The sequence below is a fragment of the Zootoca vivipara genome, chromosome 6, assembly GCF_965207765.1.
Source record: "Zootoca vivipara chromosome 6, rZooViv2.hap1.1, whole genome shotgun sequence".
NCBI lineage: Eukaryota > Metazoa > Chordata > Lepidosauria > Squamata > Lacertidae > Zootoca > Zootoca vivipara.
In genome coordinates, this window is record NC_142589.1 from 20,243,257 (window position 1) to 20,478,097 (window position 234,841).

General features: G+C 45.5%; 6 protein-coding genes across 25 annotated transcripts; 5 read left to right on the forward strand and 1 right to left on the reverse strand.

Annotated features, from left to right (window-relative positions):
• The first annotated feature begins 276 nt into the window (after nt 1-276).
• LOC148685268 (uncharacterized) lies at nt 277-30,919 on the forward strand. 6 transcript variants are annotated; one of them, XM_088671700.1, is made up of 32 exons: nt 277-308; nt 638-671; nt 2,341-2,373; nt 3,872-4,043; nt 4,170-4,279; nt 6,390-6,491; nt 6,793-6,897; nt 7,220-7,315; nt 8,144-8,239; nt 9,906-10,001; nt 10,094-10,189; nt 10,282-10,377; nt 11,048-11,152; nt 11,774-11,878; nt 15,336-15,507; nt 16,157-16,263; nt 17,338-17,436; nt 17,944-18,045; nt 19,062-19,163; nt 19,837-20,020; nt 20,371-20,477; nt 20,970-21,068; nt 21,572-21,670; nt 22,175-22,276; nt 23,858-23,929; nt 24,360-24,534; nt 25,693-25,796; nt 26,461-26,553; nt 27,271-27,399; nt 27,772-27,943; nt 29,475-29,581; nt 30,766-30,919. In XM_088671700.1, the coding sequence occupies exons 1-32, from the start codon at nt 288-290 to the stop codon at nt 30,801-30,803; spliced, it is 3,330 nt and encodes a 1,109-aa protein (XP_088527826.1). In that variant the 5' UTR covers nt 277-287; the 3' UTR covers nt 30,804-30,919. The 6 variants fall into 6 exon arrangements, with proteins under 6 accessions (XP_088527826.1, XP_088527827.1, XP_088527828.1 ...); XM_088671701.1 differs by having other exon boundaries at nt 26,464-26,553; XM_088671702.1 differs by lacking the exon at nt 10,282-10,377.
• A 3,367-nt stretch (nt 30,920-34,286) lies between these two features.
• On the forward strand, nt 34,287-38,609 carry LOC148685269 (kelch-like protein 6). The gene is made up of 4 exons (XM_088671706.1): nt 34,287-34,353; nt 34,455-34,533; nt 35,603-35,830; nt 37,166-38,609. The coding sequence occupies exons 1-4, from the start codon at nt 34,287-34,289 to the stop codon at nt 38,607-38,609; spliced, it is 1,818 nt and encodes a 605-aa protein (XP_088527832.1).
• A 3,281-nt stretch (nt 38,610-41,890) lies between these two features.
• Nucleotides 41,891-49,767, reverse strand: LOC118086818 (kelch-like protein 12). The gene is made up of 4 exons (XM_035118811.3): nt 49,689-49,767; nt 48,234-48,312; nt 46,397-46,624; nt 41,891-43,376 (listed from the first exon to the last, which is right to left on the reverse strand). The coding sequence occupies exons 1-4, from the start codon at nt 49,765-49,767 to the stop codon at nt 41,891-41,893; spliced, it is 1,872 nt and encodes a 623-aa protein (XP_034974702.2).
• A 6,025-nt stretch (nt 49,768-55,792) lies between these two features.
• LOC118087701 (uncharacterized) lies at nt 55,793-63,279 on the forward strand. The gene is made up of 7 exons (XM_088671707.1): nt 55,793-55,913; nt 56,711-56,744; nt 59,112-59,289; nt 59,551-59,654; nt 60,341-60,512; nt 62,030-62,136; nt 63,173-63,279. Exons 1-7 carry the CDS (start codon nt 55,893-55,895, stop codon nt 63,175-63,177), a joined length of 621 nt encoding a protein of 206 aa, XP_088527833.1. The 5' UTR covers nt 55,793-55,892; the 3' UTR covers nt 63,178-63,279.
• An 8,136-nt stretch (nt 63,280-71,415) lies between these two features.
• Nucleotides 71,416-108,418, forward strand: LOC118087121 (tumor necrosis factor receptor superfamily member 1B). Of its 2 annotated transcripts, none has more exons than XM_035119473.3 (10): nt 71,416-71,569; nt 88,080-88,185; nt 92,048-92,176; nt 92,876-93,025; nt 98,139-98,232; nt 99,603-99,796; nt 102,261-102,338; nt 104,143-104,180; nt 105,593-105,830; nt 106,631-108,418. In XM_035119473.3, exons 1-10 carry the CDS (start codon nt 71,501-71,503, stop codon nt 106,672-106,674), a joined length of 1,140 nt encoding a protein of 379 aa, XP_034975364.3. In that variant the 5' UTR covers nt 71,416-71,500; the 3' UTR covers nt 106,675-108,418. The 2 variants fall into 2 exon arrangements, with proteins under 2 accessions (XP_034975364.3, XP_034975363.3); XM_035119472.3 differs by having other exon boundaries at nt 106,876-108,418.
• Nucleotides 108,419-110,450: 2,032 nt separating this feature from the next.
• Nucleotides 110,451-227,055, forward strand: VPS13D (vacuolar protein sorting 13 homolog D). 14 transcript variants are annotated; one of them, XM_088671708.1, is made up of 72 exons: nt 110,699-110,971; nt 111,622-111,723; nt 115,927-116,097; nt 117,543-117,617; nt 117,971-118,161; nt 119,094-119,174; nt 120,666-120,782; nt 122,010-122,114; nt 122,202-122,372; nt 123,689-123,789; nt 124,906-125,074; nt 125,901-125,993; nt 126,611-126,803; nt 127,990-128,169; nt 128,669-128,799; nt 129,704-129,776; nt 129,891-130,061; nt 130,955-131,085; nt 132,410-132,542; nt 133,121-135,352; nt 137,293-137,441; nt 138,443-139,486; nt 141,529-141,619; nt 142,513-142,639; nt 144,845-145,025; nt 145,966-146,148; nt 146,262-146,309; nt 147,467-147,689; nt 148,059-148,269; nt 148,498-148,669; nt 149,318-149,424; nt 150,281-150,490; nt 151,095-151,360; nt 152,445-152,578; nt 153,168-153,323; nt 154,528-154,762; nt 155,934-156,008; nt 156,781-156,987; nt 158,207-158,296; nt 158,983-159,123; nt 159,391-159,513; nt 160,655-160,729; nt 162,517-162,622; nt 162,878-163,030; nt 163,609-163,744; nt 165,531-165,578; nt 166,309-166,459; nt 167,504-167,714; nt 168,288-168,535; nt 168,902-169,093; nt 170,539-170,665; nt 170,868-171,010; nt 172,237-172,367; nt 174,463-174,638; nt 175,372-175,495; nt 175,593-175,828; nt 177,748-177,856; nt 177,967-178,130; nt 178,944-179,052; nt 183,071-183,250; nt 185,452-185,559; nt 186,539-186,688; nt 187,288-187,437; nt 188,758-188,854; nt 189,553-189,701; nt 193,065-193,199; nt 194,101-194,268; nt 204,925-205,057; nt 205,524-205,719; nt 221,763-221,894; nt 225,588-225,828; nt 226,550-227,055. In XM_088671708.1, the coding sequence occupies exons 3-72, from the start codon at nt 116,001-116,003 to the stop codon at nt 226,679-226,681; spliced, it is 13,227 nt and encodes a 4,408-aa protein (XP_088527834.1). In that variant the 5' UTR covers nt 110,699-110,971; nt 111,622-111,723; nt 115,927-116,000; the 3' UTR covers nt 226,682-227,055. The 14 variants fall into 14 exon arrangements, 13 of the variants coding, with proteins under 13 accessions (XP_088527835.1, XP_088527837.1, XP_060132135.2 ...); XM_088671709.1 differs by lacking the exons at nt 110,699-110,971; nt 111,622-111,723 and adding an exon at nt 110,451-110,657; XM_088671711.1 differs by lacking the exons at nt 110,699-110,971; nt 111,622-111,723 and adding an exon at nt 110,451-110,657 and having other exon boundaries at nt 126,614-126,803.
• The last annotated feature ends 7,786 nt before the right edge of the window (nt 227,056-234,841 follow it).

Below are 234,841 nucleotides of genomic sequence, written 5' to 3' on the forward strand. Positions count from 1 at the left end.
CAGCTTTGCATGGACGCCATCCCACCTTCCGTTGACATTTGACCTTGTGGGTGGAGCATGGGGAGCCGTCTGAATACAGAAGCTCTTCTCTGCACCTCTGGAAGTTATTATGAAGAAATACAAGATGGATGGTGTCAACAGGATAAGGCTTCCTTGTCACCAAATGTCAACAGGGCAACAATGCAGCCGAACAGGAAATGCAAAAGGTCAGGTTACGCATGGCAGTGGGTTCCAGGCGCTCATAAAACCATCGTTCCCCAGGAGTGAACACACACTGTCTCCACAAGATGAAGGTCTTCCAGAGCATGGTAAGAATTTCCCCCTCATTTCCTTAACCCAAAGCAGCATGTTTCCTTTCCACTTTTAAGCATTAGTATTGTGTTGAGATGGACAATTATGTACAACATTAACCATCCATAGTAAGAGGAGTGAAAGAGAAGGCAAGCAAAATATGAAAGATAAAGCTGGCTTTTTTGGGTGGGGAGCAGGGAATTGTCCCTTTCCCCCCTTCTGTCGTGATACTATAACTCAACATCCATTGGTCAGAATGAGAGGTCCACTTCCTGGAAAATTCAGCAGATCTCTCCTTCCATCTACGCTTTGTTAATTCTTCTTCTTATCTGTTGTCTCCCTTCAGCTCCTTGGGGTGCTCTTGGCTCTGTCCCTCACAGGTAAGTGCCCACAGACCCCTTGTGAGGTTTTGATCCAGCAATTGGGGAGGGAGCAGGTGTGCCTAGAGACACAGGAAGCTCCCTTATATGTTGTCTACACTAACTGTCTGCTAATCTCCAGGGTTTGAGACTGAAGTCTCTCCCAGCCCTACCTGCAGATGCTGAGGATTGAATATAGGAACACCTGTAGGCAAATAAGATGCTCTGCCACTGACCTGCAGCCCTTGATCTAAAGCATAGCAAGGCTAGACCACAAAAATATTAGGCTAGGCCAAAAATATGCCTCAGCCTGCATGTCGAAAGGGGACTCTTATCACTCAGTCTTCATAACAGTGGAAGACCATCCCTTTATTAATACAGAAACTTCAGGGGAAATGTAAAAGGTAAGGTAAAGGTAAAGGACCCCTGGAGGGTTAAGTCCAGTCACAGCCGGCTATGGGGTTGCGGCACTCATCTTGCTTTCAGGCCAAGGGAGTCGGTGTTTGTCCACAGAGAGCTTTCCGGGTCATGTGGCCAGCATGACTAAACCGCTTCTGGCGCAATGGAACATTGTGATGGAAACCAGAGCCCACGGAAACACCATTTACTTTCCCGTCGCAGCGATACCTACTTATCTACTTGCACTGGCATGCTTTCAAACTGCTAGGTTGGCAGGAACTTGGACAGAGCAAAGGTAGCTCACCCTGGCCTGGGGATTCGAACCACCGACCTTCTGATCAGCAAGCCCAAGAAGCTCAGTGGTTTACACCCGCATCCCTCTTGGAAATATACCTCTGGTTCGACTTTAAGCTAAATGTTCAAGTTCTGGAAGAAACTATTTGTTGTCTGATTTTTTTTTATTGCAAATTTATTAAGGAACGTGTGAAGTGGGGAGGAAGGGGGGCAGAATAAAAACAAAATGGTCAGCTCACATCACACACACACCCAGGGAGCCAATTTCTGAGCCCAGATGTGTGCCTGGGACAATCCACCAGAAATGTTTTGGTGGGGAAGACAATGAGGTGCAGTGGTGGTGGGCTGAAGCCAGGGAGACCCCACCTCAAATCTCGATTGAGCCATTCATAGTCCTCACTGAGAGACCCTGGGCCAATCAACAGCTCTCTGTCAATGAGTGCTGCCCCTTAGGCAATACCGGGTGAGACAGACCATCTTGGTATTAAAAAGAGAAGGAGGAGAAGAAGGAAAGGGAAAGTCTTTCCTTCCACTGCAAATATATTATTATTATTATTATTATTATTATTATTATTATTATTATTACATCCCATCTTTCCTCCTAGGAGCTCAAAGTGGCATCCATGGCCCTCCCTCCCACCCAATTTTACCTTCATGCCAACCCGGTGAGATAGGTTAGGCTGAGAGGCTGTGACTGACCTAAGGTCACCTTGTGAGCTTCATGGCCAGGTGGCAATTTGAACCCTGGCCTCCTGGGTCCTAGTGTTTTCCTTCGTCTATCGAGGGGGTAAAGGGTTAAATACCAGCCTTTCAATTCCACCTCCGATGTCAGAGTCTGTCTCAACAGTCCCATCTCCCCACCTGCAATTTACTTCAGAAAAGCCCTCGCTGCAATGTCTAGTTGCGCACATGTCTAGTTGTCTCACCTAGTTAAGCCCCAGGTTTCTGCGTCACTTCTAGTCTAAACCGGTGGTGACCTGCTGGTTCTTTTCTTTAGGTGCTCAGGAGGTTAAACAGCCCCCTGCAAAAGGTCAGTAATTTTCCTTTTCTCTTTCTGTTCCTCGGCTACAGACACAGACACACAAACCGGATAGTTCAAGCTCCTCTTGTATTGGGGAATTGGAGCTTGAGACATCCGGGGTATGTGTGGACGTGATCCCCTCTGGCCTGTGGTTTTCCAGAGGCGCCTCTGGCTGGTGGGCTGGTTTATTTATTTATTTGATATTTTATTTTCAATATTTATGAATAACTCCCAAAAACCTTTCTTGTCTATGGTTTAAAAAAATAATTATTCTTACTTTAAATGATAATTCTAATTTGTAAATTTAAAAAATATGTATTATTACTTATATTAACAGGATAGTGGTATTTTATTGGTAAGGTGCATTTTATATTTTATGTAATCTGCTCAGAGGTTTTGATAATTAAGCCTGTATATATAAAATATATCCACGCTACCAATAAAATCACACACATACAAGTTAGCTTAAAACTTTTCAAAATAAAATATGCTGGTTAAAAATATTCTTATTTTGAAAATTATGCAGGTTTAAAAATTATGCGTTATAAATTACATATTGAAACTCATGTCTGGGTAGACTTTAATTAAATATGTGTCCAGTGGGAGGAAAGGGGAAAGAAGGGCAGATGAAAGCCTCTGCCTGGAATTCTGTGCCCCCTAACCTGCCACCAACTCCATGTTTAATTAGGGTTTCAATCTCTGATTAAACATGCAGTTCCCCGACCATCCCTCCTTTGGACAGTCCTGGATCATGCCTGGTGGACTCAACCCACTGTGCTGCAATCTGCCTCAACCCACTCTGAGGAAATTCCAAATGATTTGGGATCTGGGGTTTGTTGCGAGCCAAGTGCCGGGTGCTAATAGGAAGAGAGCCCTGCTGGGTCCCATCTAAGTCCAGCATCCTGTTCTCACAGTGGCCAAACGGATGCCTATGGGAAGCCCACAAGCAGGACCAGAGTGAGGCAGTAGCTCTCCCCGCTTGTGATTCCAGGCAGCTGATATTCCAATGCATATACAGTATCCAACAGTAGAGGGAGAAACCTCCTCATCATGTGGGAATGAGAGAAAGCACGGGCGATTTAATTTGAGAGCTGCCCAAGCCATTAAGTGATTTACAATCGATAACATGCCGCTGCAATTTTGTGAGCTCTCTGGCAAAAAACAGATGAGTATATAGCTCTGATGCAGGAGGTTGGGCGAGGTGACCCTTGGGGACCCTTTCTATGGGCATAGCCAAGGGGGGCAGGGGGGCAGCTGCCCCCCATCAATACAAATCTGCCCCTCAACAAAAGCCTACCCCCATAACAAAAACCTAACCCCCCCAAACAAAAATCCTGGCTATGCCCATGGCCCCTTCCAACTCTACAATTCTATGATTCTATATTGCAGCATTAAAAAAAAGTTGTGACTTTCCAGCATTTCTATTTCTTTGGATAGAAGACTAAAGGCACCTGCTTCCTTTGAAAGTCGGTTTTTCTTTTCTCCCCCACCCCCACTTCTTTTGCAGAATGCAAGACCCGTTGGTTTGACCGCGACAATCCTTCCGGGACTGGGGACTATGAGCTCCTTTCCCAGTTCTGGGATGAAAATCCCGATATCATCTGCCCCGAGCCGCTTGGAATTGAGGTCCAGACAGTGAATGGGATTCCGGCATCTGAGACTGGGCAGAAGTTTTCTGTGTGAGATTCCATGCCCCCTATTCTACGGGTTCCTTAGACGGGTTTTTATCTTTGAATTTCTGCCTCTTGCAGCTGCCTTTCCTTGGCCCATCCCTGACACCCTGTTCTTCCCTGTGTTCCCAACAGGAATGATGCCGCCAGTGGCTTTGCTTGTCTCAATGCCCAACAAGGAAAGGGCAAGTCATGCCATGACTATAAAGTGCGTTTCATTTGCCCCGATGCCTACTGTCCTACTGGTGAGCATTTCCACAGTTCTGTTACCAATACCATAATTACTGGAAAGGACTGCCGTGTATTTGTTCAAGAATCTGATTCAGGGTGAATATTGGGGGCCTGTGCACACACATAATAGATTGTTATGAGTCTTTTGGGGAGAGTCAGTCTGGATGGTGCCCTAAGTCTCTTCCAATTATTGGGATCCTGCACCTGTGGGAACAGAATGTATACTGGCAAGTTTGCCAAACTGGTTCCTATCTCAAGGTAATGGCTTTGGCTGACTAGTTATGTATCATGATTTAGCATATCCGAAGAAGTTGCTCTGTGCCATGGAACAAATGGGGGGGGCCTTTTCCCCCACCTCCTGACCTGGCTGGTACTTAGGAGAACAAAAGCCAGAGTTGTTGTGTGAGAAAGTGACAAACCTGAGCCCTGGATGCTGGAAGCTGGAGGACACAGAGATATGACTTGCTCAGTGCTGGGTTTTGGGGCGCCCTTGGAAATCTAATAGGAACTCAAGATCTGATGGGTTGTTGGTGCTATGAGCCCATCCATCCAATGCTCAGGGTGTATATCCTAGAGACACCCCAGTCTCCACTGACCTTTGTTCAAGGAGACCAAACCCCGGGTAAGCACTGGAACCCACTTGGAGATTTGGGTAGCATGCCCGGACACTGAGGTCCAGCTCCGAGGGCCTTCTGGTGGTTCCCTCATTGTTGCAGGGAACCAGGCAGAGGGCCTTCTTGGTGGTGGCGCCTGCCCTGTGGAACGCCCTCCCATCAGATGTCAAAAAGGAAAACAGCTACCAGATTTTTAGAAGACATCTGAAGGCAGCCCTGTTTAGGGAGGCTTTTAATGTTTAACAAATTAGTGTATTTTAATGTTTCTGTTGGAAGCCGCCCAGAGTGGCTGGGGAAACCCGGCCAGATGGGCGGGGTATAAATTATTATTATTATTATTATTATTATTATTATTATTATTATTATTAACAATATATATTGGTCCAGGGTGGGGAGGAGGCTAGAGTTCCATCAGATCCTTCTCTTTCTGTCTTGACTACAAACGGGAGTCCAAAAGATAAGACAGGTGCCTGAGCAGGGTTTTGTCAGAAGAGTAATTTGCTTGGGCGTTGCTGTGTTATGTTCCCAAGCATTTTGCAAATGCTTGCTTGCTTGCTTGCTTGCTTGGGCACATAGCACATCTCTTCCTGAAGGCCAAGACAGAATCACATGAAAACCAAAGCCAGTCACCCAAACAAATGACCTAGAAGAAATGCCAGAAAAAAATATTACAAAATTGCATCATATTCAAGTATCCCTGAAATCTCCCTATGGTTGCAGGCTTAGTCCAGAACACAAATGTTTCAAGGTTGAGGACAGACAAAAGAGAGAGGAAATCTTCTCATGCTGCATAGTTCAACTGTGCTCCCACAAGATGTAGTGATGGCCACCAACTTGGAAGGCTTTAAAACAGACAGATTCATGGAGGAACAGACTATCAATGGCTACTAGCCACAAAAAATGCCTCTGAAGACCAGTTGTTGGACATCACAAGTGGGGAGAGTGACTGCTGTACTCTGGTCCTGATTCCAGGTTTCCCATAGGCATCTGTTTGGCCAATGTGAGAACAGGATACTGGACTAGATTGGCTAATGACCTGTTCAAGCAGATTCTTCTGATGTTCTTAAAGCCACTCCAAGCAGGTGGTTCTCAGAAGGCCTTTGAAAGGTTCTCCATATTAGCATGCCTTTTTAGTGTCACACTGTCACAGCTTATTATAGAAACTTCCCTCACATCAATCAGATTAGCTCCAGGCATGAGATTGTGCAGCATGGCCACCACCACTCATTTTACGTTGGCACATGATGCACAAACAAAGTTAACAGCACTCCCTCAAGCCAGATTTACCAATAATGTGCAGCAACCTACAGTACAGATTTCAATACCTATCATTACCAATTCAAACTCTTTAAGAGGGGGTGCTTATGAAATAAGTATAAAGAACTAGTTGGGATTGGGAGATAATGTATAGGTTGAAATGTGCCACAGGTTAAAAAAAAAAAAGAGGAATAGACAAAGTGCTTTAGTAAATGGAATGCAAGCAAGCAAGCTGTGTTCTTTCTCCTTATAGCCTCCAGCTCTCCAGCAACATTGACACCAAAGACTTTACCTCCTGCTCAGACCTTTCACCCCGAACCAGAGACAACCCCCAGTGCTGAGGGTCAGAAGGGAGGTAATAATGGAAACAGGGACGTCAAATCACCTGGTTGGGATCTGTTGCCATTTTAGTCATCCAGCATATGACTTCCGGGAGGTGGCAAGAACTTCTGGGTGGAGATATCACCCAACTGCATCTTCTTTGGATGGTGGACTGCACTGGACACTCACAATATCATTTCTGATATTTGCTTAATTTACAAATATAAAACCTGGAGTAGATTGAAGCAAGTGGGCTTTCCTTCATTTAGGCACAGAGACTTCAGCTGCCACTCCCATGTCTGCACCCAAATTTCATTTCTGAATTCTCTCTTCAGTCCCCAGCCCCCAGGCTCCACTGGGACCAGAGACGACTTTATCTCCAGTCCAGACACCTCAGCCTGGACCAGAACAAACCACCAGTGCCGAGAGTCAGAAAGGAGGTAAGAACAGGAAAAAGATATGGCAAGGCACAGACTCATTTGGGCTTGGCTGCTCTTGTGTCATGTAGAATATAGCACAGTCCTCACTTTTGAGTTGAGATAGGAATTTCTGCATAGAAGCACCACCTGGTTCCATTTGCTTTGGATGACAGAGCTGACTGGGCACTTAATATCCTTGCTGATATAGGCTTGTTGCAAATATAGATACCTAGCAGGAGAGGAGGAAAACCATCAATGGGTCAAAAAGCGCCATGGAGAAATGTATGCATCTGGGTACGACTGTGGTTGCACCACAAGTTTCACTTCTGACATTTCTTATCAGCCCCCAGCCCCCAGACTCCATTGAGACCAGAGACGACTTTACCTCCAGCCCAGACACCTCACCCTGGACCAGAAGAAACCACCATTCTGAAGGGAGGTAGGAATAGAAATGGAGATGTCTAATCAACTGGTTGGGATCTGTTTCCATTTGAGTCATCTAGATCAATAATCTCTTAACACTTTCTTCAGCCCCCACTCCACAGGTTCCATTAAGACCAGAGACAACTTTACCTCCAGGCCAGACACTTCACCCTGGACCAGAAGAAACCACAATTCTGAAGGGAGGTAGGAATAGAAACAGAGATCTCTAATCAACTGGTCGGGATCAATTGCCATTTGAGTCATCAGAACAGCTATTCCTAATTAGCTAAGCACTGCAGGCCCCCAGTTTTTGAAAAGCCAAGCCATGCACCCCATGCTATTGAGAAATTTGATATCTCTATAGTAGCTTTTGTTATGTGAATGGTGCCACGGACCGCCTGGGTGGGTTATGCAGACCCCCTGGGGTCCGCAGATCACCAATTGAGAACCACTGATCTAGAATATTGTGTGTTCCCCACGTCTAAGAGGTGATTAGAATTTCTGGGAAGAGATGCCACCCAACTGCATTTTCTTTGGGTGGTCGACTGCACTGAACACCCACAATGTCCTTGCTGATATTTGCTTAATTTACAAATATAAGTGTCAAGAATGAATTGAAGCAAGTGGGCATTCCTTCAAGGAGGTACAGAACCCCACAGAGAAATGTCTTCAGCTGCCACTCTCAAGTCTGCACCCCACGTTTAATATCTGAACTCTTTCTTCAGAGCCCACTCCCCAGGTTCTGAAGGGAGGTAGGAATAGAAACAGAGATGTCTAATCCACTGGTTGGGATCTGTTGCCATTTAAGTCTTCTGGAACAATAATTTCTGAACTTTTTCTTCAGCCCCTACTCCACAGGTTCCATTGAGACCAGAGACGACTTTACCTCCAGCCCAGACACCTCACGCTGGACCAGAAGAAACCACAATTCTGAAGGGAGGTATGTATGATGGGAAAGTTTGTTTTTCTGGGCAGGTTGGGTTACCAAGTATTTTCTTTTTCTTTTTCCCTGCCCGCAAACAGTTATGAACAGCAGCTTCGGAATGGCTGGGGTTCCAGGAGTGGAAGTTGAAAAGGAAAGGATTTGGAGAGGCAGGTTTTAGGTTGGGAGATAGGGAGTGCGAAGAGAAAGAGTTGGGTCTAGGTAGAAACATCCACTCTCAGGAATATATCAAAAGCTTCAGAAAGGAGTCTCTGAGCTTAGTGTGAAGGACAATGTATGGCAGGCATCCCCAAACTTTGGCCCTCCAGATGTTTTGGACTACAATTCCCATCATCCCTGACCACTGTTCCTGTTAGCTAGGGATCATGAGAGTTGTAGGCCAAAACATCTGGAGGGCCACAGTTTGGGGATACCTGGTGTATGGTGTCCTGTTAGAGTAATAGGCCAGGAATTAACTGGGAGGCTGAGGCTGAGCCAGGAGAAGTAGAAGGTGGAAAGATACAGTCTACTTACCGTAAGTCTCATTCCAGTCAGGAGGGGAGAGATTCTGCTACAAAGAGGGAATACTCCCAAACCAGTTAAGAGAGGTGTGGTGATCCCTTGGGTCTGTTACTTGGAGTACCTCAGCAGTAGGGTTGTCAAAGGGGTGTGTAACTGACAAGAAGTACCACCTGGTTTAAGAACCAAGGTATTAAGGGGCAACAGCTGTGAAACTGAGAAAGAACTGAAGTGAAATAACTGGAATTAAGCTGAACATTTACCCTTTAGTCTACAAACCTGTAACATCTACCTGAAGCGAAGTAACTGAACATAAGCAACTGGAGTTTAAAAGAATCTGTGCTTGATCAGAAGTTCATAACAACACTTAGGTTTAGTATAATTATTATTAGGTGAACGGTTACCTGAAATAACATTATAACCAGAAGTGTCCTTTGTTTAATAAAATCTTTCTTGTTTATTTGATCAAATCCTGCCTGAGACTCCAAATCATAAAGTTTACCCTCACACAAGTCCACCACTAGATAATATGGGGTAATTTCTAGAAATTCATGTAATTGGTGTAGTGTGAGGTGGTTCCATTATATTTATGTGAGGGCTGGCCTAATGGCGCCAAGGGGCGAAAGTGTCATTGCGCCGTCACAGTAGAAATAGAAACAGAGATGTCTAATCAACTGGATGGGATCAGTTGCCATTTGAGTCATCTAGAACAGCTATTCCTAATTAGCTAAGTACTGCCGACCCTCTGTTTTTCAAAAGTCAAGCCATGCACCCCGTGCTTTTGAAAATTAGATATCCTTATAGTAGTTTTTCTTTTGTGAATTGTGCCACAGACCCCCTGGGTGGGTTATGCAGACCCCCTGGGGTTTGCAGCTCACCAATTGGGAACCACTGATCTAGAATATTCTGTGTTCCCCACATCTAAGGGGTGACTAGAATTTCTGGGAAGAGATGCCACCCAACTGCATTTTCTTTGGGTGGTAGACTGCACTGAACACCCACAATGTCCTTGCTGATATTTCCTTGATTTACAAATATAAATGTCAAGAATGAATTGAAACAAGTGGGCATTCTTTCAAGGAGGCACAGAACCCCACAGAGAAATGTCTTCAGCTTCTACTCCCAAGTCTGCACCCCAAGTTTAATTTCTGAACTTTTTCTTCAGAGCCCACTCCCCAGGTTCCATTAAGACCAGAAACGACGTTCCCTCCAGCCCAGACACCTCACCTTGGACCAGAAGAAACCACCATTCTGAAGGGAGGTAGGAATGGAAACAGAGGTGTCTAATCCACTGGTTGGGATCTGTTGCCATTTGAGTAATCTAGAACAATGACCTCTGAACTCTTTCTTCAGCCCCCACTCCACAGGTTCCATTGAGACCAGAGACGACTTTACCTCCAGCCCAGACACCTCACCCTGGACCAGAAGAAACCACCATTCTGAAGGGAGGTAGGAATAGAAATGGAGATGTCTAATCAACTGGTTGGGATCTGTTTCCATTTGAGTCATCTAGATCAATAATCTCTGAACTCTTTCTTCAGCCCCCACTCCACAGGTTCCATTGAGACCAGAGACAACTTTACCTCCAGTCCAGACACCTCACCCTGGACCAGAAGAAACCACCATTCTGAAGGAAGGTAGGAATAGAAACAGAGATGTCTAATCAACTGGTTGGGATTGATTGCCATTTGAGTCATCTAGAACAGTAGTTTGTAATTAGCTAAGTACTGCTGGTCCTCTGTTTTTCAAAAGCCAAGCCATGCACCCCATGCTTTTGAAAATTTGACATACCTATAGTAGTTTTTGTTATGTCAATAATAATAATAATAATAATTTATTATTTATACCCCGCCCATCTGGCCGGGTTCCCCCAGCCACTCTGGGCGGCTTCCAACAAAACAGAAATTCTAAAATACAGAAATCCATCAAACATTAAAATACAGAGATCCATCAAACATTAAAAGCTTCCCTAAACAGGGCTGCCTTGAGATGTCAATGGTGCCACACACACCCCATGGTTCTCAGATGACCAATTGGGAACCACTGATCTAGAATATTGTGGGTTCCCCATGTCTAAGAGGTGACTAGAATTTATGGGAAGAGATATCACCCAACTGCATTTTCTTTGGGTGGTAGACTGCACTGAGCACCCACAATGTCCTTTATGATATTTGCTTAATTTACAAATATAAATGTCAAAAATGAATTGAAGCAATTGGGCATTCCTTCAAGGAGGCACAGAACCCCACAGTTCAGCTGCCACCCCAAGTCTGCACCCCAAGTTTCATCTCTGAACTCTTTCTTCAGAGCCCACTCCCCAGGTTCCATTAAGACCAGAAACGACGTTCCCTCCAGCCAAGACACCACACCTTGGACAAGAACAAACCACCAGTGCCGAAGGTCACAAAGGAGGTAAGAAAAAGCGAAAGAGATGGCAAGGCACAGACTTAATTTACCTCTGTGGTGTGTCATGTAGAATATTGAGCAGTCCTCACTTTTGAGTTGAGATAGGAATTTCTGCACAGTGGTTCCATTTCCTTTGGATGACAGAGCTTACAGGACACTCAACATCCTTTCTGATATTTGTGTGATGTGCAACTGTAGACGCCTGTCACGAGGCTGGCCTTTCATGGGTCAAAAATCTCCATGGAGAAATTTATGCATCTGATACTACTAAGGCTGAACCACAAGTTTCACCAATGGCATTTTTCTTCAGCCCCCACTTCCCATGTTCCATTAAGACCAGAGACTACTTTACCTCCAGCCCAGACGCCTTACCCTGGACCAGAACAAATCGTCAGTGCAGAGGGTCAGAAGGGGGGTAAGAAGAGGAGAGAGGTGGCTAATCAGACCCAGTTGGGCTCTGCTGATGTTTGCATGATCTGGATTGAATCTAGATTCAGACCTCACCATCTAGTCCAGCTTTCTGTTTTCCACCCTGGCCAACCATATACCCCTGGGGACCCACATTCCTCCCTCCCCCCAAAAAAGATACAACAAAAGTTTCACCTCTACTGTAATCTTCTTCTTCAGCTCCCACCGCCCAAGCTCAATTGGGACCAGAGACAACTTTTCCTCCAGCTCAGACACCTCAACCTGGACCAGAGCAAACCACCAGTGCTGAGAGTCAAAAGGGAGGTAAGAAAGGATTTAACCAGGGTCCTTCTGCATGCAAAGCAGATGATCTACTACTGAGCTACAGCACTTCCTCAACCTTTGAAAGACTGGTGAACTAGGAGAGGGGACTAGATCAATGTTTGTGAGGGGCAGTTTCTCAAAAATCTTTTGGCCCAGCTCCAAGTTTCAAAATAGACACACTTAAATGGTTCAGAATCAGGTCCTTGACCACCAGTTGGACCCAAATGGCATGTTCAAGGGCATCCTAGGTTGCTACGGTATGGGCGGAAATCATTATCTACTTTGTATCTATCTCAGTAGAAAATGATGATCATTTCAATTATGATGATGATGATGAGTCGGAGTGTGGAGAGGAAGATTTTGCATCTCTAGCACCAACCCCTGACCCAGAGCAGATTCTTACCCAAAGTTACCCAAAGATTGCCAGGCACTGAACCTGGAACCTTCTGCAAAGTTATAACCCTTCCTCATAAAGACGTCCACAGAGTTGTATGCAGCATTAATCCTACCCAGAGTAGACTCTTTGAAATCAATGAGCATGGCGGGCTTAGATCCATTAATTTTAATAGGTCTACTTTGAGCAGGACTTAGTTGGGTGCAACCCTTAGATATAGATTTCCTGTAGGTGTAAAAGACTAGTCTACACCAGAATCTCAGCCTCCTGCACCAACATTTCTCTGTGAACTGCAAGGCACATCTGCAATCCCATCACAATGTGTGCATGAAAACGTGCTGTGGTTTCCAAGATAATGAGGGGAGAGTGTAGGAGTCAAAATTAATTTGAGTGTTGGGGAAGAAATTGTGATTAATGTATACGCTCCAAATGATTGTAAAGTAGAATTCTTTTTAAAAAAATAGAGAAATTGATAGGGGAAAATGTAAAAGATGAAGAAATTATTTTGGCAGGGGATATGAATGGAGTACTTAAACCGGAATTAGATAGAACAAATACAGGAAGGAAAAGAGGTGGGAAATTACCTGGGAATTTTCTACAGTTAACGACAAATTTTGAATTGAAAGATATATGGAGGGAATGGAACCCGGCCAGGAAAAGGTTCACTCATTATTTGGATGCCAAACAATCAGCAGCCAGATTAGATGCCATATGGGTAACTAAAAATTTATTCCCAAAAATATTTAAGTGTGAAATTTTGGCTAAACTTATATCGGACCATAATCCAGTGATGATAGGAATTAATGACCAGACAGAGCACCCCAAGAGGTCGAGGCTGGATGAAAATATCTTATGGGATGAAGTTTTTGTAGAAAAAATGAAAGCATCGCTTAGGGAATTTTTAGAAATTAATGTCAGGGAGGAGACGAAATTGACAACAGTGTGGGATGCCAGTAAAGCATATGCAAAGGGACTTTATTTACAATAAAAAGGGGGGAAAGAGAAGGAAAAGAAAGAAAGGATAGAAGAAATCAAAAAGAAAATAGAGGAGAAAGAAAAAGAGTTAGGAAGAAATCCTAGAAATAAAAATTTGGTGAATCAAATAAAATTTTTGCAAAAAGAATTAGAAAGTGTAGTGGATCAAGAATTGGAAAAGAAAATTAGCTGGAGTAAACAAAGAAATGTTGAATTTGGAAATAGATCGAGGAAATTATTATCCTGGCAATTAAGAAAAAGACAAAATGAAAAAATTATAACAAGCATCAGAGAAGGAAGTAGGTGCTGGACAAAAATGGAAGATATAAAAAGATGCCTAGTTAATTATTATAGAAATCTATATGAGGGGAAGATAGGAAAGGAGACAGAAATCAAGAGATACCTAGAGAAGTATAAGGGGAAATTAATAAATGAAGAGGAAAGGGAATTATTAAATCAAACAATATCTAAACAAGAAATTAATTCAGCAATAAAGAAATTGAAGCTGGGGAAATCAATTCAGTATAAAATCATATGAGGAGATCAAAACACACTGTTCAAGCTGGTTACATTACGGGCAGATTCAAAGTATCTTTAAGGTTCATAAAGAAGCGGGCTTCCCTCTGAAGGAATCCAAATTACAAGAAATTATAATAGATAATAATAAAAAGCCATTGGGGAAAATGTATAGATTTCTTTTGGATTGGGAACTCACCAAAATGTGATGATAAAATGGGCTGCAGATATTGGAAAACTGATTACAGTAAATCAATGGGAAAAATAATGGAAATCAGATATAAAATTTACGGCTTGTATAACAATTAGAAAAAATATTTTGAAAATGTTCCATAGATGGTATGTAACTCCGGAAAGAATTGCTAAAATCTACAAAACAGGAGAGGGAAGGTGTTGAAAGTGCCAAAAGAAAATAGGAAGCTTTTATCACTGTTGGTGGACATGCCTGAAGGTTGCCGAATTATGATAATCTGAAAAGGATGTTGAAATTTACATTTGAAAAGAGCCCTGAAATTTTTCTGTTAAGTATGAGCCCGAGTAAAATACCAAAGGATAGAATGCATGCGCAGCAGCCAGGACACTAATTGCAACAAAATGGAAAGGAGAAAACTTACCTACGGTTCAGGAGTGGGAGGGAAAAATGATAGAATATTTGAGGATGGTGAAAATGACTGCAATAATTAGGAATGTACCAAGACAGAAAATAATGGGGGAATGGAAATATGTTCAAGATTACTTGGAAAAAGAAATTATAGAGAATAAAATAGTGATGTGCTTAGATTGACAGCATAAGAGGAGAGGGTTAATTGACAAATATGGAAAGTGAATATAGGCTGAAAAAGTAAGCGGTATAGCAAGGGAAAGTGAATATATAGAGGGAAACGTGTGGTAAATAGTTGGAAGTGATTTTTTGTATTTTCCCCCCTTTTTTTTCCTTTCTTCTTTTTTCCTTTCTTCTTTTTTCTTTTCTTCTGAGTAGGAAGTTTCGTTTGTAAGAAGAGAACAAATGCATTTTGTATTGTCTTTTAACTTCTGTATGTTTTTCATTATGATTTGAGAGTGATTGATATTTGTCTTTTGTTTTTAAAGAATTCTAAATAAAGGTTTTTTAAAATTTAAAAAGAAAAAGAAAAAAACGTGCTGTAGTTTTAGTTACTCAGGGATGATGCTTCTGCAGCCTCATTCAAATCTCTCCCTGGATTTTTGGAGTTTTGGATTATGTGGCCTTGTTCCCCAATGGAACCTTTGCACAAGGAATTCTCCATCTTTTCCTCATTTTCCAAATGTTGAATGGAACCACACTATGTGCACACCTTTTGCATCAGTTTTCAATCCCTTTTAGTTCAAATGTGGGGAACCTTTGACCCATCAGCCCCAGCAAGCATGACCAATGGCCAGGGATCATGGGAGTTGTAGTTCAGGAGCATCTAGAGGGTCAAAGGTTCCCCACTTTCTGTGTCCCTTTTCTGCCTCCCCTTCTATATGTGCACCAACAGAGCAGATGTATCTGTACTTTGTGTTTTGGTTTTCAAGATTTTTCACTTTGTATTTTTGTTGTTGTTAATCCCCCAGTTTGCAATACACGCTGGTTTGACGAAGATGATGCTTCTGGAACTGGGGACTACGAATTTGTCTTTGACATTGCGGACAAGCATCCCGGTGACATTTGCTCTGAACCAACAGCTATAGAGGTCCAGACACTGGATGGGACCCCAGCTTCTGAGACTGGGCAGATATTTACTACGTGAGAATTCTTTGTGAAATGGGTCTTGGAAATTGGTGGGGGATTTTAAAAAAAAATTACTGTGTCTTGAGCTTTCATTTTGTGTCCAAACTAGGGATAGGAAAGAATAATAGAATTGTAGAGTTGGTTGTTGTTTAGTCGTGTTCGACTCTTCATGACCCCATGGACCAGAGCACATCAGGTACTCCTGTCTTCCACTGCCTTCCACTGGTCAGACTCATGTTGGTAGCTTCAAGAACACCATCCAACCATCTCGTCCTCTGTTGTCCCCTTCTCCTTGTGCTCTCAATCTTTCCCAACATCAGGGTCTTTGGAAGGGACCCCAAATGTCACCTAGTCAAGGAATCACAGCTAAAGAATCCCCGAGAGATGGCCATCTAACCTCTGTTTTAAAACTTCCAATGAATGAGAGTCCACCAACTCTGAGTAAGCATGCACAGTGTTGCACTGGCAATGTGGTTTAATTCTCATCGTAAAAGAAATGCAAAGCTCGACCTGAACTTTTACTTTTATTGGAATACCTGCAAATACTTTATGGCACGACTATGCAGTCCCCTTTCATTATTGCCGTTTAAGGCACTGGAAATGCATTGAAAACCCTATGTGATAGCATGAGACAAGTCTATTGAGACTCATTTTCTCTGAACAGCAATGATGCCCGCACTGGCTTTTCCTGCATCCATGCCTTCCAGGGAAAAGGCAAGCGCTGTCATGACTACCAGGTGCGATTTCGCTGCCCACTGTCTTTCTGCTCTGGTAAGTTTTTAACCACTTTGTTCTTTGAATCCTGTTGACTCAACTCTTCCTGGTTCAGTACAGTCATACCTCGGGTTACGCTTCAGGTTGGGTACTTTCAGGTTAAGTACTCCGCGGACCTGGAAGTGTTTATTTCCGGGTTCCGCTGTGCGCGCATGCACAGAAGTAATCTATCGGCGCTTCGCGCACACGCGCTTTCGCTCGGGTTAAGTGCTTTTTGGGGTGCGAATGGGACCCCAGAACCAATTAAGTACTTAACCCAAGGTACAACTGTAAATGTTAATTTTTTTTCATCTACAATACTGTCTTATTTATTTCATAGTACAGTACATTGATTATTGCCCTCATTTTATGGATCAATGGTCTTGTTAGACAGTAAAATTTGTGTTAAATTGCTGTTTTAGGGGGTGTTTTTCATCGTCTGGAATGGATTAATCCACTTTCCATTACTTTCAATGGGAAAGTTCGCTTCAGGTTTACACTTAAGGTTAAGTACAGACTTCCGGAACCAATTAAGTACTTAACCTGAGGTACCACTATATGTAGAACAGATAATAGATCACAGTCAAACTACAGATTGCAGGGAAAGTAACACATGGATCATAGAGTTTGCAAGTGTCATCTTGCAAGTGTCATCTAGTCATCTTGCAAGTGTCATCTAGTCCAGCCTCTGCAATGCAGGAATCTTTTTGCCCAACATGAAGGAAAGAGGAATGAGAGGGGTAAAGACCAAAGAATATTTGACTAATACACAAAAAATGTAGCTCCTTCTTTGGAAAGTCTGCTCCATCAAAGCAGCCTGAAAGTCAGCATCTTTTCCCATAGGTGGTGAGATCCCACCTACCCCAGGACCAAGCACACCACATTCTGAAAGCAGGTGGCTCAAACAGGTGAACTAAGACACAGATTACATACACGTTGTGCAGTATACAGTCCTAAGGTAGCATCTAGAGGTGGAAAAACAAAGAACAATTGCCTAAGGAAGAAGCAGAGGACCATAGCATTTCCTGGGATGGATGACTCCATCGCATTAGTCCTCATCCTTTAGCCTCAAATTGCAATCTTCCTCCATAGGTGAGATCCTAACCACCCCGGGACCAGAGCCTGTTACACCTCCTGCCCCAACGCCCACCTTGAAACAAGTTGAAAGCAGTCCAGAAATCCCAGTGAAAGGTACGTATGCCACCCTATAGCTACCGGTATTCCAAGAGATACTTGGCTATATTACCAAAGTGTCAAAGATCCTATCTATGTGCTGGAGAAAAAGCCCTTCTCTGGATGCCATTCTTGGGAGAAGAACCAAAAGGTGAAAAATTCCATACACTTTGGTAACATGAAGTGGAACTACAGGAACTGAAAGCTACACAAACTTGCTCAAATACCGGAATTAATTTTAGAAATCCTTCTACATCATTTGTCTGGAATCCCGGGGGAATGGAAAGCAGGACAAAGTTAGCTAAAGAGCCAATAAAGAAATAGTAGAAATAATCCCATCTCCTAGTAGTGGCCGATTACATACACGTTATACAGTATACAGTCCTAAGGAAGGTAGCATCTGGAGGTGAAGCTCAAAGAACTTAGCCTAAGGAATAAGCAGAGGGTGATAGCATTTCCTGGGAATGGTGACTCCATCGCAGTGGTCCTCGTCCTTTAGCCTCAAATTGGAATCTTCCTCCATAGGTGGTGAAATCCCATCCACACCAGGTCCAGAGCCAGTAACATCACCTGCCCCAACTCCAACCTTGGAAGAAATTAAAGGCAGTCCGAAAATCCCAGTAAAAGGTAGGCATGCAACACTACAGCTATCTTGAGAGATACTGCAGATTCATACAGAAGTGTCAAAGGTCCTATCCGTGTGCTGGAGAGAAAAGTGGTCTCTGGGTGCCATTCTTGGGAGAAGACCTAGAAGGTTCAAAATTTCATGCACCTCGGTAACATGAAGTGGAAAGCAAATGTAAAGGGACCGTAAACTAAAGTGAACTGAACATGCCCCCATCTCCTAGCAGTGATGGACTTTGGGCTTTTATATTTCAGCAGCCTCCTGTGCAACATCCCAAAACATTTGGGGGGGGGGGCTCACCTCTCTCCTTCTGTTCTAAGTCATTGTTGTGGGCCTCCCTGTGGCACCTTCTTGGCTCAGTGCTGGCGAACCAGTTGTTCTCCCCTAAATCTGCCTTTGCTCCTAGATCTATTCCAAATAAATAAATACATACTCATCCATGTTGGTCCCAGACAATTATTCAACTGACCGGTCACAACCATGCCTTCCTCCACATTCTGCCTTCTAGTAGACTTCTCCTTGCTCTGAATAAGAGTGCTCAGCAGTGCTCACCTGACCTCTCATCACTGGTGTTGCTGCAGCTTACTAGGAGTGACTGGCGGCAGAGAGGTTGGCATGGTGCAAATGCACCGGCGGGAACATTGGATTGGTTCCAGCAGTGCAGTATTCTACCACAACGGTCACGCTTCTGCCTTGCCACTGCTCAGAAGTCAAAGCACTGCAGCCCCACCAAGTGCTACTGGCCCTTACCTTAACATGTCAGCCTCCAAGTAAGTACCCTCTCCCACCTATCCACACAGCACAACGCAGCTCACTGCAGCAGGAAAAAAAAGACAGCTTAAGAAACTGAGCCAAGCCACAGAGTACAGGCCAAGTCCCACATTCTATGAATTGTTCATATGTAGCCTTTGGGAAACATGGGTGGAAAGGAGGAATAAGTAGCACAAAGTGGCGACTTGGTTCTCCTTGGAATTCAGAGCTCATCCTTTAGTATCGAATTCATGATCTTTTTCCGCAGGGGGCAAAGACCAGACTACAGCAGGGTCAGAGCTATCCACACCTCCTGCTCCAACTCCCACCTTGGAACAAGTCCAAACAACTCCAAAAACTCCAGGTCAAGGTATGTGGTCAACACAGAGCTTGTTTCAAGAAATGCTCCATTTGGCACATGTGCAAGAGTCAAAAGTGGTGTCCACAGGCTGGAGAGCAAGTTGTTCTCTGTGTGCAGTCTTTGGAGAAAAACCTAGAATTGGGCCGGGAAACTTGTGGGCCTTCCAGATGTTGAGGGACTCCCAGCATCCCAGATAGTTGAACATGCTGGCTGCAGAGTATAGGAACTGGAGTCCAAGAACATATAGGGGTCATAAAGTCCCACAGCCTGACCTAGAAGATAGAAAAAAGCAGAAATTATAGATGTGTGTATAGATGTAAGAGTAAGAGCTGTTCGACAGTGGAATTTGCCGCCAAGGAGTGTGGGTGGAGTCTCCTTCTCTGGAGGTCTTTAAGCGGAGGCTTGACAGCCATCTGTCAGGAATGCTTTGATGATGTTTCCTGCTTGGCAGGGGGTTGGACTGGATAGCCCTTGTGGTCTCTTCCAACTCTATGATTCTATGTAGATATCATGCCCTATACAAGAGATTCCAATTAATTTGAAAAATAACCATAGCACTGAATTCCTGATTCAGAGGCCTTTGATTTGACTATCCTTGGACGCTGGCAAGGCATCAAGGCTTCTCCTCTTCAGATGCTTCATAAGCATTCTAAGAAACCTCCTATCGCTTCTCTTTTGGTAGAGTCTCCTTCCACTTGCAAGACCCGCTGGTTTAACGAAGACAATCCTTCAGGTGATGGGGACCAGGAACTCCTTTTTAACCTCATTCAGAAGCACCTTCAGGAGATATGCACTAAGCCACTCGAGATCGAGGTCCAGACTCTGGATGGGATCCCAGCTTCAATGACTGGGCAACAGTTTGCTGTGTGAGATGCTAAACCTTTCTTGGATGCAATGCAATTTTTAATTGCCTAGCTGCAAAGCTGCAGAAACGTAGGAAGCTTCCTTACCCTGAGTCAAACCAATTGCCCATCTTGCTCAGCATTGTAAAAACTGACTGGCAGCAGCTCTCTAGGATTGCTGGCAGGGGTCTCTTCAAGCTCTCCCTGTAGATGCTGGTGACTGAGCCTGGTACCTTCAGCTTGCAAGGCAGATGCACTACCACTGAGTTACAGCCCTGCCCCTATTTCTATGGTTACAGACTTTGCTCTGTCTCAATACCTCCTAACATTCTGTGCACTGCAGCTGCAACCTGTCTGCTTCTTTCTCTGAGCAGGCATGATGTCATCACCGGGTTTTCCTGCATCAATGCTGAACAAGAGAAAGGGCAACTCTGCTACGACTACCGGGTGCGGTTCACCTGTTCAGCACCCTTTTGCTCCAGTAAGTTTCTAAGCGTGCTCTTCTAATAATTATGGAGTGATAATTTGCTTTAGTTTGCAGGAATGAACGGACTCGCCTTTAGCTTATAGTGTTCCCCATACAGGTAAAGAGAAGAGAAAAATAATGCAGCCACCTTCTTCTGTCAGTCTGGTGCAGCTTGGGGTGGTGTTATAACCCAACATTTCACTTAAAGAGCCACATTTCAAATTAGAAAATGCAAATATCCCCACCACCAAGCAATGGCACACATGAGCAGCATTCTCTAGACAAGCACACCACATTCTGAAAGCAGGTAGCTCAGACAGGTGAACTAAGACACAGATTACATACATGTTGTGCAGTATACAGTCCTAAGGAAGGTAGCATCTGGAGGTGGAGAGCAAAGAACAATTGCCTAAGGAAGAAGCAGAGGGCCATAGCATTTCCTAGGACGGATGACTCCATCGCATTGGTCCTCATCCTTTAGCCTCAAATTGCAATCTTCCTCCATAGGTGAGATCCCACCCACCCTGGGACCAGAGCCTGTTACACCTCCTGCCCCAACACCCACCTTGAAACAAGTTGAAAGCAGTCCAGAAATCCCAGTGAAAGGTACGTATGCCACCCTATAGCTATTCCAAGAGATACTTGAGCTATATTACCAAAGTGTCAAAGATCCTATCCATCTGCTGGAGAAAAAGCCCTTCTCTGGATGCCATTCTTGGGAGAAGAACAAAAATGTGAAAAATTCCATACACTTTGGTAACATGAAGTGGAACTACAGGAACTGAAAGCTACACAAACTTGCTCAAATTCTGGAATTAATTTTAGAAATCCTTCTGCATCATTTGTCTGGAATCCCGGGGGAATGGAAAGCAGGACAAAGTTAGCTGAAGAGCCAATAAAGAAATAGTAGAAATAATCCCATCTCCTAGTAGTGGCAGATGACATACACGTTATACAGTATACAGTCCTAAGGAAGGTAGCATCTGGAGGTGGAGCTCAAAGAACAATTGCCTAAGGAATAAGCAGAGGGCCATATCATTTCCTGGGAGGGGTGACTCCATCGCAGTGGTCCTCATCCTTTACCCTCAAATTGCAATCTTCCTCCATAGGTGAGATCCTAACCACCCCGGGACTAGAGCCTGTTACACCTCCTGCCCCAACTCCTACCTTGAAACAAGTTGAAAGCAGTCCAGAAATCCCAGTGAAAGGTACGTATGCCACCCTATAGCTATTCCAAGAGATACTTGTGCTATATAAACAAAGTGTCAGAAATGCTATCCACGTGCTGGAGAAAAAGCCCTTCTCTGGATGCCATTCTTAGGAGAAGAACCAAAATGTGAAAAAATTTCATACATATTGGTAACATGAAGTGGAACTACAGGAACTGAAAGCTACACAAACTTGCTCAAATTCCGGAATTAATTTTAGGAATCCTTCTACATCATTTGTCTGGAATCCCGGGGGAATGGAAAGCAGGACAAAGTTAGCTAAAGAGCCAATAAAGAAATAGTAGAAATAATCCCATCTCCTAGTAGTGGCAGATTACATACATGTTATACAGTATACAGTCCTAAGGAAGGTAGCATCTGGAGGTGGAGCTCAAAGAACAATTGCCTAAGGAATAAGCAGAGGGCCATAGCATTTCCTGGGAGGGGTGACTCCATCGCAGTGGTCCTCATCCTTTAGCCTCAAATTGGAATCTTCCTCCATAGGTGGTGAAATCCCATCCACACCAGGTCCAGAGCCAGTAACATCACCTGCCCCAACTCCAACCTTGGAAGAAATTAAAGGCAGTCCAAAAATTCCAGTAAAAGGTAGGCATGAAACACTACAGCTATCTTGAGAGATACTGTGGATTCATACAGAAGTGTCAAAGGCCCTATCCGTGTGCTAGAGAGAAAAGTGGTCTCTGGGTGTCTTGGGAGAAGACTTAGACGGTTCAAAATTTCATGCACTTTGGTAACATGAAGTGGAAAGCAAATGTAAAGGGACTGTAAACTAAAGCGAACTGAACATGCCCCCAGGACTAATCTTAGAAATTTTCCTTGTTAATCCCACCAGAATACAAGGGTAATGGCAGGCAGGGCATAGTTAACAAACGATACAATAAAGGGGTGATAGAAATTATCTCATTCCCCAACATCGAGCCCTGTAGCCCAATAGTCTCCAGTCTACAACTGAATCACAGTCAGAAAGCCAGAACACAGGGAGTCGAAAAACCAATTGCTGGTTAAATCCCACATTCTATGCACTATATGTTTGGGTTGTATACTGGATTCGTCCAAATCCCAAACTGAATCAGGTCAATTCTGGGGGTCTGGGGTTGGGTTCAACCAAGTCAAGTCATGACAGTACTGGATAGCCCTATAGTATTCCCCTGGTAGAGCACAGATTGCTCTTAGGATATTCTATACAGTGGTACCTCGAGTTACAAACACTTCAGGTTACGAACTCCGCTAACCTGGAAGAGTTACCTCCAGTTGAGAACTTTGCCCCAGGATGAGAACGGAAATTGTGTGCCGGCGGTGCAGCAGCAGCAGCAAGAGGCCCCATTAGTGAAAGCACGCCTCTAGTTAAGAACAGTTTCAGGTTAAGAACAGACCTCTGGAACAAATTAAGTTCGTAACTAGAGGTACCACTGTATAGAAAACTTACCAGGAGAGAGGAAATTAAGTAGGAAACTTATCGGAGGTGATTTTATTTATTCTAAGTAGGAAAAATCACAGAAGCGTTTTATATTTTTTTAATAACTTGCCCTCAAAGAAATACTGGTCCATTTATCTAAATAAGTGTGGGATTGAACCTTTAACAAAGAGACCTTTTCATTTGGACTTCCTTGAGCACAGTTGGTCAAAGCACACCATAACTGCTTCTGTATAAAACAAAGCCCTCTGCTCCCCACATTCACAATAATAGGTAACCAAAGTGGATAAAATTTGCAAACACAGGAGCCCCTCCAGAGGAGATTAAGCCTGCCAAACTGCAGGTGTATAGGTTTAGTTGCTTTATGTGGGGGAAAGTAAAAGGCATTATTCCCCCCCCCAATAATTTCTTGGGGAAGGGATTCGTCTCTTGCTCTTTTTTACCTCAAAATAATTAAGAGCTGGCTAATCGGCATGTATTCCTGCATATATTTATATATTGCGGCCTCACACCAACCTTTCCATTTGGTGGCTCAGTTCAAACCCCACTCAGACCAGGGTTTAAATTCCTACTTAGCCATGAAGGTTTATCCTACCTCAGAGGGTTGTTGTGTGGATTTTAAAATTTGAGTGAGGGCCATGTGACATGCCACCTTGTGCTCCTTGGGGGATAGGTATGATATAAATGAAATAATGAAATAAATAGCATTCATGCAAGAACATTTTCACTCCAGCTATCAACCTCTCTTCTAGAGCCTGTTACCCTTCTAGCCCCAACTGCTGTCTCTCCAGAAGTGAAAACTGGATCCCAAGTTCAAGAGCAAGGTGTGTGTGTGTGTGTGTGTGTGTGTGTGTGTGTGTGTGTAATATGCCTTCAGTTGTGTTACCTGCTCCAAGTCGGCAGAAGCATGGTTGCTTAAAATCGACTTAATTAAAACGTGTGTGGTTATTCTTTTTATATGATTGTCTCCAAAGTTAGTTCTGCTCAGAGGAGATCTATTGAAAATAATGAACATGACTAAGTTAGGGCCATTAATTCAATAGGTCTACTCTGAGTAAAACTCAGTTGACTACCACGCCAGTATCTTGAAGGGCAGGCATGGGCTGGTTGGCTGAAACACTGGGCGGGAGCAATCCACACTGCGGCATGTTGTTGTAGCTCTGGCTTGTTTCCACTTGAGGGCAAACAGAGAACGCCTTCCCATTGTTATAACTGTTTAATCAGTTACAATTCATATTTCTTTTTCTTCTTCAGCTTGCAAGACCAATTGGTTTGACCGGGATAATCCTTCCGGGACTGGGGACTACGAACTCCTCTCTGATATCATGGATGAAAAGGAAATTGACGCAATCTGTCTTGATCCAATTGCAATTGAGGTCCAGACAGTGGATGGGATCCCAGCTTCCAAGACTGGGCAACAGTTTGCTGTGTAAGATTCCATGGGATGAGTTTGGAGATGATTGGCAGAAGTTGTCTGAGCTGGCTCTTAAGTGAACCTAGTTGGCTGTCCATAAACAATTTTCTTCGGCAGCCAAGACTGCTCCACGGTGTATCTGGCAGATGTTGTGTGCACTGCTTCTTTGTCAGAGAGCTGTGAAGGTCTCCCCAGATATCTCATAAACACAGATTTACCATCTCCAGAGAGAATGTGGCCTTGAATGGGAATGATAAGGGTGTTTGCCTTTATGAGAACTTTGGCAATCTGTGAGTGGGTTGAGTGAAATCATAGAATTGTAGGATTGGAAGTAGCCTCCAACTACCAGTAGTTCAACTCTCTGCAATGTAGGAACCATAGATAAATAATTCCTGGCAAAGGGCCACCCATCCTCCAATGAAGTAGAGTCCACCCCACCCCATTCCAAGAGTCAAGCAGCTCATACCAAATGAAAATTCTTCCTGATCTCTACTCAGAATCTCCTTTCTTGTAAATTGAATCCATTGATTTGGGTCTTACCTTGTTCTCAGACAAAGCTACAATTCCCAGGAACCTTTAGGAAGAAATGATATGGTCATGCTATAACTCTCCAATGAAAATTCAGACACTTCCCCCCCCCCAACTTTACCACTATATTGGAGCTGGCTGGCTGGCTGGCTGGCTGTTAACCTAAGCATTGTGGACCTAATTCTAAGATTTGTTCTGTCCTCTCTGGAATAGGCACATGGGGTGTTTGCAGCTGAGGCTGTCATGGAACTGAAGCTATCATCCCATGTTGGAAGCATCATTCTTGGCCTTCCAGATGTTTTGGGACTACAACTCCCATCATCCCTAGCTAACAGGACCAGTGGTCAGGAATGGTGGGAGTTGTAGTCCCCAAACATCGGGAGGGCCGAGTTTGCCTATGCCTGTTCTACAGGGATGGTATAGCTGGTCAGTTTGGTACCTGCAGCCCTGGAAGGATAGCTTCAGTTGCACGACAGCTTCAGGGTTGGACTTCCCCATTAGCCAAGACAGCTTCCTTCACTCCTGTTTGTGGGGTTGGCTTTCCCTGCCTCCCTGGCCATGTTGGGATGTCAACTCAAGTGATTGTCAGAGCTATATCTCCTTCAGCTGTTCCATGTCTGCTTTGCCTCCTGTGATTCCCAACAGGAATGATGCTGCCCGCGGATTTGCCTGTGTCAACGCCCACCAGGGAAAAGGAGTCATGTGCCTTGATTATCAGGTGCGGTTCACCTGTCCTGATTCCTTCTGTGGTGAGTAACAAAGACCCCGCCTAGTTCAATCATGCAAGAAAGCAGAGCTGATTGAAAAGGCTTTGCATTAGGGATAAGGTGGCAGGGTGTCTTGCTTTGCAGGGAGCAGTCCTCTATTTGAAAAAAAAATTCTAGGTTGGATCAAGACACACCAAAGAAGCAATCCAATTAAATGCGTTGTAAACTTCATACTGGGACACAGCTGACGCTGTGGGTTAAACCACAGAGCCTAGGGCTTGCCGATCAGAAGGTCGGTGGTTCGAATCCCTGTGACGGGGTGAGCTCCCGTTGGTGGGTCCCAGCTCCTGCCAACCTAGCAGTTCGAAAGCACGTCAAAGTGCAAGTAGATAAATAGGTACCGCTACAGTGGGAAGGTAAACGGTGTTTCCGTGTGTTGCTCTGGTTCGCCAGAAGCGGCTTTGTTATGTTGGCCACATGACCTGGAAGCTGTACGCTGGCTCCCTCGGCCAATAATAGTCTAACCCCCTAACAATGCAGAAATCACAACTAAAGACTCTCCGACAGGTGGCCATCCAATTTCGCTTTAAGAACTTTCAATGAAGCAGAGTCCTCCACCTTCCAAGGTGGTCCCTTCCACTGCTGAACAGCTATTACCGTCAGAAAGTTCTTCCTAATGTCACCTAAATTATATAAATGTTTCCAGCAGGAAAAGGCCAGCCTGGGGTGGAATCCACATCTGCTGCAACTGCTGCACCTGTTCCAGCAACACAGGAGACGAACCAGTTCTCCACTCAAGGTAAGGAATGCAGGTGTGCGCACAGGGCCGTCTCAAGCAGGTCGGGTGCCATGGCACAGAGATTCCTCTGGCGCCCCCGCCCTGGTGGGTGGGCGCAGCGCACAGCACGGCTTCCACGCGGCTTCGCACCCCACACCACCGAGACTACCCCTAGAGCTGGGCCTGTGTGCGCAGCTGAAGAACTAGAAAACATGGAAACATTAAGCCATACAGCTCCTCATATACACAAATATTATTACATTATCACACACACACACACATTTATATTCCACGGAGCTGTGGCCTTCATTGGAGGAGGAAATTTTCAGGCAAGGAAATGCTTTGCCTGCACTTCCTGCCCTGCAGAGTTGAGGAAAGGCACATGTGAAACATAGAATCATAGAACTGCAGAGTGGGAAGATACCCAGTGGTCATCTAGTCCAACCCCCCCTGCAATGCAGGAATATTCCAGCTTCAATCCCACCTTTTCTACGGATTGTTCCAATTCAGCAGTAATCGGTGGGTTTCCCCAGGGAAAGCCTCTCGGACCCTGTGCATTGAAATTTAAGAACGGAAAGAAGACATTATGGGACAAAGGGAAGTGCAGATGAGCCCTGAGTGTGGGGGTGTTACTGAAGGGAAAGGCTTCAGCATCAGGGAGGCATCTCTCCTGATCTTCCCGTTTCTTTCCAAGATCTCCCTTCTCAGAAGTAATGGTGCCAATCACTTTCCCAACAGGGCAGGATCAGTCCGGGCTGACGCCTGCAGCTAGCACACCTGTTGACGCTTTGCCTGTGCAGACGACAACAGCTAATACCCCCATCGACACTGTGCCAGTCCAAACGACTCACCTAAGCCCTGCGCCAGGTAAAGAGCAAAATCCAAGTGAAAAGTCTAGCCATGATTCTTACATGTCATCATCATTATTGTTAACTGGACGCAAAGCTATCGTGTCTGGATCCCAGGGGACTGCGACGCTCTTCATGTTGCAACTCTTTAATTTTGCGTGAATTAGGCTGTTTTCTGTTCATTTGCCCACCATGCCGATTTGCAACTATGCTGACATGGTTAGGCCTGTGTTTCTGAGAAGTTCAGTTCATTTGGACCTCTGTACATGCTCTGAAAACATAAATGCCCATGGGTTTACTTTTATTGCAGCCATAAGCAGAGAGGAATATGGGGCTGGAAGGTTTGCAACCATTTCTAATACTCTGCTCTCTTGGGTTTCCTCACCCTTAGTTTGCAAGACAAAATGGTTAAACCGAGACAATCCCAGTGCAACTGGGGACTATGAGCTGATATACTACCTCAAAAAGGACTATCCCAAAGCCATTTGCAAAAAGCCAATTGCTATCGAGGTCCAAACTGTGGATGGAATCCCAGCTTCTGAGACAGGACAGACATTTTCCAGGTGAGAATTCCGCTCTGGCTTGGGTTGGGAAGACGGAGGTGATGGGTATAGGCCACATCCAGTGTTAATTCCAATCTGCTGAATTAATGAGCATGACTAGCATAGGTCCATTAATTTCATCAGCTCCTCTCTAAGTAGAGCTTAGTTGGATAGAACTGTATAATTTTGTTTTATTTTGCATTTAAGACCAGGGTGGAATCTACACACATTTTAAAAATGCTATGAAAATTCTTTTTAAAAAATAATAATAGTCCAGTGTCACATTTGTATATTGCACTTTAAAGGTAAAGGGGCCCCTGACCATTAGGTCAAGTCGTGGACGACTCTGGGGTTGCAGCGGGTATAAATATTATATTATTATTATTATTATTATTATTATTATTATCTCGCTTTATTGGGCGAGGGAGCCAGTGTACAGCTTCCGGGTCATGTGGCCAACATGACTAAGCCACTTCTGGCGAACCAGAGCAGCGCACGGAAACGCTGTTTACCTTCCCACCGGAGTGGTACCTATTTATCTACTTGCACTTTGACGTGCTTTCGAACTGCTAGGTTGGCAGGAGCTGGGACTGAGCAATGGGAGCTCACCCTGTTGTGGGGATTCGAACCGCCGCCCTTCTGATTGGCAAGCCCTAGGCTCTGTGTAACCCACAGCACCACCCGCGTCCCATATGCTGCACTTTACAACACATTTAAAACGTTTTATTTGCAGCTGCACAGCTGAGTCCCAGAAGTGGGATGATGAACCGGATGGCTTAACTCTGAGAGGCACAATGCTCTTTCAGAGTTAGAGAATGGTTGTCCCTCAAATCACCCTCACAGGAATTTGAACAGTGTACACATGCCATCAGTTTCAATGTATGGCTATTTTGGCAATCTACCTTATTTCACCTACAAATGATTTAATAATAATAATAATAATAATAATAATAATAATAATGGAAGGAAATTTGAGAAAGTCACCCTAAACAATTAGGGCAGCAGCAATTAGAAAAAAACAGAATCACAGAATTGTGGAGTTGAAAGGGACAATACAGGAATTGCAACTAAAAAATCACTGACAGATGGCCGTCCAACCTCTGTTTAAAAACTTCCAAGGAGAGTCCACTACCTCCCAAGGGAATCCATTCCACTGTTAAACAGCTCTTACTGTCGGAAAGTTCCTCAGCCCTTGCAAAGGCACAGTAAGTTGACAGGCAGTTCCTGCAACCCCCACTTTGCCATGACTTTTCCTGCCCTGCACCTGCTATCATCATTCTATGGCATCAATTGTGAGACAGGTGGCTATAGCTTATCAAAAACAGTCTTGTGGGCCAAACAGGGAGGGTGGCCAGGTCTAGTTGGGCCTGTTGGCTGAAGGTTCCCAACTTCTGATGTAAGCAGGAAAACAATCTGTGCACAATACAACCCACTGGAGTTCAGCCAGCTTTTGCCACCTATACTGGAAATCAGGAACTGGCCACTCTCTCAAATTTGGCTACTATTTCCCCCTGTACCTGTCCCCCATACTCTGTCTTGTGTCGTTGAGCAGGAATGATGCAGTCAATGGGTTCGCTTGCATCAATGCCCAGCAAGGAAAAAGGGGTGTCTGCCACGACTATAAGGTCCGGTTCATCTGCCCGGACTCTTTCTGTTCAGGTGAGTGTCCATATCATATCCAGTTCTTATATGGAGCGGCCAGTAGAAATGGGTCGAGCAAAGCCTTCCCCACTTCCAAGCTAGCAGTGAACTACCCAATATCACATGACATGTGCCCAGTATTTGCCATGCCAACTCTCTTTCCTGTGACTTGGCTAGATGTTTCTGAAATTCTTGTCATCTGAATTTCTCCCCAGATTTGGGAGTTTTTGAATTCTTAGTCTTATTTCTGCAGGGGGAGCCAATGTATTGAGAATCCACCATTGTTCTGTTTAGTTTTTTATTTCCAAATTGCACGTACACACCGTTTGCTGCTGGAGAAGGGGGGGGCAATGTGATTCAGTTTGCATTTAAAGGCTAATCCACACTTTCTGAAGCAATACGCGAACTGAAACACAGCCATCCTTTGACATTTGCACTTCTCTGAATTGTGCTTTTCGGTTCTCCAGCCGAGTAATGTGTGCAAAAATCCACCCCCAAAGGTAAAATGTGCATAAAAATGGATATGTTGGCAAAAATTATATACAAAAAAATGTATGGGGGGAGTGCTTTGCAAAAACGAGTGAGGAAAAAGTTGGTGTTGGTGAATTTTCATGAGGATTTTTTATGATTATTGCTATCTGATGCTGAAATGGAGAGATCTGAATTTAAGGCTGGGAAAATGAGGAAATGAGAGAAACTGAAATTGGCAGATTCATCTATCTCTGTTTGCTGCATCTTCCCATTCTTTCAGGTTTCTCTTCCAACTAACACTACAGACATACATGGATTAAACATTGCAAAAAAAAAAGGAGTGCAATTGTATGTATGATTGCAAAAGGATTCATATGTGGTGTTTTACCAATGCTTTGTGCCTGTGTGTATGCTGAGAAAAATGGCAAAAAAGCAAAGTTGATCTAATTGTGCATACAGTTGGTGTCATCATCATACTTTGCTTTATCAAGGTGCTAATAAAACACTGCACAAAATTAACCCTGAAGCAATTGTACATACAACCACAGCAGAGTTCCTTTGTTTCAGTGTTTTATCTATGCAAATATGTCAATAAATGACAAGATTCTCTGACCATTATGCTTGTTTAATGAATGACCAATACACGGGGAAGTTGGGCTTTAGAGATATGGGGAGGGAGGAACTGAATCATTCCAGATTTTCATGCTGGATTTCTGTTTCCTCTCCTTAAGGAAATGGCCAAAAAGGTGTGAAGAAGGAATCCCCATGAGCAGTCAGCTGCAGTCTTCAGCTTCCACCCATCTCTGGAAGAGGGTGGTGTCTTCTCATTCATCCTTGCTGCCAGCCTATGGCTTGATACTTAATGCAATAAAGTCTCAAACGCAAACCCCAACCTTGATGGTGGTGTCTAATTCTCTTCACAATTACTGTGCAACTGCTCAAAAGGCATTGAATTCAACAGTTTACAGAAACAACGGTGATGGAAACAATGGAAAGGGTCACAGTTCAATGTCAGAGCATCTGTTCTACATGCAGAACGTCTCAGGTTCAATCAATCCCCGGCATCTCCAGGTAGGGCTGGTAAAGATTCCTACCTGAAGCCTATGAGAACTGCTGCCAGTCTAAGCTAAATGGGCACATGACCTGGCTTGGTACAAGGCAGCTTCCTATTTAAACCAGCCCTTTATTTAGAACCATTAGGTCTAGCATCTTACTTCATATTTGGAAGACGGACCAGAACTCATTGGTAGAAGACATGTTTTGCATGCAGAAGGTCCCAGGGACACCAGAGAGGACCTGTAGCCCAAACCTTATTTGGAGTTGTTAGCAAATATTTTTGAAACAAATGAATATAGCTTGTTAAAAATAAGAAGAATTAATGAAGTATCTGTACTAGTAATTTGCTTTTTTCTGGTGGTAGGCAACACACTTGATGCATTCAGCTTAAAGAAGATTGTGGACTAATACAAGCTTCCCTAACCGAGATCTCTCTGGGTGTTCGCAGACTCTCTAACTCTCATTATCCCTGACCATTGGCCATGCTGGCTGTGGTTGATAGAAGTCCAATGATATTTGGAGCGCTGCAAGCTCCCCATCCCTGATTTAACAGGATCAGGTTGGGGAAGGTTGGACTGACATCAGTTTCACGTGGTACATGACCACGCTTAACATGCCCAGCAATATATGGGAGGTTGAAGGTTCCCCACCCATTCTGCAATGGGACAGAGGTTTTTTGGTGGTTCGGAACACAATGAACACACAAATGGGGTGTAACTAAAGATGCTTTTGCTCAGCCCCAAGAAAACTACAAAGCGCTGCAATTAGTTTACATCCCTCCGATTGCTGTGAATTCTATCAGAAATGGTCATGAGTCCTGAAGGTGGAGCTTGGCTGGTACACAGCACTCTCAGTAGATCGCCTTTAATAGACATTCCACCAGAAGAGGTGTTCTCGGGGCTTCTACACTGTTGTGTATAATGTAGTTTCTGGGAGAACACACCTGTGACCCACCAACCTGAAAGACACCTTGGCAGGCAGCCAAAACAGTCAACTTCAAAGTGTGGGATCATCAGAAGCCTATCTTAGATATTAAGATTCCCACATGGTGACATAAAATCTGTTTTATTTTATGGAAGAACAGGATTAGGAACAGAAGTAACCATTCAAAGCCTTTCTAGTCACGAAAGGAACATTGCTGCGCACCTCAAAACAGCAATGATTTCCTGCAATATCCCAATAGACTGACTTAATGGATCGAGTTGGGAAAGGCTGAACTAATACCGGTATCATTCTCATGTGGGAAATGGTGAACCTCCTGCAATCACTCTGGCTCTGGGTGAAAACAGTCTCTATGGGCCGAGGGAGGAAAGCATTTAGGGTAACAGTAGGAGGTACCTCAGAGCCAGATGGACGGACTGAGAAGGTGGAGGCCGCTAGGCTGGGCTATCAGGAAACTAGTGGTCTGGAAATGCAACAACCAGCTGCTCAGATCGAGAGAAGGCAGAAGCTTTTTCCCCATCAGGGTGTTCGCTCAATGTTTGTGGACTCCCATGCCCAACAAGCCTCCCTTCCAGAATTCCTCTTCCCCAGTTTGCCCACCTTTCACTTACCTGCATGCCCTTTTACTTAAAACCAGAGGTGACCCTTGGCTCTTGCCTTCCTCCTCTTCCTCGGTCTAACATTTGCCTTTGTAGAACTTGGCAGGGAAGAGGCTGGAGAAAAATCTAGAATTGGTTGCCTCTGTCTATCATCGGCTCTGGCGCCACCTGCTGTTGCCTTCCACCCTAGGGGTTCCAATGGGGCACAAACCACCATGGCCCTAGACCCAGTGTCTACTTGGAGCCTGGATTGCCCAACAGCCAATAGGACATACACGCTATCTCTCCCTCTCTGCACCCAATGGACAACATGCACAGTTGATGTCACAATAGCTGCACTTCAGAGAGCCCCTGGCAGGCCTTCATCAACAACAGGCACTCACCCTGAGCAAGAGGCCCCAGAGATAGCATGGGGCCGCAACAGTGACTTGAAGAGCAGGCCCTCTTGAGGAGGTGAGGTGAGAGGGGCATATGCAGGTGGGCAACATCTTCTGCCATTGATGGCGCTGGCCTTTGGGTGAAAACTTCACAAGTTCCTTAACACTGTGGTCACTCTTTCCTGGGGTGGTAAGTGGATGATTATGGTGACACAGCCTTTAGTTCAGAATCAATTATTCAGAGGTTCACACACACTCCTCCCTTCATGCAAGCCATTCATGTTACCACAACTAAATGAAATGTTCCGGCCAAGCAAATAAACTCAAGGAGAGGGGCCAGAGGAATCACAGGAAGCTTTGGCTGGAATCCAGATTGAGAATGAATCCAGAAATCAGTTTCAGTCAATAGTGCCTGCTTGAGTCTAGCACCATGTGCAGCAAGTCTCATTTTTGCTCAACAATCTTGGGGAAATGTTCCCCATATTATAAGCTAATTTCACCCTGAACTCTCTTTAATGCTGGCCATCAAGGATAGAGGAAATTCTTGTTCTGTACACATTTTAGGCAAACTGGCTGAATTTGTCATTCTGAGGCAAGTACATGAGACTAAACACAGCTGTCATTCAAACTGTGCACTTCTCTGACTTGTGATGCAGTTCGGTTAAAAAGAAAATCCACCAAAACCTGTATTTTTTATAAGGAGATGTGTACGGTACCCTCCCCCTTGCGCCAATCCCATATTTTTAGGGGTATTGCATAGGAAAATATATATTCTAGTGGGAAAACATAAACAGCTGTGCATTTTAGGGAGGAAATATGTATTAAAAATTGCAATATATAGAATTTAAACATTATTTTGAAAGATAGATAGACAGACAGATAGATATATTTATATATATATACATATTTTTAAGAAGATCTTCACAGAATGAGATTAAGTGCATTTATTTTTGAAATCATGCAGAAATGCCATGGAATGGAAAGGGACTAATCTATCCATCCCTATTTGTCACTATAGAACAGACTATCTGGGAAGGTGGCAGACTCCCCTTCACTGGAGGTTTTCAAGCAGAGGTTGAATGGCCATCTGTCAGGAATTCTTCCGTTGAGATTCCTGCATTGCAGGAAGTTGGAGTCGATGACCTTGTGGGTCCCTTACAACTCTGCAATTCTAAGATTCTATACAACTGTATAATTCCTTTCTCTCTGTCTCCCTCTCTCTCACGACAGCTTTCCCATCCCCTTCTTCTGTCATCTACTTCCTTGATCCTGCTCATCATGAGTTCCAGTGATAAAAAGGGGCAGCCAGAAAACTTCAAACCAAGACCTCTTGGCTTAAGACAAGGTAACCTCCCCCCCAAGACCTCTTATTCCAAAGAACTGGGGCCATCTTAGCAAATGACCAGCTTCTGTCTCCCTGACCTCCTCCCCTCTCCCTGACTCCAGGTCTAGCAGAGATGTATGAGGAAGAACTGCTCTATGATGCCACCCTCATAGCTGAAGGACAAAGATTTCCTTGCCACAGGTAGGCCTTGATTTTTCTGAGCATCATGAAGGCTGCCAAGTACTCATTGTTTCAATGTGAAGGTTGCACAAAGAGAATCTCAGGTTCATCTGCCTTTAAAAAGAAAAATCAAGTAGGTGAGGTTAGGGGACATTTTTTCAACCTTAAGGTCATACAGTGGTACCTCTACTTACGAATTTAATGCGTTCCGAACGCACATTCGTAAGTCGAAAAAAATTGTAAGTCGAATCCCATAGGAATGCATTGTGAGAAAAAATTCGTAAGTCAAAGCAGCCCTATCTAAAAATTCGTAAGTAGAAAAAATCCTATCTAAACCACATCCAAGATGGCAGACAGAGCTCTGTTCATAAGTAGAAACATTCGTAAGTAGAGTTATGAATAAGTAGAGGTACCACTGTATTCCATTCTCGGCAATGTCAAGGGGTGGGAGTCAGGAGCAGGTCAGGAATAAGTCACACGGTGTCAGGAAGTTAATTCTTCATTCAGAGAAACCAAACAGCTCAAGCCTAGTGAACACAACTCTTCCCAGTAGCTATTGGCTCAAGGACTCAAGTCACTTGCCAGGACTGAAGGTCCCCACTGTCCCACAGCTCTCTAAGTCTCGTCCTCCATTGGTTCCTTCTCAAGCAATCTGAGGTCTTGCATGTCTTTGCTCCACCCTCTTCATACCTCTTCTGGTTCTGGGAGACTAGGGGGAAGAGGGAGAGAGAGCCTGGCTTCATCCCCAGCCTGACTCATCTCTGCCTCTTGGCCCCTTCTCCTCTCCAGCCTCCAATTCTGCCTCTGCTTCTGGACTGCTGTCTTCCACAGTCTTCTCCCGCTCACTTAACCGTTCCCTGTTCATCTCCCAAGACCTCCTCCTCCCAGTCTGCTCCCTCTTCTCCCTCTGACCACCCATCATCATTCCACCACCACTCCCCAGGCTCTGAGCCTTCTTCCCTTGAGGTTCCCCAGTTGCTGCCTCCTACCAGTCCTCTGCATCCAGCCAGTCCATGGCAGGCAACCTTCCAAGGGTTTGAACTTGACCTCCAGCAACTTCTCCAGCAGTTCTCTCTTTCCTTCTCTGCAGAGTGCTGCTAGCAGCTATTAGCCCCTACTTCCGGGACATTTTCATCAATACCTGGAAAGAATCTGGTGGGAAAGAAGTTCTGCTTCAGGAGGTGGCTCCATTCATCATCGAAAACATTCTGAAATATATCTACACAGAGGACATAACACTCACCCCAGAGCTGGCGCCGCACCTCTTTGCTGGAGCCTGCCACTTACAGATCATACCGCTGCAGAACCTCTGCTGTAGGTAAGTCATTGCATCTTTCTTCTCTACTCACACCATGACAGTGCCTGCAGTTCCACAATTTGACAGGTGCAATGTACATCACACCATGAGCATGCAAAGTCCAACTTGGATGGCTTTAAAAGAGATAAATTTGTGGAGGATAAGACTATCCACTAATCCTGGTGGTTATGTTCTACTTCCACTATTAGAAGCAGCATACTTCTGCAGGCCAGCTGCTGGAAACCACAAGAGGCGAAGGGCTCTTCCCCTCAGGCCCTGCTACCTGGTTGCCCACTGTGAAAACAGGATGGTGGCCTAGAGGGACCATTGGTCTGATCCAGCAGGACTCTTCTTATGTTTATAGTGCATAACATCTTATCAGGATTCTTTTAACCCAGGAATGGAGAACCTGTAGTGCTACTGGACCACCAGATCCCATCATTCCCAACAATGGTCAAGGATGATGGGAACTGGAGTCCAACGTCATTTGAAGCAAGGTCCTTCAACCTTGGAGCTTCAGGTGCTGCTGAACTACAACTCCCAACATCCCTGACCATTGACTATGCTGGCTGGGGATGGTGGAAGTTGTAGTTCAAAAAACATTTAGGGACTCGAGGCTGAAGAACAAAGTAAGGTCACAAGTTAGTCACACCTACTTTAGCTAAATTTGGAGTGAGGGATAATGAAGAACTGCTGCAAAGAGACAGCTTCGAAATCTGTTATTGCTGTCTCATGGAATGTTGAATATGGACACAAATGGAGAATCTACAAAATTCTGGTTTTTTAATGGGTATAAGAGTTCTATCCATAGAGAAATCCAAAGGAGTGTCCAACCAGTTTTTGCTGCAATTTAGAGAGTCTTTGTCAAGGCCCTTGGACTACGGATCCAACTGTGGGATTGCTTCATCCGACACAGCTTCCCAATCCTTGTTACATGGCCAAAGGATCTTCAGGACTAATTTAAAATCATGAGACAGTGGGTTGCCATATTAGCATGCATTTTCCCATAAGCAAATTCCTGCTGGATCATTCAGTCCACCCTGTTCTAAGAGTGGCCACCCACATGTCTGCATAGGAAACACACAAGCAAGACGTGAGTTCAAGAGCATTCTTCCCAGTTGTGATTCCCAGCAGCTGGCATTCAGAGGCACATTGGCTCCAACAGGGGAGGTAGAACAACAGAACCATAATGGAGGGTAGCCATTGGTAGCCTTATGAATTTGTCTAATCCTCTTCCAAAGCCTTCCAATTGGGTGGCCATTTGGTGGTCCTGAGGCTAACTACCAGGTTTCACGGTGAGAGCCATGCAGATTCCTCTGCTCCACAGGCCTTCCTATTCCTTCTTCCCCCTTCCAGGTTCCTCATGACAAATCTCTCTGTGCAGAACTGCTTTGAGGTGTATTCTTTGGCAAGGACGCATAAGAGTCCTGCCCTCCTCCAGGCGGTCATACACTTCCTCACCAGAAATTTCAGCCAGATCTACGAGCATGAGAGTTTCCGCCAGCTGGACCTCAGCACGCTCATCACCCTGATATCCTCCAGCAACCTCGAAGTGGCTTCAGAGATCAAGGTCTATCGGGCAGTGCGACTCTGGGTGCAAGGGCAATCCAGCAAGCCTGGCCCTCTCCTAGGAGACCTGATGCGCCATGTCCGCCTCCCGCTCTTTGGTCCGGAGGAACAAGACGAAATACAGAGGGATTTGGAGAAGTGGAAGGACCTCAGGCTCGAGTGGAAGGTGCTGGATGGCGAAGAGAGGTTTCGTCGCATCAAGGGCCTCCGGCAGGGCATGTACAAGCCTCACATCCTGTGCATTGACACCCAGATGTGCGAGTACGAGGAGCTGGAGAGTGAAGAGGCCCACATGAGCTGCTATGACCCGCAGGCTGAGCTGTGGGAGAAGCTTCCCGGCCTGCAGTCCTTGACGCATGCGTGTTGCGCCACAGCTGGTGAGAAGATCTATGTCTCTGGAGGTGTCTGTAAGAACAATTACTCCACCGCTGTGTATGAGTTCAACTCTTTCAGAAGCCAGTGGCTGCAGCTCCCACCCATGACTGTGCCCAGGGCTGCACATGGCTTCCTGTTCCACAACCAGAAGCTCTACGCCATGGGGGGATGGTGTCAGTTCCAAAGCTTCCTCAACTTGGCTGAGGCTTTTGATCTCGTGACAGGGACATGGGATGCGATTGCAAAGCTTCCGTTTGCCCTGAGCCACCCAGCCTCGAGCGTCTTCCAGAACAAGTTATACCTCCTTGGCGGTGCGACGGGCATTTCTGGCCAGTGGCTGTTCCACAAGGGCTTCCTGATCTATGAGACCAGCTCCAACACATGGACTCAGGTGCCTCTGTCCACGGGTTTCTTTGCTGCAGGAGCTGTGGCCGGGGACAGGGGGATCTATGTGATCGGGGGTTTCACTGAGAAGAAAATGCGGGACTGGGTTGAAGGGCTTCTCGTCCCTGAGAACCGCCACAGCTCTCGCAAGTGCTTCTTGGTCAACGAGACTGGCAAAGTGAGTGGCTGCATGGGCATCCCCAAACTGCCGCGTGGGGTTGCCAACGCAGGGGTAGTCTCCTGCGGGAAGCGGATCTACGTGTTGGGTGGGGAAGACTTAAGCCAGCGCTACAAGATGATTTACCACTGGGAGCCTGGAGAACCCCGCTGGCACCGGTGCACAACAGAGATCCCTATCACCCGCGAGGGCATCAGCAGGTTTGGGTGTGTGACCGTTATGAGGCCCAGCCTACATATCCGCCAGCTTTTCCAGGCCACCGCCCTTGTCATCGTGTCTGCAGCCAGCAAATAGCCATCCCCCTGGTGGTCCTGAATGAACTTCCAAGTAAGCAGAAACCGGGCAGACACATGCAAATAAATTATAGCAAAATTATGGATAGTCACCTACTGACTTGCTGCGAGACTTGATCTGCAATGTTGTGAACAGCAGAACTCTTCTTGTTGTTATCAATATAATCAATATTATTTTCTATTAGTCATGTCCATTGCTTTCAGAGTAAGACTTAGCTTTGTTTGTCCTTTTCTGAATTTTCCCCCCAGCTCTCCAATATTCTTTTTGAGGTGAGGTGATCAGAACTGTGCACCATATTCCTATGTGGTTACACCATAGATTCGTGTAGCACTGTTATGACATTGACAGCTGTTAGGATGCTGTCAGTGGCTGGTTGCCCAGGAAAGCATAAAGACAAGGAAACATTTCTTACCATCCTTTTTTATTTCACTATTACAGAGAGAGGCTATAGAATGCAGCCTCTTCAATAATGATGTCCCAAATGAATCTTCAGCCCCTATCTCTCCCAGTTCCTCCTCCTCCTCCTCCTCCTCATCGTCATCACCTCCTCTCCGGTTGCTGCTATGTGCCCTCTGTCTTTGAGCTCTTTGCTCCCCTACTTTTAAGGCTTGCCAGGTTCTGGGAGATGTAAAACAACATCAAACCTGGAGTTACATGAAATACATTCAACAAACACACAAGATGTAACCGTTGGCTGTGCATTCACATGAATAATGCTCTTCTATATTTTTCCATATCAAATATTTCTCTCATTCATAATCAACACATAAAGTTGATGTATTCTGTGACGTCTTTTTTTAAAAAAATTGAAAAATCAGTAACTTGACAGGTGACTTGCATTAGAAGGCAGGTCACAGCTTACCGGTACATACTTTGAAACCACAGGTTGGTACAAAAATGTACATAGGATGAAGGCTCTCCCCCCCCCCCCTGATTTTGAAAGACCACACAATTTTATCCCTTGTTCATATTGTATAGCTTTATTTGCATTGTCAAAGTGATACTTGAAGAAACGCTTAATAATAATAATAATAAACCGAAGTAAACAGAAGTCCCAATAGATCAGTTCATTCATGAAGTCCAAATATTTTGCTAGTTTCTATTCCACGTATGTAGATATGGGAGCTTGCTACAGTTCCACTGATCTACTGGGACTTCTGTTTACTTTGCTGAACTTTATGTGTTGAGAGAAATATTTGATATGGAAAATATAGAAGAGCATTATTCATGCAAATGCACAGCCGGTGGCGTCTTGTAGGTTCTGGAAGATGGCAGGTGCAGAATACTTTCTAATGACAGTGCGTCAGCTGGGTATTGCTCTGGCTCTCTCATTATTTCCCAACTTTCCCCCTCATCTGCCTCTGGGCTGTTATTTACCACAAACCCCTGTTGTAAGTCTATACTGTCTTCCTCTTCCTCTTCCCAGGAAGGGTCAGGATAGGGAGGCAGCCTCCACCATTCCTCCTCCTCCTCTGCCCAGTCCCTGACAAGAGTTTTATTTCCAGTCTTTGTCCTTGTGATCCCTTGCGTAAAATTTACCCCTTTTCCCCCCACAGCTGCTGCAGTTGATATCTGTGTTGACCTATCTGTTACAATCTTGTTCCTGGTTAGTCAGCTCCAATTCAGACCCCCATGAGGGTGTGAGATCAGAACACCCACACATCTCCATCACTTTACACCTGCTTCTTTGAATCACATCTGCCATTTTGCTTGCCCATTCACCCAAACATGGCTACTTCGCTGCTCACCCGAATCCTAGGACATTTAAAAAGCTTGCCTCTTTGTTGTGACTGGAACAAACACATGCACTCAGTCTAAGTGAGGGTAATTAAAATCAACTATTACTACAGTATAAATCCTCTTTTAGATGTTCCCTTGATCTCGTTCTGCAGCTCAAGATCACCTGGGCATTTGGGTCAGGAGAGTGGATCATACAACCTCAGTACTGAATTGTCATTCACAACAATTATGTGAAGGAGTCTACCTTTTGGGGGGATCGCAAGCACTAGAAATGCCCTATTTGATGTAAAGAGAGCCCCCCATTTTCAGTATGCCATCCTTCCCAGAGAGAACCATGTCGTTTCCCTTCCGCCAGGTTTCTGTTATGTCCAGACCAAGCGCTCCTGCTCATCTCTCCTGGAACCCTACCTGATAGCTAGGGTGGGGGTCATTTTTTCAGCCTGAGGGACCCATTCACTTTCAGGCCACGTTCTGGGGGCCACATGCCAGAAGTGGGCAGGGCCACAGGTAAAAGTGGGGTGGAGCAATGGCAGTGAATTATACCTTTGCACAGTAGGCTGGCTTCTATATACACACTCACACAGCCCCCACTATCCTGATAATGAGAACAGCATCACCACGAGTTCTAAGACACATTCCAACTAGGAGAAACATTCAAGGAGGGTATGACGCAGGAATGGTGAGGGCAGTGGCCTGGGAAAAGCTTGTGTGGCTGGAGAGGGGTTGTGGTCTGGAGAGAGTCACAAGCACCAGGCTTAGAGGCCTAGAGGGGTACACTTGGCCCCTTGGTAGGGTTGCCACCCATCCTGTATAATACCAGATATTGTCCCTTACAGTCATACCTCGGTTTAAGTACGCTTCGGTTTGAGTACTTTCAGTTTAAGTACTCTGCGGACCTGGAAGTGTCTACTTCTGGGTTCTGCAGCGCGCGCATGCAAAAAAGCGATCTGCACACTTCGGCATGCGCAGAAGTGCTCTATCGGTGCTTGGCGTGCCACTCGGATTAAGTACTTTTCAGGGTGCAAATGGCACCCCGGAACCAATTAAGTACTTAACCCGAGGTACCACTGTAATAATTTTTTTATCATCTACAATACTGTCTTATTTATTTTATAGTACAGTACATAAATGAATTATTGCATTCATTTTATGGATCAAATCATTGAGCATGCGTGTCTGCATGTGACAAATTCCAGAGTGGCATCCGGGTAGGCTGCAATAGAGTGCAACAGATTGCTTTGAAGCCATTTCAGCGCTGGGGGTCAGGGGCAATTGCCACCCCACCCAGCCCGCCATCCTGTCCTGTATTTTGCCCAAACAAAGGTGGCAACCCTACCTCTGGGTCTGAGATTCCCCGACCCTCTCTTACACCACTAAGATGGAAAATCATACAAATTACAAATAAAAAACTGGACACAAGTGGGTAGGTAATGACTAGTTCTTCTCTTCTATACCTCTCGAGAGTTAAGTGCCTTCAGGTTTCCCAGGCAGATCATTGCTGTAGAAACCACTTTGCAAGCTGTCTGTGAGCCTCGCATCCACTAAGGGTTCACCACCTCTATGGCTGTCAGTGCAACCGACGTCTTCCGGAAAAGCTCTAGGATGGGCTTTTTGGGGACCTTCATGGTGGTGCAGCCAAAGCCGCTGAGTCCCCAGCTGGTGAATGGCAGCCTCTCCTGGCACTGGACCCACTTCGTGGCCCCGAGTTCCCAGTAGTAAACAGTGTTATAATATTCCTCTTCATTCTCTCCCTCCAGGTTGTTATACATGTAGGTGTTCTCCCCACCCAGCACGTAAATGCGGTGCTTCCAGCGTACCACACCGGCCCCCGCCAATTCTATGGGCAGCCTGGGGATAGTGACTCTCCTGTCCAAGTGGCCGTCTTCCCCCAGAAAGAAGCACTTCCGGGTGCAGCGCAGGTTCCCTGTGTCTGACCAGCGCTCGTTGTGCCTCGTCCGGCTCCGGAAGTAGCCCCCGATCACATAGATCCCATTGTTCATGGCCACGGCGCCAGACCAGTAGCACTCTTTGTCCAAGTACACTTGATTCCATGTGTCCAAGGCCACTTCGTAGATCAGGACCTTCCGGGAAGCGTACCATGAGCCGACGGTGTCTGTGACGCCGCCGACCAGGTAGAGCTTGTTCTTGAACGCCGCCGAGGCAAAGTGGCTGAGCGCAAAGGGCATCCTGGTAATCGGAAACCAGTACTTTCTCGCCAAGTCAAAGCACTCGGCTGTGTCGAGGTAGTCCTCGTACTTGCACCAGCCACCCATAGCGAACAGCTGCTGGTTGCAGGCGAGGAAGCCATGGGAGGCCCTGGCCACGGACATGGAAGGGAGCTGAGTCCAGTGACCCCTCAACGGGCTGTACTCGTGCATCGTGTCTGAATAAGAGTCATCCGTGTGGACCCCTCCAGTGACGTACAGTTTATCCCCGACGGCCACACAGCGGGCGCAATACAGGCATTTCAACAGGGGCATCTTTTCCCATGTTCCAGCCTGGGGGTCGTAGCAGCCGACCTGGAAGTCCTTGGTCTTCAGTTCTGGGCCTTCCATGTTGAAGAGGTCCACGCAGATGATGCAGGTGGAGTACATCCCTCTTCGCAGGCCTCCGCTGTGCTGCAGCCTCTCCTGGCGGTTGAAGCGCTTCCACCGCAGGCGGAGGTCCCTGTAGCGCATCAGCTCAGACTGGACCTCCCTCAGCTCCTCCTGGGTCAAGAGCGGGAGGCGAACGTACGTCAGGAGCTGCCCCAGGAATGACAGGCGGCTGGCGCTCTGGGCCATCACCCAGCGCCACACGGCCCGGTAGACGGTGAGTTCGGAAGAGACTACCAGACTGTCCATGGAGATGATGCTAATGAGGGTGCTGGGGTTCAAGTTGAGGAAGGTCTTGTCCTCAATGGAGAGGCGCTTGAAGTGCAGGCTGACCAGGATCTTGGCTTCTTGGAAGAGATCAGGGTCGCTGTGCGCGTAGCCCAATTGGTAGAGTGAAAGGCAGTTCTCTGGGGAGATGTGTTCCAAGAGGTATCTGGGGTGGACAGATGGGAAGGTAAAAAGGTAAAGGTAAAGGATCCCTGGACGGTTAAGTCCAGCCAAAGGCGACTATGGGGTTCATCTCCCTTTCAGGCTTTCAGAGGGAGCCAGCGTTTGTCCACAGACAGCCTTCTGGGTCATGTGGCCAGCATGACTAAACCGCTTCTGGCACAATGGGATACCAAGACGGAAACCAGAGAACACGGAAATGCCATTTACCTTCCCGCCACAGTGGTACCAATTTATCTACTTGCACTGGTATGCTTTCGAACTGCTAGGTTGGCAGGAGCTGGGACAGAGCAATGAGAGCTCACCCCGTCGCGGGGATTCGAACCACCAACCTTCTAATTGGCAAGCCCTAGGCTCTGTGGTTAGACTACAGCTAACAGGACACACCGCTGCAGGAGATGCATAATATTATTTAAAGCAGCATCAGGACAATTTAAACAGTTTCTCCAAAAAGAACCCAGGAAGTGCAGTTTGTTAAGGGTGCTGAGAGTTGTTAGGAGACCCAACAGATGGAATATGCTGAATTAGCAAGTCTAACTAGTAAAATTAGAGATCAAGATGAGACTGTTTCTCAGCAGGATTGGAAAATGTTTGTAGGTTACAAAATCATTGTAAACATGTTGAAACACAAGCAGGTTTAGAGTAAGAACAGCAGTAAAATACATATCTGAGAATACTGTGGAGGAGGTAATGTATAGAATAATTATAATATACAGCAACATTAGAAAATTTGGGGAAACCATGGAGGGCTGGAGGGGAATTTGAATATTAATTGAATGTTAATTTGAAAAAGTTGCACAAATTATTTATCTATTTATTTATTTTTGAAAAGCTATAAATAAAATTTATTTAAAAATGGAGAGAGTTGTTAAAAGAGCATTATTCCCCTCCCAGAGCAATACTTCCTAGAGTTTCCTGGGAAGATGAGTTGACTTTTAAACCACCCTGTGCCTGTAATCAGAATATAATTGCAAAATCTGAGCGTGCAGGCTGAATAATATGAATGCAACTCTTTGGCACACTACATCTTATCTGGAATTATGCATGAGCCCTGAAGATGGCGCTCCTGACTCATGGGGGAGAAATTAGTTTGGTTCACGCTTTGAAGTCAATCTACCTAATCTACACTTCTTGAATCTAAAGGCAAAGTGAAAACATAGCCATTGTTCAACAATTGTGTGAGGCAGTTCTCTAGTCAAAAAGGGGGCACCTATGTTATTGCTTGCAAAGCAAAAGGGGGGAAATGCATACAGAATTGTGTACCAAAATGCATATACTTAGAAAAAGGCACTTGAAAAGGTATGCCGATTTCCCCGCAAGCTTATAAAAAGAAATTTTGATACGGAAATGGGGCAAACTGACGGTTGGAAAAATGAGAGACTGAGAAAAATGGACATATTTATCCATCCCTATTGCTTCAGCATGTGGTGGAAATGCACTATATTGGAGAAGGGAATGTCTTTGCACCCCAATATTCCACTTCCCCAGAATCTGAATTAGCTTGAGCATAAAGGCAACAACCAATTTATGTGAGTCCAGTTGACGCACGACCGTGCATCACTGCAATCCGGAAGCAGCCAGAAAAGAGTGCGGAACAGGAGGCAGAAGGGGGTGGGGCAGGGGCATAACAGGGAGGAGTGGGCTTATGCATGCCCCACCATCGCAGGCAATGACCTGGAATGCAACTCCCATGCAAATCAGGGGTTGCAGAAGAGGCAGAAAGCCCTTATTTCAAAGGGGAACTCCTTTCACACCAATTAGAGGCAGAGATATGGAGATACACTTTCCATGCAATATGCTCCTGTTTGCTGTTCTGATCGACTTGTACTACTGACCAACCCATGCCGTTAACTTGGCTGGTTCATTAAGATGTCATGTCACTGGCTTAGGTAAAGGTAAAGGGGACCCCTGACTGTTAGGTCCAGTCGCGGATGACTCTGGGGTTGCGGCGCTCATCTCGCTTTACTGGCCTAGGGAGCCGATGTACAGCTTCCGGGTCATGTGGCCAGCATGACTAAGCCGCTTCTGGCGAACCAGAGCAGCACATGGAAACTCCGTTTACCTTCCCACCGGAGCGGTACCTATTTATCTACTTGCACTTTGACGTGCTTTCGAACTGCTAGGTTGGCAGGACCAGGGACCGAGCAACGGGAGCTCACCCCGTTGCGGGGATTCGAACTGCCAACTTTCTGATTGGCAAGCCCTAGGCTCTGTGGTTTAACCCACAGCGCCACCCCCGTCTCGCCACCTGCCATCCGCCACTGGCCTAGGTGACATGTAATGGACAACATGGCAATAATTGTCCGATAAATGTGATGTGCCTTGTCTGATTGGGTGATTGTGAGGTGGCATAAAAGCTGAAAAGACCCTGTGTTCATTACAGTTCCCATCCCTTTATGGGACCATCCTTTACTGCAGTACAGTCAATGAAGATGGGTATCATATTGCTTGAACGTGGGTTGCATTTTTACTTAATAAATTCCCTGCCTGAGAACAAACTGAGAGAGTTGCATAGGTCACTCCCTGGACAAGCGATGCAAAACAAGATGGACATTTCCCACCAAGGGGCCATAGCTCAGTGGTGGAGCATCTGCTTTGCATGCAGAAGGTCCCAGGTTCAATCCCCAGCATATTCAGGTAAGGCAGGGAGAGACTTCTGCCTGAAACCCAGGAGAGCAGTCACTGCCACTCACTGTTCACAGTACAAAGCTAGACGGCCACTGATTTGACTCACTGCAAATCAGCTTCCTGATTAAGCCAGCCCTTTATTGACAAATGGGAGGACTAGAACCTTGCTTCATATTTAGGGACAGACCATAGCTCAGAGCATCAAGTCCAAGGTTTGATCCCAACATCTCCAGATTAGGTCAGAAGAAACCTCACTGTGAATACGCTCGAGAGCTGTTGCCAGCCAGTGGAGACAATACTGAGATAGACGGAACAATAGTCTAATTTGCTATAAAGAGGATTTCAATGTTCCAAGACGTGGCATTATTTAGGGATTACCTGGAGCAACTCTCGAGCAGTGGAAGGATTTGAAGCCTGCTGGCTGCTACAAACAGGTCTTGGGCCATCTCCGGCACGAGCTCAATCTCCTCCGTGTAGTAATAGTTCACCACAGCTTGGACAATGGCGGGCTCCATGTCTTGCAGCAGAACCTCTCCATCCTTTGACTCCCGGAAGGAGCTGGAGAACATGGCTCGGAAGTAGGGGTTGATGGCAGCAAGGAGCATCCTAAACAAAAGGGAGGGAGGGATGCGTCGACATTAGGCGGTCAGGATATCAATCTCTAATTCAGCATTCCTTAGCTACCTTGAACCATGTGGAATCTCTGTCAGCAAACTTGGGCTACCTCACTGCTTAACCCTAACTCTAAACCATTTATGAGAGAGTTTAAAAGCATCGACTCGCAGTGTAGACAACCCTGAGCTGGATAGGCCAAAGGTCTGACTTAGTATACGGCAGTTTCTAATGTTCCTCTGTCTACCAGCTCCCATATTTGGTTTCTAATTATTGCAGCCTCTTGCAGCCTGAAAAAAAAATATGAATGGTGGCCCCACTTGTGACCATTGTTTGATTTTATAGGAGTTACCCTAAGCTATGAGTGGGTGGGCCTAAAAACCATTCAGATATTGGTGGACTGCAGCTCTCATAATTTACTTTGTTTCATTATTTCATAAAATGTATACACCCACTTGGTTGTAGGAAAAAACTCATAGTGATTATGACTCATGGGAACTGGAGTCCAGCACCCTAGCCACCCCCATACCTCATGAGTACACGGATGCTGTTTCAACCATGGTAGAGAATGACCCAATGTGGGTAGATCTAAGAAACTTAGTGCCTTGGCACAGGAATTTCCAGGATTATACTGAGAAGAGTTATATAGCAAAGAATGTCAACAAGGCATTCCGTGTGAGTTGCCCTAAACCAAAGATGTCAAGTCCCAAGGACCTTCTGATGTTGCTACATCTACAACTCCCATCATGCCTGACCACGAGCCATGCTGGCTAGATTTATTTGGAGTCCAGCAAGATCTGGAGGGCACCAGATTGGGGAAAGCTTCGAATCCAGAGATGGTGAACCAGTGGACCTCCAGATCTCATTGGACTGCAAGTTCCATTCTTTTATTTCTTACCCACTGCCTTCCACCACAAGGTCCCTGGGCAGGTTACTACAATAATGCTATCAGTAGCAACTAACCCCGATGGATATAGTCTTTCTCCACTGTCATATGCCTTTAAATGCCATCACAAGTGGGGAGAATACTCTTGCATTCACGTTGTGTTGTGCCTGCAGGCTTCTCATTGGGACATCTGGCTGGTCACTGTGAGAACAAGACGCTAGATGAGATGCGCCAGTACATTCTTCTTATCTTCTTATGCAAACAGTGTTGGTGGGGAGGAGGAGATCCCACCACCTGTTTGTTCATTGACCTAGCAAGCATGCGTGTGGGGGTACAGTGGTACCTCGGTTTACGGACTTAATCTGTTCCTGAAGTCCGTTCTTAAACCAAATCCGTTCTTAAACAGAGGCACGCTTTCCCTAACGAGGCCTCCCACTGCCAGTACCCTTCCACCGTTCGGCTTCCATTCGTAGACCGAGGTAAAGTTTGCAAACCCGGACACCACTTCCGGTTTTGTGGAGTTCGTAAACCAAATAGTTCGTAAACAGGGCTGTTTGCAAACCAAGGTATCACTGTAATTATAAGGTAGAGGAGCAAGTATTGATGAGATCAAGTCACTAGCAGAAGGAACCACATGGAGAGTGTCTTGCCCAGGGGCCCTTCTAAACCCCTTTGCCTGCATAACAAATAGTAACCCCAAAATGTATAAATAAATACCTGTGACAGGGGAACCGTTCGCCTTTGGCCACAATGGTTGTGTCGCAGAGGAGCTGTTCTTGGAGAAGATTATTCAGCCCTATAGGAAGAGGGGGGATGTGTGTGATGAGACAGAGCAGACAGCCATCAGAAGCGAAGCCTTATTAGTGGTGCCACCAGTGGGGGCTGCCCAATTGGCCTTGACCTGTGACAGGGCCTTTTTAGTGGCAGCTCCCCATTTGTGGAATGTCATCCTCAATGAAGTGCATCTCTCTCCTTCATTATTGACTCTCAGCAGGAAATTGAAAGGATTTTTTTACACCCGCTTAACTGATGGCTGAAATATACCATTCCTGGCAACCCTGAAAACACTGGTGGAGCGATATGATTTTAACTGTTTTTAAAATAATAATAATTGATTTTTTAAAAAATATGTTAGTGTTATTACTATTATTTATTTTTTATTATTAACCAATTTCACTTCCACTGGGAAACCATTTCTGGTTTGTTGGCATGTCAGGGAACCAGGGCAGCCTATGCAACTTTCCGATCCTTCAGATCTGAGATGTTTCTTGGTCCTTCCAGGCATACACAACATTGTAGCTTCAATATCATATGGATCAGGGAAGTTTTTGTAGAGGCAGAGAGGAGGCGGGTTTCATCAGGGAGCAGCAGTGGGTCTGAAGCAGCCAGGGGGGAGAGGAAAGACTCGGAGGGAGAGAAGCTCAGGGGCGGAGAGGTGCAGGCCAGGGCTCAGGGATGCTGAAGAGCCTTGCCACCACCCTCTCAGGGAGGAGACTGAGAGCGCATCGCTCCTTCTGGCGCAAGAGTTAAGGAGAGCACCGCGACGTAGGTCAAGGGGGAGGCGTTTTGGGGTGCCGCGACTATTTTGCTGGCGTAGGAACAGATTACGCCATTGCCAGATTCTGATTCGGAATGAGAGGTCATGTTTTAAGCTGTCTCTGCACTGTAAATATCTTGCACAATAAAAGTCTATAGAGACAAACTGGACTCAAGCAGAGTAGAATCATAGAATCATAGAATCATAGAGTAGGAAGAGACCACAAGGGCCATCCAGTCCAACCCCCTGCCAAGCAGGAAACACCATCAGAGCATTCTTGACATATGGCTGTCAAGCCTCTGCTTAAAGACCTCCAAAGAAGGAGACTCCACCACACTCCTTGGTAGCAAATCCCACTGCCGAACAGCTCTTACTGTCAGGAAGTTCTTCCTAACGTTTAGGTGGAATCTTCTTTCTTGAAGTTTGTAGCCACGATGACCCTCTGACAAGTATAAATAAACATATTTCGAGAAAAGAAAACAAAGAAAAATAAAAGTACCCACTGCTATGGGCTGCATTCCTTAAAACACAACTACTAGGAAATAAGCCCCACTGAACACAACAAGGCTTGCTTGAAATAGATGGTAAAAAGAATCTTGCCCAGTCATGGTGGGCTCAGATATCAGGGGACCTACCCTCTCGTATGTACTGATTCAAAGACTTGGGTTCCTCTCCAACGATATCATCGTCTCTATCCCAAGGTGAATCCATCATTGCACTCCAACTTGCTCCCAGATAGCGAAGCTGTATTGCAAGTCATTCCTGGTGGGGGAGGGGGCAGAATAAAGATGAGAAGAGGTCATTGGCAAGAAATCTGAATCGGAGACTCCCAGTCAAGTGTGAGATGTAGGCAAAGGCACAAGTTGATCAGAAGAAGGCCATTGATGACTACTGGACATGGTGACGTACTCTCTGCTTCCATGGTTGAATGCAGTAATGCTTCTGAATGGCAGTTACTGGAAACGATAGGAACATGGAGCGCTGTTTCCGAGCACAATTCAAAGTATTGGTGCTGACCTTTAAAGCCCTAAATGGCCTCGGTCCTGTATACCTGAAGGAGCATCTCCACCCCCATCATTCAGCCCGGAAACTGAGATCCAGCGCCGAGGGCCTTCTGGCGGTTCCCTCACTGTGAGAAGCCAAGCTACAGGGAACCAGGCGGAGGGCCTTCTCGGTAGTGGCACCCGCCCTGTGGAACACCCTCCCATCAGAGGTCAGAGAGATAAACAATTACCTGACATTTAGAAAATACCTAAAGGCAGCCCTGTTTAGGGAAGTTTTTAAATCTGTGATATTTTAATGTGTTTTGGTATTTGTTGGAAGCCGCCCAGAGTGGCGGGGGGGACCTGGCCAGATGGGCGGGGTATAAATATTATTATTATTATTATTATTATTATTATTATTATTATTATTTTGCTCAGGTCCTGCTAGCAGGTTTCCCATGGGGATTTGGCCCACCTCGGTTAAGAACAGGATGTCATTGGCCTGATCCAACGAGCTCTTCTAAAGTTCTTCAGAATATTAGGCGATCCCTGCATCTAGCATTTTGCTTCACGCATTGATCGGCCCCAATCTGTTGACATGAGTCCCCTGTTTTAATTAGTATGTGTTGTGTTAGTTTCATTACATATTTTAGTTATGGGTGTTTATATTGTTACGTGCACCCCAGTCTCCAAGGAGCAAGAGGCTCCAGGGGTGCCGGAGGTTTGTTTTCAGGTTTTGGTTTCCTTGGAATGAAAGTCCATGAAGACTGAGGAGTCTTTAGGGCATGGGTAGGCAAACTAAGGCCTGGGGGCCATATCCGGCCCAATCACCTTCTAAATCTGGTCCTCGGACTGTCCGGGAATCAGCGTGTTTTTACATGAGTAGAATGTGTCCTTTTATTTAAAATGCATCTCTGGGTTATTTGTGGGGCATAGGAATTCGTTCATTTCCCCCCCAAAAAATATAGTCCGGCCCCCTACAAGGTCTGAGGGACAGTGGACCAGCTCCCTGCTGAAAAAGTTTGCTGACCCCTGCTTTAGAGCATGAATGGTTTTATTTACACAGATATACAGCCTGAGCTTACAATGGAGGGACTCACATCATTAACACTTCAACAGATCTTGGGCTCCCCATTAAGTTTCTAGAGAGGGTCTCAAAGGCCATGGATTCGGATTCAGCACACACAGCAAGTGAAGCCTTTGAGTCTTTCCAGACTGAGACACAACTACTAGCTCCATGGCCCTCCCCACAGGGCCTGCAATGTGTCTCCCATCCCAGTTATTCCTATCAATCCACATTTCTATCAATCCACATTTCCATAACCCCACCTCTGTCCGGAAGTCTGGTGTGCAACCTGATCTTCCTTCCCCTAAGTTTTGCCCCTCCCAGCCTGAACATCACCCAGCCTCCAATTGGTCCAGCTGGCAGAGGTGTCATAGTCTGTTTTGCTTATTGTGCTCTGATTTGTTATTCTCCAATTGTGTGCCTTGCATGGATGGGGAGGAGGGGGCACAGCTGGAGCCTCATTAAAGATTGGGAGAGAGGAGGTGTGGCTTCAGGAAAGGAGGGGTGGGGCTTAAATGGACCATAGAACAAGAACAAACAGCTTCAGAATGAATTATTTCAGCATCATTGCAGACCCTCCAAGTGTCCCTATTTTCCAGGGACAGACCCGGATTCACAGAAGCCGTCCCAGTTTCTGATTTGATCCCAGGATGTCCTGCTTTTCCTTAGTATGTCCCTATTTTCATCAGAGAAATGTTGGCGGGTATAGTAGGACATCCCTATTTTCATCAGAAGTTATAGAGTTATGTGACACCCCCCCCCTTCCGAGCCATGGAGATAAGTAACCTTTGGAAGACATCAGAAGGCAGCCCTGTAAGTTTTTAAACGTTTGATATTTTCTTATGTTTTTATGTATGTTGGAAGCTGCCTAGAGTGGCTGGGATATAAAGAAGACAACAGCAGCAGCAGCAGCAGCAACATATTAAGGAGTAAGGTAAAGGTAAAGGGACCCCTGACCATTAGGTCCAGTCGTGACCGACTCTGGGGTTGCGCGCTCATCTCGCATTATTGGCCGAGGGAGCCGGCGTATAGCTTCCAGGTCATGTGGCCAGCATGACAAAGCCGCTTCTGGCAAACCAGAGCAGCACATGGAAACGCCGTTTACCTTCCCGCTATAGCGGTTAATATTTATCTACTTGCATTTTGATGTGCTTTCGAACTGCTAGGTTGGCAGGAGCTGGGACTGAGCAACGGGAGCTCACCCCGTCACAGGGATTCGAACCGCCAACCTTCTGATCAGCAAGCCCTAGGCTCAGTGGTTTAGCCCACAGCACCACCTGGGTCCCATATTAAGGAGCAGGACCTCCCTATTTTCACTGAAGGAATGTTGGGTGGTATGTCATTGGTTGGGCCCTGCCTCATGATCTGTTACATTTTCATTGAGAAATGTTTGTCTCCAGTACTCATCAGCCCCACTACGACCGGTGGTGAGGGATCATGCAAGCTGTGGTCTAGCAACATCCAAAGGGTCTCACGTACCATATGGCTACGTCTCCATTCTGGCTTCATTGTCTGAAAAACAGTTGCTAGGAATCACAAGTGATGGGAGTTTCTGTTGTGCCCAGGTCCTATTGGGGGGCGCTTCTTGAAACAGACATCTGATTGGCCACTGTGAGAACAGGATGCTGGACCAGTTGAACCACTGGTTCAGGATGGCTCTCCTTAGGTTCTCGTGGTTCATGGTGCTGTTTTGATGCTATTTAGTGCTTAGGTTCATCCCTACTGTAGTGTCAAGGTTACGCAGGAGGATTTCACAACAACATAGAGTGTTAAAGGGATATCTTCTTTCACTGCTTCCAATCCATTTCCTCATTCTCAGGCTCAAAATAGAAACAGGGGTTTCTATGAGAAACTAAGGGAAGCAGAGGGAAACCGAGGGAGACATCCTTGTAGAGAAAAGATGATTCAGATCTGTAAGGGGAGGCAAAGGGGGAATCCAGCCTTGGACAACCAAGAAAACAAACAGTCCAGCAGTCAAATCCTGCTGGGGTCAGATGACAACGTGCCAGAATGAAATAGGATTGTCAGCAGAGCAGCAAAATAAACAAGCACCCTGGCCTGCCAAGACTTATGGCCCTGGGTGCAAATATACAATCACAAAAGGGCTTGATGCTCAATAGATGATTATTCTTTGGGATGATCACATACAGTGGAGGCTGCTCCTTAAGGGCAAATGGGGCTGTGCCCCACCAACCTCAGTCTGCCCTCAGTCTGCCCTCTTGCTTATAATAAAAAATAGAAACCTACATGCTCTGGATAAAACACAGCCTTGGAACCCTTGCCCTGTATCTTTGCTTTTGAAAATGTTTTGTGGGTCGTTGGACTGAAATAAAGCATGTTGCTGTTGCATATTCAGTCCGGAGAGTTACCATAGCTGTCAGTGCCTCCTTGGGAGCTGTTGCTCCTTGTAGAACACAACAGGTAGGAGGAGGAGGAGGACAAAATTAGAATTCGTAGATTGTTGGAGGTTTTTAAGCAGAAGTTGGGTGGCCATCTGTCTTGGAAGCTTCAGCTGAGATTGCACAGGATTGGAATAGATAACCTTGGGATTCCTTCCAACTCTACGATTCTGTCTTTCTGCCTGTCATCGGCTCTGGCCATTGATGGTATAGTATAAATAATAGGTGGAGGGGGGATAATCCTGTGACAAGGAATTTAAGGTGCTGTGGATCTCCGCTGGTGCTTAGCCCCCCCCCCAACCCTGGCTCAGCTAACAATATGCTGATGTAACTTGCTCAGCTGGCTAAGCCAAAGCCAGTGTAAATTTCCAAAAATAAATTTACAGAGGTGGGGGATTGGGGTTTGATCTTAAGCCCATTCAGCTCAGTCATGCGACCTGGCAACATGGTGTAGAGCTGAATGACAGTGGAATGGACTCCCTTAAAAGGTGATGGATTCTCCTTCATTGGAAGTTTCTATACAGAGGTTAGATGGCCATCTGCCAGGGATTTGTTTAGCTGTGACTCCTGCAATGCAGGGGGTTGGACCAGATGAGCCTTGAAGTCCCTTCCAACTCCACAATCCTATGATTCTATGGAAGTGTCTGGAAATGTCAGTAGTATGAGGATTCACAAAGAAGGGTTGGTTCCTCAGGCTCCTTGCTAAATGGCTGTACACACCCACCTTGCTCTCCAGATCGGGAAAAACAAAACAGTCCTTTTTTTAAAAAAATACATTTTATTCCAATTTTCCAAATTCAACAAATTAACAAAACCAATCTTTTATACAAAATCTTATATTCACATCTTTTACCTTGCTCCGCCGAGCTATGACTTCCCCCCCTCCCTTCATGCGGGTTTCTTGTTAATTCCCTTTTTTGCAGTTCCTTTTTTGACATATTGGTCAATTCGTAAGGTTTATTTTAATCCTGCGACAATCTACAGTTTTTCTCCATATAGTCCACATATTTACTCCAGTCCTTTTGAAACCTTGTCTCCCCCTGGTCACGAATCTTGCATGTCAATCTAGCAAGTTCAGCATAGTCCATCATTTTTGTCTGCCACTCCACAATTGTAGGTAATTCCTGTAATTTCCATTTTTGGGCTAACAAAGTCCTAGCCACGGTTGTAGCATACATAAACAATGTTTGATCTTCTTTTCTCATCTCTCCTCCCATTATTCCTAACAAAAATGCTTCTGGTTTTTTTGGAAAAGTATATCTAAACATCTTTTTCAATTCGTTATATAAACTTTCCCAAAATCTTTTAACTTTTTCGCATGTCCACCACATATGATAAAATTCACCATCTTTCTCTTTACATTTCCAGCAACTTTTGTCACTCATTCTATACATTTTAGCTAATTTAACTGGAGTTAAATACCATCTGTACATCATCTTATATACATTTTCTTTCAAGGCAGTACATGCTGTAAATCTTAAAGTTTGATTCCATAATTTCAACCACGCATCATATTCAATATTATGCCCCAAATCTTTTGCCCATTTAATCATCACTTCTTTTGTCAACTCATCTTTTGTATACCACTCCAACAACAAATCATACATCTTTGCCAAAAGCTTTGTTTTGCCTTCTAGCACTTCTATTTGAAATTTGGATCTTTTATCCTCAAAACCTATTTTTCTATCTTCTTTAAGCACATCATTTATTTGATGGTATTCTATCCATCCTGTTAACACTCCTTTAATGTCATCAAAAGGTTTTAAACTCCATCCTTTTTCAGTTTTCGTCAAGATTTCCTCATACGTGGCCCGCCTCTTCTCCATATTTACTTTCTTAACTGTTAATACCTCTGCTGGTGAGACCCACCAGAAAACAAAACAGTCCTAATGGGAGAGATGGAAAGCAGGGGCCCATTCCATCAGCACTGCTGAAAGAACAGCTCCGTTGAGCTCCCCCTGAAATATTTCCATAGCAGCAAGTCGTTATAAGAACTAATGTGCCTGGATAGATTTTCCTGTTTCTTTCTCCACATCCGTTCTTCGTTTTTGCTGCATCTTTTAGAACATAAGCCTGCAGATCAGGCTGTCTCATAGGAGCCAACTTCTAGGGGCTATGAGGGCTGAGCCCCTGCAAAGTTGATGGGTATTCCCATTCAAATGGTGCGTGTGAACTGCATCATGTGAGCGATTATGCAAGGCAGGGATCACCTGGCATTGGGAGTCAGCTCTGTAACTGACAGCAGTATTGGTTACCCAACTCGAAGGAAGGAATCCTAGCAATGCAGTTAGAGGTGTGGTCCCAAGGTCTATAAAAGCTTGTTGTGCATTTCTAGCTGAAGCACCAAAAGCTTTGGCGGTCGACAGATAGGGACGTTGCCAGCCAAGAAGTATGGGGAAGTTTCCGAGACTGGTGAGCATTGCTTGCTTGGTAATAGGGAGTAAAACAATCCTCTCCATCTGGTGCTTTAACACAAAATCCAGAGTCTGTACCCTTTCCAACTGGTATGGCTGGGGAGGTGTAATCAAAGACTCATTACCATTTCTGCAACAGGGTCCCTCCAAGTCTCTCTCTCCAGCCACCCAATCAACATGAAAAGGAGACTTTTTAGCCACTGAAGTCTTCTCGTACTTGGTGCTGATTGGAGCCAAGTATGAGTGAAAAGAGGTGAGGATTGGCTCCTCGGGTCACTCTGGAAAAGGTGCACAGGAGGAACACCAAGGAGGAATTATTTTGCATGCTCCCATACTGGGCATTTAGAAACACTGGAAACACAATTTTCACAGGAAAGGTGGGCAAGCTATGTTACATACAACAGACTTTAAGGAAAACATGATTTAAGTCTCTTTGAAAGAAGATCTCAGAGCGTCCCAAATCATGTGTGTGCACAGAAGATCTAGCTTAAAGGCAACACATGGAGGGCCACACTGTTCTTTGTAATGCATCTCTATTATTATTATTATTATTATTATTATTATTATTATTATTATTAATACCCCACCCATCTGGCTGGGTTCCCCCCCATATTACTGTATGATTGAAAGATTATTGTATAATCTTAGGAGGAGACATGGCTTTGACTATAATGAAGGGACCCTGCGCTTCTGAATTTGCTGCCACCCTACTGTGTGGGTATGCCAGAATGGTGGCTGGTTGATTCTACCCCTCTTCTTCATTAAATGCATCCTCTCTCTCTCTCATCCCCTCAGCTTCTGCTGACTGTCCTGATTCTCCCAGCATGTGGTAAGTGAGTGAATGTTTCTGTCTTAGAACTTCTCCTGGCAACCAGCTTCTGGAGCACTCATCCGTATTTTCTTCAACAAAGCTTATGATTTAGGACAGGCATAGGCAACCTTGGCTCTCCAGATGTTTTGGAACTACAACTCCCATGATCCCTAGCTAACAGGGCCAGTGGGAGTTGTAGTTCCAAAACATCTGGAGAGCCAAGGTTGCCTATGCCTGATTTAGGAGAAACTGGGACCTCTTGGAATGTTGATGCTCTAAACCCTTCCATGTAGGCTTGAGCTATATATGTGTGTATAAATAAGCCATATATCATAAATACACCATTGTCTCCACTTTGCCTCATTTCCAAAGGGAAACACAGACCCTGCGCAAGCGCACCTGCAACCCCTAGAAACTCACACTGCTGTCGAGATTGGTGTGGTGTGTAACAGCATTCTGGCAACAGCAATATACAATATAATTGTCATTGTTATAACTGCAGTAAAGTAAAATGGGAAAGTTTAACTGTTATATGCCACCCCAGTCTCTGAATGTTGGTGTCAGGCATCAGGGAATCCAATCCCCCCACAGTAGGCTGCCAGGAATAGACAGACAAGGAAAGTTCTTACCAATGTCTTATTCAATATTTGCAGACAGAGGCTTGGAAATGCAGCCTCTTGGAGTAATGGTGTTGCTCCAAGTAATCTCCAACCCCCCCCCCTTCTCTCCTCAATCATCAACAGCACCACCCACCTTATGGTTGCCACTTAGGGCCATCTGCCTCCGAGCCCTTTGCTCTCCTACTTTCAGTGCTTGCCGGGTTCTGGGAAAGGCAGGGTCTGAAATGCTTTCTAGTGATAACGTGCCAGCCAGCTGCTCCGGCTCTGCCTCCCCCTCCTCTTCTCCCATTATTTCTCAACTTTGCCCCTCATCTACCTCTGAGCTGTGACCTCCCGAAAGCCACTGTTGTCAATCTATAATGTTTTCTTCTTCTCTGGAAGGTTCAGGCTGGGGAGGTGGTCTCCACCATTCCTCCTCTGTCCAGTCCCTGACAGGTGAGAGACTCCAGGGGTTCGTTCATTTACCCAGTGTTTTGTTTCCTTGGAATGAAGGTCAGCAGAGTCTGTGGTGTCTTGGGGATATATGGTTTTATTTAAGCATATATAGCAACCTGAGCATAGGGTGGAAGGGCTCACAGCATTAACATCCCAAGGGATCTCGCTTCTCCATTAGGTTTCCTGGGGAGCCTCAGGTCCAGCTTAGGTTCAACACATTTCTCTGTGCCTACTGCTTCCAGCATCTCTTCTTTAGCTCTCACATGCCACGGCTCACAAAACCAGCCTTGCTTAGGCGTATTGTTCTTCACATGGGAAGAGGGCCACCCATTTCCCTCAACAGAGCAACTTCTTTGGATATGCTGAAACGCAGCACTTAACTAGCCAGACCAGAGCCATTATTTGGAGAAAGAAACTGGTTTGGCAGACTTCCTCTTATACATTCTTGGAGGGGACCCAAGATTCCATGACGTCTCCCCAAACTCACAGCAGTATAATATCCCGTAAACACCTGGATGTCAGGGATGGGCGAAAGGCTGACAAGTGTGCACCGGGGGGAAGGGGACTGGAGTCTGACTCGGGAGAGGGGAGCAGTGATTTGTGGGGACTTGTACCAGCCAGGAGGCAGGGGAGCTTCAGAGCTGGAGGGTGCACAGGATGGGTCAGAAGAGGAGGAAGAGGCAGGCCCGGCGACTGAAGGGTCAGGTGTATCCCCGCCCTCTCCTGTGCCACTGTCTCCTAGAACAAAGAGCAGGTTGAAGAGGGAAGAGCAGAGGCAGCTTCTCCGCACGTACAGTCTCTGGCTTTGTGTGTACAGCCCATCAGGGAAAGATACTTAAGCTGGTGGAGGGGGCCAGCTGCACCTGTTACTGCAAGCTCTCTGTAGAGCATAGACCAGGGAATAGCTGCCTGGACCCTAGACTGAAAACTAAAGCTGTAAAAACTACAAAATAGTGTCTGTTCTTGCAATAAAGAGCTAACCATCTGCTGTGTGCATTCCTTTGGCTTGGGATCATCTGTGAATAAAGTCAAAAGTTGCTACAGGGGAGTGCTGGCCATGCCAGAGCATCTCAGAGATGCTATCCACCTATATTGGTGGTCACTCATCCAGGAACTGACCAGACCTCAGCAGATTTGGCTTCACCAAAGTGGTGGCGTTGTGTTCCTTCACACCATACCCTGGGACCACACTTGCATTGGCAGGCACATTTTGTGAATTTAAAGACCTTTTTTTCATTGCGATCTTACTTCCACTCAAAAAAGCTCCCCTTTCTCCAAAAGTGTATCCGGAGTAAAGGGTCGTGAATAGTTTCTGTCCGTCTCATCTCAGCTTCAACTTGCACGACTCGTTGGTTCGACCGGGACAACCCTTCAGGAGTGGGTGACTTTGAAACTCTCGCTGACCTGAGGAGGGAATATCCCACGGACATTTGCCCTGAACCCACTGGAATTGAAGCTCAGACCGTGGAGGGAACCCCAGCGTCCAGCACTGGGCAGATCTTTCATCCGTGAGTGATGCCAGGAACTAAGAACCATGATCATCCTTGGGAGGGGAGGGGAAGTTTAACTCTTGCTCTCCTTGCCATGGGCCCAAGGAAAATAGATTCTTCGAAGCTGCTCTTTGTATTTCAAAGGAAGGTTCTGATGGATCCCAGGTTCTGTTGGATCCCAGTTTAGTGCAGATTATCTCTCTACAACTTCTTCTCTCTTTCCTGGTCACAGTTTGGTGAGTCAGATTGCGTCTGTCGTTCTCTTTCTCTCCCCACTAGGTTTAACCCTAAAGAAGGATTTGCTTGTGTTAATAAAGAGCAGCACAAGCATTCCTGCTTGGATTACAGAGTCCGCTTCACCTGTCCCTCGAACTTCTGCTCAGGTGAGTCAACCAGGACATATTGTGGTGAGATGGGGGAATGATCTCCAACCACATCATAATAAGCCATGCCTGTATAACACCAAAACAATTGCTCGTAAATTAAAAGCAGGAGTCTTCAGTTTATATACTGTATGAGGTGTTGCTGACATGGAACCCACAGTGTGCCGCTCCTTTGTTAAACATGCCCCCTTAAACATGCCCACATCTTATTGGATGGCAGTGGTTGTATTAAAAAAGAGAGAGGCTGCCTTCACCCAATAATTTATTCCATTTCCTGTAATTGTTTATTTGCACATCATATCTGAGCATTCACATGACATAATTTAGTGCCCAAATGTCTTGGCCCATCCATCTGCTCCACATTTTACTAAGGGTGAAAGAGCAGTTGTTCTTCTTCCCTGCAACCCACTTCTGCACTAGTGGCAAGATAGTATCCTGCACTGCATGGAGGGTAGTGGTGGCAGCAGGCTAGATTAGGGGATGGAGAACAGGCACTGTGGGTGCTACATCTATCCGTCAACAGATAACAATGCCGGGGGGGGGGGGTTGCGCTATTGGGCTTCATAGAGCGATGGTCTGACTCCATATCAGGCAGCTTCCTGTATTCCTATGTTCCAACTTTCTTGTGCTTCCCATACCTGCAAGCAACACTCATTTGAGTTTTGCCTTGCCTTTTCATGCTTTAGGATGCACGACCCAGTGGTTTGATCGGGACGATCCATCGGGAAGGGGAGACTATGAACTCCTTTCCAATTTGCGGAGCGAATACCCTGGCAAGATTTGCGCTGAGCCCCTTGCAATCAACGTACAGACTGTGAATGGGATTCCTGCCCTGAAGACGGGGCAAAAGTTTTCAGTGTGAGAAGACAATTTTGTGATGGTTGTGGAGTGTGAACTTTTTTTATAGGTGCCAGATAAGGTTTCATGCATTGCACTCTAGCTTAGAAATGGGGAACCTCTATCTAGACCAGGCATCCCCAAACTGTGGCCCTCCAGATGTTTTGGCCTACAAGTCCCATGATCCCTAGCTAACAGGACCAGTGGTCGGGGAAGATGGGAACTGTAGTCCAAAACATCTGGAGGGCTGAAGTTTGGGGATGCCTGATCTAGACTGTCAAATGTGGCCCTCCAGGCCTCTCAATCTGGCCCTTGGAACTCTCCCCAGCCACACCCCTCACCACCCCTGCTTTACACCCTCTTTGAGTGCTTTTGTCCAGTTTCACTGGCTCCTTGAGCTGCAGCAGTGCCTCATATGGTGGGAAGAGATGTCCCTTGCCACAAGCATCCATTCAGCATTGCATTTACACTCGCCTTCTCTTATCTCTTTTAACGGTTTGTAACTGTTTGTTACCACTTTTTATTCTGCTTTGCATATCATGTTGGAGCATACATGAAAGGTAATTAGCAAACAGCAACAGCAATAATTGCTGTGTGTGGAAGACTGTGGCTTCTGCACCGTTGGCAAGAGTCTTGTCTATTGCACTGCTCATTTTGCCTCTGGCTCCACCAGCCAGTGGCTTGTGATTCACACCCTCCTTGAATATTTCTGCTGGCTGGGGTGTATCCTTGCACTCTCATAATGCCTCTTGCTTGTCTGGGTGGAGATGCAGCGGGTAAAAAAACAGCCGACTGCATAAAGGGAAAATTGACTTCAGTTGCTCTGTTCCCTTGTTCTTCTCTGTGTCTGTGTTTTAAATGTTGCAATGTATGATTTCTTTGTTTTCCAAAGTGCAGAGATGAGTGTGGCTCCTATTACATAGCATACATTTTACATAGCAAAAATGTAACTAAATTAAGCATGAATAATAATAATAATAATAATAATAATAATAATAATAATTTATTTATACCCCGCCCATCTGGCTGAGTCTCCCCAGCCACTCTGGCGGCTCCCAGTTGAGTATTAAAACAATACAGCATTAAATATTAAAAACTTCCCTAAACAGGGCTGCCTTCAGATGTCTTTTAAAATTAGGATAGCTGCTTATTTCCTTGACATCTGATGGAAGGACGTTCCACAGGGTGGGTGCCCCTACCGAGAAGGCCCTCTGTCTGGTTCCCTGTAACCTCACTTCTCACAATGAGGGAACCGCCAGAGGGCCCTCGGCGCTGGATCTCAGTGTCCGGGCTGAACGGTGGGGGTGGAGACACTCCTTCAGGTATACAGGCTCAGTTGGTTAGACTGTGGTGTTGATAATGCCAAGGTTGCAGGTTCGACCCCCGTATGGGACAGCTGCATATTCCTGCCTTGCAGAGCGTTGGACTAGATGATCCTCGGAGTTCCTTCTGACTCTGCAATTAAGATGTGGAAAATAACGCCTGTAACATGCAATTTCATACAGCGTGCTTCCCCCCTCCCACCTGCTGTTATTCAGGTATGACACCACTCAAGGCTTTGCCTGCGTCAATGATGAGCAAGAACCTGGTCAGTCCTGCCGTGATTACAGGGTCCAGTTCACATGCCCAGGATCCTTCTGTTCTGGTGAGTGCCACTATGAGTTAATAGGATATTCTCTACTGGGTGGGAGTGGGCAGAGGGGATGGCAAACCTCCTTAATGATGGTTTTGCCAAATGCAAGATGGTTCTTTTAAAATTAGATTCAGAAGCAATACAGACACAAGTGGGTGAGAAGGTTACAGATTTTATTCGATGCACAGCAGTGCGGCCAACAGTCTTTGCTGAACTTCTGACTGGCATGCCCCCAAACTAGATATTTTATAGATACTGTGCCCTGTTAGGGCTAATACAGGCTCAACTACCAGCTCAAAGACAAAAAGCTAGGCCATACATCAAAGGCTTTTACTGACCGGTGTCGACAGTCCACACATCAAAGACATTTTTTACAAAGGATAGGGAAAGTAATAAAACATAACCAGAGACAGGAAGAGATAACCATGCCAGATCACTTATCTCCTCAAAATTACAATAATCTTCCGCATTATCCATACAATGATATATATATATATATATATATATATATATATATATATATATATATATAAGTACTGTAAGTGAATAGTTTCAGCTTCCTGTGTGGGTGGGCTTTTTTTGTGTGTGTGTGTAAATATTTGATTTTTCTGAGCATACAAATAACAAACATCAACATAAAAAAACATCTTTGTAGTGTTCATTGTGAACATCTTGGAATAATTTATACATTATAGTGGGCGGGGTTAATCTTGCTATTTTACCATCGTGAATAAATAAATTAATAAAATTCTGCCAATTTTTGAGCATTTTAGTTGCCATAGGAATAGGCAACAGCCGGAAAAGGTAAGTTAAAATGTGATACGCTATTCATTTCCATGGAAGTGACTTTTCCCCAAGCCAGGATGGATTTATTTCGCTCCATATTTGCAAAGCTTTTAATTTTTTTTTTTTAAAAAAAGGTCCGTAATTATGTTTTTCTACCACACCCAAATATTTCATGGCTTGGCCATGACTTTGTATACCTATGTTGTCTATTTTGTTTATTTTTGTGATTTAAATTAAAGCACAGCATTTCTGATTTCTTTAGGCTAATCTGAAGACCAGACCTTCTGCATCATTTTTGCCATGAGAGGCATTGCCTGCTTTTCTTAATTGTTAATTCAATAAAATCAGTGTATCAACCAGCAAACATTCCTAGGTAGCATTGTGTGTGATTAATTTGGACTCCTGTTGTTTTAGGGTCGTTTCTAATTACTTCAGCCAGTGGTTGCAAACAAAAGGCTAGAAAAAAAATCCCTCCTCTAGTCTGGGCTACTCCACCTGCCCTGCAACATTTTACAGCCTCTTTGACCTCAGTGCTTCTTGTTTCTCTCCTTCACAATACTTTATAAACAGGCCATTCAGAGAATGCCAGCAAGTTCCACCTGAATCTCCTTCTCCTTCTCCTTCTCCTTCTCCTTCTCCTTCTCCTTCTCCTTCTCCTTCTCCTTCTCCTTCTCCTTCTCCTTCTTTAAAAGATCTCCAAAAGGTGTGTTATAGCCATTCTAATTCATGGTTACACGAGGTTGCATTTAACTTTCCAAAATGCAGAACTGGAGAAAGTCAATGTGCACATCCCAATCAAATCTTCGCTGAGTCAACTGAGTCAAGTACCGTATTTCCTTCTGTGATGGGGAAGTGATCTGCAAAGCTTCACATTCTTGGGAGTCACGTCTCGTATTCTAGGTGTCCCCCTGACTATTTTTTGGGGGGGGGAGGGAATTGGGGGAGGGTCCCAGCTCAGTAGGCCAAGCAAATGCCAGCAGGTATGGACCACGGATTAGGAACCCCTTTCAGCCACCTGAGGACAAAGGCCAGTGATGGGCAGGGACAGAGGTAAAACTGGGTGTGATTATTACCTTTTACAGTAGCTACATTCCAGCCTCACAGAAACCAAGGAGTTTATACACACATACACGTCTCCATCCACCATCCAGGCAAGCAATGGGGCATTATCACAGTTCAAGGACACATTTCACCCAAGCAAAAGCCCTTGAGGAGGGGAGGGGGCATGAGGGGCATGCCCACTGGGAGGGGGGCTTTCCTAGGGAGAGGCCCATGGGATGGAGAGAAAGGCCTGGACAGCCACATTTGAGCCCATGGACCTGAGAAACGAACGTGCTCCACCACAAGAAAGAGTTTCAAAGCTTTGCTGCAAACAGTCTTTAAAACAGTTACAATTAAATGTTACAAGATACAAAGGAACACATTGCTGTTAAGCAAGCAATGTGGTCCAGTCTTTTTTTTTTTTTGGCATAAACCCGTTAATTGCGCATCTGCAAGGAGCAGACATTCATGCCCCAAAACTGGCGGACCAAAGGATACCCATCCTGTTGTACGCAGACGATGCAGTCATCCTCTCCCAGACGCGGCTAGGCCTTCAAAGAGCACTTACCAAACTCACTCAATACTGCAGAGAGGAACAATTGATTGTGAACTATCAAAAAACTAACATTATGGGTTTTTCCAATAAAAGGAAAATATATAATTGGCACATTGACAAGCAAACCATCGAACAGGTACCTTGCTTTAAATACCTGGGAGTCGTTTTTCAAGCCTCTAAGAGGAAAACGGCCCACCTCAAATACATTTCGTCAATTGCGCAAAGAAACACATCAGCAATTGTAAGCTTCTACCAATCAAAGGGAGGGAATTATATTCCAGCTGCTCTTAAACTATTTGTGGCTAAACCATTAGCCCAATTACTATATGGTGCACCACTTATGCCTACTGCCAATCTGGACGCATACGAAAAAATCCAATCAGGGTTCCTAAGAACAATTTTCCAAACGCTGAAATGTGTGCCGAACGCAGCTCTTCGATTGGAAATAGGCCTGCATAGAGTTGACGCAAAGGTATGGCAATCTGCCTTTTACCTGGGTTAAACTACAGAGCCTAAGGCTTGCCGATCAGAAGGTCGGTGGTTCGAATCCCTGCGACGGAGTGAGCTCCCGTTGCTCGGTCCCAGCTCCTGACAACCTAGCAGTTTGAAAGCATGTCAAAGTGCAAGTAGATAAATAGGTACCACTACAGCGGGAAGGTAAATGGCGTTTCCGTGTGCTGCTCTGGTTCGCCAGAAGCGGCTTTGTCATGCTGGCCACATGACCTGGAAGCTGTACGCCGGCTCCCTCAGCCAATAATGCAAGATGAGCGCCGCAACCCCAGAGTCGGTCACGACTGGACCTAATGGTCAGGGGTCCCTTTACCTTTACCTTTAAGACTTAACAAGACACCCAGTGGCCTTCTCCCTCTGATACACTGTGACAAATTCCAATCAAGTTTGGGAGAAGAGCATCCTTAGGAAGCTGGCCCGATACGGACTCTCAGCAGGGCATCTCCTAAGTCTGGAAATGGGGAGGGCGAAAAATGGAATCAAGGAAAGAATCACCGACAACGAACTACAAAATGATTTTACCAGGCTCTCTACAAATTATCAACACCTATATGACCATCGAAAGATTTATTTGGCAAATTACCTTAAGTCGGTAGATAATCCTAAACATCGCTGGGCATTTGCTAGGGCCCGCTTCAACGTTCTCCCCTCAGCGCTATTAGCTGGTAGGTATAACAAGACTCCATTTGATCAAAGATTATGCCCATGTAACAACTAAGAGATTGAAACAATCAGGCACGTTCTGCTACACTGTTCGTTATACCAAGAGATGAGAAAAGAGCTAATTGAACCACTCCTAGCCCAACAACCCGGTGGATCAGGAGAAGCTTACACCAATTATCTGCTAGCTGATACAGATATAGAGACCACTAGGGCAGTAGCTAAATACTTGATGACAAGAATAAGACATGCCATGACAAAAGCAACCACCAAAGATAAAGTTCCTAGTTAACCCATAGCAGATGGAGAGGGTTACAGAGGCTCAGTTTTATAACAACCATGCAATATGTTATAAAATTTTAAAACTCTGTAGTGCTCAATATTATTATAACTTATGAACTGAATTGTATTACTCTTCTGCTGGTCTTTGACCGCATTAAAGTTTACTTACTTACTTACTGCTGGGAGGAGCACAGACAGAAGAAACACAATCCTGCAACTGTAGCAGCAAAACCAGACACCTGTATCTGCTCCAGCTGCAATAAAACTAATCCCATATAGGTCTGTACAGCCACAGCAGGCACTGTAAGTCTCCAACTGTTTGAGATTAACAAAGGGGCATTCTTCCTTTGTCTCCCAAGACAGACAGATGCCAACAACAGTTCGATAAAAATTTCTTCTCTCTACTCCCAGAGAGAGATCGTAAGCAACTTTCTTGTATCATCATTGTGGAGCTTAGCGTCTATTGCTGTTACTGCTGGCTCTGTCAGTGACTAAAGACACTGGGCTTATCGGGTTTCATCTCCTGCTGTTAAAGATCTCTCGGTTTTCCAAAAATGAGTCATCACTTAGCCTAATGACTGAAATGGAAACATCCAGCCTTTTCTACTGCATTTGCCAGAGTGAAACCTCCCGTGCCTAATGCAAGCCTCCCGTTGCAAATGCAAACCTTACAGCATAGCATTTCAAATGCAATGCACTCAAGCATAACATTTAATGCATATTAAACTGATATCTTTAACACCTCAGTGGTGGAGCAGGTGCTTTTGCATGGAGAAGGTGCCAGAAGCAAGGTGGACAAATGGCCTGATTCTGTACAATGATGAAGCCCTCCAGGACCCCTGCCAGATACACCCTTGTCTGGCCCTGCTCCACACTCTCCTTGATTGCTTTTTACCTGGCTTGAATGTGTCACTGAACTGTGATAATGCCTCTTGCTTGCCTGGATGAAGGACAGACAGACTGTGAGCATGTTGCTCTGACTTTTGCATGGCCAAGTGTGTAAGAGTCACATCTGTTGTGTTGCCCAATTTTGTCTCTGGATCCACCCACCAACATGGGCATATGACCCCCTGGAAGATTGCCCAGGAAGGAATGCAGCCTTCAGGCTGGGGGGAAAGCCCACCCTTGCTCCAGTGTCCTCCCCACCCCCACATTTTGTTAGCTTGTAATGAATGAACTGAGTCTCCTTGTGTCTCTACATGTGCAATTTCCATCACGTCAGAGGATTTGCTTTTGCACCAATGAGCAACAAGAGGGTGTCAACAACTCCTGCCAAGACTACAAGGTTCAGTTCACCTATCCCAAGACATTTTGTTGACATGCAATACATTGACGGGAACAGAGAGATGCTTTGTGTGCAGGGGAAGTCTCCTGCCTGTAACCATTAGGTACCGCTGCTTCCCAGTGTACACAACACGGAGCTACATGGAGCAATAATAGGACTCTTATCAGATATTAGGTACCTTCAGGCCCCAGGCCTTTGCTCAGCATTCAAACCAAAACAAGGGTGAGAAATAGGAGCATACAAAACTGACTTACACTGAGTCAGACCGTTGGTCTACCTTGCTCAGTATTGTCTATACTGACTGGCAGAGGCTCTCCAGGGTTTCAAGTGGCGGGTATTCCCAGTCCTACCTGGAGATGCTAGGAACTGAACCTTGGAGCTTCTGAATGCAACACAGATAAGTTGTGGCCTTGCTTAATTACACTGGTTTATGGCCAACTACATTCTACTCAGACTGAACCCATTGAAATTAATGGTCCTGGCTGTTAATTAAATGGGTCTACTCTGAGCAGGGCTAGCTTTCATGCCATTATTTTCAACTAGTATCTTGAAGCCCGTTAAATTAACGGGTGCTAGAACATGCAATTCCCCCCGCCCATTCCCCCCTCTCTCCCCCTCCCTTCTTTTCTCCACCCACACGTGCCGGGACTCTCCTGGGCTGCCACCGGCGCTGCTCCTCTGTCGCTGCTCCGCCTCCTCCTCCTCCGCTGCTGCGGTCCATGCCTAGGCAGGGGAGGGGGGAAGATAGGGGTGGCCAGGGCCCTCTTCCCTTCCTGCCCTCCCCCTGGGCTCGAGCCTGCTTTTGCGAAGGGTTAGTGGGGAAGAATGAGCAGCATCCCTCCGCTGCCACCGGCTTCTTGCTGAACGCAGCGGAGGCACGGGGTAGCAGAGGAGATGCTTCACGGAGCAGGGAAAGAGGGGTGGGTGGCGGGTGGCTGCCACCCGCCCCTCCTTCCCTGCTCCCTGTCAAACATCTCCCCCCCCCGGGCTGCTCTTCCTCCCCCCCCCATGTGCTGTCCCCGCTTCTGTCTGCCTCTGACCCTGCACCGCGAGGGAAACAGTAGGCAGAGGGGTGGGGGGGGAGAGCACACGTGTGCGTGACGCCCGCTTGCTGCTGGTCATCGGGGGAAGCGTAGGAGAGAAAAAAGGGGGGAAAGCAGCCTCCTTCTCCTCGCCTTTCCCAACCCACCCAGAGCTGAGCCCGCCACATGCCGGGTGGGGGGAGGGGTTGGGATGCGGCGATGGGGTGGGGGTGGGGAACGGCAGCGGCGGCGGAGAACGCGTGCTCGCGTCTCAATCCCTCACGGTCCCTTCCCCTCTTCCCCTCGCGCCATTAATCGGGAGATGAGGCGCGGAACGGCAGTTTGGAGGGGAAGCCGTTGAGGGAGAGAGAACTGCCGCTCCCCCCCCCCGGCTCTGTGTGCGTCCAGTCTCTGCGTCCAATCCCTGTGTCCGTGGGGCACATGCTCAGTAGCGCGGAAAACGGGACACACGGAATCTGGATGCAGAGACACAGGGACTTTATTACATAGGATGCCACATTTTTTAGAAAAAAATTCTAAAAATTATTTTCTTAAGAAAATGCAGTTCAGCTGATGACAGCTCCTGAAAAGTGTTGAGCAGAACAGAAATGCTGGATGCTCTCATCAGAGAGACTTCTCTTCCCACCTGAAGTTCCCCTTTATTACTGATATAAAATGTCAACAAAGCATAATGATAACAAAACAGACACGCATGAAGTGTAAAATATTGACTAGGCAAATCAAGCAAACAAACAGAAAAGAAAATAAACAGTGGGAGATATGAGATAACTGCAGCTCATCAATAAACTCGTAAACAGGAGGAGGTTAAGAAGATATATCAGAACACTCCTCGGGGCACAGAAAGAAGAGTTTTCTCCTGCATGTTAGATTTCCCATTTACTCTGTATCCACTCTGCTTCCAACACTGGTTTAGAAAGTGGTGTTACATGCGCAGTTTATATCTATGATCCATATTCTAACCTGTATCTATTGTAATAAAAAAAGTAAGGTCTTATATAATAAATGTTCATAAATGTACCAAACAAACACGTACATAAAAATATAAGCCACATGTCTGGAGCAGCCTGAAACCATTTTGACTCCCAAACTGGCCAAATGTTTCTCTGCAAGGAGGGAAGGGATGAGGGAACCTTCCCATTTTCTCAGGAATTAAGTGATTACCATCTCAAAGGAATGGCCAGACTACCAGAAAAGGCAATCAAATAAGGCATTATCATATAACCTGGCAGACAGGAAAAACAACAACATTCAAATTTCTGTTGTAGACTGCCTTTTCTGTGATATAGGTAGGTATGATGTATCTGGGGGGTGGTCTTGGGCTACACCCCTTCTGTGATCTATGTATGAGGTTTCTGGGGGTGGTCTTGGACTCCAGGGCGGGCAATTTAAAATGTCTATATAAGGGCAGGCACACCTTTGTTCTGGGTCCTCCTCTTTTCTCCTGCATGAGAGGGAGCACCCTGTTGCAACAGTTTAATAACAATCAGGCTTACTAGCTGCTTTGGTTCTCAGTATTCTCTGGTTGGCCTCTGTTATTCTCTCCTACCAATGGAGAACCTACAAATGACTCTATAAGGGCTCTTGTATACCCCATAAGGGAATAAGGGCAGATTTTGTTTACAACAGCATCATATTCTTTCTTGGAAATGCTGTATTTTGATGCATTTTCCCCAAACCAGCTTCCATGCGAATAGAGAAAAAGAACAACAAAGCTACATTTTACATCCCTAATGTGTATCGAGCTACAGGGGAAGAAACGGAAGTGAATTTGTTTGATGTTTAGGTACAAGTCAGCTTACAGAAGGGAGGTTGCATGGAGTTAAGACAGAATGAGGAACCTCTAGAGTCCCAGACTATCCTTGAACCTTTATCTCTATGCTGACTTATCTCTCTCTATCTCTCTCTTTGTTGACTAGGCTGATAAATCTTAGGTGCATCCTGTTTACAACTTCCTCCTCCACACACTTACTTCTCTCTATCGGACCTCAAGAGGAGAAGTTCACGTTGGAGTTAGCCTCTGAGAACAAGGGAGCAAAGAAGGCTGCCTTTTGTCTTCTCCAGATGTGCTAGTTAGGTTAGAGAACTATAAACTTTTTTCTACCTGAGTTACTTCCTACTATAAACTACTTCGTTATTTTTCTTAGTCTACAATCATCTCCGTGTGAGAGACTGCAACAGGTAGAGTCTGCTCTCTAACCAGATTCACTAGCCAAACGCCCCAAGCTTTGCATAGAGATCACAGAATGGTAGAAATGGTAGGGACACGAGGGTCATCTAGTCCAACCCCCTGCAATGCAGAAACATTGCGTATAGCAGGGGTCCCCAAACTAAGGCCCAGGGGCCAGATGCGGCCCAATCGCCTTCTAAATCCGGCCCGTGGAGGGTTCGGGAATCAGCATGTTTTTACATGAGTAGACTGTGTCCTTTTATTTAAAATGCATCTCTGGGTTATTTGTGGGGCCTGTCTGATGTTTTTACATGAGTAGAATGTGTGCTTTTATTTAAAATGCATCTCTGGGTTATTTGTGGGGCATAGGAATTCGTTCATATTTTTTTTCAAAATATAGTCCGGCCCCCCACAAGGTCTGAGGGACAGTGGACCGGCCCCCTGCTGAAAAAGTTTGCTGACCCCTGGCGTATAGGAATCGAACCTGTGACCTTCAAAGAGTTCTATCAAGTAAGTGGAGTCACACTTCTAACAGGATTGCCACGGGGGAAATAAACAGAGCAAGCAAGCTCTGTTGTATACAGGCTCCACGATTGTTGTCACGATCAAATATCGCAATTCTAAAACGGATTCAGGACCAACAATTTTTCTAATGACAGAAGCAAGCGCAATTCTCTGAACATGGTTAGAAGTCACTGTTTTCAGCCTGGGGAGAATGCCTCTGAGATGCCTCTGAGCGCGTACAGAGAACCGCCCCTCCTTAGCGATCGCTTATTCCGCGAGAGCGACGCCTCGGAGCGCGTATACTGTACAAAACTCTCCTCGAGATTGCGAGGAAGCGCTCTCTGGACATGCTCAGAGGCGCCCGGTGTATCCCCCTACTTTGGCTCCTTGGGTCCGTCCAATCGGGGAGCTGAGCGCGCTGGCTCCGGTGCCCAGACCTCCTCCCGGCCGGCCCCTTCCCCGCCCCTTTGGATCTCGCCTCGACTTGGGCCGCCCGAGGCAGCCGCTGCCGCTTCTTTCGCTTTCCGCTGCGAGGGAGCGAGATGTCGGCGCGCTGTCGCTCCGCGGGACTCCTCCTCTATGGGGCGCTGCAGCTGGTGGGGCTCCTGAAGGTAAGAGAGGCAGCCCCTTCCGTGGGCTCTCCCACCCCCAGGACAGAGTCGTCGTCCCCAGGTTCCCCCACCCGGTGTCCTTAGATCTGCCCCGTCCCATTCAGCCCTCAACCGAATCACAGAGGCAGGCTCCCACCCAACCCCCATCAAGACCCCCTTCTTTCCTTAGAAGCACAAAGCGCGACCCCCACTATCCTATCCAGCTTCCTGCCCACAACCCAGTCCACGGACACCCTCCCACCCCCAAGCCAGTCCCCCGCCGTGTCCTTAGGAACCTCAAGCCAGGAAAAGCCCCTCAAGTCCACCCCCCCTGCCAGGCTCGTGCCGGACAGTGCCAGCCATTCCTGCTTTTCACTGTGGATTTCCCCAGGGTTTATTTTTAATAGCATTAAGCAGTTAAGAATTGTTTTTAATTAAATAGATATACTCCATCCACTGTCAATCTCCCCTTAACAGATGCCTTATCGTGTCCTTAAAGCTCACAGCCCCACATTCGATTCAGCACCTAAAGTTCTCTGGAGGGCATTCCATGTCTCCACGAGACAGGCAGATGTCCAACAGGTGCATGCAACAGTGTGTCCCTATGGCTATATATCTCCATTCGCAGGAAAGCTGCTATATTGCTCCCCCTCCCAGGATATAGCTCTGTCCCATCCCCAGAGGCAGAAGGATTACTTGCCTCCCCACCCTAAAAAAGCATATATTTGAATCCCTCCACATTCAGTGGGGCGAGGAATGATTGATGGAAAATACAGATTAGCTGTAAAACTTTTCAGCGGCTCGTATAGTCTTTGCATTACAAAGGAGGCGATACAGGCAAGGTACTAAATAAACACTGCGTAAGGCAAAGGTTTAGAAACTTTGCGAAGACTAAGCCTTTGTAAATGCCACTGGACTTTGGACAGTAGAATATATACTGTAATACACAAGCAGTCATATAGCTTCACGACTCTGAAGTGCAGACATTGTGTGTTCTATCGAGTCAATGTGTTCTGAAATATCTACCTGAGCTGACCGGATATTTCTATCCAATGCTGACTGCGCCGCAGCCATGAAATGCAAAGATCTGGTCGACCAAAAAGCTGATATCCTCAGGAAGAAAGCCTGTTGCAACAAGTGTGTTTGAAGAAAACGCCACAGGCACATTTTAATTTAAAGTCTTCTTCAGAGGCAACAAATTGGAAAAGAGCATTCCTTGTGGGTGGGCTCAGCATATTCATACGATAGACAACTCTGCTGCTGCAGAGTTATGCAGTTTTAAGAAAAATAGTCCGAGGTTCACCTGCGGTACAGACATCTCTGAGTCTGAAAGACTCTCGGACTTCACTTTTGTTGTAAAGATGCACTGCTTTGGGCTGCAACAGCCTTTAGGTTGCAACCAGGACCAAAATATCTGGAGGAAACCAGGCCAGGGATGGTTGGATCCAGACCACGTTTCAGCTTCTTCCAGTGGGAGTTTTGTGCAGATAAACATTAGACTGCCTGGTGCAGAATGTCTGGCTAGGACCAGAGTATTCCAGGTTCAAGCTTCTTTGTGGCCATGTCATGGACCAGTTGCGACCGTCTCAGCTTAGCCTACTTCACAGGGTTGTTAGGAGGATAAAATGGGTGATAGGTGGGAGGGAGGGAGAATGATGCTCAGCACTTTGGGCTCATTGAAAGAAAGGTGGGATGTAAATAAAACAAACAGATACCCGTCAACAGTCCTCCAGGAATGTGTCTCATCCCATTTTCAAGCAAGCACAAGCCTATTATGTGCCTACTCAGAGGTAAGTCCCCTTGAGCGCATGGGATTGCAGCCTAAGGCAGTCACTTTGCTCAGAACTCACCCTGGTTTGTTGGCGAAAAGGTTTTTTTCCCCCCAGGAAGGTTAGGTGATGTTGGCTGTTTACCGAGAGTTTCTTCTGATTTGTTTGTGGGCTGGTTAGATGACATCACATCGTCGGGGAATTGTTATGCCACACTTTCCAGCACATTTTCCTGGCATGTTTTTAACGCAAAAAAAATATTATTTTCTAAAAAATAAAAATTGGAGAGGCAGCAGGTTTGTTGAGCAAGCGGGCCCCAAATTCACATCAATTTCTGCTGCCTGGTTTTACTGCTGCGAGATTGTATCTCTCTTGCGAAATAGCAAATCTGGAAGTGTCCTGAATTTATTTATTTCTATTACACAATTTGTCTGCATGGGGCTGTGGCCAACTAAGTCCTATGTACTTAACAGTGAACCCACTGCTACATCCAGTGGACAGGATGTTGGACTTAGATGGGCCATCGGCCCGATCCAGAGAAGCCGCCTTAAAATAAAACTTCAAGCACTTTCTTAAAAATCCCCAACACAAAACTGCCCTTCCTATACCTGTCACGCAGCTCTTTTGACGCATGTCAATAACTTGTCTGGGTGGGATGGACTCGTGAGTTTAAGTTTCTTTTCTTTGCACCGAGTTGACATTTACTGCTCACCACAACCCCATTTTTTTCTGGAGAAAACACAATCAGTTAACCCTGCCTGGTATACATGGGAAGTTTTGGGAATTTACAGTTTCTTTTTTTTGTCCCAATGCCCTCTCTCTTTCTTTGCTTTGCATTTACATTAGAACTCCTCTTGTCATTTTGTTGCACAATTTGGAAAAAAAAATTGTTGTAGACATCTGCTTGGGATTTTGCAGTTCTAAATAATGATGCTTCACAACCATCGACAGAACCTCTACATGTGAGCAGCACTGAGTTGCTTTTTCCTCTTCAAGCAACCGTAGGCAACACATGCAATGCTGAGGGCAAAGTCTTCATAATTACACCCCGTTTGCAAGTAGTGCATGAAAGGGCCTGGATTTTATTGGAAAGTCCCAGGGCTCTTCCACTTGACTGAGCATTCGTTGTTTATTGAACATTCATCCTAATTTGCTTATGCGAGCCTTAGACTATGTCTGGTCTTTATTGAGCATTTGTTTCAATTTGCAGCTTGCAGGACAAGGAGCATTCCTCCTCATTTGCTTTGCATAATGTTTATACATCCACCCACCCCACACATTTCAACGCATTTCCTAACTGCACAAGTCTGGTTCCTGTTTTTTTAACAGTGGATTTGCTGTGTCAGGGTAACAGAGCACTTGAATCAACTTTAGTTGCCCAAACCAAAATTTCTCGGTACGCTCTTGAATCCTTCTTGCAAAATATTGACAGGCTGGAGGCACCCTCAGGGCTGATCTGGGAACAGCATCTTTCTATTATCTTTCTTATTTTGACTTTAGGTCATAATTGCAGCTCCTTCCTTTTAATTTCTAAGGTTCAGCATCACTCAGTGAAATGGGGACTTTTACCTGAGTTTAGGGTCTTCTCAGTAATGGCACCCACCCTATGGAATGCGGCCTTTCGAATGCTACCATTCAGTGTATTTGTAACTGGCTGACTGACCGAACCCAAAGGGTGCTCATCAATGGCTCCTCCTCATCCTGGAGAGTAGTGACTAGTGGGGTGCCACAGGGTTCTGTCTTGGGCCCAGTCTTATTCAACATCTTTATCAATGACTTGGATGATGGGCTTGAGGGCATTCTGAGACGACACCAAATTGGGAGGGGTGGCTAATACCCCAGAGGACAGGATCACACTTCAAAATGACCTTAACAGATTAGACAACTGGGCCAAAGCAAACAAGATGAATTTTAACAAGGAGAAATGTAAAGTACTACACTTGGGCAAAAAAAATATGAAAGGCACAAATACAGGATGGGTGACACCTGGCTTGAGAGCAGTACATGTGAAAAGGATCTAGGAGTCTTGGTAGACCACAAACTTGACATGAGTCAGCAGTGTGATGCAGCAGCTAAAAAAGCCAATGCAATTCTGGGCTGCATCAATAGGAGTATAGCATCTAGATCAAGGGAAGTAATAGTACCACTGTATTCTGCTCTGGTCAGACCTCACCTGGAGTATTGTGTCCAGTTCTGGGCACCGCAGTTCAAGAAGGATACTGACAAGCTGGAACGTGTCCAGAAGAGGGCAACCAAAATGGTCAAAGGCCTGGAAACGATGCCTTATGAGGAACGGCTTAAGGAGCTGGGTATGTTTAGCCTGGAGAAGAGAAGGTTAAGGGGTGATATGATAGCCATGTTCAAATATATAAAAGGATGTCATATAGTGTTTCCTGCTTGGCAGGGGGTTGGACTGGATGGCTCTTGTGGTCTCTTCCAACTCTACGATTCTATGATTCTATGATTCTATGCCCTCCCATCAGATGTCAAGGAGATGAGTAATTATATATCTTTTAGGAGACATCGGAAGGCAGCCCTGTATAGGGAAGCTTTTTAAGGTTTTATGTTTTACTATGTTTTTATATATGCTAGAAGCTGCCCAGAGTGGCTGGGGCAACCCAGTCAGATGGATGGGGTACAAATATATTATTATTATTATTATTATTATTATTATTATTATTATTATTATTATTATTACAAGAAAAGTTTGGTCTTGTTTACTCCTTAGATTGACGGCAGGTGATGGCGGCAGGGCACAGGTCAGAGGTAGACAGTGAAAGCATGACTCAAACACAGTGAAGACTCATATGCTGGGGGCGGGGACCAAATACTTGACTGGTTAGTTTATTCCGAACTTCTTATCTGTTCCATATGTTTACCTTCAACTTAGTTTAGCAATGAGCAGCAAAGGTATAGATGTATACAGTTACAGGTAGGTAGCCGTGTTGGTCTGACGTAGTCGAAACAGAAAATAAAAAAAATTCCTTCCAGTAGCACCTTAGAGACCAACTAAGTTTTTTATAGGTATGAGCTTTCGTGTGCATGCACACTTCTTCAGATACACTGAAACAGAAGTCACCAGAGCCTTATGTATAGTCAGAGGGTGGGGACGGGTATTACTCAGAAGGATGGTGGGAATGGGTGATTGGCTGATAGGAGTGGTAAACCTGTTGACGACTGTTAACGACTGCAATTGGTCTTGCAGGAAAAAGCAAGGGGTGAGATGGCTAAAGAAAGCTTTATCATGTATAATGAGATTAGAATCCAATGTCCTTATTCAGACCAGGTCTCTCCATGGTTTTAAGCTTGGTAATGAGTTGCAATTCAGCAACTTCTCTTTCCAGTCTGTTTCTGAAAATTTTCTGTAATAAAACAGCTACTTGAAGATCTTGTATAGAATGTCCTGGGAGATTGAAGTGTTCTCCTACTGGTTTCTCTGTCTTGTGATTCCTGATGTCAGATTTATGTCCATTTATCCTTTGTCATAGGGTTTGGCCTATATAGAGAGCTGAAGGGCACAGTTGGCATTTGATGGCATACACAATGTTAGAAGATGAGCAATTAAATAGTCCTGAGATGGTATGTTGGATGTTGTTGGGGCCAGTAATGGTGTTGTCCGGGTGTATGTGGCAGCAAAGTTGGCATTTGGGTTTCTTGCAGGCTCTGGTACCAGTGTCCATGTTAAGTCTGGTGGTGGTATTATTGTGGGTGAGGAGTTGTTTAAGATTGGGTGGCTGTCTGTAGGCAATGAAAGGTCTTCCTCCCAGAGCTTGAGAAAGAGAACTGTCATTGTCTAGGAGAGGTTGTAGATCTCTGATGATGCATTGTACTGTTTTAACTTGGGAGCTGTATGTGATTACTAGTGGTGTTCTGTTATTTTCGTTTTTGGGTCTGTCTTGCAGCAAGTTCTCTCTGGGTATCAGTCTGGCTCTGTTGATCTGTTGTTTAACATCATCGGGTGAATATTTTAGTTCTAAAAAAGTTTGCTGTAAATCTCTTAGGTGAGAGTCTCTGTCTGTAGAGTTGGAACAGATGCGGCTGTAACGTAGGGCCTGGCTGTATACGATGGATTGTTTGGTATGTTTGGGATGGTAGCTAGAAGCATGTATACAGAGTACAGTGTTATTTTTCTAGAAAAAGGGGTGCCAGAACTCAGCACAAACGCCTCCCTCATTCTCTTATAATGGCAATGGCGTCCACCTGAGAGGTACCGGAACTGAGATCCAGCTGGGGGAAAAGCCCTGGATGTATATAGGTAAAGGTTTGCATCCGTTTTATGATAGACTGAACAGAAAGATCTCCCCCTTTTGTTGCAGATTTTATTAACTGAGAAAAGAAGGGTATTCCCAGATTTGAAGAAGTAACCCAGAAAGGGCAGCTATTAACAAGGCAGGACATTGGTAGTAGTATTAAAATAGATACATATATGTATGTTTTCATATACAATACGCACATATAAGAGATCAGATGGGTTCAATAGGAACATCACAGCACCAGCCCTTTCCGTAAAAGTAAGCAACCTTTATAGAGAAGAAAGTTCCAAAGAGATGATTGTGTCAAGCTGCTGATTCTGTAGGTTCACTTTATAAGCCATAAAAACAGGAAGAATAACATCACAAGACAATAAATTAATAATCATAGGAGGCTTAAAAAGAACGGATGGTGTAAAATATATTACTTAGTGGAATACAAGGTTCAGATTTCTACCGAACGTACCAGATGTTCATGCATGTTGCCAAATAAACACATATTTAGTGGGAATGTGCCAACTATGAGATTGTTTCATCACATCAATCACAAATGGCCCCTAAGCTGAAGCAAAGCAAAGGGGTCCATTTCACCACTGGCGGCATGACTTTTCCACCCGCGAGGCATGTCCTTCCACCCGCGAGAGATCATTAGATGAACAGGGTTATAAGGTACGAGGAACATATTGGCATTTGCGGTGGGGGTGCGACTATGTACACAAGTTCGGGAAGCAGGTTGCAATGGAGATGGGTATTGTTTTTGGCCAACAGGTCACCTTGGATGCTGAGCTATGTCTCTTATTCATTGAAACAAAAACAAAAAAAATTCATTCCAGTAGCACCTTAGAGACCAAGTTTGTCACACACAAAAAAAGGAGACCAACTAAGTTTGTCATTGGTATGAGCTTTCGTGTGCATGCACACTTCTTCCTAATGAGGGTGCCAAGGCTGACCTTGCTTCTTCACAATTAATTCTCTCTCTGCTGGTTGCTGCTCATCTCAAGATCTCCAAACTAAAAAAAAAAGGGAAGTACTGTAAAGAGGCAGAGGCAAGAATAATAATGCTGGGATTAAATCACGGTTAAGTTGAGGATGAGGGACCCAGGTGGCGCTGTGGGTTAAACCACAGAGTCTAGGGCTTGCTGATCAGAAGGTTGGCGATTCTACCTTTCCTCATCTGGGAGTCACTCAATCCCTTTGAACATTTTGGTTGCCCTGTATGGCTAAGGCAGCTTCTCAAACATGCGCCTGTCTGTTCTAATGGGTTCTTTAGCTGCGATTCCTGCATTGCAGGGGATTGGACTCGATGGGTCCCTTCCAGCTCTTTGATTCTATGGTACGCCTCGTCTCCACCCACACACACCCCGCACCCCCATCTCAGCAACGATTTCCCCCTAGAGCTTCCTAGAGCTTACAAGGGAAACTGCCTGCTCAACATTCCCATAGGAACAACTGGCAATCCTGCGCCAATTCCTGAACAAAATGTTTAATTAACTGCTGCCTCCCTGCCCAAATCTTATCTGAGCGAAGCAGATACTTGGAAGGAGTTGGAAAAGAACAATATCTGGCCAGAGGATAATCTCAGCTTTTCGAAACAATGAGAACGTTACCCCAAGCTCCCTTCCTATTTCATTTCCTAGTACGTTTTGCTGTTTGAGGCCAAACCAGAAATGGTACTTCTGGCACCTCTGCTGCCTCCAAACCTTCCCCACCAGCCACCTTCTGCTCCCTTGCTGCCCGAGGCAACTGGAGGCAGCCCAGGGAAGAGTCCACTGAAGGCAGTGGAGGAGAAGAAAAGGAGGCCAGAGAGGAGCAGAAGCCCTCAGCTGTCTTCAGCTTGCTACCTGCGGCAACTGCCTCACTGAGGCTATGCAAGGGGACCGGGGGGGGGGGGCTGACATTAACTGCAAGGAGGGCTAATCCAGTCTGTGAATGATTCCATCACTTGGCGGCAAATTCAGGCTGCGCCATTAAAGATGCTACCCCAAATGGACAGACTTTTGCAGGAAGGAAAGTGACGGTGAAATGCTTGCTTTGAAGCAACATCACCTTGCTTCCCTGCAAACATGTCAGGAGGAACGTTCCATAAGTAGGCCATTTGGGAGTGCCCAAAAATCTGTGCCCTGAAGCACAGAGCTTTATTATTTGTTTGTTTTTGCTTCTCAATGCAAATTGACAGAGCAAGGGCAGAAGCCTGGTCCAGACTGGGACCCTAGAATTGTGGATGCTTCCTACCTAGAGGTGGTAGGATTGAACCTGGGAGCTTCTGTATGCAGTGCATCTGCTCTAACCACTGAGCTATAACCAGCTTAGCATATGCATTCCTTTGCAGTGCACTTTTTAAGAGCACACCTCTGCTCTCTGTGCCGCCATGTGTGGGGGACCTTCAGCTGCCAAAGTCTTCCCACTGCAATACCCCTTCATTAGTTGAATGGTTCCCCTTTTCTTCCTATATACATAAAAACACAAGGCTGTTGTCACACAGCCCGCACTGGAGGATTTGTAGTACCTCATTGCAATCCTGGATCTGCACGAAGGGAGGGAGCAAAAGAGAATATTAAAATTGTATTTTTAAACAATGATAGAGGTTCGAATAAAGCAGCGTTGGGGGGACAACAACATAACCAGGAGCGGTAGCCCCTAGTGTTATACAATTTGCTTTCTTTGGTAGTACACACCTTTGTGAGCTAGTTAGAGCTTTAGATTAGGACCGGGGAGACCCCAATCCAAATTAGCATTGAGCTACTCACTGCCTTTCAGCTCAGATCTACCTCGCAGGGTTGTTGTAAGGCCGAAAAAATGGAAGGAAGCATGCATGTATGCTGCCTTGAGCTCCTTGGAGGCAAGGTGAGGATATCAGTGCAAATAGTTGTGCAGTATTTTTTTCCATGCTGAGCTGCAGTCTTCCTGTAGCAAAGCTTGCTACCTCCTTAACACCCACACTCATGGTTTGCACAGGGGTGTGTGTGTGCATTGCAAATAGGCGAAATTACAGGAAGTGTGACTCAAATCCATCTCCGAAGTGTGACTCTCACGTTAACTGTATCGCTGTGTTTTGGAAAGGGCTAACGTAACAGTTAGGAAATAACAGCGCCTTGCGGTGAGTCATCGCCCCAGAATGAAGAAAGCCACAGACAGCTGTGCCAGGTATCAAACAGGCATCTGATCAAGCCAAGGAGAAAACAGCATTTGATGTTTTTTAGAAAGTCAGTAAAGATAATACTGGAAACTGCTGTGTGCCCATTGGTCCATGTAGCTCAGTGTTGTCTACACTGACTGGCAGCTGTTATCCTCGGGATTCAAACAGGAGCTTCTCCCACCCCTACTTAGAGATGCCTTTGGGGATTGAACCCGGGGCTTTCCGCATGTAGAGCAGTTGCTCTATCACCGAGCTACGGTCTTTTAAACGTGAAGTAAGATTCTAGCCCTCATGTTTCTGGAGAAAGGGCTGATTTATACTGAGTCAGACGAGCAGCCCACCCAGCCCAGAACTGGCAGTGCTTCCTGGCAGATGCTCCTCAGGGTCTCAGGCAGAGGGCTGCTGTGTCAACTCAGTGCTGCTGCTGATAATTATTACAGTCATACCTCAGGTTGAGTACTTTCGGGTTAAGTACTCAGCGGACCTGGAAGTGTTTACTTCCGGGTTCTGCTGCACGCACATACACAGAAGCGTTTTGCGCGCTTTGCGCATGTGCAGAAGCGCCACTGTATACGTACTTTTCGGGGTGCGAAGGGCACCCTGGAATGGATCAGGTATGTATCCAGAGGTACCACTGTATTTATTAAACCTGCATACAGTCATACCTCGGTTTAAGTACGCTTCGGTTTGAGTATTTTCAGTTTAAGTACTCCGCGGACCTGTCTGGAATGGATTAATCCACTTTCCATTACTTTCAATGGGAAAGTTCACTTCAGGTTAAGTCATACCTGCCAAGTTGCTGTCAGAGAAATAAGGGACTGGGCTGGAAATAGCAGACTGGAAGTAGCGCTGCCGCCATTTTTGAACTGGGCGGAGCATGCTCAGAAGTGACTTTTGATGCTGCTTTGCCCAGTTCCAAAATGGCCACCGCGCCAGAAGTCGCACTGCAGCCATTTTGGAACTGGGCAGAGCAGCATCAAAAGTTGCTTCTGAGCATGCTCCGCCCAGTTCCAAAATGGCCGCCGCGCCAGAATAAACCGGGGGGAAACAAAAAAAAAATCAGTTTTTTCAGCTAGGAACAGCTGGAAAAACGGGGATTTCCCGGGGAAAACAGGAGACTTGGCAGCTATGGGTTAAGTACGCTTCAGGTTAAGTACAGACTTCTGGAACCAATTGTCTACTTAAACCGACGTACCACTGTACCACCCTTCATCCGTAGAACTCAGGGCAGTTCACAACATAAAAATACAAGATAAAAAACACAAAATATATAATAAACATGAGAACAAACCAATAACCCCACTCTGCTAAACACATTTAAAAGGGTATAGAGTTTATAGGGTGATCCTGGGAGTGAGGCCACCTACACCTCATAAGTTTTGATGCAGCAGCTGTCTGGGCAGGGGTGTAGTTTACAACTTCGAATTGTAGAGGTGGAAGGGACAGGAATCACAGCTGGCAAATAGTGGGCAGTTGGCCATCGAACCTCTGCTTAAATACCGTACCTCAGGCATCCCCAAACTTCGGCCCTCCAGATGTTTTGGACTGCAATTCCCATCATCCTTGACCACTGGTCCTGTTAGCTAGGGATCATGGGATTTGTAGGCCAAAACATCTGGAGGGCCGCAGTTTTGGGGGTGCCTGTCGTACCTCAAAGGAAGAACATTTAAATTTTTTTCTGAGAGGCCAATGTTCTCGCAATTGCCATCTTCCAGGAACTTTGTCCGATAACGGTAACGGGCTTAGCTGAAACCCCAAAGAGCTGCTCTCCATTTATGATAGTCACCGGTTGGGTGCCTGCTTATCTCATTGCAGAGCCCACCAGAAATGGGGGGGGGAACCAGACACACACAAATGCCCACTTGTGCTGATGTTTCCTAAGTGGACCTCCAAAATTCTCCAGCCTACGTGCAGGTGGTTTGGGAGGGTGGCAGTGACTAGTTAGATGAATTTCTCCAGGGGGGAAGAGAAATGGCCCAATGCTTTCTCAGGCTCACCATTGGCCTCAACACAGCATTACAAGAGGGTGCCGATCAGGGCTGTTGTTTGGCCTGGGGAGAGTCCCAAGGGCTGTATAGGGATTCCTGGGTGGGGGTGGGGCGTTCTTTCCCCAGGCCTGAGGTTAACCACCACACCAGAGCAGACCTTTGGAATGGGCTTTCCCCACACAAGTGAAATTTGGGTCATGTGTAGGATGGGCACCCAAAAGCCCCCCTTTTGGTGCAACAGCGGCGTTCTTGCACAAGAGTGTGGTCTCACAATGAATCATGTACTCTGCGTTTCCTGGGATTCTTCCTTGCCCTTCTCTGTGAGCGAAATGTGACCTGGTTGGTGTTTCTTTCTTAATATCGCTCAATGGACATTTTCAGATGGAGCAAGGAGAGGAACTTCGTCCCCCTTTTTCATATGTGCAAAATTTTGCTGCTTTGTGCAGCGACCTCAGATATTCTGTTCTTCTCCTCCCCCCCCCCACAGCCGCAGGTTCTGATGTCAGAAAGTGGGTGGCTTCATCACGGTGGTTTTGTCATGCAGCCGGTAGGGCTGTTCTTTCTGTTGTTTCCTGTCTCCATCTAAGCATATTACCCCCCTCTTAGCTGTTACCATTATGCATTCTGGGTGGGCAGAGTTAGTCACCCCATCACCACTTCTCCCCCTCTGGAGTTACCTTCTCACCTGAAGAGGGGGGGACTAGCTCAACGTCCGCCTTCCTCTGTGACCTTGAGGTCTACCACAACTGACGAGTGCAGGGCGCGCTGGTCTCACGTGTGTGAATGAGCAAATCTGTCAGTTTTGGTTCTCTCTGCTCATCACTTTTTCCAGTCTTCAGCTGAATTCTCCACATTTCCACATCAGTTTGCAATTTCGTTTCTTTTCTTCTTTTTTTAAAAAAAAAGTCATTGTGAAAATTCACCAGGGTTTTCATCCAAATTTCTTACTGGGGCAGTATTCAACTACGTACAGTCGTACATTGGAAGTCGAACGGAATCCATTCCAGAAGTCCATTCTACTTTCCAAATGTTTGAAAACCAAAGCGCGGCTTCTGATTGGCAGCAGAACATTACACTCCAAGACTGTCCCTCATTGCTTCTCTATAATCCCTTGTGCCCTTGGCAAGTAGATTTTGGGCACACCTGAAGGCGGGAGAGACCATGGAGCATAAACTCAAAAAGTTTGCTTCTTGCCACCTTTCACACTCCACAAGTGACTTTCCCTTGAGTTGACATTTGACTCATACTAGGAGATACCTTTATGGGCATGATGAAGAGATTCAGTTTCAGGTACTGGGCTGATCCTGACAATAATGCCAAACCATGGCTTGCTGCTACATCAGTGCATCTCAAGGACTCCAATTCTCCCCTTTCCCTTTGAATGCAGTGATCCTCCCTTTCTGCACAGGGCAGCTGTAGTTTAATGTTTCATCAAATCTGGTAAACAATGGCTTGTTCTTGCCAAGCAGCCCAAGGCTAGGAAGCATGGTAAGGGCTCTCCTAATAACGAAGGGATAATCAATAGGCATTGAGTAATCCTCAGTGTGCACCTTGACTTAGTAAGAAAAGGAATGTGGAACAGAGCTATTCCAATTAGACTAGTAACCTTGGCACGAATTCCAACCACCGCTTGTGAGACGGTCTACCACAAATGGGCCAGTAGCTCAACGATGGGTCAAGCCCAACTTTCTGCTAATTCTTGTGACATGATTCTATGTAGTGTCAGTGATCTTCCTTTTGGCCCTGTTTTATCTAGCATGCAGAAGATAAGTACTTTCTGGATAACCTCAGCCACATCACTCAAATGCATTTATTTAATGCGGTCTGCTTTATCTTTCTCTTTGTTCTTGAATGGAAGATTTCTAGATTAGAAGCTACACTGCTGAATGAGGTTGACTTTTAATTTGAGTTTTAATTTTGCAGAGGACCTTGATCTTGTGTGCTCTGTGCAAACCACAAACAGATTGGCCTAAAAATAGTTCAGGCGGCTGCAAACCTCTTTCCTTGCTACCTGACCCCACCCTCGCACCAAGCTGCCCTGTTTCCGATGTCTGAAATAATGTCTGTTCACAGTTGCAAGCCTTGTGGTTTTTCTATTGCTTGCTGCGTTTTCCTGAGTGACGCTTATTGAAGCTGCTGAGCCATGCAGTTAGGAAATGTGAATTTTCATCATCGTCATCATCAATTAATATCATCGCCATCAATTTCAACAGGGCTTTGAAAGTGGGTATCTCCATCCCACTTTGCATCTCTGTTGGAACTATTTTTTTTAATGTGGAATCATTTTTAAAGGCTGTATCCAGTTAAGGGACCCCTCTGCACTATACATTTAGAATTGCAGCATTGTAGAGGTAACTCAAGGGTCATTAAATCCAACCCCCTGTAATGCAGGAATCACACCTCAAGAATCACTGACAAGGGGCCATCCAATCTCTGCTTAAAAACCTCCAAGGAAGGAGAGTCCACCACCTTCCAAGGTATTCCATGGCACTGTTGGAACAGCTCTTACCATAAAGAGGTTCTTCCTAATGTTCAGTTCCAAGTCTCTTTTCTTATAATCTGAATCCATAGGTTAGGGTCCTACCTGATGGAGCAGCAGAAAGCTAGCTTGCTCCAGTCGGCAGCTGTTCAACTATTTGAAGATGGCTTCTCAGTCTTCTCTTCCCCAGGATCAAACCATGACACCTCTTCCACTTCCCTGCTGTGAAATTACCCCCTTAGATGTTAATATGCCAACCACCTTGAACATCAGTAGGCGACATTGCCCCAAGGTAAAAAAGGTAAAGGACCCTTGGATGGTTAAGTCCAGACTATGGGGTTGCAATGCTCATCTTGCTTTAAGGCCTAGGGAGCCGGCGTTTGTCCACAGACAGTTTTCCAGGTCATGTGAGCAGCATGACTAAACCGCTTCTGGTGCAACGGAACACTGTGACAGAAACTGGGGCACATGGAAACGCCATTTACCTTCTTGCCGCAGCAGTACCTATTTATCTACTTGCACTGGTGTGCTTTCGAACTGCTAGGTTGGGAGGATCTGGGACAAAGCAAGGGGAGCTCACCCCATCACACGTGGGGATTCGAACTGCCGACCTTCTGATCGGCAAGCCCAAGAGGCTCAGTGGTTTAGACCACCTTTGCCCCTAGAAAGCAGCCAGGTGGTAGGACCATCATACAAAATCGCTCTGTGGGCTCTTAGCCTATTGCTCCATTTGCTCAAGTTCCTCAGACCTCTGCCATGAAACTGAATGGTGGGAGGTTTAAGACAGTATACAGTAAAGTACTTCACACAGAGCATAGTGAAATTCCAGAACAGGAGGCAGTGATAGACACCAACGTGAGTGGCCTTAAAGGAGGCTCAGACACATTGATGGAGGAGAAGGCCTATTGATGGCCACTGGCCATGATGGCTATGCTCTGCCTTCTCAGCTGGAGGCAGAAATGCTTTTGAACACCAGTTCCTGGAAACCACAGGAGTGGCAGGTGCTCTTCTGCTTGGGTTCTGCTTGAGGGTTACCCACGGACATCTGGTTGGCCACTTTGAGAACAGGATGCTGGACTAGATGGGCCATTGGCCTGATCCTGCAGGCTCTTAGGTTCTTAGGCTGATCTATTGCAGCTTCCATTCTTCTTCTCAAATGGAATTCAAGTCTGTCCTCTTTTTTCAAGTTCCCTCTGGCATTAAAACTTTCCTAAACGCATTGCAGTGTTTCACGTGACCAGCACTGTCTCAGCTCAGCCTGCAATTCTTTATAAGTTACTTGAACCAAGAGCAAGCCCCTCTGCTCCAAACTATTCCTGGTTTCAAGCTTAAACTAAACTCAGCAACAGCCCAAACCAGACACATAATCATTCTTTCCTGGTTTTTTTTTTTTTTTAGGTGGCTAACACCCAGGACTGTATTGCTCCTTGTTCCTCAAAGTGCCAACTTAAACACATTTTTTTAAAAAATGAAAATAAGTACTGTAACTGGATTGTTGCTAGCTTTTTTTTTTTTTTTGGCCAATAGCCCACTTAGAGAGAGTTCTTAGTTCTGAATGCTGTTAAACGCCTGTCAGAGGAGTAATTGAAACATTTTCCCTGTGTACTAAAATGACACTTCCCTTTCAGTGAGACTGAGAAGCAGATGTTTATCTTGGCTCCCAAAGAACAAACTTAGTCAAGTCACTGTGGGCTTTACAGTAAAGCATGGAGGAAGACTGCCCTCGATTTTGGCCTGTTCCACCTTTTGTTCCTACTTCTGATTTCTCTTATTATCTCCCTTCAGATTATGTTTGCACATGTATATTAGGGTAGCAATTGGCACAGATAGATATACAGGAAGCTGGCTTGTACCAAGTCAGAACAGTGGCTCATTTACCCTCAGTATTGTCTACACTGACTGGCAGTGTCTACACTAGAATTTCAGGCAGGGGTCTCTCTCTCCCAATGCTACCTGGAGATAGGTAAAGGTAAAGGTAAAGGACCCCTGGATGGTTAAGTCCAGTCAAAGGCGACTATGGGGTTGTGGCGCTCATCTCGTTTTCAGGCTAAGGGAGCCGGCGTTTGTCCACAGAAATCCTGTGTATAATGTCATCTGGAGAGAACGCCAACTTTCCTTCCAATCAAAGCCCCTGGGTTTCAGCTTAGAGCAGGGCTTCCCAAACTTGGGTTGTGTTCGGACTACAATTCCCATCATTGCTGACCACTGGTCCTGCTAACTGGGGATGATAGGAGTTGTAGTCCCTAAACAGCTAGAAACCCAGGTTTGAGAAACTCTGGCTTAGAGGTTGTTGGAACCAATTGCCTGGGCTCTGGACGCTGTCATGGTGAACTCCTGCACTTCAAGATTCACCATGACATCACCGTGGCTGAAATACTCATTATACCTTGGTCTGCTCAGATCACACATTGGTTCTGCCCAAGAGTGAACTAGACTGGATTTGCTATCCCTTGTTCCTTTGCCTTTAATCAGTGTCTCACCCTTTCCTGAAGAGCTCAGCGTAAAGGGAAAGGGACCCCTGACCATTAGGTCCAGCCGTGACCGACTCTGGGGTTGCGGCGCTCATCTCGCATTATTGGCCGAGGGAACCAGCATACAGCTTCCAGGTCATGTGGCCAGCATGACAAAGCCGCTTATGGCGAACCAGAGCAGCACACGGAAACGCAGTTTACCTTCCCGCTGTAGTGGTGCCTATTTATCTACTTGCACTTTGAGGTGCTTTCGAACTGCTAGGTTGGCAGGAGCTGGGACCAAGCAACGGGAGCTCACCCCGTTGCAGGGATTCAAACTGCCGACCTTCTGATCGGCAAGTCCTAGGTTCTGTGGTTTAACCCACAGCGCAGCGTAGTGATGGGCAAACTCAAGCTTTCTCTCCACTCAAGACCTATTTTCTCTCTTGATCTCTGCAGGTGTCCTCACTGCCGTACACCCCCCAGAATCAGAACCAGTGCCACAATCCAAACACGGAGCGATATGACGAAGCCATCCAGAAATGTTGCAGCTTGTGCCCTCCAGGTAATGTGTCCGCAGTCAGTCCTAAACGTTGAGCTGATGCATTCATCCAGCTCATGGGCATCTGAATTGGAAAAAGGGTGTGTTGATAGAGTTGGTCCACTAGGGCAAATGGGGTCCCATCAAGCTCAGTCTCAATCTCCTCTGAGCCCAACTGCTGTTCTTTCTTACAGCCAGTCCAGGAAGTGGCCCAGTCCCCCTCCTCCGTCTCAGTGTTGCCTTTGCAGGAGGGAGGAAGAGGAGCGGGAGGCAGGCAAAGGTGCAGTAAGTTTTGTCTGCCCATCATTGCCTCTGGCTCCAGCAGTTGTTGATCTCCCAATATGAAGAAAGCCCAGGTGTCAGGTGTCAGAAGAACCAACCCCTACGGCAGGTTGCCAGAAACACATAAGACAAGGAAGAGTCCTTATCACCTGCTTTTTATTCAATATTTACAGAGAGAGGCTTGAGAATTCAGCCTCTTCGAATAGCGGTGTTGTCCTGAGTAAATCTCCACACACACCCCTTTTCTTCCACTTCCTCATTCGTCAACAGCACACACACATCCCTTTACAGTTACCGCTTAGGGCCATCTGCCTCCAAGTTCTTTGCTCTCCTACTTTTAAGGCTCGCCGGGTTCTGGGAGATGGTGGGTTTGGAAGGCTTTCTAGTGATAATGTGTCAGCCAGCTGCTGCTCCGGCTCTGCCTCCTCCTCCTTCTCCTCTCCCATTATTTCCCAACTTTCCCCCCTCATCTTCCTCCGAGCTGTGACCTCCCTCAAACCCGTTTTAATTCTGAACTGTCTGGAAGCGTCCGGCTGGTGAGGCAATCTCCACCATTCCTCCTCCTCTGCCCAGTCCCTAACACCAGGCGAGCTCTTCCATTCAGTTCTTCTCTCCCCTGCCACCCCAGTTTTTCAAAACTCTGGGGCATGTGCACTCTACGGCAGAAGCAAGTCTTTGCCCTCCCCGCCCCCAGTTGCCAAAATTTGGCTGAACAAGCAGGAAACCAGCGCGCAGGGGAAGAGAGCGAGCTTCGCAAAGTAGCAAATGTCAAGCAAGTTAGCTGGGTTTCCTGTGTTGCAGGGGAGTCAGTGACCAGATGTGTGTCTTCCAGAAAGCTCTCAAAGGAGAACTCGAAAGAGAAGTTAAAGGGCAAAGCCTCCTGTTTACAGTGAGCTTTTGCCATATGAATGTTCCCTTAACCCAGACAAACAAAAAAACAAAAACAAAAGGAAGTATGATTTTTATAAATGCATTTATGGCAAAGTCTGCGAGCCATCGCATACTGAAAAAATATGCTCCGCCGATCGCTAAAGGCTTCTATTAAATGCATATTGATCTACAGAACGTAGGAAGCTTAGCTTATTATGAGCTGCAAGAACTCGGGCCAGGAAGGAGATTATTTAAGAATTCTTCAAACTGTTTTATGCTTAAGGTAATGAGACAAATTCCAGTTGAAATGAATTTCAAATCCAGGACAAGGCCCTGTTTCATTTATTCTTCATCAGCTGTAGTTTCATGGTCAAAGGCAAACACAATTGGTACACTTTTGACCATGAAACTATAGCTGATGAAGAATAAACAAAACAGGGCCTTGTCCTGGATTTGAAAATCATTTCAACTGGAATTTGTCTCATTATCTTAAGCATAAAACAGTTTGAAGAATTCTTAAATAATCTCCTTCCTGGCCCAAATTCTTGGGACCTTTTCATTTGATTTCCTGATTGCACCAAGAACTCCAATTTCTACATTATTCTGAGCTGCAGCATTGATCCATGTTACTGTCTGTGCCAGCCTCATTCATCCCAGTGGATCTCTGTAAATTCTGGACTACAATTCCCATCAGGAAAGCGTAGTTTTCAGTCAGTCCTGCAGGTTGCTACATATAGCAGAGGCAGCCCAAGAAAACCTTGCAGCCCAGGAAAGACCCACCCTCCTAATCGATTCCATAGAGGGAATTCAACCAAAGAGCAGCTAAAATTTGCTTCAGTGCTGGTGACAGTGCCCTTCTCGACAATGCAACAGATTATTTTAGGGGCTACAGGGCAGGCTGTCTTAGAAGTAAGGGTGCCGCAGCCCCTAGCATCAGCTGCCCAAGGCCAATGTCTCACTCTCCCTAGTGGTGGAGCCGGCCCTGATACAGAGCTCAAAAAACAACGGCGTTGTTTTTCACAGTCTGTTGTGCAGTCTTTTTGGATTCTGGGAAGCACGGCTTCTAATTCCAATCCACTGATGTAATGTTTTCAAGTGAATCCTGAATCAACTGACTTGACTGTACCCTGGGGGGTACATTCGTTTAAAACTGAATTTATTCAGCCTTCTTAGTAGTTTTTATTTTATTTTAAGAAAAGCTTGCAAAGTGGCTTTCGCTGTGTTAAAACAATGCTGCATAAACATTAAAAGTGCCTCTAGCCCTCTTATCCTAACCATCAAAATATAATAGCAGCAAAATAAGCCAATAAAAGTAACGGAGAAAGAGAAAATTATAAGACTACTAAAAGTGCATTTCCAGCAGTATTGCACATCTATATCTGGTATATATTGTTTAGAATGCACCCTTGTCGAGTCTGTTGTATTTCCTGAGTTTTAATTACTCAGGGTTGCATTCAGTGTTAATTCTGCTCAGAGTAGGTGCATTGAAATTACTGGGCATGGCAAATTCAATTGCATTAATTTCTGTGGCTGTACTCTGAGTAGAACTTAGTCAGCTACAGTGCCCACTATAGTCAAGAGTCTTTATCTATTTTCAGTTACAGCAGATTGTTATATGAGCAACTTCTAATAAATATCTAACCATTTCCCTCTAATCTGCTAGGACCTGACCTTTGGCATAACCAAACAGAATGACCAAGCAGAGGTCCTTATAACTGGAAGTGCCACAAATTGAATTTGAGACCTTCTGCATGCAAAGCTGATACTCTACTGCAGAGCACGTCGCTGCATCTCCATACCTTCTGTGTTAGCCTCCAACATTTAAAGACTTGGTCCATGGTGATTTTTCAGACTTGGAATGCAATTTCATTGCTAGCCCAGTATAGCCTGGCAAAGCACCTATAGGACTTTTCAGGAGGATGTACCTTTTGTTAGAAGCTTCCTCCTTGTTTGATGTTCATTCACATGGCATTGCTGAACTGGTCCTCAATTGCATCTCAATAAAAGTATGCCTGTTTTCTGCTGGGGAGTGGGGCAGTGAGGTCAATTTATTAGTTTCCAGAACTGTTGTTCTAAAAAGTGCAACTGTGACATTGCAAAACTGCACGCATAAAAATTCAAAATTCAAAACTGAATTATTGTTTGGGTTGTGAAAATGAAATTAATTACCAACCCCCCTCCCATGTAATTGTTGTTGTTGTTTAGTCGTTTAGTCGTGTCCGACTCTTCGTGACCCCATGGACCATAGCACGCCAGGCACTCCTGCCTCCCACTGCCTCCCGCAGTTTGGTCAAACTTATGTTCGTAGCTTCGAGAACACTGTCCAACCATCTCATCCTCTGTCGTCCCCTTCTCCTTGTGCCCTCAATCTTTCCCAACATCAGGGTCTTTTCCAGGGAGTCTTCTCTTCTCATGAGGTGGCCATGTAATAGGAACTGACTATTCCTATAAAAATTTAGAAATGCCTTTGAGCAAACAGAACTCAGCCTCAAGAAAGTATCTTCCAATCAAAGGTACAGGAGGGCTTTACTGGAATGTTGTAGGAGAATCTTAACAAAGGACTATGCCAAGTGATGTTTGGAGGCCCCCTTTTTAATTCTTCTTACAGTGGATTGCAGAAGACCAATACCCATGCGGCACTGATGGGCCCAAATGCAGAAATGACTTTCCACAAAACCATTTCCATCGCTAGCCTCTCCCTCTGACAAATATATTTTCCTTGTTTGCATTGCAGGTTCCCGCGTGCTTGAAAAGTGCACTGAGAACGCTGACACGAAGTGCGGAGCATGTGATGAGGGGACATTTACAGATGTCTGGAGCGCAGCTGGACTCTGTTTCAGCTGTTCGCCATCATGCAAAACAGGTATGTTGAGCTCACTGGAGCTTGCTAGCCTGAATCTGAGGGCCCTGGAGGTGGAAGGTGATGGTGCAACACAAGTCCCTTATGCTTATGGGCCCCCTTTCAAACACCATTTTTATCATGCATTTGCGGTGATTTGCACCCGTGATGGTATTGGGGCAGTTAGACGCAAACCTGCTTTCAATGCCCGCACAAGTTTTAGAGCAGACATACTGCTTGATTTCCGATTGGCACACATCCTGTAACTTCCTTCTTGAAGTCCTGTCATTCTTCATGCCATAAAATCCATTTCTCTGGCTAGGAGAATAGGAAGCTACCTTATTAAGAGTCAGACGAATGGTCCTTCTAGCTTAGAAATCTCTATACTGAGTGGTGGCATCAGCAGCTAAGGGTTTCAGGCAGGGGATATTCCCAGCCCAAACTGGAGAGGCTGTGGATTGAACCTGTGACCTTCCGCATGCAAAACAGAGGCTCCATCACTGAGCTAGGGAAAGATACGAGGGCCTCCACAGAGCCCCTAAAACGCCATTTCCTGACTCCCGCCAAATTAAGTCAAATCCTGTAATCCCTACAAGAGGATGGTCCCCCTCACCCACCACCACCTCCTCCTCAATCTCCAGGCATTTGAGTATTGGCTTCTTACAGCAAGGACTTGGTCATTCTACAGCCCCCTGATGTCTTATATTTCCCCCCTGAAATTAGGATTGGTTCAAACAACGGAGTGCACTCGGACGCACGACAGAGAATGCCAGTGTCCTCCTCATCACTTCTGCCAACTGCCCCTCTCAGACACCTGCAGATGGTGCAAGTTATACCAGCAATGCCAAAAAGGCTACGGAGTCGCAACACCAGGTAAATCTGAGCGGTCTTTTCTTTCTCTCTCCCTAGGGGACAAATGGTGATGGCAGAGACACAAAAACAAGGGTCTTCTGGTGTCTCAAAGCAGCAGGTGGGGAACCTCAGGCCAACGGGCACAGTGCCGCCCCCTAGGCCTCTCAAAATGACCTTCAAGACCCTCCTTAGGCCACGTCCCTCACCGGCCCTGCTCTGCACCCTCCTCAAGGGCTTTTGCCTGGCTGGAATGATTCCCTATTAGTGTTATTAGTGTATGTGGTTCTCCAATTTGTCATCACAACAGCCCTGTGAGGTAGGTTAAGCTAAGACACTGGGGCCACGTCCACCCAGCAAGCTTCATGGCTGGGCGTGGATTTGAACCCTGTTCTCCCAGGTTGCAGTCCAACACTCTAACCTGGATGGAGAGGCATTCTGGACTCACAGCTGTCCATGGAGGCGCAGGTCAATTCTGTGTCCAGGGCAGCTGTCTATCAGCTCCATCTGGTATGCAGGCTGAGACCCTACCTGCCTGCAGACTGTCTCGCCAGAGTGGTGCATGCTCTGGTTATCTCCCACTTGGACTACTGCAATGCGCTCTACGTGGGGCTACCTTTGAAGGTGACTCGGAAACTACAACTAATCCAGAATGCGGCAGCTAGAGTGGTGACTGGGAGCGGCCGCCGAGACCACATAACACCGGTCTTGAAAGATCTACTTTGGCTCCCAGTACGTTTCCGAGCATAGTTCAAAGTGTTGGTGCTGACCTTTAAAGCCCTAAATGGCCTCTGTCCAGTATACCTGAAGGAGCATCTCCACCCCCATCATTTTGCCCGGACACTGAGGTCCAGCACTGAGGGCCTTCTGGCGGTTCCCTCGTTGCGAGAAGCCAAGTTGCAGGGAACTAGGCAGAGGGCCTTCTCGGTAGTGGCACCCGCCCTGTGGAACGCCCTCCCATCAAATGTCAAAGAGAAAAACAACTACCAGACTTGTAGAAGACATCTGAAGGCAGCCCTGTTTAGGGAGGCTTTTAATGTTTAATCCATTATTGTATTTTATTTTTCTGTTGGAAGCCGCCCAGAGTGGCTGGGGAAACCCAGCCAGATGGGCGGGGTATAAATAATAAATTATTATTACAGTATTGTTGTTGTTATTATTATTATTATTATTATTATTATTATTATTATTATTATTATGTGTGTGAACTTCTGGCTTCTGTGTGACTCGAGTTAGGAAATGGATGGCCTTTGGGGACTACATCTACTGCCAGCCCCAACCAGCAGGGCCAATGGCTAGTGTCTCTAGTTGTTCCCAGAGTTGGTGAGGCTCATTTGATGCCAATGAGAAATCAAGCCTTTAAGTGTCATTTCTCCAGTCCTGTAGAATAGCAAATCAAATCAAATCAAATTTATTGCAGCTTTAAGCTCATAAAAATACAAAACATAAACATACGACAACATGCAAAACATACAAAACGAGCAAGACACTCGTGAATAATTACAATTGGTAAAAAATAATAATAATTAGCATAAAGGATATACAGACATAGGAATAAAGAGTTAGGAATAAAAATATAATGAATAAAAAGAATTTCAAATTGTATACAACAATCCGTTACGTCTCTTACAAGACAAAACAGAGGTTAAATTTTTTGCCAATTGTAAGGTTATACAGGAATCTGAGTCTTGCAGTAGGAAGGCAAGCTGCAACTCTGTCGGATACCCAGACGATTTCTGGAGTAATGGGCTCAATAGAGTTTTCCGAACAGCACTATATAAGGGACATACGAACACTATATGCTGAAGGGATTCAATTGAGCAATTGTCACATGAACATAAAACTGAGACTCGACCCTTGGTAAATCTGTGAAAAAGGATGTTAGAGGGGAAGACAAAGTATGCTTTGATAAAAAGCAAAATGGTGACTGGCAATAGGAAGATTATAAGTAAGCTGGCACCTGAGATGTGGCTGTAATACCCAAATGACATGGAGAGCATGTCCCCCGTCAAGCAGAGAATTACGTTGCATCTCCATATCATTCAATCTTTGGTTGTTATATATATATATATATATATATATATAATTGCTGTGGTAAGATCATAATGCAGTGTTTCTAAGTGGAATACCCTGCCACTAGAGATTCAGCAAGCGCCTTCTGGGCCAACTTTAAAATGCCTGCTGAAAACCTTTTATTTTGCCAGGCCTATCCAGGCAATTTGGGACCCAGGTGGCGCTGTGGGTTAAATCACTGAGCCTAGGGCTTGCTGATCAGAAGGTCAGCGGTTCGAATCCCTGCAACGGGGTGAGCTCCCGTTGCTCGGTCCCAGCTCCTGCCAACCTAGCAGTTCGAAAGCACGTCAAAAGTGCAAGTAGATAAATAGGAACCGCTACAGCGGGAAGGTAAACGGCGTTTCCGTGTGTTGCTCTGGTTCGCCAGAAGTGGCTTTGTCATGCTGGCCACATGACCTGGAAGCTACACGCCGGCTCCCTCGGCCAATAATGCGAGATGAACGCGCAACCCCAGAGTCGGTCACGACTGGACCTAATGGTCAGGGGTCCCTTTACCTTTTTTATCCAGGCAATTAAGAGTACATTCCCCAACCTGACAGCCTACTGATGTTTGTTTTAAATTTTTCTTTTTTCTTTTAAATTTTTATGATTTTATAGTTTTTTGGGGGGTTGGTTGGTTGTACGGTTTATGGTTTTTTATATTGTTGTAAACTGCTGTGATGTTTGCGTATATATATTTATATATATTTGATACAGCGATAATTAAATATGTTTATAAATAAATAAAGACATGGTGGGGGTTATAGGCCAGCAACATCTCAAAGGGCCCAGGCTTCCCATCCCTGCGTGAAATATACCAGGGGGTAAACTCTGTTGCTGTACCCACATGACCTAAAACCTTCTTTCTGTAAAACTGAACCTGGGACCTTCTGCATGCAAAGCAGATTCTCTGCCCCTGAGCTATGGCTTTTCCATAGCTCAATTCCGGAAAGGCAATCAGGGCAGATACAGAGAGAGGCAGGTAGCATGTCAGGTAGGAATGAGGCGCCAGGAAGCCAAGGAAGCAGAGCCAGAGCTGACTGGGAACACAACGGAGCACAATCTCTGACCTGCATGTTGTAGGCGGTTTTGTTGTTGTGCAAAAGTCACTGGCAGGAAGGGGAAGTTTACACAGGGAGGGGAAAGGGCAGTGACCGATAATGCGGGGAGAGATTTGGAGTGTGGCAAAGAGCCAGTAAAACTGTGTGGCTCAGGCAAAGAAATGCTAAACTTCACACACACACACACACACACACACACACACACACACACACACACACACAAAAGGTCTTTGCGAAGCTTATAAGTTGCTTTGCAACACCCAAAGTTTCCAAAAAGAGTTATTTGGCACCGCTGCAATGGTAGTCGTGCAGGATCTCTCCTGAATTAGGCCTCTGGGTGCCAGCTGCTGGGAGCTGCAGGTGGGCAGAGTGCTGTTGTAGAATCATAGAACTGTTGAGTAGGAAGGGATCCCAAGGGGTCATCTAGTCCAACCCGCTGCATCACGGTTCGAGAATCCCCGACGGGTGTCTGTCCAACCTCCGTTTAAAATCCTTCAGCGAAGAAGAGTCCACCACCAAAGTGATATCGCAGCACTTTTAAATGGACGGGGTGGATGTGGCCAGTTGTATCCAACTAAGTCCTACTCAAAGTAGACCCACTGAAATCAATTAAGTTCATCAGGTCTGTTTATTGCAATTGGTCTGCTCGGAGTACAGCTGGCATGGGGGACCACCTAAAATGTACAGGTGCTATTCCTCTCATTGCTTTATGTTGCCTGGAAGCTCTTCCTACTGTTTTGTCAAAGTTTCCTTTCTTATAATTTGAACCGCCATGGGTGCTTCCCTCTGGAGCTCCATCATCTAAGTTACACCCCTCAAATATCCAAACACGGGCCATCAAATTTAAACAGTTGTGGCTTCCTCCCTCTGCCAACTACCACAAATTCTGGGTGCCTGTAGTTTGTTAAGAGTGCTGAGAGTTATTAGGAGATTTCTTACACAGAGCTGCAACTCCCAAAATTCCCTATAAAGAAAAAAATAATCCTTCCAGTAGCACCTTAGAGACCAACTAAGTTTGTCATTGGTATGAGCTTTTGTGTGCATGCACACTTCTTCAGATACTATAAAGAGGGATTGATAAACCACTCCGGGGGGGGGGATGGTGTGTGTGTGTGTGTGTGTGTGTGTGTGTGTGTGTGTGTGTGTGTGATAGCTGCCAAGTCTCCCATTTTTCGCGGGAAACCCCCGTATTTTAAACCGTTTCCCGCTGGTAGCCTGGATTGGAAAAAATCCCGTAAATCCCCCGGATTTCCTACCTGCCAGGGAGGCTCCATTTTGGGTGCCGGCGCTGCCCGATTTCCGGTGCCCAGACATGGGTAGCGCGGCACCGGAAGTTGCTTCTACGCATGTCCAGACATGCGTAGAAGCGACTTCTGGTGCTGCGCTGCTGCTGATCCCGCATTTTTCAGCGGGAGACTTGGCAGCTATGGTGTGTGTGTGTGTGTGTCTCCTAACAACTCTCAGGAACCCTTAACAAACTACAGCTCCCAGAATTCTTTGCGGGGAAGCCATGAGAGTAGGGGTCAAAGTGCTTTAAATGTATGGTGTGAATGTGGCCTTTATCTTATGTATCAACTTCCACAAATGCTAGAAACTCTCTCTGTTGAATATATGGGAAAGAATTGTGTACGGCTGAAAACGCTGGCAGCATTAAGAGAATAAGTTTTGTAAATAAGTTTTTATGGACGTAATAATGGAATACTGAATGGTATAGTTTTTTTTTGTAAAATATGCAGGGATTTATGATATTAAATGAACTGTGGAAAGAGAAGGGGAGTCACTGATATCTTAAGGATGTAAAAATGAGTACTTTAAATTGTAAAACAGAAAATTTAATTATATATATATATATATATATATATATATATATATATAACTCTCTCTCTCTTTAAAAACCTGGAAACTGTGTTTCCTCTGGGAGTTGAACTCCAAAGCATCTGGGATTCTGAGCCATTTCCCGCTCTCATGTTTCTGTGGACGTGACTAACCAGAACTTTTTTAAATGCCCGTTTGTTTGTTTGTAGGCACAGAAAAGAGCGACGTGGAATGTGCGCCCTGCGGTCCAGGCACATTTTCAGATGTGGAGTCTCACAGCGCCTCCTGCAGGCCTCACAGGATGTAAGTTGCCCCATCTCTCCACCAAAGATGCAGATACACAGGTGGCAGCCTTGCAAAGGGAGGGAGCGGTCCTGCTTCTTCCTTTAAAGTTGAAGCGGGTTTTCGTGGTGATGGAGTGCACAGACCCTTCTTTGAACCTTAAATACTGGCAATGCAAAACCCAAGTGACCTTTAAGAACACACGCGCACAAACACGTTCCTCTATAACCAGGCCTTTGGCTGATTAAACATTACATGGTATTTTTAATGTGTTTGTGGGAGGAGGGTAATTGGTTTGTTTGTTTTTAGCTTTTCTTAAAATGTATTTTCAGTTCTCATTTTGTATTTTTATGTTGTGAACTGCCCAGTGATCTCCGGATGAAGGGTAGTATACAGATTTTAATCATAATAATTCCAGGTTTGGGAAGGCTGGGTCCTGGGACGTTCTACATGGAAAGCAGCTGCTGTACCAGTGACCTTAGTCCCCATTAGTTACTGCCTTAAAGTTTAGTATTATTTAAAAAATATTAGCTGTGGTTCCAGAGGGTTGGATAAGATGACCCATTGGGTGCCTTCCAATTCTCCCCCCACCCCCAAAATAATTTTTATTTGATTTTACAAGTACAAAATACAAAATTACAATACAAAATACAAACCCATGTTTAGAGATTTCGCCGAATCTCTAGACTTCCCACCTTCCCATCCATGTGTCCTATTATCAAAAAAATATTATCAACTGCATATTATTTCATCATCCAAATTTTATGTCTCTCCATTTTGTCCATAGTATCTTCTACATTAAGGGACCCAGGTGGCGCTGTGGTTAAACCACTGAGCCTAGAGCTTGCTGATCAGAAGGTCGGCGGTTCGAATCCCTGTGACGGGGTGAGCACGTCAAAATGCAAGTAGATAAATAGGAACCGCTACAGCGGGAAGGTAAACGGCGTTTCCATGTGCTGCTCTGGTTTGCCAGAAGCGGCTTTGTCATGCTGGCCACATGACCAGGAAGCTATACGCCGGCTCCCTCGGCCAATAATGCGAGATGAGCGTGCAACCCCAGAGTCGGTCACGACTGGACCTAATGGTCAGGGGTCCCTTTACCTTTACCTTTATCTTCTACATTACAAGTGTTATTGCAATCCTGCTAATGTTTTCATCTGCTTACAGTGATCTCTCAAGTAAATTATAATTTTTCCCTGTTCTTTATTAAAGTTTTGGTCCTCTTGGTTCCTGAGCTTTCCGGTCAGTTTTGCCATTTCGGCATAATCCAGCCGCTTAGTTTGCCATTCTTCTCTGCAATTCTCTGATTGGTTTAACTGTCACAAGCATACACTTTCCTGGTTCTTTCCGATTCTTCACTTTCCTTCTCCCGTTGTTTTGGTTCCTCACAGATGTGAATCAGAAATCGCCCCCGGAAACAGCACCCATGATGCAGTTTGCAGCGATCTCAGTGTGCCTGTTGGCACCATGGCAGCTCCTCTGGGCACCACAGTCACAGCAAAGAGTCATTGGGTCACCAGGAGTCCGACAGAGAAGACACAGAAGGTTCTGCAACAGCCTCCAGCAGACATGTCTCAAATTGCTGGTGAGCATTGTGGTGGGCGGAGGAACGAACTTAACTTCTAGGCAGTGTACAGAGAGAGCTGGGGTCACGTTCCTCTTTTGGAGAGGGGGGGGGGTCACAGTGCTGCAGTGCCAGGTCTCAGATTCAATTCTCGCCATTTCCAGGCAGGGGTTGGGATGGACTCGTTTGTTCGTAGTTCGTTCGTAGTCCCCGTCCCCGTCCCCCCACAAAGAAAAGCATGCTCAAAGCACCTTGCATCAAAGGAATGCATCTCAACCACCGCAGGAACCTGGATAGCTCAGCTGGTTAGAGTGTTGTAAGCCAAAAATGGCTTATCTTCTGAGTTACGGCAATAAAACTCCGAGACAAGAGGAGCTATGAGTCCATTGTTGTTTATTGCAAAGCAATAGGTTACAGTCGAATCTTTTCGCAAAACTGCAACCCACCCCCCAAAGGTCCGGGCAGGGGTATTTATAACATTTCAAACAAAGGATTTTAATTTTAACCAATCATGTACATCATTACCTCATTTCATGTTTAATACGCATTCGCAATAAGCATAGCTGTCAAGTTTTCCCTTTACTTGCGAGGAAAGCCTATTCAGCATAAGGGAATTTCCCTTTTAAAAAAAGGGAGAACTTGACAGCTATGGCAATAAGCATTGCTAACTAAACTTTGATTCTCACTGTGATCTGTTACATTAGTACAGTGGTACCTCGACTTACGAGTAACTCGACTTCCAAAAGTTTCAACTTCCGAAGTCAGGTTACCCGGAAGTCTTTTCCCTGCTTTTCGCCCCGTGCGCGTTCTGCACACGCGGTCCGCGCATGCGCAGAAGGGCAAAATCTCGCTTTACGCATGTGCAGAACGGGCGCTTCAATAACCGAAGAATTCGACTTCTGAAGAGCGCCGCGGAACGGATCGCCTTCGGAAGTCAAGGTACCACTGTATACATGTTGGGAACCTGTGTTACGTGTAGCCATCTGTACCATTTATCAACTTATGTTCTAGCATGAGCTGTATCTTTGTGATTGACATATTAGCTGTCCTTCTGTCCCAGTGGGGGACGGCATCTTGCCGAATCATCAGTTTCTTAAAGCAGCAGGTTACCATAACTTCTCTATTAGAAACATAATCAAGGATTTATAGGGGTTCACATGATCACATTCATTATGGCCCTTTGGGCCACTACACAAGAGCGTGGTGCTGATAGTGCCAAGGTTGCAGGTTCGATCCCCACATGGGTCAGCAGCATATTCCTGCATTGCAGGGGGGTTGGACTGGATGATGCTCAGGGCCCTTTCCGACTCTACAATTCTATATTTCTACGCAATAACAGACTACCTAGGAAGGTGGCGGGTTCTCCTTCGTTGGAGGTTTTTAAGCAGTGTTTGGAAGGTCATCTGTCAGGCATTCCAAAGCTGTGACTCCTGCATTGCCGAGGGTTGGACTAGATGACCCCTTGGCTCCTTCCTTGGGAAGGATTAGCAGGAGGAAGCAAATAAATAAAAATAAGGACAAGAAGCAAGGAAAGACTACAGCACAACACATTACAATTGCTACACGGGGCAGAAAAATAACATTATATGGTCCGTCAAGGCCCTTATCAATTTTCAAATGGCCCATGAAGAAAAAAACTTTGCCAGGTAGGACTTTAGCCTCCATCCCTAAGGGTCCTCTTGGGTGTTAAGATCTGCAGAGGGGGCTCTCTTGGTAGTGCTGCCACGGTCAGGAATGTGGGGAAAGGGGGCCTTCTCTGTGTCAGCCCCTAAAGGTAGAACTCCTTCCCTACAGAGGTGCACCCAGCTTCTGCCAGGTGTTATAGATACACCTCTTTGCTCTGCTCTTTCACTGTTAAGCTGTTTTGTTTTGGGGACCCATCACTTTTGTCGAAATCCAGAACCTGCTCTGTTTTGGTTGGGACTGTTGTGCTTGGTTTCATAACCGTTTGATTGCATAACTGCTTTTATAACTGTGTTGCTGTAAACCTGCCCTGGGAAAGCTGGTTAGGAAATCGAGGTAATAAACAAATAAAAGATCACAGCAAGCTGGATAACATGTGTTGCGTGCTTTGAGCACTTAGAAGTGCGGTAAAAGAACAGCGATAAGGGTTGCTACTACTACTACCATTATTATTATTATTATTATTATTATTATTATTATTATTATTATTATTATGTAACATTCACAGCAGAACAACCAAAAAAGGACATTTCACCCTGGCTGATTTTGAGGACTCGGATTTAAACCCTTCTTCTTGAAGTCCAGTCTAGGTTTGATAAGGCGGCATAAAGTTTGATTTCTCCCATCATTTACATTTTTGAAACTGACTCCCCCCTCACCCAGTACACTTCAAAGTTCCTAGAAATCTGACATTTTAAAACCCTAGTGTGCGTTTCCCAGATGGAAGTTGGAAGCGTTGGAAGTTGTGTTTTTCTGGGTTTCGCATTGGGGTTCCTATCATTGCCGTCGTTTGTTTTCCCAGGTTTGGTGGCTGGAGTGGCGTGTGCCATATTTGCACTGATCGGAGGGACTTGTGCCTGTTTTGCTTTGAGGAAAAAAGGTGAGCCATGTGAAGAACTGCTGAGGAAATAACTAAACCGCATCCCTGACTCTGGTCCCAGAGATCCTCAGAACCCCTGGTGGTCTCTTGCACTCAGAGCTCCCCCTGGTGGTGAAAATAATCAAAGTCCTCCATTGTCCTCTCTTTCATTATAAGCCCCATAGCTGCCAAGTCTCCCGTTTTCCCCGGGAAATCTCCGTTTTCCCAGCTGTTCCTAGCTGAAAAAACGGATTTTTTTTGTTTTCCCCCGGTTTATTCTGCCGCGGCGGCCATTTTGGAACTGGGCGGAGCATGCTCAGAAGCGACTTTTGATGCTGCTCTGCCCAGTTCCAAAATGGCTGCAGTGTGACTTCTGGCATGGTGGCCATTTTGGAACTTGGCAAAGCAGCATCAAAAGTCACTTCTGAGCATGCTCCGCCCAGTTCCAAAATGGCGGCAGCGCTACTTCCGGTCTGCTGCTTCCGGCCCGGTCCCTTATTTCTCTGACAGCAACTTGGGAGGTATGATAAGCCCCCATTTTGTTTGTTTTGTTTTGTCCTCCATTATACAGTCCAACTCTTTATTCCCCTAGTACAGTGTCCCCTCCTGCCTGTATTTCCATTCCTCTCTGTTGCTGGCTTTCCACTAGGCATGGCAACCCTAGACTCTTCTGTCCTATTACTGCATTGCAAGTGGCTGGACTAGATGATCATTGGGGTACCTTCCAACTGTGCAATCCTAAGTCTCAGTGATCTTACCAACATTTACTTACATAGCTTCGAAATACTCTGGCTGCCTGCCGCCCCAGTTTTCTCTCTTTCCCAACTTTCGGGGGGGGGGCAGTATTATATCTTTCTAAGTTGCAAGAGCTCTTAGCCGGAAATCAGAGAAAAGAATGAAATTGGAATCTTGGCTATGCTCCCAGCGGCAGTAAACACACACAGCTTCCAAAAAATGACAATGGATATTTCTGGAGCACAGAAAGCCAGGCAGCCCAATGCATAAGAACAGATGTTCTCTTAGTAACTGTGCAACATGATAAAAGGATGCTTTATCTCCACGATATAAAACTCAAAGATTTAAGTTGGGTAGGAATGGGGGGGGGGAATGTTTCTAAACATTATAAGAAAATAAAATACAACTTTAACACAATGTGGAAATATAAGCATGCCGTTGAAACGGAGAAAACCGCAAAGGATAATACAATGACAATTTAACCTGTTCTGTTTAGGTCTGAGACTGATCGAAATACTTGCGTGGCTAATGAATAACAACAAATTTAGTCAAAGGCTTTTAGACCCAATTGGCCTCCTTCAGCGGTTAGGGGAGAATTAGTATGTACAATTTGGCTACTGAGAATGGGTCCAATAGGTTAGTTTCTCTAAATGATATGGTGAGCTGGCCATTCCTGTAACTCTTGCTAGCCACATGCAATGGCAATTGGCATAGGTAGCTGAATTATTCTGATAATTGTGTCGCAAGAGCTACACATTTGGGGCATCTTCCAATGCATAGATCTCTGATTGTCAGCTCCCCACCAGCGACCATAGGGGTGCTTGCAAAGTACTGTGTGGCCACATTGTGACGTCAGGTGGTCAACAGGTGGGCAGCCCCAGCCCAGCTGTCAAAGTTACCCACAGGGGTTGGGGAAAGATGGATCCAGTTCCCTGTCCTTGTCCTGGTTTATAGCTAAAAGATGGGAAGAAATGAGAAGCCGAGAGAAACCAAAATTGACAAATTCACCCATCTCTCTGTGGGCTTTTGCAGAAACTAGTTTTGCATGAAGGGAGGTTAATTTGTAATTTGTGATTTTTCTCTTTGGCAGGCCACCTTTACATACTGCCTTTTGCCAAGGAAAAACAGGTGAGTGACAGCCTCTCTTCCAATATAAAGGAAAGAATCTTGTATTTTCATCTCCAACTATACGACGCATGGGTGCTCCTCCCATAGCTGCCAAGTTATCCCTTTTTTAAAGGGATTTTCCATTATGCTGAATAGGCTTCCTCGCGAGAAAAGGGAAAACTTGGCAGCTATGGTTCTAGCATGAGCTGTATCTTTGTGATTGACATATTAGCTGTCCTTCTGTCCCAGTGGGGGACGGCATCTTGCCGAATCATCAGTTTCTTAAAGCAGCAGATTACCATAACTTCTCTATTAGAAACATTAGAAACATAATCAAGGATTTATAGGGGTTCACATGATCACATTCATTATGGCCCTTTGGGCCACTACACAAGAGCGTGGTGCTGATAGTGCCAAGGTTGCAGGTTCGATCCCCACATGGGTCAGCAGCATATTCCTGCATTGCAGGGGGGTTGGACTGGATGATCCTCAGGGCCCTTTCCGACTCTACAATTCTATGTTTCTACGTAATAACAGACTACCTAGGAAGGTGGCGGGTTCTCCTTCGTTGGAGGTTTTTAAACAGCGTTTGGAAGGTCATCTGTCAGGCATTCCAAAGCTGTGACTCCTGCATTGCCGAGGGTTGGGCTAGATAACGCCTTGGCTCCTTCCTTGGGAAGGATTAGCAGGAGGAAGCAAATAAATAAAAATAAGGACAAGAAGCAAGGAAAGACTACAGCACAACACATTACAATTGCTACACGGGGCAGAAAAATAACATTATATGGTCATCAGCCCTCAGCTAAATATTAACTGTGGCCTGCAGTTTGGGTTAGAGTATTTTAGTGATAATACTCAGGCAAAGGTGAATATAGATAATTACAACTCCTCCACACTGCATTGGTGAGTCGCTGACCTTTTTGAACCAGTGGGCACATTTCAAACGTTGTGTGTGTGTGTTGGAGGTGCCAGCCGCATAATGGCTGCCATGGTGTGGCGGGGCATAACGCAAAAAGGCTGCCATTAGGGATCATGGCATAACGTAAAATCAGAGAGGCAACCACCCCCGACCCTTTTACGCAGAGACTTTATTCCTGAATAATTCAAGCTTCTTGTTTCATTGAATGCCTTTAATGTACGGCTGGTCCTGGTTGTGGAGATAACATAATATTGATCTCTCTCACATACTGGTGCCAGCTAAACACAACAGGACTAAAAACAGACAAGGTGGCTACATCACGGCCACTCTCAATTCACATAAATTGTTTGAAAGGTACTTGCACCTTTTGCCTCATAACTTTCTGTTTAGGGGATTTTTTAATTTTTTTATTTAAATGAAAACTCTGTCAGGGGCACCTGCCGATGGTCAGTTACTTGAGCACAAAGTCGGTGTGTCTCTGAGTCTGACACCTCTGCCCTCCATTGCTTTCTAGCCGTTTTCGTGTCCCGAAAAAGCATCCACCAACAGGCCTCAGGACACCAACGCTCTGCAGGAGGAGCAGAATCTCCTTCAGGTCTCAGCCTCAAGCAGCGGGTCTTTAGATAGCCCACCAGCCTCTGAGAAAAGCAGCGGGGTCAGCAGCGAGGGCACTTTAAGCACCAACACAGAGAGGACTCAACAAAGATCTTCTCCATCAAATACCTGCGTGCATCACAGCGGTGCAAACTCAAGTAAGAAACTCCCCTGAGCATGCTGCTTGTACTCATTTATTCCATTTATCAGTTGCCCAATAGTAGTGTGGTTTAAATAGGTATATTGATCAGTTACAAAAGAAAAGAAAAATGAAAATATAGCAAGAAAGAAAACAAAGAATCAAAAATATAAAGCAGAAAGTATTCAAGGAAGGATGAAAGTGCAAAGGTCCAGTGCAGCTCCAAAGGGACAATAGAGTGTCCTCCTTACAAATAATAAAGATATCGGAAAATAAAAGTGTTCTCCCCCTGTGAGTTCTAGCATTATTGAGAATGAAGGTTCTATATAGCTTTAAACAAACCAGACATTTGCATGTATTGCTGCCAATGAGTAACCACCATGTGTGTGGTGTGCCTCAATATTTGTATAAGAAATAAAATCATGTTATATATCAGGCATCCCCAAACTGCGACCCTCCAGATGTTTTGGCCTACAACTCCCATGATCCCTAGCTAACAGGACCAGTGGTCGGGGAAGATGGGAATTGTAGTCCAAAACATCTGGAGGGCCGAAGTTTGGGGGTGCCTGTTATGTATATTAAAAATGGCCATTCAAGCTCTGCCCTTTAGACACTTTTAGTCTGTGAGCTCTCTTTTCAATAAAGGTAATTTGTTAAACCCTAGAATGCCAGCAATCCAAATGATTAACAAGATAGATTTCCCCTCCCCAACATATTATAAACAGAACACAGAAGTTTTTCCGAATCCAAATTATTAGGATTTGGCAATACAGTACAACCCTGGGCTGCTGTTGATGTAAGTTCTGTTTCTATGTACAGGTTCAAAAGCGCCAGGTAGAAAGATGGAGCAATCGTTTGTGTAATTATCGGAGCGATCTCAGCAAACACCTTCTTCCAAAATTCAGCCACCTTTCAGCCACCAAATCTCAGTCCCGCCATGTGTACTTATATGTACCGACCACACGGCAGCCCCTCCAACACAGTGAAGATGCACAAAGGAGAGCTATGGTGGAGTAAAGTGCCAGCTATAAATTGGTTTTGCCTTCTTATTTTTTTAATAACAGAGCAATCCGGCAGTGGGACACATGTCAATGTCAGTTGCACAGTCAGCATCTGCAACGCTTCGGACCACAGCTTGCCGTTCCACTTGCTGAATGCTCCGGGGGCCTCCGATTCCAGAGACTGCGCTTTGGCAGAAGACCTTCCCCTGTCGAAGGAAGAAAGCCCCTCGAAAAAGGAGAGCGGGACGCAGATTGCGGAAGAGGTTGAGGACAATATGGACGCGTTTGACCACAGCGTGGGGAAGGCACTTCCACTGAGCGTACAAGATGTGGGCATGAAGGCTACATGAGGGAGGCTTGTGGAGACTCGCCGAGTGTGGCACAGAAGTTTTTGTATGTTACAAATGGATCACAAGCCCGTCACGGGTTCTAAAGAATCTCAGGTGCTTCCTTAGCAATATATAAAAGGTGAAGAAAACGAACTTTGTGAGAAATATACATACAGTATTGGAATTCCAGGATTTGTCGGTGACTAAAGATGCAGATTCTGGAGTGTGGTGATCACCACGTTGCCCCAAAATCACACCTATAGTGATATGGTGCTCTGATTCCGTGGCCAGCTGACACCCCAAAATGTGTCCCCCCCCCCGGTGCCTCCATCCCACCTTTTACTTTCCATCACCTCCTAGTTTGCCCCCTTCCTGCTTTTTGGCCTACGTGTATTATTTTCGCTTAGGGTGCAGGAAGTCCTGGGTTCAAATCCCAGACAAGCTCTGCCCAGGGTGTGGAGAAATGCTGCCTGTGTTTTTAGCAACTGGAAAAGAGCTGTTGCTCTGTGGTGAAACCATGCGCTTTGCGTGCAGACGGTCCCAGGTTCAGTCCCCAGCATCTCCAGACGGGGCTGTGAATGCTCCTGTCTGAAACCTTGGAGGGCCACTGTTAGTCATTGTGTAGATGAACCAGATGGATTAATGGTCTGACCATAAGTCAGCTTCCTGTGGGAGCGTATACAGAGCACATGCATTGCATGCAAATAACTCCAAGTCCAATCTTTGGTATCTCCGGGTAGGGCTAGGAATGTCCCGTCTGAAAACCTGGAGAGCCGCTGCCGGTCAGTGTTGACAATACTGAGGTAGATGGACTTGGTAAAAGGCAGCTTCCTGTGGTCATTTGGGGCATCTACAACTTAGTGGCAGATCACATGCATTGTTCCCTAAAGGTCCGAGGCAAACTTAGGTAGCTTGGAAAGGCTCCTGCCCCATCCCTGGAGAGCTGCCGCCGGTCAGTGTCAACAATACTGAGCTGGATCTGACCCGGAAAAGGTGTCTCCCTATGGCTAAGTTATCCAATCTAAGCAGAAGGCTGGGTTTTCAGTCACACTTCCAGAGGCCCAGGCCTGTAAGATGGCTGCAATTTGATTGCAAATGTTTTCCTTCCAAACAGGTTTCCATTGTTCAATAGGGATGATGAATTTGTTTTTCAAAACTTTTTTAAATTCAATATACTGTAGTTTTCCAGAATTTTAGTCTGCATTCTTTTCCATTTATGTTATTGTGTGCAGTTGCTGTAATAAATAAATAAATAAAGGAATGTAATATATCACTGAGTGGGGAGAGAAAGCAGTTTTATTAAAAAAAAAAGAGAGGGAATTTTAGTCATCTGTGCACGAGAAAGCTTCAGTTGCAAGTGTTCAACACTTTCTACCTCCCAGCGCTGTGGGTTAAACCACAGAGTCTAGGGCTTGCCGATCAGAAGGTCGGCAGTTCAAATCCCCGCGACGGGATGAGCTCCCGTTGCTCGGTCCCAGCTCCTTCCAACCTAGCAGTTCGAAAGCACCTCAAAGTGCAAGTAGATAAATAGGTACCGCTCCAAGCGGGAAGATAAACAGCATTTCCGTGTGCTGCTCTGGTTCACCAGAAGCGACTTTGTCATGCTGGCCATATGTCCTGGAAGCTGTATGCCGGCTCCCTCGGCCAATAGAGTGAGATGAGCGCCACAACCCGAGTCGGTCACGACTGGACCTAATGGTCAGGGGTCCCTTTACCTTTATGTCCCTTACACATGCTTGCTTGTGAGACGCCTTGGAGGAAAAAAAGTGAAGAATTTTGCTTTGCCTTTCAAATGAATGGTCTCTCCTGATCCTATCGTTGCGTTGGAGGAGCAGCTGCTTTGCATGCAGAAGGTCTTAGGTTCAATCCCCGGCATCTCCAGGTAGCGCTGGGAGGGACCCCTATTTGAAACCTGGGTTTTTTTTTCAGTGCAGAAAGCTCTGAGCTAGAAGGACCCAAAAGTCCTCTCCATCTATGATTTTGAACCATCTTGATAACCCCCCGTGAAATGAAACTAGGCTTTGCATAGCATAACCATTTTCGTTGTTGGTATGACATATAAGGAAGAACCCTCAAGCTTTGCCAGTGTCTGTTGGGCCTGTGCTCTCCCGACAGGCCAAAGTACCAAAACCCCGCAGGTGGGACAAGCAGATCTATCGCTTTATGTTACATCTAAATAAATCTGACTGGGACATCTATTGTGTGGTAATTTTGAGTGGCTTCCACATCTTCACACACTCAGATCTTCACATGGCATTCATCGTAATGGGAGGCAGTAAAACGGGGCACTCAGCAGCACCAGAGGAAAGCAGGGGGCTTAACCTGTGCTCTGTTGCCCTAGTGCAAACAAAGCTGGTACTGATGGGGCAAACAAATGACTAATGGGAAGACTTATAAAGACCCCACAAGCAAATCAGGATGAATGCTCCTTGTCATATGTGAGGTCTACCTGGCATTATTCAGCGCCAGGCAAAAACTTGGCTTTTCCACCAGAACTTTGATGGGCTGAGCCGATTTATGTTTTTATGTTATTTTACTGTTGTCGTTTGGTGCATGTGTGCTGTTTGAATTACAAAAGTATTAATGCTTTATATAACTTCTTTGTATTATGTGTTATAAAATCATATTGGGGGGGGGGGTTCAGGACACCATTACTAATGAACAGAGAGGGGTGACCGAATCTGACAGCTGCAGTTACCCAGAATCCCTCGCAACACCACCTTCTTCGCCTCTGCTCCACTCCAGAGACCCACGCCAGAGATTTACATATTAAATGTAAATATCTCTCTTTTTTTACTTGATTAGGTTTTGGGAGCAGGGGGCAGGGTCCAGGATGCTCAGATTACTGCCACCAGACCTCCCCTTTCATGATGTATCTATGATGAATTTAGGGAGGGCGGTCTTGGGCTACATCCCTTCTGTGATGTATGGGTGATGGGGTGGGCTGAAACCAATTTCAAATTTCTATTTAAGGGCAGGACACCTTTGTTTGGGGTTCCTTCCTTGCTCTCCTGCGTGAGGGGAAGGACCCTGTAACAGCAAAAATAAAGGCTTTGCTTCTCAAAATTCTCTGGTTCGCCTCTGTTATATTCTCCAACCGATGGAGAACCAAATAAGGGCTCTTGTGTACCCCATAAGGGAATAAGAGCAGGTTTTTGCTTATTACATCAACGACCCCTTCTAACAAATTAAGCTACGCCAGCGCAGCTTCTATCCCGCCGTTCTACAACAATGTTAAGGTGCGCCTGCGCACAGCACTGCAGCCTGAACCGGGCGGCCTCCGTTGCCACGACAACCGAGAGCTTCCCCCCCCCCGGGCCACGCCCGCTTTCCCCGGCCTCCCAACAATGGCGTTCGGTAAACGCCGGCCCGGCCGACGGATCCGATCGACGGCTCTGCGTCCCGCTTCTCGGCCTGCGCCGTCGCTCTGCGCTCGACCTGACGCAGGCCGAAGGTAGGCGGGCCCGGCACGGCTCACACAGCGAGCGCAGGACGGCGGCCCGCGAGGATTGTCAGGTACGCTCGCCCCTCTCTCTCGCGCGCGCGCCGGGGACGGAAGGGCAAAGGGAAGTAAGTGGCCGTCACTCGACGTCGCCGGAAGTGCTGAGGCGGGAGGCAGCGGCGGAGGAGAAGGAGACTCGGCGCAGGCCCGCCTGGGCTGCCCTGTCCTTTCCCCTCCCTTTGGCTGGCGAGGAGGTGACTTTCTCGCTACGCCTGATGGGAAAAGGGGGCGGGGCCCGATAGCTTCGCACTTGGTTTTGGCTTCGCACGTCCATATATCTCCAGAGTGTTGGGCTTCTCCCCCCTCCCTTTCACAACAACCCCGTGAGGTAGGTCCGTGCGATTAGCGTCTTCCTATTCTCTTTTCCCCCTCCTCCCCCACCATGTTGTCGTTGGGGAGAATAGTATGCCCCCCCCATTGGCATTGCTTCGTACCAATTCTTCTCTCGGTGTCCGTCTGCGAAAAACCCTGTGAGGTCGGCCGGTAGAAGGAGCTTCTTCCCATTTCACCCTCCTTTAGTATTCGTGTGCTGTTTGCGTCGTGGAAAACGGTTCACCTGTCCTAGCCTTTCTCGAGTCTATATGGTGCTTTAATCAATGGTGCCCGTCTCATTTGTTGAAATTATGTGTTAAGTTAATTTATTACTTAGCTATGCTGCACTTATACCCAGCATGTGTGTGTGTGTGTATAACAATATTTTTTTATTTATATCCCACATGGACAGCCTACAACGCAAATAAAAACATAAGCTGGAAAAACATAAGCATGTGAGCTGGAAAGGCTCTCTGAACAGAGCAGCTTACACAAAGTCACTTCTTATAAGGCTGTCAGGCGAACAAGGAATGGCAATGGAGGGAAAGGGAATAGAAGGGAGAAAGGAAGGAAAAGCAATTTCAGGCACAAGCTCTTAAGGTTACAACCAATGTCAGTGGCGTTTCTGGCTGTCTTCTCCTTGATAATGAGCACTCTTTCCCCCAGATCAGATCCAGGAGCAGTGAAGGTAACAACACCCAAGTCAGGAGGACAGTAGCTCCTGCTGCACGTTTCCCCCAGGCAGCTGGCTTGATACATCCCTGTGAGGTCTGTCAGTACAATGAGCATATTCACATTTTCCCCCTCAACCCATACCCCCTCCCCATTGTTGCGGGTGGGAGAATAATAGCATTTTAATTTGTTTCTAGTGGTTTCTGCATAATGATTAGTATTTAGTATATTATGTCCACATTGCAGCAGCCCTGGGTAGGGGCAGGTAGGATTCTTCCCATTCTTTCTATCTCTCTCTCCCCCTGCCCACCCCCACTTCTTGTAGCTTGGAAGAGTAGCAGTTGCTTAGTGCTTTCAAGCATCAAAAGTGCTTCATGTCTATTATCGTGGTGTCATAGTTACAATAGCCTTCAGAAGTAAGGTCATAGTATTATCCTAGGTATAGCTGATTGATGATGGTATAGCATAGAAGGTTGTAGCTTCCTTATGGACAGTCTAAGGACTTCTGTGATACCGCAATTCATATGAATCATTTTGGGACAGACGAAACGTGTTCACGCACATCACATAGTTAAACTATGGAACTTGCTCCCACATGATGTAACAGCAGCCACCAACCTAGATGGCTTTGAAAGTGGATTACACAAATTCATGGATGATTTTGGTTACTGGCCCCAATGGCTGTGTGATTATCCCCCTGCCCAAGACAGTATGCCTTTGAATACTAGTTGTTGGGTTTCATAAGTGAGGAGAGTGCTATCGCTCTCAAGTCCTGTTTGCGAGCATCCCATAATGTGCATCTGGTTGGTCTCTGAAAAACAGATGTAGGACTAAATGAGCCTTTGGTCTGATCTAGCAGGACTCTTCTTATGTCTAGTTGACTTCTGTGGGAAGCTGGACTAGATAGGCCTTTTGTCAGATCGAGCAGGATTCATCTTATAGAGCTTTTTAATCACATCCATTATCCTCTTTCCAAGTGTACACCAAAGCTGTTTTGCAGGCTATTATTATGCTATTATTATCCCACATATAGCATTTATGTAGGTCAGAAGTTTTTTAGATCCTTTATCTTAGTGTTACTCTTACAACAATGCTATGGGTAATAACCCCATTGGCTGATTTGACAGGAACAAAGAATGGCCCTCCACAGACCACAAAGTGACTTCATGGCAGATACAAGATTTGAACCTGGAATTAGTTGATTTCTTGCCAAATCTCTTGGCTTCTATGCTACACTAGCTGTCACCTAAAATACTTCATATTGCAAAACTATTATTAGACATGGCTTTATTATTTATTGTTGCGTTTGATGAATTAGATTCTGGTGTAAAAGGGTTGGTGACTCTTTCAAGAACAGATTAACTGTTCTAAAATTTGGTTCTTTGAGGATGCTGATGTATACTATTTCTCTTGCTTTGTTTGTTCATTGCCAGTTGGGACAGGATAGTTCTTCTCACTCTGGATTATTTTCCCTTCTATTGCATTCTTAGGCGGAAATGGTATCTGTACACAACTCATTAATTTCTCCATCAACTAGTTAATACAATCACTCAGTGCATTTGACAAAGTGGGCTTTGCCCTACGAAAGCAGGTGCCTGAACTTATTTCTCAGTTGCAAGGTGCACCACACTTGGTGGTTTTACTGCCACATAGCTAACACAGCTACCTTTCTAGAATGCATCTTGTATTTCAGATTTGGAGGTGAGATTGCTGAGACTGAGAGAAAACGGGTTAGTGGAAGAAAAGGCCTGGCTTTGGGTGAACAGTGTTTTCCCCTTTATTTCTTATAACTAGTTTTGTTGGCCCAAGACAGGTTTGGACTTGTGAGCAGTGCAATGCTGTTTGTAACACACTTATTTTGAAAGGGAGGCAAGTTCATAAATAGTCTGAAGAATTTGGGGAAAGTCGAAAGTTCCACTAGAACCTCCACGAACTTGGATATTCATAAAGTAGATCTTTGGACCTGAGTCACTAAGTAGTAGTATTGTGACATCGATATACTATAGTGGTGTAATTAAGAAGAAGACCGATCCCTGCCTGTGTAAAGAATTACAAAATTAAGGTTACAATTGCAAAAACAGAAAGCATTCCCAAATGTGCCTTCTAGTTAATAGCAGTAATTAGAAGATAATAGAATCTGTGCAAAAGTCTGGGCTGCATCCCAAGCGGGCTCAGATTCTTGAGGTGATGAAATAACTGATTGATTCCCCCCGCCTGCTCCCTGGCTCTCTGCAGAGTTAATCTGATTCTGCTTTGAGTCTGGATATTGATCCTAGTCCTTATCGCATGGCAGTGACATCATTGGTATATACCAGAGCCTGCAGTGACCCCTCCTGTAGCCTTAAACCCTACTTTGGGCTACTGGAATAACTTTGTGTAAGAGTACTGCACATACGGGACGCGGGTGGCACTGTGGGTTAAACCACAGAGCCTAGGGCTTGCCGATCGGAAGGTCGCCAGTTCAAATCCCCGCGACGGGGTGAGCGCCCGTTGCTTGGTCCCAGCTCCTGCCCACCTAGCAGTTCGAAAGCAAGTAGATAAATAGGTACTGCTCTGGCGGGAAGGTAAACAGCGTTTCCGTGCGCTGCTCTGGTTTGCCAGAAGCGGCTTAGTCATGCTGGCCACATGACCTGGACCATGCCGGCTTCCTCGGCCAGTAAAGCGAGATGAGCACCGCAACCCCAGAGTCTGTTACGACTGGACCTAACAGTCAGGGGTCCCTTTACCTTTACTGCACATAGCATTGACCTTTGCAGTTTTACTAACTAACTTGAACATGTTAGCCAGATCGTAATCAATTTAGGGCATCAGGAAGGTTTTTGGAAAGTTCATATGGTTGGCAGTGACCCACTTTCTGTCCAGATGTTGGATCACAACAGGGACTCTGGATGGGTCAAAACATGTGACTGGGCTTGGTCGCCTATGATAATACATGGGGCACAGTGGGAGTGCTGCATTTCCACACCAAATGAGTTCAACGTCATTCATTAATTCTCTCTCTCTCTCTCTCTCATATACCCACCAAACACCCAGAATAAAGAAAGGCTTATAAAACAGATCAACTTGATCCCCTCCCCCTTTTTCCTTTTTCTGATGAGGCTGCATTTTAATTTTAATGTTGTTTTTAATCTTGTTTTTAAGCTGTATTTTAATTAACTGTTTTTATATTTGGTGTTAGCCGCCCTGAGTCCGGTCTTGGCTGGGGAGGATGGGGTATAAATAAAATTTATTATTATGACCTGGAAGCTGTACGCCGGCTCCCTTGGCCAATAAAGCGAGATGAGCACCACAAGCCCAGAGTCATCTGCGACTGGACCTAACGGTCAGGGGTCCCTTTACCTTTACCTTTACATTTGCCAATGAGGGTTTTGCAGTCTGCAGAGAGCAAAACTGGGGAAACAAGTAGTGGCTTGGGAAGTGGGTGGGCCCTATTCAGGTGCAGAGGCAGGAAGAGCATCAGGAAAGGAATTTTAAAATGGTGTGGTTTGCTCCCACGTGTTGGGACTGGGGATGGGGAAAATGGCAGCATTATTGACTCAGAGGCAGTGACTGGTGCTGCAACTTACTAGCTCAGGCTTCCTCAAACTCGGCCCTCCAGATGTTTTGATACTACAATTCCCATAATCCCTGACCACTGGTCCTGCTAGCTAGGGATCATGGGAGTTGTAGGCCAAAAACATCTGGAGGCCCAAGTTTGAGGAAGCCTGTATTAGCTTAATAGGAGAAACAACTCATATCGGGAATGCTGGCAAGGTGTTTGTAAGGAGTAAAATTCTACAGCAGGCACCCCCAAACTGCGGCCCTCCAGATGTTTTGGCCTACAACTCCCATGATCCCTAGCTAACAGGACCAGTGGTCGGGGAAGATGGGAATTGTAGTCCAAAACATCTGGAGGGCCAAAGTTTGGGGATGCCTGTTCTACAGCTTTTTAGGAACAGAGGAAGTTGCCTTAGAAGGAGTCAGACCATTGGTCCATCTAGCTAGTATTGTCTGCTGTGGCTAACAGTAGTTGCTCTCCAGGCTTTCAGGCAGGGGACCTTCCCAGATTTACCTGAAAATACTGGGGACTGAACCTGGATTTCAACCCATGGGCGGGTCCATAAGGGAGGCTGTGGCCTTTTAAGACCTGGGCCTTTCTCCATGCAGGGTGCATGCTCTGTGCCTGGGCTAGCTATGGCTCCTTGCTGGATACTGCTGGACAGTATTCATTGTTGCTGTGATAACGGTGGCTGCATTTAGCAGCTTTCGTGTACAGTATGTGCCTTTGAGGTTAAATTCCTCCTTCTGCGTTTCATGCAGATCCCTCTTAACTATGGAAGAGAGCAACCAGGAATGAGAGAGCAGTCCTTGCTACCCTTTCCCAAGAAGTAGTCATGTTGGAGGGATTAATAGCCTGGGTTCTCAACAACTACCTCGGCAAGTATGTCAGCAACCTGAACACAGATCAACTGTCAGTAGCTCTTCTGAAAGGTAAGGCACATGAATGTTACAAATAGAACTAATTTCATTTAAAGCATGCCATACATTTGTCAGAGTCTGTTTCCATGTTCTGCCATGGAACCAGTATAGAAATAGAGGAGGATTCAAATATACACCTTAGGTTCAAACACACACCTTTATTTAAAGCATTTTTATTCCACTCTTCAGCCAGTAAAGGTCCTTAGAGCAGTTTACAGGTGTCAATGATAAGACTGCAACTGTCCTCAGGCTTATGATTTAAAAGGCACAACACAAAGGGCAGGAGGAAAAAAGACAAGCCTGGGCACTATTTCTTATGTATCAGAGTTCTTGTAATGAGCAGCCAGAATGGAATGATTTCAAGGAGGAGAAGTCAATGGTCTTTCATCAGAGCCAGTGGCGAGACCCTGTAGTTCCATCTCTTCCTGTCCTATAGCTTAATGGAATCACATTTGCCTCTGAAGCTTTGGGCAAGCTGGCATCTCCCAGTCTATTTCTCACTGTTGTGATGTGGCCAAATTACCACTCTGAGATTCTTAGGAGAAGGGCAGAAAACAAATGATGGGTTGCATTCATTGCTGGTCTTACTTGGAGTAGACCCATTGAAGTTAATGGACATGGTTAACATAGGTCAGAAGTTTTCAACCGTTTTGTGTCCATGGTTCCCTTGACCAATTACATTATTTCTGTGGCACCACTGTGGGACTCAGAAGCACAGTTATGTCACCCCTTGCCTCTCACCCATTTTTGAACACTTCACTTGTGGAGTGTTTCCTCCCCTCCTTGGGAGTCCTCTGGGCAGCCACTGTCACCGCCCCTAGTTTCTGAGCTGCCCAAACCCCTGCCCCAAAGAGAGGTGCCTCCTCACACTGCCTCACAGGGGCCGGGACTTGTTTGTTCATTCCCAATAGCAAGGGCTGGCAGACTGGCTGGCTGGGCTCCCTCATCCACTTGTTTGCTTACTTCAAGGCCACCTCAGCTCCTGGTACCCAGCACCCCCTGGTCAGCCCTAGAGACAACTGGGGAGCCTGTAGCCAGGACTTCTGCAACAAACAGCTGTGCAAGCCTTTGGAAGACAGGGATGCGAGAGAGCATCAGAGAAGGGAGGGAAGGAAAGAGGGACAGAGGCCAGTGTTGCCTGTGGCACCCCTGGCCACCATTCAAGGCACCCTAGGGTGCCATGGCACACTGGATGAAAACCACTGACATAGACCCATTGATTTCAGTGGGTCTGCTCTGAGTACTACTAGTATTGGATACAACCTGTAACTTTTACCTTTAGAGATGCTTAGTTGGTTTTGGTATTTCAGACCTGCTTGCTTTTTTTGGGGGGGACGGACGGACGATGAGTTGTTGTGCTATCTTTTAATATATTTCTCATTACCTCACTTCTCTATACTATGATGAAACAGGAGTCTTTTCCCTTCAGAATCTGCTTTGCTGATTTGTTCTTGCAGGTGCTGTAGAATTGGAAAATTTACCACTCAAGAAAGAGGCCTTGAAGGATTTGCTGCCTTTTGAGGTCAAAGCTGGTATGTTTTAGAAGTGTGCTTCTGCAGCTGTTGAAGTGTTATATTCACTGGAACATCTTTGTAAGAAAGTTCTTATTATAGTGACCCGGTGGTTTTAAAACAATAAATTGGCAGTGAATCTCAGCGGCTTCCAGTGACTTTAAGCAGCATGATCATCACATTTTGCAATAATGCTTGTCACGAAAGTGACATTTATATTCCTTACCTGTATGTATGGAATTTATATGCATTACATTGTTGCCTTATTGGCTCTGCTGGCACCCCACGGGTTTTTGTTTTTTTCAAGTGAATGGGAAGCTTGAGAGGGAAGATGTTTCTATATGTACTGACATTGTTCTCCTTGGCAATTGTAGGCTTCATTGGCAAGATAACACTACAGATACCATTTTATCGCCCTCATGTTGATCCATGGGTGATATCGGTATCGAAATTACACCTCATTGGCTCACCGGAAAAGCAAGAAGATTTCGATGAAGAAAAAGAGAGGCTGTTTGAAAGAGAAAGCAAGGCAGCTATTTTATTAGCACTGGAAGAAAAATGGAAAGTGAGTTGCTTTGGGGCTTTGAATGAAACTATCTCTGCATTTAGGGAAATTACTTTAAAACCACAAATCAAATTCCTTCTGGCTAGATCCAGAAAACCGAATTCTTGTTTCTCTTAAAATAAAATGGCATGGCCTTGGAAGGCAATGTGCATACACACAAGTGGTGCCTTTTTCTATAAACAATAATAAATAGTTTTTTAAAAAACAAAACCCCCCACATAATTTACTCATGATTTCTCTTTCCATTAACTGTGACCTGATTTTGTTGGCTACAGTGAGGAACTTGGCTATTGTATATTCTTTGATCTTAGAGCTATAGCCTAATAGTACATTCATCTATGTTTCCCAAATTCAGAAAGTGTACTGGGGAAAGATAATAAAGTGTTTTCTGCCCACTAAAAAGGCTGGATGAAGCCAGTCTTGCCTTCCTAGGGAGAGAATTTGCTAATCGGGGTGGTGCCACAGCAAAGACCCTGTTTCACATTCGCACCAACAAAATCTCTTGGTAACGGGACATGCAGTAGGCCCTTGGAAGATTATCTCAACCAATGGGCAGGTCCATATGATAGGAGGTCTTTCAAACATCTTGGTTGTTTAGGGGGCTGTCGGTAAGCAACAGCACTTTATTACACATCAGGATTGGGGAGTCTGGGGCTTCTTCATGTTGTTGTGTTAGCCAGCATAGCCAATGGTTAGAGATCACGGACTTTCTTAGCCCAGAAACATCTGTAGGATCACAAGTTCTCCATCTCCGTTATAGACAGTTAAATGTTCAAACATGAGAAATTGGTGGCTGATTTTGATTAAGAGCCTACAAGTGTTCAGGAATATCTCCTCTCCTCTCCTCTCCTCTAGCTTAGTCCACAAAGCCACTTGTAGGTGTTATTTTCATACTTGCACAAGATTGAATCCCTCCTCTTCCTCTCTTTCAGAAAGAGCGGGAAGAGACAGCAGAATCTTACTGGTATTCGGTCACCGCATCTGTCGTCGCACGGATCGTAGAAAACATAGAAGTAAGTTGGATCGGTGGGCAGTCTCCTCCCTGCACCTGCCATCAGCTTAATTGTGTGCAAGCAGAGGAAAAGTTTCCTTCCCCCTGAACACATTCTCGGGTTGCTGCAGCAAGCACTGCATATAGGAGAGGAAATCTTGTGAATGGATGATGAGTGCCTGTGGGGATCATAATTATATGATTGATGGATTATAGGGAACATGCCTTCATGACATTTAAAACCGGGGGCGGGGGCAACTTGGATCAGATGTGGCCCTTGATGTGCCTCACCATTTGACCTGCAATTTCCCCTCTCCAACCTTCAAAGAAACTGAAGATTAAGCTGCAGCTATCCTAATGCCGTTATACAAATCTATAGTGCAACCACTTTTGGAACACGCTGTGCATTTCTGGTTGCTTCAGCTCAAGAAGGATATTGTAGAATAGAATTGAAAGGGGTTCAGGAAAGAGGAACCAAAATGATCAAGCAGATGTAGCGGAGAAATTTGGGGCTTTTTAGTTTAGAGAAAAGAAAAGTAAGATGTGGCATGATAGCAATTTATAACATTATGCATGGCATGGAGAGAGTGGGCAGATTTTTCTCCCTCTCTCGCAATAAGTTGCAGGCATCTAGTGAAACTGAATGTTTGAAGATTCGGGACAGATAAAATAAAGCACTTCTTTGCATGGTGCGTAGTTAAACCGCGGAGCTCACTCCCACAGGAGGTGGTGAGAGCCACTAACTTGGATGGCTTTAAAAGCGGATTGGGCAAGTTTATGGAGGATAACACAGTGGCTGCTAGCCATGATGGTTATGCTCTGCTTCCGGAGTCTGAGACAGTCATCCTTCTGAATACCAGTTGCTGGAAACCACAGGAGGGGGGGGGGCAGTGCTCTTGTGGTCAGGTCCAGCTAAAGAGGAGGGTTCAGGCTTGTTTTTGGCACTGTGTTTAAAAAGATGCTTGGAATTGGAAGTATAGCATCCTTGCAAGAACACTCCCCTACAGCTGGGGAGGAGAGCAGTAGATTGGTCCAAATCTCATTCTGGCACATACAATATATTCTCTGGTACAAGATCCCAGTCATTGTGAGGAGCAACAGAGTTCTGGTGGCCACAGATTGTTGTTGTTGTTTTGGCTACCAAGGCCAGCAAAATTAACAAATAAGCCAACCTGTAATTTCCTCTACAAAAAGATGACTTGGGTGTTACTTCATTTTGAGTAGGAGGGAGGCGATTTAGGCGGTTCTTTTGAGCACCAAGGAAGATTTTACTGTAGCAAATAATGAAGTGCAAAGAGTGTTGCCGCTGAGCATGCGACTGTGTAGCATGAGCAAATGTTATGCAGTATATTACGCCTGACTGGAACCTTTAGTCCTTTTTGGTGATTGACCAGCATTTTCCCATTTAAGACAGTGTTCCATCCATGTCATGTGTTTAAAACCTTTTGTTAGCCATAAGTTTGCACCTGCTAACTGAAGGGAACCTCCCCTTCTCCCTCTTATCCTCCTTCAGTTAAACATTCAAGATGTCCACCTGAGGTTTGAGGATGGTGTCACAAATCCTTCACAGCCGTTTGCGTTTGGAGTCTGCATAAAAAATGTATCTGTGCAAAATGCCGTAAATGAGCCGGTGAGTCAATGCTGTGTTGTGTAAAGTGCTTTAAAAAATGCCACTGGTTTCCATGGATGGAATATTAAGCAGGAAAAGTCTGAATTCAACTAAAGGATGTGTGTGTTCAAGAACAGTGGTTTGATTCAGGTCTGAGGCAGAGACAGATTAAATAGTGATTTTCACTTAGGATAGATCGGCTAGTGAACGTGTTGTCTTCTCATTTTTCTTTTTGGCTCTCTCCTGTAGCAAGTGATTTGATTTATGTTATTTGTTGTAGAAGTACCTTGTACTATAGTAGTCTTCAACCTTCTCAGACTCAGAACCCACCCTAATTTTTATGGCTGTATTGCTGCTACTGTGACCGGCATTAAGTCAAGCTGTGACCTGGTAACAGGTCCTGGCCACCAATTAAAGTTCAGTGCAATCGATCTTTTGTTGTTGTCTCTGGCAGCATGATCTGGGTTGCATTTTCTGTGTGTATTGGTCATTAATGCTTAGATTATGAAGACACCTCGAAGGCATGTCTTCAGCATGTCTGCAGAAACATTTTTTATTGTTTTCAGAATTTGTAAAGATCTATCATTTTATGATTTCATTGAAACGGTTTTGTTGTTTTTAGAACATACCGTACTTTTCTGTGTATAGCATGCCCCCATGTATAAGACACCCCTTATTTTTGGGGACTAAAATAAAAAAAATGGGGAAAGGATTGCTTTTGGGGGAAGAGCTTTTTTGGGGGAGGATTGACCAGCGTTGTTGAGGGTTTTTTGGGGGGGGGGTTTGCAGAAAATCACTCACCCAACTGACAAACACTAACAATCGCAAGCAACGCACGCAAAATTGCTGAAGCAGAGGCCAATTCAAAGCAGCCCTTGCTGCATCCACCAATAACCCACCCATTAGACAAAGCAGCAGCCTATCCAAAGCAGCCCTTGCAGCAGACACCATTCACTCACCCAATCACATGATCCTGCTTGCGACTGCAACCAATCGCCCGTCCCCCCTCTGCACTACTCATGTACTGTATAAGGACACTCCCCCATTTTTAACTTTATTTTTGAGTAAAAACCCCTCGTCTTATAGATGGAAAAGTACGGTATTCTGTCTTTGTCTTGTGCACCATCTTGATGGTATTATGTTCGTAAATTTGATAAATCAATAAAGTACTACATGGAACAAGGTGCGCTGGTTATTTGATACTGTGTGGTTTTTCTGTGGCTCATATCTAGTTGTCCTCATTTTAAGGTGGAGGAGCTGATGAAGAAAAAGCAGCTGGATATTGCTGACTTCAGCATCTATTGGGACACTGATAGTGCTTTAATGGGAGACTTGCCACCTGGGGAGTTGCAGGTAAAAGCTTCTTCTTTTTTTTCCTTTGCCTGTGAGCATGAGAAATGCTTGCCTATTCAGAGGAATTAACTTGGTTATGATTTCTAGGAAGCAATGGATGAAAGCATGGAAAGCCGTGACCATAACTACATCATGGAGCCTGTGTGTACCTCTGCCCTTCTGAAGAGAAACTGTTCCAAGGAGCCCCTCAAATCGCGGAATACCCCACGGCTTGAGTTTGACATTCAGCTGGAGACAATACCTCTGAAACTTTCACAGGTAAAAGCTGATTTAAGGAGGTTGCCCTGTAAGGGGTGAACATTTCCAGTTGTCGAAGCCAGACAGTAACGGCATGCAGTGTTTGTTGGCAAAACCTACACAAATCAAGGCTGAATGTCATATCAAACAATTCATAGAAGAGGAATGCTCGCGTACAACTTTCATTTTAACACAGAGTACCAGCATACATAGGGACCCAGGTGGCGCTGTGGTTAAACCACTGAGCCTAGGACTTGCTGATCAGAAGGTCGGCAGTTCGAATCCCTGTGACGGGGTGAGCTCCCGTTGCTTGGTCCCAGCTCCTGCCAACTTAGCAGTTCAAAAGCACGTCAAAATGCAAGTAGATAAATAGGAACCGCTACAGCGGGAAGGTAAATAGCGTTTCCATGTGCTGCTCTGGTTTGCCAGAAGCGACTTTGTCATGCTGGCCACATGACCTGGAAGCTATACGCCGGCTTCCTCGGCCAATAATGCGAGATGAGCGCGCAACCCCAGAGTCGGTTACGACTGGACCTAATGGTCAGGGGTCCCTTAACCTTTACCTTACCAGCATACATATACCACTCAAGCGAATCACGTACCATTTCTCCTGCATCCAGTGTTTTCACGCATGCACATGTTGCTTAACTCCGTTCTTTATTCCAGGCTTGTATAGAATTGTATAGAAAGGCCCTTGTTTGAATTCCGCCTTTGCCATGAACTTGCTTGTCAGCTTAGGAGAGGCGCAGTCACTTAGACTTCACCACTGCCACTCCCAATTGGAGAATACGTAGGTTTCCTGCGGCCAGATTTCAACCAGCCCTCTGGGTCTCCTTTTAATCATTCATTGCTCAGCTTTTAGGAAACCTCAGCTCTGGCCTTGGTTTCCATGCAGCACCCTTTCTACCAATAGTACATAGCCTTACATGCCTATAGGCCACAAAAAAAATGCAAGTAGTCAGCAGCAAAGCTAACAGGTAAGGAGGGCTTGCTTCAAACCACAAAGCTTGAGTCCTCACAGCCGATATCTATGGTGGTTTCGGAAATTTCTTCCTGTGTTCGCATCACTTTTTTTAGCTTCTTTGAATTTGGGAATAAACTATCAAAGCCACTAACTATAAATCTGTTACTGCCTTTGCGTCTCTCTAGCTTTGCCAGTTACCCTGGACAGTTACTTAAAGCCCGTGTTGCCTTTTCGTTATATGTGTGGACAGTTTTTTAGGCAAAGCGGCGAAGTTCATTCTTGAGTTCAGCCGTTATTATTGGCATTTGTGTTCTGTTACGGAATGCATCCGTACTGATTGCCTAACCACTGTATGGTTATTTTATTCACACAGACACAATACCGACAAATAATGGACTTTTTGAAAGAGCTGGATCGAAAAGAGCGACAACTCAGATTCAGAAGATGGAAGCCGAAGGTCCCAGTAGCTGGAAAGTATGAGCTCTGTTTTCTTGGATCAAATAACCATACATGCAAGTCTCCCTTTCCTAATTAAATACTGTTCCCTAAACCTTCTTGTATACTTTTTGTTGTTGATGGGTGATAAGAATGCATACTTGAGTTGCCATCTGCTTTTATGCTTAATTTTAAATAGGACTGAAGATTATGCTCATACACAGAAACTACAGTTTGGAGGAGTGTCATAGCTTGGCAAAGTGACAAATGGAGATAACAGTGTTAAGATGAAGAAGGGCTTTTGTTTGTTCGTGTGGTGTGCTTTCAATAGCACCACTTGTGCGTAGTAATCATGAGTTTGTATGACTGGTGAGCTCAGCACATCATTTAGACACAGCAGCCAATACTTTGTAAACAGGTTGCCTATAATAATTTTCTTCTGATCACTGAAGAAGGTAGTTTGGGTTAATATGTATCTGCTTGACAATTTTTGTTGTCATTCTATTGGATTTTAATCAGATTTTGACCATAGAGAATTGGTTATTGTATCATTCCCCCCCTTTTATCTTTTTGTTCACGTTTATATATATTTTTATATTGGTCTAAAGCTGTACTTCACTTTCCTGTAATATTCAGAAGCATTCTATAATATCTTACCCAACTTAGTTTTTAAGTTTTGTCTTGTTGGTTGGAGATAGTCTATCCCTTGTTGTTTTGACTTTTTAGTATAACCCAGTTGATCCCTTCGGCAGTCCACTATTGGTTTTAAATTTTTTTCCAGGCTGTAGGGTCTCTCCTACAGTGGTTAATGAAGATAGAATTGAAGAAGTGGGGAGCTCGAAACGAAATACCAGCTAGAGTGTTTTCTTGGCTAAGGTGTTCCCATTTAGACCTGCAGCCTGCCTCAAGCAAGAGCCTTGTAGTACCATTTGTAGCTCATCCTTTTCTTGCATCTTTCTGCAACCTGAGGGATAACTGCTAACCATGAGTGTCCACTTGTTAGATTTTTAGTCTCATTTAAAATGTGTGTTGCTTTTCTTTTTTGACTTTTAATTACATTACATGTAAAATGCCTTGAGACAGTGTGTTAGAAGAGAATGAATGAAACAGTGATAATAATAGTAACCAGAAATACATTCATTTGTAATGTTTCAGCTGCCAGGAGTGGTGGTGTTTTGCTCTGAATGCACACATTGCGGAGATCAGAGAGCAGAGGGGACGCTGTTCCTGGGATTTTGTGTTGCATCGGGCCCAAGATGCTGTATTGTACACAGATCTGTATTACAAGAAGTTAAAAGAAGTGGAGCTGTCTGATGAGGAGCAGGTATTGGGAAACAGCTGGGCTATGGTATCTAAGCCATCATCTTGAGATTATAGCTCTGCAACTGGCATGTATAATCGTAATCTGTCGTAGAGCTTTTGTGGCTTAAAAATATATATACGTTGCTGCCTGTTGAAAACATTTTAGAGTTTACCTTTGTTCGGATTCAGGCATAGGCAAACTCCGGCCCTCCAGATGTTTATGACTACAATTCCCATCATCCCTGACCACTGGTCCTGTTAGCTAGGGATGATGGGAATTGTAGTCCTAAACATCTGGAGGGCCGGAGTTTGCCTATGCCTGGGGTACATATTTGTAAGATGCTGCAGTGTTTAGGTAAAATAGGCAGCTGTTTATAAGTAGCCCAGCAGCAAGCGTTTGCAGAAGTTGAACATTTTCACTGCAGAAGTAGCATTTACAGAGACTCCAAGGAGTTCCTTATCACCTCCCTCCAGTGTCGGAGGCAGTAGGCCTCTGAGTGCCATTTGGAACCAGGATTTGAAACGAACTTCAAACAATGGGTTCAGATCCTGGTAACTATAGTTTCCCAGTTAGAATGTAATAGGTAACCATAGCGGGAATATGGTACACTGAGGAGTTGAGGGGTGGCGGGCATGCATACAAGGCTCATGCATCTTTCTCCTTAATAAACCAAGATGCCCTGCATCCAGACTCGACCATTTACTTAAATTGGTGTTGCGATTTCAAAGCTTACCGTAATTCTCATAACTTCAGATTAAGTAGCTCGTTCAAGAAAAGAAATCTGAATGAAGAGCTGAGTCTTTCAGCTTTCTGGATTATTTGCTAATATTTCCTTTTCCGCCTGCAGGAGGAGATAGAGCGCATTGAGGATGAACAGACGTTCGAGGAGCTGAAAATCTTACGCGAAATAGTGTACGATAGATTCTGCGAACTTGATGAGGTTAGAGATTTTATGAGATGCAATATTTAGAAGCACCTTAGGGGGTTTGGAACTGCTAACGATGCAAACAGAAAACCAAACCAACCTGGAAATGTCCGAGAGCGGTGACTTTAAGCACGTGAAATAACATCAGAATTATTGATTTGATTTCATGCATTGTTTGAATCTCATTTATCCAGTATTCAGCGTGAGATACAAAGCAAAAAGCAAACAAACCCCAAACAAACACCCTGTGGCTAATGAGGTTTCTCTAGTACACATTGGGCTGTGTTTTGTTTACTTCTTTGTTCCCTTGGATTCCCCCTCCCTGTATAGTATATATCTTTCTTTGGTTCTTGCACAAATCTTGGTGCTCTCCCTAGCTATTTTGATCTCCTTTTTTGTTTTTTGGTAATACCAGTTTGGATCCCGTTTCTGTCGGCACTGGATCGTGCTGTGGGTTAGAGGGTGTGGTGGTAGCAGTATTCCAGCAAACACGTTTAGACAGAGCAGGGATAAAGCAGGTCAATCATGCATTCACTCCAGGCATGTAGTAACAGTAAGAGAAATAGTTCTGATTAGCAGCACCTTTTAAATTCCTCTTTTTAAAAAAGAATCCTACCTTTCCTCATTTCAAGCAGAGCATCAAGGAGCCGCTGTCCGATTCCTCAGAGGAAACGATTGAAATTGAATCGGATACCAGCAGCAGTGGAATGCTTCGCTATCTTCAGTCCTGGTTTCCTGGATGGGGAGGCTGGTACGGCGATTCTCAGGAAGCCCTGGAAACGGACTCTTTCGAAGGACTGCTTTCAGAAACACCTGATGTTGCTGGTACGAGAAAACTTACCCTGAAGCTCTAGATCAGTCGTGGGGAACTTGTGGTCCTCCAGGTGTTGTTGGACTACATTTCCCATCATCCCTCGTTTGTTGGCTTTGGTGATGGGAGTCGGGAGTCCCAACAGGACCTGTGTGGCTGCAGGTGAAGGTGCTGCCACACTGTACACAATAAGGACCCCCCCCCCCACCTACAACAAAGAAGACCCAGAACTTTATAAAAATGTGTGTTAAAATTGCGTAGTTGCGGTGTACTATATAGATAATACATATCCATGCCAATTACGCTAGAAAACCAGCAAGAGCCTGTTTTGACTAGATGTACAGTGGTGCCTCGACTTACGAATTTAATCCGTTCCAAAGGCACCTTCATAGGTCGAAAAATTCGTAAGTTGAAAAGCGCCATTGGAAACGTGATTTCCCATAGGGATGCATTGGAAACGGATAATTTCGTAAGTCGAAGCAACCCTATCTAAAAAACCCTATCTAAAACCGCCGCGGTTTCCTTTCGGATGTCAAGTAATTTGTAAGCGCGCGGCCATTTGCGCCATTCATAAGTCGAATAATTCGGTTGTCGAGTTGTTCGTAAGTCGAGGTACCACTGTAGTTGGGAGCTGTGTAGTTCCATTCCTGGGACTGGCAATAGAAAAGGTGGGTGGATGCTCTGAAGGTCAGGTTTTGATAAAAAATCTGATTGGCGCACAAACCCTGGACTATTACCGGTAGTTCCATGCTGACCTCTAGTTTGTTGTTCTCATTGTTGGGCATGTCCTATTTTTACTTTAAGATTACCTGACCAAGACTAGGCTCTTGCCAGTTTAAAACCTGCTCCACATCTGTTAAAATGATCTACCTCTGGCAAAATATGAGTTGTCTGGGCATCCAGAAGGCTCTGGGGGACTTTCCTGCTGATTGTGCAGGCTCTCTTCCATCCGGCCTTCTTAAATTCTGAGATAGAGGATTTGGGCCAAGTATGGATTTTTGTTCATTGTTAAAAATAATTATTTTGTGCTCCTTTAAGTTTGTGCAGTAGTATTCATTTAAACAAAAACAAAAACTCAAAAAACCAACAACAGCACAATTAATGGCCAGAAGCTCTTACTCTGTAGTTAAGATTTGGCAGATTTGCTTGCAAGTGCTTTGCATTTTCTAAAGTCTCTGATCTTTCCTCCCCTTGTATTAGGTGCTGATGATTTTTTTGATCCAGCTGTGGACGTCTCCAACATAAACACCTTCACAAAGAGGGATCACGTCCTGGCAAAGTTAAATCTCCAACTGCAAGGTGGCTCTGTCACTTTGCTGCATGCTGGGAAGAAGGGCCCGCAGGCCCACGAAAGAGCTTTCATGCAGCTTGAATTTTCAGGTATTGGTTGTGGGCTCCCTGCGTCAGCTATACATCAGTATCCCTGACAATCCTTTGGTAGCTTTAGACCTGACCCCCAACACAGTTCTCTCAATTATATGTGGATTATTTTCTGTGCTCGGACGGGGCCCACAACGGAGCCAACCTAACATTTATTGGTGACAACTCAGACACTGCCAGTTCTTTAATACGGCTCTTGCAACCAAACAAAATGTCATGGTTGCATTCCCCCTGGGGGCCGCAATGGAAAAGGCCCTGTTCCTTATGTAGGCCAATGTGCCTCCACATAGGTTGGATTTGAAGCAGAGCCTCACTTGCAGATCTGCACTGCTGGGAAAGATCATATGGAACAGACATGATGGCAGCAGCGGCTGTAACAATCAAGACGGGTTAACCCTTGCGGCATTCATCTTCCTTGTTTCTGTTTTTCAGCAGACCAATGCCGTGACTAATTTTTTTAGTCAACATGACACTGGCTTTTGTGTGCTTCTTTTTCTAGGAGTAACCATCTTAGCAGAATCTCTTCCTCGGAGGAATTCTTCCCTTTTCAAGGTTCAGCTTGGTAGCCTATTCCTACGAGACTTAGCGACGGAAGGGACCATATTCCCTGTCCTTGTCTTCCCTAACCCCGTACGTTGAATTGTGCCGATAACATGATTTGTTGCAGAAATTGGAATTTAACATATGTTACATTGTGTTCATAAAAGGAGTCGGGGGGGGGGGGGCAACCAGTTTTCTGCTAAAGTGAGTGTGGGGGGGAATTATCCAGCTGTTGTGCTACAGGCACATCTGGTAGAGCAGCTTTTGCCAGCCTGTTGCCCCCTAATTCTTTTGAACTGCAACTCCCATGAGCCTCTGTCAGCATGGCCCCAAAATCAGGGATGATAAGAGTTGATAGTCCAACAGTATCTGGAGGTTTTACAGGTTAGTGACCCATACCTTAATGATTTGCCTTAAGCTTGAGAGAGTGCAAAAAAAAAATGGGGCATGCATTTTTAAAAAAGTATTTTCATTCTGACTTCTATTTGTGAGTTTGATCACACCATCTGAAAAGGATTTACTTGAATTTAAGCTCCATTGGTTTCAACGGGACTTGCTTCCAAGTGGGTATGTGTTTAGGATTGCAGCTGCCATTATTAAAATTCCACAAGGCTGTTAGTTGTACCAATAAGCCCAAGAAATGATAGAAATTACAATAGAATGTAGAACGTTTTGTTTCGAATAGATGCTGGATGAGCAGGACATAATACACAAGGTAGAGTGTGGCGAGATCCAGTTTGGTGTAGCAGTAAGAGCCTTGCACTTGCACCTGGGAGACCAGGGTTCAGATTTCCACTCAGACATAAAGCTCTCACTAGGTGAGCTTGGGCCAGTCACTGCTTCTCAGGATAATCTACCCCACAGGATTGTTGTGGGGATTAAATGAGGAGGAGGAGAGGAGCTACATACACCACCTTGAGCTCCTTGGAGGAAAAGGTGGGATATAAATGCAACAAATAATATACTATAATCATATCTCTCTTGTTCTCATCAGCAAAAAGAAGTCGGCTGTGTCTCTTCCATTGGTCTCCAGACGTCCTCTTCAGACACGAGTAATGAAAGCGCTGGTAACATTTCTCGTTTTTGTAGCAAATCTATTGTTAACAACTGAAAATGCACCTGAGAGCTGTGCGTGTCGCTGGCATCATTGCTGATCTCTGTTGTGCTCTCTTTTGATTCAGCTGCTGATCCTGCTGTTCCAGTGTTTGAGATGCTGTATGAGAGAAACCCAGTTCGCAGCAATTTTGAGAGACGTCTGGAAGTCAGTACCCGACCTCTAAATATTATTTACAATCCACAAGCCATTAAGAAAGTAGCCGATTTCTTCTACAAGGGAAGGGTTCATACCTCAGGTTAACCTTTCTTGTTTTTTGCTAGAAAATATTTACAATTCTTTATTTTCCTTTCCTTTCCTTTCCTTTCTCTTTTTTTATTTCTTCATACTTAAGTACTGTCAAAGTGACAATAAAGAATTTATTCAGTACATTGCATGTGCGCTAGTAAGAATTGAATGAGATTTCTTATATATAAGCAGTGGAACTCGCTGCCCCAAGATGTTGTGACGGCCATCAAGTTAGAATTTTTCTTACATTACCTTGATGTGGTCATCATAAAGTATTCCTGAGCAGGCTTGACTCCCGGATGGTTTTCCAGATCCAGTGTCTGGGGGACTTTGAGCCCCTAGGGAGAGTAAGAGGCATAGAATAATAAGAATATCTCAATGCAAGAAATCAAGAGCTAGATTACCATCGGCATATGGCTGTTCAGCTCTTACCTGCAGAGTTTCAGCAAGGGATGAATTACAATTACCCTCTTGGAGCTAAACCTGGGAGAGAAATAACTTTGTGGGCATATAAATGACATTGCAGTTGGCTTGGGAGTCCTCTGTGAGCATTGTTTTATCTTCATAAAGTCAGAATGGAATGTGTGACTGGCTTCTAACAATGACTTGGTGGGTGCGGGAAGAGGAAGTTTTCTTAACTATGGACATTTCCTGCATAGAACATTTACTTTAGAATTAAGAAGAGACAACTCCCAAATTGTCATTTGCCTAGTTAGAGAGAAACGCTCCTTCTGGCTTTTTATGCTCATAAAAGAGGGAAAATAGTCTTCTCTTAAATCGGAATTCCTCCCCCCCTTTTTTTGCCTATGTAACTTATCTCCATTGATAGTTACTTTTTTCCTTTCTGTACCATTGAAGTGTAAGCAAACTGTGGCATCCATCTTTGTCTGTCTCTTGGTGCAGGTTTCGGATGCCAGTCTGAGCTGGAGCTGAGAGTGGCTGCAGCTGCCAGGAGACAGTACAACAAGCTCAAAATGCAGACGAAAGCCGAAATCAGGCAAACCATCGACCGCTTGCTTGTGGGGGATTTCATTGTAAGGGGATTTCAAAGGATGGTGACTTGTGCTCTTTGCATCTATGTGTAGCAGCATGAAAGTAGCTTAATGTAATGTCGGTCTCTGGATCAGAAGGGAGAGGACCAATGGTCACACACACACACACACTTTGAAAAATCAAGTGTATAAAATGTGGTATATTAAGGGGGAAATTTTTGCAAACTATGGTTGGCCTGGATTGTGGCTGGAATATGAATATCATAACCAGTGATAGAGTGTCTGGTTTGCATGCAGGAAAGGTCGCTAGGTAGGGCTCTCAATTCTGAATTCAAACCTGAATTCCTGGTGAGCAGCTACCAGTCATTGTGTAGATAATTCTGATTCATTGTAAGGTGGCTTCCCATGCAAGAGTTGGCTCAAATTATACTGATCTTACATCAGTTACACTAGCTAACTGGTTTATTTATGGGATCAGTGTAAAATGCTGGTAAAGCCCTTAAATAGTTAGCTGAAGATTTGCTTATGCCTATACACTTAGTCAATACCTCTGATTTGCTCCAGAGAGCCTTCTCTCTGGTGATGGTTAGTGGATCCCAGGAAGGGTTGTATTGAACTAAGTCCTACCTACTAAAATCAATGGGCCTAAATTAGTCATGTCCATTTATTTCAGTAGGTCCGCTCTGTGTAGAAATAGCATTGGATATAACCCAGAGACTTCTCAGTGGTGGCTACCTGGTTGTGCAAATCTCTTACTAGGAAAACTGGACATGCTTCCTCTCTGGTTGTCTTCGGACATACTATGAAGCTGTTTTTGTTACACAAGCATTATCCACTCTTTTTGTCTCTATACTGAATTGTCAGTGCTGTTTTTAATTTTTATGTGCCTTGGAACTCCCTGAATAAACATTCGACAGGTACCTTCATTTTATATGTTTTAGATGCCTGTTAAAACCCTTTTCATTTCAACCAGATGAAAGTTACATTTACTTGGTTTTAAATTTTGCTGATTTTTAATTATATGTTATTGGTAATTGTTTTACTCTGTTAAGTACACAACTTGGGATAATATTCAGCTTCCTGAATAAATAAAAGTCATAAAGTGCTCTTGCAACTATTAGCTGATCATTTCTACTGCTTTATTTTTATGATTGCAGTTATAAAAATGACAATAGCTAATAAAGCAAAAAATGAAAACAGCTAATGAAGCAACAGTAAAACCAAATTAACAGAGACTTGCACATAATATGAATGCCATATGTTATAACGTTTCTTAGTAGTATTTGGGGCTGGCTGTTTTCTTGCAACCTTATTGGACCTATAAATAATAAATAAACTTCTTTTTAAAATATCTTTTTCTTTTCAGGAAGAAAGCAAGCGCTGGACAGTGTGCCTTGATATTTCTGCTCCTCAGGTGATCTTCCCCGATGACTTTAAATTTGCTGATCCAGTTTTAGTAGTGATCGATTTGGGAAGAATGCTGCTTACCAACACACAAGGTACTGTTTACACTTCTAGTAGGGTGATGGTGGAGGAGGAGATGCCTGTTAATCTTGAAATCAGAAATCAGAAAATTGTTATTTTATTCAAAATGCTTTGAATAGGAAGAGAATCTGTGGGGTATCGCCAGTGCTAGTCCTTTTTTTTAAAATCCCCTTTTGGGGAAAAAACAGCTAAAACTGTGACTGAATATTTTGAATGCAAGGAACCAGAATCCTGGAAGCAGCAAGGAGTTCAGTTCCTATGCCAGTTTCTTTTCTAATTACACATATTTATGCCATGAATTCTGCACATATTGACCCACAGCAGATTCCAACGTATAGTTAGCAGAGTAAAATAAGCTTAGCACATTGCAGGATTCCCAAAAAATAGACCAGAGGCAATTAATACTTCATCCAGGAGAGTTTTACTGCTACTGCAGGCAAATGACCATAATGGTCACAAATCCAATACATTAAGTATTGCCACTGTCCAGTTGCAGCAGACATGCTTTGTTCACGGATAGACTTTGAGCATAAGGTTGAGAAAGAGAGAACACCTGACTAAAGTTCTCTCTCCTGTCTTCTCAATCTTCTAGCGGAGCACAAAAGGAGGAGCTCCGGTGGTCCACATTCAGAGCTGAGTGACCTGAGCGACGATGAATATAAAACGCCTCTTGCAACCCCTCCAAGCAGCCCGCCTCCTGAAATTTGTGTGGCTGGCGAGGACAAAACTATCACATTCACGGGGGTAGAAATCAGTGAGGCACAGCTGCAAGCGCACTTGATGAGTAAAAAAATGTATGAGACCTACAGCTTGTCATTCATGGATCTGCAGATCATGGTCGGCCGAGTGAAAGACAATTGGAAGCATGCCCAGGACAGTGATGTTGGCCCAACCCATGTGGTGGAGAAATTCAACGTCCACTTGCAGCTGGAACGCAGGTTGATCTACACGTCTGATCCCAAGTACCCGGGAGCCGTCTTGTCTGGAAATCTGCCCGATTTGAAAATACACATCAACGAGGATAAAATAATGGCTCTGAACAACTGCTTTGGAAGACTGAGCACATCTGATACGGACATTGCGGGCACTTCGCAGATAGGCAGGGAGGTGACTTTTTCAGATCTGGACCAGCGCGGAAGTTTGCACAGCTCTGTGGTGAACTTAACACAGAGCGTGATGGTGGTAGAACAACACACTAAGGAAGTCCTTGTAGAATCGCAACTGCTTTTAGCGGAGTTCCAAGTTAACTGTATGCAATTGGCTGTTGAAAGCAACGGCCGATATATCTCCGTCCTCAAGGTTTTTGGCACGAACGCGCATTTTGTGAAGAGGCCTTACGACGCAGAAGTTTCTCTCACAGTCCACGGTTTGCTGCTGGTTGACACCATGCAAACCTACGGTTCTGATTTTGACCTCTTGATGGCTTCTCACAAGAATCTCAGTTTCGATGTTCCAACAGGAAGCCTCCGGGACAGCAGAGCCCAGTCCCCGGTTGGTGGGCTTGATGAGGCTCGTGTAGCTGACGGGGTGCACTCGACCAAGAAATACGCTGTGGTATCGGGTGATTTGCCTGGCAGCTTCCCACAGGGCGACGAATCCTTAATTAAATTTGAATACCAGTTTGTGAGTGCAGAGTGCCCCTCCATGAACTTGGACAGCACTCTTCAAGTGATATCGGTCCAGATGAACAACCTGGATATCATTCTCAACCCGGAGACGATCGTTGAGCTGATTGGCTTTCTCCAAAAGTCCTTCCCAAAGGAGAAAGACGATTCTAGCCCTCAGCCCCTCATGACTGATGCGGAAAGACATTCCCGTGAGCAGGAAACCTTCCAGACCACCCACGCCCAAAGTACAGAGGTAGCAGTAGACATCCACTGGTTAAACGTACTTCTCCTTAGGACGGTTACGATGGTGAACGGAGAAAAACTTGGCCGGAAAATTGCAACAGCGAGCATTGGCGGAACCAAAGTGAATGTCTCCATGGGCAGCAGGCTGGACATAAATGGCTCTCTGGGTTGCTTGCATCTTATGGACCTGACTCTGGACAGCATGAAAAACCAGTATGTCGTAAGCATTGGGAATATGATGCGGTATGAAAACCTCACCCATGGCACGAGCTCCTTCAAGCCTACATTTCTCCAGTTTGACGATGCAAGTAGCCTTCCTGACGCTTTGAGCTTCACTTTCTCAGAGAAGTCGAAAGAGGAGTGCTCACTCCAGCTCAGGATGGCCTCGCTTCATTACAACCACTCGGCTAAGTTCTTAAAAGAGATCACCTTGTCCATGGACGAGCTGGAAGAGAACTTCCGCAGCATGCTGAAGAGTGCGGCCACGAAAGTGACCACCGTCTTGGCCACGAAGACGGCTGAGTATAGCGAAATGGTGTCTCTGTTTGATACGACGCCTCGGTCCAGGGACCCCTTCAATTTGGAAAACAGCGAAGGGGAGGAGGTCTCTCCGGTGCGCTTCAAAACCGAAACGATCAAGCTTATTTTGAATGTGAACATTGAATCGCCAGTGGTATCCATACCCCGGAAGCCGGGCAGCCCAGAGCTGCTGGTGGGGCATTTAGGGCAAATATCGATCCAGAATTTTGTGGCCGGAGAGGACAGTCTGAGAAGTGATAGGCTTCAAGTTGAAATCAGAGATATTAAAATGTATTCTCTAAACAGCAGTCATTTAGCAGCCAAGAAAGAAGCTTCTTCTGAGACGCCTGATGCACTGCACCCTCGTTCAGGCATTGCCAGCAGCAGCAGCAGCAGCCAGGAAGATCCTCAGTTCACTCGGCACGATTTCTTTGAATCCTTACATAAAGGCCATGGTAAGTTAAACAAGGCTTGGGCTCATTTGCTCCCGCTTGTCAGAGCTAAGGATTTGTTGGTAGCCATGCAGTCCATCTGGTTTATTATTATTATTATTATTAAGTCAGGGGTGGGGAACTTTGAGCCCAGGGACCACATGCTGATGTCTAGGCCTCTCTTGTCTGGCGCTTGGGACTCTTCACTGATCTTGCATCATGCTCTCCTGGCTTTAATGTACCCTGATAATGCTTCTTGCTTGCCAGAATGGAGGGTAAAGTGAGGGTGTGTGTGTAAAAAACTAGCCTACTGCACAAACGTGAAATCTACATTTGCTGCTCTGCTTACCATAGGCATGCGGCCACTGGAAGGTTGCACGGAATGTGGCCCTCGGACTGGGAAAAAAAGTCCCCCACCCCCTTGTATTAAGTGGTAGTAGGCGCTTTCTTTCATCTATAGCAGTGTTTCCCAAACTTGGGTCTCCAGCTGTTTTTGGACTACAAATCCCATCAGCTCTGACCACTGGGAGTTGTAGTCCAAAAACAACTGGTGACTCCAAGTTTGGGAAACACCAATCTATAGCTTCTTCCCATTTTGAAGTAATTTTAGACACACAAGATTCCAGCTGCTTACTGGTTATTAATAGGTTCACAGAGCTTGGCATGGCTTTGTATTTCCAGAGGATTCTGGAAATATTCCATATTTCCAGAGGATTCTGGAAAGAGAAGATAGTCAAAGGCAACTGACTTTGACTGTCATCTCTTCCCAGAAACCTCTGGAACTTTCAGGGCTGTGGGTGAGCATGGTCTTCTGTTCGTACTGGGCTATGGTTAGTAGGGGGGGGGGGGGAGACTTCTGCTGCTGCTTCTTTTAACTTTTGCAAACCTCAGCATGGACAAAAGCCCCAGTAATGAGAATTGTGTGCTGCCGAACGTTGGAAAATTCAGGACATGCAAAAATTCAGGAAGTACTTCTTCACAGCTCATACAATGGTACCTCTGGTTATGAACGCTTCGGGTTATGCACGCTTTGGGTTACGAGCTCCGCTAACCCAGAAGTAGTTGCTTCCAGTTGCGAACTTTGCCTCAGGATGCGAGCGGAAGTCGTGCGCCAGAGGCGCGTGCGCAGCGGAACGCGCCATTAGCGAAAGCGTGCCTCAGGATAAGAACAATTTCAATTTAAGAACGGACTCCCAGAACTAATTAAGTTCGTAACCAGTGGTACCACTAGTTAAAGTGTAGTTAAAGTGTGGAATTTGCTCCCATGAGATGTTGTGGCGGACACAAATTTGGATGCCTTTAGAAGAGAATTAGACAATTTCATGGGGGATCAGGCTATCAGTTACTACCATCTGCGAATGGCTGTACCTGTTGCTGGGAATTCCAGGTGGGGAGAGGTCTCTTGTGCTCAGGTTCTACCTGTGGGATTCCCATAGACCTCTGGTTGGCCACTGTGAGAACAGGGTGTTGGACCAGATGGGCCTTTGGCCTGATCCAGCAGGGCTCTTCTTTGGTTCTTACCGAGTGGATTTGTGAACACCTAATCACTAATTTGCATAATGCAAGCTGTTACGGGTTGTAGCAGGCAGCACCTATTCAGCATGTGAGTTTGAACAACAGAATTGGAATCAAGGTTTCCATCTTGGCTGGTGAAGCTGCTACCTATAGCCTGGAGTGTTTTTATCGTGTTTTTACTATTCTGCTGGGAGCTGCCCAGAGTGGCTGGGGAAACCCAGCCAGGTAGGCGGGGTATCAATAAAATTGTTGTTGTTGTTGTTGTTGTTGTTGTTGTTGTTGTTCTTCTTCTTCTTCTTCTTCTTCTTCTTCTTCTTCTTCTTCTTCTTCTTCTTCTTCTTCTTCTTCTTCTTCTTAGGGATGACCCATCTCTGGTCCTTATCATAACGCATAATGTGATTGTTAATCCAGATCTTAATAACATTGAACACATGTCTCCTTAATTGCAGCGTTTCATATTTTGAATAATGCTACTATCCAGTTCAAATTGGAGAAGATTCCAGTAGAGAGAGATTCAGAGTTGGCCTTTTCCATGAACGATGATGTTGAAATTTCAAGCCTTATGCGGATCGAGGGGAAATTTGTCAATCCTCTGCGGGTAGAGTACACTTCTGTTTCTAATTTTGGGTAGTGGTCCTCCTGCTAGAGATGACTATGTTGCCATTGGTTGGTTGGTTCTTCCATGATTCTCAGTGGTACATATGCTGCATTTAAAAAATATTATTATTATTATTTATTTGTTATTGATTATATTTATATACCACTCTTCATCCAAAGATCTCAGGGAGGTTCACAAAATAAAAAAATACAGGATAAAAGCACAAAATAAACAGTTAAAACAAATCAAAACAAAAACCCCCAACACATTTAAAATACTGTAGAGTGGTCCCTGTGCGATAACCTTTATCTCCTCTCCTTCTATTTTGTTGTAATTCACAAAGTGGCCTCTCTCTGTGTGGGGCAGTTTCAAGCACCTGCAATAAAAGTATGGCCCTGCCAGCATACTGTCCTCTAGCTGATTTAGTAGCATGGAGTTTAGTGTGACTAATAATTTAACAAGGGATGTTCGGAAGAAACTCCCCTTATGCATTTACAGAATGATACTGCTTCCAGGCTAATGTACGTGCTGGCCATAATTCTTCGCTGATGGTACTTCTACCATACTGCAGGTGTAGAGAGCTCTTTCTCACTAGGCCTGGGACTTGCAGCCATAGTTAGGCTCTTCTTCTCCTGGTCCGGGAGCCCATCACTGCTGGGCTAATGCCTCCAAGTTGCCTAGTCAGGAAACTCTTCAAGTAGAGGTCAGGAAACTCTTCAAGTAGAGGTCAGGAAACTCTTCATGAGGTGTTTTCTGTCTTGATAAGTTGGAGACATTAGTCCAGCAGTAATTGGGTCCCTTTATCCAGCAGAGGATGGTAGGTTCCAGTGAACCATCTTTGCCCCACTTCTTTGTGTTCACTGAAGAAGTGGGGAGAATTTCATCTGAACAGCCCTACTCTCATGCCAGAAGAAGCATGATACATGTGGTTGAGAGTATCACCAGACTTCTTGAAACTCAGTTTCCAAAGTGTTTTACAATGCACATCTTTTCCCTTACAGGTGGTGCTGGCAAAACATGTGTATGAGCAAGTCTTGCAAACCCTTGACAACTTAGTTTGCAATGAAGATTTGACCAAGCCACCATCCAGCTTTCCATCCTCCCCGTATCCCAGCTCCAGCTCCCCATCAGTATCGCTGTGCAGCATGAGCACGGACTTTTCCATCGACAGGAAGGAAAACGGGCTCTTCAGTCACTCTAGCTTTTCTGCATCTTCGAACAAATTTGTGCCTGTCAAGGAAGTGGCACAGTCCTTTACTCAAATACAAGCCACCTTTCACATTTCAGAGCTCCAGGTTCAGCTGAGTGGTGACCTTACGCTTGGGGCACAAGGCCTGGTTAGCTTGAAATTTCAGGATTTTGACGTTGAGTTTGCCAAGGACCACCCTCATACCTTATCCATTCAGATTGCCTTACGTTCTCTGCTAATGGAGGATCTTCTGGAGAAGAATCCCGACTCTCTGTATAAGAACCTCATGGTGTCACGCGGAGCACCCAAAGCATCCAGTTTAGCACACAAGGAGTACCTTTCCCAGTCTTGTCCGTCCGTGTCTAATGTGGAATATCCAGACATGCCCCGTTCCCTCCCTTCTCATATGGAGGAAGCTCCTAATGTCTTCCAGCTGTATCAGCGGCCCACCTGCGTCTCCCACAGAAAGCACAAAGAAGATGCAGACTCGGGCTATCCGTTAACACCGCCCCCTTCTCCCACCGCTGAAAGGACAGCTACGCCTTGCGGGAAGAGCGACTTTGACGATTCCTTGGTCCACATCAACATGTTGCTGGTGGACAAGAAGCACCCGGAGTTCTCTTCTAGTTACGGCAGAATCAACCGCATTGTGGATGTTGACTTTAACTGTTTGGATGTTTTGATAACACTGCAAACTTGGGTGGTGATACTGGACTTCTTTGGGATTGGGTCCACTGCTGAGAATCACAGCTTGAAGTCACAGCCTGAAGATGTGCAGCATACCGTTAAATCGGAGGCAAACATATTGTCAGCCTCAGAAGGCCAGGACTCTCTGAACACCAAACTGGATCTGAAGGTATGAGAGGGGCAGGGGGTCCTGTTTGTCTTCATAAATTATGTCTTCATGCAGTGACTACTTGCCAGGGTGTCTCTTTGGCAAGTAGGACTCCCAGTAGACTCTTCTGTGTTGCCACTTTGGAGAAGTGTTGTATCCAGGGTTGTATCCAATGCTAATCATACTCAGAGTAGACCTATTGACGTTTAGGGACATGGCCAAGAGTTACTTCCATTTCATTGGGTCTACTACTCTTGAGTAGAGCTTTGTTGGATTCAAACCAGGAGCTTCACTTCTCTAAGGTAAAAAAGGTAAAGGGACCCCTGACCGTTAGGTCCAGTCGCGGACGACTCTGGGGTTGTGGCGCTCATCTTGCTTTACTGGCCGAGGGAGCTGACGTTTGTTTGCCGACAGTTTTTCCAGGTCATGTGGCCAGCATGACTAAGCTGCTTCTGGCGAACGGAAACGCTATAAACAGCAAAATAAATGAAAGAAAAGTGGCTTTCCTCCAAGCTCTGCACTTGTCAGATATCTTGTGACAGAGGCAGAATCCAGTAAGCCAGTGCATCATGTGGTTTGCTCTTGCATAGCTGATTTTTAAAAAGAAATAAAACAGCTGGTGCCATGGATGGGTAGGAGATGGATTCAGACTGTGGCGCGAGGTGTCATTCAATCTTTGTTCCTCTTTTGGGCCTGAATGGAATCATCACATTTTCTGCCTACTATTTGGAATGGCCTCCCCTTGCCAACTGAAGACTTTACAGGGCATAATTCAGGACTGTGACAGGAGCAAAGGGTTGAAGCACTCCTCATTCAATCTCATTGTGCTTTTCATGTTGGCTGTTTATTACAAGGACAACTGCATGTCATGCCTGGTTTGACCCTCACTTGCACAGAAGTTTGGAGAAGAGAATAAACTTCTGCTGGCTCTTCTGTTCTCCAAACTTATATGCAGGTGGGACTACTTTGCCTCTCTTCCAAGTCAAGCATGAAGGTAGGCTGTTGTTGACTAGGCAGATCAATATGTGTGTAAGTTTGTATTTGTCTTTTGAGTAGGCATTCAGATGTATTTCAAAACCTACCTCTGATTGTTCAGATGCCAAAGGTTCTGAAGGATAGTTGGAGACATGAAGGTTGGCTTGATTCAGACATCGTGCCAAACCATTGTTAAAGGAGATTTATCCTTTGCTGTGTCGGTTTGCAAACTGTGGCTGCAATTAGCTCTCAGTGCAGAATCAGAAACTATGGTTTGACGTGGCTTTGTTAACCATGGTTTGTTTATGATTTGGTGTAGTGTCTTAATACTGACAAGCCGTTGTTGTAGCTGTCCCTCTGTTTCTGGAGACCACTGAACCTGGACCTGTGAGCTGGATATTTGGGGAAGCATCATAGCTCTGTGGCAGAACATCTGCTATGCATGCAAAAGAAAGCCTTAGGTTCAGTCTCTAGCATCTCCAGGTAAGGGTGAGAAAATGTCCCCTGTCAGAATTCTTGGTCATTATAAGGCAGTTTCCTATGTTCCTCTGGTTGCCAAGCAATTGGAAGTTGAAAGCAGAGAAACAACTGTAATCCATGGTTTGCCTGGCCTTTTTTTAAAAAAAGAAGAAGAAGAAAAAGGCCAGACAAACCATGGATTACAGTTGTTTCTCTGCTTTCAACTTCCAATTGCTTGGCAACCAGAGGAACACAGGAAACTGCCTTATAATGACCAAGAATTCAGACAGGGGACATTTTCTCACCCCTACCTGGAGTTTGGATTCTGAACTGTGGTTGATACAGTCAACAGCCAGGGTAGTGTTTGAATTTAGACTTCCTGTCAAAGTAACTCTTAGACCCAGTATGTAGCCAGCTATATGGTAAGGCACATTCCACTGGACGTGTCTCTTACCTGTATTGCTAGCTCCTGTTACCTTCTAGATGTCCTGAATCTCTATCTCATAAGGATGACCTTTAAAATGTGCCTTGAGAAATAATATTCAGGATGAATGAAGGCTTGTAGCACTTGGAAGAAAAAGGTCATACATCTGAGCATGTTTCCAGTCTCATCCTTTCTGCTTTATTAGGTGCATTCCCTCTCCTTAGTTCTGAATAAGACGACCAATGAACTTGCTAAAGCGAATGTATCTAAACTGGCCACTCATGTGGAAATGATTGGTGAGTGTGAGTTACCTACACTTCTTGCGGGGTGGGGATATGATTATAGAAACAAGAGTTGTGTTTCGGGATGATTTTCACACTTGGGAATCACTGCCGGCCTTGCTCCCCCCGGCCACATACGTCCCTTTTGGAGTTGCTAAATATCCAATTTGCCAAGCAGAAAACCGGAGGACGGGAACATGCAGCTGAATTTGGTGATGAGACTCAGATCATCAAATTCATGGCTTTTTGACATCTGGCAAAGAGCAAATATGTCCCAGTTTGCATGTATCATTAAACCGTAGTTAATTCAGTTAAGCACAAGCAGAAACCAAGGTGTGTGGCCTTCCTGGAGTGGCAAAGTGGGAGACTTGCCAAGAAGGCACTTCAGAGCAGCATGTAAAACACAGCTAAAAATGACCTGCTGGCTGATAAAATTGGCTCTGAGCTGCTGGTGAACATTGGGCATTCTATTAGCAAGAAAATCCTTTGGTCTTGCTTTGCTTGTTTATGTGGTGCATAATTGAAGAAGTACATTATGAAAGCAAAGACAACTTCAGCTATTATTAGCTTGGTATGGTAGATTCACCTATCAGGGCTTTACTAGTTTTGAAAACCCAGCCCCCTTCCTCCTTTTCCATTATGTATCTTATCAAGGAAGAGGCTTTTATTTTTATTTTTGGCTTCCTCAAAATCCTGATTCCTTCCCCTGTTGTGGGGTGCTGAGCAAGAGGGAGTTGAGAGTTACAGCTTGATTATTGCTGTCAGCCAGAGAGCACTGTGAAACTTCCACCTTCAATTTCTCATAACCCACATCTGGTCTCACCTCTATGGCCCCTTTTACCGGCTTTAAATTAGCTGCCAGTGAATGCTCACTCGCGTGGTGTCTGAACCGTCTTTTGTTCTTGTAGAAGGAGATCTGGCCCTTCAAGGGAGCCTTGGAAGCCTATCTCTCAGTGATCTCACCTCCCATGGAGAGTTGTACAGGGAACGTTTCACTACCAGCGGCGAAGAGGCACTCATCTTTCAGATCTACAAGTAGGTGATGGAGACGTTGCTGTTTGGCTAGGCCACTTCAGCATGATCAGGAGGATTCCACTGATGCTTCCAAACCAGGTGTGGGGAGCCTTTGGCCCTCCAGGTGTTGCCCCATGAAGCACAGCCAGTGAACAGGGATGATGGGAGTTGTAGAGCCCTAAGGCTCACCACACGTGTTTCAGACCAAACCAGACCCAATCAAATTAAAATATATTAGATTTATGTGTTGAGTTTATAGAGGTTTTCCCTGAGAGTGACATCATGTTACCAATAGCTTAAAATGTGGTTCTTTTTATTTTTTATTTTTTTTAAATAACAAGATTTATATAGTGCCCTTCAGAAAAAGATCTCAGAGCAGTTCTTCACCTGTAGTCTGGTCTATCCTTCCACATGAGCACTCCATCACTTCATTCCAACCTCATTCCTCAGGAGCGATGGCACTGGAAGCCAACATTAGCCTTGTTATTTGAGAGTTTCTGCCAGCCTGCTCCCTGAGGTCCTCTGCAGAGACCTGGTCCATATCCTGCTAATATCTGATCCTGTGGCTTTGCATAGGCTTGGGAATGCCTTCTCCTGGGAAATCCCTTCAGCTCCCTCAAGGCTGAAGACATTTGTTGTTCAGGCCTGCCTCTGACATCTTCATTTTCAGCGCCTGCCAGTTTTGCTTGTTTCCCTAGCTGTTACTTGGTTCACATCATCTGCCAGGTTGTGTCTGTGCGTTTCATTTTTGTTTAGTTTTTTATATTTTACTTGGAACCCAAAACGTTGTGAGCTGCTTTGGGCACCTCATTTTTAAACATCTTCAAATGCACTCACTGCTGGCAATTACATCTTTTCAAGAGCATAATAGGCATCCCCAAACTGCGGCCCTCCAGATGTTTTGGCCTACAACTCCCATGATCCCTAACTGGCAGGACCAGTGATCAGGGAAGATGGAAATTGTAGTCCAAAACATCTGGAGGGCCGGAGTTTGGGGATGCCTGCCATAGCATCAAGGAGAGTCCCTGCCTTCTACAATGTGCTTTGTGATCAGGCTTCCTTCAGAATTATCATAGCTCAGTTGGATAGAGTGTGGTGCTTATAGCGCCAAGGTTGCAGGTTCAATCCCCATATGGGACAGCTGCATATTCCTGCATTGCAGAGGGTTGGACTAGATGATCCTCAGGGTCGCTTCTGTGGGAATGTTAAGGATAATAGGAAAGGATATATTGGATAAGTATCCTTCCTTCACTCACGCTAGTAAGTGATGTAGCAGAGCAGAATCCCCTCAATAGAGCTGGAAGCTTGTTTGCAAATTCGTTTGAATCTCTTAGTTAAGTTTATTTCCTGGTGTCCCCTTTAATCCCTCTTAAAGACACAAGAGTTCTTTCTGAGTAAAGTAGCAAAAAGTTTACTCACATTTCAGTTCACAATTTGATCCATGAAAGGCAGGTTTTTCTTAGTAGTTGCACAAACAAAGTGCGAGTTCATTTCATAGGGAGACTGAGCTCATGTGCTGCTGGCTGAGAGCCAGCAGACAGCAAAATTGCATTAATACAACAAAATGACTGCAGGAGAGCAGCAACAAGGCAGCAAGAATCAAGACTGAGACTGAGAAAATGGCTGCATGACTCAGCTCTTTTATGGAGTCAGCCAGAGCCATGCCCATCTCCCAGGTCACATGCAGGGGGAGGATGCTGCAGACCAGTATAACAGGACGTTACACTGACTGGATGTCCCCCTGTCTTTGCCCACTCTAGGGAAATAAGGAGTGTTGCATTTGACTGTACCAATAGATTACATCCCACAGCTTCTGACTCCACAGTTCTATGATTAGAAGCACAGGGGTACGGCAGGACTTTCCTGTTGCTGTACTAAGCCTCAGGGTTTGAAACTTGGCGTTGCTTTCTGAGCACCTAAGGTTTAGAACAGTAGGAACAAATTTCCATGTTCTTAGCTGTCGGGGAAGGGCTCATCACCTGAAATTCTGCTGGATGTTGAGCTCAGTGTAACACCAGAATATCTTGTTACTTGCTCTAGAGGGGGGGGGGTAAGAGAACAAATTTCACAGTGAGCCAAGATACGTTGGTCTGTTTGACTCCCGCTCATATTGAGGAAGAAGAGAAAAGTATCTGATAACGAAGATGTCATCTGGTGTAGCCAGGTGACCACGGTACATCTGAGCATTTTTGAGTGGAGCACACTGAATGTCTCGTTTCCCACAAGGTATGGCCGGCCCGATCCCTTGCTTCAGAGAGGCTGTGATATGCGTGTCAGCCTACAAATGGCATCGGTGCAGTATGTCCACACTCAGCGCTTTCAAGCAGAAGTGGTGTCTTTCATTCAGCATTTCACTCAGCTGCAGGATGTCTTGGGGCGGCAGAGAGCAGCAATCCAGGGACAGACGGTATGCTTTATAACCTTCCTTTCAGCTTGCAGGAGATGCCTTCCTTCTGAAACACGAGGACCCTCCAAAGGTTACCAGAGGCTTCTCTGCGATTTGAGAGGCCTCCTTGTGATAGCCCTACTGAAAACCTTGAGGCTTTCCCTGCCCTGGGCAGCCAAGGATTAGAAAACACAGTTTTATTATCAAAATTGCATGCATCATAATGGTGGCCCTACGAAAGTAGCTTGTGGAATTTCAGAAGATTGAGTTTGAATGTCCACAACATTTTCCAAGCAAGCAGAATTAGAAATCAGGGCAGCCTACAACAAAACATAGCGAGCTGGCGCATTATTTTGTCATCTGTTCCCCAAACAAAAACTGTGATTTGAGAGCTAGACCTATAAACGATGAGCTCTCCCTTTTTCTGCCATTGCCCCAAAGCACCCCCTTTGGGGGTTTTGAGTGTTTTTAGAGAGATTTTCCTTCAGCTCAGATGCACCTAGAGTATTTCAGAAGTAAGGGGTCCATGGCTTGGCTTTTGAAAAATGGGGGATCTGTGGTACTTAGCTAATTGGGAACCACTGGTATAGACAATGCAGGGTAAATGAACCAATGGTGTGAGCTGATCTAAGGCAGCTTCCTGTGTTTAGAAACTTGTGGGAAACTTTGTGTCAAACAATTTTGTGTAATTTTTTTTTAGTATGGTATTTTAATAGTGATACTTCCCAAGGTGTAGAATTCAGGCAGACTTGGAAGGAACAAAGCTTTTTGGCCATGAGAATTTTTGGTGAGATTGACTGAAACCAGTAGCATGTTTTCAGCATTGTGGTAGTAGCGAAAAATCATTGCTTGATTTTATGTAAAATCTTTACTCTTCTGTACTTTTTTTGGGAGAGGCATAGCATACCTAACCCATGACGTTAATAGGGCGTCTTTTGAACAAGCTCTCTCTTCCCCTAAGGTACGAGATCAGGCCCAGCGAGGCACCAGAGTCCTTCTGGACATCGAAGCTGGCGCTCCTGTCCTCCTCATTCCTGAAAGCTCCAGATCCAACCATCTTATTGTAGCCAATCTCGGGAAACTGAAAGTCAAGAACCGGTTCCTCTTTGCAGGTACCCCTGGTACCTTTTCACTAAAAGATAAGGTAAGACTAATGTACTTGCCTTCACTGTTCTGTACATTGCAGTCGAGCTCAGGAGAGAGTAAAAATGCATTTGTTTTGAAATATTTCTGTCCCCTTTTTCTTTCCCCCCCGAGGACTCAATTTTGCAAGGCGGTGTCTACAAGGATCGTATTCTCTGTGAGGTATCTCCGAGCATCCTTCCTTGCAGAGAGGGTGCTGGGTGTTTGTGCTGAGAACCCACGTGGAATTCAGCTACTATGCACATTTCATTCAAAACACGGTGTCCGTATTTCTAAAACTACTACCGCTGCTGCTATTATAATAATTGACACGATTATTGCTGCAGCAATTAGTTGCAGAATTCCATAAGGGTTGGTTTGGAATTATAGCTTGCGGTGTTCTTTTGCCGTGCCTTTTTAAAGTGCTCTTCAGAAGTGCCTCACCTTCTTTGCAGGTGTCAGTGGAAAGTGGGTGCCAGCTTGTGGTGTAATTCAATGTTCACAGGCATAACGCATCTCCATCTATGTCCCCCATCACCCGTTTTGCCTGGAGTCAGGAGGAGTTGTGCAGCCATCCTTGCTTCTGGGCAGCATACTGTAGAGACGGGTGTCATAGGGTGACAACTGATAGGAAGTGTTTGTGGAGTGGGCAGAGGGTATCTTCAGCTGCAGCTGCTTTTCAGGAAGAACATGCACTTCCAGTAAGGGTCTGCATCGCTGGAGTGAGAATTGCCCCTTGTATATGGAATATTTCATTTGTCATGATATAGCTGAGCTTTTGCTGGCCTGGTTCCTTCCTGACTAAAACTCCCATCAGAACTTGCTAGTACAGCTGTGCTGGCTGGCGATGTAGGGAGTTGTAGCCCAAAACAGTGGAGGCTGGTCCTTTATGACAAATGGGGCACTGCCCCACCAACCTCAGCTTGCTCCCACCTGACAGCCCTTCTCACTTAGCAGCCAGTTCACTGCCTGCCACATTCTTCCTTCTTGCTCTCACTTTTGCCCTTGTGGAACTCGGCAGGGAGGAGGATAGGTAGAAAAGTAGACTTAGCTAACTTTGGCCTGTCATTGACTCTGCCTTCACCTACTGTTAGCTGTCCTCCCTAGAGGGAGAGGATCAATGAGACTGTCGGTCCAGTTCTCTCCAATGGACATCAGCTATCACTGGTCCAAAACATCTGAAGAGGACCAGGTTAGCTGCTCAAGCCCAACTAGTAGCTAGAGAAATAAACAACAAGGACATTTCCCTTTATGGATGTATTTAAAGAAAAAAAAACAACTTGTGGCCCATTGCTTTGAACAGTGAATTTCCCTAACTTTGGACCATCCCCCATTTTTAGCAGGATTCCGTTCAGTTTTCTTCACCACTGGGAACCCCAAAGCACAGCATGAAGAAAACAGCAAGCACTGATGAGTCCAAGACGGCATCATGTTCCTCTGAAGGGTTGTTCATGAAACTGTCCTCTTCTGGACCAAACCTGAGTCGGCTAAAAAGTGACCCAGGAGCAAGTGCTTTGGCTAAGCCACCAAAGATGACCACTTTGCCAGTCCCGGACAGTCCTGGTAAGTTGGAGAGAGCTGGACCGACAGACTCATTGATCTTATTCTCCTGTTCATTTTGTGTTGGTTCTATTCAGATTGGCTACCACTGATGTGGTAAGTTATCCAACAGTCAGGGTGGTCTGGATATGTACCCTGCTCAATGTAGATTTTGAAAGGGTTTTTTGTGGAGCTGTATTTTTGATAGCAAACCCTCCCACCATGGTGCTTAAGTGTGTAACCGAAGAGGGTTAACTCCAAATGGTAAGCATCCTTCACTTGGAGATGGCTTAGAACCGGCCCTTACGATGTAGAGCAATGCTCTGTAGCAAAGAGCACTTTTTGCAGAGCTGGGCAGGGAAAGTAAAATAATTCTGGATTGATCTCTTGCAGAGGAACAAATGTGCCTGCTGGACTGCATCGTGGTTGACCTGCAGGACATGGATATTTTTGCTGCTGAAAGGTACTCAAGAGAATATTCGAAAGCTACGGAAGATGCGAGTGCTGATCTGGTCTTCCCATCCTTCATTGTCAGGCAGACAAGGGGGAGCCTCTTGACTGAACCCTTCAGGCTGAAGTTGCAAGTAGAAAGAAACTTGGACAAGTGAGTTATGTGACTCTGTGATTCCACATTCACCAGGGTGCCCCCCCCCTCCTAAGTTAAGTTCACTTGCATTGGGAAGATTTCAGCTTGTCTTTATGTGGCAGTTTTTCATATATACTTGTGAAGTTTATAAGATCACTTTTCAAACGTTTTCATTAAGTTAGTGTTGAAGAACAGCTTCACGATGCCGAGACATCGTGATGACTCGTGTGCATTTTTCTTTTGTAGGGAGATAAATCACGCGGTGCCCGATATATCTGTTCATGGCATCTTGTCGTCAGTGCATTGTTCCCTGGATCTGAGTAAATATAAACTAATTCGTGGACTCTTGGAAAATAATCTTGGGGAGCCGATAGAAGAATTCATGCGGCCTTATGACTTACAGGACCCAAGAATACATGTGAGAGGAGTGCTCTTTTGCAGTTGAAAAATCTGTCCTGAAATATTTGCATTGTGTTAAGATATAATATAGGCCAGGGGTGGGGAACCTCAGGCTCTCTGGGCCAAATGTGGCCCTCTCAGCCACACCCCTTCACTGGCTCTGCTCCACAACCTCCTTGAATGCTTTTGCCTGGCTGGAATATGTTTCTGGACTCTGGCAATGCCTCTTGCTTCCTTGGACAGAGGATGGAGAGGGGCATATGAATAAGTGTAAAGACTAACCTACAGTACAAAGGTAAAAATCACGTTTACACTTATCGTTTCACCTGCTTTTTCCTCCGGCCCTGCCCACCACTGGCCGTTAGAAGGCTCTCTTGACTAATAAAGGAAAATATTGGTTGGAGAGAGAGGAAGATTCTGAATGTTGAGGCTCTATCAAGCCATAGGAGTCATGTTGAAACGCTTGTTACTGAGTGTGTAGGTGTGGAGAATTTCAGTGGACTGAGAGGTGTGGCGATGAGGTGGAACACAAGTGGGGCTGCCGTAAGCAAAGATTGTGATCCTTCAACTTGGGAGTTGTTCAGAAAATGTTGTGTGCAGTGCAACATGTGGATAGGAAACTGGAATCCTTCTCTGCAACCGTTTTTTGTTCGTTTCTCCTTTTTAGACTGTGTTGAGTGGTGAAGTGTACACTTGTGTGTCTTTCCTAATTGACATGGTCAATGTAAGTCTGGAACTCACTAATCCTCAGGGGAAGGAAGGCTCATTAGCCAGGTACGTTTCCCCACCCTTTCGAGAGAGAGAAAATCTTCTTTACTGCGTTTGATTTTTCTTATCTGGTTGCTTTTTATTTTTCAATTTTTCTCCATGCAAAAGATGAATGATAAAGGACAAGAGGGAGGGTTCAGATGATGAAAGTAGGGGACAATGTAGCTTCCTGTGGGTGACAGGTGGGAAAACTTTGCAGAGGTTTGAAAGAGAAATGTGGCTGATGCATTCTAGTGCTGTCACAAGGCTCTGCCCATTATGTTTGGCCACAGCAAAACTTAAGGTGAAGCCATAATTCCTCACTTTCCCTCGTTTTTTTTCTTTTGTTAGCCAGATTAAGGCTGGCTCAGAAATCCGGTGCCAGGGTGATCTCTGCTTACAGTAGGGAATCAACAGCTCTGTGTATCTTAGATCTGGAGTTGCCAGGGACCTTCTGCATGCAAAGCAGCCACCCTACCATCAAATTACAATCTTTCTCCTTACCCTCCTACACTTAGCTAGGTAATAATAGTGCAGGAAGTTTCCTTACACCAACTATTGACCCGTCTAGCTTGTTGTTTTCCATACTGACCAAGTTCCAGCTCTCCATCTCCTTGTACTTAATTTTCCCACCAGCCACAATGGGTTGCATCCAATGCTAGACCCATTGAAATGAACAGCTTATCACTCATTTTGGTCCATTAATTTCAGTGGGTCTGCTCGTGAGTAAAACTCAGTTGGCTACAACCCAGTTCTTCCAGGGGGAAGTGGAGGAAGTGTATGCTACAATATGCAAATATGAGCAGAATATTTGGAAACTGTTTGGAAGCATTTTGTGAGGTGCTTTGTTTTGTTTGGTCTCCCTTGCTTCAAATTCCTTTAGGTTTGACTTTAAGAAGTCCAAATTGCTCTTTGAGGGTTTCTCAAACCAAACCAAATCCATCAACTTGGTTTCACATTCCATGATGGCATTTGACACGCGGTACACAGGGCAGAAGATGGCTTCGGGAATGCCAAACGTGTTCAACTGTATCTTCCAGTCATCGAAGAACAGCAGTACTCAAGGAGCAATACAGATTGAGCTGCATTACAGGTAGGAGGAGCCCGAGATCACTGTGCCACTGAGACCGAGCTAGATGAGACAGACAGCCCAGTATTGGCCCAGGTGAAACAGGTGGCCTTCAGCTTGGTTTTCAGCCTGCAGGCCTAAGGGTCACTGAGGACTTGAGCCTCTGTGTCAAGGCCACCTTTTCAGGCAAGATTTCATGGTCTCCACGGCATCGCTTGGTCCATTAACATTTATAATTAAGAACATAAGAAGACCCCTGCTGGATCAGTCCAAAAGCCCATCACAGTCCAGCATCCTGTTCTGAAGGTGACCAATCAGGTGCCTTTGGGGAGCCAACAAGGGGGCTTGAAATGAAACTAGTGCGACTGGATATTGGAGCACAGCTGGCAGCTAAAGAACCCATGCCAAGCTGCTGAGCTGTTTGAAGTATATCCTTTCGAACCATCGATGTCACAGCATCGATACTAGAAAAAAAGATGGATCGCAACCATCATGTAATCAGCTCAATGACTTGCTTGCTTAATACTCCCCCGAAATAATTTCAGAATGATGGATGCTTAAAAGTGGGCAATTGGGGTTGATAGAAGGTGCATAAAACATACTCATTGCTCACCTCTCTCCCTGCTAGATCTACCAAGGATTCCTCCTGCTTCACAGTTGTTCTGAACAACCTCCGCGTGTTTCTCATCTTCGATTGGCTAGTGCTTGTCCACGACTTTCTGCAGACACCCAGTGACACCAAAAAGGAGTCCAACATCACTCCTTCCCGACAGCGCAATTACAGCAGTGAAGCCGCTGTTGTTCCCAAAGCAGTGAAGTGTGGGATAGTTACAAAGCGTTCTTCCCTTCAGGTCTCTGCTGAAAAGCAGTTGGAGGTCAAGGTAAACGTGACAGGTAAGGCAAGAACTCGGGAGGCAGGGAAGGGAAGGGCTGGGGGAAGCAACCCAGGCTTCTATCCACATTATTTGTGCATCATTCTATCATACAGTGGGGGGGGGGGTGAGAGAGGAAGAGATGAAGCCCAGGGATAGAGCATCTGCTTTACACATAGAAGGTCCCAGGTTCAATCCCTGGCATTTCCAGGTGGAGTTGGGAGAGTTTCCTGCCTGAAAACCCAGAGGACCACTGCCAGTCAGTGTGGACAATGCTGAGATAGATTATACTGTTCTCAGTATCAGGCACAGTTTACTATATTCCTGTTGCCGTCCTAAACCATTACGGTAGGGATGACTCAGGTTCAGCCTGGATAGACCTGCTTGGCAGGGTGAAGAGGGAACAGCCAGTCTGTGTTAACCCTGATTTTCTCCCGCTTCTCTGCCCACACCACACCCCATTCTAGAGTTTGCCACCATGGTTAGGGACAGTAGCTCTCGGAGTTCTGTGTCTACACCCAGCATTCTGCGAAGTGTTGAATGTGGCTGCAAAGATAAACAGAAATGATGAGCCAAGTGTGTTATTTGGCCATTGCTGAGAATTAGCTACCTTTCTGTGATGCTTGATGGAGAGTCCCGTGCATCTGAAAAGTTTGTTCCTGTGCCTCAGAAATTTTAAAAAGCTGTTAGGTAAAGGTACCCCTGACCATTAGGTCCAGTCGTGGACGACTCTGGGGTTGCGGTGCTCATCTCGCTCTATAGGCCGAGGGAGCAGGCGTTTGTCCGCAGACAGCTTCCGGGTCATGTGGCCAGCATGACTAAGCTGCTTCTGGCGAACCAGAGCAGCGCACGGAAACACTCTACCTTTCCGCCGGAGCGGTACCTATTTATCTACTTGCACTTCGACATGCTTTCGAACTGCTAGGTTGGCAGGAGCTGGGACCGAACAACGGAAGCTCACCCCGTTGCAGGAATTCAAACTGTTACTTGCCTCGATTTTCTCATTTTGTGACATCTGACTTTCCATACTAAGCTGGAGAGAGAATGTTGACACTATCCAAAACCCATTAACCAACAGGAGAAATGCTTGTCATGTTTCCCTTCAGATACTGAATTTGTGGTGGTCGAAGACATGTCCTGTGCGGATACCAATGCAATTATTCTGAAGGGGACCACGGTTCTCACATACAAACCCAAACTAGTGGATCGCCCTTTCTCAGGCAGTTTGTCTGGCATTGAGGTAAGAGCGCATCTCTCCTGCTGCCTGATGCAATTCTAGCAGGCGATGATGTTCTTTTTTGGGGGGTGGAGGAAGCTTACCGGTCATCCTAATGCAGAGGGGTTCCCAAACTCTGGTCCACAGGAGTTCCCAAATTGTGGTCAGGTGGTCCGCAGCATGTCTGCATTGAATATCCATATAGATCTTGAATTGTGTTTTGTTGCTTCTTGTTATATTGTATTTTATTGCACTGCAAAGTGTAATGCCATGAAATACAAGAAATAAAAGAAGCAATAAAAGCAACAATTAAAAATCAGACAGCATCTAGGGCAGTGCATCACAATTGCTACAACAGACAAGAAAATGAATGAAGCTGTCTCCTAAAGTGTATCATGAGAGCTTTAAATAATTTACTAGGGTAGGATCCTGCACATGCATAAAAGCTGTATCTCACTATAACTTCGACCAGACTTCGAAAGTCCACTGCCTTGCCCTGTCTCTCCCCCCCCCCCCCAGCATATTTTGGGCATCACAAGGTGTGGGAAGGGAGAACATTGTGTTGGCGGAGGACCACAGACATAGTGCTTGATCTCTGTTCCATGTCACCTAGGTTTTTTCATGCCGACTGGGAAACGAGCAGGAAACGGCACTCTCGATCATCGACCCTGTACTAATTCAAGTTGAACTTGTGGGGAATTCTTCATATCCAAGTGGCTCAGGATTGTTGGATGCCTTCAACAGTGAAGACTTCCCGCCTGTTTTAGAGGTAATGCTCTAAATCAGCCTGTGGTGGCTGGGGTTGATGAAAGTTGCCTCCCCAAACATCTGGATGGGGCAGCCTTCTCTAAATGATTGTGTTCAGCGTTCTCAAATATACATGCAAGCTACCCTGCAAAGGGTGTCATAATTGCTTTCCTTGAAAGTGTCATAATAACCTGTAAAACGACTGAGTTGGGTGTTGGTTGTGTTAAGTTTAGCCTGGAGGAAGGAATTCTGAGAAGTGATATGAGAGCCATCTTCAAATATCTGAAGGGCTGTCACTTGGAAGATGGAGCAAGCTTGTTTTCTGCTGCTCCAGAGAGTAGGACTCCAGAGAGTAGGACCCGAACCAATGGATTCAAATAGCAAGGAAGGAGATTCCGACTAAACATTAGAACAGCTTGACAGTGGAACGGACTGCCTTGGAAGCTGGTGGGCTTTCCTTCCTTGGAGATTTTTAAAGAGAGGTTGGATGGCCATTTGCCAGGGATTCTCCAGCTGCGATTCCTGAATCGCAGCCAGTTGGACTAGATGACACCTGCAATCCCTTCCAACTCTGCAATTCTATGATTCTATGAAACCTTACTTTAAACAAAAATAACAAGCCATATAGCTGCTTGTAAAGATGTGCCCTTTTAGAACAAAGTTATGTCCTAGGACACCGGGGGGGGGGGGATATTGTATTTTTTGGAACAAGGGAATGGTTTCAGACACCAGTGAACAGATCCTAATCTGAAATTTATATATGACTTTCTTGCCAACTTAATTCGCTTCACAGGGCAGATATTTTCCCCATTTTCTTCCTTGGTATAAATGGATTATTTCAACACTGGGATAGGGATACTGTGGCCTTCTAGAGGTTGCTCATTTCATCCCTGGCCATTTGTCATGTTGAATGGGGCTTCTGGGGTTGCAGCCCAACAACATCTGGAGTGCTACATCTGGGTTCCCCATTGCTGCTTTAAACTCCGCATTTGATAGAAAGTTCATGGCTTCAGTTCTAAGAGATTTGTAACATTTAACATCTGTCTTTGTGTTTCAGATTCTGATTTAATTTTAAACCAGGTTGTTTTAAAAGAGAAACGTACAGGGTTTTTTTAATGGTTTAATTAATAGGGTCAAGTAATAAATTGTTTTTAATCCACTTCTGTATTCTTTAGACATTCCGGCTTGCTAATTTCTCTTTGCTGCTGTTTCTAATTTTTATTCAGATTCAGTTACAAGCATTGGATATCAGGCTGTCTTACAATGATGTCCAGCTGTTTCTGGCCATTGCAAAATCCATTCCTGGTCAGACCAGCAACGCTGTGCCAGACCCGGCTGCTGCTTCAGATGCCAGGACCACAGCTTCTCCTTCTCCTGCTGCTTCATCTTGGGTAAATGAGATCTCGGGACTGTTGTCGGAAACCATAGAAACGTACAAGCACACTTTGGATCCCGTTCTTGGTATGAATGCATTTTTTAAAGCTAAACTTGTGTTACTTTCGCCTTAAGTAATCCATTGCTGAGGTCATGCATAAGATTTAGCACGACATACGTGGGTAGTTTGATTAATTTTGTTTAACTAAAAGATACAAATGAAAATAATAGACGATACAATAAAAAGGAGATTGTCTGAATGTGATATCACAATCATATCGCTTGCTTATCCATCCCCACCCGCCAAAAAATCCTTTATTAATTACATTTTTCAATGCTTGGTACAGATATGACACCCAGTGTCATATACTCTCATATCTCTTGCCTTTGAGTGAGCAAACAAACCAGGAAGTCTTCCATTACTGTTGTCATCTAAACCAGGAAACCATGGTTAACAGCTTGGGAATAATAGCCTGCTTGCTAATCACAGATTCCTGGTTCAGATGACACAGGAATGGAGGACTTCCTGATTTGTTTTCCTGCTCGCAGCCAAAAAGTGTGTTCCTATCTCAACTTATGCAAAGATGATAATCGGAGCTCAGCCAGTATGACAGCTTATATTTGTTATAGCAGTTCTAGGCCATTGGGATGTGGCTTCATAATGACAGAAGTATATCTACAGTCTAACATTGGTTGGCTTGTCCCCAACCTTGCTCATTGTGTTAATTGTTTATTGTTTATGCTACACCAATAATAGTGGGAGGCGGGTGGCGCTGTGGGTTAAACCACAGAGCCTAGGGCTTGCCGATCAGAAGGTCGACGGTTCAAATCCCCGCGACAGGGTGACCTCCCGTTGCTCGGTCCCTGCTCCTGCCAACCTAGCAGTTCGAAAGCACGTCAAAGTGCAAGTAGACAAATAGGTACCGCTCCGGCAGGAAGGTAAATGGCGTTTCCGTGTGCTGCTCTGGTTCACCAGAAGTGGCTTAGTCATGCTGGCCACATGACCTGGAAGCTGTACGCTGGCTCCCTCAGCCAATAGAGCGAAATGAGCGCCGCAACCCCAGAGTCGGTCACGACTGGACCTAATAATCAGGGGGCCCTTTACCTTTGCCTTTCAACTGATAATACTACTTTTCTTGAAAATAGAATTGTTCCTTGTGTTTTGCTATTGACTGCTTCTGTAAAATATTTTGGCGGGGAAACAGCAGGAAGTGTATATGCGTTCAGGCCTTAATAGCAACTTACTATTTAATTGCAGAGTTGCAGCTGGCCCGACTGCAGGAACTGGGGTTTAGCCTAGATGACTGCCGCAAAGCTCTGTTAGTGTGCCAAGGTATGATTATTTTTGTGTGACTTGCAGATCTTATGAAATCATCCTTGTAATAGTTTGCTGTAGCAAAACAGGAGTGCATTCCATCCTTTGCAGGTGGACAATATTGTCGGTCCACAACTTTTTTTCTCATCTCTCCCCCTCCCCTGCCCCTCAGTGCCATAACATGGATTGCCCTTACCCTGTTTTTGTGAAGATGTGATTTTCAACTAGAGGGGTGGGACCTGCTACCAGGCAATGGCCTGATCTAAGGAGGGCTGCAACAGCCCTACCAGATGCTTAAAGTGCACTTTTGTGTTAAAGGTTGGAAAAAGTTGAAGACTACCAGTATAAACCGTTCTTATCATTTTATTTTTATTGTTTATTGAATTTATATACCTCCCTATACCCAGAGGTCAATAACCTTCCTCCAAGATCATCCAGATAAATAGTCAGGATGACAATAAAACTGTCGTGGTGAGGAAAGAGGTATGGTCCTTCTTTTGTCTGCTCAAAGCATGATTTTATTCCTTCTGGCTACGTATATAGGCATGGAGGCCGTTTCTTTGGCATTGGGTATGCTAAAGGAAATGTGTGTCCAATTAGATTGATAGATAATATTAACCTCGTGGCACTTTGAAGGCTTCTGTTTTTATTTTATTTTTAGCTCAACCCAATGTTTTCAAGTACAAAGGGACAAGCCTGCATAATTGGGAAAGAGACAGTTTCCTTTTGACGTCCTTCCTGCTTTGCATTGCTTAGTAGGTGTCTGATCGCTTGCTTGTTGTGCACTCAGGTCAGCTGAAGAAAGCAGCAAGTTGGTTGTTCAAGAATGCCGAGCCTTTGAAGTGTGCACCGTTGGATTCCAGCCACCGTGATATCCAGGGCCCCATGGCTCTGCGCTTAATCTCTGGAGTAGAAATCAAAGCAGACAGCATCTGCATTTGCTTTATCGACGACTGCATGGACTGTGATGTTCCCTTAGCCGAGCTAACCTTTTCACGTAAATATTCCCACTTTATTTGCAGCCGTTGCTGCTGCAGAGTTTGCTGGTTGTCACATGGCTTGCGTGGTCGATCTGCCAGGTGGTGCAGCCAGCTGATATCGGCCTAGACTCTAAAGGCCTGGGCATGCTGTAGCAGAGTCCAAGGAGCAGCCAGAAACTTTGAGAGAGATGGTAGTTGCATTAGTCACAAGCGTTTATTAAGTATATCTCAGGAGATAGAAAAACATTCCCGCTCCTTCTTCATCAGCACAGCAGAAAACAAAAGCAAAGGCTATACACAAACGGAAGTGTAGACAGACATGTGACATGCAATAGCTACATGCCTGTCCATAAGGTGGAACTGAATTCCCAACAATTTTAAGGTTCTTGGAAATCCATCCCTTCACTTGGGAAGTTAGCCACATAAGCTTCAGTCAACGCTCAATGCTGGTCAGGGGGTGGTATGTAGAATTGCAAGTTTGTAAGAACCTGAGGATCAGTCCTTGTGCAGCAAGGTGGGCTTTTGGAATAATGCCTAGCATTAACCAGAATTTACCCAGCACCTTCCGCCATTAACAGGGAAAGAAAAGCATGCCCCGGCTGTTAAGTGCCTTTAAGAGAAAGAGTGAGTTTAGGAAGGCAACACCTGAGACCTCAAGCTGGGTTGCTGGGCTACACACCAGTCTCCACAAACCAATGAATCCATCAGTCTCAGCCCACTGTTAATGTCAAACAAGTCTGCCAGTAAAGTATTTTGAGTACCAGAGGAGGAAGAAAGGAGAGGTGGAGTCTCAAAATAGCAAAAAACCAAAAAGGAGCAATTAATGGCCCAACACATTTCTGAAGATACTCAAGAGTTAATTAGGCTGGTTAGTTTGCAGTTCATGGGCATAGGACACAATGCTGTACATCTAAGTACTCCAAGGAAGAATATATTGGAAACGTGATGCCATTTAATTTGCCTTTGTTTTGCACCTTTGAGTGCCCCCCCCTTCTCCCATCTTTTGGTTACGACTACTTCTGATGCTTCAGTGTGCTTTAAAAAGAAAAAAAACTAGCGAGGGTGTGTGTGTGTTTGTGTGGTTAAATGCATACCTGGATAGAGCCAAACCAAAATGATGAACTGAAAAATGTTTGTTAACTATGGGCTGAGGCTGGGTGGGGATATGATTTTTATTTTATTTTTTAATGGTTGAAAAGTTGCTCATCAATTTTTGTATAAATGGTTTAATTTCAGACCTGAATTTTCTCCAGCATCTAAGAGCCAGCCCTGAAGGTTATGCGAATTTTACACTCTCGGGAGATTACTATAACCGCGAGCTTTCGGGTAAGAAGGGTGGGGAGCTTCATGATCAAATGTGGCTCTTCAAGCCCCTCTATCTGGCCCTCAGGGTTTTCCTGTGGCGGTCATCACCTACTGGCCCTGCTTTGCATCTTCTTTGTGTGTTTTTGTCTGGCTGGAATGTGTTCTTGAACTCCGATTACGCCTCTTGTTTGCCTGGATGGAGGGCAGAGATGTGGGGGGGGGGGTAGCCTATTGTACAGAGGCAGCATTTACATTCATTGCTCTGTACGCTTTTGCCTCTAGCCCCATCCACCACTGCCATTGTGACCCCCTGGAAAGTCGCACGAAAGGAAACGTAAATCTCAGGCTAAAAAGGGTTTCCTACCCTTGAGGATAAGTGTTTGTGTATTCCAGCATTTGGCGTTCAGAGAGGTGCTGATTTGCCACCATGGCTAGCAGCCATTTACCTGAGTTCGCTGTACATCTGAGAATACTCGATTTTTTGAAAAGAAAAGAGAAAAGACCTGTTTCTGTTTTTATGCTACCTGAGAAGCAGGTAGTTAGACTGGGGTACTTCTGGTTGCATTTGAAGCTGCAGTTACTTGAATAAAGCATAATACTGTAACATAAAATGCACTGCAGCATGTATGAAACTGGCATGACTGGCATGCAAAATCCGTGTTTTAACCCGCCATGATGATTGGTCTGTTTTCCTCTGTTTCTCCCAGGCTGGGAGCCTTTTATTGAGCCCTGGCCGTGCTCTGTGTCCTGGCAGCAGCAGTTAGCCAGCCGCCTCCACCCTTCCCGGTTGAAGCTGGAAGTGAAAGCAAAGCATCGTTTGGACATCAACATAACTACTGTGTTAATCGGTATGTCAGGCCTTAGTATCCAACAGAGTAAACCCACTTAATTTAACCAGCCTAAGTTAATCTTGCCCATCAATTCAGTGTGTCTGTTATCAGTAGGACTAGCATTGGCTGCAACCCTTGGCTTTGTTTGCATCTTTCCCTAAGCCTAATTTTTGGGGAAAGGAACCCTGCAGGCACCAGAGAAGTCATTGGTTGTGCAATTTTTTTTATCTTCAACCTGACCTGTGCTGTATTTTCTTCTTCTTCTGTTTCTCTGTCTGCCTCTAGAGCAGTATGCCAGCACCAAGCAATCATGGATGGCAGATTATTGCAAGCAGGAGAAGGAAGTAGAGGAAGTTGAATCTGAAGACTGGATGGGCTCTTCAGTCGACCCTCCATCCTTTGGACAAGGTATGACTTTGACTCCCTTTTTTTGTTTAGCTTGTGATTGCACATGCCACACTGTAGCTGTAGAATGAGACCTTCATAATATTGCTCTAAGTAGAATGCTTAGGGCACAGCCTTTAGAGTTCTCCCCACTCTATGCTTCATTCCTCTCTGATAATTCGCTGTTGGGCAATTTGGCTTCAAACTGAGCGCTTGTTACCACCTGTCTGTAACTTCTATGTGTATAATACTCTATTACACAAAAGGTCTGTTTGCCACAGAGCCCTTTTCTGGCTCACTTTATTTCATGTTTACACCCTGCTCCCAGTGGACATCCACGCCAACACCCTTTCAGCCTCCTGCGTGGCCCCAAGCCCAACTTCCCAATGTTTGTCCCAAGCTCCTACCTGCACTGCCAGCCAGTCCCAATCTCTTAACCAGGATCCTGGCTCTTGCATGACCTTCCTTCCCGCTCTCCCAGCTGTTTGGGCACAAGCCCCGCTCAGATTGAGAAGACTGTGAATAGGTGCTGAAGCGACTTCTAAACCCTAGATCTTCCCATCCTCACTTCTTTGCCTTGGGACTGCTTCCCAGTCAGATGCCTCTGGTCTTACACCCCTCATGGTATTAACAACTCTTAGAGAGAGTGACTGAGATGGTAGGAGCATCATTGATACACAAGGGGCAGTAATGCATTGCAGCTTCTGTTAAAACCTTAGTTCTCTGTCTTTTAAAAATAAATAAATAAATAAATGATTTCTTTGATGCAAAATCCTGAAAATGAAATGATGATATCAAGCTTTCTTTTGCACCTACTTTCCCCCAGTATCACCATATTTTTGTTGCAGTATTCCACATCCATGTTGGCCTGGTTCACATGCAGCTCTAAACCATGGTTTAATTTGATTGTCCAAAGCTGGCCTAGCATCTTAACCATGGCTTATTAACCACAGGTCAGCCACACCCATGATGGTTCATTGTTCATGGTTTACATTAACCATGGCTTGGTGTTGCATGTAAACCCGCTCAATGACAGGGGCTCTTTCTCTGGCTGTGTGATACGCTTTCTGCTCATAACTTCCCCTCCTTTGGGTATGTGCAACAATCTTGCCTGTATATCTGCATTTTCCCCTTCCTTGCTAATGTTGTCTTTCCTGTCTGCCAGGCCTTCCTCTTGTCTACCTTAGAACTAGGAGTACAGCCAGTCTGACTAACCTAGAGCACCAGATGTATGCTAGAGGTACTGTATTGCAAAGTTGAGATGCTTTGCTCTTTCCCAGAAATGTCTTGTATAGCAGATAGTTGTTGCTTCTGTTGTCACTTGTCAAAAGGAGCCAATGAGACCTGTTAAAGTGCTTGCTGTGTGGCATAATTAAATCCTACTGGACATTGGGATATGTGTTGATCAAACTCAATATGAACATTTTTTTCTATCAAAGCTGGCCAGGCTTTAGTGAGCTCCTGTGCACATGCCCACTTGGATTTCTCACTTCCCTCTCTTCGGATGGTGTAAATAAATAAAAAAAAACAACTAAGCTTCCACTTACTGGAAATTCCATTTCCAGTGAACCTACTTCACACGTTGGTGTGTTAGGGGGTAAAATTAAGGTTGCTGTGGAATCCAGGGCCTGAGAAGAAGGGTGCAGTCCTTGAGTTCCCAGCAGTCTCTCCTAGTATGTAGGCTCAGCAGATGTTTCAGTCAGATTCCCACTGGACAGACAGATGTCCAGTAGGGGTTTTTATTTTATTTAGCATAAAGTAAATGAACATTCATGGCCTTTCCCAGCAAAAAGTTCACAGACTTACAAACTTAGAAACAAAGTAAGGGAAACTTTATGAGTGAAGCACCACCATGTACGGATTGGTCCTAAAGCCGAACTCTGCTTTTATACCTTTTAACCTCACCGCTAATGGCTATTAATTTCTCATCTTATAACTATTAGTATCTGTGCAAAACCTAACAATACATTTTGTTTAATGATTGGGTAATCTTTAAAAGGCTAAAAATCCTTAAGACATGAAAACACCGCTTTGATTCTATCTTAATTTCTGAGCTATAGCTCTCTGGTGTCTCTGCAGAAAGTTCTCTTATACCAGGGGTCCCCAGACTACGGCCCGGGGGCCGGATGCGGCCCAATTAGCCTGCCAATCCGGCCCGCGACGACCCCCGCCGCCGCCGCCTGCCCTTATGGTGCGCAGCGCGGCAGCGCTCTTCCGGGTTGGGAAAAAAGCGCCGAAAATCCTTTCGGCGCATGCGTATGGGCCTCTCCCGACCCGGGAGAAGTCATTTCTGGTGCACTTCCGGGTCGGGGGAGGCCCATGTGCATGCGCACAATGGATTTTCGGCGCTTTTTCCACCCGGGAAGCGCGCCGCCGCGCCAGTAAGCGCCTGTGCGCATGCGCACGGGCGCGCACTTCCCCGCCCGCCGGCCCGCACAGGCGCGCGCTCCCCCGCCCTCCGGCCCGCCGCGCGATCGGCGCGGTGGGAACCGGCCCAAACGCCGGTAAGTCTGGGGACCCCTGTCTTATACCTAACTCTGTACCTACACCTGCTCAATCACAAAAAATGCAAACTCACAAAATATTCTTAAGTAAATTTCCACTCAGGCTTCCCAAACTAATATGTAACAACTCAAAAGGCTGGTCCCATTTTGAGTGAAACGGGGTTTGTATCCTACTTTTTTCACTAGCTCCACCCCCCCCGGGCTTTACCCAAGCAAAAAAGAAAAGTATTGCCTTCTCCCCAGCAAGGGTGCCAGGCTTCTCCTTAACTGGAAGCAATGCACAACACACTCTTTGCAGTGTTTCAGGCAAATGAACAATCTAACCCAGCTGACTGGGAATTATTTGGAGAGGGTGATCTCTAGCCCAGCATTTGAAAATTTGGGAGAAGGCTGTATTCAGCTGGTCAAGCTAGGAACGCCGCCCGTAGCTGGAGCAGCGTCCGATCCCAGCAGGAGAAGAATAAGCCCTGCAGGTCAGTGCCCATAGCTTCCTAACTTCTTTTCCCTCCTCCTTCCCTCACAGCTGAAATGAAGACGCTAAAACGCAGGCAGCCTTTTGTGCCGTTTGCCCTTCGAAATCACACGGGTTGCACTCTGTGGTTTGCCACTTTGACAACAACTCCGACCCGGTAAGGAATTTGGGGTGGGGAGGAGGAGGTGAACGCAAATCCCCAAACCCAGAGGTTTGAAGGATTCCTTTTCTTGAAGCAGACTGGCAGATTTGTTCAGACAGATTCCCGCACCCCCAAATTATTGTGTCATGAAAACACAAGGCAAAAGCAAGTGTATATGTTTGTCTGCGTAGGATAGATACTGAAGACTTTTATGTTGCCAAAGCAAGGTCCACACAAAAACTGACAGTCTGGTATGACGTTTGCTTTTAGTGCTGCTCTGTCTCACAGCGGAAGCCCAGGAGTCATCCCGGAGGAAAACAGATCGTTTCTGGATGGCACGCATAAAGTCAGCGAGTGGCGAGAAGTTCTTACTGGTGAAGAGGTCCCCTTTGCATTTGAAGCCAAAGGGAAACAGCGACACAGGTGACACATATTGAAACCATGTTGTGATTATCCACTGTGATGGTCTTGCATTTCGATGCTTCAGGTTTTGACTGTCCACCTTGGAGAAGGTAACTTTTAACTGGAATTTGAATGGCCCTTTAGTGGATCAGCTGAAAGCTCCAGTGCGCTGCATGCAGCAAGTTCCAGGATCTGTTGCAGCAGCTCCCAGTAAGGCTGAGATCCCTTGTGTGAAAGCCTGGAGAGCCATGTGGACAAGTTGCAGGGAACTGTAGACCCTCCACATGTTGTTGGATTCCAGTTCCCATCATCCCCAGCTAGCGTGGTCAGAGATAAAGAGAGTTGTTGTCCAGCAACATCTGGCAGGCCAGAGGTTCCTGGACCAGTGGTCTGACTCTGTATAAGGCACCTTCATATGACCCAATAGTGTTTTGCTAGTTAAAGTCAGCTGGTCCTTTAATCGGGAAGCGTTTAGTTTTGGTGTTAAGAGATAATGCTCTTTTATGTTATTATTATTTTTTTGCAACAATGTGAATTTGGAAACTCTTCACTGTTGCTTTGATCTTAATGTTAATCTGCTTTATTTTAAAACTTAACAGGCACACACACGACCTAAGAATTCACCAGCTGCAAGTGAGAGTAAATGGCTGGGAACAAGTCAGTCCAGTGTCGGTAGACAAAGTAGGAATATTTTTCCGGTATGCAGCTCCTGATAAGAGCACATCTTCCTCTACTGTAAGTCCTGATGCTTCCTTCCTTCCTTCCTCCCTCCCTCCCTCCCTCCCCCCCCCATTTTAGTAGTTGGTGCTGTTTGGCTGTTCCCTTCCCTCAACTTCCTTTCCCCAGCTGTATCAAAGTAGGTCTGTGCATTGATAAAAGACTACCAAAAAAAGCAAGTGGAAGATGAGGCTGTCAACAGTCACTAGTATGATGGAGTTTCTACTTTGCCCCCATGGTCAGGTGTAGTAATGCTTCTGAATGCTAGTTGCTGGAAACCGCAGGAGGGGTTTATCTTGTGCTCGATTCCTGCTTACAGGCTTCCCATGGGCATCAGGCTGGCCACCATGAAAACAGTATGCTGCACTAGATGGCCCGTTGGCCTAATCCAGCAGGCTCTTCTCATGTTCTTATGTGTATTAGAAAGGCATGTGCATGGGACGCGGGTGGCGCGTGGTCTAAACCACTGAGTCTCTTGGGCTTGCCGATCAGAAGGTCGACGGTTCGAATCCCCACAACAGGGTGAGCTCCGGTTGCTCTGTCCCAGCTCCTGCCAGCCTAGCAGTTAGAAAGCGCACCAGTGCAAGTAGATAGGTACCACTGCAGAGGGGAAGGTAAACAGCATTTCCGTGCACTCTGGCTTCTGTTGCACCAGAAGTGGTTTAGTTATACTGGCCATATGGTGTGGAAAGCTATCTGTGGACAAACACCGGCTCCCTTGGCCTGAAAGCGAGATGAGCGCCATAACCCCACAGTCGCTTTTGACTGGACTTAACTGTCCAGGGGTCCTTTACCTTTACCTAGAAAGGCATAGCATACATTTGTAAGCTGCACAGAGATTTTACCACAGTCAAGCAGTGTATAAATGTTGCTGGATAATTAAATAGATTTTTAAAATATAAATCATATATACATGGGCACTGTTTATACAAAGCAAGATCCTCTCAAACTGCTACCAGCCTGTTTGCCATCATGAGCCAGCCAATGTGCTCCAGGGACTTCATTGTCCTCTGCAAAGATGACAACTGTGGCTAAAAGCCAGGTGTCTGCCTTAAAACTACATTGTTGTTGTCTTCTGTCTGTCTCCAGATACATTGTGTGGCATATCACTTGAGGGTTGTTGTTCCGTTATCCTTTGAAGGAATATCTGACTGACATCTGTAGCCACTCCAGGGGACAAAGGAAGGGCAAAACATGGCAGAGAAACTTAGAACAGCTTTTCTCAAACTTGGCACCTTCCAGATGTTGTTGGACTCCACCATCCCTGAGCATTGGTCATGCTTGTTCGGGCTGATGGAAGTTGGAGTCCAACAACAGCTACAGGGGGCACTAGGTTGAGAAAGATGGCCTAGAACCTTTGGGCTTAGACTTTGGGGACAAGTTTCCATCAGTGAAATGGAATCAAAATGGGCTGTTAGTATAACTGAAGGTTTCTGGCTTTGGGAAACAGAGAGAGGGTGGCGTGAGCATTTCACTAGCGATGCAAATATGAATTAAATCATTTACTTGGAATTCTTGCCATTATATAATCCATTACTTGGAATTTATTTTTGCAAACATGAAAATGGCATGGGCAGTTACACTTTGCTGGAGGGATGATTATCAGTGTAGTTCTGACACTTCTGGCAATGGACATATTTATTGAAAGGCGGAAGGTAAAAAACGCTCCCCTTTCATTTGCTAACCTCCCCAGGCCTTTCTATGGGTTGTTGTTTGTCTACAGTCTATCAGAGAAATACCACCCTCTGTGTAGATCTGGCAAGCTTCCTAATGGCTGTTTTTGGCTTTACTTTTTCTTTCTTAGGTTGGCAGCCCAATTAGCAGAACAAACATCATACATCCACATGTTTATGTGAGTAGCGAATTCTCCCTTGAGCTTTGCGGTGTGTACAATATACATTAAGAGGGGCATTCTTCTGAGGCATTGGGATGAATCTCATTTCATTTGAGTATCAAGGTTGTTTGGCAAAGAGTCACAGCACCTGACATCGTGCTTAGAGTGGATATATCCATGACTGCATTTAGCTTACCTAGTTATATTGTAGGTTTTCCTTGCCCCCCTTTTGACACTGTTTTAATAGCTGTTGGCAGTTAAAAATTGCTGGACATTCAAGCAGAACATTAATGGTCGCATCTATAAAAGGATGTTTAAGCAGGCAGGGGGGTGAAAGTGGTCCATGGGTGCAAGACGATATAAGGATTTTTTTTTAAAGTAAATCCTTCAGAATTCCAACATGTATGTGTTTCGATCAGCATTATTTTCTAGGAATGTTTGGGTAAATAAAGCAGACATTTAAATCTAGCAGAAAATTAGTATTTTATATTTCTTTTAGGCCTACGCCCCCACAAAACAACATACAAACAAGAGCAAGGCAAAATATAACGATCTAATAGCCGCATTAGCCAAACATAGGGCATTATTTAAGAAGCGGCTTTGTAACTCCCAAGCTAATTGTAATCTCTGTTTAATGCAGGATTGAAAAGGAAGGTTTTCGGGGCTCATATAAATGCTCCTACAAGTCAATAGGAAGGGAGTTCCAAAGGTCTTGGGACCCCCACTGATAAGTTCTGTATTTTTGCAGTTTTCTTCATTGCCGCCAGTCCGAGTGGTATTTGCAGTCACCATGGAAGGCAGCGCTCGGAAGGTAATAACTGTCCGTTCGGCCTTGATTGTGAAAAACAAACTGGAGACGCCTATGGAGCTCAGGCTAGACAGCCCTTCAGCACCAGACAGTAAGTGTGTGTCTTCATTTTTTAAGGTCCTGCAGAACTGCAGTGTCTGAGGCAGGATGCTTTCCCTTTCTGATTTCTTAATATTACCAGTTGCGTAAGATAGCCGTGCTTAAGGAATTCTTCTCTCGGCCCCCAATAGAGATCATTGATAGAGCATCATCTGCTTTGCATGCAGAAGGTCCTACATTCAATCCCTGGCTTCTTCAGGTAGGGGTGAGGCTGCCCCCTACCTGAAATCCTGGAAAGCTCCTGTCATTCAAACGTGGATACGGTAGCACTGAGCCATTAACCTGACTCCATAGAAGGCAGCTTCCTATTACTGCTTAAAGCCCACTTAGACACCTGAGTGCTGCAAGCCTGTGCATAGTTACCTTGCAGTACGCTCCATTGAGCATAGCAGGATGTGCATGCGTAGAACTGCACTGTTGAAGACTTACGTGCTGTAGCTTCAGTCTTTGTGGGCCAAAGGCATGAACTGTAGCCTTCCATTCACACACACACACCCCAATATGCCCGTAGATAAAGACAGAAAAGCAAAGGTGGGTAGGAGGAATCCTAGATACTGTGATACAAATCGAGGCCCAAAGGCCCAGCGGTGTAAGAGAAAGGCGAGACCCATTACAGTTCAGAGCAGAGATTCTCCTTTGAAGGGTGAATGTAGAAAGAGCTCTGCTAAGTCAGGCCAAAGGCCCATATAGTCCAGCATCCCATCCTCACAGGCCAGGTGCCATATGTTTCTGGAAAGCCTGCAAGCAGGACCTGAGGGCATCAGCCTTCTCCCCCTTTGTGATTCCTTCAGCTAGTATTGAGAGGCATGCTACTTCTGACAGCAGAAGGGAGAGAGCATAGTCGTCGTGACCAGCAGCCATTGATAGGCTTCTCTACCATGAATTTGTCTAATCCTCTTTTAAAGCCATCCAATCTGGCGGCCATCACTGCCTCTTGCAGGAGCAGATTCGTCATTTCAATTATGCGCCCTGCGCGTCTGCCTGTCCTGAAACTGATTTATTGCAAGCATATTTTGCACTTCTCATTTGGTTGCAGAACCTGTAGTGCTGCCTTCGGTCATGCCAGGGGATTCCTTTGCTATTCCCCTGCATCTGACATCCTGGCGGCTTCAGGCCAGGCCAAAGGGAATGGGAGTTTTCTTCTGCAAGTCTCCGATCCACTGGACAAATGTGCAGAAGACCTCAGAGGTCAGCAGCAGCAAACGAGAGTGCCATGCGATGGAGTCTGAAAATAGCCGTTTCTTCAGGTGACTTGAGTCTTGGGGAAACTGTACTGTTTGCTTCTCCTGTTCCTAATAGAAACAGTGTTGTACGCTGGCAGAGGCTATCGAGAAATGAAGAAAAGGAAGTATATCGAAAACAACATGGCCGAGATGTTTTGTGTTTGAGATCTGTCCTTTTTGCTCCAAGTGTAGTGAAAAGAAATCATCACGTGGGAGGGAGAAATATGGACAGTCTACCATTTGACGGCAGCTTAGTAGCTGGCTGTGCTACCTAATTTGTGTCATTGACCCTGCGACTTTTCTGCTTTTTTTTTTTTTACAAAAATAAACACAGCATTGCATAAAACCAAACCAAACAATATGATGAATAGAATTGTTACAGGCACAACCCCACAGGTTCTCCTAAAATGGGCCGCCTTGACCTGCTCCCTGAAGTCCAGCCTTGAGCTTCTTTAGGAGAAGGAATTGCAAAAGTCCATGCCCATGTCCTAGGCATTCCATCACCATCATCATCATAATAATATATTTGTACCCCACCCATCTGGCTGGGTTTCATACATACATGCCTTTCATACGTATCCTGCCTTTCCCTTACAGGTTTTGTGTCGCCATAAAGAAAGAGAATTACCCAGATTACATGCCCTCCAACATCTTTTCCGACAGCGCTAAGCAGATTTTCAGGCAGCCCGGACACACCATTTATCTCCTTCCGACCGTGGTGCTCTGTAACCTGCTGCCTTGTGAACTTGAGTTTTATGTGAAAGGGATGCCCATTAACGGGACCCTGAAACCTGGGAAAGAGGCGGTACTGCATACAGCCGACACTTTGCAGAACATCGAGCTTGGTAAGGCACCCTGGGATTATTTGTGGCTTAAGCTACAGAACGTTAAGACCAAAGTACAAGTTTGCTGTGGCTTGCAGAGGTCCCTTTATCCCTCGTTTATCCCAAGAGAGTTCCTTGGAAAACTGATTGTTTTTCAAAAACAACTTTTAAAAATTGTACTTTGGATGCACTGTCTGGATGTACCAGGATTCAATCACACCATGGCTATCACATTTGCTGATACAGTACAGTTGTTGGAAGGGAGGACACCATTTACAAAAAAAAAATGGGTTTCTTACTTTGCTCTCCAATCTCCCCCAAATGGAGAGAGGTGCCCCATAAGAGCGGTCAAGAAGAGAGCACACATTTCTTTCTTTTCGATTTCAGGAGTCTCCCTTGAAAACTTTCCACAGTGCAAAGAGCTTTTAATACCCCCCGGAACACAGAACTACATCGTGCGGATGCGAATGTATGACGTTAACAAGCGGCAGATGAATCTCACCATAAGGATCGTGTGTCGCGCCGAAGGCTCCTTGAAGATATTTATTTCAGCACCGTATTGGCTCCTTAACAAAACAGGTAAATCTGGCCTAACTTCTTACGGGTGTAAGGATTCCTCACCTGAAAATGAGAGGTCTGCTTAGGTCAGGTTAGGCTTTACTGAATTTGATAATTGCTTCTCACCACAAAGATTCCTAAAGCAATTTACAACCAGAATAAGAATACAGTAATCAAAATACACGAATCACGTTAAAAGACGTAATCTGAATACAAACACCCAGTCATTGGTGCCCTGCCCAGTGAGAGAGATGGAACTCTCATCTGCTTGCTCCCACCAACCTGGTATGCATTCCAAGCTTGCAGTTCATTGAGTATTTCTGACCATGGGATCACACCCAGTAGCTCCTCTCTTCCTCTTTGGTCTATTCCTTTTGAACTGGTTATATCCCTCAGTTCCTACATTCCAGCCATGAGTCTCATCCCACCAGGCTTCAATAATGCCTACCAGGTTTGCCATCCTGTGTGGTTGTTTCTTCCAGATTTACACATCTGGATTTCAAAGGTTTTGCACAAACAAACCTTTTTCTTCTTGGAATGCTGGCACTGTGATATGGTTTAGAGAGTTTGAGGCCATTTACTTCAGCGGGACTTACTCGTGAATAGGATGGTAGCCTCAGAAATACAACCACATTAAATCCTCTCTCTTTTTTTTTTTTAACCCATGTGTAACGGGGAGGGCTTACAGAGAACAGCCCCCCCCCCCTCATCCGAAGCAGCTCGTCTCCCAGCAGTCATGAGAGCGAAGGGTCTGAGGGAGGGAGTCAGGAAACGGAAAGAGAGTGCCAGGGCTCTGGCAACATCCAAGAGCCCCCGCTCCATCGGCAGGGAGCGAGGGAGGGGAAAAGAGAGGACAGGAATCAGACCGGAGACCTTTCCTCCCGACGCCGGAATTGAGGAGGAGGAGGAAAGGGAGGCGCTTCTCAGTTCCGAGGCTTTTATGTTGGTCCAGAACGCAGAGGGGGGCAGTGCAGGAATCTGACTCGAGCGAGTAGACATGAAACCAGCAGTTCGTTACACTGTAAATAATGGGCACCAATAAAAGCTTCTGAAAGACAAGCATGTGGAAGATCGTTACTCAAGACTAGTCACATCAACGCTTACACCATGGTTGCAGAATTATGGAGACGGGATACAAAATCCTTTAATCTTCCTGTTCTAGAAAGCAAAACACACTGGCTAATTTAAAAGCAGTTAGACCTTAACAGAATGTCATCCTTCTTTTAGATGTACTAAAATATGCCTCCTACTTCTTCTTTTTTTGAAAGGGGGGTTTCCCTATTGCACGAGGGGGTTAGTTTCCTTTTCTCGTGTCGAGATAAGGAAATTGGTTTTAAAACAACGTTTAAATGATACACACAGAATAAATGAATCCATCTAGTTCTGTGATGATGCAACTAACAGAGCTTTAAAGTGCAGATTCAGATTCAGATGCTAACAGCCAGCTTGCTGGTTTCTTTTTAAAGGGTTGCCACTGATCTTCAGACAAGATAATGCCAAGATCGATGCAGCAGGCCAGTTTGAAGAACATGAGCTGGCCAGAAGCCTGAGCCCTCTCCTCTTCTGTTATGCTGACAAAGAACAGCCAAACCTGTAAGCTTTGATGACGGGGCATTGCGAGAGAACCGTGCAGTGGCAAAATGTCATAGTTGAATTGGAAAATTGATTCTGTAACCACTGAAATATAACCATTTAATTGGGTCCAGGCTGCCCTGTTGGTTCTCAAGGCTCGTCGAAATCAACAGAATCGTATGGATTGCTGAACTAGTATATCTCGTTGTCTTCCTTGCTGCAGTTGCACAATGAGAGTTGGAAGAGGAATCCACCCTGAAGGTATGCCTGGTTGGTGCCAAGGCTTCTCGCTGGATGGAGGCAGTGGGGTCAGAGCCCTTAAAGTGATCCAACAAGGAAACCGGCCAGGCCTTATTTATAACATTGGTAAGAACTTGTATGGCTAATAATTCATGTCATCATATAAAATAATTTACTTGTTTGTTGATTCTAAAGCAGTTTGCATTCTAAAGCAGCTTACAGTAGTCACAAAATTCAAGAGAGAATAGTTCGGTTTGGATTCAGTGATTCATTCTGGATTGTTGTTAACATGCATGAATTTCAGGCAAAGAGATCAGACGCTTTCCCATTAACCATGATTTATTATTGGTCTGAGCCTGAAATTCTGATTAATGGTGGGTAGGGTTTACAGAGACAAGCCAAAATCATAAACCATGACTTGACGTTCCCTTATTTCCCTACGCAAGGAGTAGGGAACCTTTGGCCCGCCAGATGCTGCTGAACTACAACTCCCATCAGCCCCAGCAAGCACACCCGGTAGTCAGGGTAGGTGGCAGTTGTAGTTCTGCATCATCTGGAGGGCCAAAGATCCCCCATAACCGCCCCTAAGCCATAAGAAAGAAGGGAGAAGAAGAAGAATTAGAAGCCGCCTCTTCATTGCGCTTGGATCCAGCTCCACAACCCTCTGAATTGCTGCCTGTCATGCAGCTGTGAAGGGTTTTGGTGAATGGAAAGTTGAATAGTCGTCTATATCTGTTGCTCAAATTCCAAACTCTCTACAAGGTGGGGAAGTGGAGGGAGGTATAAGGTAGGAACAACTTTGACAGATAGCCACTGCAGTATGGATTACAGGTAGACAGGTAAAAATAATACCTTTGGGCAGACGCCTGGTCCAGAAGCATTGCAAATTGATTGTCCTGTAAACTCCATCAAATAAGTACTTAAACTAAATAATAACTAAATGGCATCAGTATTCTCTTATCGGACTGTGTTATGCCGCTGGATTGAGGAACGAGGTGTGTGTGGCAGCATAGTACTTTTACTAATAAACTGTAGTTTATTCGACTAACACCACTGTTTCTAAACCACCGCTATCGATTGGAGAGAGGAAGTCCTTCTTCCTGCAACACATAGCTAACCTGTGGAACTCACTCCCACAGGAGGCAGGGATGGCCATCGACTTTGATGGCTTTAAAAAGAGGATCAGACAAACTCATGGAGGAGGAGGAGAAAGCAGGCCACATTGGCTCTGCTCTGCTTCCATGGTTGGTCACAGTAATGCTTTTGAATACCAGTTGCTGGAAAATCAATAAAATGTCTAAATTGTGGTGCCCCAGGTGCTGCATGTTCTAACTGGCTTTATTTATTACCAGGTATTGATGTCAAGAAGGGCAGAGGTCGCTACATTGACACCTGTATGGTAACGTTTGCCCCTCGCTACCTGCTAGATAATAAATCCATGCACAAGCTTGCCTTTGCACAGCGGGCGTTTGCCAGGGGACAGGTAAGAAAGCTTCCATCCCTCTGAGCGGTTTTACTGTTACTGCATAAGAGTCTTCCAGCATCTTAAAGCAGCCTTGTAAAATTAAGCCCTCAATAAGTTAACTAGCCTGGCAGTGGAAGGACTTGATTTCTGTACTGGGCGCAGAACAGGGATAGAGCACCATGTGGTGTGGATGTAAATAATGCCAATCCAAAGGAAATCTGACCTTCAGGTAGACCAGTTGTTCTTCGTGCTTACTAATGTTTAGGCATGCCCTGTGTTTTCTTTATAAGGGTTAAGGAAAACCAACAATTGACTTCCTGTTTCCGGCGATGGGAAATAGCTGACTCCCATACGATCAGACCCCGGCTGTGCCAGGAATTCAGGGCTGATATGGGGGTAATTAGCCCTGGCAGACTCCCCAGGGTGGGGGAGGACTGTCTCGAAGACCCGCAGATGTCCAAGATTGTCAACTTGCACTGTGCAAACGGCAGGACCTGGGTCAAGAGCCTGACACGGCTGGCATAGCTGCCAAGTCTCCCGTATTCCCCGGGAAACCCCCGTTTTTCCAGCTGTTCCCAGCTGGAAAAACAAGGTTTTTTTTCCAGTTTATTTACCGGCCGGTGGAGGCTCCTTCTGCGCATGTCTGGAGTCTCTGGACATGCGCAGGAGCGATTTCTGCCGTGGCGGCCGTTTTGGAACTGGGCAGAGCAGCATCGAAAGTCGCTTCTGAGCATGCTCCGCCCATTTCCAAAATGGCGGCAGCGCTACTTCCGGTCTGCCGATCCCTTATTTTTCCAGCAGGAACTTGGCAGGTATGGGCTGGCAGTCTCCAAAGCCACTCCCACAGAGCTGGGAATATCTGCTTCAATAAAATAATTAGATTTGGATAATAAGCAGACATAGTCTGGAATGAAGTAGATGAGGGGAAACCTGCAGATTTTATACCCCCTGGCTTGGATTTTAGAGTTTGATTTAAAGGAGACTCATGATTTCTGGAATTACGCGGCATGTACTCTTTGTTTTATAATAATAGAAATGGCTTTTCTATGCCAAGCCCCATTAAGAAACCTAATTTATTTAGAGAAGTACAGATGGACTTTCATCTATAATTGGACATTTAACTGCACAGCTTTATTTGGTTTGAGAGACTTGATAAGGAAAAGAAGAAATAAAACAAAATGGCGCTGATTTATACAGTTTCACTTCTAATAAATCAACTCCTGCACATTTCAAAATGGTGCTGATTAAAGGCGCAGCACAGAAAAACTTGAGTTTCTCCCTGCTTTGAAGGAAATAGAGATGTTTGCTGGCTGATTTTACATCTGAACTGAGATAATAACTTGGACAACATGTAGTGCAGCTGTTTGCAGGATTTAATCATTGGATGTGAGAGAAAAAGCTATCGGATGGCTAGCCCCCTCCTAGGGAGGGGGGAAGGTGTGGTCTCTGAAAAGTTGATTGATCGCTAAATGATTTACATATGTGGAATACAAATCATTTACATTGCAAGATGCAAGCAGCTTTTCATCAAGTGGCAATTTTCGACAGAAGCCTGGAAGGTAGGAATTTACAACTTGATAACACCGGAGAAGGTGCGTCATTAATTTTTTTAATGAGGAGTTGGACAAGGGCCTGGATTGGACTGAATTTTTTTTTTTAGGAAAAGCTGTGCTGGAAAAAAACACAGACTGGAATAATATATATTTTAAAACAAAGCTGTATTTCGATGGATGCAAGGATATATGCTTTTGGACATGATTGAGAGTTGAACAGCCAGGGGACGGGGAACTTTGAGTGTGAAGATCGGATGTGGAAAAAAGGAAACAGAAAAACAGAAAAAGGCAGGAACGAGATGTGGAAGATGCTCCAAGAGGTCCAGACTATGGGAAGTCCAAAAAAAATTAATAATAAACAATTGGGAATATAATTTGGTCTTTTTTGTTTTAGTTTGTTTTTTTTAATTGGAATATGATTATGACTATATGTTGATTGGCTGTTTTTATTGGAAAATTAATAAAAATGATTTTTATAAAAAGGAACAATTGATCGCTTGCCTTGGGGCCATGCAAAATGGTTATTGGTAAATGCTGTTGGCTGATGCATATTGTTTCAGGGCACATTGAACCCAGATGGCTACATCTCCACCCTCCCTGGCTCCAGTGTCGTGTTCCACTGGCCGCGCAACGATTACGACCAGCTGCTTTGCGTCCGGCTCATGGATGTTCCAAACTGCATTTGGTCTGGAGGCTTTGAAGTCAACAAAAACAATTCCTTCCATATCAATATGAGGTAGTTTCTGTCGTGTGGATGCTGCTTCTTTAATACATCTAAAACACATGTGCAGGCATAGTAGTTGTTGTGCAAGAGAGTATTTGACACGGGCTTACCATCGTGATTCTAGAGAGCAGGGAATTCCTATCTACCTATAGGCCCAGTTCATATGTCGGCTTACTGTGAACATGCCTATTTGTGCTGTTTTGATCCTCCCGTTAGTGTGCAGAGGAAACAAACCATGACCCGTGGCTTGGCATTAGGCCTGAACCATGGTTTGTTTCATTTGCAACAAAGCACAAAGTTTTTCTTGGTTTGCTTGAGCTGGGGAGCAAAACAAACCACAATCGCTGAGTTAGTTGTAGTGCTAAGACAAGGATAATATGTTTTTTTCTCTCCACTTGGGTTGACTGAAGCTTCCAGGAAGGTGGGGGTATGTCTCCCTGTCACCCAGGAAGTCAGGGGAACCACTTGACAGAGCTTTAGCTTAGTGCCACTCTTGTTCTTGTCCTCCTCCTGTTCTTTCTTTCACCTTTGGAACAGTTCGCATTACACCTGGAATTTATATGAGCCCATTATCTTTGGATGTGCCCATATTTGTGACAGGTATGCCGGCATGTGAAAGCATTGTTGATTTCTAGCTCTCACCTTCATGAGGATTTAAAACTGTGAGCCATTAATTAAACCTATTGGTTTTGCAAGGTGCTTTCCTGGTTTGTGACACTAACCAGACTGGTTCTGTTTTCTGCAGGGACACCCTTGGGAAATGCTACTTCTTGCGAGTAGAGATCACTCTGAAGGGAGCTACATACCGTGTTTCGTTCAGCGACACCATCCAGTTACCACCCCCGTTCCGCATAGACAACTTTTCCAAGGTGACAGACCATTTCGTAGCATAACAGTCTGTAACAAAACGGTTTCTGGGGCTTGATGCTAATGGTTCACCTCTTTCTGACATCCCCATTGCTGTAGGTCCCGATCGTCTTTGCTCAGCACGGTGTTGCAGAACCACGGCTCAGCACGGAAGTCAAGCCAACAACCTCTTTAGATTATGCCTGGGACGAGCCCACCCTTCTGCCTTACATAACCCTGACCGTCAAGGGAGCCGGCTCCTCTGAAATCAGCTGCAGCATGGATGACTTCCAAGACAGCAAGCAGCTCTATTATGAGAACTTCATTTATATTGCTGCAACATACACTTTCTCAGGGTAACCTCTCTTTTTTAAACATCATTTATTTACAGCGTTTATACCCCCCGCCCTTTAACCAAATGGCTGTCGCAGCTTTAAAAAAAAAAATTCAGTTCTAAGACTGCAGCCTAAGAATTGTTTGCACATTCATAGGCCAGGGGTCAGCAACCTTTTTCAGCCGTGGGCCGGTCCACCGTCCCGCAGACCATGTGGTGGGCCAGACTATATTTTGGGAAAAAATGAACAAATTCCTATGGCCCACACATAACCCAGAGATGCATTTTAAATAAAAGCACACATTTTACTCATCTAAAAACACCAGGCAGCCCCCACAAATAACCCAGAGATGCATTTTAAATAAAAGCACACATGCTACTCATGTAAAAAGACTCTGATTCCCGGACCATCTGCGGGCCGGATTGAGAAGGCAATTGGGCCGCATCTGGCCCACGGGCCTTAGGTTGCCTACCCTTGCCATAGGCAGAACAAGGCACGCTTTTAAAAAGAACTATTGATAGCTTTATTGTGGGAGGAGCTTATAACAGGCCTCATAACTAGGTAACAGATTTAGAATGTGGTAAGTCTTCCCAAGCCTGGCCTCCTTACCTGGAGGTGGCTGCTACAGTGGAACACCCCCCCCCCCCGACTGCAGAAGCAGCACAGGCAGTGTTGAAGATCTTCTTTAGGGAGCCTGAAATAAAACCACAGCAGCATTCAGGGTATGGGGGAAGTAGGAAGGACACTGTGGTGGTGGGAAAGAGGCCGTCTTTGGCTCAGTCTCCATTCTGAGCCAACTATGGGGTCATCATGCTCACCTTGGGCTGAAAGTGAGTGATTTGATTCACCGATGACCATTCTGTGAATCTAGGAAACATCGCCATTTGAAGCAGAAATCCATTTAAAACAGAGACTGCGGAACTGCACTTGCTCCTGTTCGTCCCCTGATCGTGAATCTTCCTCACTTTTTTCTTCCCCCACGCTGATGTTTCAGAATGCAACATCCTTAGGGCAGGGGCCTGCCTGTCTTTGCTTGTTACTATCCCTTACAGCGTATCGTAATGTGGTGCGCCCGAACTTCCTAGTTATACAGTCACACATCACTAACCAGAAGGAAAGGAAAGGCATCTCTAGCCCTGTACTGCTCAGAAACATTTTAAAAGTATACCTGAAGGAGCGTCTCCAACCCCATTGTTCAGCCCGGACACTGAGATCCAGCGCCGAGGGCCTTCTGGCAGTTCCCTGACTGTGAGAAGTCTCAGTACTGGCTCCCGCCCTGTGGAACGCCCTCCCACCAGATGTCAAAGGAATAAACAACTATCTGACGTTTAGAAGACATCTGAAGGCAGCCCTGTTTAGGGAAGTTTTTAATGACTGGTGTTTTAATGTATTTTTAATCCTTGTTGGAAGCCACCCAGAGTGGCTGGGGAAACATGATGATGATGATGATGATGATGATGATGATAATAGTAGTAGTAGTAGTAGTAACAATAAAAAATAATAATATCCAGTGGTAGCTCATGCCTACTGGAACTGGTAGAGGAGAAGCCCAGACAGTAGGTAGTGCCAGTGGCAATGACTGGAAACTAGTTCTAGTTTCGTCCCATCTGCCTCTTCCCTGCTGCATTCCACATGGGCAACATGGAGGCTAAGGAGGAAGAAAATGACAGGTAGTGCCAACCCCCTGGGCTTAAAATGTAAGAAGGCAGGCAGGCAGGCTTACATTGGTAGGGTACACTTCCATCTGCCTTATGGGCAGTCTCTGCAGCTGCTACTGGGAGCATTTTAAAAATTTGCCTGTGCTTTTGCTTTCCTGTAAAAGTTATCATTCTGCTCACCACTTGTAAGAAGTCTGATAACATTTAAAACACCTGTGCTCCTTCTGAGTGTTGGGAACCCTTCTCTGCATGAGCACCTAATCGATTTCCTTGCAATTCTAGTCTGCAGGAAGAAACCGGGAGGCCCGTGGCTTCGAATAAGGAGGTGGATTGTGCTGAACTTGTCCTGGATGTTTCTCTGAAGACGCAGAGAGTCATATTAAAGAAAAAGGTATGAAGCTCAAAGGTCTGTGGAGAGAAACTGCCTCGTTCTGGACGCAAAAGCGGGCGCCTTGAGCTGCTTCTGATCCCGTCTCTTCCTCGCTGCTGTTCTCTTCTCAGGAGCCGGGGAAGCGCTCCCAGTTGTGGAGGATGACGGGCACCGGGATGCTTTGCCACGAGGGCTCTGCGGTTCCTCACCATCCGAACAAGCCGTGCCCTCCCCGTTCCACAGAATCCTCTCTGATCCTGGACATCGCAGGCCTGGCTGCCGTCACGGACAACAGGTCTGCAAACATCCCTATCGGCTTCCTAATGTGGAGCTCACTCGTGTTAACAGAAGGAGGTTGGAATCAGAGTTTATTGCCAAAGTGCAGGTGTATCCTGCAACATGTCATTGATGGTGCATTAGTGATGGATTATTACCAAACTGTACACACATAATTCTGCCTTATCAGCTGTTCTGTGTGGCTTCCCAAAATGTCATCGCCATCAGGAGGGGCACTCTTGCGCTGTTGCACAACGAAAGCAGGGCGAAAAATAAATTGGGGAGAGGAAGAAAATGCACTAGTTATGAAGCTGGCATTTGTTCGGCCTTTGAATCAGGCCTAAGGCCACACACTTCCTTTTCCTCTTTTGTGCCCTCCTTGCGTGTTCTTGTTTTTTGTTTTTCCTGGCTGGAATGTGTCCTTGAAATTTGCTGCTTGCCTAGGTCCAGGATAGAGAGAGGTAGGTAAACAGTAGCTTACGGTATGAAGGTAAAACTTACCTCCATCACTCTGCCAACTTTTGCCCCTAGCCCTGCCTATCACTGGTTGGTGTCCCCTAAAAGGTGTGCCCCAGAGGGAATGCAGCCTTCCATGAATGCTTGCCCAATCCTCTTTTAAAGCTGATGTCTGTCACTACCTCTTGTGGGAGCGAATTTCTGTGAGTAGATGTCAGCCTTACTTGCAAAAAAACAGCGCGTCCCACTGCTCATCAGAGGGCAACAGCCTTTCTGTAAATTAGTGTTGTGCGTGGCTGGAAATGAAATAAAGTAAAATGCACAGATTGTTAAAAAAAAAAAAAGATGCACAGATGAACTCGTTTTGCTTTTTCAGGTATGAACCGCTGATGCTGAGAAAGCCAGACCGGCGGCGTAGCACGACACAGACCTGGAGTTTTCGGGATGGGAAGCTCGTCTGTGGCATGCATGGGCTTGTCGTTCAGGTTGGCATTTGGTGTCTCTACCCCCCCCCCCGGGTGTCTCTCAAGGTGAACAAGGACCAGCCCTTTGTAAAACCTCTTAACGAGGCTGGGGAACCCTGGGCTTGGGGACCAGATGCAGCCCTCCAGACCTCTCCGTCTGGTCCTTAGGATAGCCTAGGCTACATCCATACTTGCTTTACACCTTCCTTGACCATTTGTGCCTGGCTGGGAAAGGTCCTATGAAAATGTCTCTTGCTTGCCCAGGTGGAGGATGGAGACGAGGTGTGTGTAGAAAGTTCTCTACTGCACAGCAGTAAGGAGTTACATTCCTTGTTCCACCCACTTTTGCCTCTGGCCTTGGCCAGCGCTGGCACGTGGCCCCCAGAAAGTTCCCCTAAAGGGAATGTGGCCCTAGGTCCTAGGGCTGAAAAAGCTTCCGCACCCCGTGATCTATTAAAAACAACAATTAACCAGGAATACCAGGAATCTGTTCAGTAAGCCAAAAGCCGGCCACTGACTTTGGGGCGTTATTTCATCTTAACTTCTGCGTTTCATTGGAACGTTTCTGCCAGGGCAAAGGTACGGGTTGATCCATAGGCCTGATTTTAATTTGCAGCACATGAGTAGCTCAAAGACAAAGGCTTTTTATTTAACTGCCACCAGCTTTCTGCGGTAGCCCAGGACCAGCCATATAATGTGGGAGAGCTGGGTGGGAGAACTGTGTTCTGGAGCTCACAGGGTGGCCCAGAACTAGTCATTCTCTAATTGAGCTTAACTTAACACACACGGTCATTCTGAGGTATAGCTGGCATGGGGAACCTTTCTTGTTTTGAGAGACACATTCCCTTGGGGCTATTGATCAGAGATCAAAGTTAGAGACCATCAGGGAAGAGTGAGTTCTTCCCCTTCCCAACCAATCTCCCTCTCGTTCTTTGCCCCTACTTCTCTTTCTCTCTTTCTGCAGCCCCATCTTCTTCTCTCCCTCCATACCCAGCCGGGTGCAGGGGTAAGAACGGATTTCTCTGGCAAGAGGTCTGAACAAATGTCTTGCCTAGAGCTTTCATGGAAACCTAGGGAGTCGCCTTATGTTGGCTCAGGCCATTTGTCTTCCACGCCACTGCTCTTCTACGGGTGGGTCCAGACTGATGGCTGAGTCACAGCCTGATCCAAGCTCGGATCAGTGGAATTATAGAGTTGGAAGGGACCCCAATGGTCACCTTGTCCAACCCCCTGCAATGCAGGACTCTTAAGCTAAAGCATTCATGACTGATGGCCAAAATCTGCGGCTGAAGCAAAGAGTGTGACACACTGTTCTCAGCCACCTCAGTCAGTAGTTGTAACTCGCCTGTCCTCACCAGCAAGATGCCCCACCCCACTGCAGAGATGCTTTGATTGTAGGTGGGCTGCCTGCCTGAAACTATCGGAAGCCTGCACTGACTGGCAGCAGCTTGCCATTGTTTCAGGTGGGCGTCCTCCCCAGCTGGCAGGGATTGAACTTGGGACCTTCTGGATGCAAAGCAAGTGCTCTTCTGTGGAGCTACAGCCCACCCTCCCTGGCACCCCACCCTTCCTTTCAACTCTATCCATTGCAGCTTTCCCCCTCACTTCCTCAGTTCTCTTCTTCTGGGTTCTTCTCACCCAATAAAAACAGGCTAAGGGGTGCAGCTTTCCCCTCTAGGTCCTATCAGTAGAGAGGTATAGCAGGGAGCAGGTCTTTTCTCTAGTGGACCTCCAGCCACAGAACAACGCTGTTTCCAGGGAATCTCACCTGGCACTGGCATTGTTATCTTTTCAGCACCAAGCAAAAACATTCTTTTATTTCCCCAACCACTTGGAGAGCACTAGAGAACTAAATTTTCTTCTCTCTGTCAGGTGTTCATTCTTGGTTTGGATTGGGGAGGGTTGGACCTTTTATGCTTTCAGCTGTTGTTGAGGTTTTTTTTTGGGGGGGGCAGTTCTTTTATAAGCACTGCTATATTCTGCATTGTATCATTGGGATCATATTGATTGCATTGCATTTAAAAAAAAATTCTGCAAATTGCTTTGGGGCTCCCTGCCAGTTGTAAGAAGTGACTAATAATAATAATAATAATACTAATAATTTATTATTTATACCCCTCCCATCTGGCTGGGCTTCCCCTGCCACTCTGGGCGGCTTCCAACAAACATTAAAATACATCGAATATCACAGATTAAAAACTTCCCTAAACAAGGCTGCCCTTAGGTATTTTCTAAATGTCAGGTAGTTGTTTATCTCTCTGACCTCTGATGGGAGGGTGTTCCACAGGGCGGGTGCCACTACCGAGAAGGCCCTCTGCCTGGTTCCCTGTAGCTTTGCTTCTTGCAGTGAGGGAACCGCCAGAAGGCCCTCGGCGCTGGACATCAGTGTCTGGGCAGAACGATGGGGTGGAGACGCTCCTTCAGGTAAATTCAACAAACCAGCATAAGAATTTGGGATATAAAACACAGGACAGTTCTGACTGCCCCGGCCTCTTGTCAGCCCTGTAAGGAGAAGTAAAGAAATCCACAGAGCATCCCTGTTCTGCCAAAACTTGATCATCGCCACCATGCTTGTATTTCAGGAATTATTTATGGCCTGTGTGGTTTGTTAGTTTTGTTTACGTTTGTCCAGTTTTTGTTTCCAAAAGCCTTTTCACTTAAATTCTGTGATCTTCACCGATTGCCACAATAGGAAGCTTAACGGAAAGAAAAGCTCTGAGCTAGAAACTTTAAATTGGTAGGATTACAATGAATTGGTTTTCCACAAGAAAGGGATTTTCAAAGGGAGAATGTAAACTATGTCTTTAAGAATCAAACCTGATTTAGCAAAAAAGAAAGAGAAAAGGGTGGGGGGGAGTCTATTTTAGTAACTCTGAGATCTTTGATCAAAGGCTGCCTACTCTGAGCTATCCATCTGGAATTAATTTGTAAGCTATATTATAACAGATGCAGTGCTCAGAATTCTTTATTAAAGGGATTTGTGATCCCTCTATTTGCCCTGTCTGCCTCCCCTTCCTCCCTAATTCCATGTAGTTATTTGTAATGCTTTGCAAAGAAGTGGAAGGCCGTGGCTCAGTGGTCGAACATCAACTTTGCATGCATAAGGTCCCAGGTTTGATCCCGGGCATCTTCAGATAGGGCTGGGAATATCCCTTGTCTGAAATCCTGGAGAGCCATCAGTCAGTTTAAGATAATAGTGAGCTAGAGGGACCAATGTCCTGGTATAGGGTGACTTCCTAGGTTCCTAAAAAAAAAAAACACCAGTAAAGTTAATTTGGTACAGGCATACAGTCATACCTCGGTTTAAGTAAGCTTCGGTTTGAGTACTTTCAGTTTAAGTACTCTGCGGACCGTCTAGAACGGATTAATCCACTTTCCATTACTTTCAATAGGAAAGTTCGCTTCAGGTTAAGTACGCTTCAGGTTAAGTACAGACTTCCAGAACCAATTGTGTACTTAAACCGAGGTACCACTGTATTGTTCTAGTACCTGGGCCCATCATGTTTCCTTTACCTGGCCTTTTAAGGCTGTAGTCCTGTGCACATTCACTTCCAGGTAAGTCCCATACATTTAAGTGGGACTGCCTTCCAAGCAAACTTGCACAGGATTGGACCTTAAGTCAATTTGCTAGGAGCCCCTAACCAAAGCAAACTTGACACACACACACACACACACGGAAAAGTTCTCAAGTCAGCTAAAATATATCAGCTTGAAGATTCGAAAATGCAGATGCTCTGAATAGAAAGCGCTACACTGGTACCTCTGGTTATGAACTTAATTCATTCCGGAGGTCCGTTCTTAACCTGAAACCATTCTTAACCTGAGGTTCCACTTTAGCTAATGGGGCCTCCCGCTGCCGCCGCTCCACCGCCACATGATTTCTGTTCTCATCCTGAGGTAAAGTTCTTAACCCAAGGTACTACTTGCGGGTTAGCAGAGTCTGTAACCCAGAATGTTTGTAACCCAAGGTACCACTGTATTTAGTTTTAAGCTCTTTCTGCTTTCTCTGCTTTCTCTGTTGTTTCCTGTTTCCTTCTAGGCAAAAGGAGGCATTGCAGGGCTACATGACGGAGCAGAAGTCGTTCTTGGACCCGATACTTCCCTGGAGATATTAGGTCCAGTTCCACCAGAACAGCAGTTTGTCAATCAGAAGATGAGGCCTGGCTCGGGAGTTTTGGTAGTCAGGGTCATTCCAGATGGCCCAACCAGAGTCCTGCAGGTGATGGAAATTCTCCGTCTGATCCATGGAGATTTATTTCTATAACTAAGTTATGCTTGGAGTAGACCCATTGACATTTGTGGAGCCAAGTCCGTTACGTTCGTTCATTTCACCAGGCCTGTTTTTAAGTTGGCCTGACATTGGATACAACCCAGTATTTCTAAACCAATCTTCATCCAGACATGATACGCAGTGAACGACGTAGACAATTAGTCATACAGAATGCTAATAGAAAACCACAGTGTATTTCATAACTGAAATAATAATAATAATAATAATAATAATAATAATAATAATAATAATAATATCATATACAGTGGTGCCTTGACTTATGAATTTAATCCGTTCCGAAGGCACCTTCGTAGGTCGAAAAATTCGTAAATTGAAAAGCGCCATTGGAAACGCGGTTTCTCATAGGAATGCATTGGAAACGGAAAAATTCGTAAGTTGAAGCAACCCCATCTAAAAATTCGTAAGTCGAAAAAACCCTATCTAAAACCGCTGCGGTTTCCGTTCGGATGTCGAGAAATTTGTAAGCGTGCGGCCATTTGCCCCATTCGTAAGTCAAAAAATTCGGTTATCGAGTCGTTTGTAAATCAAGGTACCACTGTATATTATATATATATATATATATATATATATATATATATATATATATATATATATATATATATATATCCTATATAATAATGTCCAAGTTGTCCCTGCGTCCAAGCTGTCCCGTGTGTCCCTGGGTCACTGCGCATGTCCCCCAGGGACACAGGGATTGGACAGCAGAGACTGGACACACACAGGCGCGCTCTCCCCCCCACCCCCCTGCCTCCTCCAACCGCCGCTCTCCAGACAGCGCCTCACTGCACTTGCGTTAAAGCGTGAGGAGGAGGAGGCTGCTCCCCCCCCCTACACTCCCCCTCGGCGCCGGCTGAGGGAGGCAGGGCGCGTTGGGGAAGCGAGGGTGGACGAGGTGAATGGGGGGAGGTTTGTGCCTGTGTGTGAGAGGGAGAAGGCACGTGGAGGGAGGCGCTCATGCCCCTTTATCTCTACCGCCTTGCTGCCGCCGCCGTGCCTCTTTGTGGGGGCAGAGCCCCGCCGGGCGCCTCTCTTTAGTTCCTTTGCTCTGTGACGGGGAAGCGGCGCCGCGGCCCCGGCTTCTCCTATAGCCGAGCGCCGGGGTTGCGATCTGGCCTTGCCGCTGCTGCTGCCGAGACGCGCTCTGTACCGGGAGCTGAGCCAGTTTCCTCAGGTGACTTACCGTATGCCAGTGTAGGAGTCCGGTTTGCTGCCGGCGGTGGCGGCTGCCGCCGAGTGCCTGCCCCTCTACACCGAGTGCCTGCCCTGTCGTGGGGCCGCCGCACACCAGGACGAGGCTGCCACCTCCTCCTCGCCCTCTTCCTGGGGCCGCTTCTCCCCGTGCTCCGGCTCTGACACCAGGCCGGGCCTGCCCAGCAGCGCGCCCCACAGAGTGTAGCTGCTGCTGGGGCCACTTCCCTCAGCCTGCTGCGCTGGCTGCTCTTCGGGCGGCGGCGGCAAGAGTAGCACCTCCACCTGGGCCTGCCCCATTGCCGCCGCCACCAAGAGGCCGTCCACATATGTTCTAGCGCCCGTTTTTAACGGGCTGAAATGACACTAGTATATATATATTGTTGTTGTTTAGTCGTTTAGTCATGTCCGACTCTTCGTGACCATATATATAATATCATAACTGAGAGGCAGCAAAACATTATAAAAACTAAAAGCAGGCCGAAACAGCATTAGCCTTTAAAAATCCCAGATTTATTTTTAATGTCTTAAAGCGCTATTGAAAAGATGGTAATGTCTGCACCAGTCATGCCTCCAGAAAATGCTGAAGCGCCACTGCACCAAAGGTCCACTGTTTATATATGCATTCATATATATTGAGCATTGCTAAACAAGGCGCTGGGGGAATGGCCTAAGCCCAAGTTCTTCAGTGATGGAGACACGGATATAGGACTCCTTTGAAGTGTGCACTCACATGCACAGGTTCATAAAGAACCAGCTAGGAACAAAGTGTTGCATTAGATATTTTGTTGCTGCCAGTTTCTTTTCGATTCATCAATTTCTTACTGGAACTTTCTATTTCATGTTTTAGATTTTGTTTTTGGGTGTTGTTTTAGAAGCTTGTGGATTTGATTGGCCTTGTAGAGGGGGGGAAATAATCCTAATAGTGTATTCTGTATTAGATAACAGACTTCAACCAACGCAGAAATGATCGTTTCTCATACGAAGAGGATGAGCTGGAACACGATCTGCGGAAGCTGAAGAACCCTGACACAGAGCAAGAATTGGAAGTGAGTCAGGAAAGCTGCTATCGGGGGTTGAGAGGTTGCTGCTGTTGCTGCTGTTTTTTCAACAGGCAAAGCTGCGTAACAAGGACCACTCACTCACTCTTCTCATTTTCAAATCTGAGTTAGGTATTGGCCACTGCACTTTGTCATGCTTCAGAAATTCTGCTTTGCAGACCTGGTGCGGAGACCGATAGGATTGGATCCGAGAGACAGAGAGTTCCCATCATGAAATGTAAAAAGTCCCCTTTGGAGCATTCACAGTCTAAATTCGACTGCTGATAACTTTCACTATTTTAATTTTGAGATATCAAGCTGAAGCCAGCAAGGAACTCCTGTTTATGGAATCAAAAGAGCTGTGGTTGCATTTCATAACACACGAGTCCCTTGCAGATGAATCACAGAATCCGGTCTGCAAAAGTGCAGAGCCGGAGCAGAACGGGTACTCTGTGCCAAGGAGGTTCATGCAGAAACGTAGCAGCTCCTTAGATCAGCCATGGGGGACCTTACTTAGCCTGGGGGCCACATTTCCTCATGGCTGCCTACTGGGGGGCCACAGGCAATAGCAGGCACTGAGATGGATGTGACTCTCAGCTTTGTTTGAAAGGCTGTGCCAACCACACAAAAGTTCCAACTTGCATCTCTCTGTGGCCAGCAAGAGGTATCAAAGAGACATCTACCCAGGCAAAAACACTCAAGGACGGCAAAAGGCAGGGCTGGTGAGGGGTGAGACCTGGGGAGAGTGTGTGGGACAGTCCTGAGGGCCAGTTAGGGGCCACATTTTGCCCCCAGCCCTGATGTTCCCCACACCCGATTTAGGTTGTTTTAATTACAACTCCTCAGTCTTTACTTCCAGAGGATGTGAGCCTTGTTTCTAAATGCAAAAGGCCCCAACTAAAGACCCTGGTTGAAAAATAGAAACGTCAGTGGTTTTAATGCTTGTGTGAATACTTTTTAACCCATTTCGCTTCTGCTCCGTTTGTAGGTCCAGTTGAAATTGGAAGGCGGAATAGGTTTATCTTTAGTTAACAAGGCCCCAGAAGAGCTGGTGTTTGCGAGCTTCACCGGCATTAACGTCCATTTCACACAGCTGTCAACAGGTCAAGTGCTCGAACTGAGTATACAGGATATACAGGTAACTGGATGGGTCCTCTCTCAGAAAAAAAACAAAAAGAAAGAATACTTTGGGGTGAAATTGGTCCCGGAAGTATATAAGCTAGATGCGAATATGACACGCAAGGAAAAATAAACAGGAGGGAGGAGGTTACAGCTGATTGCCAGGGGTGGCTCTGGTTGTCATCCTCTTGATAAAGAGCAGTCGCTGTTCCCCTGGGAAGCTCGCCCTCGATTCAGATCAACGATCAGGACGTTCTGGTTTGCCGAGCAGTCCCAAATATGGAATTGTGTCTGTGCAAACAGCAGGTGGCACTTGTGCGCCCAAACAGACAAAACACTCTCTAGCAGTGCTAGAAAATGACATGCTATAACCTTTTAAAGTTGGCCAATAGGAAGTAACTGGTGTAAACTAGCTAGAGTCATTTTGGCTGTTGAGTGATATAATGGTGAAGACCTTGGTGTGCCTACTAAGGCAACACAGGTGTAAATTGTGGTCTTTGGGACCTGTAAAAGTGCTCTCATTTCAACATCAGGGTACCGTTTTTCACCAGGAGCTGTTTTTCGCTTTGCAACTTGGAGGTATCTTGATGCTTCTCCTCCGCCTTTCTCCTTGTTTAGGTGGACAACCAGCTCCTTCGTACCACTCAGCCTTTCATGCTCTTCCTGACCCCCAAAACTGGTGAAAACGAAGCAACCGAGACTGGTCCTGCCCTGCAATTGAATGCCATGAAATTTCCCAGTAAGAGCCCTTTAACTGATATATACAAGGTAATCCAACTACCGGATATCGTTTGGGCTATTGAAATGCAGAACTGGGAAGAAAGGGGATGTGTGTACCTTTCTAGGCATTGCTCCCTCTAGTAGACAGAATTGGAGACAAAGCAAAACAGATGTGCAAAAAAAGTTTTTTGAACACATGTGCGGTCAGTCTAGGAGCAGGGAGTAAAGGGACCCCTGACTATTAGGTCCAGTCGTGACCGACTCTGGGGTTGCGCGCTCATCTCGCATTATTGGCCGAGGGAGCCGGCGTATAGCTTCCAGGTAATGTGGCCAGCATGACAAAGCCGCTTCTGGCAAACCAGAGCAGCACATGGAAACGCTGTTTACCTTCCCGCTGTAGCGGTTCCTATTTATCTACTTGCATTTTGACTTGCTTTCGAACTGCTAGGTTGGCAGGAGCTGGGACCAAGCAACGGGAGCTCACCCTGTCACAGGGATTCAAACCGCCGACCTTCTGATCAGCAAGCCCTAGGCTCAGTGGTTTAACCACAGCGCCACCTGGGTCCCCAGGTGCAGGGAGACCAGAGTTCAAATCCCTACACAGCCACAAATCTCACTGGGGGACCTTGGGCCAGTCACTTATGGTTTCACTTGTTCTATGCTGAATCCCCTACAGAAGGGGTATTCCAGCTTTGGGGGTGGGTGGGGTGTCCAGAGCCATATTTGGAAATCTAAGGATATTTTGTGGGTACCACCAAATATCGATTTCACAGAAGACCTGCTGATCTTCAGAAGCCTTCCCCGCACTCCCCACAAGGAAACTAGCCAAAATGCCCAAAGAGACACTCATACAGAACAAATAAAATGCAGACCAAAGAAAGCAGACAGCACGTGCGTGCACACACCTTAAAAGAGGGAACTTCTCAAATTTGGGAGATAAAAGGGCACTATGTTGGGGACCACAGTGTCCCTAAGGTTCAAGTTGACCACGCAGTGCTTCCAACATTTCATTTTATCTTTTTCTTGTACCTATTTGAAGATATGAAAAAGTTGACTTCGTGCAATGTGAACCCATTCAATGTTTTGGTAAACATCTGTATTATGTGTTAACATTCTGTCAGCCTCCTGGCATATGTACCCAGTTCCAGTCCTCAGACTTCCTTCTGGTCATGTATTAATTCTGAATCCATGTGTTCCTGAGTGGAAGCCCTGTAAGGCTGAAATTCAGAATGCAGAGTTTAAAATATGGTTTTTGTATCACGGGTCTTTTTGTGAGCACATTTATTTAGATTGCAAACTCCTCGTGTGATAAAGAGTTGTGTGCATAGATAGCGCGATAGAAAAGAACACACCTCCCTTTTGTTCCAGCATCTGATGATCACAGCTGGCAAGTTCACAGTCCAAATCGAGGAGAAGCTGCTCCTGAAACTTCTGAGTTTCTTTGGCTGTGATCAGTCAGAATCAGGTACGTTGTCAAGTCTGCAGTCACGCTTGCGGAGTCTGTAAATAAAGGAAATTAAAAATGCTTGGAATTTTCCCTACATTGGGGTGGAAAGCCTGAGATGAAAACATTTTGGCAGAATACATCTCATCCATCCCCAATAATGTTTCTATGTTGGTTTCAGCCTGCTTTTGTTTTTGATTTTTTTAATGCCATGCAGGGGCCTTAAACAATGTTTTCTAAACAGTAGTAGAAGTATTTCATACAAAACGCATTGCAAATGTTGGAATATTTTGCAGTGCAGTCCAGAAAAAGGGCTTTAAAAATAAATAAAACTCACATTTTAATATATTTTATTTAAAGATGATCTGATTTGGAGCAGGAGATTATTAGTGGGGAGTACCAAAAAGCACAGCAGTAAGCTGGTTGGGATTCATAAGGCTGCCTCCAACTAAGTCCTAGTCAGAATAGACCCCTTGAAATGAATAGACCTCAGATAGTCACTTCCATTAATATATGTGGGTCTGCTCTGAGTAGGACTAACCCTGGGTGCAACTCACAGTTGTTTTTGCAGAAACTCTTGGTTGCAGAAACTGTTAACTTGTAAGTTCCCTGGATTTATGCCGTAATTACTTTAGTTGTCCTCATTCATCATAATGGTAGCAAATTAGATGCCCCAGGTACTGTAGTAATAATGCCTGTGTCATGTTGTTGAAACACAGAAGTTGAAAGTTACGATGAAAACCTTCACGATAAGCCGGTTGATCAAGGTGGAGCACGGAAGCGATATTACTTTGAAAACCTCAAGATCAGTGTGCCGCAGATAAAGCTGAGTGTCTTCACTTCCAGCAAGCTCCCCTTGGATCTCAAGGTAAGGATTCATGGGCCCATCCTTCCAGAGTGATCTGCTGCATCGCATAATAAAGTCTTGAAGGGTGATAGATAAGCAGTGGTCTGCAGGAGATCAGCAGCCATCCTGAAAATCTCCTCATATTTAGAAAGCCAGATTTCTAGTACTCAAGGCTACAAAATAATATCTGTTTAAAGTGCAGAATCCGGGGGAAATTGGTTAGTAAAACCCACACCTCTCCCCCCCCCCCCCCCCGCTTAACAACTGAGGATTGTCTTGCCAAATGAGATCAAACGTCTGGCTTGACGAATGTTCGGTTGACAGCAATGGGCAGCCTCTAGGATATTCACGTTCTGAATGTGTGCCACGGTGATTAAGACTTGAACCTGAAGCATATCATGAAATGGAAGCCTGTTGGAGGATCATCGACAGAGACTTTGCTTTTTTAAAATTGGTCATTTGAAACCAAACTGAATACAGCTTAAAATGAATGGGAGAACCTACAGTATGTCCAGATAGTGATGTGGGACTCCACATCCAGCCCCAGCCATCTCCAACAACAACTGAAGAACCACAGGCTCTTTGTGCCCCCCCCACCTGCCATCTCTGGCTTAAAGGAGGGAGCGTTCATGGGAAAATGCTCCAGGTGGGAACTGTATGTTGTTGTTGTTGTTGTTTAGTCATGTCCGACTCTTTGTGACCCCATGGACCAGAGCACGCCAGGCACTTCTGCCTCCCGCAGTTTGGTCGGACTCATGTTGGTAGCTTTGAGAACACTGTCCAACCATCTCGTCATCTGTCGTCCCCTTCTCCTTGTGTCCTCCGTCTTTCCCAACATCAGGGTCTTTTCCAGGAAGTCTTCTCTTCTCATGAGGTGGCCAAAGTATTGGAGCCTCAGCTTCAGGATCTGTCCTTCCAGTGAGCACTCAGGGCTAATTTCCTTAAGAATGAATAAGTTTGATCTTCTTGCAGTCCATGGGACTCTCAAGAGTCTCCTCCAGCACCATAATTCAAAAGCATCAATTCTTCAGCAATCAGCCTTCTTTATGGTCCAGCTCTCACTTCCATACATCACTACTGGGAAAACCATAGCTTTAACTATATGGACCTTTGTCGGCAAGGTGATGTCTCTGCTTTTTAAGATGCTGTCTTGGTTTGTCATTGCTTTTCTCCCAAGAAACTGTATAACTTCTGTGAAATTTTATACAACATGCTATCTAGTGTGGGAGGTTTGAAGTCTGGGCCACGCAACACATTCTGTGTCTCATATTGGCCTTTGATATTTCCGTGTTGGAAAAACTCTCTAGTTTTCAGACCTTATGAAAAGCAATGCAGGATGAGGCCCAAAGACCCATCTAGCCCAGCTTATTGTTCTCACAGTGGCCAACTAGATGCCCCTGGGAAGCCAACACGAAGGGCCTGGGTGCATTAGTAGCCCTCGCAACCTGCAATTCTTAGCAACTAGTGTTCTAAGGCACATTGCCTCTTGACACTGGAGAGAGAGAGACCCTTCTGGGATGATGATGATGATGATAATGATAACAACAACAACGATAATAATTTATTATTTATACCCTGCCCATCTGGCTGGGTTTCCCCAGCCACTCTGGGCGGCTTCCAACAGAAAAATAAAATAAAATAATCTATTAAATATTAAAAGCCTCCCTAAACAGGGCTGCCTTCAGATGTCTTCTAAAAATCTTGTAGCTGTTTTTCTCCTTGACATCTGATGGGAGGGCGTTCCACAGGGTGGCCGCCACTACTGAGAAGGCCCTCTGCCTGGTTCCCTGCAACTTGGCTTCTCGCAGGGAGGGAACCACCAGAAGGCCCTCGGTGCTGGACCTCAGTGTCCAGGCAGAACGATGGGGGTGGAGATGCTCCTTCAGGTATACTGGAGCGAGGCCATTTAGGGCTTTAAAGGTCAGCACCAACACTTTGAATAAGCCCCCAAAGAAACTCTGCACATCTGCCGTGGAACTGTTGCACATTATCCAAGCGAAACACTATCTGTACCCACCAGGCTGGCCATTACCCTGTGGGAACAGAGTGGGCCACAGCATGCTCTCTTGCAGATTTGCTTTGTGTTGGGTGGGGAGAGCTGCACTGGGGAGCAAGCTGCTGCCTTCTCTTGCTTTTGTTCCTGTGCTTCTCTGAGAAGCACTCCTGATAAGGTTCCAGGGAACCTGGAGTTCCTGGGAACACAGTTTGAAAAATACTGTTCTGAGTCAACAGACCTATTTTTAGCCTCCAGTTGACAAGGACCCTCCACTTAATAATAAAAAAAAGCCACATGTATTGTGGCATTCATTCTGAGCTCAAGTCTGGGGCAGGCAGTGCAAACAAAAACACAGGGAGCATTAAACCGCACGGTGCTGGGGACTCTTTGGAAAGCAATGGCAGAGTTATTCTGTTTGCTGTCCTTACAGTCCAGAGAGGCCTACAGCTTTAGCGGCCGCTGCTGTCTGTCCCTCTCAGGAAACAGGACGGGAGTGGACTTAGAAACGGGGAAGAGGCTTATTGCCTCTCAAGGAAGCTGTCTTTCCTTGTGCGGACCAAAAGCGAAAAAGCTCAGGGAAGGAAAATGGAATGAGATTTTCAAGGTGTCCTTTCAGATGCCTTTTTTTATTTTTAACAAGCGCAGCAGCAGAGAAAAGGCAGCCTCTACCTGGGCTTCGAATGCTAAAGCTCTCTCCATTCTTGTATTCTCTCTCTCTCATTTTTCATAAGCTCAACCCCAACGTGATTGGGAGGTAAGAAAAGAAGATGAGGAGAAGCATGTGCCGAGTCATGCACATTTAACACAAAACGCCTCTTGTAGTAATCCATAAGCAAAGCTGCCAGGTTTATAGCTGAGAATATGGAATTTAAAGGATTGGTAGCCTTGAGGTCACATCTCACTGGAGATGTTCTGTTGGCCCTACCTATAGCGGATGGCAAGAGAGGGTGTGGCAAATTGAATTGTCAGAACATCTGATTTACCACCGCAGAGTTGTCCAAGGTTTTGCCAAAGGAGATATAGTATGGGCTTCTTCTATAACCAACAACAGCATATGACACATACTTCCAATTGCTCATGCATCATGGAGAGGGCAGTTGCCTCCCCCCTGTCGGTTTCTCCTTTTGCCTGGTCTAGACATGTTTCAGACTGTCCCTTTTGTTGTTGTTGATGGTGACGATGACTTGTGATCTGATTTCATTTTGATGTAAATTCTGACCCATCTTAATTTCTTAATGTTGAAGATGGAGATGTAAACAATATTATACTTTACTCAGTCACAGTTATGTTTTTCTCCATTTGAATTGTTCATCCTGTTGATTTTTTTTTTTTTTTTGCTGTTGCTTTAAAATGTTAAGATGCCAATCTAGTTACTCTGTTTGCTTTAGGCATTGAAAAGCACCCTGGGCTTCCCTCTGGTTAGGTTTGAAGATGCTGTGATCAACCTGGACCCCTTCACCAGAGTCCATCCCTACGAGACGCAAGAGTTCATCATTAACGATATCCTGAAGCACTTCCAAGAAGTGAGTTAATTTTGCACTAGAGGGCGCCGGGCCACACGGAGCCAGACCTTCCTTCCCCACTCAGGTTCACCAAAGCCCCAGTCTGAGGAGGCTTGAGGGCTGCTAGTGTTTGATGACCGCGATAGCGCAAATGCTCTGATATGTTTATAGCAAGGGTGGGCAGCCTTTTGTCTGTTAAGTGACCGTGTTCTCTTCGGGGGCAATCTGTGTGTGGTCCCCTATCTGAACACCAACCGCTCATGTGGTTGATCCAATATAGGGTAGGTTGCACAGGCATCTTATTAAAACACACACACCCCGTGCTTGCCAGTGGTGGCCACGGCCAGAATAAAAAATGGGTGGGGCCACACCTTTCTTTGCTCCTCTTGGTCCCTGCCCAGCAGACTGCAAGGAAAAGAGTATATTGCTCCTGCCGGAGCTGTGAACTAGTATTTTGCCAACAGTCTCATGGAATGAGTTCAAGGGCCACAGGTTGCCCACTTCTGTTTTGTAATCAGAGTTGGGGAAGTGGGTGTGGCCACCCCTTCTCTTTCTCTCTGTCTCCCCCTTTCCTTTGCTGTGTGTTCTCCCTTACTGTCTGTGTTGTAGCCCAAGTTACAAAGCAACTTACTAACACACATATTATCGCCCCTTGAAGGGTTTCGATAGGGTAAGACATGAATATTGGGGTGTCTTTAGCTCATTCACTCTGACTGCTGTTTTAGCACCCATGATGAGATCAGAAGGCTGCATTTTGGTCTTCTCCAGCTCTGTGATTCAGATACAGAAGAGAGGAGGGGAAAGGGTCTTATCTGCCCCTACTTTATGGTTGCCCCTCCTTATGCAAAAGAGCTCCCTTTACCGAACATGATGACTTTGCCGTGATCTCTGTTGCCAGTGATGTTTCTGATGCCCTTTCCAGGAGCTGCTCAGCCAAGCGGCAAGGATCCTGAGCTCCGTGGACTTCCTTGGCAACCCGATGGGTCTCCTGAACGATGTTTCGGAAGGCGTTAGCGGGCTGATAAAATACGGAAACGTTGGCGGCCTTATACGAAACGTTGCCCACGGTGTGTCAAACTCTGCTGCAAAGGTAGGGATACAAAGGATAAGGAGGCCCGTTTGTTCTTCCTGCAGCTCTAGCAACCACTGATGCCTCAGAGCAGGGGTCAGCAAACTAAGGTCCGTGGGCTGGATCAGGCCCAATTTCCTTCAGGATCTAGCTCACAGGCTGTCTGTGGATTGGCGTGGGGATTCTGTTCAAAAGGGCTGCGCCATTTCCCCCCCTCTCCCGCACACACACCGTGGCGCCTCCTCCCTCCCTCCCTCCTCCTGGCTTCTCCCCGCCCTGCCTAGAGGAGGAAGGGGGCTGGGCTGAGCTGGCTGATCACCATTTTAAGCAGCCCCTCTCCGGAGCCAGCCCTTTCACACCTCTCATCTTCCCTCCGCTGCCACCACCCTGGTGCTCCTGTGGGCCAGAGAGCAGAGTGGACGAGCCCCCCCCTCGCCTCTTCTTCCAGCTCTCCCCACCCACCCACATGCCACTTCTCCGGCCTGCCACAAGGTCTGAGGGACAGTGGACCAGCCCGCAGCTAAAAAAATTGCCGACCCCTGCCTCAGAGCAACCTTCGCCTACCTGTTTCTCTCCAGGAATTCTCAAACAACACTGTTTGAAAGCACAAGTATTTGTGTTACCAGGTGTGATTTTCCCAAAACATGGGTTGGCAAGACGGCTGACTTGAACCAGTGGGAAAACAGTGCATTTTAACATAAATAAAATCATCAGCCGATATCGTGACACATCATAGGGCATGTCTTTGTTTTCACCTTCTGTTCCATATTGATGGACTGTTGCCATCCGCGACTGGACCTAACGGACAGGGGTACCTTTAACTTTTTATATAATAAGAGCTTCCATCCTTTGGAACACCCTGCCTATTGACACCACTCAATATTATTCAAACACATACGGAAAAGTTTTTATTTCAGCAAGCCCTGCCCAGAGATATGGGAATATATCCAATTCTACTCAAGGGTAGACCTATTAAAATTAATGGGCCTGCCCTGATTGTGACCAACTTTGGATGCAATCCATTGCACTATATTTAACGTTAGTCCTACTTAGACCCGTTGAAATGAATTGATGTAACTAATTTAGATCTGTTAATTTCAGTGTGTTTACTCTGAGCAGACACTAGCGTTGGATAGAATTTGTAGTTGAGTTGCATATATTGGTTTTCAAAGTTTAATTGATTATATTTGTGATTATTTTATTTGTATTTGCTTTTTTGTGGTTTTTGAGAACTTTGGCTGTGTTTTATTTGCAGTTTTTCTCCTCCGCGGTTTTATCTTTGCCTCCCTTACAGTTCCTCATGCTGTCAAATGAGTTCTGCCCCGAGCAGAAGGATTGTCAGATCCCAAAACAGACAGAACAATGTGCGCACAGTATATCTATTTTAGACATTTATATACATCGCTACATCGTTTGATTCTAGGGCAGTTTGCATTGAAACAACAACTTGTAAAAACAACAATGAAAACATTACAGGACAAAGTTCAAATACAATCAGCCGGTTGATTTCATGGCTTAGTGATGCATGCTCTATTTTTCAGGTCCTCATTTAGACATTGTGTTCTCCTGTTTTTACAGCCTCAGCACAATTGAGGCAACGTTTTCAGCGTGGGCTTTTTTTCTTTTCTTTTCCCCTGCTGAGATTTATGCATTTTTCTTCCCTAAGCAGCGAAGCCCCATCAGAACCCATCTCGAGCATGCCTGTTTCGGATTATTCATTCCAACCTACATCGAATGCTGTGTGCTTTTGCATCTTGCAAAGGAATCTTTGAAAACTCGGCTCGGGTGTTGAGAAGAAATAATCCAGTCTCGCCACAAGGGAACCTAGCCAGACCAGTAAAAATCGTGGCCATTGGTTCTGCTCTTGTGCGCTGTCTGCAGGGAGAGTATGATTAATTAGGGTGTCTGCTCTCACTGCAAACCCTTCCACCTGACACAGAGGAGCCAGACATTTTCACATCCTTCAGTTCATTACATCAGTTCTGAGTCGTTGGAGGTTGAGGCAGCCAAAACCCGTCTAGGGAAATTTGTACGTGTCTTATGCCCCCTCAGTTACCTGGTTCCTTTTCCTCCCTTTTCTATTTTAAATAGCAGTTCAGAAGATGCAAATAATGGCAGACCTTCCATATCCACATACTTCTTAACGAGGCTGAACTTTAACGACCCCTTTAAAAGAAATAAAAAGTGCCTGCAAGAATTGCACGCACGCACACACAAAAATGCCTTATTTATGAGCTGTGTCTGGTTTTGCCATTGTATAGATTTTCTGTTTAATCACTGTTGATTATTCCAGTAATGGGTTTTCCATGTATCTCAGAGCGTGTACTGGGTGAATGACTTCTTTCAAGTGGAGAGGTTCTGTGTATTTAAGTTGGCACAGAAACTCAGGTTAATGGAAGTTCACTTCAGACCATTCTCTGCGGCATGATCCCTTGGAGACTGGCTGTTTTTGTGTGTTAAGAAGGGCTTTGATCCTAAATATAGGGACCGGAGGGAATTTCCATTCCATCTGCCATGGCTAAAAAAGAAAAAGAAAAAAAGAAACCCAACAGTCCCGTTTGAACTATTTGCATCAAATATCCTCTCCCCCCCCCTCCATTTGGGTTTTTTCTTTTTACTCCCTTTGGGTTGCAAATACCAAAAGCTAAAATTATTCCTCCCTTCAATGACTTCTTGGTTAGAGACGACAGTTGGTGGTGCAACTTTATAAGCAACAAGATGAATTCCTTTTAGTGATTCAATTCTGTCCTCCAGCTCGAAGTCTCGGTTTTATTGCAGTGTCTGCCAGCGTACGGAGAGGGGTTGTTTTTTATGAAATGTTGTCTTTCTGCGTCAGAAATATTACGGTCTGGTGGCTCACTCTGCGGATTATTTGCTGGCGGCTAAAGAGTCCCGTGCTTGCAGTCCATTCTGGAAATTACAGAAAAGCTGCCATGACTGGTGTGTAAATATACATGTTTGGGCACAGGGTGCCCAAATAATCCCTGCAGAAGATGGACTTTAAAACCGAGTAAAAGCACAATGTTGGGCAAGGTGATGGCAGCAAGCTTAGGGAGACTGGGGTGGTGAATGCGTGTGTGAGTCTGCAGCAGGGCAAGTATGATCAAAGATAAAAGAGAGAACAACAGGCAAGGGCAGAAAATGTACATATGGAGCTGCGCATGTGCATGAAGCTTCATTTCAGTAGGAACTGAGCTCAAAAAAACTTCTCAAAAGAGATGAGAAGAGGTTTTGAACGGTTGGGGATGCCACAACCTACATGTTCAGAGTGGTTCTCGAATGCCTTCGTACTCATACGTTTTGGCTCCCAAACGCCGCAAACCCGGAAGTGAGTGTTCCAGTTTGCGGATGTTTTTTGGAAGCCAAACGTCTGACACAGCTTCCACAGCTTTTGATCAAGTGCAGGAAGCTCTACAGCCAATCGGAAGCCGCGCCTTGGTTTTCGGAAGTCGAACAGACTTCTGGAATGAATTGCATTCGAGAACCAAGATACGACTGTATATTAATCAAAGACAAAAAAACCTAGAGCACCAGACGTACACCTATATAGGTAAAACAACTACTTTATAAGTTGAAGTTACAGGGAATGAAGAGAAACACAAAATACAGAGTGCAGAGTCTGCATTTTCATGATAATCTCAGATATAGAAATGACTTTTATGAAAGCACTGGTAGGTGCCATTTGGGGCTTGGGTGCCCTTGATACGGGTGGGGTGGGGTGGGTGATAGGATGCAGTTCTTAAGCAATTTGTTAAGGCAGATCTTTATGCCTTCTGTGACTGGTCTGCTTTCCCTCTCCACAAGATGACCCACTATGTAGTGAAAGCTCCTTTCTGCTTTGGTGTGTCAGCCCAACGCCTCTCAAGAGATAATGCTTGGCTTTTTGAAACGACACTTTCCCCAGCTTGCTGCAGGGAATGATCCTCTGGTGTGACTTCTGAGACAGTGCTTTTGCTGCAGCCATATTCATGGGGAGTGGAAATCAGTCTCTTACTTGTTTATTTTTATTGTCGTTTATTGCATGTATAGACTGCCTTTCTGCCAAGGCACGTGATGTGGTTTGTCCTAATGGTCCAGCTGGCAAGTTACTGGCATGTTAATTCTTCTTAGCTGAAACTTCCAGGACAGATTTCTCTCTAAACTAGTGAAGGTTGTGTGTACACACCTCTTTTGGATGTGTAAGCTTTGTCTTCTCTCTCTTATCTCAGTATCTCCTGTAAATCCAATATGGCAGATTACAGCAAAATATACACACTACATCTCCACTGAAGGGTTTTGTTCTGTACTGTACTGGAGAAATCACCTTGCCCCTCTTATTAAAGTGAATTGTTCATCTGAACATTTTCATCTGAAGTATGACAAAGTGATTAAAACCTGGCACAGCTGATGTTGTGACGTGCCCTCCCTCCAGCATTGGGAGTGGTGACACCCGCTGTTTTGCAAAATATCCGCTGCGGAAATTCCAGGGGACTCTCTGGATTCTAGCAAGGATTTTTATTTGTTTTTTGTTTAATTGGGCTCAGCCAGGCTATATAGTCAGTGTTTACATGTCTTAATCGAAGTGTTGGGACTGGAGAGACCCAGTTTCCTATCCGCACATAGCCATGAAGCTCAATGGGTGAAATTGGGCAGGTCATTATTCTGCAGGGGGGTTGTGAGGATAATATTATTTGGTGGGACATATTTTTCTGCCATCTTACAGAACCACCAACTTTATTACAGGGATAAGCTCTTGTGGACCAGCAGCTCCTTCATCAGATCCGTTAAGTCCACTGTAGCCCACAAAAGTTTATCCCATAATCAAGTTGTTAATATTTAGGACAGCAGTAGCCAATGGGATCCCCTTTAGAGGAATGTTGGACTGCAACTCCCATCAGCCCCAGCCAGCATATCCAACAATCAGGGGTGATGGGCGTCGGGACTTGCAGTCTGTTGGCTTAAGGCGCCGTACGTAGGTCTCTTTGCTATCAATCTGCCTGGTACTTTCTGAAGGAGGACACTGTAGTACCTGATGCTTTGGACTACAACTCCCATCACTTCAGATATACCATGGGGAACACCAAGCTTGAAGTTGGTTTACGAAGGGGCAAGCTGAAACTGAGCCCTTCTGTGCTAGTAGCAGCAGCAGGTGCAGCTCAGTTTCTAGCACAGCCATGCTGTGCGGGGAGCCTCAAGATCTTCCTGGGTCTTCTCCAGGGGAGTCTGCTGAGTCAGCGAATGGCAGTGGTCTTGCCCTGCACATTCGCCCGAGAGCGCTTCTGCTTCTCACTCTCACCCCCTGCAGATGAGCATTCCAACTCCAGGGTTATGACAGGCAGTGCTAAAATAGCAAGAGGTAATTGACAGGGATATGTCACGGTATGTGAGGACAGAGAGATGGCAAGAGAGGCTGGGCAAGGTCTTGGAGAGCGTTTAAGGTAAGAACAAAGAGTTTGTGCTACACCAAGGAATGAACAGGAAGTTGCTGTTGTGTCAATTTCTTTCTTTAAAGCAGCAACAACTTGATCCCTGTACTAGCCTTTCAGTTTGAAGGCTGCTGTGTAACCCTTGTTTTGGTTTTAGCACCATGAGTGTGTTCAACAAGCAAAAGAATCCTTTTATTTGTGACTTCTATCAGGGCTGAACAGAAGGTGCAGTTCTTGTTTCGAGCTGAATTCAGCCTTGCTTATTGAAGGCAATTATGTTTGAGTGTTGAGCTGCGAGGTGGTACACGTTACATAATACACATTGTGCATTTAGGGGGAAAACACCACCCCCGTTTCCCCCTCCTCCTGTGTAAATTTGAATGAATGATGACTTTGAACCCTGGCAAGGGAACGGCTTGATCTGGACTCTCTGTCCCTAAGTAAGCGTCCAGAAACAGACTGGCCAGTCTTTAGCAGACTACCTCCCCCAACCCCTCAGAGCCTTTTAATATGGTCAGGTCATATCATACTCTGCAAACACGGGGCAAATAATAGCTTACTGGGCAGCTTTTGGATTTTAAACGCTTGCTTGTGATCTTGTTTGTTTGTTAAAATGAAACGAGTTCAGTAGATTTGCATTGCTCACCTGACTCTTAGAGTAGTTGCCAATCATATATTTGCACATGTTAAAATTACTGTATCTACCTGAGAAGAGGACTAGCTATTGGGTCTGTTCCTTGTGAGTTCTTGCACTTCTGCACTTCCGATCCTCTTAACTACGGAACAGTAGCTCAAATCTTGCACAAATTAACAAAGCCAGCAGTGCTCCTCGTGTTACAGTTTTTCTTAAGCCAAATGAGCAGTTGGGGGGGGGGGGACAGGGACACAAAGTTCTGGGCTGCCCGACTGCTTTCTGGAAAAGGGATACTCCTCTTTTACCATCTTCACCCCTAAAAGACACTCCCATAGAAATGAAGGAGAGAGCTGTTCTCTTGACCCATTATAGGGTCTGGAGGACCTTCTCCTTTTATGAATGTGCTGCAATCCTACAGGGAGTTGGAGCTCTGGGCAGATCCTTGACCATTAGCCATCATCTCAAGGGAAAATATATCTCATAACAAATGAGGTATGTGGCCCAACTCCTATATATAGCAACAAAAACATTCTGCGAGCCAGACTCTGACCTGCGGGCATAGGGCGGTATATAAACTAAACTAAAATAAATAAATAAATAAATAAATAAATAAATAAATAGGCAACAAAACTGGATTATACAGAATACAGAAAAAGTTACAAGAAAGGAGTTTCTGGCTAAACAGCAGGAACAACTTTTGACAGTGGAATGGACTCCCAGGAGAGCTGATGGACTCTCCTTCCTTGCAGGTTTTTAAGCAGAGGTTGGAGGGCCACCTGTCATGTATAGCTTATGAAACAGCTAAACTTGCCAGGCAGCCCCACAGATTCCCCCAGGAGGAGTAGATGTGCTTAGTTTGAATGTTGATTGTCCTGTTTTGCCTCCTTGCCCAGTTGAGAGACATTCTGGGGAGGGGTGTGTGGCAGAGGCGGGGGGGGGGGGGAGAGAGAGAGGTCGGGAAACCTTTTTTTCACCTTCCCAAGGCGAGGTCCTCACACTTTGGGAGAAAGGGGATCAAAGGAAACAAAGCACAGAAGGATAAGCGAAAAGCTGCCCCTGCTGCCCTTTCTGAAAACCAGATTGCCTTGTTTGGATTTTCTGTGTTAGCAGGATAAAAGCATGCTATATTCTCATGGGGTGGCGGGTGAGGAAGGAAGTTTCTCAGCTTCTCCGCCAGCCTGTTTTCATCCTAAGGAGAAGGTGCTTTGGAGAAGTAGCTGTGCATGTGCCTCTTTTGCAGCATCCACCCAACCCTGGAAAGTTGGGGGGGGGGAGGCTCGGTGGGACTTTACGCCTCTTTTCCGCAAAAGTGATCTGTTAAAAAGAGTATTGGTTGCTTAATAAAGTGTAGATTGCCCTCTCCGTGAACCCGCCAGTGACTCTCCAGCTGGGGTCATTCCAAGTTCATTCTGTGGACTTTTGACTGCCTTCTGTGTATGTGAAAACAGCCGGCAGCTCCTGCAGGGATCACTCATTCAGGCCTGTAACACAAAACTATTCCCCCGTAGGCTCCTGCTGGGCAGGCTCACAGGGGGTCCTGGGGCTGGGGGAGCTGCTGAGGGCAGGGGGGAGATAGCCCCCTTCCCACATCGGGCATCTGTAGAGGTGGAGAAGAACTGGGCCCTCCCCGGCAGGTCCTCTCGACTGGCTGGGCATCCCTATAGACAACTCATTAGACTTCTTTGCAGATTACCCAGCAACATGCTATTGTCAGAATTCATTAGGAGGCTGGGTTAACGAGGAGATGCGAGCTAATTTAAGTGCCTTTCGCTTGGGCTTCATGACATAAATTGGGGGTAAAGAGGATGCCGTCCGGCTTGGTGGAAGGAAAATTTGCTGCTACCTTTCTGGCGGCTTCTGTGTTTGGGCCGTGTACAACCTGAATTTGAGCCTCTCTTTAAAAAATTCTGCCAGAGTCAATGCACCACCAACACCCTACCGGTCTGAGAATTGTTAGTATGTTGAGATTTGTGTGCGTTTATTGCGCTTTCAGGCACATGTTCCTGACTTGCCAGCCCATGCCCACAATATGCCAATCTGAGACTCTTTCAGGTATCCTGAGGTTGAGGGCAAGTGCTATGAAGCAGACTTCTCTTGCCAGTTTTTTTTTTTAGCAGGGAGGGGTGGTAAAAATGTCAGGCTTTTTGTAGAAGTGACACATGGGCCAAGTCTATTGTATGTCTGCTTTTCGCTGAGTCCTTTGGTGGCAGCATCTTTGCCGTTTTGTACTACGTGGATTCTGTTTCCAGGAAGGCACTGCAAGGATTCTGGTATTAAACATGTCTTGTAATGCAACATTGCACCAAATTCCTGTCTTTATATTTATTGAAATAAATGTCCTGGTAAATTTGATAACCCCGTGAGTGAGACAGTGAGGCACAAACCACAGATCATGGTTTTCCTTAGAGGGACATTGAGACAGGCGGTATAGACTTAACTAGAAAGCCATTCCTTATTTATTTCATTTTTTTTCAGTGTGTGCATTTCAAGTCAGATAGGGAATGTTTTAAGTTTCCCAAGAAAATATCTAGCTATGTCTGTATATCTGCAGGAAGATGCTGCATTTCATATATGTTAATTTACATTCATTTTTAAATTATTAACAGGGTCTTTTTTGTGGTGGCAGCCCAACATTGGAATGCTCTCCCCATGCACTATTAGGCCACAGGGTAACACTGAGTAAATGAGGCACCATGCAGAGATCTTCCTGTTTCGTACAGGATCTTGAATGTTTAATTGATTTTCTGTGCTGTTTTGAATATTCTTTTGCTACCAGGATGGGGAATGAGATCCATTTTAGCTGCAGCTCATTCATTTTCAGCTTTGTATTCTTGTTATAAAAAGGCATGCCTAGACATATTGCTGTTGCTCCCATAACCTAGGTTTAAGGTGCCATATAGCTCCTAGCTTTCATATCTCAGTTTCTAACACTGTATTTGATATATATTTAGTTTCTGTCTGTTGCTGTTCAGATGTGAATAACCATCAGGAGCCTTCTTTTTTTAAAAAAATAATGTTGAGAAATAACGGGGCAGAATAGAAACGGCGTTTGCAGAGGTTTTTAAAAAATGAAAATGAAGACCTTGCTGTGCTGTTTCAGCTGCACAGAAATGCCTTAAACATTAACCTGACCTTGCGACCTGCTGCAGAAGCAAGGCAAACCAAAGGTAAAGGGGTGGCAATGCATGTTTTCGGAGAAGGGTTGTAGCTTAGTGGCAGAGCATCTGATTTGCCTGCAGAAGGTCCAAGGTGCAGTGCCCAGTGGCATCGCCAGGTGGGGCTGGGAGAAGACCCTGCCTGGAAATCCTGGCGAGCCTCTGCCAGTCAGTGCAGGGTCAACAGTGCTGAGCTAGATGGACCAAGATCTGGCAGTTTCCTGTGATAGTTAATTCCCTTCTGCCTGGGCATTGTGCCTGCTTTAGAACTCATCACAGAATTGCTTGGTATCTCTGAGACCAGCAGTGCAGATTGAGTGTTGCTATTGTTAACTTTGCATTTCTTTTTCAACTTTTTGTAAGGGGCTTGCCATCTTCTCGCAGCTCCTCTCTAGGCTTAGCTATGGCTACATATACATTTGCGTGGCACCACAGTGTGTTGCTTCCGAGCGGCTCCACTCCAGGCTTAACCAAACAAAGGACAGCTTTGCTGAGAACCGCTTCTTGCATGCATCATGAAAAAAACTCTGGGAGTTCCCAGGTTTAATCAGGCAGATGAGGTGGAAACCGGGCATGTGTCATTTGAAAAAGAATTGGTGGAGTGGCTGGAGAGAGTGTTGTTTTATTTAGTTGTTAGGAAATATTTATGTACTGCAGTTCTCTGAAATAAATCTGAAAAGCAGATTGCAACATAGTAACCCATAACACCTCCTCTCATAACAAATTCAGATGATACTTATAGCTGTGTAGTGTAGACTTCAGCACAAAAACAAACAAACAAAAACCTATTTTTAGAATAAAGCAAAAGTGTGGGGGGGGGGAGAGATTGTGCAAGCACGTTCTGACGTTTCACTCCCATCAAACTCCTGACAACGTCATTGTGGAATCACAGTGGAGCGGCAAGGCCTCTCACAAGCTGTTCCTCATTTCCCAGACTCATTAGGCTGCATTGGGGCAGGGGGATAGTCCTGCAGAGGAAGCAATGGTCCCTAAAAGCCCTCAATGCTGCCATTCATTCTCATGGCAATGCCCAATGCAGGTCTTCTCTGAGCCCGTAACACTGTTAGATAAGCATGGAGTCTGGGAAACAGTGGCTACAATGGTGTGGCCAAAAAAAAAAATGAAATTACAAAGCTAATAAAAGTCTGGTGGATTGAAGTCTGGGTTTGTTATGCATTCATAGAATTGTAGAGTTGGAAGGGATCCCAAGGATCCAATCCCCTGCAGTGCAGGAATCACAACTAAAGAATCCCTGACAGATGGCTGTTTAAAAGCCTCTAAGAAAAAAGAGTCTACCACCTTCCAAGTTGATCCCACTGTTGAACAACTCTTGCCATCGGAAAGTTCTCCCTAACTCAGGAACTATGAACCTACTAGATTTAACTTATGACCCAACCAGCTGGGAATTCCAGCAACGTCACTACGAGTCATGCATTCAGCGTTAATGAAAGTTCCATGTTTGTGTGTTTGTTGTCTTTAACAGTTCACTGGAACTTTGTCCGATGGGTTGGGGAAGACAATGGATAACCGGCATCAAACAGAACGAGAGTACATTCGATACCACGCTGCAACAAGTGGGGAGCATCTCGTAGCTGGCATTCACGGACTGGCTCATGGTAATATACAAACATGGAATTATAAGGTACCCCCCCCCCCCGGGCCATCTAGTGCAACCCCATACAATACAGGATTCCACTGCTGTACAGTTCTTACTGTCATTTCTTCCTTATGTGTAGCTGGAATCTTTTTTTCCTACCCTCTGGAGTAGGAGAAAACAAGCTTACTCCATCTTCACTGTGGCAGCCCTCCAGATATTTGAAGGTGGCTATCAAATCATGTCATATGTTCATTAAAAAAGATTGTGCAATGGGCAAATCAGGGCTCCCTTGAATGAAAGGCTTTAGAAGAGCAATTATTTTTACAAGCATAGCCAGACAGGGTCTGTCCAAATTGTACTTTTAATACATTTATGTCCATGTCTTCCCGGTATGTTCAATCTTACAACAGCCATGAATTTTCTTAGTATTGTCCTAGAACCCTAGAGCTATTTGAGACACTAAGCATGCTCATTGTCTTCGACAGGCATCATTGGTGGATTGACAAGTGTCATAACCTCGACGGTAGAAGGTGTAAAAACTGAAGGGGGGGTCAGTGGCTTTATATCCGGCCTTGGGAAAGGACTCGTCGGAACTGTGACCAAACCGGTGGCTGGTGCTCTAGACTTTGCCTCTGAAACAGCCCAAGCAGTGAGAGATACAGCCACGCTTACCGGCCCCAGGTTAGTTAAATCTCCTTTTTTTGTGGGACATAGGAGGGGAATGATGACAGTCCTAAGCAGAGTCACATGCGGATTATCCAAAGCATTTTTCAGCTAAACCATTTCCTGGCTTGGCCTGGCAACAGGTTTCCAGAGATGAGTTCCAGGAGAAGATCTTCTGTACAAAGTACAGGGGAATGTGATCTTTCCCTTGAAGCCCTGTTGCCATTCTCCTCCCTCTTGCCCTCCCAAACTGTTTAGTGGCTTTGAAAGGCAGGTGAGAGGTTTAAAGGGAAATAGCCCCTTTTTTCTGCCTGCCTCTGTCTCTCTTTTCGCCTCCCCACCCCTCACTTTCTCCCTACAAAGGGGACGGTGGCGATAAAGTCCATTGCCTCTTTCTTTGCTCAGGAAAACAGAGGGCAATGGGTTAAAACAGACAATGGATGTGTTGTGGATCTGTGGTCCTCTGTGTTCTCGGAAATGCAAAGAGGGGAAATGAATTTTCCTTGCTCACCTCCCCACGCAGTCACATATAGCAATAGTGTGTGTGGGAAAGCAGGGGATGAATGGGTAGGTTTGCCAGTAGGCTGCTTGGGAAGGGGTCGTCTTGGGCCTCTTTTGTCCCCTTATTCCCGCCACGTGTAAAAGGCCCTCTGAGAATCTGTAGTGGTTTAATAATTGTCCTAAAGATGCAAATCTGGGCAAGCAGGGGCCAGGAGTGCCAGTTTGGCTCCGCGGCCGTGGGTGCCCAAGGCCGCGGTTGTCATGCATTGTGCAAGGCCCTGGTGCTGTAATTTGTGGGTGCTCGGGCACCCAGGGAGCCAGCACCTATGGCAGGGACACATGCCACAGTCCCTTTTGCCTGATGAACTTTGCCCAGTGTTATACTTTGCCCAGTTTTTAAAAGCACCTTCTGACCCACTTAAGAAATACAGTGATGCCCCTAAAAAAAACAAGAGGAAGGAATACTTTCAACTAGACTTGGAAATGCAAGAGGCTTTCCTAAAGATCAATTAACATGGGGAGTTTGGAGGGTACCTTCTTCTGCATCCAGACTGGGTGGAGAATTGCACTCTCCTGAAGTCTTGCTAATACTCCAAGCTTTCACTGTTGCTTGGCTTAAACCCAGCCCAGTGCAAGCCAAAGGCCAAAAAAAAAAGCTGTGTTGCAAATGTCTTTTCCTTCTGTTGGCTGAACTCTGAATACTCCCTTGCACTCCAAAGCCCAGAACAATCCATTTCTCATTTGAGTGTCACTTATGTAAGGCTCTTACCAGATCTTGAGAAATGAACAAAATCCATTTCTTTCCCTTTGAATTGCTATGAGAGTGCATGAATCACTTTCAGTTAGCCTCTTGGATGTGTATTTCTTAGTCCTTGTAGATTTGCTTCTGGTGTGGGATAACCACCTGTGTGTGTGTGTGTGTGTGTGTGTGTGTGTGTGTGTGTGTCATTGCCATTTTGGCATTTGTGAGCTGCGATGGCTTTCCCGGAACTCCTATAATCACATGGAAGTTTTGAACAAGAGGAAAGCAGGGGAATTGCTACACACACACACACACACACACCCCAAGACGTCCCCCCTGCTCCACACATGCACACAGACACAAAAGCAGTTTGCAGAGCCTTTTGAGCAGCAAGAAACAGCCTTGAGATGCAAGTATTCATGTGATGCTTTCAAAGCAGTTGTCAGAATGAGAGACCAAGGGAAGCCACCTTCATTAGTCTTGATTCCATCCTTGGGCAAAGCAGCACCTAAAAGTGTGTAGACATAGAGATTCCATCCATAGCAGCAGAAAATGCCGCTGCTACTACTGCACCAAAACCTTATTAAGCATTGCAAATATAGGCCATCATAAAACATCCATATATACAATTTTGAAATATATACAAATAAAACAGCCATGCAAAAATATGTAATAACGAGGGTTTTCATTGGCATTTCTTCCTGCTTAATAGTGCCATTTGCCACTCTGAAAGAGATACTGTTGATGAAAAACTCAGCCATCCTTGCAGTTATTTGTTTCCAAGTTAGTGTCAGACAGATAGAATCTGATATTTTCATTGTGCCTTGATGTTAAAGTACCCTGACCATTAGGTCCAGTCGTGACCGACTCTGGGGTTGCGGTGCTCATCTCGCGTTATTGGCCGAGGGAGCCGGCGTACAGCTTCCAGGTCATGTGACCAGCATGACTAAGCCGCTTCTGGTGAACCAGAGCACCGTTTACCTTCCTGCTGTAGCGGTACCTATTTATCTACTTGCACTTTGACGTGCTTTCGAACTGCTAGGTTGGCAGGAGCTGGGACCGAGCAACAGGAGCTCACTCCGTCGCGGGGATTCGAACCGCCGATCTTCTGATCGGCAGCCCTAGGCTCTGTGGTTTAACCCACAGTGCCACCCACGTGATGTTAGGCTACCCAAAAAAAGGGGATAGCACACGTTTGTGTAGCTGGTCGTACAAAGGATAGTAGAAAAGAATATGTTCTGCTGTGTTCAGCACAAACAAAAAACATCCGCAATGCCTATCATTTCTGGGGATGTTGAAATATCTGCCCTTGACTAAAGCTGAAGTTCAGTCGGACTAACATAAAGGCCCTGCGCTGGACTGGAATTATTAATTTTGAAATATAAGTGACTCTGTTATCTGTTGTATTAAAACCATAAAACTTAGGGGAGCAAATTTTATTTACAGCTGACTCAGTGTTTTGTTTTTCAATGTCCCTTAATTGGATTTGAATATTACGATAAATATATTGCTCACTCATTTTGGAAATGGGCAGCACAGCACCAGAAATTGCTTCTGCAAATGTTCGCAGCTGCGCAGAAGCGATTTCTGGTGCTGGCTGCCCATTTCCAAAATGTCCACAGCACCAGAAATCATTTCTGCGGCTGCGTAGACGAGTTTTCTGGCGCCCCTTACTCCCTGCGCCAGTTTACCGCAGCGCACGGGGGACTTGCTGAGCAGGCAGCCCGTGATCTACACTGACTTCCCAGAGGTCTTTTTAACAAGAAGAGTTAGGTTTTGCGGGTTCTATCAAATGTTTTCCAGACAGTGTTATTGCTGAGACATGAACTCAGTTGTTATATACCTGTGCAGCACATTTGTTCAGGGGCAGTTAGAGCCACTCCCTTCATTTTCTTCCCCCCTACTCCCCTTGATTCAACCCCACTGAGATCTTGAAGATGATGGGTTTGGGCTGGGTTAGTATGCAAAGCTTTTCTTTTCTTTTCTGTTCCCAGATAGATGGCTGTGATAGTACTCATGCGCCATCTTTGCAAACCCTTGCAGCAGCAACAGGAGCTTGGCTTGGGGCAGAGATTGGCTTGACAAATGCATCTGCTCCCACGGAGCTGTTAAGCCAGGTGAAAAACAAGACAAGGCTTTTTACAGCTTTCGCAGTTTTAGGGGCTGGAAATTTGTGCAGGTTGTGGACTAAAACAAGCCCGCTGCACCCCTAAATGGTGTTTTTGCAGCTTGACTGCATTTGCAGGAGGCTGTTTTGCAAACTATATAGACTCACCAATTCAAAGTGTTGGTGCCAACCTTTTAAGCCCCAAACGGCCTCGGCCCAGTATACCTGAAGGTGCGTCTCCACCCCCATCGTTCAGCCCGGACACTGAGGTCCAGCCCTGAGGGCCTTCTGGCGGTTCCCTCACTGCGGGAAGCCAAGTTACAGGGAACCAGGCAGAGGGCCTTCTCGGTAGTGGTGCCCTCCCTGTGCAACACCCTCCCATCAGATGTCAAGGAAATAACTGTCTGACTTTTAGAAGACCTCTGAAGGCAGCCCTGTATTGGGAAGTTTTAAATGTTTGACGTTTTACTATGTTTTTATATGCACTGTAAGCCGCCCAGAGTGTCTGGGGAAACCCAGCCAGATTAGGGAATTAATTAATTAATTAATTACTCTCTCCCTGTTCTGCAGTTGAGCCTACATACAGGCTTTCTGGATATGTGCAGAGGCAAGGGAGAAAAGGAAAGCATGGTGTATGTTGGTGTATTTTTATATATCTACCAATCTGCCATTTACATACCTGAAACCCTGGAGAACCACTGTGAATCAGTGCAGACAATACAAAGAAAGGTGTACCTATGGTCTGGCAATCTAGGGCAGCTTCCCATGTTCCTATGGAAGGGCCATAGCTTGGTATTTGCGTGAAAACGGTTGCGGCTTCAACCCCCAGCACCTCCAGGTAGCACTGGGCAAAATGGGACTTGGTTTAAGGCAGTTTCCTATGTTCCTGTGAGTTAGTTCTCTGTCCAGGAATTACTTCTCAGCTCTGCTGCTTAAGAACCTTTTAAACTGGAGATCCCAAAGCTAAAACCCAACAGCCTTCTACTCTGCTGCTGAGCTCTATGTCCTTCCCCTCCCCCCCTCCTTTTTAGCTGTTCTCAAGCATCACTGCAGCGGGGTTGAATTTGGCAGCAACTTTAAAATGTCAAAGCTGGACAGGGGGATATGACTGAGATTCAATCTGGCCGTTTTCTAATGTTTATCCCTTCCCTCTTGCACTGCACACTGATGCTACAGGTGAGCGTTGCGAAATAGCACTAAAAGCACATTACTGACTGCTTGCTTCCGCCAAAGTTAAACAAGCAGGCATGCTTGTGATGAACTGTGCTACAAAGCGGATTTCCTTCTCTGGCATTTTCATGAAGAGAACATTTGAGAGAGAGAGAGAGAGAGAGAGAGAGAGAGAGAGAGAGAGAGAGAGAGAGAGAGAGAGAGAGCGAGCGAGCAAAGACACTGTAAACAGGAACCACATTAAGCATTGCATTGTGAACAGGAACTATTGAAAGTGGTGCGGCGAGGTTTGGGAGGAGTGACGGAACACGAACTTGCTTTGAACCCTCCTGCCTTAAGCAGGTAATCAGAGCATTATTGTTAGTGTCTGTTATAAGTGATATGCTTCTGGGTTCAAGCAGAGTTCAGCCAGGAATCCTCATTGCAGGGAAACCTTCCCTTGATCCAGGGGAAGGCCTACTCGGAAACGTTGCTGGGCAAATGCCTTGCGGGCTCCATCCACACCTGTGGAATGCAAAACACCCCGTGGCACTGGCTCTGAAAAGCTGAGAGTTGACAGTGTCATCATGCAGCATATGTCTGAATTCTGCTTTTCCCATCAGTGGAATAGTGAGAGGAGAAGCTGTGCTTTGGAGCAGCCACAAGAACCTCTGCATGGGGCTGGGGGGGGGGGAAGAGTTGGCAACTACATACACACACCTGAGTAACCTGCCTTAGCCACATGTCTTGTCCAGTCGGTGCATCCTTGGATGCAGCTGCAGGTGCTCCAGCCAATCGCTATAAATTCTTTAATTGGTGGTAGCTTCCTTCTTCCTCTTCGTTCTGTTTTATTCTGTGTGTTACTGTCCCCCTTCCTGTATGCTCACTTTCCATTTGACTCTCAGGAACTTGCTTGTTTGGCAGTAATTCAGAGTTGGGGGTGGGGGGACAGTCATCTAAGTACACTGGATAGATAATTCCAAAGTGCTTCCCTTTTCCTCCTCTCTTCTCACCCATGCCCTGCAGTCCTGCTCTCCATATTAGGAAATCTCCCTCCAGCAGAAACAAATCCTAGAGTTGCAGAGTTGGAAGGCAGCCTGAGGGTCATTTAGTCCAACCCCCTGTAGTTCATATGCAGTCACATCTTTCCTTTCAAAAACTCGAGAGAGAAGCTGGTAGCAGCGGGCATAGATGTGACTTGTTGGCATCCATTGGTGTTCTTCCAAAAAAAGATGGGGGGGGAGGCTAAATACATAACCTGTTTTCAGTCGCATGAAGCGAGCAAGCATGGTCTACTGAGTGTTAGCTTTAAGGGTAAGAGGCCCAGGTTTAAATCATCACTTGGCCATGAAGCTCAGTGGGTGAACTTGAGCCACTTTCTGGCCATCCCTCAACCTCATAAACCCAGAGAGGTAGTTGCGGTTTAGAAAGGGCAGGGGAAGAACCACACCCACCACCCTCGATTTAAAACGCGGTGATCATTTTTTTCAACATCCGCCGGTTCACCTGGGAGCGTCGGCACTTTTGCTGTACAGTGGTACCTCTGGTTAAGAATTTAATTGGTTCTGGAGGTCTGTTCTAAACTTGAAACTGTTCTTAACCTGAGGTACCACTTTAGCTAATGGGGCCTCCCGTTGCCGCCGCACAGTTTCTGTTCTGTTCTCATCCTGAAGCAAAGTTCTTAACCCAAGGTACTATTTCTGGGTTAGCGGCATCTGTAACCTGAAGCGTCTGTAACCCGAGGTACCACTGTGTTTTTGACATCTGCTCCCAAAGTAGCCGGATATCAGCGTGCAGCCGGGTCCCAGCACTTCCTCGTGGACACTGCTGCCGTTTCCCTCCAGGTATGCCGTGTTGCGGAAGGTTGGCGGTGCATGCCGCCTGAAATGTGGCCTTTTGTCGCGGGGAGTGGTTGTGTGTGTGTGTTGTGCTTGCTGCCGAGCCGTGAGCCTCGGTGGTGCTGGAGCCCGGGGCCTGCTGGGATGGGGTTTACACTTGGGCTGTCCTTTTGCCCTTCCCCTGAACTCTCTTCATTTCAGTCATGAGCAAACAGTCAGTGCCTGAACTAACAACCCTGCAGTCCTCCAAAGCACGTCTCGCTTACAGTACCAAACAAAGGGAGGCCCGCGTGGGCCGGCCCAAGCCGAGGAATGCGGCTTCGGGGTTCTGCTCCATAAATTTAGCCAGCACGACAAAAAAGAAGAAGAAGGGGGGGGGAGAGATAATCTGAACCTTCGTGATGATCTGAAAAGGGGGTGGGGGGCAGGGAGGAGGTTTGCGTCCCATTGATTGCGGTCTGGCGCGATGCCAGGCCCCGGGCCTGACCGACAGTTGAACCATATCGTTAAGGCGTGTAATACTGCTCGAGTTTTGTACGGCAGCCAATGAGTACATATCCAAAGGGCAAAAGTTTAGAAGGAGTTGAGGCTGTCCTATTTAACCCTCTCACACTGCATGTAATGTATACGGGCTCCTGCTAAGGAACAGCTACGTTGCCTTTTTTAAAAAAAGAAAAGAGGGGGGAAGTAAACCTGCAATTGTTTTTACTTCCGAGTCTGGTTTGTAAAGCGAAGCTGACTTCAGGAAACAATGCCGGATTGATGCCTCCCATCCCCTGCCCCAGTTTGGCGCTCTAGAGAAGGGGCCATCCGTGGTTTGGATGTTTGTCATTGTGCATCAGGAACGGGCCTTGGGACGAGCACCCTGCACCCTTGCAGGGAGTTCTGGGGCGTGCATAATTTCCCCTTGTTTCTTGGGTTAGCCGTATAGGTCTGACAGGAATGAAGTTGGAACTGCAGACGGGAGCTCGGCACTCTGAATCTGGCCCTTTCTTTCCCAGTAAAGCTTGTGAACTTAATTACGACACGGCGTTCTGATGTTGGTGATGAGTCAGATATGAGAGGGGCTGCAGATTTGAATTTGCTTAAAAACACAGGACTTGCATAAAACAGTGCAGGAACCTCCACCACCACCCCAAACACACACTTTTCCATTTGTCACCCAAATTTGACATTTTTGCAGAGAGGCCTATGTGGGGTGTTTACATCGGGGAGGGACGTCTTCTGGAGGTTGAGGTTAGAAAGGTTGAAAAAAGACACCGTTTATGGAGGTGTCTGATTTTCCAGATTCATTTTTGGAGGTTTTCTTCCATCTCCTTTGCTTTACAGATGTCTGTATGCTCTTAAATTGGGATTCTCTCTTGCTGTTGTAGCCATGAACTCAGTCCCGGATGCTCGTTATCATTTTGCGCCTACTTAACGTACAGACACCCTCTTTTACCAGTATTTTCACAGCTCCCTCCTTCCCCAAGCAGTAGGAAATTCCAAGGCCAGTTGCTGCAAGCAGTCGCTTTCTTGTGAGGAGATAGTTTTTGCATCTCACGGCAGTGTGAAATATCTGCTTGTTTACTAATATACACATAGTACTTGGCAGGAGCAGGGGGGAGAAGTATCCCTCCGGTGACAGTACTAACTAGCTAATCAGCATCAATTCTTAAGGCCGGCCAGCCAAGTCCTTATTCCTCAGGGGCCAAATTGGACCACTGGGGGGGGGGTTGCTCACCTCTCAGTTACCTGGTGACAGGTGACAGTTTTCGGGTGACAGGATGCTTTGAAGTCCCAGCAGTGGTCACAAAGAGCCCTGCACGGTGCTTTGAAGTACTGGCAGCCAGCTGAGTCTTGGAACCTCAAAGCACCAACCAAGGCTCTTTGCTCCTTGCAGAGGGGGATTGTATGCAGCCTTGCTCAGCTCTTGGCAAGACCCTTCAAGGATCGGCTGGCTACAGAGTTCTCCCTGGGGAATTCAGTAGCACAGCCTTCCCTGCCCGTGCACTGTGTGGAACACACTTCAAGGGTCTCCATTGTGCATTGGACACGGTGTCTCCATCCCATAAGATGTCGGGTGTGGGGAAGGTGGGCATGCTTTGGTAAAAAGTGGTGTGGCAGGCCAAGTTGGATCATAATTCGGCCCACAGACCAGAGGTTCCCACCCTTGCCTTAGGGCAAAGCACACATTGGGCCCATTTAGCTCATTTTATTTTATTTCATTTTATTGTTAACTTTGCTGCATTAAATGCACGCATTCTGCAGCTGACCTCCTTTGTGATGTTTTATTTTGAATTCTTTAAGATAATATTTTAGTTTCCTGGTAATTATGTTGCTTTGAATGTATACTTTGCATTTGACTTTCTTCGTTAATCATTTTGGATCATTTTTATTTGATGTTCTAATGTACCGTAAACAGCTTTGAGATTCTTCAAAATGTAAAGTGGTATAGAAATATTATTATTATTATTATTATTATTATTATTATTATTATTATTATTATTAGACTAGTGGAGACCATCCAGCATTTTAGGTGGAATCATTTCCCCAAATCCTTTTATCTGGAGATTGCAGGGATTGAACCTGTATCCTTCTGTATATATAGTATGTGTTTCACCTCTGAGCTAGTCCTTCCTTGCTGGTCTCTGGGCTCTCTCCTGTTGCCACAAGCTTAGCCGAGGCAAAACCCAGAATTTCCAACTCTGTCGCACATTTCTAGCCACCGAAACCTTTTCTCCATCTCCAGGCCAGTGTGTATAGTAGCGTTTTAAAGAAAGCCATGTGGAAATCTAATTTTGGCTAAATAAAAGCTTTCGTTTGACATTACCGCAGCACACAACAAGCGTGATAGTTCCTCCTAACAATTAGGTGTAAAAGGTAAAGGGACCCCTGACCATTAGGTCCAGTCGTGACCGACTCTGGGGTTGCAGCACTCATCTCACATTATTGGCCGAGGGAGCTGGCATACAGCTTCCAGGTCATGTGGCCAGCATGACAAAGCCGCTTCTGGCGAACCAGAGCAGCACACGGAAATGCCATTTATCTTCCCGCTGTAGACCTATTTATCTACTTGCACTTTGACGTGCTTTCAAACTGCTAGGTTAGCAGGAGCTGGGACCGAGCAACGGGAGCTCACCCCGTCGCAGGGATTCGAACCGCCGACCTTCTGATTGGCAAGCTCTAGGCTCTGTGGTTTAATCACCTGTGCCAGCTACTTTCCAGAATTGTCTGAATCAATGGGGAGTTGTAGCTTTGTTTTTCCAGCCAGGTAGGTCCAGAAAGTGCTTTGAGATTCACATACCCATCATAAATAACAACCACTAAAACCCAGGACTAGGGAACCTGTGGCCTTCCTGGATGTTGCTAGATTCCAACTCTCATTCCAGTTCTTAGGGATGATGGCAGTTGTAGTCCAGTAACCCCTGGAGGGCACCAGATTGTCTAACCTAAAGGCATTATTGTGTTTCCCCCCTCTTGCTCGGGGGCAGGTTCCTGTTTTCTTCTAAAGTAGTGTTTTCTCTTGTTAGCTACAAACAGGACTTACAGGCTTCCTACCAGAAAAACGGGTTTTCTTTGTGCAAATCATAAATGCAGGCATTTTCCCAGCCAGCCACCCTTTGCCCCCCGCCCTAGGCAAGGTTAAAAGATTTCACCTGTTTCTGCATGGAGCACCTTCCTTTGGAGCCTAATAACACACCACCACACTGGAAAAGCACCTGCGATCAAGGTTATTAAAGAGCTTTGCTTTCTTCCTTGCATATAGCCATCTCTACCATCTGTACCTTTCCACCAGGTAGAGCTGTATTCTGGTGCTGCATTACTAGACTTCAGAGAAAAGCCACAATCCAAAAGGAAGGCCATCTTAGTTGTCCATGGATTCTGTTATGTATTTATTTTATACCCTGCCCGTTAGCCAAAAGGTCTCTTTGAGCCGTTTACAAAAACCAGTCCCTGCCTCACAGCCTCACAATTTTAAAAAGACATAGAATCATAGAGTTGGAAGAGACCACAAGGGCCATCCAGTCCAACCCCCTGCCAAGAAGGAAACACCATCAAAGCATTCCTGACAAATGGCTGTCAAGCCTCTGCTTAAGGACCTCCAAAGAAGGAGACTCCACCACACTCCTTGGCAGCAAATTCCACTGTCAAACAGCTCTTACTGTCAGGAAGTTCTTCCTAATGTTTAGGTGGAATCTTCTTTCTTGTAGTTTGAATCCATTGCTCCGTGTCCGCTTCTCTGGAGCAGCAGAAAAACAACCTTTCTCCCTCCTCTATATGGCATCCTTTAATATATTTGAACATGGCTATCATATCACCCCTTAACCTTCTCTTCTCCAGGCTAAACATACCCAGCTCCCTAAGCCGTTCCTCATAAGGCATCGTTTCCAGGCCTTTGACCATTTTGGTTGCCCTCCTCTGGACACGTTCCAGCTTGTCGGTATCCTTATTGAACTGTGGTGCCCAGAACTGGACACAGTACTCCAGGTGAGGTCTGACCAGAGCAGAATACAGTGGTACTATTACTTCCCTTGATCTAGATGCTATACTCCTATTGATGCAGCCCAGAATTGCATTGGCTTTTTTTAGCTGCTGCATCACACTGTTGACTCATGTGAAGTTTGTGATCTACCAAGACTCCTAGATTCTTTTCACATGTACTGCTCTCAAGCCAGGTGTCACCCATCCTGTATTTGTGCCTTTCATTATTATTTTTTGCCCAAGTGTAGTACTTTACATTTCTCCCTGTTAAAATTCATCTTGTTTGCTCTGGCCCAGTTCTGTAATCTGTTAAGGTCATTTTGAAATGACATGACACAGGAGGAAAAAGTAGTGGGAGGGAGAAGGGGAAAGCAACCTCAGACATAAACCTCTTTCCATGTTACAGTTCTTAAAAATTACATCCAGTATCTGTGATGGTTCCAGCTGCCATGCCCTTCCTTCCTTCCTTCCTTCCTTCCTTCCTTCCTTCCTTCCTTCCTTCCTTCCTTCCTTCCTTCCTTCCTTCCTGGTCAAGCACATACCCACCAGATCCTGTTGAAGCAGAGAAAGCGTAGGACAATGGGATTAAGTGTTTCAACATTTATCCACATAATTCATCCACAAAGTTTTTATTATCCAAGTTTAAAACTCCTATATTATCCCAATACGCTTTGGATCATGTAGATGGTTAAAATAAAAAAAGATGGACTTTGGGGAGTAGGTATGTGGCAGATCCTTCTTCTAGCAGCAGCCAGAGAGGCTGCAAAGAGCAAGTTCTGATGGATACAAGCTGTGCATCTGAGCCATGGGGGACGACTAACAGCAACTCCCCTGAAGGTACCCAGGATCAAGCAGGGATATAATGAATCGGCTGCTCCTTAAATGAACACAGGAACCTCGAACTTTGCCCGATAACATATCAGCAGCCGGAGTTTTCTTGGTCATTGGGAACCAGTGACCGAAAAAGAATTCTTCTGCATTTGCAACAACGTAAGGACAGCCTGCTGCCTCAGGCCGCTGGACCTTCTAGTCCAGTATCGGTTCTCACAATGGCTGACGAGGTGCCCCCCCCCCTTGCAGTTTCCAGAAAACTGGTACTGAGAAGCACACTGCCTCTTGACAGTGGAGGTGGAACATAACCACCAGGGGTACTGGCCATGGATAGATAGCCTGATCAATAGCCGCCCGGGTGCCAAACGTGGTCTTGAACAGTGGCACTCTGTCCCGTGCCGCTCAGCCTCCTGGGGATGCCGGCCTCGGCCTCTCCATGCCTCCATTCAGCGACGCTCTTCCCTGCTGTGATGGGTAGACATGAGGGCATTTCTGCTTTGTGTTGGCTTTTGTGTGCCTATTAAAAGCGAATCAGCAAATGTGTTGAGTGTTGAGAGTTGAGTTTAATGTAACACAGATGTGAGCGCAGAACCGCCATTCATTCTGCTTTTTCGGATCTTCGGCTTTTTGGATTTCATCACTGTGTGGCTTGTTATTTACAGAATGTAACTTGAGACAGTGGAACGAATCGTAGGATTAAAGAAGAAAAAAAGGAAAATCGAGTAGTGTGGAATGTTGCTTGCTGTCCAGACCAAACAGACCAGTTTGCCAAAACACTGATGGCCTGCACCAATTAATGTAATTCATGTTAGCACCAGCAGGACATAATTTAGAAGGCAGTTGACCTTCTTACCATCATGATTAATTTTTTATCATCATCATCATCATCATTACCAGGTTGAGCATCGCAGAATGAAAGAGTAGCAAGGAAGTATCTTTTGAATGGAGGTGCCTTTGGTCATTGCTCGGGTGGGACTCCTGAGAGTCTTTTGCCCAATGCAAATAGATTTTCCCAAGCTGGGAGGAAAGGTTTTGGTAAGAGCTGTGTTGTTCCATTGAACAACAAGCAACAAATAATTATAATTATAGCCCACTCTGTTTAGAGCGTCATGTGGCGTGTGTGCAAGTAAACCCATTGAAATTAAACGGACACAAGTTAGTCACGGGCATTAGCTTCAGTGGGGTTACTCTTGAGTATCAGATTCAACCCCTTGCCTGGATTCCCAGGGGGCAGTGCTTCAGCCCCACCCACCCCTTGACTTCCCGGTACAAATGATGCAAAGCAGAAAAAAAATCACTTTTTCTTTTTCTTTTTAATTTGGGTAATTTGTGTAGGCTGCTGAATTCTGTTTTCCTAAGTCGCAGAATTTGACTGGCTTTGGGGGAGAATACGCTTGGCCCCTTTCTTAATGCATCTATGCACATATGATAGAAGAGACTCACAAGAAAGAAAGAAAGAAAGAAAAAGAAAGAAAGAAAGAAAGAAAGAAAGAAAGAAAGAAAGAAAGAAAGAAAGAAAGAAAGAAAGAAAGAGCAGGGGGGAACAGCTACAGAAGAGCAGCCGTGGTGGTAATAGAGTTCATAACTCTTACCTTTGAACTTAGTGCCATGTTGTTGTTTTTAGCAAAGTGGCACTCTTGAGAAGATGTGCAAGTAGTACTATTGTCCTGTAGATGTAGCCTTTTTTGAAAAAAAGGGGGGGGGTGCATGTCTGATGAAAAAAGGCCTGTGTGCTCCTTAGCCAGGACCCATGTTGCTAAAGAGGATGGGGGCTATTGAGGTATGAGAGGAGGAAACTAGCCTCTGGAGAAAACATCTGCAAGAAGCCAGTCAGTCTTCTGTACTTTGCCAAGAGGCTTAAGCAGGGAAGAAGAAGGGGGGAAAAACACCTCCAGTTACAGTGCAGGATTTGTTCATCTATTTCTAGATCAAACATACAACAGCAGCAGCAGTTCAGTCTGTAGGGAGGGTGGGGGGGACTGAGGAGCATGAATTGCACAACCAGCGTGGTTGTAGAGCCATGTATGAGCAGCCCCTGGGTTGCCCCATGCTGGCAGAAGGTAGCGCAGAAAAATTAAGCAGCTCTAGGCACCCACAAACAAACTTCTGCATGAAATCCAGGGAGCATTCTGTGCCCTCTGGTCCTTAAAACGAGGAGGATGTATCATGGTTTCCTCGCTTTCCTTGGGCTTTATTACCTTCTGCTGAAGTTCTCCCTATGCCTTCTTTATAAGAACTGCACAACTTAATGAAGGAAAGGGCTTTCTTAGTGGTGATGCCCCAACTAATGGAATGTCATCCATAAAGAGACTCTTTCAGCACCTTCACTAATCTTTGAGGCAAGGCCAGAAAACCCACACTCTTACTCACCTATTTCATTTCAACTCACTTTAGGGATGTTATCTGTTTCATTGTTGTACTTGAACTGTGATAAAGTTGGCAGTATGCCACTCTGAAATCCTTAGTAGGATAAAGGGCGGTATGCAAATATCTAAAACAAATAATAAATGTTTTGACTTACCCGAAATGTACTGTTGATTCAAGACAGCATGGTCCTGCTGCATGTTCTCTGCAGGGTTGAGAGCTGGAGCTTCTGCCTGCCTGATTTGCTTTCCTGTGTTCCTCGCGGAGGCCTTGGTCAAGTTCCTGCCTTGGCTGCCCATCTGCGAAATGGGAGTAAGAGTGGCCTTCTTTACAGGACTCTGTTTACGGTCCGGAGCACCTACAGAGATTGCTGCCTCAGTTTGCAAGTTAATAACATAGGGTTGGCTCCAACGTTATTCCTACTCAGTGTAGATCTGTTCAACTTAACAGGTGTGGCTATCTTAGGTTCATTGGTTTAAGCTGGTCTACTCTGGGTATGGAGGCAAACCATACATGGAAGACTATTGTATATGTGCACCCATGATCTTCACTTGCAAGGGACTGATCAGCTGGGAGGGTAGACTGGATGCTGTTGCAAGGAGCCTATCAGATATTCACTCAAGCTTTGATGACCTTTTTATTGTTGTGGGTATCAGTCTGTCTCAGGAGACAATGGAGGAGTGCACTTTTGAGGGTGAGGCCAAACTCTTGGAAGGTTAACAGTGTCCGCTGAGGCTGGAGAGACCAATACTGGAGAGAGATTATTTTGTTGCAGCTGGTTGTGCTGCTGCAGATGCACCATGATATTTCTTCTCTCTCCGCTTCCTCCGCCGGTCGCTGCTATAGAAGCACTGGGGTTGCCTGCAAAGGATCGCCACGCGGCCGGGTGGATCTCGCCAACCGTCACGTCACGTTTGCAGGCACCCTTGTGACACAGAGTTGGTCTGCCAACAGGCCTGGTGCCTGAAGCCAGCTCCCCGGAGAGGGATCTTGCCATCTTCCATTCTGTGCTCATGACCAAACCAGCATAGACGTCACTGAGACAGGAGTGTCAACCTGCTGGAAATGTGGGCTTGGGAAAGCGCATCTTTGTTTGAGACTCTGCCCTGCCGTGTGATGCCCAAAATACAGTGCATTTTATTTTGTAAGCTGCATTGATACTTCTGTGTAAAGTGGTGATGATCAAACCAGGCCCTCCAGCTGTTTTGGGACTACAACTCCCATCATCCCTAGCTAACAGGAGCAGTGGTCAGGGATGATGGGAACTGTAGTTCCTAAACAGCTGGAGGGTCGAGTTTGGCCATCACTGGTGTAAAGTGACTAATACTGAGCGATACTGGCTGCTGAGCTGTACTGATGACTTTGTAACTTATAAAGTAGCACCCTATGCGTTGGCAGCTAAGAAGATCGGGAGGAAAGAACTAGATAAAATAGTAGTGAACTCCAAAGGGGATTCGGATATTTAATTTGGCACATTTTACTAGAGAATCTTCTGCTATTTTATTTTATGCAACAATCTATCTTAGTAGTTGTGACCGTGGTTTATATTGTATGTGTGTTGCCTGATGATTTTTATGGTTATTGCTGTTTTTCCTTTTGCTATTTTTCTGAATGGTGCCATGGCCTATGGCTAGCGCAATAAAAGTCTATGATGGTGACGAAGTGACTAATAAGTCACATGTTGTTCTAATCACACTTGTGGGGAATTCTGCTTGTTTATGTACTATATGATTCTCCTAGGGTTAGAGTTCCCAAGGGAATTCTTCAGAGAGTTTCCTTAATGAATAGTAGGTAGAAATTGGGTTGTTTGCTGATGGATGGGAACAAACACGCTGCATGCAATGTTTCTACATTGGCCTTGGCAGCCCAGTGGGTTAAGCAAATGTTCAGTATGCTTGGGGGGCCACTTACGCTGAAACATATCTCAGTGCGTATTATGACATTTTCATGGTGACTAATGGGTTGTTGTTTTTCAGCAAATTGAATTTGGCTGACTTGCAAATGAAATGATTATTGAAATAATAAGAATAAGAATAACATTGCCTGTCTTGTTTATGATTGACAGGACGCAAGCGGAAAGAGTGAGGAAGCCGCGGTGCTGCAGGGGTCCGCAAGGGCTCCTTCCTCGATACTTGGAGAGTCAGGCAGAAGGGCAAGAGGTGCTCTGCAAGCTGACGGAGAACATTCAGGATGAGTTGTAAGCACCAAAGCAGTTTGTCCCTTTGCTCCCCACATTCTCTTTAAATGCCTTCTCGTGTTTTGCAGTCCAAGAGGCAGCACACTGCAACGCAGTTTTCATTTGCTCTTGTGCGTTAGGAAATCCCCAAGTGGGTTGCATCACCCCCTTGTTGGAACAGCTTTGCCTGTTAGCACATTATCGTTGCCCCTCTTTTCCTGAGATGAAAACAGATTTTAGAAAACCCAAACAGGATTCTGTTATTGTCCTCCTTGCCTCGCCGCCTCACATGCGTTATCCAGTTCATTATAAAATCTGGCTGTAGGCAAACCAAGAGGGGGGGGTTATAAATGTAAGCCTCTTCATCGCAGCGTCTGCTTAAAAGTTTCAATTTGAAAGGCAGTAAACAGGAAGGAAGGAAGGGCTTGTAAGAGATTGAGCATCACTTTGCAACTGAGCATACAAAAATGAGAGCATCTGTCGTCTCCTTTTTTAATACATCTCAATTTGTGCCCTTAAATTGTGGTCTTCTGTGGGATGAAAGCATAGAGAACTACACACACACACACACACACACACACACACACACACACACTAAGTGAGCCACAAATCCCTGGAAGTGTGATTGCACATAGTTCCATTAAGTTACGCACAAACTTGGAAAAGCCTTTCCCGTTAGCCAAGTTCCTGCTCATTCTGTGGTCACATTGCAAGGTTGTAGTGGACAGAAGGTAGCAAAACACACTCTTTTTTGTCAGTACCAGTGGAGAATAAGTTCGTAGGAGTCTGAATGCTGCTCAGATTATTCTTATATCTGTTCATTTTTTCAAGGATCTCACAAACAACCCAACTCCCATCAGCTGCAGCCAGCATGGCCTGTGCTCAAAGCTGAACTCCAGACACATCTGGAACGCATCATGTCACCTACTCTTAACTGTAGCAGATATTGAACCAAATGGACCATTGGTCTAAGGCAACTTTCTATGTACCTGTGACTGGGGATCGCCAAGCAAGTTCCATGGCTGAATCGGTCCAACTAGCTCATAGTTGTCTGCGCTATCTGACAATGACTCTTCGGAGTTTCAGGCATGAATCTCTTCTACAGCTACCTAGAGATAGATGCCAGAGGTTGGGCCTGGCACCTTTTTGCATGCCAACTGGGTGCTCTGCCACTGAGCTGTGGCCTTTCCCAAGCTTTGTGGTTGTTGCTTTTATCAGCCATAATTTTCATTTCGTTCCCCCACCAGACAAGATAATTCGACTGTCAGCCAGAGCCTTCTGAACCATACAGATGGCTCATTCACCGGAGCATTTCCCTCTGGTATCTCAGTAACAAAGCCAACACCCGTTTTTGTGGGAAGCCCAGTGCAAACTCTGATGTGTGCATTTCCCACCCCTCCCCTTGGCCATCCACTCCTCACTTGTGTGTGAGAGAGATATATTGAAAGACCCAAACGGTCTGCATATTTTCTGCAGAGTTAAATCCATAAAATGGAGGGCTCTAATGCCTTGCTTTACTGTTCTTGCTAAATGTTTCCATTCCCACCCCCCACCCCCCAGTTAGGTCCACTGTTTCACTTCTGGAAAAGGTTGTGTAATTAAATTAGTTCCTTATGTAAAAAAAGGAAGGGGGAGGTTTGGAGGGGTGCTGCAAGAGTGTAGAGCATAAGTTCTCCAGAGACATTATCGGCTTCCACTTTGTTCTGTGGATCTGTTGTTTTAGTTTTAATTTACGTAGAAGGTTGTCGCTTGCATTGCTATGTTGACGCTGCTGCCGCCGCAGTTGTTACTGTTGTTTTTTAAATTGCCAAAATGTAGGGCTTTGGGGAGGGTGGGGTTTTGGAGCAGCGCAACAGCCTTCTGGGGTCACCAGAAGGTTTGTCAGTTGATCCTGGAGAGGGGAAAGGCATGTGTCAGCAAGCGAAAATGAACAATGATGTGTGACTCAGGCTTAGAACAAAACAGAGCTCTCGCTACGGATATTCCAGCAAACAACATTGCCAAGGCTCCTCTTGTGCTTACAGGACTCCCTGTCCACGTTGCACCCAATTGCCTATTTTAGCGCAGCTGACAAAAGATTCCCTTGTTACTGGGGAGTTTGTGGTGTTTGTTTGTTTGTTTGTTTTTATGGAGACCAAGAGGTGGCCGTGTTCTTTGTTTTGTTTTCTGCACTTGGCTAGTTACAGCTAATGCCAGAGGAAAGTGCTTTTTAAACACACACACACACACACACACACACACACACCAACTTCAAACGCTACCATATTGGGCATATTGTCCCAGGCCACCTGCTGGCTCTAAAAGGGCCTTTTGAGGTCTGATTTTGAAGCTTCCTTATTATGTGGACAAGGTACATGGCTCTCCCTCTTCTATACATCTCTATATAACTGCAGGCAGATTTGCAGAAGTAAGGCCTGAAGTTGTTCGCAGCCCCAACTCTGAATAGATGTTTGGCTGTTGTTTGTTTCGGAGTGATAAGCAACCACAGGGAGTTTCCTCTCTTGCATGCCTGAAACACCTAGTCTCCAGAAGGAGTAGCAGTATTCAGAGTTGAATCGCAAACAGCTTGCCCTAGGAGCACATCCTATATCTTAACAGTCCAGGCATGGCCACAAAACTGGAAATTCCCCTGCTGAATTCAGGTGACTCTATGTAGCTGAATCCTCTAGCTCAGGAACAGCACCTTCAAGGAAGGCGGTTTTCTAAAGCTACAATCACACTCTTCCCAAGTTCCTGGGAGTCTCGCTGAATCTGTGGTTATGCCACCTCCACAGAGAGTGAGTTGTTTAGAATGTGGGGATAGGTGGGAATGTTTTACCTCCACACAGTAATTCTTTCCCTTCTCCAATAAGTGCAAAGGCAAAACAAAAGTCCGCCCCAAAATGTGTCGCCACAAGTGAGTCTGTGCCCTCAAATCTAATGCATAGTTTACTTAGAAGTAAATCCCATTGTTTTCAGTAATGCTCACCCACAGGTTAGCTGTGCGTAGGATTGCAGCCAGGCTTCTGATCAGGGCGTTCATTTGCGCAAACTTTCTTGGAAAGGAGCCCTTTCAAACTCGGGAAACTTGCTTCCAAGTGTGTAAGGAAAGAGAGCCTGGAAATAAAACGCATTCAGAAAGTGGTCGTTTTCCGCCTCAAAGGGAAATCATAAAAGATGAACATCTTTCCGGGTTCCACGTGACTCTGCCCCAGTGTATATACGAGGAGATAAAACATCCTAGCGCTCCTGGTCAGAATGATATCAGACAGCTACGCAGTGAACTTCAGATACGAAAGACCATAGGAAAGGCAGCCCCCCAACTTTAACAATGTAGGAGCCTTAAAGTGCAGCAGGGGGACATAATTCATGGATACAAGCAGCTGACTCAGCATTGGACTGAAGGTGTGCGTTGCATTATTGTCAATAATTATAAATGATTTCCCAAGTGCCAGACACAAGCTGCATACAAGTTGGGACTGGACCCAAGGACAATTTATTCTAGTTCAGGCAGATAATGATTCTCAAGCCACATCTTGCTTCTCTAACTCTTCTTCTGTCCTGTGATGGCTTTGCGTGAGATTAAAATCCATCTCAGTAGCCAGTGTGCTGTCTGGAATTCTTCTAGCAGCAAACTCATTTGATAGCAGATGTTTGAAACATGAACATCCAGCAAGTGAGGCACTGACTTGGCTTCCTGATTTGATTTTTTTTTCTTTCTTTCTTCTTTTGCAGCTTCATTGCAGCAGAGAACATAGACAGTTATTGCGTTATCATTTCCTCCAAAGCGGTTTATTTCCTGAAGAGTGGAGACACGATGGACCGAGAAGCCGTCTTCCTGGAGGTCAAGTATGATGATCTCTACCATTGCCTTATCTCAAAGGACCACGGGAAAGTCTATGTGCAGCTGACAAAGAAAGCTGTCAATTCAAGCAGTGGGGTGTCAATACCTGGCCCATCTCATCAGAAGCCCATGGTAAGGATATTGGTTAATTTACTTGCCACTTGCATCTATGCTGTTTATAGACAGACAGACAGACATGCCCTGAAAATCACCAAAGCCCTCTGTGAGCAGTCCGCAAAAACCAGTGAATGCACAAATACAATGTGGTCAATAAGTTGCCTCGGTACAAACATCATGAAGACTCAGAACCAGCATAAAATGTAACCAAAACAGCAGAACAACAGGCTAGAATAAAATAAATATTAAAAAAACAACGTTTTAAAAAGAGAGAGCAATATGTGTCCAGATTTAAAAGTGCCAAATAGACGGCTGAAATTCAGAGGCCGGGGTGGGAGTGGGGAATTGAAATTTTCACCTGGCACTGAAAGAACCATAACTTAGGCACCAGACAAGCCTTTTGGAGGGGCGGGGGAATGATTAATCTCAGGATTCTAGTTAAAAACTTCAACTTGATCTCAGCAGCCTGGTCTGCCTACCACTGTTCCAGATAGAGGGGTACACCCCAACGCCATCCACTGTCTCCAGCCACCATTAAGCACAAGTGAAGACACGAGTGGTGTGCGACCAGCAATATTTTAAGATTTCTTCTTCATTGGTGGAATCCTAAGCTTAGTCACCACTGGCTGTGTATTTTTGTCATTTTTACCCAGCAAAGGGAGGGGAGGGGCAGGCTGCTTCCAAAGCATAGCTGCTGTTCTCTGTTGACGTGAGAAGTGCGATTTGTTTTGTGCAGGTCCACGTGACATCCGAGGCCCATGCGGTGAAGCTGTCTCAAGAAATCAACTATGCAAAGAGCCTTTTCTATGAACAGCAGCTTATGTTGAGATCCAGCGAGCACCCAGATCAACTCGAGCTGGACTCCTGACCCTGACAAAACCTTGTGGGGAAGTCGCCTCCGCGCTTGGTGAAAAAGAACAGGACCAGCGTTGGGGTGTTAGGAAGTGTGTTCTGTGAGCCTAGGAAGCCAAGGCCCTGGAAACAAAAGAGAGTCTTGCCATGGGGGAACTACAAGATCAAAGACGTATTTGACATACATTTAGTTTTAGGGGAAGCCCTGTATTTTCTTACTCTCTCTGTGTGTATATATACCTCTACAGATATATATATATATATAAATATATATATATGTATGTATGTATGTACAACTGTGTTTGGTGTAAATAAGAAAGTGCACAGGGTGTTGTGAGGGTGTATAATGGTCTATCTCGTGTAAAGAAATTAAAGGAAAAGTTATATTGAGTTTTCTATTGCACTGATTCTGAGCATTTTGAAACAATGCTTTTCCTGTGGAGGTGGTGATGGGGACACCTGGAACACTTTGAGGCTCATTTTTTTGTTTGTTCCAGGTGCTTGCGAGTGAGCTGCACTAAGCTGGGTTATGGCGGAGTCAGGATGGGGCCTGGCAACGAGTGTGGGACATGTTCCTTTCGACCGTTGAGTGCTTTTGTGTGCTGAAGGCTCCAGAATTATTTAGGTTCATTGTTTGGAAGGGCAAAGGGTAGGGGGCTCCAGCCAAATAATGATACCTAGGGTGTTTGCTCTATAAAATAATTCTGGTGAGGTGGGTTTTGTGTGTGTGTGTGTGCTGCAATGATCCCTGCAGGGAGCAAGAATCTTCAGTTTAAGGGAAACAGGAGAGTTGGTTTTTTTTAATCATCTGTGTAACTTTTCTTGTATTTTGTGATGTTCACTTTATAAGGCAGTGTTGATGTTTAAACAATAATGCCTCCTTTTATAGTGGGACATTTGCAGGCGAAAGTGATGTTATTGCGCGCGCACACACACACACACACACACACACACACACACACACACACACAAGTTCCCCTCTGTTGGCCTTAAGCAGAAAACGGACTCGGAAATAACACCAGGTATATAAGACGACCGGAAAGTATCAACTGCCTTTTTGGGGGGGGGAGGAGGGAGGAATGGAAGTTTATGAGTTTTAATACTGCAGTCCTGTAGTCTTAAATCTGAGGATTAATAAATGCTACTGCTGCTCTCTCCTCTTGTCTCCGCATTCTTTGGATGGTGACTATGAATTCCAAGTTGGCTCCATGCCTCGGAGCTCTGGGAAGGGCTGTCGCTTGGTGAAAAGAGCAAACACTTTCCATGCAGACAATCCATGGGCCTCTATGTGTAGAGCTGGGAAGAAACAGTAGACCAGGGGTCGTCAGCACAACGCCTACAGGCCCACCTCCTATGGCACTCACATGGAAGTTCTCTGTCAAAGTTCTTCTTTGTGGGGGTGGGGGAAGCTGGTGTCGGCTTTCTCTACCTTTTTAGACGTGACCAAGCATCCACAGTGCTTCTTCAAAATCCCAGATGTGCCCACAATGCTATATGGACCAGTGGTGGTCTGATTTGGTGTAAAGCTGCTACTTATTGCAAGAGGCACCTTTCCAAGCAAGCGGAGGGAGGGTGGCAATAGTAGAAAGAAAACATTGAAGCGGGAGTCCCGGGTGGTCAGCACTGGCAACTGCTTTGCCAGGGGGCCAACTCTTGCCTTAAGTTTCTGCGTTTGTATTCCGTTTCCTTGAATAAAGAATCAACTTTACTGCTCATCTCCAAGGCTCCGTGCTGAACAAGACCTGAGACTAGAAAGGAAGAAGCTGACGGCCAGTACCACCCCCACCCCCAACTACTTGTAAGAAAGAAGGCAGGGAGGTGGGAGCTGACTGAGGCCAGACTGAAGGTGATGGGGCAGCTCCCCATTCACTTTAATGGACCAACCTCCACTTTCCTATAGGTAGTATAGAAAGGGGGACGAAATAGCTGCTGCTGCTGTGAATCCTTGCGGTTAGGCCACGTATCGAACGCGTGCTACCAATTGCAACGGCCCAAAGCACTTCGTGGGGAGAGTCCATCAAGTGTTGCTGTTACTCTGAAATGCACAGCTTCCAATTCAAACCAGGGTAACTTCAGTCACTTTCTCTCCTATGGCAGAAGTTAGCCAGCCACATGGTTGTGCGGGGCCAGGAAAGCAGCTTCCTGACGCCATCTTGAAAGCACAGCTTTGCCTCCTGCCTTTCAGCGGGATTCTGGATGAGAGGGACCCTCGTCCAGCTCCTCTGCTTTTGGTTTCAGATCTAGTGTCTGCAAAAGGAGTCATTCCAAACTTTTGCAGAGTGTTTGTCGGGGGAAAAGAGCTTTTTATTTTATTTTTTAAAAAAAAACAGCATTAGGAACCACAGTCGTGTGTGTGTGTGTGTGTGTGTGTGTGTGTGTGTGTGTGTGTGTGTATGGAGCTGTGACTCTTCTGTTGGTATTGGCACAAATACCCCATTACAAAGCGAATAAACATTGCATTCAGATTCCAAAGCCCATGGCTTAAAATATCTTCCCGTGTGGATTCTTATCTCTCTCTCTCCCCCCCCCCCCCCAGTGGATATGGATACCCTTCAAAGAGTCAAGTGTGCCATTTTGCAAATGGGAGAATTCTGAAATAGCTGCTGGCATGGAGTTAATACCCTCGGCTGCTGGCCTGATTTGGAATTATTGGGGGGCAGCGGGTATGTGCAGGATTGCCATCTTGGGGGAAGTGCATGGCTCTGAACACTCTTCCTAAATGGGAGCTTCTCCCACCCCAGATACAAAGAAAAATAGGTGTGGGGCCCAATCCAGATGGGGACTGCAATGAGGGGACTGCAGGCTCCGGGTTTATCAAAACTGTATATCTGAAATAGTGGTGCTGTTTGCCGATTGTGGAGTCTTACGGTGCCTTCCTATGGGAGGGGGGGGAATACATATAAGAATAAAAGAGGTGTGAAATAGATGTAGAAAAATGGAACTGTGTACCTCCAAAATTGTGCATATAATGAACCAGGGTATATTTTTCGAGCAGGTGGTAACTGAAGATGTCCCAAATCTAGTTAACAGTTTCTTTAATGGACTTCTTAATCCCAAATTTGATGACAAACAGCCGTAATCTCCACCTAGCTGTCTTAACATTCCACTATAGACTTCTTCCAAACAATAAGGCCTTTGAGAGGGAAAAATTCACATTTCGCCAACACCATCATGCGCCTTGTGAGGCAACATCAGTGTGAAACTAAAATGGATAAGCACCCGAAGGACCAATTTGGACATCTTATTTTCACAACAACAGGCGAAATATTCCTGTGGTGATTAATGCTTTTTGGAGGTTAATTAAAATATACTTTTTATGTATAGAAAATATTTGTCACAATATTGGGGGGGGGAGTATCAAAGAGGTTGCTACTTAATAAAAGCACCATTTTAACCTAGGCTTATTGCCTATATCATTGGAATACTGATTTTATTTATTTTCATGGTAAGGTAAAGGGACCCCTGACCATTAGGTCCAGTCGTGACCGACTCTGGGGTTGCGCGCTCATCTCGCATTATTGGCTGAGGGAGCCGGCGTATAGCTTCCAGGTCATGTGGCCAGCATGACAAAGCCGCTTCTGGCGAACCAGAGCAGCGCACGGAAACGCCGTTTACCTTCCCGCTGTAGCGGTCCCTATTTATCTTCTTGCACTTTGATGTGCTTTCAAACTGCTAGGTTGGCAGGAGCTGGGACCAAGCAACGGGAGCTCACCCCGTCACAGGGATTCGAACCGCCGACCTTCTGATCAGCAAGCCCTAGGCTCAGTGGTTTAACCCACAGCGCCACAGATGATAAATTTTGAGGAAACAAATGTTACAACAGTAAACAACGAATAACTTGTCCTGATAAAATTGTGGACTATTATCATGCCATGTGTTAAAAGTTTCATTAGATGTTGTGAGCGCTTTGAGGGCCCCTCTTCTTCCTCCATTGCTGCCCTGATGGCTCTGTGCAAGTTGTAAATAATAACAAACCTAAACAAGCATGGCTCAAGTATAAAGCTGTACAAGATGCACTGACATCACCTAGCTTTAAATAGCACAAGAGTGTGTTCCCACCCTACCCTGAGGGTCACAGAGTGTCTGGTAACATCTGGTGACTGTTGCCTTTTGGAACTGCCAGAGCCAGAGCAGAATCGGAGCCAGAGCAGAATCAGGCACACCCAACAAAGGAGCCTCATCCATTCAGCTCCTGAGCAGCTGTTTTAAAAGGCAAGAAAAGGAAAGTTTAAATTTCCTGTTGTCCATTCCCAATACTTCATCATCTTCAATGGCTACAGGGAGGAGGGTGCGGAGAGGAAGGGTCGAGCCTGACTTTTCAAACATCATTTATTTTTCCTTGGTAGCTAGGGATTGGGGGGGGAGGGATTCAATTTTATTTTATTGCACTGCATTTAATGGGAAACCGCCTAGTACGCAAAACGGTACACCGAGTGAAACACAGCTGTCGTCTGAAATACGCGCTTTGCTGAATTTTGCTACGCAGTTTGAACAAGCCATGTGCGCAGGTATATATGTGAAAATAACATACAAAAATCGCATTAAATAAGGAGATTTGCTTGCATATACATATACATACATATGTATACGTGTGCACTCTGAATGGGTCGAAATTTGCACTAGAGTGCTCATGAATTTTCAGGATAACTTTTTTTCTTGAAGGTTGCAAATTGCTGCAGAACTTGAATTTAAGCTGGAGAAGCAGAGAGAAACTGAAATCCGAAGGTTTTCCATTCCTGTTCATCCCTCTCCCTCTCCCCACTCCATTCCCCTGCAAAGGGAGGGGAGGTCTGCGAGAGACAGCGGCAGCGGCTGTGGAGGGAAAAACCCAGGGATCAGCAAATCCATTGTGTTGTGCTGACAGAACAAAACTGTTGCTACACACTTTTGCTGCCAACTCGCCTCAGTCACTCAATCCATCACGGTGGGGTTTGCTGGGTCACAGGCCGGTGAAACTCAGCCCAGCGGCTATTTTCGGCTTACATGGACTGTGAGATAAACGGGGCATGAACCAGCCCCCCAGCAGGGGGGCGACCCGTCGTACCCTCATTAAAGTGTCAATCAAAAAGAGTAATGGAACAGGGCAGAGGGAGCCTCCGTCTCCTCGGCTGGGTCACTCTCACAAGGAGCTGCTCTGCCTGGCCTGATCTTCTAGGCACTTTGTTCAAGGAGGGAATGGGTGGCTGGCTTCAGATTGGGGAGCTGGGAGTCTCTTGGGAAGGGGCCAGATCTCATCTGCAAGAAGAAATGTGCAGATGTGGTCCTAAAATGGGTCGTCGTCGGTTTTTTCTTCATCGTCTTTCCCTCCATCTGTCTGGGAAGATACAGCAATGGACATTGAAGTAATAACTGACCGTAGTTTTCCCATGGGTCGTGTAATTTTACTATTTGGATATCATAGACCTCCAGAATTACTCTGACGAAAAGAGGGACATCCTATTCCATCCTTATAATTTTATCTTTTATATCCCCATCTGACTGGGTTGCCCCAGCCACTCTGGGCAGCTTCCAACATAGATAAAAACATAATTAAACACTGAACATTTAAAAAAACCAAAAATCTTCCCTATACAGGGCTGCCTTCAGATGTCTTCCAAAGGTTGTGTAGATACTTATCTCCTTGGCTTGGGGGGTTGCATAACTCCATACCCTTCAACATTTCTCTGAAGAAAATAGGGACGTCCTTAGGAATGGTGTGACATTCCCTGATCAAATTAGAAACCCGGATGGCTTCTGTAAATCTGTGATTGTCCCTGGAAAATAGGGACACGTAGAGGGTCTGGGATATGTTAAGGAAAGTGTATTAGTACCGGTAGAGGGCGGGGAATTAATGCAACATCTCTTAACTGCTGCCAAAAATATTGTTTGTCAAAATGGGGGTGTGGGGAGGAAAACACTCTCCATGAGACAACAACTAAAATCTGGGATAGTATGCATGGTTCACCTTACTTATATGGTGAGAACCAGAGAGGGCAGACAAGATAATGTCTTTATTGAGAAATACTGTGTAGTCCTTTTATAATGTACTGCAGTAATGAGGTAATGTAAACCCTTTTGCGTTACTTGGAACCTTGTGATATTAATTTATTATGTTTGGTTTCGGTGTGGAGATTTGTTCCTGTATGTTTAGTTCTGCATATCCCTTTCTCCTTTTTATTTTATTTGGCAACAGTTGAACTGCTCAGTATTTTTTTAAAGACCCCTAAGCAGCGTACAGCATAAAAGCAAGCAATATCGTTAAAGCAAAAACGCAACCTTAAACAAATAAAACAGCAGCAAATAAAACAGGAATTTGGGGGATTCAATCATAATAGGATCCGATTTTATGGCTCAGGGAGGGCATGGGCAAAGGATGTCCGGAGCAACTGACATCCTGAGAGGAGGAACAAGAACAACTGAGAGGAGGAACAAGAACAAGAACAGAAAATGCCCATTTTCGGATGTTTGCCCAATTAATATTCTGCATGGTGCAGTGCTATGAATAGAATTTCCTCAGCGATCTTACAGGGCAAACAAAGGGCAAGTGGTTTCTGGTTCAGATTTGGCCATTTTCTGATTTCTGTCTTGACTTGGCAAATTTTACACCTGGTGGGCTTTTGAATTGGGGGGGGGGGGGTGTCTTCAGAAACCCAGTGGATGCATTCATGTCCAATAGGGTCTCCTCCTGATGTTATGCTTTCTATAAGAACATTTCTTAATTGCTTTACATTCAGAAGGCTCTCAGAAGTCAGGTACAAAGCAATATTGATGTGTTTTTTCACCGATTTTAGATTCTTTTTATGCTGCTTTCCCACAGTGAGCATCTTACAGTGGACACCTGCTTAATATCTAAATGTAGAACATTTGCGGGGAGTTGGGGAAAAGATATGGGGAGAAAACGGTTTGCAAAACGTATCAGTAAATATGAAGAAGATAAAACCCGACAATTTAGAAAAGAATAAATTCAGTATTGCAAGAGAAATGACCTAGAATCACATATCATATATTAATAATCATTTTCTGTTTTTTAATAAAAAAAGAACCCAAACCATTAGAAGAGCATTATACTAGTTGATCAGTGATACAAACACACAGCCATCCAGATCCATCAATGGATGGGAGAGAACTTAGTTGCAGTTTGCCTTTGAAGGTGAGCTCACCTAATTCACACTTTCTGAAAGGAAGTGCAAACCAAAACAGGGCCATCCATCCGAAATTCACGCTTCTGTGAATCTTGCAATGGACTCCTCTACCCAAGTAATTTGTACATAAATACATTGAAAGGGTAAAGTGTGCATAGCATTGCATAGATGAGTGAAAGTAGCATTTTTATTTTTATTGGTAATGTGTTACAGTAGAGGAAATTGCTTTGCAGAAATACAAATATTAGGCAAATTTAATAATTGATTGATTGATTGCCTTTATAACTTACCTTTCCTCTGAAAGTGCTCCAGGTGGTATTTTATCTTCACAACAACCCTGTGAGGTAGGAAGGTGAACTGTCCCCAATGTCACCCAGTGAGCTTCAGGACCGAGTGGCGAGGATTTGAACCCAGATCTCCCAGGTCCTAGTCCGACACTCAAACCAGTGCACTATTAAGAAACATTCACACTGAAATGCCAGTGAATTTTCACAGGGAGGATTGGGGGAAATGAGAAACTGCAATGGACATATTTGGACATCCCTAATTAAAGTCGAATCCCTGTGACGGGGTGAGCTCCCGTTGCTTGGTCCGAGCTCCTGCCCACCTAGCAGTTTGAAAGCACGTCAAAGTGCAAGTAGATAAATAGATACCACTCCAAGCGGGAAGGTAAACAGCGTTTCTGTGCGCTGCTCTGGTTCGCCAGAAGCGGCTTTGTCATGCTGGCCACATGACCTGGAAGCTGTACGCCGGCTCCCTCGGCCAATAACGCAAGACGAGCGCCGCAACCCCAGAGTCGGTCACGACTGGACCAAATGGTCAGGGGTCCATTTACCTTTACCTAATTAAAGTGATTTAGCATCACATAGAATGGCCTTCTGAATGTGTCTGTGTGTCTCCCCTCGGATGCATTCTGGACCAATGGGCAGTTTTCTATGTTCTTGCGAGCTGGGTGTCCTCCCTGCTTGGGTCTTTGCTTTGATTCCTGCCCCCGCGTTGACAGAGGAAGGCAGAAAGACTGAGGGCCAGGCATCCCTTGGAGCCCTCTCCACCTG

What these genes read in the sequence shown, in the direction of transcription:
- LOC148685268 (XM_088671700.1), top strand. Translation starts at nt 288, where the DNA reads ATGAAGGTCTTCCAGAGCATG. An exon ending in TCCAGAAATCCCAGTGAAAG is followed by an intron (nt 21,069 to 21,571) that starts GTACGTATGCCA and finishes CTTCCTCCATAG; the next exon opens with GTGAGATCCTAACCACCCCG. An exon ending in CCCGGACTCTTTCTGTTCAG is followed by an intron (nt 29,582 to 30,765) that starts GTGAGTGTCCAT and finishes CCTCTCCTTAAG; the next exon opens with GAAATGGCCAAAAAGGTGTG.
- LOC148685269 (XM_088671706.1), top strand. Translation starts at nt 34,287, where the DNA reads ATGAGTTCCAGTGATAAAAAGGGGCAGCCAGAAAACTTCAAACCAAGA. An exon ending in ACCTCTTGGCTTAAGACAAG is followed by an intron (nt 34,354 to 34,454) that starts GTAACCTCCCCC and finishes CCCTGACTCCAG; the next exon opens with GTCTAGCAGAGATGTATGAG. An exon ending in CTGCAGAACCTCTGCTGTAG is followed by an intron (nt 35,831 to 37,165) that starts GTAAGTCATTGC and finishes TCCCCCTTCCAG; the next exon opens with GTTCCTCATGACAAATCTCT.
- LOC118086818 (XM_035118811.3), bottom strand. Translation starts at nt 49,767, where the DNA reads ATGATGGATTCACCTTGGGATAGAGACGATGATATCGTTGGAGAGGAA. An exon ending in GAACGGTTCCCCTGTCACAG is followed by an intron (nt 46,625 to 48,233) that starts GTATTTATTTAT and finishes CCTTTTGTTTAG; the next exon opens with GATGCTCCTTGCTGCCATCA. An exon ending in CTGCTCGAGAGTTGCTCCAG is followed by an intron (nt 43,377 to 46,396) that starts GTAATCCCTAAA and finishes TGTCCACCCCAG; the next exon opens with ATACCTCTTGGAACACATCT.
- LOC118087701 (XM_088671707.1), top strand. Translation starts at nt 55,893, where the DNA reads ATGGGGAAGTTTCCGAGACTG. An exon ending in TGGGGAAGTTTCCGAGACTG is followed by an intron (nt 55,914 to 56,710) that starts GTGAGCATTGCT and finishes TCATCCCCTCAG; the next exon opens with CTTCTGCTGACTGTCCTGAT. An exon ending in TCCCTCGAACTTCTGCTCAG is followed by an intron (nt 59,655 to 60,340) that starts GTGAGTCAACCA and finishes TTCATGCTTTAG; the next exon opens with GATGCACGACCCAGTGGTTT.
- LOC118087121 (XM_035119472.3), top strand. Translation starts at nt 71,501, where the DNA reads ATGTCGGCGCGCTGTCGCTCCGCGGGACTCCTCCTCTATGGGGCGCTG. An exon ending in TCCTGCAGGCCTCACAGGAT is followed by an intron (nt 98,233 to 99,602) that starts GTAAGTTGCCCC and finishes GGTTCCTCACAG; the next exon opens with ATGTGAATCAGAAATCGCCC. An exon ending in TTTTGCTTTGAGGAAAAAAG is followed by an intron (nt 102,339 to 104,142) that starts GTGAGCCATGTG and finishes TCTCTTTGGCAG; the next exon opens with GCCACCTTTACATACTGCCT.
- VPS13D (XM_088671709.1), top strand. Translation starts at nt 116,001, where the DNA reads ATGTTGGAGGGATTAATAGCCTGGGTTCTCAACAACTACCTCGGCAAG. An exon ending in GTCAGTAGCTCTTCTGAAAG is followed by an intron (nt 116,098 to 117,542) that starts GTAAGGCACATG and finishes TTGTTCTTGCAG; the next exon opens with GTGCTGTAGAATTGGAAAAT. An exon ending in GAAAATAGCCGTTTCTTCAG is followed by an intron (nt 167,715 to 168,287) that starts GTGACTTGAGTC and finishes TTTCCCTTACAG; the next exon opens with GTTTTGTGTCGCCATAAAGA.